We start from the raw sequence: 288,358 nt of genomic DNA, 5'->3' as shown, positions 1-288,358 counted from the left end.
TAAGCTTTGAATTTTAGACACCGATTTTATCTTATTATTAATCCTTATACTCTTCAATTTACTTAAGCTTGTTCTGCTTGACTTGTCAGCCTCAGTGGCTTCTTTTACCTTCAGCTAACATTACTCTGTCTTACTTCCTCATCTACTCTTTGATGAAATGTTTGTTCAAATATTTTTCAAATATTTTTCTCTTTTTTTTTAAATTGAGATTTTGCTTTCTTATTATTGAATTTGGGCGGTTCCTGATACAAATTTATTTTAAAATTGTTACTTGCAAATATTTTCTCCTAGTCTGTATTTAATATTTTTATTCTCTTAACAATCTTTTTATTCTCTGCTTTATTTGAAGAGCAGAAATTCTTAACTTTGATGAGGTCAAATTCATCAATTTTTTCCCTTTGTAGATCATGGGAGGAAATCCTTGTCTAAATCAAGGTCACAAGGATTTTCTACTATGTTTTTTCTTGAAGTTTTATAGTTTTAGATTTTATTTATTTGTTTATATTTAAAAAATGAAAAAAAAAAAGGACTTGTTTATTTATTTTAGAGAGAGAGAGAGCATGATCAGAAGAGGCAGAGGGAGATTCCATGCTGAGCTCAGAGCTGGTTGTGGGGCTTGAACTCAGGACCTTAAGATAGTTACCTGGGCCAAAACCAAGAGTCAGATACTCAAACTGACTGTGCCATCCAGGTGTCCTGATATAGTTTTATGTTTAGAATTTAAGCCTATGATTCATTTTGAGTTAACTTTTGTGTATGTGTAAGGAATGGATCAGGCTATCATTGTCATCATCATTATTATTTTTAAAGATTTTATTTATTATTCATGAGAGACACACAGAGAGAGGCAGAGACATAGGCAGAAGGAGAAGCAGGCTCCCTGCAGGGAGCCCGATGTAGGACTCTATCCCAGGACCCCGCGATCACGCCCTGAGTCAAAGGCAGATGCTCAATCGCTGAGCCACCCAGGTGTCCCCATCATTATCATTATTATTTTTGCATATGACTGTCTAATTGTTTTCAGCCCTATTCACTGAAATAACCTTTTATCCACTTATTTTCTGGGCACCTTGGTTGAAAATCAGTTGTCTATATAGGTCAATTTCTGGTCTCTATTCTGATACATTGATCTCTCCTTAGTGTCTTTACACCGATACCACACTGTTTTGATAATTATAACTTTATAATGAGTTGTGAATCATGTCTTCTGTTTTCAAAGTTGTTTTGACTACTCTCTATCCTTTGTATTTTCATACAAATAGAAATCTGATTTGGATAGTGTGCTGTATTTATAGATGAATTTGGGAAGAATTGATATCTTCATAATATGGAATCTTCTGATTCAAGGATCAAGTCTCTCCACATATTTCCATCTTCTGTAATGCCCTTCAGTGATGTTTTATAGTTTTCAGTGTACAGGTCTTATATTTTTTCTCATATATTCCTAAGTATTTCTTAATTTTATGCCATTGGTAATAGTTTTTTTTTTAATTTCAAGTTCTGATTTTTCATAGCTGCTACGTAGAAATATTAATTTTTTATATTCATCTTGTACTGTATAAATGGAATAAACTCTTATTAGTTCTAAAAATATATTTGTAGACTCATAGGAGTTTTTGATTGTGTGATCATGTTTTCTGTGAATAAAGACAGTTTTTATTCTTCCTTTACAATTTGAATGCCTTTCCACCCCCTCTTCCTTGGCTTACAACAATGGCTAGAATTTACCAGTGATAGATTTTACCAAACTTCTGGACCTGTAGTTTTATTTGTAGGAAGATTTTTAACTACAAATTCAATTTCTTTATAAGTATAAGCATTTTAAAAAAATTATCTATTTTTTCTTGATTTAGTTTGGTAGTATATGTCTTTCAAAGAAATTTTCTATTTCATTGCAGTTATCAAATTTATTGACAAAATTGCTCATAATATCTTTTTATTATTTCTTTAATATCTATGGAATCTGTAATGATACTACCTCTCTCATTCCTGATATTGAGGATTTTTAAATCTTCTATTGGTTTCTTTACATTTTCTTCATTGGTTTTCTGTTTTCTCTTTTTTTCCTGACTTTTTTTTTTATAAATTTATTTTTTATTGGTGTTCAATTTGCCAACATATAGAATAACACCCAGTGCTCATCCCATCAAGTGCCCCCCTCAGTGCCCATCACCCAGTCACCCCCACCCCCTGCCCACCTCCTTTTCTACCACCCCTAGTTCCTTTCCCAGAGTTAGGAGTCTCTCATGTTCTGTCTCCCTTTCTGATATTTCCCACTTATTTTTTCTCCTTTCCCCTTTATACCCTTTCACTATTTTTTATATTCCCCAAATGAATGAGACCATATAATGTTTGTCCTTCTCTGATTGACTTATTTCACTCAGCATAATACCCTCCAGTGCCATCCATGTCGAAGCAAATGGTGGGTATTTGTTGTTTTTAATCGCTGAGTAATATTCCATTGTATACATAAAACACATCTTCTTTATCCATTCATCTTTCAATGGACACCGAGGCTCTTCCACAGTTTGGCTATTGCGGACATTGCTGCTATTAACATAGTGGTGCAGGTGTCCCGGTATTTCATTGCATCTGAATCTTTGGGGTAAATCCCCAGCAGTGCAATTGCTGGGTCATAGGGCAGATCTATTTTTAACTCTTTGAGGAACCTCCACACAGTTTTCCAGAGTGGCTGTACCAGTTCACATTCCCACCAACAGTGCAAGAGGGTTCCCCTTTCTCCACATCCTCTCCAATATTTATTGTTTCCTGCCTTGTTAATTTTCCCCATTCTCACTGGTGTGAGGTGGTATCTCATTGTGGTTTTGATTTGTATTTCCCTGATGGCCAGTGATGCGGAGCATTTTCTCATGTGCATGTTGGCCATGTCCATGTCTTCCTCTGTGAGATTTCTCTTCATGTCTTTTGCCCATTTCATGATTGGATTGTTTGTTTCTTTGGTGTTGAGTTTAATAAGTTCTTTATAGATCTTGGAAACTACCCTTTATCTGATACGTCATTTGCAAGTATCTTCTCCCATTCTGTAGATTGTCTTTTAGTTTTGTTGACTGTTTCTTTTGCTGTGCAAAAGCTTCTTATCTTGATGAAGTCCCAATAGTTCATTTTTGCTTTTGTTTCTCTTGCCTTCATGGATGTATCTTGCAAGAAGTTACTGTGGCCAAATTCAAAAAAGGTGTTGCTTGTGTTCTCCTCTAGGATTTTGATGGAATCTTGTCTCACATTTAGATCTTTCATCCATTTTGAGTTTATCTTTGTGTATGGTGTAAGAGAGTGGTCTAGTTTCATTCTTCTGCATGTGGATGTCCAATTTTCCCAGCACTATTTATTGAAGAGACTGTCTTTTCTCCAGTGGATAGCACTCGTAAGACAATCAATGTGATTCATCATATCAGCAAGAGAAAAACCAAGAACCATATGATCCTCTCATGAGATGCAGAGAAAGCATTTGACAAAATACAGCATCCATTCCTGATCAAAACTCTTCAGAGTGTAGGGATAGAGGGAACATTCCTCAGCATCTTAAAAGCCATCTACGAGAAGCCCACATCAAATATCATTCTCAATGGGGAAGCACTGGGAGCCTTTCCCCTAAGATCAGGAACAAGACAGGGATGTCCACTCTCACCACTGCTATTCAACATAGTACTAGAAGTCCTAGCCTCAGCAATCAGACAACAAAAAGAAATAAAAGGCATTCAAATTGGCAAAGAAGAAGTCAAACTCTCAGTCTTTGCAGATGACATGATACTCTACATAGAAAACCCAAAAGACTCCACTCCAAGATTGCTAGAGCTCATACAGCAATTTGGCAGCGTGGCAGGATACAAAATCAATGCCCAGAAGTCAGTGGCATTTCTAAACACTGAGACTGAAGAAAGAGAAATTAAGGAGTCAATCCCATTTACAATTGCACTCAAAAGCATAAGATACCTAGGAATTAACCTAACCAAAGAGGTAACGGATCTATGCCCTAAAAACTACAGAACTTCTGAAAGAAATTGAGGAAGACACAGAGATGGAAAAATATTCCATGCTCATGGATTGGCAGAATTAATATTGTGAAAATGTCAATGTTACCCAGGGCAATTTACACGTTTAATGCAATCTCTATCAAAATACCATGGACTTTCTTCAGAGAATTGGAACAAATTACTTTTAGATTTGTGTGGAATCAGAAAAGACCCCGAATAGCCAGGGGAATTTTAAAAAAGAAAACCATAGCTGGGGGCATCACAATGCCAGATTTCAGGTTATACTACAAAGCTGTGGTCATCAAGACAGTGTGGTACTGGCACAAAAACAGACACATAGATCAATGGAACAGAATAGAGAACCCAGAAGTGGACCCTCAACTTTATGGTCAACTAATATTCGACAAAGGAGGAAAGACTATCCATTGGAAAAAAGACAGTCTCTCTCTCTCTTTTTTAAAAAGATTTTATTTATTTATTCATGAGAGACACAGAGAGAGAGAGAGAGGCAGAGGGAGAAGCAGGCTCCATGCGGGGAGCCCGATGTGGGGACTCCATCCCGGATCTCCAGGATCATTCTCCGGGCCAAAGGCAGCGCTAAACTGCTGAGCCACCCGGGCTGCCCTCCTGACTTTTTTAAATGCCTTGATTTTGTTTACTTTAGGCTTAGTTTGTTCTTCTTTTTCTAATTTTTAAAGATGGAAGCTGAGAAAATTGATTTGAAACTTTTTTTCTAATACAGGCATTTATTTATTGCTATGCTATAAATTACTGTCTATATACTGCTTTAGTGGCATGCAGAAATTGTGGTATATTCTGTCTTCATCGTCATTCAGCTCGGAATACTTTAAAAATTTCTTTCAGTTTCGTTTTTTGTCTCATTGGTTATTCAGAAAGTGTTTTATTTAGTTTTAAATATTGGAGAATTTCCAGAAGTTTTTTTTTATTAGGTTCTAATTTAATTCCTTCATGGCCAGAAAACATATTTGACGTAACTTGAAATCTTTTACATTTATTAAATCCATTTTATGGTCCAGACCATATATGGTCTTTCTTGATGACTATTCTATGTGCACTTGAAATGAATGTGAATTCTGCTGCTGTTGGATGGACTATTAATGTTAACTAGGTAATATTGGTTGGTAGTTTTATTCAGGTCTTCTAAATCCTTATGTATTTCCTATCTCTTTGTTCCATTGGTTATTGAAAGAAGGATATTATAATTATTGATTATAATGGCTTCATATATTTTGAAGTTCTGATTAGGTACATAGGTATTTAGGATTGTTGTGTCCTCATGATGCTCTGATTAAAATGAAATGACTATCTCTAACTCTAGAAATAACCTTTGCACTGAAATGTACCTTATCTGATATTAATATAGGCAGTCCAACTTTCTTTATGTTTACCAGTCTATTAAAGGATGTGGTAAAGGATGCAAGTCACCAGTCAGTTGGAGAGATACATAGGGTGAGGTATGGGAAAAGGCCATGCCCTCTCCAGACATACCACTCTCCCCAATTTGCATGCGTTCACCAACCTGGAAGCTCAGTCCAACCTTTTTTTGATGCATGCTAGCATGCTATCTTTTCCTGTTCCTATTTGTATAACTATTTTTGTTTCCATCTGTATCTGTATGTATTTTGAAGCTTGTTACTAGGTGTACAAACATTTAGGATTTTTATATTTCTAAATGAGTTGATCCATTTATCACTTTGAAATGACCTTATTTATTTCTGGTAATATAGTTTGCTTTGAAATCTATTTTGTCTAATATTAATTTGGCCTCTTCAACTTTCTTTTGGATTAGTGTTAGCATGGTATATTGTTACTTTTAACCAATGTGTGTCTTTGTATAAAGTGTATTTCTTGAGGGTAGCATATAGTTGGATCTTGCTTTTTTGATTTAATCTGATGATTTTGGCTTTCTAATTGGGATATATAAACCATTGACATTTAATGTTATTGTTAGATTTAAATCTGTCATCCTATTTGTTTTGTGTTTGTCTCATCTGTTTTTGCCTTTCTTTTTTCTTTTTCTGACATTTTTGGATTACTTATTTTTTCCTATTTCATATTCTATGCTGGTTTTTTTAGTGGGCTCTTCTGTTTTGTTATTTTAGTGATTACTTTAGGGTTTATAGTATATAAGTTATTATAGACTACCTTTAAGTAATATTATATCATTTCATGAATACTCTAAGAATCTCATTGTAATATACTTCCATTTGTCTTCTGTTCTTGTGCTATTATTGTCATACATTTAGTATGTATATTGCTCTGTAATCCCCACACTACATTATTATTATATTTGTTTAAAGCACAAACATGTTTATATTTATTTTTCATAAAGATATTGATAAAGATTTCTACTCTTTAAAGAGTAGATACTTAAATAATAACAAAAGGTCTTACATATTTTACCCATGTTGTTACCAGTTGCAATGTTCTTCATACATTTGTACAGATCTATATTTTTATCTAATGTCACTTTACTTTTGATGAAGAACTTCCTTTAACATTTTTGGTGTTATGAATCTGTTGGTGATAAATGATTTCAACTTTTGCATATCTGAAAAGAATTTTTTTTTGCCCTCAATTTTGAAGCATGTTTATCTGGGATATAGAATTCTAGGTTGGCCATTTTCCCCCCTCTTATATTTTAAAGATTTGCTCCACAAAATTGTTACTTGAATAATTTTCAATAAGAAATATGTTGTTACCCTTATCTTTGTTTATCAGTATGAAGCATGTCTTTTTTTCTTTGGCTGTTTTAAAATTTTTCTCTTTGTCACTGTTTTCAAGCAATTTGTTTATGATGTGTCTTCATGTTTTTTTTTTGTGCTGGGGGTTCATTTGACTTCTTAGATCTGTAAGTTTATAGTTTTCATTAAACTTGGAAAATTGCAGCCATGATTTCATCAAATATTTTTTGCTTTCACTCTTCTCTTCCCTCTCCTTTAGGGACTCCATTTATATGTACACTAGATGGCTTGAAATTGTCCCACAGGTTACTTATGATGTGTTCATTGTTTTTTATTTTATTTTCGATCTCATTTTGAATCATTTATATTGCTTATTGAAGGAAGTGGTTTGTTTCTGTATAGAGAGTTCCACTGTTTGCGTTTGCCAATTTCTTCTCTAGTCCCTGTATTTCATGTAAATCGATAGGTCTGAAAGCTTGATCAGAATCAGATTCTTTCTCTCTCTCTCTCTCTCTCTTTTTTGACAAGAATATTTTATAGGTGGTGGTATGCACTGCCATCAAGATTCACATAATGTCTGATTTTTCTTTTGTGATGTTAATAGCCTTTGACAATTATCACTATCAGTCCATATGTTCATTTTTTTCCAGTAGATTTCTTATGAATGACTTGTGGGAACAATATTTTTGAGTTCTTACTTTTTTATAACAGATGTGTTCAGCCTTTACATACTTAAAGATTAAGTATGTAAAGTTTTGCTGGATGTAAAATCCTGGTTTCATTCCTTTCTTAGGTTATCTTAAATATGTCATCCTATGGCCATTTGGCAAAAATGTTTTTTAAAATGTCTGATGCCAATTTGATTTCTTTTTTCTTTTAAGTTACTTGATATATTTATCTAGATAACAAAATAATTCTTTTAAGTTTAATACACCTTTTTCAGTTTCGACTACTGTTCTCAGATTGGCCTCTCCTTTCTAAGTTAGTATCTTTTGGACATTTTTTTGTTCATTGATTATCAGTGTTATGAGACGTCTCATTGTCTAATGCAGGTCATGGGGCTGTAAATGAATTGTTACTCTTAATTTGGGATTCATGAAGATGTGTTGTCATCTCGATGTTTTGGTAGATATTGCCTGTGGGCTTTTGGTTTTGCTATCCTAGTTGCTCTATTTATAAGGAGAAAAAGCTTTCAGGATGATTCACAGCCTACATAGCTGCCATGGCGGCTCTTTCTTAGAATCCTCTTAGTATGTTTAAAAAATCTTGGGTGGACAATGAGATACCACCTCACACCAGTGAGAATGGGGAAAATTAACAAGGCAGGAAACAACAAATGTTGGAGAGGATGCGGAGAAAAGGGAACCCTCTTACACTGTTGGTGGGAATGTGAACTGGTGCAGCCACTCTGGAAAACTGTGTGGAGGTTCCTCAAAGAGTTAAAAATAGACCTGCCCTACGACCCAGCAATTGCACTGTTGGGGATTTACCCCAAAGATTCAGATGCAATGAAACGTCGGGACACCTGCACCCCGATGTTTCTATCAGCAATGGCCACAATAGCCAAACTGTGGAAGGAGCCTCGGTGTCCATCGAAAGATGAATGGATAAAGAAGATGTGGTTTATGTATACAATGGAATATTACTCAGCAATTAGAAACGACAAATACCCACCATTTGCTTCGACATGGATGGCACTGGAGGGTATTATGCTGAGTGAAATAAGTCAATCAGAGAAGGACAAACAGTGTATGTTCTCATTCATTTGGGGAATATGAATAATGGTGAAAGGGAATATAAAGGAAGGGAGAAGAAATGTTGGGAAATATCAGGAAGGGAGACAGAACATAAAGACTCCTAACTCGGGGAAACGAACTAGGGGTGGTGGAAGGGGAGGAGGGCGGGTGTTGGAGGGGAATGGGTGACGGGCACTGAGGTGGACACTTGACGGGATGAGCACTGGGTGTTTTTCTGTATGTTGGTAAATTGAACACCAATAAAAATTAATTAAAAAAAAAAAACAAAGAAAATATTCTAGAAATACAAAAAAAAAAAAATCTTGGGTGGATTTATCTGTGTTTTCATTTACTTGTTTTTTTGTTTTTGTTTTCACCACTCGTAGGGTACTGAGGCCTTCTTCTCATTTCCCTAGCTTGAATCCCACAACTGCTGGGATTCTGCAGTCCTGCTCATTCACCACCCTTAGGTTCATAGAGAATTCCACAGCCCAATGCTATTAAAGATGTTGTTTATGGATTTATTTTTCCTACTTTTATGTTTGGTCTGTTTAGGTTTCTTTTCTTTTCTTTTTTTTTTAGATTTATTTAGTTTAGAGCGAGAGAGAGAGAGAGAGAGAGAGCAGGGGGGAGGGGCAGAAGGAGAGGGAGGGTCCCAAGCAGACTCTATAATGAGTGTGGAGCTGAGGTGGCTCAGTGGGGGCCTCGATCTCACAGTCCCGATATCATGACTGCAGCCGAAACCAGGAGTCTGAGGCCCAAATGACTGTGCCATCCAGGAGCCCCTGGTCTGTTTAGTTCTAGGAAAGAGTTTAGAAGATTCAAAAAATCTATTCTACTGCTATGGTCAGTCATATTATTGGAAGTTCATGGCTTTTTTTTTCTTCCTAACTTATAAAAGTATTACATCATAAATATTGCTGTCATTATGAATTTCCTTCAATGGTTTTGAAATTTATCCACGTTGATACATACATACACATATGTATATGTAATTTCTTATAATTGCTGTGATATTTTCCCATTGTATCCATAAACTACATTTCATTTACCAATTTACCTATCGATTTGCATTTCAGTTATTTAAAAATGTTCACTATAACAAAACAGACTGCAATAAAATTCTGATCTCTTTCTCCTGTGGGACCCAGGAAATTTAACAAAAATCCCCTACCCCTGGACAAGCAGAGCAGGACTAACTCCATTCTGTGCTACACCCGCCATCTCATGTAAACCCCCCACACGACCTGCCTATTGCTTAAGGCACACCCCCACCCTAGTCTAACTACTAAGCACACTCTTATCGGAAACCAGCCCGCATAGGAATGCGGAACCTCTAACCGCCCATAAAATGTAAACCCCGTCTTTTGTCGGCCAAACCTGCGCGCCAATTCTAACCAGAATGATAGGCTGGTTCAAATGGTTGCTATAGGGTAAATTGTGATTCAATTTGCCCATGCGTGTGGACCGACATGACCGTGCAACTTTCTATGTGTGTTACAATCTCATTGGCCACTGGCCCCTATAACACTGCTGTGCTTCTTAGTGTCGGGGTCCAAGTCCCTGCTCCGCTGTGTCGGGTGCACTTGGACCCAGGCTCGAGCTTGTGATTAAACCCTCGTGTGATTACATCGGTGTCAGCTCCTTGGTGGTTTCTCGGATTTGCAATCTTGGGCACAACACTCCTCATGTGTGAGAGTTGTAATATTTAGTTATACAAAATTATCTTTAGTCTTTTAGAATTTAGGTAACATGGAAATGTTTTATAAGCAGAATATGATATACAAATATTATGTACTTTAATTAACTTCAAATCTGGCCTTTTCCAATCTTTATAAAAGCTGTCTTATGTTTGATATCCATTCTTTTGAATAGAAAAGACCTGACATGGGGCACCTGCATGGCTCAGTGGTTGAGTGTCTGCCTTCAGTTCAGGTTGTGAACCCGGGGTCCTGGGATCAAGTTCCACGTTAGGCTTCCCGGAGTCCGCTTCTCCCTTGGCCTATGTCTATGCCTCTCTCTCTGTGTCTCTCACGAATAAATAAAATATTAAAAAAAAAAAGACTTGACTTTTTTTTTTTAAGTTGCAGCTTATCAAAGTAAACATCTCATTCCCTTTTACAAGTTCCTTGAATCTGCTATCTTTTCCTTTAATGGCTCAACACACCATAGAGTTTTGTGTGAAATCCTCTTTGTTGGCGGTTTCTGTGGTGGTTATCTTTCTAGTTTGTTCTAAATCAAACATTCTCAAAAAAAGAGAAAGGTATGATGGGTTTCTTTTCAGGCTTTTACACCCAATATCCATGCTTTTGGGGTTTCTAATAGGCTCCTAACAGTTCAAGCCAAGCAACTTAGCCTGAACAGAAACCAAGTTTCTTAGTTCGCATAATATTTTATTAATAAATAAGGAAGCCTGGTTTTTTGGCCTGGAGGCCTGTGCTTTTCATCTGGGTAAATTAATTTAGGAAACTTAAGTTCAATTCTTTGGATTTCCTGTCTTTTGTTGAAGAAAGCAGTGATCCTAAGTGTTTTTTGTGGAGGTCTAGGCAACTGTGACTTCCTCAAACTAGAGCAAGTAACACTTTTATTTTCACTCAAATCATTGTTTTATCAGTACACTTATTTGTTCATTCATTTGACAGAACTCTATGGAGCACTTGCTGTGTGACAGTCTTGATAGGAGCTAGGATGTAACGATAATATTGTTGAAAATGATGATGGTGATGATGTTGATAGTGATGATACTGAATACAGTGGGGATGTGTGAAGGTGTGTTTCCTTTATTAACATGTGGAGACTATTTTTCCATGGTATGCCTATATCGCATTTAATTTCCAATTTCCTTATTAATTCACATTTGGGTTGTTTCATAATGTTAATTAATTATTCTAGTGATTTATATGTATTGACTGCTCTCACAATAACCCTATGAGTTGGCAATTTTGTTTTTGCTCTTATTTAACAAATGAGAAAATGAAGATGCAGAGTTTAAGTCATCTTCTCATAAGTGCCAATAAGTGGTGCATTTAGGATTCCATCCTAGGCAGCCTGGCTCCAAAAACCACGTATTCAAGATCCTGCTCCCTCCATCTACCTCAGAAATATTCACTCTTTTAAGGACTTCACAGGCTAATAGCTCAACATGTAAATCAATTAATCATAGTACACATTAATAAGAAATAATAGAGGAACATTTTAAAGTAAGGTATAGCACAGAGGAGAGGGGACCAGCTCACTTTCGGGAGGTAGGAGGAAATCTGAGTCAGGGCAGATTTGCTGTTTTAAAAGATATATAGGCTCAGACCAATCAATGTAGAATTCTTTAAGAAGGGCATTTGCACACATCCAAGGCACTGGTGGATGATGTTGACAGAGTGAGGTCATGAACAGCAGGGTGGTCTGGTGGACAGGGCTGCTCCCTAGAGTGAGTCCACTTGGGGTCAGAAGTTCAGGACCTACCACTTCTGAGACTCATGGCTTTTGGCAAGCCACTTAACTCTCCTGATGTATTTGTCACTTAACAACCTCACATAGTTGGTCTCAGTCTCAAAGGGAATAATTAATGTAGAAGTTTTTTGTAAATGGCAAAGTGCTAGGGAACTAACTATAAAGGGTGTTAGTCCTGAGAAAGGGATGATGTGAACTGTGAAGCTATTGCCTACTTCTGGTGACTGTGGAATAAAACTGGATTAATCTCTGAGTTTCCAGCCTTGAGCTCTTCAGGAAAAGCATCAAGTACTATGTTTCACCAGAAATTCTGAGCTGAGTGGCACTGACCTGACAGGAAGGGGACCCACCAGTGCACTGAGGACATGCCACTTCGCAGTTAGAGCCTCTTATCCTCCCCAGCAGAAAGCGTCTGTTTCTGTACAATAGTTAGACTTGGTCTATTAGTCACATAATCACCAAAAGGGTCCCAGCCACCAGAAAGACAGAGTTGGTTATCTCTCTGAATGGAAGGAGAGACTTTCCCTAAAATGATTCTCAGAGTCTGTGGAAAGTACAGCTGTGCTGAAGGTTGGTTTAAGGAAGACTGAGCAGATTAGCCCTTCTCTTATAAAGGGTTTCATCCATGGCTCAATCTATAATCCTAAGAACTCTCATTGCTTAGACATGACAAGTTCTTCACCAATAATGATGGAGATAAAGACCTGAAATGATTACACAGGTCTTTCCAGGTCCCGAGTCCATCCACTTTCCCTGGTTTCCTCCTGAGATAGCTCCAATCCATTCAAATCATGGGGAATTACATTTGGGGTCCATCCAGTTCTACTCTGCTGAATGAGCTGGCCAGAGGAATCCCCCTTGGATGACAGATGATGATGCTGGTAGAGAAGGCCTTCTCCTCCCCCAGCTCTGTGACATTCTAGGGTGTGAGCATTGGTCCCTGGGTTCTCCTGGTGCTGGAGAGGTTTCCCTCTTGGAGTATACCACTGGGTGTTGCTACAGTGAGGAAGCCACCACAGGTCAGAGTGTCCCTGTACTTGTTGGTGAGCTCTGTGTTTCACTCTGGGCCTAGTGGGAAGATGTGGCAATGCTGTGTGCTGAAAAAGGGAAGCAATGACACATCTTTGAATAAAGATATTCCATTAGGTTAACAGCTACCTTCATGACCCAGGATGGTTCTCAAGCTCAGTGGCCCATTGCTACCCTGGTCCTTCCTACCCGGTTATAGTATGTGTACCTTGACCTGAGTATAACACAGCTCTGCTTCTTTTTGAAGCCTCTGGCCAAAGAATTGCTCCAGCAGCTCATTTCTGTCTGTCCTGCTCTGGCTGCTGTGAGGCCACTTAGATGTACACAGTCCATTGCAGGAAACCTTACAACAATGGCCGCCTTGGAAGACCTGCTGCCTTTGACTTGGGGAGTCCTGGATTTCACCTAACAGAAGCATCAGCTTTACAACATCCCAGATTTTAAGATTTTGAACTCCCCACTTGCTTTCTAGCCATTTCCACTTAATTGACCTATGGCTTTTGTAAGCTACCTACTTATAAATTCCATATCTTTGTCTACATTCTCTTAGTGTATTTTATTATTTCAAATTATATAGTTTGAAATTGGTTTAACTTTGAATGACTAATTTATCTCACAGAAATAAATGATTATAACCCCCCAGTTATTTGCATCCCCCTTAGCTAAAGCCATAGTTCAAGCCTAAGCCACAAATTTCAAGTAGTACATAATGAGGAGCCTTGAGAGGATGAGCACTTATTGACACAAGTGCATTTGAGAGTGCACAACACTGAACCAGTCATTACCCTTTGTTTATATTCCTCTCAGTTTATGGCCCTCTGCTGACCCTGTTCACAGTCACAGCCAAAGTCACCCTTTGCTCTCACATCCTCCTCTATTTTCTCCCTTACTCTGTTCAGCACACAGGACTCCTTGCTGTTCACCACTGCTGTGCCTTCCAGCGTGTGTTCGCTTGGCCTGAGCGCTTTCCTTCACATGTCCACAGGATGGTGCCCTCCCCTCCTTGGGTCTCTGTCCTGAAGTCACTTTCTCGGGGATTTGTCCATCATCCTTTTTATAAAAACACAGCTTCCCCAAAACGACTAAACCTTCTTCTGCTCTATTTTTCTCTAAACTCCTTACCACCATTGACATACTTTCTATTTTGTTTATTGTGTATTTCTCCCAACCAGAATGCAAGCCTTAAGAGGACAAGATTTTTATCTGGTTTGTTCTATACCCAGGAACTGAGTGAGTGTTTGGTGAGAATTAATGCGAAATGAATATGTTTTAATGAATGAATGGACATTAGACATTATATCCTCTTAATTAAGAATTCACTTGAAGATATTCTTTCCTCCATAGAATCTCTTCAAGTAAAAATCCAATGTCTCTAACAGAATAACTTTAAAACAACACAAAAATTTCATTTCCTATAGATACATTTTCAAGCTGTTTTCTTTTTTTTAAAGATTTTATTTATTTATTCATGAGAGACAGAGACACAGAGAGAGGCAGAGACATAAGCAGAGGGAGAAGCAGGCTCTTCGCAGGGAGCCTGATGTGGGACTCAATTCCAGGACCCCAGGACCATGACCTGAGCCAAAGGTCACTCAACCACTGAGCCACCCAGGCACCCCTTCAAGCTGTTCTCTGATTTATTTTTATTTTTTGGAAAACATTTTTTTTTCTGTCAATAAAAGGAATATTGATTCATTGTAAGAAGTTCAAAAAAGTACAACTGATTTAAATTACTAATGAGCCCACTGAGCTAACCATCGGTGGCATTTTGATGTATTTCCTTCCACATTTTCATCTAAGCATGCACATGTGCATGTATGCATAAATTTTTCTGTAAATATATCATCTTATGTATTTACATATATATGTGTATTTGAGATTGTACTATGTTTAATTTTATCGTGTAGTATGCCAGAAGCATACTATGTATCATTGCTTGTTTTTCTAAAGATTTTATTTATTTGCTTGACAGAGAGAGAGAGAGAGAGAGAGCGAGCGCACAAGCAGGGGGAGCAGCAGGCAGATGGAGAGGGAGAAGCAGGTTCCCCAAGGAGCAGAGAACCTGACTTGGGGCTGGATCTCAGGACCCTGGGATCATGACCTGAGTGGAAAGCAGATGCTTAACTGACTGAACTACCCTCAGTCGGTGCCCTCATTGCTTGTTTTTCTAAAATATAATGGTCAGAGGTATCTTTATAGTGTACCATGTAATCCATCATAATTTGTTCCACTAGATGCTATTGTGGAGATTTTAAAAATATTTTTTCATTTCCATTTGAATGAAAATTTCATTCACCTATTTGGTTTGTTAGTTTTAAACTGCTCTTTCATTTATTCTAATTCTTTTACCTTATTTTGCTCTTAAATTTTACTTATATGTCATCATCAGAGCTTAATCTTTTGTCCTTGTGATTTTTTTAAATGGCATTTTCTCTAAGTTGTCTAGCATTGTGCCTGTTTACCTTTAATTCCTGAGTTTACCTGTTTTACTTTCTTTGTATCTTCTAAATTATTTCCTCCCTACATTATATATTTTATAGTGTTTTTGCTGTGGTCCTCTGGGCTATCTCCTCCTAGTCTTATCCTGGCTTTCTCAGAGACCCCTTCCTTTAAAGAACTTCCTCAGAATACTGTTTTTCTCACTGGTCTGGCCAGTGTTACAATACCCTCTGGAATCACGTTCGGGCCTGAATGTGACAAACACTCTGAATTCTAGAATCTCCAGCTTGCAGAGCCCCAGGCATGGGGGATGTGGAAATGTCATTGTGTTACCCAGCCTGAAGTAAAGGGCAGATGGGTCTTGGGAAGCTGCTCTGTGGAGCATGTGTAGCCAGAATACAAGTATCATGTTTCCCTTAACCTCTGTCTCTATCACTTTTAAGTTTTCCACTGATTTCCTTTTGGGGCAGGGTAACAATTTTGAGTCTTTTTGCTCTCCTTGCTCCCCATCAGGCTCAAGGAAATGCTGGCTGGAGCTGGGATTACTCCCATGGTCCTCAGTGCCAAGAAGATCTGGGATCCTAGGGAATGAAGCAGACCTGCCCAAATTGCAGTCTTAAAGACGAAGCTTATTTCTTAAACGTCTGGAGAGATGGCTGTGGGTGGGATGCTCTTTTCTTGCATGTCAAGGAGGGGCAGGGTGCTGACTGAGAAAGCGAGACCCTGAGGAATGCTCTGTCTTCATGTCATGTCCACGGCCAGAGCTCCCTGTATTGCATGAGTGCTTTTCCCATTGACTTCTCCTTCTGTTTTCTCTGGGCCAGGAGTTGCTATGTCTCCTGGTAAAAGCATTTTCTCTTCTCTCCAAAGCTGGACAAATGCTTGTCCTTTGGAGCAAGCCTCCCTTCAGCCCCTCTGCACGGATGGCAACTTGAGTGTCTGGCTGACTCATCCACTGCTCAGTTCCATGGTGCTTAGGGATATCCATGAACTCTTCACATGGGGCCAATTCTCAATTTGGGCTAGGCACCTCAAAAGCCAATGATTCTCAGGAATTCAATTGATAGATTCATCTTTCCTTGGATGAGTTGACCTGGAAGAGTTCCCAGGGTCCAGACCCAGGAGAACTGAAGTGAAAACTGAGGCTTCCCCAGTCTCATGGGTCCAGTAGGGTTTTCTGACAGTGCCAAGCCCTTAGGAAAGCACTAATATGACTTCTCAGTGTTTGCATCACATTGCAGATTAGAATTATTTGATTAGATAAATTCCCCAAGATAAAGGTCCTGATATACTGGCAGGAGACTTGGATTTTAGAAAACACATTTCCTCATATTTAAAGTTTTAAGCCCTTTTTTCTCCCCAGCTTTGTAGAGGAAAATACCTTTGGCAAAGTTGGGTGGGCTGGCGCCTGTATCTGCTCAGCCTCAGGGAGAACTGGCTCCTATAGGAAAAGCCTGCTTCTTCCAGATCTGATCTAGAAGTCTCATTAATTGTGTGATCTGTAGTCAAACATAACATCCTTCGGCCAGTGTACATTCTATCTACATGGCTGTTTGGTCCCATTGCAACCCTGCTCCAACTTTGATTCTCTAAGCCAAGAGGTGGATGGTTAACTGAGACCTATCACTAGGCCCAGCTGTGATCTGGCAGGGCCATCTAGAGCCATTGGGCTCCCCCTTAGGTTGTTCAGGGTCACAGTCAGGAACAAGGTTGATTTTGAGGATTTGCTACAGTTACTAAGTGAATTTTAATTTTATTGTCATAACACCATTCTGACTCATTTGCCCTCTGATGTGCTTTCTTGAGCAGGAGGAGGGGGTCAGAGTGTTTCATTGTAGGAATTGCCTTTATCCTTGGACATCCCCAGAGAGTGCTGGCTCATGGGCCCAGGGAGAGCAATAGCACACATGCCAGGGCTTTGAACCCTCAAATCCTGCTCCCCTTTTGTTTTGTAAATAGCACATCCACCTGAGATCATGTACATTCTGAATAAAGAAAGAGACTCTTCCACTGTGTTAAATAGCATAGAGGTGCATTTACAACCTGAAGTGTGAGAAATTCACCACCAGCTGGGGACCGAGACCAAATGGCTTTTTCGCTGCTGTCAGGCTGCTCTGTTGCAGGACTTGGTGTGCACTGCAGATCTCACACCTCTGACAATCTTAACCAGACGGGATGAGGGCCATTTAGGTGGGTATTTAATTTCTAGACTTTATAATATAGTCACACTATGAAGTCATATTGCAACTATGTAAAAAGTATGATTTTGGAGCTATTTTAAGACATGGGAAGTTGTTCATGGTATAATATTAAGTTTTTAAAAAAGGATAGCATCTAAAAGTTCTTATTCAGTATGATCCCAGTCTTGTTATTTGTGTATATGTCCATGGCAAAATGTTATAGTGACTCCATTCGTATTTTGAATGACTCTATTACAGGTACTTAACAATATCTTTCAAGTGTGTACAATATGCATGAATTGCTTTTATAATGAGAAAAGACACATAATTGAAATAGCATAAGATTAACAAAACTTTTATTGTAGACATAGAATAATATAATGAACCTCCATCTGTGGCCTCATTACCTAGCTTCATAAATGACCAACTCTTGGCTAATCTTGTTTTATCTCTGCCCTTATCTACTACCACCACCCATATTATAGTTTTATGAATTAACAGACTATTTTTTTAAGAAGAGTTTTATTTTTATTTTTTATTATTTTTTAAAGATTTTATTTGAGAGAGAGAGAGAGTGAAAGAGAGAGAGAGTGCATGAGCAGAGTGAGGAGCAAAGGGAGCAGGACAGAGGGAGCAGGACAAGCAGACTCTGTGCTAAGCACAGAGCCTGACATGGGGCTTGATCCCAGGACCCTGAGTTCATGACCTGAGACTGGAGTCAGATGCTTAACCCACTGAGCCACAGGTGCCCCTAGAACAGTTTTAGTTTTGTTAAAAAATTGAGCAAATACTATGTAGAGTTCTCATATATCTGCATTAGTGTGGTACATTTGTTACAACTGATGAACCAATATTGATAAATTATTATAGATTGAAAAAAATTATGATAGATTACAGTACATGGTTTTTAATAGGGTTCACTCTTTGGGTTGTACAGTTCTATGAGCATAAGCTTTTTATTCATAATTGATAGAGTCAGTTACTCCCAGGAATATAAATGTTTGAACCACATCAACCATTTGAAGAATCTAAATTGCCTTCTACTTCTAGAGTCCAGGAACCAGTGAGGTGATAAAAAAGCCATTAGAGCTACCTGAAAATTACTGAGTAGAGAAAACAGCCCATGCTAAACATCACTACTCCTGGTACACAACAGAACCCAAGTGCAAGTTGTCAGGTCACCAAAGTGTGGGAGGGGCTGTGAGCAGGGGGAGGAGCCTGTGGGCCTGGAGAAGACATAGCCTCCTCTTCAGGGAACAGTAACTTTAATTGGAGCACTGCTGTTGTTGAGGCAGTGGAAGCAGGAAGGAGAGTACAGACCTTTCCAGGAGCATGATGGGGGCCAGAACCTACAAGGGAATTAAAAAAATAAAAAAGTAATCCTCTGGCATCCTAATTAAACAGAGGATTTCTCAGCAGTGGAATGGGAGGTGGGGCATGTGCCTGGCCATTACCTCACTGCTGCCCTGCAGCTCTTTCCAGACAACTTGCCAGATGCTAATTAGTCAAACCCTCTGGAGCTGGGATCCAGGTGGAATGCTGGGGGAGCAGAGGTCATTTCCCCCAGGACATTTGGAACAAGTCAGAGTTCAGTGGCCCCTTCTCCCAACCAAGCATTGGACTGTTTCCTACATGCACGAGGGGATCAATAATTGTCACAGACAGATGACTCAGTCCCTAAATCTGTCATGCCAATTATTATAGAGACCATATTGAGTGCTTGATATTCAACATCAACAACAAGGCTTTATTGTGCTTCTAGGCATGCTGGTGCTGGGCTGGGCTGTGGGGATCCAGTGGTGACATGCCAGACTAAGCGTATGCGTCATGGTGCTGACCTTCCATTGTGGGCCCATTCTTTAATACACCAGGTGAGTTCCTGCCTAAGGGACTTTGCATCTGCTGTGCTATCTTCCTGGGATGTTCTCCCTCCAAGTGTGTGCATACTCTGCTATGCCCACTGTTAGCTTGAACAAGAATGAGTTCTCTCTGTCATTTACCAAATCCAAGCACTTTTATTTCTAGAATATTGGTAATGCAAGGAAAAGTTTTGTCTTGAACTAGAGAAATTGGGTCTGTCTGACCTTATGAAATCTCTTGAGAATACTTAGAGGTGAGTCCCCAAGGGGAACATGAATTGATCTCCTCTCCCTTAAGTGATCCACCAAGGAGAAAAAGGGAACCCAGAACTTTCAGGAGCAAAATCACATATTGGAAAGATGCCTATTAACATATTCATTCAAAAGATACCTCCTGAGCACTGACCATTTGAGACAGTGATTAGGAGGTGGAGATAGCACATAGAAAAGTCCTTCCCTCAAATGAGCTCATGGTCTAGATGACATGCTAATTAAGTGGCCAAACAAATAATTAATTATAAAATCATAACTGATAAGTGTAGTGAAGGTGAGCGGACAGTTCTAGGAGATTTGTCTGTTAGGAAGGGTAAGGAAGGCTCCCTGAGGGAAGGGATATTTGACACAGGATCAGAAAGATGAATGTAAGAGGTGTTAAATAGGGCTATAAGATTTCTGGTTTGTACTACTTGATGGATTGTAGGATGCCAGAAAATGAGAAGACCAGGTGTTGTAGGATGCCAGAAAAAATAAGTTCTGCTCGGGATTTTAATCTGGAACCACATTCAAGACATTTAAGAGAAAATATCATGGAGATAATTGAATATTACTAGGTATATCAAAGAGAATACACAGACTAAAATGTAGAGATCAGAGGAGTGGCCTGTCAAATCCCCTGGCATATGGTAACCAGCCTTGGTGGCGTACAAGTTCATCTGAGGAAAGGGTGTAGATGGAGAAGAGAGGCTCAGGGCAGCCTTGAGGAACTCCAACTTCCACGTTTAAGTTGAGGAGGACCAACTTGCCAGGAAGGCAGAGAAGTTTCCAGATCATCAGGAGGAAGAGCACCTGAGTATGGCATGAATGAGGTTGAGGGGAATTCTTTGTACTCTATTGCAACATTGTTCTGTGTCTGAAATTATTTCAAAATATACAGTAAAAAAATCACTTTTGTTAAGGCTTTTGTTAGGATGGAAGAGAGGCCACCTCTCCATATTGAATAACTGCCCCTCATCATAGGGACCTTCCCTTATGGGGGTCATTTCCTTCTACATTCTCTTCAAAGAGACAATTTAACTCTTCAAAATGTGTACACTCCTCTTGATATACCTGCAGATAATCCCTCATCCAGATCACTATCGTCTTAGGAAGTAAACTGTAAAATAATGGTATTTAATTTTTAACCCTTTATATTTAAAAAAATACTTCTGTCTTGTTAAATGTATACTATATTTTGATGTATCCCCACCTATTTATTAAACAAACAGAACATGTGTAATTGAGAGCCTGGAGACATTGCCATCAGTATGTTCCATTGGTAACAAACCAACCCAAATCCTAGTGGTTTCAAATAACAGAAGTTTATATGTAGCTCAAGTGCCATATCTAGTGCAGATTGTCAGATTGCTCTGCTCATGGTCACCACTCCAAGACCTGGCTTCTTCTCAACCCTGATCTTCATGGTTGCAATTGCGGGAAAGATAGGGTGCCAGGCAGTACAGCAGCTTGGTCCTTTAGCCTGGGCACTCCACTGTCACTTCTGCTCACCTTCATTAGCTGTAAGTAGACTTATGGCTGTGCTTAACTTCAAGGGAGCACAGAAGTATCCTTCTGAAGTAGAAGAAATCCAGAACATTAGCAACTTGGACCAGCAATCAAAGGTTCTACCGTAGAAATGATAAAAATGACATTGTAGCTGAAACAGCCAATTGCTTACTCAATACCCATTCTCCTCTGCTTTCTTACTACTAGAACTTTGGTATGTCAATGCCTACTGAAAAGTCATCAACTCTATAGATGCCCTAATGGCTATGGGTAGACATATGACCCAATTCTTGCTTTTTGAATAGACACAGAAGTCACTAGGTAGAGCTTAAAGCAAAAAAATTTTTTTTCTTATCAATCAGATAGGACTGGCCCATGCCTTTGGCCCTCTGTCCTTCATCTCAACATCTATCATCCTTCTTCCATCCTGGTATATGGACACAGTGCTTGGAAATATAGCAGCCACCCTGTAAGATACAGAAATCTCATGCTAAGGATGATATATCAGCACTATCGATGAGGCTGGGATCCTGGGGACACCGTGAGCTTCCATAACAGCCATAGGCTGATTCTCTTACATTGCTACTGCAGACACATAAGCCAGCAATCTTGTATCTTCTGTTACTTGTGGAAAAATCCAATCCTAAATGATGCAAATACATATTTTTAATTACTATGTACCATAAGTAATGATTTACTCATATTGTATCATTCTGTGCCTTCAGAAAATATTTACAAAAATGTCACACTATCCTGATCTTCCTTCAGGTAGTAAAACAGTATATAATGTTCTGTATTGAATTTAGAACAACTTTTCTACTGTAACAATGAGGGGAAATTAAATATTATCAAAGGCCTACATAGAAGATTCACTTTGGAAAAGGATGAGCTGTATATTTTGATCTTCTTGTAAAAAGAATCAATCTAACCTAGTAACTTAAAGCATTAAGTGTCAGTTATTCAAACATTGACAGTAATAAATATAGCAATACTTTATGTTCCTCCTCCAATTAATCAAGTCACCCTAGTTATTGATATAAGTTATTCTTAAACATACAGTTCATTTAGCAATACATGTATTGACAGCTTCACTTCAAAAATATTTAAAAAATAGGGCATACAACATTAAAATGGTACTGTACAAAAAGAAACTTAGCTAACTGAGATAGCATTTTGGAAATCACTAAGGAAACAGCGCACTATTTGAAAATAAGACAAAAATTTAGTTGGGACAAAAATTAAACTCATTACTTGCTGAATTTCCTACTTAAATTACATGTCTGCATGAATTTCTGTTTCACCAATTATGTTTTATTATGAATTATGTAAGAACTTATTTTAATGTGTTTGCTTTACTTTCAAAAAAGAATTACAATAGTTCTCTTTCCTATGGTTTTGCTTTATATGGTTTTAGTTCCCTGTTGTCAACTGTGATCTGAAATATTAAATGGAAAATTCCAGAAACAGACAATTCATAAATTTTAAATTGTGCGCCAATCTGAGGAGCATGATGAAATCTTGTGTTGTCAGGCTCCATTTTGCCTGGAACATGAATCATCTGTTTGGCATACCCACACCGTATGTGCTACGTACCTGTTAGTCAGTCACTTTAGTAGACATCTTGGTTATCAGATTGAATGTCACCGTATCACAGTGCTTGTGTTCAAGTAACTCTTATTTTACTCAGTAATGGCCCCAAAGTGTGAGTAGTGATGTTGGCAATTCAAATATGTCAAAGAGAAGCTTTAAAGTGCTTTCTTTAAGTGAAAAGGTGAAAGTTCTTGACTTAATAAGGAAAGAAAAAAATCATATGCTAGGATTGCTAAGATCTATGGTAAGAATGAATCCTCTATCTGTGAAACTGTGATGGAGGAAAAAGAAACTTGTGCTGGTTTTGCTGTTGAGCCTCAAACTGTAAAGGTTATGGCCACAGCATGTGATAAGTACTCAGTTAAGGTGGAAAAGGCATTAAATCTGTGAGTGGAAGACAAACAGATGTGTTCCTATTGATGGCAATGTGTTGAGCCAGAGAGTGTTTTGTGCGATCCATGGTTTTAGGCATTCTCTGGGGGGTCTTGGAATGTATCCCCCATAGATAAGGAGGGACTACTATACAGTAATCTTCCTATCATGTTGGCTTATAGGTGGAAGACTCTTAGAAGCAGTTCCAGGTGGAAGAGCTCCACAGCCACATCTGCAACCTTTCTGAAACATCTGTGGAAGCCCTTTAGGGTTAGTTGGTATCTTTATTTAGGAAATCTGTCCGGCAAATAAATGCACTGTCTCTTTGCAATTTATGACTTACCACTGGACTTCTTTGATAACTTGCCCTGACTTCAGAAAGAAACACTCCATCTCACAATATCCCCACTGAGTCACTGACAAGGGACTGAGAATTGCTTTTTAAATGGTCAGGTGAGGCCAGTAGGTACTTTTGAACCAACAATGCACTAAGAGGAGTCTAGAAGGATCATAGTTGCTTGCAATTTTGGTGTTCTTTCTAGATGTTCCAGACTTGGGGGTAGGTGACAGCGAAGGATGCTGGTTAGAAGTTTCCTCCTGGGCTTTAGACACCTCAATATTTCTACACCCCACAAGTCTATTACATTATGTTATTCTTTCAATAATTCCTACCTATTTTATTTCCATGCAAAGATTTTTTGCAAAAGCACCATCTCATTTCTGGATGGCCTGGATCTAATCTTACCTCCCTCAAGAGCTTTTCCAGACCTCACTAGTCATAGCCATAGATGCTCATGATCTTTGTCCATATCCCACGGGGCCTTGTATCTTGAGCCTACTTTTTCACTGGACTGCTAGCTCTTAGAAGGAAAACTTTATTCTTAACCATCTCTGATGCCCCTGGTGTTTGGCACACAGTGTATGGACCTAGAAAGAGCTTCATCTGCGCTTGAACAGATGTAAGGGGCATTTGTGATTTTCTCCATCATGTAGTTAATGTTTTCTCTGTTCCATCAGTAAGTGAAGATTGGTTTGGGATCTCTGGAGTGGTCCCTGGGCCTTGTAAAATTCAAAGTGGAGAGAATCTTGGCTAGCAGAAGAAATGGAGAAGGACCAACTTCTAATTATCTTTGTCAAAGGCCAGGGCATTGCTTCTCTGAATTGCTGTGACTTGCTGAAGTTGAAACTTCCCTTAATTTGGGACCTATAAGAGTAATTTGGGGAGGATAAGATAAGACATTCTGGGAAGCTGTCATTGCCCACTGGCGTGGCAGTGATGTTGCTGCAAAATGACTATCCAAGCCTTTTTTCCTTCTTTAAAAAAGATTTTATTTATTTATTCATGAGACACACACAGAGAGAGGCAGAGACATAGCAGAGGGAGAAGCAGGCTCTTCGCAGGGAGCCTGATGAGGGACTCGATCCCAGGACCCCGAGATCATGACCTGAGCTGAAGGCAGACACCCAACCACTAGGTCACCCAGGTGTCCCTCCAAGCCTTTTATTCTTTCTAGTTTGAGTTATAAAAACAATAACAACAACAACCCAGAATTACCTGATTTAAAAATAATAGATCAAGATCTCCTTTGGCACTACTGAAACTCAGAGTATACAAAGGGAGCCTTAGGTGTCACTTGAGAAACTATCCAGACTGCCCAGCATTTGGTAGATATAATGATTCACCACCATCTCTTTGGATTCTTTTGTGGTTAGTTGATTACATGATGGAAATTAGAGAGAATAAACTTGTGCACTGGGGTGAAGATCTCCTAAAAGAATCAGAGGGCAAACTTCAAAAATATTTTAAAAATTATTTTATTATTTTTTTAAAGTTTTTATTTTAATTCCAGTATAGTTAACATACAGCGTTATATTAGTTTCCAGTGTACAATATAGTGATTTGTCACTTCCATAATCGTCTGGTGCTCATCATAAGTGCACTCCTTAATCCCCATCACCTATTTCACCCATTCCTCCCCTCTACCTCCTCTCTGGTGACCACCAACGTATTCTCATTGGTTAAGAAGACTCTGTTTCTTGATTTGTCTCTCCTTTCCCTGAAAAGCAAACTTTTATGTACGAGGTCAGCGAGGCCTTATGGAAGCTTTTACCTAAAAAAAAAAAAAAAGTGAAATTGATTACGTTAATTTTTGGCACACCGAGAGAGGTTGAAATAATAACCTGGAAGGCACAATCTTAACTCCTTGGCCCTGTACTCCTCACCTTGCCTTCCCTAGCCTCAACCTGGAGTGTAGGTGGCTGATCAGAGAAATAAGGAGAGGTATGTGGCACCTCAGCCCAGAGAAGAGGAGAGAAAGCTGGACAAGGAAAGACAGCTTGACTAAGACCTCCTCTCATTGGGGGCTTATATCTGGGAGGTGTCAGGGTTTATTCCATCTAGCAGAATCTGGCCATAGAGGACAGATGTCTTTCTGCATGGAACGTGGGAGTCTCAGGCCTATCAGGCTTAGTGGACCCACAGAGGCCTGGGAGCCAGGCTTGGTCTGGGTGAAGGGAGGTGTAGAGAATGATAGAGTATAGGGGGGGTCTGGGGGTTCAGCAGTGGGCTGGGCAGGGAGGGAGGGAGGGGGAAGAGGGGCACTTCTGGGTAAGTGCGGGGCTCAGCAGGCTCTGGAAAGTGCCAAGGCCAAGTTACAAAGCAAGCACCAGTTTCACAGATGTTTGTACCCATTTTAAAATATTCTAAGATACTGCAATTTATTGCTTAACTCCCAACATCCTTCTGTAATGCTGTCCTTGCATTTGTAGAGAATTGTGTGTTCACAGCAGCGCTTCCATTCCCAAGGAGGCTGGGTAGTCTCTCTCACTCTGGGAAAGGTTCAGGGTGGCTCTGTTATATAGTTTCAGAGAAAGGCCAAGCCCAATCTGTAGTTATGAGCCAACATTTGCTAGAGGCAGTTTAGTTTTTGGACACAGGAGAGCGCATGCCTTATTGCTTTAAGGTGTACTAGGGTGGCCAGTGTGCCACTGCTACCACCCATCTTTGTCCAGGGGAAGGACTCACTACCTCTGCTGTTGGGCTCATTTTCCTTCCTCTCCCCGCTGACTCTCCATCCACTCCTTCATCCTCCTCAACACAAGCGACACTGTGCACTGACTCCCTTCTTTATTCTGGAGATGCTCGTTTGGTGAGTCAAAAGGAGAGAGAATGGCTATGGATTGAAATCATTAGAGAATGTAAGTATCAGTGAGGTTAGAATGGGAGCTTTCTCCTACAGGTGAGGGTGAGCTCCATGTACTGTGTCCTGCATCACAACCAGCTGGGAGCAGGTACCCTGTTGCTGTCCACCCCTGTTGTTTCCATTCTCAGAGGCAGGTGTGAACACTGCCTGTGAACAAGGTTTCTTGGACTGTCCCAGGCTGTGTGCCAGGGACACACAGTTTGAAAGTGGGGCTGCTTTATGCCCTGGGGGCGCGGGTAGGAAGGAGGGCTTGATGGGAATGAGAAGATCTTTGTTTAGGCATTAGAACTTTTCTTTATATACTATTTGATATGCATATCATATGTAACATATGTCAGGAATGAAGTCCAGTGTAAAAATGACCAACCATGAACTTAATACACAACTTGAAAGGCTGTTTATGTTCTTCTAGAGTCTCATCCCTTCCTCCCATGAAATCCTGAATTTTGTGTATATTATACCCATAGCTGTTTAGATGTATTGTTTGGATTCTGCAGGTACTTGGCTTTGTTTAGGAGCGCACAGCATGGTGGTTGCAGGTGTTGGTTTTGGAATCAAACTGATTGTATTAAAATCTCACAGGAACCACTTGCTAGCTATGTGGCCTTGAACATATTACTTATCTTCTCTGAACATCCTTCCTTCATCTGGAAATGGGAGTAACTCTTCCTACCTCATCTCTCTCCAAAAGTTGCCTGAGACGAATTGGAATAATATAAGGAACTTGTATATTCCCGTCCGTGATGGATACTTGCAAATGTTATCTCTTCTTCTCCTTCTGCCCTTGACGTCCCTGGGAACTCTTGCAAGGACACTCACCCTTCACCCTTCACCATTACCCTAAGCCACCAGGCCTTAAGACAACAGAGAACGAGAAACCCATGAGGGTAAACAAGACCCCAAGATGATATTTACAGCCCTTAATCTGTCCACACAGGGAAGACAAATGAGCTGGGCAGGGGACAGTGGGTGCTATTGCCAGATCATTAATTAGCAGCTTGATTGGCCTTGGCAGACAATCATTCATCGTTTTCAGAGGAGTAGAGAACGGCAGAACTTTCTAACTGTTTTCCTCCATTCAGATATGCAGTCATCCTCGCCAGAGCATCCCCTCCCACGGTGCCTTATCAAGATAAGTGACAGGGGATGCTGCTGCCACGTGATCTAATGAATGCAAGAGCCCTGAACTCAGAAGGGGGCCGGGGCCAAAGGCTTCCAGGGCTGGAGAGCGAGGCCAGAAACCCAAAAAGATAAAGGATGACTTCTGGAACAAGATGAGATGAATAAACTGCTTTGAGCATGGACATGAAGTTCCAGAAAAATCCATTTTGGCTGCCAAAATGGAACTCCTTTTGGAGTTCACAAAGAAACTCACCAGGGCTCCCATGTGCACACTCAGTGCTCAGGGCTTGCATATAAAGTTTCACACAATCCAGTGAAGCAAGGTTTCTGAGATCATTGCATGGAGGAGGAACCAGAGGCCCAGGAAGTCATAGTTATTGTTCAAATTGAAATGTCTATTAAGAGGCTGATATGGATTCCAAATCAACATGTGTCTGATCCCAAAGCTCCAGCCTGCTGTATGACAGCCTCTTGTGCCTCTCAGTGGGGTGACAGGTCACCATGAACAGGGCAGCCACTGACCGATAGTATCTTAGCCACTGATTGCCCTCTGCCTTTAAACACCCACAAAGCACCCTTTGTGCTAAATAGATGTGTTTCTGGACTCTTTACTTGCCTCTAATCTTTAGAAGCCCGTTCTCTCTGGCTGTGATGACTTCAGATAGAAGAAGATTTATGATCAATGACACATTCATCATTAGAGGTGAGAGAGGCAGGTCCACGTTTTCCACCATGCTGAGAAGGCACAGAGACTGTCTCAACCAATTCATTAAGGCAGGAGACTTTCAGGAAATGGACATGACTGGGAGTTCTGACAGGGTAGGGAAGGAGGTTGATTGGGAAGGAAGAGGGGCCGGTGTCTATAGGGAATATCCAGTCTAAGTTGATAAGTACAGGCCATGAGATGTCAAGAGAATGTGCAGAACACATTGCTTTGAGCCCTCAGGACTAGGCTGGAAGGAGAGGAGACCCCACAACCAGGAGCTGGGTGGTCACATGACTGGGGTTCTCTCCTTCCAGGAGCAGCCTATTCAAGCTGCAGTTCCTGGACTGGGTGTAGGGGGCAGCATGGTGATCAAGGTGGCAGCTGAGGTGCCCAAGTGGCTTAGGGTAGGAGGGAGCTACTGGTTTTATCAATCCATTGTGCTTAAGGAGAGGGACACATGAACAGTATTTAGGAAATACCTTAATTGGTCTTATATTTAAAACTATAATTAAGGGATCCCTGGGTGGCTCAGTGGTTGGGCACCTGCCTTCCGCCCAGGGCGTGACCCTGGAGTCCCACACTGGGCTCCCTGCATGGAGCCTGCTTCTCTCTCTGCCTGTGTCTCTGCCTCTCTCTCTCTCTCTCTCTCTCTGTGTGTGCGTGTGTCTCTCATGAATAAATAAATAAATAAAATATTAAAAAACTATAATTATTGTCACAAAACCATACATTATTTTTATTCTCTAATATGGCTAGGAATATATTTATTAATATCTGTGGAAAGTAGATATTTAGATTAGGGAAACTGAAGTTAAGCATTAAGCCATAATTTTTTTCTTGTTTCACTTGTACTCCTTCCTTCCTATCCCTGCTTAATCTCCCCTAACAAATAGTTTTTTCCCCCTAACAAATTATTTAAAAGAAAATCCAGATACACCATTTCACTGATAAATGCTTAACTATGTATTTCTAAAAGAAATGGGCTATTTTATTTTATTTTTTATTTTTTTATAATAAATTAATTTTTTATTGGTGTTAATTTACCAACATACAGAATAACACCCAGTGCTCATCCCGTCAAGTGCCCCCCTCAGTGCCCGTCACCCATTGGCCCCCACCCCCCGCTCTCCTCCCCTTCCACCACCCCTAGTTCGTTTCCCAGAGTAGGAGTCTTTATTTTTTTATTATTTTTTTAAATAAATTAATTTTTTATTGGTGTTCAATTTACCAACATACAGAATAACACCCAGTGCTCATCCTGTCAAGTGCCCCCCTCACTGCCCGTCACCCATTCACCCCCACCCTCCGCCCTTCTCCCCTTCCACCACCCCTAGTTCATTTCACAGAGTCAGGAGTCTTTATGTTCTGTCTCCCTTTCTGATATTTCCCACACATTTCTTCTCCCTTCCCTTCTATTCCCTTTCACTATTATTTATATTCCCCAAATGAATGAGAACATACAATGTCCTTTTGAAATGGGCTATTTTAACAAACATAACCATTTTACCTTTATCATACTAGAATTATGAAAAATAATTCCTTAATGTCATCTAATATCCAATCAATGCTTAAGTTTCCCTGATTCTTTTGTTTTAAAAATGGACATAAAATAACGTGCACTATATATAACAACCAAAAGTTCCTCCTTTTTCCCCTTGCTTTTATTTGTTGAAGAAACCGAGTCATTTATCTTATAGAATTGTCTACATTCTGGATTTGTTGACTTCACTATATGGTGCTGTTTCTCTATCTTGTTTTGTATAAATTGATAATTAGATTAGGGGCTTTATCAGATTTGGATATTTTGCAAAACTATTTCCCAGTTGGTGCTATACCTTTCCAGTTGATCCCATCTTGCCAGGAACATGCTGGTGACTTTCCTTTTGGGATGCGAAGATTTATCCATCCAACAAGAGGTTTCTTATAAACTTTCCACCCAATGGATTTAGCAGGTATTCATGTTCATCGTCAGGTTTATTTTTCAATTAAGGTTGAAAAATGTTGACACTCTAACACAATAATTCTTTCTGCATTTATTAGCTGAAATTATTCTATAAATAAGAATTTTTGGTCATCAATGGTTGCTTTCTCCAAAAGATAGTTTATATAGGAAAGTCCAGATAAATGCTTGATTCTGTTTATTTACTAGTTTTCAAAATAATGATCAGGTTCTAGCCATCTCCAATGTGAACAATGCAGTCTTTTTGCTGTTATTATGCATTTGTGGATTTTAACTTCTTTGATATAGTTCACTTCATCGCAAGCATTGTTTTTTTTTTTTTTTTCTGTTTAACTTGTCTAATCCTTGGCCAATGAGAATTCTTTCAAATTAGACTCTGGGTCCTTTTGATATTTTCTTGGTAGTCTTGGGTGGCTTCCTTGTTTTCTGGTATAAGAAGAGTAGTCTAGAATAATCTTATACATTTTCTGCTGAGATCTGAATACTAGTCTGCATGCTAGGTGATTATTACTACTTGCTTTTCATTGCTTCTAGATATTTTCAGTGGAAATACATATTTGTACAGAACTAGAAAATATATATTTCTTTTTATTTGAAAAAAGAAAATATTGTGAGTTCGTACTTGTCTTTCTAAATCAAATGTAAGATTACAAGGATTTTGGGGCACCTGGGTAGCTCAGGTTAAGTGTTAAGTGTTGGTTAAGTGTGTGCCTTTGGCTTAGGGGATCCCTGGGGTTGATCCCCTCTTCTGGCTCCCTGTTCAGTGGGGAGTCTGCTTCTCCCTCTCCCTCTGCTTCTCCCCTTGCTCGTGCTCTCTCCCTCTCACACATGGCAGACAGGGTAAGCATGGTGGGAAGAAGTGCTGAGGCAGGAGAAAGGATCACATTTCAAGCAATAAAAGTACTGTGAAGCTAGGTCTTATGAGCAAGACAAAGAGTGGCAGGAGCTGACATTGGACTGATGAAATTTTAGACTCCATTCTAAATTAAAAAGGATGCCATCATAGAGTTTAAGCAAGTGTGATCTATTTTTTTTCTTTAATATATTTTTCAACCTTGGGGTGTCTGGGTGGCTTAATTGGTTGAGCATTGGATTCTTGATTTCGGCTCAAGTCATGATATCAGGGTCATGAGATCAATCCTTGCATCAGGCTCCATGCTCAGTGGGGAGTCTGCTTGAGATTCTCTCTCTCCCTCTACACCTTCCCCTCCTTCTAAAATAAGTAAATACATAAATCATAAAAAAATATATTGTTCCACCTCTGTGTCCAGAAGGGATTGGGGAGGGATATAAGTAGATGCACTCAGACTAGCTGGGGGGATGATTAATTGCAGGTGTCCAGGAAATCCATGACAATGGCTGAGCCAGGATTGGGGGAGGGGGGGGGGCAGGGAACGAATTGAGCCCTTTAGAGGTAGAATAGGCCATAATTATTCGATGGAAAGGGTGGATTAGATCAGAATGAAGAAGTGTCCAGGATAACTGCTCAATGTTGAGCACAAGCAACTGGCTTACTAACACTGGTGACATTGAAGGAGGATCTGATTGAGGGTGGGAGAGACCATCATTCTGGGACATTTTGAGATGACTTATGAGAAACCCAAATGGAGACACAGGAAAGGCATCTGGGCGTATATATTTGAACCTCTGAAGCTATCAATTTGGAGGTTGTAGACATATATAGGACAGGAGAAACCTGTCTGAGCAAAGGGAACCAAGGTGAGAAGAGGGGCTCCAGGACTTAATCTGAGGAACTCCTGCAAAGGCTCAGGGAGAATGAGGTGCTAGACAAGAAGATGAGATAATTTTTAGCAATAACCAGCAGTGAAAAAAGTAACCAGCAGTGAAAATTAATTTTCCTTAATAATTTATATTCACATTTTAGAACAAAACAGATCCTAGGGATATGTAGTCTAGCTTCACCATTTAATTGAAAAAAAAAAAAAGTCAGAGAATTCTGACATGATTATTTATCACCATCTAGCCCAGTACAGATAGCCTGACTGTTGGAATAGCCCTGACCTCCACACCAAATGAGGAAATAATCGGTTCACATGATTTGTCAGTGATTTCATCAAGATTTAATTCATACCATCTTGCAAAACCAGTGCCACTCTTTACTAATAGCTAATTCTCTATGATGAGTTTAACACAAGGTAGAAAAATTAGCTTGAGAATGCAAAAAAAAAAAAAAAAAAAAAAAAAAAAAGTAAAGAAAAGTTAAAGCCACAAAGGGGCTCTAAGAAACCCTCCTCTAGGGTGAAAGTCAGCTATGTCTTCCCTGGTGTGCAAGAAGTACTATGGCTGTTCTTGAACATCACCACAATCTTCTTTGGAGCAGCTGCCATAGTACTTGCAGGACTCACTAGTCTGAGAATTGATACTACTGACTGTAGGAGGCATCTGAAGCTGTCCATAGCCATTGTTTATACTATTTGCCATATTCTCTTCTTTTCCTTCCTGCTGAGCATTTAGAAGGATTACATTTCTTGGCTCTCTTGTGATTGAGTGGGGCTACATGATTTCTTCTGGTGAACGAATTATGAGTGGAAATGATGCTTCACCTCCAGGCCAGGGCTTTCAACTGCTGATCTGAGATTCTTTCCATGCTCTTGCCCTCAAGCACAATAGTGGAATCTTGGAAATAGTGGCTGCTCTATCAAGTAGGATTCCTGAGTGATTATGAGGAGAAGATCCTCCTTGCTAACCCAAGGTGGGCATGTAGCAGGAGCAAGATATTAATCTTTGTTATTTTAAGCCACTGAGATGGGGGGTTCTTTGTCACTGTAGCATAACTTAGTCATATGCGGACTGACACCCTGGCTATTTTATTGCCTGCTTTTCAGGGGCTAAATGGGCAGCTTACATTTAGTTCTTCAAGGAGATGTACACACTTCCATTTTCCCTGATTCCAGACTTTTCTCTTCAAATGCCCTTCATAGAAAGTGGGAGTTCAGAGTTACCATAGCCCCTCTATCTCTGGACCTTTAATTTCTGAAAAGAAAACACAGAGTTCCATAAAGAACACAGTTCTATAATTTGTAAAATTAGATTCTAATGTTAGAGAAGAGCACTCACTCCCAAAGTCTGAACCAGGAGATCTGAAGTCACTTGAATAATTAGTCACCATTATTTTTAATGGTTCTACCTATGGTTATTATTTACATATGATAATTATTATGTCATTATACTGTGCAGCATTGGATATCCTTTCCCTGTCCAGTCAGTTCAATATGTGGCTCTTCCCATTAAAACTATTGGCTGTGAGAATCAACAGGATAAGGACACTCCTGGAAGTGGCTGCAGTGTCCTCATAAACATATTCACTCCAAGTGTTGCATGGCCACCATGTTTGTGTGTCCCAGCTCAGACATACAAAGCCTGATTAGAGGGTAGTTTTTGAAACAAAACATGTAGATAGCTAAGTGGAGCTCTGTATTACAAGTTGGGATCAATTACGTCAGAATTCACTGGCAATAAGTAGGGATGGGATACCCACAAGTGCCACTGAGTAGGCGGCATTACACTTGAGGCCCAAATATTGTTAAGTAGATGCAGTTCAGGGAAAAACATTCCTGAGTGAGGTCACTGCTTTCATAAAGGCTTGCATTCATTCAGGAAATGAGTGAGAGCCAAGCACTACCAGGCTGTAGAGATCATGGATAAGTGGGATGTGAGATGAACAAAGAGGTCAGGTTGAGGCATGAATATTAGAAATGGAAACCATGTTCTGCAAGGCTCTGGGGGATATGCATGAGTTATTATGATGTGGTTAGAGCATGTTGTCAGTAGAGGCAGATGAAGCGTATGTTAGAGAAGTGAGGTTGGACTCAGGAAAACCACTCAGGAGGCTAATCCAGGCTGAAGGCAGAAGAGTTGAAAGGAGGCAAGTATTGGTGTGGGAATGTAGAGGTGGAACCACATGAATTGGCTCTTAACTGACTGAGGAGAATGAAGAGAAAGAAGCTGGGTTTCTGGCCTGAAGACCTGGGAAGAGTGTGGAGTCACTCCAGGGTGTGTGACATGTGGGGAGGAGTTCTGGAAGAGGGAAGCATGAACTCAGATTGGGGCAGTTTGAGTTCGATCCATTAGAAAAACTTGCAAGATGTATGAAATGACAGTTTGATCATTGATGCAGAGTTGAAGGCAAATGAATCATAGCCTGAAGGAAAATGAAAGAACATGCACAAAAGATACGGAGACCTAAGTCTATGTCACAGAGAGAAGCTGACTGAGAAACGCATCTCTGAAACATACAGGCTCTGTTCCCCTAGCTGGGGCATTGAAGACAGCCACCGAGAAGCAGGATGATTCTTTGCTTGCCCCCATGGCTGCCTGGTACCCTTAGTGGGACCACTGTGGTCAAAGTATCCAGAAGCCATTCCCAAACCTCGCAGTGATATAATAGGAGCAGGGGAGGTGGGAGCCCTCACCCCTGCCCTTCATGCTCTGCCACCCCCAGACCTACCTTTGTGAATCCATTCCAAGACACCCAGCCTGTGACTTAGTGGGGCAAAGAGCAATGTGAAGGACACACTGGGTCTCTGATTTTGGAGCTCCTTCAAAAAGAGTTGATAAATGATAATCAGGATTGAATTCCATGTTTACCAGTTATAAGCTGTGTGGAGTTTGCGAAGTCACTCAACCTCTTCAGCTCAGTTTTCTCATCTATAAAATGGGGGTAATAATAATAGCACTTATCTCTGTAGAGTTGTCATGAGGCTTAAATGGAAGAATGCGTAGGAAGTCCTTAGCATGGGGCTTTGAATACAGTAAGCACTTCATGACTGATAGCATTATTATTATTATTTTTTTAATAAATTAATTTTTTATTGGTGTTCAATTTGCCAACATACAGAATAACACCCAGTGCTCATCCCGTCAAGTGTCCCCCTCAGTGCCCATCACCCAGCCACCCCCACCTCCTCCCCCCCTCCCCTTCCACCACCCCTGTTTGTTTCCCAGAGTTAGGAGTCTTTATGTTCTGTCTCCCTTTCTGATATTTCCTACCCATTTCTTCTCCCTTCCCTTCTATTCCCTTTCACTATTATTTATATTCCCCAAATGAATGAGAACATACACTGTTTGTCCTTCTCCGATTGACTCATTTCTTTTCTTTTCTTTTTTCTTTCTTTCTTTCTTTTTTTTTTTTTTTAAGATTTATTTATTTGAGAGAGAGAGAGAGAGAGAGAGAGTAAGAAAGTGGGAGGAGGAGCCAGAAGAAGAGGGAGAGGAAGAGGGAAAGAATCCCAAGCAGATTCTAGACTGAGCACAGAGCCCTAGTCGGGGCTTGATCTCAAGACCCCTGAGATCACAGCCTGAGCCAAAACCACCAGTCAGAAGCTCAACTGACTGCATCACCCACATACCCCTGGATTTGAATTTTCAGTAAAAATGTAAGAGTACTGTGCATTTGTGAGGGAGGACAATCTGCAACAAGAAATGGATGGATCTGAGATGAAAAACATAATTACAATGAAAATGAAAATGGCACAGAAGGAATGATGAACAGATTAGATGTTGTAGAAATTCACATCAACAAATAATTGGTTGGCAATTGCCATATGGCTAATAAAGCATAATCTAAAAGTTACCCCACAGGAAGAGGAAAATTATAGAGGTATGAAGATGATGAACACAAAGCTGAGAAGCTGAGGTCAGATGCATGGAAGTCCACATACACATAATGAGGATCCCAGCAGGAGAGCCACGGGTGAGGTGCAGCACACTCAGAATTGCGGAAGTGTAGACGTGGGCCACATGGAAAGTTCAAAACTGTTCATGAATAGAACAAAACTAGAAATAAATGACAGAAGGGCAAGAAGACATTTTGAAAGCTCAAAAATATTTTTAAAAACAACACTTTATGTCACAGAGAACATCAGAACTGCAATTAGAGACTATTTAGGGAATAATAACTTAGAGTATGTGGTTGAAACTTGAGGAACAGATAATTATTTTACTGAAACTGTTCCAGAAACTGCTGCAGAAAGAAATAAAATAGCCAAATCCCTTTAATGGATATGACATGAGCCTGATAACATAACATAATAAAAATAGCATTTAAAAAATAAAACCGCAGATAACAATCTTCACGATGAATGCATTCAGTGTTGTAGAGATGTCGATCCTTTCCATTAATATGCAGTCTTAGTGTAACCCTTGTCAATATCCCAATGTGATTTTTTTTCAGAAATTAACCAAAAGATTCTAAAGTTTATCTGGAAATGAAATATGAAAGGAAAGCCAAGAAAATTCTGGAAAAGAAGAGGGTAATTGTCTGATAATTGTCGTATAGCTATTAAAGCATATCACAATGTTTCAGTGATCAAAATAGCCTTGAACTAACCTCGGAGGAGAAAGACCAATGGGAAGAGATGAAGCAGAAACATACATCCAGAAACAGATGCTTATATGCAGGAAGATTTCTAAAATAGTAAAAATAGTGCTTACATTAGTGAGGCAAGGGCTTATTCCCCAGTAAAATATATTAGCACAACTACTTACTTATTTGGCATGGTATAGGAACAAAAATTACAAAACAATAATAAATTTAGATCATTATCAGATTAATTAAATACAAAATAATAAAATCATCAAACTATTAAAAGGAAATCCAGGAGAGTAATTTTGTAATCTTGTGATGGGGGAGGCTTTTTGAATCAAGATGTTAGAGTCAGAAACCTTAAATTAGAATTTGACAAAACTGACCTAAAAATAACAACACTGAGAAGCAGTGCTGTTTGGGAATGCAATGAACACAACATTTCTGAATGGGAATTTGGTGATATGTAAAAATTTGGAAAGCGTATATGCTTTTGCTGGGCAATCTCTCTCCTGTGAATTTACCCTAAGGAGATAATTGTTCAAATGTACAGACAGATGTATTAGTGAAGATTCTTCAGAGAAACAGAACCAATAGGATATTGTTCTGTACTTCTTTTTTCTCCTTCTTTTTTCCCTAGAAGCAGACTTTCTGTCTAAGACTACTTGGCAAGATGCTTGGTCCATCTGCAGGACAGACCTGCCTGCTAGTTTAGAATCCAAGCCCCACTCTCACAGCATAGCCTGGAAGCTCCTGGCATTGGATCGAAGTAAAGAGGCTTTTAGGGAATCTGAGGTGCATGAAGCTCCAAAAGTGGGTCTGAGAGTACATCAAACTGAGTGGCTGGGAGGAAAATGCTAATATACAGCCTGAGTGCAGAGAGCAGGGTTCAGGAGCCTGAAGCATAAGGCAAGAGCAGGTGGGTTGAGGTAAGTAGGAAGAAACCAAGACCTCAGAGCAGTTTATGTTTGTAGCTCGCTTGTAAATTCCATCCTGGGATTGGGTGAACTTGAAGGACACCAGGAATGGGAGGCTTGCCCTTCCATACAGGACAGGGCCTCCACTGCAAAGTTTTGACATATTCTGGGATGTTCCTGAGATGGGATGCTGGATTCTGAGTGTTGCCTGGGATGAGGGGGAACATATTCCTGTTGTTGTGTCTTCCTGCCTGCTTTGCTACCATGGCACGGTGCTCCTTTGTTTGGCTAAGGATTTATTTAGGTATCTGGGGTCCTATAAATGAACATAAACTGCAATACTTCAGTTAACATTTTTGGGCATACCTGTTGTGATAGTTAATTTTATGTGTCAACTTGACTGGGCCATGACGTGCTTGATATCTGGTCAAACATTGTTCTGGTGTGTCTGTGAGAGTGTTTCTGGATGACATTAACATTTGAATCTAGAGCCCTGGAATTAAAGCAGACTGCCCTGCTAGGTGTGAGTGGGCGCTATCCAATCAGGTGAAGACCTGAAGAGAACAAAGGACTGTTTAGGAGGGAACTCCTCTGCCTGATTGCCCTGCCCTGAGCTGGGACAGATTGGAACTGCACAAGTGGCTCTCCTGGGTCTCCAGCTTACCAATTACAAATCTTGGGACTTCCTAGCAGCCATAATCATGTGAGCCAATTTCTTGTGACATATATAACATATATTAGCCTATATAAATATGCCTCTGTCCAGGAAGACCTAACTAAATTCCTTCAGTGATCCTAGGTCTTCAAAAAAATCCCTGGATTAATGCCCTGAATTTGAAATCTAGGTGTCTGAGACATCTTTAAAAGTATAGTCTCAAAAGTAAAGAAAAAATATTCATATGGGGGAGGCAGAAAATACCTACAACAAAACAAAACATGTAATATCTCAGTAAAGTGTCTCACCACCTGTGTGTTTGGCTGTCTACACACACGAGTGTACTCCTGCCTCTTCCTGCTGCCCCTCTACTCCCATAGGAAAGTAACTGCATATCCTAATCATACATCCTGCTGCTTCTACTCCACCAAGCCTGTAAATGTTCCTAGGTATTTTGCTATTGGTTGACTTTATAGTCATTCTTGAATAATGTACAATTGGCAAGAGGTTTTAAAGCAACAGAAAACCCAAGGTTTAATGGATTTACCATCTCCTTCACTTATGTAAAATGGCTTCCAGTAAGGAATTCTGCCACAATTGGCTGCCAGTTTACTTAAGGTCCAGTGAAAGATGAAAATAAACAAGTATTAATCCTGAGAACTTTTTTGTGGAATTATGAAAACAGTCTGTTATAAAACACATCCAGATGTCAGCCGGGACTGAGTCAATTAGAATAATAGCTTCAAGTAAAATCAACAAAGGTCAGCCAGTCAGGCTGAGAGGTGAAATCTCCAGAATGCCCAGTTCAAAGGCACAGGAGAGGCTGCTGTTATGCCCCAGCCTTGAGCTTTGTCCATGAAACATAATTGTTTAAATGATCTATACAGAAAGAAGAATTGATCAATCAACATAACTTCTTAAAAAGATTAATTTTGTCACAGTTTAAGGCAGGTTTATAGAAGACCAAAATAAAAAAAGTGTGATTTGAGAATGAGAAGAAACTTTAAAAGAGCAAAATAAAAAAATAAACCTTTCTCTATATTTGACAATTATTAAATTTTTGTATCAATAATAAATAATACTAATAAAAATAATAAAAAAGTTTAGTTTTACAAAGACCTGTAAAAATTTTTCCTACTGATACAGTAGCCTGGTTTTCCAAAGATATACATAGTCATTGGGATATTTAATATTAAAACCTCTGAAGTAGTCCAAACTATGGAATGTTGCTTACAAAATAATGGTACATTTGTATGGTAGGACAAATGGAAATATTGAAAAGGATGATAAACCTGTTCGTGAAATATAAACCTGTGGAGATTTCCTGTTAGGAAAACATACCTAACATATAGTAAGTTTGAAAGACTGCTTTTTCATACTTAATATGTAGTAGATTTTTTTTGGTTAGACTGTGTGTGTGTGTGCATTTACTCATTCTTCACTAATATTAAACTAGATAGACCTGTACCTCTCAGTCTTTAACAAATACCATACAAAAATCTACACACATATATAAATGCATTGAAGCATTTTACGAAATTGAATGTTCATGATTTCAAATTTGACGTTTTTAGGTAAAAAGTGGACTATTAATACTAAGTTAACATCTCATTCAATGTTCAACCTGAGATACAGATATATTCCACATAAGACTTTAAAAAAGAGTAATATAAGGAAGTCACTAAATCTGACCACTTTGTTAGGTTGAGGTGGAATATAATATTTTCTATTATCATGTAGAGAAATTAGCAATCAAAACAAATAATTCAGGCCTTTCAAATGGATTTATTCTAAATTACCCAATTGCAGGACTCAAAGAAAGCTATTCTGTCACTTAAAAGTAAATTACCCTTTTAAGTACACTGTAGTTCCCTCAGAAAAACTCTTCTTTATGGAGTACTTTTTAAAGCAAAGTCTTTTGAACAAAATAGAACATTAAATATATCATTCTTCAGCCATCTTTTTACTAATAAATCTGCTGTGTTTCTCTGATTGTCTTTGCAGAGGAAGTCCTAGAAAGGCGCCATTGTTTGTGGTGGCTACCTCTGGGAGCATGAGGGCTGAGGGCAGAAGATCTATTTCTTTTGTGTTACATTTTCTTTTACTGTTTAAATTTTTTTTTTTACTTTGAGCATTATTGCTTTCATAAAAATTTTATGAAGATTAGTTAAAAGGAACAGGAGAGGGAAAGAAGAAAGAATGAGGGATCTATTGAAGTGGAAAAAGCTAACTAATGGGACGTTGACAGTCTGGTTCTTAAAGGGAAATAGGACACCTGTGAAAATATTGACAGCTTCTGAAAACATTAGAAGTTAAAAAGTCACCACAAGAAAGAGAGTTTTGCTCATTATGCTTTCTCCAATGAATGAGTAATTGCCTAAAAATAAAATGTGATGTTATATCAGTTCAGTATCTACTGTGGGTTCTGATGGGCAATAGTATCTCATGTGCCTGATGCTGACTTCAGTTTGAAATTTGCCTTTTGTTTAAAAAAGGATGACTGATATTTCTGTCCATAGAAAAACTTTCACACATGAAGGTCCCCGTTAACTATCTAGAGGGCTTATTTGCTACAGTTGGAAACCTTTGGCTGCCAAACATCTTGAGAGTTTTAGATGGAACATGGCTCTGAAGGCTCACTTGTCCCAGAAACCACTTCTGTCCTTGCAGACCAACTTGGAGCAGAGCTGATGCCTAGGCCTCTCTCCCTGATGCTGCATTTATGCCACTGTCTCCTCTCTCTCCAACACAGGATGACCCTTGCTCAGATATTTTCTTCCAAGAAAGCCACTGGATGATTATCTGAAACAAAGTTCAGTCTACTAATATTGTGGGTACATGAGACCAAATTAAACATTTTGATGGGATGTTTCATATACTTAAACACAGCACTTCCTAGAGCCAGAAGTTCCTTGGATTTGAAGGAACTTAGAGGTCATAAAAATGGGGTCCAAAGCATGATACATGATACATCATGTATACTATACTATAGTATACACTATACTATACTATAGTCTGTTTTCAACTTCATTTGGCTCCTGGTGACAAACTCTTTATCACAATGACCAAATCTGTGAAGATTAAAATCTTTTCTTATTAATTTCCATGTGACAACAGTCTTTGAAAATATGAATATGCAGCAAGAGAGCATTCATTTATACAGGTATATGGTGGAAAGTGTGTATGTGTGTGTGTGTGTATCCTCATTTTTGCATATATATATTCACAGATGGGGAAGAAGGACAAAAAATGAAAAGCAATGATTTGTTTCCTTTTAGAATTTAAGAAAAATACCTATAGAGATATAGAGAATTTCCTTTTCCTTTCTTCCTCAGACTGCTGGAAAATGAAAAAAAATGAAAAGAAAGGCAGAAAACCATAAACTTGAAGTACTCAAGTTCTTGTGCTAAGGGAAGGATTCAAATGTTGTCCAAATCCTATATGGCCACAAAGTTTCTACACTTTATGTAAGGTGGTACAATATCAACTCTAAGTATGGTATAAAAGTTAAGGAAGTATATCACCATTCCTAGAGCAATTACTAAAAATGCAATCCAATGAGGTATTGCTAAAAAGCCATTAGGTGAATTAAAATGGAATTCCAAACACTTCAAATAAACAGTGAGGAAAGTTGAGCATAGTTTATTTAAATCCTTTGGGGTCAAATAACAGACCTGAGATGAATGCTGAAGGAAAAGTAACTAAATTTGTTTAACAAACGAACAAGCAAATAAACAAGATGGAAACATTTTATATCTCATCTTCTGAAGTTAAAAAATACAGCTTGCAGACTGCTGATAAAAATCCTACTGAAAGAACATTACTTAAGTAAGATACCAAAACACCTTACTTAAGAGTTTTAAGAATAAGTACTTATACTTTCAAGGAAATACAACCATGAGCTCTGAAACATAAAAAGTAAAGAATGAAATGGAAAGAGAATTAATAAATGAAGAAGAAAAAGTCTAGCATTTCGGCATTAATGACATTTTTAGACTTGACATCGCTAAAGATAGAACTGGACATGGAAATTTAAAGGATAATAAAGGGATAATATGAATGACTCTATGCCCACAAATTTGAGGACCTGGATGAAAGGGACTAATTCCTTGAAGAACACAACCTACCAAAACACACAAAAAGAAATAGATGATCTGAAGAGACTATCAGTTAAAGAAAATACATAAAAAATTTAATAACCTTCCCAAACAGAAAGCACCAGACCTAAATGGTTCATTGGTAAATAGTACCAAACATTTAAGATAGATATGATACCATTGTCTACCATCTCTTTCAGAAGATTAAAGCAGAGGGGATACTTTATAACTTATTCTATGAGTCCGGAATTACCTTAATACTAAAAATCAGACAAAGACATTGCAAGAAACCTCCAGGTCAATATCTCTCATGAATATAGATGCAAAAATTCTGAACAAAATATTAACAAATCAAATCCAGAAAAGTACAAGAAGAATTACACACCAAGACTAAGTGGCCTTTGTTCCATAAATGCAAGGATGGTTCCATGTTTGAAAATCAATTAAAGCAATTCATCACATCAATAGACTTAAAAGAAAAAAAGTCACATGGTCATATCAATAAATGCAGAAAAATCATTTGATAAAATCCAACTCTTATTGGTTATAAAAAAACTCTGTAAACTAGGAAGAACGTAGAACTTTCTTAACTTGCTGAAGATTATCTACAAAATACCTGTAGCTAACATGACACTAAATGGTTAGAAACTCAAAGCTTTTACATTAAGATCTAGTATTAAGGGAAGGATGGCTCCTCTGACCACTTTTTCAACATTGTACTGGAAGTCCTTGCTGTTGCAGTAAGGCAAGAAAAGGAAATAAAATGTCTACAGTGGCACCTGGGTGGCTCAGGGGTTGATCATCTGCCTTTGGCTCAGGTCATGATCCCAGGGTCCTGGGATCGAGTCCTGCATCAGGACTTCCCCACAGGAAGCCTGCTTCTCCCTCTGCCTATGTCTCTGCCTCTCTCTGTGTCTCTCAACAACAACAACAACAATAATAATAATAATAATAATAATAATAATATCTTAAAAAATGTCTACAGATTAGGAAGGAAGCTATGAAACTGTCTTTGTTTGCAGATGACATGATTGTTTATGTAGAAAATCTTAAAGAATACACAAAAAAACTTCTGGAACTAATAAGTGATCATAGCATATTCGAAGGATATAAAATTAATATATAGAAGTTAATTGTTTTCCTACATACTAACAATCAACAAGGGGAATTTGAAATAAAAAATACCATTTACATTAACACCTTCAGAAATGAAATATTTTTGGTAGGAAACTAACATACTATGTATAAGATCTACATGAGGAAAACTATAAAACTGGTGAAGGAAATCAAAGAAAGCTAAATAACTGGAGAGATATTCCATGTTCATGATAGAAAGGCTCACTATTGTCAAGATGTCAGTTCTTTCCAAATTGATTTATAGATTCAATGCAATGACAATCAAAACCCCAGCAAGATATTTTATGGGTAGTGACAAACTAATTCTACGTTTATATAGAGAGGCAAAGGACTCAGAAAAGCCAATAGTATTGAAGAAGAAGAATAAAGTTGAAGAACTGACACTAGATGACTTTAAGATGTATTATAAATCAGCATAACCAAGACAACATGGTATTGGTGAGAAAATAGACAAATAGATCATGGAATAGAATAGAGAGCCCAGAAATAAACCCAAATAAATATAGTCATCTGATCTTTGACAAAGAAATAAAGGCATTACCATGAGCAAAGAGTCTCTTCAACAAATGAAGCTGGAAAAACTGGACCTCCATATGCAAAAATATTATCCTAGATATTAATCTAACGTCCTTCACATAAATTAAATACACCCCAGACCTAAATGTAAAATACAAAACTATAAAACTCCTAGAAGATAACATGGGAGAAAACCTAGATAGCCTTGGGTTTGGTGATGCCTTTTTAGGTATAACATTAAGGACACAATCCATGTAACAATTGATAAACTGGACTTCAAAAAATTAAGAACTTCTGCTCTGCAAAACAAACAACAAAACAATATGAAGAGAATTAGAATAGAAGTGACAGAATGAGGGAAAATATTTGCAAAAGACACATTGAGAAAGGACTATTATCCAAAATACATAAAGAATGCTTAAAACTCAATAATAAGAAAAGAACTTGATTAAAAAATGGGCCAAAAAGGTTAGCAAATACCTCACTAAACATATACAAATGGCAGATAAGCCCATGACATCATTTGTCATTTGGAAAATTCACAGTAAAACAACAATGAGATACCACTACACACCTCTTAAAATGGTCAAAATCCAGAACAAGTGATAATCCCAAATGAAGGCAAGGATGTGGAGCAACAGGAACTCTCCTTCATTGTTGGAATGCAAAATGGTATAGCCACATTGGAAGATGGTTTGGCAGTTTCTTACAAAACAAAACATAATCTTGCTATACAATCCAGTAACTGTGCTTTTTTTGGAATTGACCCAAAGGAGTTGAAAGCATGTTAACACAAAAACCTGCATGCACATGGATATTTATAGCAGCTTTATTCATAATTGCCAAAACTTGGAAGAAAGCAAGATATCCTTCAGTAGGAGAATGATACACTGTGATACAGCCTGAAAATGGAATATTATTCGGTTCTAAAAAGAGATGAGCTATCAAGCTGTAAAAAGACACAGAGGAATAAAGGACCACTGAATGCATATTTCTAAATGAAAGAAACCAATCTGATAAAGCTACATAGTGTATGATTCTAACTTTATGACATTGTGGAAAAGGCAAAACTGTGAAGATGGTAAAAAGATCAGTGTTTGTCAGGGGTAGGGATGAGGGAGGGATGAATATGTGGAGCACGGAGAATTTTTAGGGCAGTGAAAACACTATGTGGGGTTGTAATGATGGATATATGTCATTATTCAGTGATAAAACCCGTAGACTGTACAACACCAAGAGTGAATCCTAAGATAAACTATGAACTTTGGGTAATAATGATGTGTCAGTGTAGGTTCATCAATTATAGCAAATGCACTCAGATGAGGAATGTTGATAATGAGGGAGGCTATATATGTGTGGGGGCTGGTAGTATATGAGAAATCTTTGTACATCCTTTTCAATTTTATTGAGATTGTTAAAACTGCTCTAAAAAAAGTCTTTAAACAAGAAAAAAATGGAACTTAAATGTGGATGAGATTTTAGCCATTAGACAGGATATAAAGGGTAAAGAGCAATTTGAATAGTTTGGTTAAGTACAAATGACAGGCAGATGTGTTCCATCATACAAATTAATTGATATACTTGAGAAAAGAATACATCAAAACAAAATTACATTTAGAAAGGATTTTTAAAAAGTGCTTAAAAGTTTTTTTTTTTTGAAATCACCAAAACACCCCCTATATTGTTAGATAAGAAGTGCTTGATAAGTCTTAGATTAGATACATGAAGATTAACCATTCACCAAGACACAGTCTGTGGAAGTGCTACACTTCAAAAATGAATATAAATCCTATAAGCACCAAGATGAAGAAAATCATTTATGAGAGGAAAAAGATAATTCTTGCCTCAAACAGTACCAACTGTATTTTCAGAGAAAATAGTAAAGAGTGAGAGAAACTATAAAATTATATAAGAAACATTGGGGTCCATTAATTATATATATTCAGGTTGTTAGCCACTTGAAAAAGATAAGAAATTTTCAAATAAGCAAGACAAAACTGATTCTTTATAGCATAATCCATGACCTTTTGTGTAATAATAATATGAAAAACCTTAAGAAATATAATAAGTATGGTGCCTGGGTGGCTTAGACCATTAAACTATGGACTTCTGATTTCCCCTCAGGTCATGATCTCAGGGTCATGGGATCGAGCCCCATATTGGGCTCTGCTCTGGGCATTGAGCCTGCTTAAGATTCTCTCTTCCTCTCTCCCTCTGACCCTCCCCAGCCTGCTAGTGTGCGTGCTCTCTCTCTCTCTCTCTCTCTCTCTCTCAAAAAACCCCACATATGTTCCTTTGTGTGTGTGACTGTATATGTATGAGTACACACATGTGTATTTATGAGAGAATGTCTCTAGAATATAGACATACATGGATGAATGCCTATTTCCATGTGCACACGTGATATATACACATGCATATATACACACAGTACATATACATATGCAGATGCACCTATATATGTATACATATATAAATATGTATGTGTATCCTGGAGATATGCACATGCTTATGTATGTATATATACATATGTATGCATATATGTATACATACATAAATATACATACATTCATATATGAGTGCATCCTAGAGAAAATGTCACATATGTACATAGTATAATATGTACGAGTTGGGACATCTGGGTGGTTCAGCAGTTGAGCGTCTGCCTTTGGCTCAGAGCGTGATCCCAGGATCCTGGGATTGAGTCCTGCTTCTCCCTCTGCCTATGTCTTTGCCTCTTTCTCTCTGTGTCTCTCTTGAATAAATAAGTAAAATCTTAAAAAAAAATTGTACCAGTTGAAGGTGTGCATATTTTATGTATGTGTATGTATGTATCACACACACACATACACACCTAAGATAGCAATTGCTGTGGCATAAGATATGTACACTTTCATCTCTGCTGGATGTTGTTGCATGAATTTCTTATTGATTGTACCTCTTGCCACCCTCACCAGCAGTGTATAAGAGCTCCACATCCTGTATGCCACTGGTTTTTCTGACTTAGGTTTTATTTAAACCAATCCAATGGGCAATAAAGCTCATAAAAATATTGTTTGTATATTAGATTAATTTCTTTAATCTCTAAAAGTAGTGTTTTTGAGTTGAAGAATATGTACCTTTTCATATTTGAAAAATTGATATTTTGTAGGTCAAATGTGGTTTAATATTGGCAATATCATGTAATTCATCCTCTTGCCAAGTAGTGCTCCCATTAATGGTATATGCTTATTTTCTTTCTTTCTTTTTTTCACATCTTTGCCAATTGTGAACTCTAGATTTTTGCATCTGTTTTCTTATTACTTTCTAATATATCAGTTTCCATCATTACCTTCATCTCCTTGCTTTTTAATTATTCGAAAAAATTCTTTGTGTGCTATGGCTACCTATTCTTTTGCATGTGTATTGTATTTTCCCCCACATTTTCACAGTGTCTTTTGATTTTTTTTAATGATTTGTTCTTTTTTTTTTTTTTTTATTATTTATTCATGAGAGAGAGAGAGAGGCAGAGACATAGAGAGAGAAGCAGAGAAGGAGGCTCCATGCAGGCAGCCTGACGTGGGACTGAATCCCAGGACTCCAGGATCACGCCCTGGGCCTAAGGCAGGTGCTAAACCACTGGGCCACCAGGACTGCCCAGTTTCTTCCTTTATTATTAATTAGTTCCCTGCATGTTTAGAAAGGTTTTATATATCCCAATATTATAGAAATATGTTCTCTACCAGCATATTTATAATTTTATTTTTGTTTATTTCCTAAGATTGCAAATTAGGAGAAGATGCTTCCTGCCCCCAGCCCCCCAGGCTACCTGATTTTCATGCCAGTGCTTATTCAATAACTCATTTTTCCTCTCTCACTGAAATGTCACCTTTATAAATTTCAGTACTTTTTTTAAAAAAAGATTTTATTTATTTATTTGAGAGAGAGAGAGAGACTGCATGAGTAGGAGGGGCAGAGGGAGAGGGACAGAGAATGTCAAGCAGACTCTGCACTGAGCATGGAGCTCAAAGTGGGGCTCAAGAACTGGGACCCTGAGTTCATGACCTGAACAGAAACTGGGAGTTGGATTCTTAACCAACTGTGCCACCCAGGCACCGCTTAATTTCAATATTTCATTGATTCTTGGTTGCATTTCTTGATTCCGTCTTGTTCTATTTTTTTGTTTGTGCAAACTGAACCACTGGATTTAAATTATTTTCTAGCTTTTAACATCTGGCAGGGCAAATCACACTATCTCCTTTCCCCCCAACTATTTATTTTTCCATTTTTTCCTGGTTATTCTTGTATATTTAATTTTGATAGTAAAAAATTATTTTTACCTCTTTTCTAAAAAGGAAAATGTTTGGGTTTTACTATGATTGTATTAAATTAATTATTACTATACGACATATCCTAAGACCTCCTCTCCCAGACAGAAGTATGTTTCTCCATTTACTTCAGTCTTTTTTATGTCTCTCAAGAGAGTGGGTGAGGTCTTTATAAGCAAAACAAAACAAGACCTAGAAACTATAAGGGAAAAGACTAACGGATATGAACACATCTAAATAAAAATAAAATTCGCTAAGGAAAAAAATGGCAGAAATTAAAAGACAATGTCAAACTGGAAAAATATTTGCCACATACAGCAAAAAAAGAACATGTCCCAAAAATAAAGCCAGGGATTACAAACCTATCACCAAAATACTGAAACTCAATAGAAAAATTGACAAAGTCATAGGCAAGCCATAGGAATAGACAAGATGAAACCACCTCCACCACCATCACCAAAGCCACAGTGTCCTGTTCTTCACCTAACAGACTGGCAAAGAGTAAATTTCTTTATAATAGCTAGTTTGGCAAGATGAAAAGAAAGGGCCTCTGACAGTTAACACTCTGGCAGGGAAGCACATTTGCGCATTGCTTTTGGAGAGCACTTTTGTGGTTTCTAACAAAGGACAGATTCTTGGACTCTACAATTGCCCCTCTAAGCATTTATCCCACAGGCATGCTCTGCGTGTGCAGAAGGCACATAAACAAAGGTGTGGCATGATCTGTAAAGGCAAAAGGTGGACAGCCCTTAAATACTGATCTGTAGGGGTTTGGTAAGATGCGTTATCATTCTTCCATAACATAAAATACAACACAGTCTTGAAAAAGAATGAATTGGTTTGTATGTGCTGAAATGTCTTGATATAGTAAAGAAAAGCTAGATGCAAAAAAAGTGGGTACCCAATGCTCTTGTTTGATATGAAAAGAGTATGAAAAGATACACAAATGAACACAGGGGTTTGAATATTCAAGGGCATTTTTGGAGGAACACAAACACTAATAATAATGGTCACATCTTACAAGGAGTTTGGGAGTCTGGTTTACGAGGGATATTTTCCTTCCTCCCTTCCTCTTCCTCTCTCTCTTTTAGTTTACGTAGTATCAGAAATTTCCTAACACATATTTATCTTTTCAATAAATAAAAGGGGTAAGATAAAAACCTAAGAATGAATCAGAGATATGAATCATCGTTTGGCAAACAAATAGCATAAAATCTCTCTCTCAGAAATCAATTTTAATTTGCATAGTTGGCTAAGTCATGAGGCTCCTCAGTTTTGCTAAACTTTTAATTCAGTCCCATTATTTTTTTAAATTTTGAGAGCAGTTGGTTTGAAACCAGATGCAAGGGAACTGCATTTCAGGGATCACTTTCACCTGGAAAAAAAGAAAAGAGAGACTTAGGTTGATTAACTAGGGTGAGATTAACCTTTACAGAGAAAGTGAGACTGACCCAGGTGGGGATCAGAGAAAGTGAGACTGACTCAGGTGGGGATCAGGTGATGAAGGCCAGTGTGTGTGGGGGGTGAGGTAGGGGGGGTAGGAATCAAGAGACAATGCGGGGGTGGGGGTGTGTGGAGTCCGTTATCATGCAGGAGATGCTTGCTGAGCCTTTGCTTTCTCTTGCTTCAGCCTCTTAGGGGTATGAATTTAAAAATGATTCTCTGGGGGTGCCTGGGTGGCCCAGTGGGACTCTTGGTTTCGGCTCAGGTCATGATCTCAGGGTTCTGGGATCCAGCCTCATGTGGGGTTCCAAGCTCAGCGGAGAGTCTGCTTCAGGATTCTCCCTCTCCTTCGGTCCCTCCCCCTGCTTGCTCACACTCTCTCTCACTCTAAAGTAAATAGATAAATCTTAAAAAAAAAAAAAAAGATTCTCTGTTCCTTTCCTATACCTGAATATTATTTTTGTTTCAACCCTCTTTGGCTTAAGAATTTAATAATTTCCTCAGCCTTTGGTCTGACGAAGGTTAGAGTCAATTTCTTGTTGAAACAAAGATCTTTCCAAAATCCTGGCTCTAAGGCTATCTGTGTGAGTCCTACAAAAATAGGTTGCACTCTATGAACTGAACAATTGCTCATATGTCCTTTGTGAGTTCTGCAAGTGCGGAGAGCTTTTTAGAACAGTCTGGAGATAATGTCCTGGCCTGATCCATACTCACTTTTGAAATAAAGCAGATGTGGAATAATTAGTTGTTGGTTCCATATATTTTGGGAGACACAAGTAATTTTTTTTCCTGAAAGAATGCACGAAGCAGATGCATTTCAGTATGGCAGGAGGAGTGCCATAAGAGGAATGTGCACAGAGGTTTATGGGAAGGGGGGTGCATGGGAAGGACTCAGATAAAGAGGAGAAATTCACCAAAGGGAGAATGGTCACAGGATGGAATAGGGGAGGCAAATAGATGGAAAGGACTCGAAAATCACCCCAACCAGGTTAAAAACACGAGTAAGAGGGGACCCTGGGTGGCTCAGTCTTTGCGCATCTGCCTTTGGCTCAGGTCATGATTCTGGGGTCCTGGGATTGAGTCCCTCATCAGGCTCCCTGTGGGGAGTCTGCTTCTCCCTCTGCCTATGTCTCTGCCTCTTTCTGTGTCTCTCATGAATAAATAAATAAAATCTTAAAAAAAATATATAAGGGATCCCTGGGTGGCGCAGCAGTTTGGCGCCTGCCTTTGGCCCAGGGCGTGATCCCGGAGACCCGGGATCGAATCCCACGTTGGGCTCCCGGTGCATGGAGCCTGCTTCTCCCTCTGCCTGTGTCTCTGCCTCTCTCTCTCTCTCTCTCTCTCTCTCTCTGTGACTATCATAAATAAATAAAAAAATTTAAAAAAATATATGAGTAAGAGACTCCTGGGGTCTCTGGGCTGTTAGAGGTTCTTGATAAGAGAGAGATGAGGATGTTTTCCACTTCTCCTCTGCTAAGTCTCTCCCTCTGGAGGCACAGGGACCAGGCTTTCAGGTAATACTCATTGGAGCAAATCACCCCTCAGAACTTCCATTTTTTCATCAACGAGAGAGAAATATTTAGCACCAATTCCACAAATCTTGTCCTTGGCACATAGCAGTTCCTTAGTAAATGTGAGTTCTCTTTACTCCTTGTGGATCCTTTTTGTCCTACACATCACTTGTGAATCAACTTAGCCATGTTCTGAACTACCATGTTTTGAACACTTATCTTATTGAACAAATATAACCTTCTAGCACTCCTGAGTATTAGTCGTTGATTTTAATAGCAGAAATAATGACCATTACTCTAGCAAGTTACTCCTCACACAGGCTTCTGGATCCTTCTATCGTATGCATCCGGTGACACTGCTAAGCTAGGATTAATATGGTGCCCAACAGACAAATGCAGAAATGGGAACTGAGGTGTAAGTGACAGGCAAGGTCACGATGAGTGATGGGCACAGCCAAACCTCATCCAGCGTCCTCTCATTATTACCTAAGCTGGTAACAGTCCCTCAGGCAGGTCATTAAACATCAAAATCATGTGGTTCTCTGTTTTTCAAATGTTCTTCCTTTTTGCCTGTGGCAACCTATTCTTTTTTAGGACTCATCTCAAGATTTTCATATTCGAGGAATTTTTTTCCAATACCAGTGTGAGGGGTGTGTGTGTGTGTGTGTGTGTGTGTGTTTGCGTGCATGTGTGTGTGTGTATTGACCCTCTGTGTGTAATCTGAATGTTCTGGCATTTTTGTAGGAGACCCTTTGGAGCTCTGAAATGCCTGCATAACAATTCTTCCTTGGCATGAGGGGAAGAAACCTCTTACGTGTTACCCACGTAACAGCAAGTGATTGTGTTTTTTGTTCTTAAGCAAGGAAGAGTGAGGGGCTGTGAGCCTCTTCACAGAAGATGGATTTTGCAGACCGCAACAGAGGAAAAGGATGTGGATGTTTGTAGGTGCCCTGGGAGAAGTCTCTTTTTTTCCTAGAAATTATTTATGCTTCCCTTTATAATGCTTCTGGAAGAACAGAAAGAAAAAAGCCATTTCCTGCATGAGATAAGAGAGCTTTGATTGGGTGGCTCTATTGAACCAGCCCCAAATGAGATGAGAATTATGTTTGGATGTTACTGGTGACCCATCAGTTCAGTCTTAATAAAAGTAATAAAAGGTGCCAGAACCCCGTCACCCTTGCTGGCTTACCTTGCTGAGGCTCACTTTGCTAGCAGGGCCACCCCCCACGCCCCTGCACCGGCCTACTCTCTGCCCTGCTCTTTGCTCAGTAGAGGAGGCAAGGTGATTTGGTTCTAGACCACCGAAGGTGATGTCTGAGTGTTCCTTGTTCACCAGTTTTGGTACTCTTAAAGACTGTTTGTGGTGAGAGGAGTCAAAATGAGGTCTGGCCCACAGGGGTGTTCTCTGGTGTTGGAGAGCTCCTGAACCACTGTGCACATGCCTTCTTGGAGCGGAAGACGTGGACGGCTGTGGTGGCCCTGGCAAAGTGCTCTAACTCTCTGGGACCAGCGCTGTGGCTGGCAAGAGTGATGGTGACACAAGGGGAGAAAGAAGCTTCTATCTAGGGAAAGGTGGGAATGGGCATAGAGTGAAGGTGCGCGCCAGCTGGGAAGTGAGCCGAGGATCCGTAGTCGGGATGCTGGAGCTGGAAGCCGGAGCCCCCGAGGCGGTCCTGGGGAGGCACAGCCAGAAAGGTTTCCCAGGGAGGTGATACCAGCAAGGGGGTTATTTCCCTAGAAATAACACTGCCTGTGCTGAGTGTTAAGGTAGTGCTCATCACAGAATTTATGATGGATTGAAGCCCGACACGGGAGAGCCTGGGTCTAAGGCTCACAGAGCAGGACCAGAAAGGCCAGTCCTCCTGGTCACATCAGCATGTGGCGGAGCAGCTTAGGCCTGCGGTCAGGGGCACAGCTGGCCCTGGGGAAAAGGTGGCCCCCGGCCCATGTGGGAAGCACGAGTCAGCCCTGCTTGGGCTCTGGTCCCTGGAGCTGGCCCCACACCGTTGGCCTTGATTTCAGGGCCCCAGGAAGAGGACGCGGTGGGCAGCACGGAGAGAGGGTCGGAGGGCCCAGCTCCCTCTGTTGGTGTCGGGGAGGAGGCCGAGGAGGCTGAGGTGAGACCATTTTAGTTAAATGGAGTGTAATCTGGAGTTAAAAACAATTTCACAGAGATTATAGGCAATTTATAGGCAGGGAAAATGATTTGGAGAAGTCACCAAGGGGTAGATTAATGATTCCATTATGAAATAACTTCGGTTTAGCTTCCTGGAAATCAGTGCTCTTCTCCTTAAAAAAATGACAGCTGGCTTTTCCTGTAAACATCGAGGCCTCTGAGCTTTCCCTCTGAAGCTGGAGTGGTTTGGTGCCCCGGGAGCCTGTAAAATGTATGGAGGGGCTCTGCGATTCATCACCGAGCTTCCAGAAGCAGTCATTTGTTTTTTTCCGTTGGCTGTGACATTCTATAACTAAGGGATGAGCGGACCCTTTTATGCTCTCGGTCTTCCTAAAGCCACGAAAAGACTTCTTCCCAGACTCTGGAAGATGCTCCAGAATGAGCATTTCATTTTAGTCTTCATGAGGTTCCACGAAGAGAAAGATAGATAGCTAGGGTCACGCGTTGCATCAGTTGGATACTGCAAGAGCATCGCATTTGGCATGAAGGATGAGCTGCAAGTGGGGACTCTGGACAAGTCAAGAAGGACCATGTGTGCTTCCTGGGAGCTTCACCCTGTTTAAAGTTGCCTTCCATCTGCCCTCCGGTCAATCCTTCAGACACAGCAGTCTGACAGTACCGTTGTTCTGCATGCCAATTTTTTTTTAAATTTTACTTATTTATGATAGTCAGAGAGAGAGAGAGAGAGAGAGAGAGAGAGAGAGAGAGGCAGAGACACAGGCAGAGGGAGAAGCAGGCTCCATGCACCGGAAGCCTGACGTGGGATTCGATCCCGGATCTCCAGGATCGCGCCCTGGGCCAAAGGCAGGCGCTAAACCGCTGTGCCACCCAGGGATCCCTGCATGTCAATTTTCAATTAACTTCTGCACTTTGCAGGAGGAACTCTGGGTGATCCTGGATAAAATCCTTCCTCTCAAGAATCTCACCATCTAGGTAAAGAAATGGGGTAAAAACAAAGCACATCTGGGGAAACACACATGATTTGGTGTTTACGTGCTTTGAGTGCTATTTGAGTGGAGAGGCAAGTGATATTCCCGTGCTCTGGGTCACCAGTTACTTGGGCTTGAGTCAGGCCTTGAAGATGGTGTTAGTTGCAGCCAGATCAAGAGGAAAAATCACTTCCTGTGAGATGTTGTGCATCCCAAGGACCCCATGGGGTTGCTTTCGTTCCCATTTTTTAGCTACTCCACCCCAGGGAACCTAGCACCACTGGGGGTTTCTGGTGACCACTGTTCCTCAGGGCCCTGCCAAAGCCATCTCAAAGCTTACTGAGTTGGTTCAAGAGAAGGAAGTGACACCACTCAGCCTAGATCTGCCCTTTTCTGCAGTGATGAGCTGGACTACTCACCACGAATCCAGAGTTCTCTGCTGTAGAGAAATTGCTGACTTTCTGATAAGTCTTAAGATTATCACTAGCATACAAGGGGAAATAATTTTTCTCATTTATTCTGACTAGGAATTAGATTTTCTAAGGTGTTTTTTCCCCACTTCCTTATCTTATCACTTAGAGTTTTATAATTACGTAGTGAAATCACCCAAACTTCCTAGGAGATTTTGCTTTCTTTGAAACCACAAACATGGTAGAGAAAAGCAGAGAGCTAGAAAACCCCTCTCATATTGTAGTATTAGAGGATGATTTTAATTTTTTTTTTCCTGAACCATTTTCTCAAGGAAACAAAGAAAGGCAAGCAAACTGGGGACCATGGTTCTGTAACCTGGCAGGAGGGGGGATCGCTGAGTTGTCTGGCATTATGAGGTTTGTAGATGCATAGAGTAAAAGGTAGTAGGTAAGAAAAGAATGGGAGAGACCTCTGGGAGCAGGATGGGGTTTTCTAAAGATTTGCAAGAATGGGACTAAGGGTGGCAGAACTACTGTTGTGGGTGGTAGGCTGGTCCAGTAGCCCTGCAACAGGTAAAAGTCACTTCAGCATAGGAAAGAGAGCAGACACCATGCAAATGAACCTCCCTTAAGTCCAAGTGGGCCGGGAGGGGTGTAAGTAGCCCTTTCCTCCTCTTGCCCCTACTGCTCTGCACCACACTGGAAGGAGCAAAGGACCCCAACTTATGAAAGACTGGGTCTAGGGAAGGGCTGAGCCTGGCCTCAGGCCAGAAGGGGGAGCAGGACACACAATGGTGAGGTGCAGTGGGGTTTGGCAGCCCACAGCACCGGCTCAGTTAGGAGCAACGTTGCCATCTTACCAGTGCCCTCCTGTGGCAGTTTTAAAATATGGCCCCTCATTCTGTGACATTTCTCTTATTAAGAGGCCAGGTCTTAAAAAAAAAAAAAAAAAAAAAAAAAAAAAAAGGCCAGGTCTTTGAGCTCTTATCTTGATTCTGGGTAGGTTTTGACTATTTCCACCAATAGAATGTGGCAGAAGGGGAGCTGTGTCATCTTTGAGGCTGGATCATAAAAGCCTTCCACTTGGTTCTCTTGGAGTGCTTGTTCTCAGGACATTCCCTCTGGGGACAAAGCTATCCTGATGTGAGAAGCCACACAGGCCATATGCAGATGCTGCAGTTGACAGACTTTGCTGACTTCAGCCTTTGGGTCATGCCAGTCCAAATGTCAGATATGTGGATGGAGAAGCCTCAGCAGGGACAGGCCATTCCCACTGGTTCCAGTCTGGGCTTCTGAGCCATAAAATCTGAAAACATAATAAAATAGTCATTGTGTGATGTCCCTGGTATGGGAACATTTGTCATATAGCAATACATGGCCCGTACATAATCCAGACATTTTGGTTACTTCACACCTAGGCCATGTGCCATGTGTCTGCTTGCAAACAATGAGCTAGACCACTGCCATATTCACTTGAAAGAGGAAGAAGGGAAAAAGAAAAGCACTGTGTGGCCTGGGAGGAGACTCGGGGGCATGATAGAAACTGAGTGTTACCTTGATAATTAGAAGAAGCTGATCAAGTAGATTAGAAAAGAAAAGGAAATTTTAGGGGGAAAAACACCATATTTAACTTCAGAGAAACACAGGAAACCAAGGATAGAATGCATAAAAAAATAAATCCCATGACCCCCTGGCATTAAAATTGGAAACAAAATTCTCTACAAAACCTAGGCTAGGGACACATGGGTGGCTCAGTGGTTGACCATCAGGGTGTGAACCTGGGGTCCTGGGATTGAGTCCCACGTTCGGGTTCCCCACAGGGAGCCTGCTTCTCCCTCTGCCTATGTCTCTGCCTCTCTCTCTGTGTCTCTCATGAATAAATAAATAAAATCTTAAAAAAACAAACAAAACCTAGGCTAATTTTAGCCTTCTCTCTGCCATAGGACATCTGCATGCCAATATGAATGCAAGAAAATATTTCCACACATGCACATTCCAGAAGGTATTCCTTCTACAGACCCTCTCCGAAGCCTGCATGGCTCACTGGTGGATAAGTCAAAGGGAACGTCCATGAGAAGCTGTAGCATGAAAGAGCACAGGGCTCAGTGATGAAAGAATAATGGGAGTCTTTTTTGGGTCTCTCCTCTGGTCTCCTCTTGAGGCTGCTCATTTTGCTTCCTCAATGTCTCTCATCTCCATTTCTTCATGCTCTCTCCTCTTTTCTACTCCTCTGACCATGAAAAGAAAAATAACACAAAAGCCTGAGCATATTTCTCTGCAGCTTAGAATGCCTTGAGGCTCCCTTTCCAGCCAGTGGTACTCCCTGCTGGCTGTGTTCATCCCTGGGCTGGTTCTGCAGAGGACTGCCCCCATGGCCTTCTGTCATTTCCCTGCATGGTGGCCATTTCCCCAGGGAAACCTCCTTGTCCACACAGAGCCCACACCACACCCTACACTCCAATGGCCAGTGTGTTTTCAGGGTCCTGGCACAGATGGTTGTGCCTCTGAGGTCACAGCTGTCCTAACTGATGCCTCGGGAAGGCAACATGCTCCCAGGCCTATCATCCCAGCCTGGATAGCCAGCCCTCTGCCAGGCAGGCAGTGCATGTTCAGTCAATGCTGGTTGAAGAAATGAATGATGAAGTTCAGCTTCCCTTTGGGTTGCCTGCCATATTTCCTCCTCTTGCTAATCCATGGGTGTCTCCAGGGTTAGCCGGGTGTCTTGTTGGTCTTTGTGAGTGTGTTTTCACATTATGGGTCCTGCCCAGGGTAAGTGTGCATTGATGCTATGGAGCGAGGCAGACTCAGTTCTGGCTGACGTTTTGGGGATGATGAGAAGGTCACATTCTGATCTTGTCCTTCACTTAGAGGGCCACCATTGGCAGGAAGTTTTCCCTAGCTTCCCAGGCAGGGCTAGATCCCTTTTTGCTCCCTTGGGGCTTTGTGAAAAACTGCAGTATAAGGCTGTTCACCACATGAATTTTAATGTGAGTTTATGTCTCATACAAGCTGGGTGCATTTTAAGGGACCAGAATTGTGTTTGATCCATCATGTGCACAACAGCATGAGGTCGCTGGGAGGGATGGATAAACGCTTGTAGAATGAAGGATTAGGTAAGGATATGAGGAGATGCTATAGGGAGTGGGAGCCAAAGCAGCCTAGACCCTGCCCAGCCTGCTTGACCAGAGGCTTCCTCACCTGCTCATGTCCAGGCTCCTGCCTGAGTCACCTTGGGGAGCTCATTTGAGCACTGGGCTTTGAAGACATGATCTTTTGCTCTCTGGTAGTATTGCACAGAGAGAAACTAACAAAATCTGGGAAAAGCAGTGTTGGGGAACCATCCAGATGAGTATGGGGGGGGGTTGGTGTGTTTCAGGGGACACTGTTTAATGTGTCCCACCTACCTTTGGAAGGGAAGGAACAGTCTGTCAGCAGAGCCCACACTTATCCTTCATAGGAGCTCCCACCCTACTCCCACCAGCATAGATGTTCCAGCACATTGTGGTTCCCCATTACTGTGCACAGAGGTGGGGGGCGGACGGCAGAGAGGACACTGAGAAGACGCCCCAGAGTGAGCTCAGCCTTTCCCTTTGTCAAATGACAGATGGGATTTCTACAACTTCCTTCTACTCAGGGAATCGGAATCTTTCAGGATTAGAACCAATATTTTTTGCTTTTGTTTATTTATTTGTTTGTTTTGTATCTGCCTTTGTGCTTTGGGTACAGATGCTATTGTGCTCGGGAAAGATTTATCCAAAAGGAAAATAGGTCCCATGACTTTCAAAATTGATGTCTTTGGACTAAAATCATTGGGCTGCTTCCCTGAGCGTGATGAAAGCTTGGGCTTTGGAGCCAGCCTGCCTGGGTTCAAACCCCAGCTCTGCCACTTAGCAGCTGTGTGATCTTGGGGCAATTACTTAACCTCTCTATGCTTCAGCACTCTCAACTGTAAAAAGCGACAAAATAGTATCTAGGCTTGTTTCAATGATGAGAACTGGACTTATTCACCATTATGGAGAAGTTAGCTTTTACTTTTATTACTTATTTTTATTCAATGCAGGACAGAATTCAAATGATTTGGTATGAATAAAAGCAGGGGAACACAGCTTAGAGGAGGTTGAGTAGAAAGTAATTTAATGATAAATCCAGGCAAAAAAGGCTGTATATAAAATTAAACATGAAAAAAATGCCTGGCTAATAAAAACAGAGTACTGTTTCTGGCAGAAGCATTATTTTCCATTGTAAATACTATGGTTATTAAGTCCTTGTGTGATTTTTGGCTTCTTTTCATTTTTGGGGAGGATATTTTTAATAATTTTGTTTCTGTCTGACTACCCTTACATGACTTCATAATACTATTTGGGGGAAATTATGGGAGCTGAGAGGCCCTAATAGAGGATATTAAAAGCATAATATTAGAGCATTTTAACGATGTTGTCATTGGTGTTTTCAGAATGCCGTTTCTGGTGTGTTTTTGCTGCATACACAAGTTGTGACGTTTTTGGAGAAACACATTTTATAATGTTATAGGGAAAGAGTCACAGACTTGGATCCTATGACAAATAATTGACATTATATTGTATTTTCTTTTTCTAATTTTATTTGCTGTCTTCAATGACAAAGAAGTTCAAGCACACAACAACGAGTCAACCTCATATGTTTGAAACCACTTGGAGTAAATGTAACATAAACACAGAGCATTATTTCCATGCTTTTATTTAAAAGGCCTTTCTCTAGTATCATTCTGAATGCTCTTGTTTGACTGTGGAAGAATATGGTTAACATGTGAGATTGAAAATTCACTTCATTATAAAATTTGGCTATGTTTACCTGCTTTCAGTAAAAAAGCTCAAATTAAGCAGATATACAATGCCAGATATCTAGACAAGTGACATTATGTACGCAAAAGCGAACTTTTGTAACTGAATTAAGTTGTTTTACTCAAGTGTTTGGAACTGTGTGGACACATCCTTTGATTCGATGTGCAGCAGGACCAGCAAAATTTTTCCTCAAGCAAGCCCTATCCTGAACGTTTTGTTCCAAATTCCATTGCATATCTATTCTTCACCAATCTGTTCTGATTCATTTGCTTCAAAAGAAACATTTTAATTTGCTTTGTTTTGTTTTGCCTTGATGGCTTTCTCCCTGCCAAAAACAGTCCTCTAGTACCTTTTCTATATAAATAAGAATAGTCTTAAATTATTGGGCAACGTTCATCTTATTCTGCCGACTTAGCGTTCATCCCAACTTGCTTGGGATGTTGTCCAGGAGGTTATGGGAAGAAACTTGTTTTGAAGTTGATGTAACATCTTATGGTTTCCTTGTTATTATGAAATGCTTAAGAAGAGCTGAGACCCTTGTGGTTTAGTCCCAGGGCAGTGCTGTGGTCAAATGAACACAGTCCAGCTACCAACAGTTATTTCAAAATAATTCAAGTTCTTATATTTCTCAGAGAAGAAGAAGGGAAAGAGCTGGAGGATGAGGAGGAGGAAGGGAAGGAGGAAAGTCACAGAGCTGGAAATGGTGCTTTGAATCCCCCTTTGTTCTCAGGTTGTCTCAGGTGGGTTAGCTGTTGGAAATTCCCTCTTTAACTCACCCCACTCCAGTGCCTCCAGGATGTCCTTTTCTTCCCTGAGTGTTAATTTATCATTCCATATTCAGAGTTAATGAAGTCATGAAGCATCTACCTGGCAGAGAAGCAAGTTCTGAGAGGAGAACATCTAAGGGCAGAGTGCACAGAGGCAGACACCTCCCTCGTGAGCAGGTGGAGGGAAGGCTGGGATGGACGTTTGTGAATTTGAGAGAACGTTCTGCTCTAGATGCCTTTGAAACTCTAGATTTCACTTTTTTCTCCTTCTAATAGTGTTGTGCTTATTAACAACTGCAGAGAGCCCTTCCCAGCACATGAGAAGAGGCCTGAGCTGTTTCCACGGGGATGCTTTCTTAGTAACAGGAAACCAGCACATCCCGGCACTACTCTTCAGGAATGTTCACTGCTGCCTATCCCTCATGTTTTTCCTTATGGAGAAGCTTCCCCTCGATATTATTTATAGATGATCTTATAGGCAGTGTAAAAGAAATTTCCCTGTTGCTTTCTGATTGTATAACCATAGGCTGATTACAGCTGTTGGAGAGTTCACCTACTTTGTGAGGAAGGAAGGGAGAGAAAAGAAAATATATATTAACTGTGATATTGTACCCCTCCCGTCTGACAAGAAACAAAATGCTGAGGCCTGGAAAGCATCGAGGGAGGAGAGATGGCACACAGCCTGTATCATCAACCTGTGTGCGGTCAGGGGGTCTCTACGTCTGCCTTGGTCCTCAAAGCATTTGATTAGCAGTGTCTGGATCACGGTGAGCCATCAGGACTTCCTATCCAGGTGGCCATTGAATGTGGAGGCAGGCTCTTTGGAAACCAGTCTGGAGAATAGGAGCACTTTCCTCATAATTCTACACATTTGTTTCCTTGCTCTTTGCACCCAGCACATGTGAGGTAGACAAAGTGCGTTGTGCGAGGGTCCCTGGCTCTGGTTGCCTTTGGTGAATGTTTCCTTCCTCAGAGTTTGGCTGACCTGTTATCAAGCATGGATATTCTTTTTTAAGTTCTATTCCATGTAATAGAGTCTTGACAGCTAAGTAGTCTTAATGTTCATGTGGTCAGATGAGCAAATGGAGTCACAGAGAGATCCTTTGCATCCTTTGCCTAAGGTGACACAATTTGGAGTGGGATCCAAATCTAGGAGTCTGGCACCCATGCTTGGACTCTGACCACTTGGCCCTATCGTAGTAAAACAAACCCCGGCCAGCCGGGTGTGGGGCTGTGTAAGAAGGCGACTCTGTAGCCTGCAGTCTCCTGGGCAATTGACATGATTGGTCAGTGCCACAGTGTAACCATAGTGTTGTCACTAAGAGGCTGCTTGAATGTGGCCCATCAAATTCATCTTCTTAGAACTTTTTTTTGCCAACTTATGCTTTTATGTGCCCATTCCGATTTCAGTAAGAATCTGGAAGCCCTCCACTACTCCAAGGAGAGGAAGGAGTGGGAAAACAGCAGCTTTCATCTTGAAACAGTGTCTGAGAGCTGCAGTGTGTCCCTGAGGCCAGTTCTGCCTTTAGGACTTTGAGACCAAACAGTGGTAAGCCCAGGGATTACAGATAAGGGTTCATTGCAAGTGAGTACTATAGTTTGGTTGCATTTTCTAGAAAACATCTAACTGCAAAAGAGTTCAATTGGTGATTTAAAAATTCACAAATACATGACTTTATCTTCTCACCAGAAATATTTTTGCCATAAGAATACCAAGTTGATTCTATAAAATGTGGCAAATATTATCTACCTTGTAAGTTCTTTTCTGTTTGTTTTTGTTTGTTTGTTTGTTTGTTTTTGGATTAGAATTAGTATATGTGAAGTGCTTAGTGCAGTCCCTGGCAGGGAGTAGATATTCAAAATAATAACTACTGTGGAAAGCATATAATTTATCTAGTATGCACCCCTCTCCTCCATTGTAAACATCCTGTGGAGCAGTTGGTTATTTCTCACTTGAAATAGATCATAAAGAATTTTGATTAATACAAACCATAATAAACCTTAAAACGCTAGAATTTAAGTTAAGGGTTGGTTTTTCTTATATGTTTTCACACAACTATCTCCTTTCACCAAATTTCCAAATCAAAGAAGGAAAACAAGGTTCTTCTTGCTTGGGTCCACAAGACTTTCCCCAGGGATGAGACCACTTCCTAACTTATCTCAAGTCTATTAGCTTCTAGATATTTCACTGCTCCATTGTCTTCTCCCAACTTTCACTATTTGCCCAGATACTGGAAGCTCAGCTGCATCCCAACCTTGGTCCCACTGGGACTAGGTACTGTTTTCTGTCCCCTAGAATTGCTTCAATTTGCTTCCTTTTAAATCCTCCCAGAGGACTAAGAATTTGCTCACTAATAGAATGTTCTTTCATATCATCTTCAATTAGACCCTGGCCAGTTATTCCTTAGAAGTGACCAGTTTAACCATTTAAGGACCAACCCATTAGAAACAATTCCTGGGGTCGTCTGGGTGGTTCAGTTGGTTAAGTGTCCAGCCTTTGGTTTCGATTCAGATCATGATCTCATGGTGCCTGGGATCAAGCCCTGCATTGGGCTCTGTGCTCGGTGGGGAGTCTACTTGAAGATTCTCTCCTTCTGCACCTCCCACCTCTAAAATCAATCAATAAATCAATCTTAAAAATAAAAAAGAAACAGAATTCCTGGAAATAGCCATTTGCAATTCTTATTTCAAATGCCAACCAGTATTTGGAATGTGGTGTCAAATTGTTGCAATTAGGTCAGATCCCTTGTGGTATTGCCTGAGTAATAATTTTTCTTAAGAATGAAAGACTTTCCAGTTAGTCATAGGAGTCAGGCTTCCTCCCCATTCTTTCTAACATAGGAAGGAAAAAAGGAAGGAGAGAAAGAAGAAAGGAAAACAGGAAGAAGAGGAAGGTAAGTGAAGGAAAATGAGAGGAAGAAGGAGAAGGGAAGGAAGGAAGAAAGAAAGAAGGAAGGAGGGAAGGAAAGAAAAACATGCTGTATGGCAAAACCCAGTAATGTGATTTCCAGTTTTAGGTATGACTGACTAGATAACTGGAAAGACCATATGGTACAGAACATCTAAAAATGCTGAATAAAATGTTGAAAAACATTTTTAAGTGCGAGTTAAGCACATGTGAAAATAAGGAACATCTTTAGTGGCCAGAAATGATGAGGAGCTTCAGAGCTGGAGAGATAAGCAAATTTCACTGAGTTTTTGCCCTGGGCATGTGGTGGAGGCAGGCAGTTAACCCCTATAAAGGGTCAGACCTGGGGGTGGTTTTTCTAGATTTCACAATGGGACAAAAGAGAAATCCTGGGGTCTAATCAAGATTCCAAGGCAATTAGAGAGCTCCACATAAGGAAGAACTTCAGTGGATAAACCTGGGAAAATACTCATTCTCTAGAGCAGCATTCTTCAATAGAACTGCTCTGATGGAAGTGCTCTGTATTTGTACCTATGTGTGGGTATTAAACACTTGAATGTTACCAGTATGACTGAAGAACTAAGATGTACATTTTATTTAATTTAAATTTAACTTTAAATGGCCACAAATTTAAATAGTTAGTGGTTACCATACTGGGCAATTCAATTCTAGATTCTAGAGAAGGGTGTGTAAACTATAGCCTATAGGCCACGTCCAGCCTATTACCTGATTTTTCTAAAGTTTTATTGGAACACAGTGTAGGAGAAGAGAAAAATCTACCCTCAATTTCAGTGACTGGGTTTTGTGAATTAAATTGACAAAAGGCGATTAACAGTAGAAAAGAGTTTATTACATATGCACATGGGAGTTTCAAAGAAAGAAGTGAAAATCCAAAGAACTGATCAATATAGGGAGGCCTATATAACATTTTAACAAAGAACAATAAATTTTGGAGAAATGACAAGGAAAAGGTATTTGGGTTTTTAGGTGTGGTGAATTGTGGAAAGGTGGATATATGGGGAAATTAGTGGAAGATAAATGTTAGAAAGGTTTGTTTATGCAGACTCAAGTTGTCATCCTCAGGGACAAGAGTCATCAACACTTCTTGGTACAGAAGTGGGGAAAGGGGACATCTTCACAAAAGGAAAGTTATGCCCTGCTTTTTTTCTTAAAGATTTTATTAATTTATTCATGAGACACAGAGAGAGAGAGGCAGAGTCATAGGCAGAGGGATAAGCAGACTCCCTGCAGAGAGCCTGATGTGGGACTTGATTCCAGGACCCCAGAATCATGACCTGAGGGAAAGGCATATGCTCAACCACTGAGCCACCCAGGTGTCCCTATGCCCTGCTTTTGAATAGAAAGTAGAAGTGCAGAGAACTCTTTCTCCATTTACTGTTTTTCAATATCTTTTAGCTCAAAATTACCTGTATGCTAAAGTGGCATAATTTGGGATGATATGCAGGGATCCCTTTCAACAACCACACCTGTTCTTTTAATGGATCTTCTCTGGCTGCTTTTGCAAAACAAGAGCAGGATTGAATAGATGCAATAGAGAACAAATGGGTCATATAGCAGAAAATATTTACTATCTGGCCCTACACAGTAAAATGTTACTGCCCCCTGGTCTTGAGTAAGAGAATTGGGATAGATACTTGACTGACTTGGTCTTGGTTCTGACTGGAGGGAGGGATAAAGGAAAACAAGTGCAATCCCTGGGTTCAGAAAGCTCAAGAAAACTGAGGCAGTATAAAAAAAAAAAATCCTTACTGGGAAACACCATAGGAAAAATCCAGAACCTCAAAGAAAAGATAAGATCTTAAATACTAAGAGATAGAGAACAAAATATTGCCGTCACATTTCATCAAATCTAAAAGGAATGTTTTCTTTAACAATTTAAGGCATTTACATTCATAATCTATGAACAAGAAAACATTGTGTCACTGTTTAATTGGAAATATTTTTGTCTTTCTTAATAGAAAATAGAAAAATGGTATATTCAACAATTGGTTTTATGTGGGCTTTGATGAAATATGATACCTCCAATGGAATGTCAACTAGATCTAGAGCTGGTTTCTGAGATGCAAAAATCAGACAATAGTAGAGGAACTTTTCTAGGAGCCAGGCGGGAGATACAGGCTTTCACTTCAGTTAGAATTATCTGTAAAAATTTAAAGAATAATTATTTAAATTTTTAGACATGAAATACAGAATTTCCAAGGCAGTATATGGAAAAATGAAATGAGAAATTAAAAAAAAAACCCAAAACCTCTATTACTCTAAAAGAAGGAAAATAAATTAAAGGAAAAAAAATAGAAAAAAGAAAGCCAAATAAAAAAGCACAAACATAATATGGTAGAAATAAGTAAAAATATCCATAATAATAATAAATGTAAATGATATCTTCTGTTTATTTAAAAATGCGTATCAGACCAGAAAAACAAAATCTAGCCATACACTGTTTAGGAGACCCATCTAAAACATAAGAACACTGGGAGTTTGAAAAAATAAGGATGTATACGCTAACTAAAGGAGACTTGTTAATGTTACAGTACCAGAAGGAAGATTTAAGGAAAAATGCATTACAAAGGATGACTATTGATACTTCTAGGAAGATGTATTAAACTTGAGTTGTTAATAAATCATTATTATGTAGACAAGATTCTGAGTCTAGAGTGTAATTAAATCAGATATCAAACCTCAAAAGATATTTAATGAAATCATCGTCTGTTTGGTAGTTTAAAAACATACCTTTAAGTAACTCATAGGATAAAGAAGAAATTGTAATGGAAATTCTTCAGGACTGAAACATAAGATACTACATATCAAAACTTGTGTGTTAAGGCTAAACTAATATTTAGAGAGAAATTTACAGCTTTAAATGTCTACATTAAAATGAAAAGGATAAAAACAGACTCTTTAGCCTATAGAAGAATATAAATACTAAAGAGTAGAAATGAATGGAGTAAAAAACAAAGATATAATAGATTGGATGAACAACACTAAGTTTATCTTTTTGAAAAGTTAAAAAAAATGGCAAAGTTCTGGTAAGACAATAAGAAGAAAGAGAAGACATTAACAAAATCAACCAGGAATGAAAGAGAACAGAATCACAAACTAGAATGAAGATTTAAAAGACACTAAAATGGAATATAATGAACATTTTACAGTAATATATCTGAAACCAGGTGAAGTGGAAAAATTTACAGAAAATATGAATGACCCAAACCATCTCAAGATGAAATAATAAACAGAAATCAATCTATGGACATGAGAGACATAAATTGTAAGTTACAAAAATTATCTTTAAAGAAAATACCAGGCCTAGTTAATTTTATAAGCAGTTTGACCAAATACTTAAGGAGCTGGAAATTCTAGTTCTATATAAAGACTTTGAAAGGTTCACAGTTAAACTACAAAACTAATTAAGATGAATAAAAATTGGAATGGAAGAATTATAAATATGATAGTAATACTATCATCTATATGTTAAATCCCACAGAATACACAGTGAAATTAGGAGAATTAGGAAAGCCTAGCAAGGATAATGGGTACAAAATCCATGTATGAAAGTTGTTTTGTTTCTGTGCATCAAAAATAGCATTATAAATTATGATTAAAATAAGAAATTTGAAATTTACCAGTATAGTGGTTAGTAGCATGAAATCAGATTCAAATTCCCTCTCCATCATTTCTGGCTATATGACTGTGGTCAGGTTATTTAACCTCTCACTGACCTGTCTTTTTATTTGTAAAATGTGATAATGGGATAATAATTATACCTACCTGATGTTCGTTAGAGAAGTAAACCGGTTAATGCTTAGAACAGTATTATATTACAGTAATTTGTATGTAAATTTAATGTGGAAAACAAGATTTAAAAATTTCTAGAAGAACATATATATGACTTTCACAGTTCAGAAAGATTTTTCAAACAAGATGTAAAGAGCACACACCAGAAATACAAAGATTAATAAATTCAACCACATTAAAATTAAGAACTTATGTTCATCAAAAGGTACCATGAAGAAAATGAATAGACAATCCAAAGAGAAAAGATATTCCCGATAGATATGACCACAAAGAGTTAGTATTTAATACAAATAAATAAACCTACAAACCAAGAAGACAAGGACCCAATAGAAAAATAACTGAAGGGACACCCGGGTGGCTCAGTGGTTGAGTGTCTGCTTTTGGCTCAGAGCGTGATCCTGGGGTCCAGGGATTGAGTCCCACATCGGGCTCCTGTGAGGAGCCTGCTTCTCCCTCTGCCTATGTTTCTGCCTCTCTCTGTGTATCTCATAAATAAATAAATAAAATCTTAAAAAAATAACTGAAGATGTATTTTGCACAAGAAAAATATTGGAACTCATTGAGCATATGGAAAATGCTCAACCTCATTAGCTATCAGGGAAATGCAAATTAAAACCACAACATAAAATTCTAAATCCTCCAAGTTGGCAGAAAATGAAAAGTATGACCATACCAGCTGTTGATACAATAGGAATGGTAATAGGAATTGTAATGCTTTACTGATGGGGGTATAACATAATAATTTTGGAAAAAAAAATATTGCATAACCTATCAAAGCTGAAGATATGATTATCTACCTAACCATTGGGCTTGCTGTTAACTTTTCAATCCTATTTTTAAAGTTAATAATACAAAGTATTCAAAGATCTGTCTGAATGTATTTGGTTAACTATCTACCTATCTGGCCAGCTAAATACTAATACTTTTTTTTTAAACCAATATTTATGTTAATACTGATAACTTACTTTTTCCTAGGGAAACCTTGATTTTTCCCACATTTTCTCATTTATTACCAGATAATTGAACAAATATTTTCTAACAATTGCTTTAATGTTATTTGTGTTAGAATAAGTTTTCCTTTCCCATTTCCAATTTGGGTAATTTTTTTTCTCATATTGTTATTAAGTGATTCATTCAATAAATACGTATTGAATGCTTAGCATACAGGTATGATTGTAGATGTTGGGAATTATGTGAAATTTATTGTCTACTGGGAGGAGATAGATAACAGAGAAACATAAATAATGTAATTTCAAGTGCTGATCATTATCAATAACAAAAGTAAGTGGGGCAAAAGCATAGCAAATGAAGGGAAGGGAAGCTATTTTTAAAAATTTGAAGTATAATTGGCATACAACATTATATTAATTTCAGGTATGCAATGCTTTTTTCTTGTGATGAGAACTTTTAATATTTACTCTCTCAGCAACTTTCAAATATACAGTTTGGCGTAATTAACTATTGTCATCATGCTATTATATTACATCCCCATGTAAAACTTAAAGAAAACGACTTATTTACCTTGGGATGCCTGGGTGGTCAGTTGGTTAAGCACTGGAGTCTTGATCTAAGCTCAGGACTTGATCTCGGGGTTGTGAGTTCAAGCCCTGCATTGGAACCTACTTTTTTTTTTTTTTTTAAAGAGATTTATCTTATAACTGGAAGTTTGCACTTTAATTTTTTATTTTTATTTTATATTTTTAAAAATTTAAATTCAATTTGCCAGCATATAGTATACCCAGTGCTCACCCCATCAAATGTCCTATGTTTTGACTCATTTTGCTCACTACCTCCCGGTGCCCCTGGCAACCACCAATCTGTGTCCTCCATATCTATAAGTCTATGAGCTTGAATTTTTTTTTTATTCCAAATGTAAGTGAGATCATTTGGTATTGGTCTTTTTCTGCCTGGCTTGTTTCACTTAGCACAATGCTCTCAAGTTCCATCTTGTTGCAAATGGTAAGATTTCATTTTTAAAAATCACTGAATACAATATTCCAATGTCTGTCTATCTATCTATCTATCTATCTATCTATCTATCTATCATCTATCTATCTATCACATTTTCTTTATCTATTCATCCATCAATGGACACTTAGGTTGTTTCCATGTCCTGGCTATCGTAAATAGTGCTGCAATGAACATGGGATGCATATTTCTTCTTGAGTTAATGCTTTCTTTTTCTTTTTTCTTTTTTGATAAATACCCAGAAGTGGAATTGCTCATCATAGAGTAGTTCTATTTTTAATTTTTTGAAAACCTCCTTACTGTTTTCCATAGTGGCTGTACTGATTTACATTCCTACCATCAGTGCACAGAGGTTCCCTTTTGTTCACATCCTCACCAGAATTGTAATTTTGATTTACATTTCCCTAATGACTGATGATGTTGAGCATCTTCTCATGTATCTGTTGGTCATCTCTGTCTTTGTTGGAAAATGTCTATTTAGGTCCTTTGCCTGGTTTTTAATTGGATTGTTTATTTATTTATTTTTTTTGTTATTGAGTTGTATAAGTCCTTTATATATTTTGGATATTAACCCTTTATCAGATACATGATTTGCAAATATTTTCTTCTATTCAGTAGGTTGCCTTTTCATTTTGTTGTTGGTTTCCTTTTCTGTGCAGTTGGGGAAGCTATTTTTGATAATGAGAGCATCTATAAGGAGGTGTCTGTGGGACCCAGGAAATTTAACAAAAATCCCCTACCCCTGGACAAGCAGAGCAGGACCAACTCCATTTTGTGCTACACCCGCCGCCTCCTTTATGACCCCCACATGACCTGCTTATTGCTTAAGGCGCTGCCCCTCCCTAGTCAAGCCGCTGGGCACACCCTTACCAGAAATCGGCTCATAACAATGTAACCCCGCCTTGTGCTCGCCAAAACTGCGCGCCAATTCCGACCAGAGTGATAGGCCAGTTCAATTGGTCATTATAGGGTAAATTGTGATTCCATTGGCCACCTGCGTGCGGACCGACATGACTGTGCAACTTTCTGCGTATGTTACAATCCCATGGGCCACTGGCCCCTATAAAGCTGCTACGCCTCTTAGCCTGGGGTCCAAGTCCCTGCTCCGCTGTGTCGGGTATACTTGGACCCAAGCCCAAGCTTGTAATAAACCCTCGTGTGTTTGCATCGGTGTCGGCTCCTTGGTGGTTTCTCAGATTCGCCATCTCCGGCACAACAGTGTCCTCTTCTTCCATTTATAGCATTTTTTGCTTGATACTTAATGATATATTATTGGATACATAATGGATTATGACAGTCAAATTTTTTCCTGGATTATACACTTCATTATTATAATGTGGTTTTAGTATAATTTTAATGCCTTTTAAACTGTAGTTTTATTAAATACTATTTTTATTAAAGATTTTATTTATTTACTTGGGAGCACAGAAGGAGAGTGAGAGGGAGAAACAGGCTTTCTACTGATCAGGGAGCCCGACTTGGGGCTCAATCCCAGGACCCTGGGACCATGACCTGAGCTAATGGCAGATGCCCAAACGAGTGAGCCACCCAGGCACCCCAATATCTTTTAAATTTTAAACTGAACTAGTTTTGTGATCTTAATATGGAAGGCCCTGGTTTGTTTTTATTTCTGCTGTCTGGTATGCCTCTGCCCTCTCTTCCAACCTTTCTGATTTGCTTTGCTAAAAACCCTCCTCATTCCTGTAGTACATGGTAACTTTTTACTCCAATTGAATAAATCTCATTTACATATATTATTATAACAGATACACTTGCTCTTACTTCCATCCTCTTTCTCTATTTTGTGTTTCTTTGAATGGACATTTATGTTTCCTGCATTTTGCTAAATGACTTATGTTCTCTTTGATTTTTCTTTCTTCTAGTAGTTGGGAGAAGTGCCCTCTTTCCCTGTGTGTGAGGCCACATGTAGGACTGAAGGGGCTTCAGAGCTCACTTTCTGAAGGCTGGTGCCTCACAGGCTGGTGGGAGGTGAGGGGGCAGCAGGCTACTGGGTGACTGCATGGAACAGAGCCTGCTGGGGACACACCACTTCACTGCCTGGCCTTGGTAGGGGTGCTTTTGAGTAAGGAGACAGCTGGCCCACACAGCTGCCCTGAAACCATTGCTCTAACCTCTCACCAGCTCTAGCTGGTGAGACTATGATGCCAGGCATGTACTGTTCCTCACATTTCTACATGTCCCCATGTCCCCACCCTGCCGGGCAAGGTACTGTAATAGCTCAGCATGTGCAGAGAGTTAAGAGAGGCCAGGAAAATGGACACTGCCTAGTCACCTGCTCTCTTATGCGTAGACCAGGAGCAAGGGCCGCAGAGACAGGCTGTGCATGACTGAGCTCCCATCCCTGGACATGTGGGCCCTGGCAGGGGAACTTGCTCCCCAGGCAGTCACTTGGGGCCAGGGATTCATAGGCCAGGCCTGGGGAGGGAGACGAGCTGGGCTTCAGGCTGACAATCACAGGTATGGGCTGAGGCACCAAGGGGGGAGGAGACCTGGGACTTTTAAGGATGGAGGAAAGGCAGATCTTATCAGCCCTTGACTGCTCTGTTTGTACCTTGAAATGCATTGATGAGGACTCCAGTCAGAGGCAGGGCCTGTTATGAAGACATTGTATGTAATCAGGAAGAAAAATGTTGGAATGAATTATGGCAGTGGGAGTAGGTAGAAAGGGAGAGAGTTTAAGAAATCTAAAGGTGACAAACCTGAAAGAACCTGGAAACTGACCAATGAGCTGAGGGAAGAAATGCCCAGAGAATGTGGGGTCATCAGGGGCAGGTTGAGGGGGGAAATGCCCAGGGAATGTGGCGTCATGAAGGGTGAGATGAAGGGGGAAATGCCCAGGGAATATGGGGTCATGACAATACCATTTAGGTTGGAAAGAAACACAAGGGAGATGAGGATCCGAGCATGGGGTTTTGAGAGGGGAGAAGCCGCCATTCAGTGATTGCTTCATTGGAGCTAGAGGCTGGGAGAGGGTAGTCACACCTAAAGGGTGGGGTGACAGCTGTAGGCCTTGCAGCCATCCCCTGCCCCGTGGGGTGAGGGTCTGCCCCTTATGAACTGATCTCTGGACATGGTGCAAGAACAGAACAGGAGCTCCAGAGCTGCTAAGGAATTGCCCTTGGGAACTCGTTGTGTTGGCAGCTGCCAAAGGGAAGAAGTGCCAGGAGCTACTTCCAGGGATACTGGAAGGAAAACAAACTAAAAAGAATGAATGACTGAAAGGAAAAAAGGAAGATCCAAAGGCCTGGATGGAGGAAGGATGAAGGGAAGTAAGTAAGGAAAGAAGTTATGGGTTGCTTCCTATGTGCCAAAAGTGATAGTGTTACACACATTATCTTATTTGCTCCTCGCAATAATCCTAGTTTGTTGCCCTCATTTTAAAAATAAGGAAACAGAGGTGTCATGAGGGTAAGTAGTGGTGGAGCTGGGAATCAAACCCTGGCCATTGGGATTCATGTCTCTTAGCTCTGCTGCCTATAAATGGGTAATGAACAAAGCCAGTGGGATGGGGAATAAGATGCAGAATATAAGTAACTTATGGTTGCACGTAGAATAATAAGGTAATTGTGATTTGAATAGTCTATTGTGGATTCATCTATGCTTTTAGGAGACAGGACTGTGTTTACCTTTGGCAATGCAAGGAGCAGGAGGCTACAAAGGAGGTTTCTGTGGCACCATTCTGTTTCTTGAGCTGGGTGCTGGTTACCAGGCCTGATACATGGGGAAACTTAGATTTTTAAAATTTGACGTCTTATTGGCAGGCATGGCATGTTTGGGCAGTTGAGATTATGGCTGATGCAATTAGTAGAGTAATAGAATGTGTCACTGAGTTAATGGATGCAGTGTTCCTGGAATGTGAGCACAATTTTCAACTTTTGAAATCTATTGCCATGGATGAGGGAATCTGTTAGAACTCTCCAAGCTCCATGGGGCTAGAGACACTCGAAGGCTGAAGCAAGGCAGGTTGTTGCGTCCGTTCTCTGAGACACAGCTGCCAAAAGCCTCATCCAGCTGGCTTCGTGCAGGTTGGGATCAGGGATTCATCCATGCACAAGAACTTCTGGACACAGATGCCTTGGCTTCAGTCTTTGGTTCAAACAAAAGGCATTTTTCTGTCTTCTTGCCCAGCTTTGAGTAAGTTCAGCTCAAACTCTGCGAGTTGCTTTTGGCTCTGGCCAAATTCTGCTGTTTGGAGATTTGTTTTGTTTCTTTTTGATGCTGTATAAGTCAACAATCGCAACATACACCAAGGAGAGAACATGTGGCAAAGACAATGAAAACCAGATCCGTTGCTGCCAAATAAAGAGGTGAAAAGACAAAACCTTCTACTTACATAAGAGTAGAGTTCAGGGTGTGCCCCTCCAAGACAGAATGCTCTCTGGCCTGTTGGTGGAATTCCTTATGGGCGAGTGCCTCTCTATATCTGGGTTCAATAAAGATAATTCATTTCATCCAGTGTAATCTTCAAGCATTCTGTGGCTTTTTTCCCAAGATCTTTCACCTACTTTTTAAATGCAACCGACTGTGGTTTTAGGGCTGGGCGGGAGGAAATGATGAAAAGTTGGCGATTTGGGGCTTTATGTTCCAAAGCCATCTGCATCTCACCATTGCAAGGCGGGCTTCTGAAATCTTTTTTAGCCATAAAAAACTCATGAAATTCCATGAACCAAAGAAGGCAAGAAACCCCGTCTCCCACAGAATCGCTCCACCAGGTGGATAGATGTTGACATTCCAGTGATTTGAAAGCATTGTCAATCCGGAAGGCTGATTTGTGTTTACAGAAAGAGGCAGGAGCTTTCCACTTTGTCACTCAGGCTTATAGTCATCAATGGAGCAAGTGAAATCCCCTTTGACATTAGAACACAGGACAGAAACACATATTTCTGACTTCTTGAAATCTGGCTGGTAGTTCTAGTGGAGCAAGGAAGAATACTAAGAAATGCTTTATCCTCATGAGGTGGATGACACACTTTCACAGTTAATATAGCAACCAAAAACAAAACAAAAAACCCCAGCCTGTGGAGTGGAAAAACAGAATAATCTTCCTAACATCCTTAATTATTTTAACCTATATATCCATATGTTTATGTATTAGCTCATTTTCCCCCTAAAGATTGTTAGTTCTCTGAGGATGAGGCCTCTTCTTCTCCCCCTCTATTTCTATTTCTCAGCTCTAAAAACAATGCTTGGAAGATTGTAGCTATATAATGTATATAGTAATTTGCTTATTTAACCAAGATTTATTGAGTGATTACTATATACTGAGTACTGTTCTAAGGGATATCATAGTGAACAGAAGAGACAAAAACTCCTGTCCTTCCAAAGCTTACATTTGAAAGAGATGAGAAAGATACCCCTCCCTCTCACTACCCAGTCCCCCACCCCCCGCCCTCCCAAAAAGGAAGAAAGAAAGAATGCAAGGAAAAACAGGAAGATAATCAGGCGGGGAAGAAGGTTATAGATTATGTGAATATATGCATTTGTGGAGGAATGTGGGGAGGTGTTGTTGGAATTTGTATAGAGCTGTCCAGGAAAGGCTTTGTTTGAAAATATCATTGTGTAGGGTTATCAAAGAGGTATGGATTATGGGGGGAAAGTATTTTAGCTGCAGGAAGCCACAAGTGCAAACCCCTGCAGTGGAAGCATACCCCAAATTCAAAGACCAGCTCAGAGGTCAATATACTAGAGCAGAGGGATCAAGGAGAGGCTGAGAGAGTAGATGAAGCCAGAGAAGAATGGGGCCTAGACCCTGGGGGTGGGGGGGGTGGGGTGGGGAGTGTCTTGTGGCCACTTGGTATTATTGGCTTTTATTCTGAATGAAATGGAGAGCCAAGGGAGGATTTTGAGCTGAAGGGTGACTTGATCTGACTTGAATTTAATGGGACCACTCTGGCTGAAAATACATTAAAAATCAGCAAGAGTGGAAACAGACTGGTAAGAGGCTATTGTGTGGTTCAGGAAAGAGGTGATTAGGACATGGACCTGAGGTCATTAGTGGAGGTGGTGAGACATGGTATGATTCTAGATATGTTTTGACATAAAGCCAATTGGCTTTCTGAGGTATCAGACGTGGTATGAGGGAGACAGAGGAGTCAAGGATGACTCCAAGAAGTTTTATCTAACCAACTGGGAAGGGATCCCTGGGTGGCACAGTGGTTTAGCGCCTGCCTTTGGCCCAGGGCGCGATCCTGGGGACCCAGGATCGAATCCCACGTTGGGCTCCCGGTGCATGGAGCCTGCTTCTCCCTCTGCCTATGTCTCTGCCTCTCTCTCTCACTGTGTGCCTATCATAAATAAATAAAAAAAAATAAAGTTGTTAACCAACTGGGAAAATGGAGTTACCACTTTGGAAATGGAGAGCCTGTGTGAGAAGCTAGTGATAATGGTAGGAGGGTTATATTGGATTTGAGGATATGCTAAACCTTAGCTTTACTGGTTATTTCTGAATTTCTCCCCAACATGGTTGTCTAAATTATAATGCCACGAGCAGGGTATGAACATTTCCATTTCTCTACTTTTTCTCCAAGGATTGCGGGACTACTGGCTATAAGGGATATTATGTAGTCATTTCAAGTTGTGTTTCCCTGTAGTCAGTGACTTCAAAGCCAGTTTCTACATTTATTGACCTTTTGAATTTCTTTTTTTTTTTTCAAACTTCCTATTCATAGCCTTTGTCCATATTTTCTATTTTTATTTTTCTTGTTGTAGGAACACTTTATGTACTCTCTATATTTCTCATTCTGTAACAAATGTCTTCTCTCAGTCCTGGATTGATTTTAAATGTTGGTTTTGCTATCTTTAGTTGTAGAGATATGTAAATTTTAATGTAGTCCAATTCTTTCATCTTTGTCATTATGTTCATGGTCTTTGTATCTAGTTTAAAAAAAAAATATCACTTTTGCTGATGTCATAAAGATATGTGCATATATTATCTTCCTGAAGTTTCTGTTTTGTCTTTAACATTTGGCTTTAATCTACTCATTTAACAAATATTTCAATGTGCCAGATACTATTTTAAGTGCTTTACAAATAATTACTTCATTTAGTTTTCATGTCAATCATAGGAGTTATGGACTGTTTTTATTATTCCCATTTTACAGATGAGGAAGCCAAGGGATGCGGAAGCTAAACAATTTGCTAAAGATTACAAGTGGTGGAATCTTTAGTCTATCTGGAATCAATTGATATAACGTGGGATAATTTTTCTTTCTCCATACACATAACTAGTTGTCATGGCAATATTTATTAAATAGCCCATTCTTTCTTAACTGATTTATAATGCCATCTCTGTCATATTCAAGTTCTTCCCATAAATGTAAAAATCTATTTCTGGGCTATTTTGTTAAATTGGTCCTAGGTGAATGCTATACTATTTTAATCATGAGAGTTTTTTCATACATCTTGGTATTTGGTATAGTATATCAGTTTTTCATCATATTCTTTTTATTCTTTGGCTTCAAAATTGTTTGGTTATTTTCTGCCCTTACTCTCTCAAGTGATCTTTAAGATTACTCCAACAAGTTCCATGAAAATTCTCTTTGGAATTTTGATGGGAATTTCATTGCACATGTGAATTATTCAAGGGAAAATTGACATCTATATGATATTAAAGTCTTTACAACCATGACTAAGGTGTCCAATCAAACTTATTAGGTCTTATTCTATGTCTTTTAAAAAAAACATGAAAAACTTTTCCATAATAGATTTGTGCCTCTTCTGTTGGATTTTTCAGCAGATTTCGTAGTCTCTTGCTATTGTAAATGCAATCCTCTTTCTTAAAACACATTTTCTATTTGGTTGTCCATAGTGAATGTTTATTTGTTTGCATATTAGTCTTATATATAACCACTTTTATTCTTAGTGGTCCTAATAGTTTTCTAAAAAATGCTCTTGGATTTGAGGGAGTTGCCCTTGCATTACGCCATGGTCTCTTCAAAGGGCCTTTGACATTTGCTGCTCCCTTTCTCTATAAATCTCTCCTCCACTTTGCCATAGCCAGCCAATAAACCCCTTTCTTTCTCTTGGCCCATAAGCTCAATATTTACTTTGCCAAAAAATATACCCCAATCTCCCCGATAAGGTCACTTTCATTAGCATTGGGGTTTATCACAGACACTTGAGAAAATAATATGTGTTAGTATAAACAAGATGGAGAAATGAGTCCCAACCTAAACCAGACACAAGCACAAGAAAATAAAAATTAATAAAACAGCTTCTTCAAACAACAGAGCAGTGAGTGACAATGATCTCAGGAAATATTTCATAATGGATTTTTATTTTATTTTTTAATTTTATTATTTTTTTAAAAAAGATTTTTATTTATTCATGAGATAGAGAGAGAAGCAGAGAGAAGCAGAGAGAAGCAGGCTCCATGCAGGGAGCCTGACGTGGGACTCGATCCCAGGTCTCCAGGATCAGGCCCTGGGCTGAAGGCAGTGCTAAACCGCTGAGCCACCCAGGCTGCCCAACATAATGGATTTTTAGAAATGATTGTAAGCCCCAACAAAATGAAGCCATAATTATCAGTTGCTTTGGTAGGTATATGACCATAATACAAGGTTATTTTAAATGAGTCCAGTATTCATTTGACAGGATCACTGGTCCGAGAGAGTTGGATTTTGTTTGGGTATTTGAAGTTTGAGACATTAACCCTTAATGTTTCTGTTCACTGCTTTAACTATTTTAGTCACTTTCATGATAATCAACACCTAGCACACATTTTATACTGACTATCACTTATTAAATAATAAACTCAAAGTTAGGTTTGTGTATACCTGGATAAGTAAACCTATCTGAGGACTGATGATATCATGTGGGAAGGGAGTTGTTCAGAGGTATTTTAGTGAGACAGTTGATGGCTTCTTGCCTTAATGTGGGATTGATTAAAAATTGACAGAACTGGGAAATATGTTGGAATATAGTCCAAGATTGAAAAGGAATGTCTGTGGCAGTTGGCATGTGGAAGAAATTAATTACATCTTGTCCAAGTGGAGGCCAACATATAGAAAGAAGAACCATCCAATTATGAGAAAAGACATACTGTGACTAAGTTGGTTTGTAAAGTTGTGCATTCACGGAGCATGTTCGATGAGGCAGAAACATTGCATGGTGGGTAAGGGTGTGTGTCAAGTACTGTCCTTTTTAGTCATTAGATTCCCTTCATTATGAGATTATTACTAAGTGACCCGGAGGAAGATAAGCCTTACCTCACTTCCAGCCTTGGTTCCACAGACCCATAGACTTGTGTCACTTGTTGCCTGTTATGTAACAAATACCCTTCCCAGTGAAGGAGTTTCTATTTAGTGTGCTCTTAGCAAATTTGTTCAAACAAGGACAGAGGATGAAATCTGCAGGCAGAAGATCTGGCTGCCAGGACCTGTGATCTCAGATGTGTTGGTCCTCAATTTCCATGTGTGAAGAAATGAATAATAACTATCCATGGTGTTATTGGGAAGATATCATGAGATTATGTATATAAAATCTATGGTGACAACAATTATGACAGCCATGAGATGCCAGAGATATTCTCACTGATGCTTTTATTTGAAAGTTCGTAATGATTTATTTCAAATTTTCAGAACTTCCAACAGCTACATAGATATAAAAATTATCAAAGAAGCTCATAGCTTTGTGTTAGGTATTTCCAAAGGTAAGATAGATGTCTGTTAAGTGTTTTGTGTAGCTACAAGGGGGAAGAGATCCGATGATTCTAGAACTTTACCCCATGTATAAATATCAAATAATTATGAAAAGGGAAATGCTAACCTGCTAGTGGCTCCCCAAGCCCCTAAAATTCATGGGTTCTGAAATGCATGAGTCTTCCTACTGTCCCCTGAGCTTTAAAACACCTCCTGCCACAGGGGCAGTAGGTAAACCTGACCTCTGCAGTTGTCCACATGTTCTCATCCTCATACCTGAGCAAACACTGCTACAGCTTATGTATCTGTGTCATTGCAAACCTTGCCATTTGTTGAGATGGCTGGAAAATGTCGTGGTAGTTACTAGATGAGAGGAAGGGCAGAAATATCTACTGTTCTATTTGTAGCCACCTTCACACACACACTGAAGACCCTCATGGAGATGACCAGAGCATTCGTCAAGATCTGGCCAAGGCAAGTTTCTCTTTCAACATGCTCATGACGGTGTTCACATGCTCATATTCTATTTCAGAACTGGAAATAATAAACTACAAGTCTCAATTTAATTCAACATTCAAACTTTTTTTTTTATTGAAGTTCAATTTGCCAACATATAGCATAACACCCAGTGCTCATCCCATCAAGTGCCACCCTGTCTACCATACTCTAGGTTCTGTGCTGAACTTGCTTTTAAAAAACAAGGTTTCTACCAATCAGAATCTAACACATACTACACTGTCACACATACACTGTACACGTTCCCCTCCACATACACATCTCACACACACCATACACACAGCCCCTGCACACTCCCATACACTCTACCCCCGCTCTACACACATACACATACCACACATATACACACATACCTCTTCTACATATACCGCATGTATACCTACACCCTCCATACATACCACATGCATAATACAATGTGCACACATATATACATCCCAAACATAGAGTAAGAAAGTTCAAGAAGTGTAAAAGAGTATGAGGACTTAGACTAAAGGTAGCGGAGCTAGAGGAAAGGCAACTAATAGTCATAAGTTATAATTATACAATCTGTATTATCACATTCAATAATAGTTACTCAAGGTCACCTGCACAGATATAAAAGAAAACAATGGGCACTGTGAGTCTATGAGGAAGAATTGTCCAGACTAGGAGTGGGGTGGTGTTCTTGGACCAGGAAGTGGGCTTTCTCCTTGGTGCTAAATAAGCATAACTACTGTCAGCCCTGAATGTGGTTGTCATTCCAAGAATTTCTTTTGGTGGGCAAAGCCTTTATTTCTCAGATCTACCCTGAATTCATCCACTTATCCACTAGGTTAACCCACAGGAAAAAGGGAGGGTTGGGATTGGGCTGTCAGTCGTAAGTTCTTGGACTGGGGATGAGTTGATAAAAATAATCGCAGCTGTTTTAATAGGTATGATAACACATGTGACGAGGAAAGGGCACCTAAGGGAGACACGCCAGCACTCTGAGTAACCAGGGAAAGAATGTTTCCCTGAAAATTTATTTTATTTTGTTTATTTTTTAAAAATATTTTATTTATTTATTCATGAGAGACACACACACAGAGAGAGAGGCAGAGACACAGGCAGAGGAAGAAGCAGACTCCATGTAGGGAGCCCGATGTGGGACTTGATCCTGAGGCTCCAGGATCAGGCCCTGGGGCTGAAGGTGGCGCTAAACCACTGAGCCACCTGGGCTGCCCTGAAAATTTATTTTATTTTATTTTATTTTACTTTATTTGTTTGAGAGAGAGAGAGAGAGAGTAAGCAGGGGCGGGGCAGAGGGAGAGGGACAGAGGATCTTAAGTAGGCTCTATACCCAGTGAAGAGCCTGATATGGGGCTTGATCTCATGACCCTGAGATCATGACCTGAACCCAAATCAAGAGTTGGATGCTTAACTGACTGGGCCACCCTCTATTTTACATCAGAACTGAAAATAATTTTAGAAGGTTAAGTGCTGGGAAAGCTGCAGGAAAACATGGCCTCCCTCAAGCTGATAAAGGGAGAATGGGGCATATGCAGGTAGAGGAGTTGTGGGAGTGGATGGAACAAAGAGTTCACAGCCTGGTCATGTCTATCCAGGAGGACTATCCTGTAGTCACAATGACAAAGGAGGGCACATTTGAGGGCACATCTTCACCATTTTCTCCCCAACTGCTAGCATGGGGTCTACACATAACAAAGGAGTGTCAAACGGAAATCCCTACAGAGATGCAGCCTGGCACCAAGTCTTCTTTGACTCTCAGCTTTTGGGGGTGGAAGTTGGCATAGAATGGAGTTGGGAGATATCATGGTCAGCTCTATTCTTCATGCCTCTTCCATGTTGGCTTTTATCCCTCTATCCTCCAAATCTAAGGGGAAAACTCATCTTCCTCCACAATTAATTCCACTCAATCTTGTAGGTTCTTTGTCACTGGTGATGCTGAGTGCCCTGAGAGGGCTCTCTGAAGGGCTTCTCTGAAGGTCTCCCAGACCCTATCTTCAAGTTCTCTGCAGTGACCGAGTCAAGATTCAAACTCAACTCTGTTGATTCAGACCTTTCTACTTCTTCCTTTGGGCTGTCACCTTCCCTATAGTGAGGAAGGAAGGTGCATTTGAGCTATAGTCATCCCAACTTTGATAGAAAATGTGGCTTCATTCTGGAAAACAGTATGGAGTTTCCTCAAAAAGTTAAAAACAGAACTACCATATGATCTGGCAATTGTATTAGTAGGTATTTACCCAAAGAATACAAAAATACTAATTTGAAGGGATACATGCACCCTAGTATTTATAGCAGAATTGTCTGCAATATCCAAATTATGGAAAGAGCCCAAATGTCCATTGACTGATGAATGGATAAAGAAGATGTGTGAAGATACACACACACACACACACACACACACACACACACACACACACACTGGAATATTACTCATCCATAAAAAAGAATGAAATCTTGCCATTTGCAACAACATGGATGGAGCTAGAGTGTATTATGCTAAGTGAAATAAGTCAGTCAGAGAAAGATAAATACCATATAATTTCACTCATGTGGAATTTAAGAAGCAAAACAAATGATCATGGGGGATAAAGAGAGAGGCAAACCAAGAAACAGACTCTTAACTATAGAGAACAAACTGATGGTCGCCAGAGGGGAGGTGGGCAGGGTGATGAGTGAAATAGGTAACAGGGATTAAGGAGGGCACTCGTGGTGATGAGCACTGGGTGCTGCGTGGAAGTGTTGAATCATGAAATTGTACACCTGAAACTAATATTACCCTGTATGTTAACTAATTGGAATTTAAATAAAAACTTAAAAAAATAACAAAAAAGAAAAGAAAATGTGGCTTCACACACTCTGACCACCGACCCACCTTCTCTTCTTTTTGGGAAGTTCTTCCTTGAATATTTCACCTAGATCCTAACAAGACAGGTTGTTTTGAGAGAATCTAGGGACATTTTCTCTTGCCAGGACTCTAGTTTGGAGTTCAGCAATTCTACTTCTGATGACTGCATCCCACAATTACTTCTGTAATAAACCAGAACTTTGTTAGGTGCATAAAAGAGGAGCTGATTTGCAACATACCCCATTTTTTTCTTACCATCTCTAGCATTCTCTTCATAACCCCTCCTTGAAATAGTTATTTTTTAAAGTGATTTATAGACTTTGTTTTAGGTTTATGTTTCCTTTTGCCGTCCATCTTCAAAGGAGAATTGGCAGGCAGGACTCTGTTTTTTCCTGATAGAATATCCACAATCCAGGAGATATTCTTGTTCTTTTATTTTGGAAGTAGAAAGGTTTTTGTTTTCCACAATGGTGTCAGGTCAAGCTTAATGGCCCAGGACCATTGGCAATACACAGTGGGGTTCTGCTCTGTACAAGTGGAGCACTCACTTCATGGGTGTGCAATCACCCTCCAATTCACCTTTCAGTTACCTACAATTAACCTGCTGACAAGACTTTGGGGCAACAGTTTAGTTTGCTTCTTCAGGGCCAGATGTCATCTATGGGCGAGAATGGGACAGCTGAATGCTTATTCACAGAGCATTCTGGTACCCACGATCTACCAGACACACTAAGCCTTCCTTTCCATCTGAAAGTTGGCCCTCAGTCTACTTGCACCCACTGTCTGCTGCAAGGGACACACAGGGTGGGATTCTGGCTCCAGCTTCTCTCTGGGGGATAGGGGGTTTCTTTCAACCTCATCAAAGGGTGCCTTCTGCAGAATTCCCCAGACAGTGTTAGGGAGTGTCTTCCTTTTAAAGAAAAATGTGCTCTTCTCCTGACACGTTCCACCCACACAACTTTTTCCCTCTGGCATCCATCTGCCTAAATAGAGATCCTCTTACAGAGCTGAGAAGAATCCTGCCATTAAGGATTAACCATGAGTCCTCAGTGGGCACTGATGAAGACAGCAAAGAAGGGAGATTTGCATCTTCTGTTGTAGAAAATTGTATAAAGGGGACCAGGGAGGAAGAGATAAGCAGATGTGCACACTGGTGGTTATTCCTTGGAATTTGACCCAGACAGCAGATATACTGGAAAGCAGAGAGAGGGATACCTAGGAAGTGGACAGGGGCCTGCTTCTGCCCTGCTCTCAGCTTGGGAGATACCTGCCAGGGTCAGCCAGGAAAAGATCTTGTTGGATTCTCTATTCAACCTTGGGCTCCCTTCTGTGGGGGATACTGAGTTGAAAGCCAGTAGTCCTGCCATAGGGTTTGTCATGATGGGAAAATAGTTACTTCATGTCAGAGACTGGGGTACCATCTAGCACAGGTGAGACAGAGCGTGAGGCAGCATCCTAGGGCTGTTTGGTGGTCAGGTGATTCAGCAGAGAGGAAAGCTGAGCCAGGCAGTGCTAGAGAAGGATAGACTTCCACATGCAGCTGGTTCCTAGTATTGGCTCAATGACTGTTTCACACACTAGAGCTGTTGATTGGCACCTGGGCATAGGTTCTGGCACTCACTGCCTTCCCTCCACTGCTATAAGACCATGCAATTCTTCCCCACATTCATCCAGAGACTGTTGGAGAGAAGCCAGGGAGGGATGGTGGGAATAAGAAAGATTGAGCCATTACCCTCAGAAGGTGTTATTACTCTGAGGGAGTGAAAAAAATAAGCACATACTGATTGATGACCCAGAGCTGTAACTTACGGGTCCTTCTATGCTTTACATAGTACCAATTTATTTTATGTCTATTTTCTCTAACATTTTGAGAAAACAACAAAGGACAAACTAAAAAAAATGCCAATTGTTATAAACTCTCCAGAAGCTTCTTATGATTGATTCCCTCTTTGATGCCTTGTCTCCCCAACAATACTTCCTGGAGGAGGAATAAACAGTCTCAGAGTCACCTTCAGGGCCCTGATGAAGCCAGACATCCTAGTGGACAGTGTCCGTGGGACATGAACAGTGTGCTCATTTGCTCATTCACCTAGTGAAAACCTCTTGCCGCCTCTTGCCTAGGGCAGAACATGAAGGCTGTACAGTGGCCTTTTCTTGGTCTCTCTCACATTATCTGCACAGAACAGAAGTGATAACCAGAACCAGATGTGATAACAAGAACCAAAGCCTGTAGCTCCAGATCAAGCCCGACTGCCTGCTCCCTGTCTTGGTCATGTCCTCTGCTCTGGTGGTGTGAGGGGAGGGCAGGGAATGTGTCTGAAGCTGAGGAGATGGGGCAGCATGAGCCTTGCTTGCTGCTCTGGAAATAGGAAGAAAAGAGACATAGATATGGTGGGTTCTGATTCTGATCCCTTGGCTTCCCAAATTTCCACCAGGACCCACAGCTAATTGATTCCTTTAATTACTAAGATCTGTGCATGGGTGGCAACATCTACGCAGTCCCAGAAACAGTTATTGAGTTCTTAGTGTGCCTCATGCAGCACCTGCTAATGACATAAAGATAAATGAGACTCATTCTGTTTTCAAGATGCTTGCAGGCAAGTGTGGAGAACAATAATTGCAATATTTTAATTAGTCCCCCAACAAAAGACATTACAATGGTTGAAGGAGGAAATGATTAGCTCTAGAGAAGGATAACAATATATTAATGCCAAAAAAATTGGTAGATGGTTGGGTGGCCAGGGGACAGAGATGGGAGAGAGTCCTTCATCATAAATTTTTTCATGCATTTTTTTTGGCATTTAAAATAAGAGTATTTTTAATGTATAAAAACATAATTGGGGCAGCCCGGGTGGCTCAGCAGTTTAGTGCTGCCTTCAGCCCAGGGCGTGATCCTGGAAACCTGGGATCGAGTCCCGCATCAGGCTCCCTGCATGGAGCCTGCTTCTCCCTCTGCCTGTGTCTCCACCTCTCTCTCTCTCTCTCTCTCTCTCTTATGATAAATCTTAAAAAAAAAAACATAATAAACTCCCACAACACTTAGACACTGTGGCTGTTTTATATTCATAAACATGCTCAGAATAAAACATCTAAGATGCCAAAAGAGAAACATGCTGAATTTATTGAGCAAACTAAAGAGAAAGTGAAATTCTTAGGGTGTTTTTTGAAAACCACCGGGCAGTGAGTGCTATGCATGCCAAATACAAGGAAGCTGGATAAAATGAATTTTTGATCAAAAATACTTTTTTTGATTTTGTATCGGGTTGATCTTTTTTTTTTTTGTATTGGGTATATCTTATTTATCCAAAAATTATTTTTATGATTTTAAAAGTGGATGAGGAAATGATGTAAAAAATAGCTACTCCTCACTTGAGGACTGACCTCTGTGTTAAGTGCTCATTCCAAGAACAGGAAACATTTGAAGAGAGACTTGAGAATGAGTATAAGTGTTTCTGATGCTAGCAGCAGAGGAGGAGGTAGCATGGCATCACACAGGGGGTACATCAGCCATTGTTCTCTTGTCTGCAGGGATAAGAGGGGAAACATCTTGCAAGGCTGTGAGGGGGAAAGGAGCAAAGAATTTCTGTCAGCTGTATTATGGGGAGGGAGTCTCTAAGTCTGAGGAAGGTGCACTGAGAATCAGGTATACCAAACCTCATCTGCATGGCCAATGATCACTGCAAAGCCAGGCTCTTATCCTAAAGGAGGGCAATCTTAAAGCCATCTCCTTCTAAATCATTTCCTCATCCAAGGGCAGTACAGTTCAGGGAAGTTCAACAGGAAGTGACAGGAGTAATACAGAAGCGAGCAAAGGCAACCTGCACAAACACCTTTACTTGGCCCCTGCCATTTAAGAGGTGAGCATCATGAAGGAGAAGGAGCACGGCATCACAGTAAGAACTTGTGGTTCTGTGTGACCAGGCAGGGTTCTAGACAGTAAGAGGTGGTGGTAATGAGGGAGGGGCAGGGCCACACGAAGAGCTCAAAGCATAAGGAACTTGAATTGTTCTTTTTGCTATAGACAATAGGAGCATGACAAATATTTAGCAGGGAGACCACATAATCAGGTTTCTGCTTTAGAAACAAAGGGGAAGGCTAAAAAAATCCTGGAATTATGATATCAGCACTGGAAGTGGTATCAGCCTTCATTGAATCCTGGTGCTCTCCTTGTACCACAAGCAACTTGCTAACATAATCAAACCCCTTTTTTAAAAGCAAAAACAAACAAAACAAAACAAAGCCAAACAATACAACCACAAAATCCTTCCTGTTACTTGACCAGGGGTCAACATCCTATTTCTAAAAGATACACCTTAATTTTCGGCAGTTCAGCTTCTTGACTCTGTTTTGCCTGAGACTTTACCATTAAAGAATCCTTCTAGAATGGTAATCTGATGTTCTGTTTTTCCTTCACCCATCAGGCTGGACTGACCCAAGGCAAAACTGTGATATTGGTGACATTTATCTTTCACTCTTCCTACGAGACAATATGAATTAAATAATATTATTTAATTATAAAATAAAGTTTTAATAAAAACAATTTTTAAAATGTGCACATAAAATGAAAATGACTTAGACTTACAGGTACCTGGTCTAATTTCTCAAATTATTTCTTAAAATATTTCCCTAAATAAGACCTAAAATGGTTATATGACTTTCCTGAACCCACACAACTAGCTGCTGGCAGACCTAAGACCAGAGAACACAGCTCCCATTGTTCTTTCTGTTTCACCATGTATACTGGTCTATCTGTCATTACTTCTTTACTTTGGTATTGATTAGGGAATATTCCTGTTAGCCATTGTTGCCCAGTAACTATCCAAAACTTAGTGACTTAAAACAATTGGTTATCCCTTACTGTTCTGTGGTTGACTGGGTGGCTTATAGTCACCTATTGGCTAGGGCTGTAGTTTTCTGAAAGTTCAACTGGGCCAAATATTCAGGATGGCTCACTTACCTGGCTGAGAGTCGATGTTGGGATCGTTGGCTGGAGCTCTTAAACATAGACTCTTCATGTTTCTTATGTGTTTCAGCATGGCAAATAGGTTCTGATAATGAGCGTTCCAAGAGACTTACACAGTAGCTGCAAGGTTCTTTATGACCTAGCCTTGGAAGTCCTAGTAGTTCCTTTCTGCCATGTTGTTTATTGGTCAAGCAAATCACTAAAACCAGCCCAGATCCAAGGAGAAAGTAATCAGAGCCCACTTCTCAGTGGGAGTGGATCAAAGGAATTGTGGCTATCTTTAATCTGCCACAGGGAAAGTAGAGAAAGTGGGACAAGCAGTGATTATACTGAACAACTGAATTGGAGAATCATGGCAGTGAGAACATGTAACACACAGAACTGAGTTGAATTAAGTCAGCAGAAGGCATGTGTCATAATTTTAGGCACTCAGTATATAGGAACCCAGTCTGCTTTTCAGCACTCATATTCTAATATGACACAGACATTAAGCAGATAGTCACTTAGATTTTCCGTGTTCTTTTAAAAGATTTTATTTCTTTATTCATGAGATAGAGAGATAGAGATAGAGAGAGAGAGAGAGAGAGAGAGAGAGAGAGAGAGAGGCAGAGACACAGGCAGAGGTAGAAGCAGGCTCCTTGCAAGGAGCCTGATGAGAACTTGATCCTGGATCCTGGGATCATGTCCTGAGCTGAAGGCAGATGCTCAACTGCTGAGCCACCCAGGCATCTCTAGATTTTCAGTGTTATAATAGAATGACAGAAATGTCTATTGATTCATGAATGCATCCACCCATCCATCCACCTGCCTATCTTTTATTGAGGTCCTAGAGCTAAGATCATTTAGATCACTGAGCTTCTCTTCTCTCACCACATCCAGAGAAGAATCATTGCAGACAGTAATACAAAAAAAAGAGTTGGGGAAATAGAGTGAGTGGTTGAGATTGGGTGTGCTTAGATAAGTGATTAGGGAAATTCTTTTAGAGTACAGAGAGAGAAGCTCTTACCTGAAGGATGATAAGGGCTCAGCTAGGGTAAAGATCTGGGAAAAAACCTCCAGGCAGAGAAGACTAAAAAAAAAAAAAAAAAAGAAAGGCCCTGTGGCCCAAAATGTCCTGGGGTGTTTAAGGAACAGAGGAGGGGCAGTGTGGCTGGAGCTTTGTGACTGGGGAGTAGGAAGTATTATGTGAAGCCAGAGAGGTCCTGCCTCAGTGCTGGAGTGCAGAGGGTTCTCCTTCAGAGCCACTATCTTTATAGAATAAATGGTTTGTCAGTTGAATCTTGAAGGATAAAAACTGCTCCTGGGTCAGGTGGGTTTATGATGATGTGGGAGTCATGGGAGGCCCAAGTTGGAGGCAAGGACGGATAATAATAAAGGTTACTAATGTTCATTTATCCCTAATTATGTACCATGCACAGTGTTGCAGGCTTTATCCCGTTTAAACCTTATAATCTCTTTATTAGATGGGTCCTGTTATATTTATCCTTTTCTTTTACCAAAGAGTAAATGAAGGTCAGTGGTCAGATTTGGGGTTTGTTCACTTTAAGGTACTAATAGGTGGCATTTAAGTGGAGATACAGAAATAAGCCATTGGAATTGCACCTTGCTCATATCAGACACGGGGTAAATCATTGTTGAATAAAGTAGGGGTAACATATGGATTTGGAAGTAAACTTTCAATGGATGGTACTGACCTTGAGTGGGTAGATGAATGCCTGTTGTGCAGCTTTATGAACACCAAGATGGTGTTGCTGACATGCAATTAAATTCCGCTTTACTTTCCAAAAGACTTTTTATGATTATGGTGGTGGCAGTGTGTCCTTTCTGGTCAATAAGGGTCTGAACCCCATTCCTGTGTTTAGGCAGACCCTTTGTGCCTTTATGAGCAGAGTTTACCTCTCACCAAGGAAGGGACAAATCTCCTTTGAGCTAGTGTGTGGTCACATGACCCAGGCTTTGAGAACCAGATGCACTTGCCTGAGCTTTGAAACAGAAGCTGGGCCACTCAGCATCTATTTTGGAGGTGTCATTAGAGGGACTGGATGTGGTGGCCTGAGACGGCAGGAACAAAAGTTCCAGGCAGGACCTAGTAACCAGGGTTAGGGTTCTGGCCATGTGAGGTACACATCTGAGGCAAGTAGTGTCCTTGTGGTCTATTCAAGTTCTGTCATTTTGGCTTAATTTTGTTTATATTTGTTTTCTTAAAAATGTCCAGTTACTTAAATAATTATATTTATTGTGTAGAGTTGAACATGGTTCTCTCTTATAATTATTTAGTCTCCAATGAAAAATATGTTTTTAACAATGCTAGGCTCCCTACTGCTTTCCTTGACCAAATTCCATAGGTTTCACTATGGGGTATCCTAATTTTTGTTCAGTTTCAATTTTGTTTCTATGTTTAACTCCAGATTTATTTGGATGTCAAGGTGCTTGGAGTTGTTGGCTTTTCTTTTTGTTATTAATTTCTGGTTTTATTGCATTGTGCTTACAGAAAATAGCATTAAGGATTTTAAAAAATATATTAAGCTTTTTTTTTTTTTTTTTTTTTTTTTTGCCTAGAACACGGTCAATTTTTGTCTATTGTCCAAAGATACATAATAAAATATATACTATCTTTCGGAGTATAGTAACACACGCATATATATGCACATAAACACATTGTCATGTGCATATATTTATGTATTTGGTCTGCTGGTTAGCTGTGTTAGAGAAATCCTGGAGTCATTTCAATGCAAGTTTGTTGAGGCAGACTTGTTCATTTCATTCTCAGCTCTGCCCCAAGTACCCCAAAGGACCTCCTTCACATAGGAATTAAATAAGTATCTGTTGAATAAATTAAAAAGTTCTTACGCCTTTAGTTTTCTTTCTGTATGAGACATCATTTTCTTTTTTTTTTGAGACATCATTTTCAAACTTGTACCAAGCTCTTCTGTTTTGTTCATGTAATTTTGTTAAACTTGTCTATTTAAAATATATTCTAGTAAGTTATTTTTTTTTAAAGATTTTATTTATTTATTCATGAGAGACACAGAGAGAGAGAGGCACAGACACAGGCAGAGGGAGAAGCAGGCTCCATGCCATGCAGGGAGCCTGATGTGGGACTTGATCCCTGGTCTCTAGGACCACACCCTGGGCTGAAGGTGGCGCTAAACCGCTGAGCCACCCCGGCTGCCAGAGATTCTAGTAAGTTATTTTTTTTTTTAAAGATTTATTTAATTTAAAGAGAGAGAGCATGAGTGGAAAGAGCAGAGGCAAAGGAAGAGAGAATCTCAAGCAAACTCGATGCTGAGAGCCAGATGTAGGCCTCAATCTCATGACCCTGAGATCATGATTTGAGCTGAAACCAAGAGCGAGATGCTTAAAGGACTGTGTCACCCAGGTGCCCCTCTAGTATGTAAGTTACTCTTGAAGCTTTGGGTACCTAAAGGGCAAATTATTCTACGGATCCAGCTTGTTGTATCTAATTCATGGAGTTGATTTTCCTCAAGTTTAAGGTGAACATTTAGCATTCACACTTATAAAGATTGGACACTGGGTTGTACATTAGTGTACCACAGATAGTTCATTTTCTTTTAACCTGTATTCATGAGGGCAGGGAGATATCCCTAGGCTACTGACATGCTGCTTTGCTTTGTTTTGCTTGCTTACAAGTTTGAAAACTCTTCTGGGACCCTTCCTTGATACTTCCTTTTTGAGCCAGAGTCAGAAATTCCCTGGAATTTTTGGTCCTCTGATGGGAACCTTTCCTGATTTGCTACTATTTTCATTATTTATATATTTTTTCAATTATTTAAATGGGATTTGGAGAGGGGCAAGATAAATATGTGGCCTAACTTTTTAAAAAATACGTGGCCTGATTTGCCATCCAGGTCAGAAATCTTCATATAGAATTCATTGGCTGGTAATACAACAATGGACACTGATTTGCACTGTTTTCTTTTTCAATTTGCTGGCCACAACAGGAGGGCTAAAGCAGAGATTCTTGAGTCGGAATTAAAAATCAGTGAGACTTAAAGAATGTATATTTAAGAGTTTGCTGGTTGTCAATCTGTCACATAGGGTGTTTCAGGATACCTACTCAAATAACTCTTAAGAAAGTTCTTTTCTGTGTTCGGCACCGAGGGAACTCTGCCACTTCACAGCTGCCTGTTTCCTTCTGGCCAATGTTTGACTGGGGTTATGGGGGTCTGGTGAAGGTGGTGGGGGACAGTCACCTCCAGGGTAGCTCTGGTGGGCAAACAAGAACGAGAGCACATAGAAGCATGCCCCCGGTTCAGAGCAAGTACTACAGAGGGAAAGAAAAGGAAAGAAATCTCATGTGACTGGAACAGAAGGGGGGTTTGGGGGGATGCCATTGAACAAGCTGAGTGGGTAGATCCAGGTATTTAAGAGCCTTAATTGCTGAAATAGTTGGATTGTATTTTACAGGCAATGGGGACTCAATCATGTAAAGCTTTCAGGAGAACAACAGTATGATTGGAGAGGTGTGTCAGGTGCCAGTATATGCCATGAAAGGTAGACACTGACTCTTTGGGACAAATATGGGAATGTAGGGGTGCCCAGGTGGCTCAGTCAGTTAAGCATTTGCCTTTGGCTCAGCTCATGATTCCAGAGTCCTGGAATCGAGCCCTGCATTGGGCTCTCTGCTCAGTGGGGAGTCTGGTTCTCCTTCTGCCCCTCCCTACCACTCGTGCTCTCTCTCTCTCTCTCTCTCTCAAATAAATAAATAAATAAATAAATAAATAAATAAATAAAATCTTCAAAAAGATATGGGAATGCACTTCAAGGGCAAGGACAGTGTTGGCAGGCAGCACTACTCAAATCAGTTGACTGACAGGAGGGATCCTATTGTTTGGAGCCTCAGCATGAGAGCAGAGCATGCCTGGACTCCTTCCTCAGTGCTGGGCTTAGGCTGAGGGAAGAGTACAGTGCAGGATGGGCTTCAGTCTAGAAGAGCCTGTTCAGGATCTCCACAAAAGAGCTTGCCTGTGCACAAGAAGATGTGTGCTCGATGAGCAGCGCTCCATGGGGGAGCCAGGAATACCACTGGGACGATGGTCAGTGCTGACAGAGCATCAGAGCTCTGGTATCATGGTGATTCAGGGCTCAGCCTGATGGCAATGGCTGAGTTCTCTGGGACCACAGTTGGTGTTGACAAGGATGGAGAAGAGAGGAAAAAGGGCACACTTATGGGAAAAGATACTGAGTTGAGTCGGGGGCATGTGGAATTTGAGGTTCCTGTGGAACCCCCATTACTGATGCCCAGTAGGCATATGGGAACATCCAGTCAAGCACTGGAAATGGGGCTCTGGGGCCTTGAAGAGAAGTCAGGAATTGAGTCATTGCCTAAGAGATGGTTATAGTGGTGATGGGAATGAATGAGATTGCTCAGGTTGAAGCAATGAAAGCAAGCCAAGGAAAATCATGGTCAAGATGAGTACAATAAGGATCTATTGCATCCTTGAGGTATTTCTTTATCTATAAAGGGCATTTTTATTTCATGTGCAATGAGAACTCCAGCATTTTATGATTAGTGGTATTTAAAATAAATGACTCAGAGGGAATTCTGGCCCAGCACGAGAACTGCTAAATGGGCAAGCCTTATTGCCTGCCTTTCTGAATTGCTTGTGGTACAATTGGGCCATTCACTCTGTTCCGGGCTCTCTGTGTTTCCTCCTTTCCAGATTAGAGCTATTTGCTAGGGAGAACAATCCATTTCTCAGGGCTTCGGTTTTATGTACTGTTGATCTATTACTTTATTTCTCTAATCTCTTTCCCACAGCAAATAGTTTTTATTACCTGGAACTAAAAACAACCTACAGGATACCAAAGCACAAGTTAAGGAAAATCATCTAGAATTCCAGTGGGAGGAGTAGGGAACAAATAATCCACCTACTTGCTTGGAAGAGCATGTGGCCTAAACAGCTATTTGACTTTGTATTCACTTTTCAACTAGTTATATTGACCTTATGTTTTTTATTACACTATAAATCTCTTTACCATATTGAAAATTGAGGAACACATTTCTTCTTCTTGGTTCCATGCATCGGAAGGCCATGGGTAGACAAGTGTATAAGTGCCAATGGAAAATAGTTTTTCTGGAATATCAGGTTTGGTCTTCAGGGACTAAGAGCACTCCATGTGGTGAGCAATAAATCTGGATTCTGCTGTGTTTAATTAAGGTGATTTTCCTTCTTAGCTCCAGATGTGGAGATGAGATTCAACTTTATTGTATTTAAAAGAACATGTCCTTCCAAACATGCATGTCACCAGCATGGAATGCAACCACAGACTGGCTTCCTTCTACTTGAGGAAGAAGTTCTAGCCTCATCTTCTGCTCCTGTGTTTTTCCATTGTGTGGGTATGCTTTGTAAGGTGATGAAGTCCTACTACATAGATTCCAGATGTCAAAGGAAGAACAAAAAGGCAAGAAGTTGAACCAGTGGAGGAGAGATATTGTTACACGATGCTTTTTTTTGCCAGGTATAGTATCAGTGAATAAAGACTTTGATTACTGAGAAAGACCATGGTTCCATGCTCCTGGAAATTAAAAATAAATGTTAGGAGAAATACATAGCATCCCTTATCAAGTGAATATAGCAAATTGTAGGAGAAAAGAGACCTAATGGCCCTCTTAAACCTCTCTGAATTTCCACCATGGTTTTCTTGTTATGAGGTAGCCTGACCTATGCTCGAGTACATACAGAAAAAGGAAATGCATTGTCTCAAAGGGAAGCCCATTCCACCTCTGGAGAATTCAGGCTGTTGAAAGTATCTTGCTTATATTGTTGTGACAAGCTCCTTTTGAGTTTTTCTCCCTTTTGTTCTAGTTTGTCCTCCTAGAGGAACACAAAGTGAGTAGAATGTCCCTTATTTTCGGTTAGGCTATAGATGTCCAAAGTGATAAATACATGTTCTTGTCCTCAAGAACATCATAACTGAGTGGAGAGAGGGCGAAAAACCACCAACTCCCCAAGGTTAGGGTCACATCTTATTCATCTGTATTTTTAGTGACTGGTAGAGCAGGTGGCATAAAGTAGGCAGTGATATTTTTGATGTACATATAAAATATAAAAATATTTTTGATCTTGTATTTAATAATATTAATAAATACTTGATAATCACAGAAAAGCAATATCGATCTGGTACACAGAACAACTAAATTGCTTTTCTCTGATTATTATGTCCCATGTCAAACTCTGGGACTTTCTGTGTCATGTTTGATGGAAACTAGAGGTCTAGCTCCTGTTTCCTGCTCTCCTACCTGGCTCACAATGTCTAAGCTTTGCAAGGCATCAGTGCTACATTTTGATTGGCCATGTCTACACATGTGTTTGCCTAAAGATCCCATTTCCCATGGCTTGATCGCAATTAGCCTGGCCTAGACAGAGACTCTAGGGAACATCTGAATGCATGAGCATCTGAACAATGCATCCTATACTGTGGTGTTAGCATTTTTTAGATACTTACTCCATCCTGCTACTGGAAATGAGAAGTGGTCTCTGCTTTGTGTGAGCTAGTCTGGTTAGGGAGTTAATATAGCTATGCCAGGAATCCCAAGACAGGTTTTGTGACAGAGGAGTGGTACAGCCCAAGAATGGAAAGGGAGAGTGATGTGCTGTGCTAATGTGCTGTCCAACAGTCCTTGACATGGCTAGAGGGGTAGTTGATAAGAACATTGGCACACAGCTTCACTAAGCAGTGTGTGTCAGAGACTTATTATTGTGTCAAGGAATGTGGGAAAATTCATTAATTCATTCATACAGTTGCTAGTAGGAAGTCAACTGTGTGCACTGTTCTAGGTGGGAGGCTGTCTAGTGTCCAGATCCCTGCTTTCTCATGGAGTGAGATGAGGAGAACCAAATGCAGAAATTAAATGATTTTAGTTAGGCCTTGGAGACCATAAAGTGGGTTTATAGGATAGGCAAGTCAGGGCTGGTTGGGGAAAGCCTCGTGAAGAGGTAACACGAGCTAAGACTGGAGGACAGCAATGACTGGCATAGTCTGGGGTCATATGAGCAGGGGTAATGAACGGGACACAATACTGGACTCATCAGGGAGGAGACAAAGACCAGCAGTCTTTAGACCCTCCATATTTGTGACCTTATCCTGTTACACAAGGAGTCCAATGGCATTCCTTCTTAATTAGCTTCTAGTTAGGATGGCCAGGTTTAGCAAATAAAAATATAAGACACCCAGTCAAATTTGAATTTCAGATAAATAATGAATTTCTTGTATGAGTATGTCCTGCAGAAAGGAAAATATTAAAATTTTTCTGTTGTGGAAGTAAGTACAAAGATGAAGAGACAAAAGGAGAGAGAAATAGAGAGAGAAAGAGAGAGAGAGTCACAGACACCATCCCAGAAGGAGGTAATTAGGTAGAAACTTATGGGTGATTGTCCTCCTCTTAGTTTTGCAGAGACTAATCTATCCCATGGGCAGTGTAGGACCCAGCCCAAAGTACAGACAGATGGTGGCATTGGAGAGGCTGTGGATGACCAAGCCTGGCCCTTCCCCCTTTCAGGATCCACTAGAGAAATGTATGGTGAGGGAATCCCATCACCAGTGGCAGTGAGTCAGAATAGCTATTCAGAGTCAGGCCTCTGTGTCTAGCCAGAGCTGGATATCAGTAGGGGTGCCTTGGGCAATTTATTGAGCTGAGGAGAGCAATCCCTTGATCCATCTGAGGAAGATAAGAGAAAGCTAAATCCCCTAAAGATGTTGTGAGGATTAAATGAATTAATGTAGAGAAAGGCATTAATTAAATTCCTGGCCCATAGGAACTACCTGTTTGTTTTGTTTTGTTTTGTTTTAAATACTTGTAAGAAAATATAGTATCTGTTTGCTTCTTCAGTCTGTATTGCAGATGACTTAAGACCAGGCAGCAAATTTGAGGTGGAGCCATAGTTATCAAAACGGCTGCCCAGACCACAAACCTGATTTATCTCAATCATAACAGCAGCAAATTCCTGTTATTGTAATGAATCACAGCATGGATGCACACAGATGCGGGGAGCTGGGCCTTGCAGCCAGGATAACGAAAAGCAGATACTTGCAATATCCTAATGATGTGTGTAGCAACTGAACCTGTAGCCTGGTTACACAAAACAGGCTGTAATGAAATCCAGTTTTTTTATGGAATATTTTCCCTACGTGATAAGGTATTGCATATGGTTCTTTCCCCCTTGTACAGCAATTCTATCCAAAGCAAACATTTTGAAGATTTTAACTGAGGTTGGAAAACTAAAACTTGCCTCAGTATAAGAATGTCAAAGCCATCTGCTAGAAAATCACAGCTCTGCAATATAAAACACGAAGAGCTGTGTTGCTCAAAATAATTTAAGCATAAAATACCATTTCCTGGATCTGAAGAGAAACGTTTCTACTTGGCCACTAGAGCTTTCTGGAGAAAGTCACTATATATCTGCAGTGTGGTAATAGTAATTTTGAATTTCAAAGAGAAAACAAAGGAGGGATTTTGGTAAACAAACTTTGAAGAGATCATTTCAATTCTTTGCAGATGATTTTGAAAGTTTTTGTTAAAACAACTTGGATAGGGACTGAGAAACATAGCCATCAGTTTGGAGGAAAAGAATCAAAATATGCTGTTTGTATTTTATTTTGAACACATTTAATAAATAAGAACTTTTCTATACAATGAGAGCAAAATCCCAAATCACCAATGGGATGGAGGGAGAGTCAAGAGTCACATGCAGCATGGTGTTCAAGTGATGAGGACCATCTTTTGGAGAAGTTTCTCTGGAAGGAATCTTTATTATTTTTAAATTATTTATTTATTTATTTATTTATTTATTTATTTTAAAATTTTTATTTATTTGTTTTTAAAGATTTTATTTATTTATTCATGAGAGATACACAGAGAGAGGCAGAGACATAGGTAGAGGGAGAAGCAGGCTCCCTGATGCGGTACTTGATCCCAGGACTCTGGGATCATGACCTGAGCTAAAGGCAGATGCTCAACTGCTGAGCCACCCAGGTGTGCCTGGAAGGAATCATTATATATCTATATCTATATCTATATCTATATCTATATCTATATCTATATCTATACCTATATCTATATCTATCCCCAACAGGGGAAAAGATTTCAGAGCAATTGTCTAGTTAATTCTGGAAAATAGGTTCTGATATTGCTCCATTCATTGAATATAAGTTTTATCAATTTCATAAAGCAGCATGTGTTTAGACTTCTAATTTAGGCCTCATTATTCTTAATGTAATCTGTCTTGTGCCTGGTCAAGTAACTTATCTAGTAGCTTTGGACTGAGAATTATTTCTACATTATATCTACTTACATAGTGCTTTGGGATTTTTCAAAGTGCTTTCACATAGGTAATCCTATTTCATCTTATATGAACTACTCCTTGTCCATATCCTCATTTATACCAATAATCTGAGGAATAGAGAAGTTGAATAGTGTAAAATCCAATAGCTCTGCTTCTGATCCCAGGCATCTGGCTATCATACTGGACCAGTGATCCTCAGCCCGGACTACCCATCGGAATCACCTAGAGGTTTAAAAATCCCAATGACCAAGGTGCATACCAGACCAAATAAATCACAATTTCTGGGGTTGGGACCAGGATCATTATTTGCTAGATCTCCCCAGTGATTCCAACATGGAGCCCAGGTTGAGAACTGGCTCTCTGGATCAAGTACCTCCTTTCCTCAAATACTCATTGAACGGTTAATACATCCTTGATATCACTCTCTGTGCCAAATTGGGAAGGCATCCTAAGGACTAGGGCTCAGGATTGCATCTGAGATTTTATTGACAGTCTTTCTGGCTATCACCTTCATTTCTTCACTGGTTTGCATTTCATTACGATGCTAGATTTTCTAAGTGGCATTCTAAAAAAGGGAGAGGGTTGGGGTGGGGGCAGAAATCTTTATTCCCATCATGAAAGTCAACATCAGTCTTTCCTCTTGTGGTGACAAATCAGTGCCTCATGTTTCTGGAAATATTGCATTATTTCATTCAGATTGGAATCTGGAAAGGCCAAAGCATTTCCTTAAAAGTCACCACTGGGATCAGTTCACAGACTTGCTCATTCTGTTTACTGGTCCTGTTCCTCAATCTATTTTACATGTGTCATTCATTGACTTTATCAGATGGGCTGCCAGTCTGCTGCTCTATACGTGGATTTGCTTCTGCAGGGACCATGAGCTCTAGGTCTTTAGGCGTGGTTTGCATAAATGTGTTGAGGCTGATCTTCTCGTCACTATAGCTGGCCTTGAACTGCACTCAGAACAACACCTTCGTTCTTAGAACAGGAGACTTGGGCAACTCCCTTCCACACAGACTCACTCTCCTTGGGTAAAATGCAAAGGAAACATGCAGGGCAGCACATCTCTCAGTTCATGGGTTCTTAACTATTGGCAAACTTCCCCCTGAAGGCTGGTAACCCATGAATTTGGTCCTGTAGCAATCTAAGGCTGGAGAAAATAAATCTTCTGGAAACATCCAAGAATATACCTTAGGGAATCTGGCTTTGTCTTCATGTCCTGGATAAGACACAGGAACCTTTTCCACTGTGGACCAGAACTTCAGTATTGACCAATAGGTGTATTTTCTAAAACTGTGCCAATGTGTTCACTGAGCAGATTAAGATTCTGAGACCAAAGAGGTGATGTGACTGAAGAAAAGTATTTCCTTGGTCTTAGGCACAAAATGGTATCCAGTGAATGAATAGGTTTATAATAGATGACTTATACATACTAGCAAAAATAAACACTTTTTTCCCTTAGATCCATTCCAGTTTTTCAGTTGCTATGGAATTAAATGCAAGTGTTTAGCCTATGGGACATGAAGAAAACCAAGCCATAAGAATACAGATAGCACCAGATCTCAAGCCTTCTGGCTATTACTTGAAGTTCTGAGTCTTGCCCTAATAATTTTCACAGAGCACCTAGAGAAAACTCTCAGTACTTAACACTGTCCACAAGACAACCTCTTTCTGACTTTCACTTTTTTTAAGAAAATATTTTATTTATGAGAGAGAGAGAGAGAGAGAGAGAGAGTGAGAGAGAGGCAGAGGGAGAAGCAGGCTCCATGCAGGGAGCCTGACATGGGACTCAATCCTGGGTTTCCAGGATCATACCCTGGGCTGAAGGCCACGCTAAACCCCTGAGCCACTGGGGTTGCCCTCTGACTTTCACTTTTGATGAATAAATACCTGCAAGAAGGAAACGCTGGGGCAGAGGGCATGAGTGTGGGTTTTGCTACATACAAGTAGGAAATGTGGACCAATTTCCAGGCCTACCAGCAGTCAAGGAGAAGGGCAATCTCTGTGAGCTATATTCTCTCATATGATAATTTTGTCAATACTGTGTAGACATTGATGTGCTTTTTAAATATACACTGATCTTATTACAAATAAACCCGGCTTTCTTGTTTTGCCCTTAAAAGATTGATCATCTTTATACCCTTTTTCCTTCAAATTCTCCACTCATATCTTTTGTCTATTTGGACAGACAATTTTATTTTTTCTTATAGATTTATAAGATATTTTTAATTTGATGATAATGCTTAGCTTTCTATGACATGTACTTTACAAATATTTTCCCAATTCGTCACATGCATTTAAATGTTTGGCTAATAATTTAAACATACACAGTTCTTAAATTTTGTATCATTTTATCTTCTAATAATTTCCCTTTTGGTTTCTGTGGTATATTCCTGATGAAACCCTCACTGTGTTGGAAACTCTTGCATTTTTCTAAGTTGGTAACTTTATCTTGCATAAAGGGAAGGCTTTTCAAAGGAAAATCTTGACCATTTCCACTTAAGCATAATGTTGTTTTTGGATTAAAAAATTCTATTCCATGGGGTGCCTGGGTGGCTCAGGCGGTTAAGCATCTGCCTTTGGCTCCAGTCATGATCCAAGAGTCCTGGGATTGAGCCCCATATTTGGCTTGGTGTTCAGCGCAGAGTCTGCTTCTCCCTCTCCCTCTGCCCCTCCCTCTGCTCCTTCTCTCTTCTCTCTTCCTCACTCTCTCTCTCAAATAAATAAAATCCTAAAAAAAAATTCTATTCCCTGACATCATCACTTTCTCTCAACATAACTTTATTATGGAAAATGTTAAACATACATAGAAGTAGAACAGATAGTATAATGAAATCTCATTTATTCACCTCCCAGTTTCAATAATTATCAACACTCAGATATTTTATTTCATCTACTCCTTCTTTTTTTCTTTCCTTTGGAGCAAATTCTAGATGCTACATCATTTCACCCACAAACACTTCAGTATATATTGCCAACAGAAAATATTTTTAAAAAAGACAATCATTGTATTATTTTCACATCTAATACAACAATCATTAATATTTTAATAGGTATTCACAAAGAAATTTACATCAAACTACCTTCTTACAGATGCTTTGCTGAATTCAAGGCTGCAGAGAGGATCCCCACATTGCACTTAGGTCATGTGTTTCTTAGGTCTCTCTTAATCTGTAACAGTTCTTCCTCCCTTTCTCGTGCATCTCTTTGTGGAAAAAACTGGGTCATGGGTCATGTCCTGTAGAATGTATTATGTTCTAGATTGAACTGACTGGCCTCCCATTGCACAAGTTTTTTATCTTCTATGCTTCCTGCAAACTGGTGGTTATACCCAAGACTCAATTAAGCTCATTATTATTTTTTTCTTTTTTGGCAAGAATACTTTATATGAATGCTATGTACTTCCTATTGCATCATATTGGGAAGCAATCATGTCTGTTGATGTCACTTTTAATGGTATTAAGATTGATTGGTGAATTCAAGTGCTGTGGGCCCAGGAGTCACCCAATTATCTGCATTTCCCATTGATAATTTACTCTAGGATTCAGAGCCAGTGTGGATATAATAGGTTGGAGTCAGAAACTTGGGTTCCAGTATTTATTCTGCCAGTTAAATTGTCTTGCCTGGACTAAGTTCCTTGAGCTCTCAGGCTTTTTAAGGCTTATTTAGTTTTGAGGAGCAGATAATCCATTTTGTATGTAGGGACTGCTATTGGAGTTGGAGTTGGGTGAGTACTCTGTGCAGAGCCTTGACATGGTGCGAAAGAATAGTAGCTGTGATTTATTGCCATTGGTTTAAGCAGTTGGAATGTGTTTAGATGACCTTACAGGTCTTTCCAAATCGGAGGTCCTAGGGTGAATTATCATGCGGCTCTGATAGGGTGACCTGTGTATTCAGAGAAAATCTATGGGCAGGAGAGCTCATCAACCATTTGTAACAGCTCAATAGAGATGACAATTCTGCCAGATTAGGGTCCTGTGGGCAGAGCTGAGAGGCCTATAAATTCACATTGACTTTTCAAGGCCTGGTTTATAACAGCTCGCCAAATGTGTCGCCAAGATGAAGATAGATTGTAATGACTATATTTTGGTAATTCCTTACTTTACTAAAATCAATGCTCAATCATGTTACAGGCGAGACTCCATCTGGTTCCAATCAATGGTAGAGGGAGCGCCATGTCTGGACAGAAGGGCTGAGTCTGTGTCTATTCAGGAAAAGCTGCATGGAGAGCTCCAGCTGAGCAACTGCACAACAGATAACGGTGTAGTGGGTGGTGTGGACCACCAGCTGGGCCAGCTCAGGCCCAAGATAGTCAGGTCACCCTGTAGGGCCATTCATTCATGAATATTGTGAATACCTATTATGTGCCAGGCACTGTTCTGGGTGCTTGGGGTATATCAGTAAGCAAAACAAAGTTCCCTGTTCTGGAGCTGATGTGTATTGTAATTGAGGAGTGTGTGAAGGGCAGCCAACAAATAACTAATATGATCCATAAGTTATAGAGCAAGTCAGAAAGTGATATAAACTGGCGAAGAAAGTGTAGAATACACTAAAGAGGGTTTAGGGGGTGCCTTTGTGGTTTTAGGTGGGACAGTCTGGCCTGGGAGTCTGGTTCAAAATAACAGGATAATGATGGCTTCTTCAAGATTTCATATATTCAGTAAACTACATTCTCAACACTGATTTTTGCTCCAAATGAAATTGGAAGATTTTTGCTCCAAATGCTTGGAAGATTGATTGTACTCTAACATTGCTGCCCTGGATGCCCCAATTGTGGTGCTTCCCACCTCTCTGCTATTTGTTCTGTGCACCCTCTCGGTGGTCTTAGATTCCCCTACCCCCACCCCCAGGCTCATCTTTAGGCCATGATTTTAGCTTCAGCTCCCTTTGGGACTCACTATGTTTCATTCATTCTCATTAAAGGCCTCTTGCCCTTCTCCCCTAGCCTTATGCAGTCTGAGAGATTTCCTGGCCCCACAACTTTGCCAGGACAATATTAATTCCCAGAGAAGACTGCACTGGGAAGTTTTGGGCATTCTGGAAGAGCACTATGTCATCATCACTACTGTTATCATCATCATGACCATCACCACCATCTTATCATCTCTGAAAGTATGACCAAGGAGAGTCTCGTGTAAGCTGCACGTGGACTTGGTTAACAAGCTCTACTGAGCCTGACCTAATGGGCTGGGCTGGCCAAGGCTTTTGTTTGTCACAGGAAGACAACTTTGTGCAGGCCCTTGTTTGACCTGCTTTTCCCTCTTTAGAAAGAGAATTTCCACCAGATGAATCATGCCTAGCATGCTTGCTGGAGCCAGAGACATTTGGCTTCCCAGGCTGTTTACTATAGCACAGACTTTGTCTCATAAGTGTTCTTAGGAAATGACAACAGACAGAAAATTGTCATTGTTTTTGCTTAAAAAAAGTGGAGTCCTGGAAATAAGCCAGTCCTGGGTAGAAGAGAGTTCCTATCTGCCGACCTATTTAGTGACATTTAGAACAACTTTGGGACCACTGTGGTGACATGTCTTAAGTACAGGTGAGACCTGCTTGCCAAAGCAGTGGTAGAGTGCATTCCTGTATTATGCAGTGTATTATCACTGCCCCAACAGGTGGCTCTGATCACTTATTACCATTGTAGGTGTGGCCCTCAAACTCAGAACCAGTATGTAGTAAGGACAGACTTGAGAATTATTCCCTTACCTCCACATTTGAAATTCTGGCATATTCAGAGCCAAGTAGGTGTCACTTCTCTTGGTTTGTTTATTTATTTATTTTCATGAAGTGTGGTTCAATGAACTCATACTTATCTTAACATTTTACTCTTGAGGACCTGAGACTCTAAGGACACCTGTATTAATAGCATAAGTGTTGCTATCTAACAAACTAGATTCAGAGCCTGTAGAAGGGGACAGGACTCAAAAGCTCTTTCCCTCTACCTTCCCCAGCCCATTTATGGAAGGGGAGAGCAAGACCAGGAAGGTTGAGTAGGATTCTCCTGCACAGGCTGCTGATGGCCAGCCTTTGATCTTGAGAAGGCTCTACACTCATCTGGGTCTTGCCCTTCCATCCTTAATCTGATGATTAGCTGCCCATGGCATGCTCTGGCTATCTGAAGAGAGAGCCCATTGCTGATACAAGAGGGAATGATCAGTACGTGTTGACGTCTGATAGAACCAAGCAGGGCAGTTTGTGCCAGTGGGCCCTGGCTCCCTCTCCCAGCTGACTTTCTCCCACCATCTCCTGGTTTTTGGATAGAAGGGAACACTGATGGACTGAAGGAGGGAGGACAGTATGGTGGATAGGGCCTGGATTTGGGTTTTGACAGCCTGGATCAGCATCTGGTTCTGCCACTCAGGAGATGTTTCAATGGTCTGATCACTTAACTCAGAGCTAACCTCCTGTGTTCACTTTGCTTTGCCTCTGCACCTGGAGTATCGTCTCTTTTCCCTTTGTGACGGTAGAGGCAAGCCCTGCAGTGACTGCTGAGCTTGTCTGGCTTAGAAAGCATGTCCTGATGTAGCTTCTTGGGGCTTCAGTGGCCCTTCAGTGGTCTTTGTGCACTTCTCTGCATGAAAGCAATTGTAGCCAGGTGGAGGAAACAGGTGCCCCCCGGAGAAGCAGGAAGAGCAAGACATACCAAAGGGGCCCAAGAGACCCCATCCAGGTGTGCTGAGAACAAGGGACAGGAGGGCTCATGGTGCTGGAGCAAAGAAAAACTGTCCTGGGATATTTGACTCCATTTTTAATCCCAAATGGTGTGTCTGGAAAAATTGGTTATATGTATTCATTACTTTGAGAGTTGGAAAATGTTTCATTGTCTTAATTACTGGTTGATCTTGTTCTTTTTTTCTTTATCTTTCTTGTTCTTTTTCTTTATTAGCCATCTCTACTTCTTTATATCCATGTCTTTTCTATTAAAAACACACAGCAGGACAAAACAAGACAGCTGCGGAATTCCTCTCTTTGGACCCCACTGACACCTCAGATCATTTATCTTACCATGTCCTCTCAGCACCTGCTCCTCACCCTTCCTTCTGGCCTTTCTCTTCTATCTCCAGTCCTTTCCATCAGGCTCCTACCCCTACCGATGCATAGACCCCATGCCCTCCACACTCCGAAGCCCAGAGGCACTTCACTCTGCATCCTGACCTTCGCGTCCCACGATACTGGCCAGGCTTTCTGACCTCTGCTGGGATGCACCCCAGCCTGTCCCCACTCTCTGGACACCTCCCCTCACTTTCTTCCCATCCTTCAGTCCTTGCTGGCAACCACATCCCCACTTGTCTTGAGTCCTCCTGTGTGCCAGGTCTGCAAGTCACAAGCCTGGTGAGCATCTTCCTGTGGCAACCACATCCCCACTGGCAACCACAACCCCACTTGCCCTGAGTCCTCCTGTGTGCCAGGTCTGCAAGTCACAAGCCTGGTGAGCATCTTCCTGTGACATTCTTCTGGGATCGAAAAAGACACAAGCAAACTATGGTGTTCAACATAGAATCCCTGGCCGTCCTGGCCCTGATGTGGAAATGGGAATCTGCTTCTCCTTGCTGTGAACTTCCTAATTGTTCTGGTGCCTTTGTCACCTTGCAGCCCAGGTAACCACTGACTCCAGCTGTGTCTCTCTTTCCAGCTCGGTGCAGCCATCCTTATCTGGTTCCCATGAACTCTGATCGTCAGCCCTTCATTCCCTGCCACCACTGCTGCTGCACTCTGGACCCCCTCATTTCTTACAAGACTGTGGTATTCCCCAGATGTTGGAATTCCTAGCTTGTTTTTCCCCCATTTCAAGCTACCTAATCATAACCATGATCTTCGCTGAATATAGATCTGATTATATTTCTCACAGCATTTCCTTACTGGCCCCAGCTGTTCTCTGCCTGCCTCCGCATGTTTCTCTATTCTGTCATCTATGGACTTTTTAGCATTTTCAGCATTATCTCCCAGGACAGTCCATGAAATGCTCTTTCTTCTCTTTCTTTCTTTCTTTCTTTCTTTCTTTCTTTCTTTCTTTCTTTCTTTCTTTCTTTCTCTTTCTTTCTTTCTTTCTTTCTTTCTTTCTTTCTTTCTTTCTTTTTTCTACTTTTTAGCAGATTTTGATGTTATTAACTTTTCACTGCTTGACAGGCTTCTTTTCTTGGCCTCTGGGTCATCACTCTCTCCTGGTTTCCTATCTCTCTGCCAGCTCATTGCTCAGGCAGGTAAATAGTGACATTCCACTAGGCCCAGCCCTGGGCCTTCATTTAGGGCCATCACTTCACTGAGCTCCCGTGCCTGTTGAGACATGGTATTGAAATCTTCTCCTAGAACTTTCTTCTAAGTTCCAGAAACACATATCCAACTGCCCTCTTGAAACTTCTGTTTAGATGGTACCTCAGTCTTGACATCATTGAAACAGAATCTGAGTCTTGAGCTCGAAGTCACTTCTCATTCCTGTGTCCCTCATGCTAGGAAATCTCCAGGCAGACACCACCCTCTCAGCAATTCCAAATGCAGTCTGCCCCTGCTAATGTCACCTGCCAGGTATTCTCAAACACATTCACCATTACACACAGCAACACGTTAGTGGGAGCAGAAGCATTTCTGTCCTGTATCACTGAAATTGCCTCCATGCCTTTTCTGTGCCTGCTCCTGTTCCTTGCAATCCTTTTCCTACACTATGTCTGGCCAATGAGTTCCTTTTCAAACTTCATCATACTGCTTCCCTACTTAAACACCTCATTGGCTCTACGTTGATCCTTCCTTTTTTTTTTTTTTTTTAACTATTTTGTAAAATAGTAATATTTTAATAGTAATAGTAATATTTTGTTTTGTTGTTTTCACAATGAAAAGCAGAATCCCTAACTAGACCCAAAGTTCTCCCCAGGCAGGTCCCTGCCTCTCTTGAGGCAGTTTTCCACCACAACCCCATGCTCTGGGCCTGGCAGCTCTCTGCATTTTGGGTTGCTGCACGTTACTTGGGTTGCCTTCCTGAGCTTTCCCCTTCTCTGGCCTGCTCCTGAGCACTGTCCTCCAGACTTCAGTCCAAGAGTGGTCCCTTAGAGATGCTTTGCCTGAGTCATGGTGCATGGAGTGATCTTCTGCACCCCTTACTGCTGCTGCTTTATAAAGCCTTACATTGAGACAATAAACTTTTCTTTTTCCCAACATAGCTTGGCATCATCTAGACAGTGTTTAGTGATCCTCCGCGTGCCACTGTGGCTTTGATAAACATCCTTCATGGATGAAGAAAATGAGACTCAGATGACTTAAGGATCATCACAAATTAAGTTGAAATTCTGGAGGCTTTGGATCCGAAGCCAGCAGGGCTTGGTGCCTTTAGGTTCTCAGAGTATCCTAATTTGGCTATAGTTTTCTGCTTGAGAGAAGCCCACAAAGGCCAGAGTGGGGTGAGAGTGACTCATCCTGTGGCCCCTAATTGTGCTGGTTTCACCCAGAGGAAGCCTTGCATGGACATGGGCATCCTTGAGAGCCATTTCAGTGCTATCCGGAATGGGAGCAGGGTTCCTGCATTTGTGGTGAGCAAGTTCCTGGCTCCTTTCTACCCTGCCCATCATCTTCTGTTTGTCCCTGGGGCTTCCTTATTTTCCAATCCCTCTGCCTTGGGTGGACTCAACCACGTCTGTCTTCTTCCTGCTGGTCTCCTTCTGTTCTGCTCTGTGGTCCTGCTCAGCTCCCCAAGGGAATTCCTCCCCTGACTTGTCAGGGCCTCACCTCTGGAGGGAATTACTAATCAGCCCATGAAAATATAACAGGAGATTTGAAGAGCTATCATGTTACATCCTTCATATTTTACCAGCAATAAATCCAGCCACTTGCTCTCCAGTGGACTCACAATTCTATAAATTAGGAGTCTATTTCTAAGGAGGAAGATTTCATATTCCCTGAGATTCCCTATGACCTGCTCATATTTCAAATATTGTACCAGGGCTGGACTAGGGAACCAGGGGCTTTCAGAATAAAAAGAAGTTATGCTCTGGGAGCTGAAACCACACACTGCTTGCTTCTCTCCTTTGTGCCAGCTTTGACTTCAACTTCTCTCAGGTTTCTATGCTGTGCTGTGGCTCTGGTCATCTGGCCTTAGGCCTTAGGTCATCCCCAGATTCACTTTTCCTTTATAATTGTGTCTTTAGAATCTTCTCTTGGAACACCTGTGTCTACAGCCTACAAGGCTTGCTAAAATGCAGCTTCTTCAACTCCTCTTGCCAAGACAGAATCTCTGGGGCAGGGGCCTTGAAATATGTATTTTCATCTCTTGCCAGTGACTCTTATGCATAATAAGGTTTGAAAACCTCTGCTCTCTGAACTAAGTTTTTGGGATTTGAGGTCCATTTCCAAAAGCCTGACTTTAGTTGCTTCTTATTTTAAATTCTACCCCACAGGTGCTTACCCAGTACCTCTCTAAAAATTGCCCTCTAGGCAGTCAGAGAGTAATCCTCTTCCCCTCTCCATCCTGAAAAGCTTCTTCCCCTAGGCCTGGAGAATACTGGGCTCCAGGCCACAGAGAACCCCAGGAAGGTGAGGATGGCCCTGGCATCAGCGCCTTGGTGGCTTGGTGTTGCCAGGAGAGAAGTTTTCTAGGGTAGTTTGAAAATGTGTAGAGCCAAACAGTAATAAATGTTGTTTGGAGAGTGGCTTAAGTCCGGAAGATAAGAGACAGGGAGTGTATCTATGTGAAGGGAAGATGCAGAGGAAGGGGGCAGAGTTGGGGATTCAGCAGAGCAGAGGAGAGGCCGGCCAAGGGTGGTGGTCCAGAATGGACACAGCAGGCTGCCAAATGAGGTCCACATAGAGGGTGGTTCCTGATGTGGAGTCCGGCTCCTCAGGGCCCTGTGCCTGTCTGGACAGAGTGGGTTGGCTCATACCTGTCCTTCCCCCTCGCCTCCATCCTGGGACTCAGGCTGGAATGAGGCATTACTACATTTCAAGTGTTGGGAAAGCCACTTGCTGGATTTGAGGCAAGCTGAGTGAGTGAGTGCTCCTTAGCATGTTCTCTCTGTTCTAGGCTTATTCAGTCAGGGAAACTGCAGCTGAGAAAGACGCCTTCAAGCAGGCTGGCCAAAGACTCCAGCCCCCTTCCTTTCTCCAGCTAACCAGCCATGCTTGTGTCTCTTCTTGGACCTTACCAGTCTCAGAGCCCTCAGCAAGCTGTGTACAAAAGCTTGCTTTCCTAAGGGAGACACTCCATCTGTGAGCTCTCTCTCATAGATGGCAGAGACTGAGTAGTGGCCCTGGTGGGGAAATGACAACAACCAGGATTGGGAAGGTGAGTCTCATTGGGGCTTTCCTGTTTGACCACATGGACTCACCCTATTTTGTTTGTTTCATGGACAGAGGGGCTAGAGACCCAACATTTCATGAGTGTATGGGGCACAGACCTCTGGCCCCAAATCAGGCAGTATCCCACTTGCCAGTGTTCCCAGGATGGTAGATGGAGAGGGTAGAAGACTGTCCCAGGTCCATAGTGATTAAGGACACTAATTTCTGCTCCAGGGTTGTTATTTAGAATGAATTCTGATATGCAAGGAAAGAGGAGGTTAAGGAGGAGACTTCAGCTTGGCTCAGACCCACAGAAGGGACAACTGGCTCGTAACTCATACTATTAATTTATAGGCTGCAAGCACTGTCCTGACAATCACTCTTGGGAATAGTTGTATTTGTTCCTGAGCCATCTTTTATGCTTGGAAAGGTCTAGGCCAGTGATTATTGAATTCTGATGGGCATCAGGTTCACCTGGACAGATTTGTGAAATCCTAAGGGTCATACCCCAGCCTTCTCTGAGAAGACTGGGACCCTATGGTCCCTAAGATTCTCCCAGGTGATTTAGACACAGGTCAAAGTCCAGTAACCATTGACTTGACAATCTGGAGTCCTATGACATGTCTGTGGGACAGAAATACTGCCTGTGTGGATAGAATTGCAAGCAGGCTGGAGGGAAGAGCAACAGAGTTCAGTCAAAATGTCTCTTTAAGGCCTGTCAAGTGTTTTAAACCCTGGCTGCCTCTTAAACTCAGTCGGAGAGTTTGGAAGAATAAAGATGTCTGACACCCCTCCTAGAGATATTTTGTTTTTGTTGGTCTATGGTGAACTCCAGCCCAAGGTACTGCTAAAACTTTTCTGGTTTCAAGGGTTCAGTCATGGCTGGTGATAACCCTGCTGTCATTTTTATCTTGGTTTTAGATGCCATCTTTGCTTGCAGGTAATGCTTAGAAAAGCTCCTTAATAAACTGCCAACCTTACATTTTTAGATGGAGAATGAGATATCAGGAATCATAACCGTGGTCTATCCAGAGGCATTCTGGGGGAAGAGTCTATTGTGGTAGGAATAAGGTATTTGTTAAAAGTTGATTTTAACAAATCACCTAGTGCCATTTTTGCCTCCCTTTGACCCACACATGGCAGGAGGAGGGTGACTAATGCAAATGGACAAACTCCCAGAGAAATATGTCACAGGACTGAGAACATAAACCAATTCAAAGAGAAGGTGGTGGATGGTGATGACAGTTGTAGCTGTACTTGTTTTGTTTCCATGACCCTTCTGCTAGGGACTTGCTGCTTACCTATGTCTGTATCTGAAAGACCTCATAGGGATGTAGTCGGGGAGCATGGCTCACACAGAGAGCTACTGTTGACAGAAACAATCTTCAGGACTCTGCAAGCTGTTATTGTGCATTTTCATTCCCAAAGGCTCAGCCCCAGTGGAGACCTAAGAGAACAAAGGAAACAGCACTTGCCATGTGAGGCAAATGTGCTTCATGATCACAGAAGATGAGGGCTCAGCCAATGTGGCTTGGAGCCTGCCAACTGCTGATGGCCCCACTGGAGACTCAGTGCTGTGTGCACTTAGCTGACCTCTTTGGACTTCCCTAAGGGCTACGCCTTCAGCATTCCCACTGAAATGGACTTCCTTCCTTTACCGGCCCCTGAGAGATGAGAGGAGAGGTTCAGGGTTGACCAAGTAGCAGGAGAACACCCATGGTCACTCGGGGCTATGGAGGGCTGTGCTATAGGGCAGTATGAACACTTGGTCCTACATTGGTCAAGCAAGAGAGCTTGCCCATAAGCAACATCCAGCTGATACTGCCCCCTCTCTTCATATATAGATCCTGTAGGGACATTGTGGTTTCCACAAACAACAGGCCAGGAGGATAAGAGAGTTGAATGTGATTAACATAGATGAGTAAGTAAACCAAAAACATACTAACACACAAAACACTTGTTCTTCTTTCTAAGATGTTCTTGGTCTGTTCAGGCTGCCCAGAGGGAGATGATGCATTGTCAAGGGAAGCTCTGGGGAAATCCAAACTATGCGAGCTTTCCACTGGAACTTTATTTATTTTTAAAGATTCTATTTATTTGAGAGAGAGAGACAACATGAGTGGGGAAAGGGGCAGAGGGAGAAGTAGACTCCCTGCTGAGCCCAAGGCATGGCTTGATTTCAGGACCCTGGGATCATGACCTGAGTTGAAGGCAGACACTTAACCAACTGAGTCACCCAGGTGCCCCTGGAACTTTATCTTAAAGCTTATTTTCCTCAGGACAGTGGTTGGGGTATAGGAAAGGCAGCAAGGGCAGCCTAATTCCTTCTCAGCTCTAATGTTTCTATATTCAGAACCCTGGGAGACAGAGCTCTACCTCCATTCGATTCTCTCCTCTCCCCTTGGAGAGTGTTGTGGTTTAGACAGCTACTGCTAAGTGTTGCCATTTCTCTTGTTTTCTAGGCTACCAATGAGAAAAATTTTACAATAGGATTCCAAAGACACTTTATGCTTCTTCTATATGAACATTGCTAACAAGAACAGAAGAGGGTTAGAACTGGGATCAAGAGCTAAATACTAGAGTGAAGCAGATTTGGACTCAATCTGGAAGTTTCAGTGATTGGAGTGGCTCACATAGAATACTCTCAGCCTCATGAGGAAGTAATACCCTACACTACAAACATTTCAGTCAGAGGCAGATATTATAATAAAGAATTCATCAACTTTTGACTACCTACTTTGTGCCAGGCACACTGTGCTGGGCCCTAGGGTTATAACAGTGAAAGAGAACACCAGGATCTCGGAGTTGAGAGTGTGATGGAGGCAGAGACTGTAGACATGAAGCAAATGAATCACTTAGGTTGGGACAAGTGCCTCAAGGAAACAAGTAGAATGTAGTGACAGAATACGATGGGGAACTAGTTTAGACAGGATGGTCAAAGACCATTGTGTCCAGGAAGCGCAAATGTAGTTGATTATTACTACAAGTTGAGATTGCAAAATCCCAGATCTGAAACTAACCTTGAGAGCAATTGAGTATAAATATGTGTGGTAACAGATGCAGAGATCTATGGGACCAGAACAAAATTACACGGGGGATGGAGGTAGAGCATGGCCAGGACCCAGCAGTCCAGACTCCTAGTAGAGTCTTTTCCAACAGACTTCACCTATGAGTTTCTTCATGTAAATTAGGTTCTGAGACCTCATAGCACTTTCTACTTTGTAGGTAGTAGAATTCCAAAAGTTTGAGAGACATTTACAACACTTGGTTTGTGGAGACAGTAAAATCAAAGTCACCAATCTCCTTGTGGATTGAATTTTCTCAACTGACAAATAACACTGATTTCAAATCAGATGGAAGGCAAATCATCTTGGCTTCTTGCTATTGCATCACCTTAGCTATGAAATTAGCTTGTCTCCTGACCTGAAAGACAAAAATGGGCAGTGGATGCCAGAGAGAGGCTTATGGGGAGCATCGGGAGAGCTGATGGCTTCTGCTAATAGTGAACTTAGGTCTTTTTGCTTCACTCAGGCCTTCCCTCTGAAGAGCACATTCCTAGAGGAGACAAGCTTTTGGTTCCCAGCCCTTAGGTGTAGGTTCTTTTGTTGGAGCCTGGTCTTGTCTTTAGCAATGGAAGTCTGGATGTTACTGGAAGGGACTGGAAGAGGAGGATCTGTCTGTAGCAGCTGGAATGGAAAGGGCTCCCACCATCTAGGAGCCTCTGTAAAGTGAAAGGCGAGGGACAAAGGGAGAGGCCTGTCACTGCCTGAACTGAAACTCATTAAGGCTTTCTGACAGACTATCCTACTTTTGCTAACCTCAGGTCCTCTTTGTGTGTCTAAGGTTCTCCCTGGAGCCACATAATCCATCACATGGCAAGTGCAGGGCTGTACTCAGATCAGAAGTAGGCAGTGGTGGAGAGACCCTGGTGCAGAGTGAAAGCAGTCTAGAAGCAGAGTTAAGGATAGCTGACACACTGAGTACATTTTACCCAGAGAAGAGGTGATGCAGAAGGAAGGAGTTTTGCTTCAACACCAGAAGGGCTGTCATATGGAGCATTCAAGAAATTCAGTTGATGGTCTTTGCATCTACTTTTTCCAGGCCTAGTTCAGGTCCAGTGCTATGATCCATGCAGTCAAAGCCCTGCTCAGGGTGCTGACAACCTAACTGAAGGAGGGTGGTGGGAGACCATGAACAAGAGGAAAGTGTGGTAATACTGGAGAGTGATAAAAGTAATATAGAAAAAAATGATGTGATATAAAGTCAAAGATCTGGGCTCCAGACTAGCAATGCCTCTATGAGCATATTTCAGATAAGAATCAAATGTCATGAAGAATAAGCCAGAAGGAGACATGAGGCAGGGAAAAAAAATGAACACAGCAAAGGTCCCCAGGCAAGAATTAGGTTGGAGCATTTGAGGACTATAAAGCGGGTGAAGCACAGTAAGTGAGGTACCCCTTCACATCTGAATCATCAGATATAGAGTGTGAGTGAGTAGGATCACGTCACTGCTTCAGTAGAGAGTATTGTAGTCACACAGATTCAGATTGTTTTCAGAGGACATGGGAAGCCACCAGGAAGTGCTCAATAGGGAGTGAAGGACTTTATTTGTGTGCCCGGGGAATAATGACTTATTGGTGGGCAGAGGGAGAGGCTTGTTATGGAAGACTGAAGAGCCATCACCGAGCTAGATATTGTGTTTGACTTGGGAGACATTATAGATGAAAAGAAAGGGCCCCATTAAAGATTGATTTCTATAAACAGCATGGATTAGATATAAGGGTTTATATATAATGTGGATTAGACTCAGAAAAGCAAGTGAGAGCCAATGGTGGGCACTTGATGCAGGGTATATTTCAATTTTACACATTTCCATCTGAGAAGCAATATAATAGAAAGAGCATGGGATTTGGTGTTTGTCAGACATGGATTCCACCTCAGCCCTTTCACTCAAGAGGCAAGTGACGTGGGGGAGCTCAATCTCCGGACTTCCATGAATGTCAGTGAAAGGGAGAGACCCAGATTTCCTTGCAGAGTCACTGTAGAGTGACCAAAACATGTGCTGGGCACACACTGTCCAAGGAGCTCAACACCAGTTAGTTCCTTTTCCCTTTTGTTCACTGCCCACAGGAAGTGCTCAGCCTTGGAGTGCTCCACTGCGGTGCCTTCAAAGTTGGAGAGGCAGTGGGAAGTTTTCTATTCTAGATGGGGATTTGGACTTACAACTAAAGGGTCTTCTCTGTTTTAATGTGACATGGTTCTGTATATTTATTGCCCTTACACTTAGCTATTGATAAATGCATGTGGAAGAGAGAGTTAAATGCTTGTTTTATGAAGCCTGTGGCAGAATGTTATTGGCACTGTGGGATCAATGGCTGACAAGCCGCCATGATGCATGTGAATTGCAAGCCTCATGGAGGGCTGTCATGTGTCACAGAGAGCTCTTCCATGTGTTGGATTTTATTAAATTACAAATAATGCTTGATAGGGAAGTTTCTTTGTGCTTTTCAAATCAGTCACTATTTTATTTTTAAATTTTGTCTTTAAGATTTGGCCTTTAGAGATAAGGGTATTAAGTTTGGTTAAAATTTATTTAGTCTGTTGAAAGCTGTTGTGAAACAGATGATCAGATGAGTCAGTAGTTGAGTAAAACTGTTGAGTTGACATACATGTCATCCCAGTACAATCAAGGAATTGTCTTCAGCTTAGAAAATTGCTGGCGTGAACAAAAATAAGTCCAATTATTTGAAATGATAATTTTCAGATTTTGGATTTGTGTAAAAAAAAGTAGACAAATTATCTGAAATTTTGTATAAATGATGAGCCCAGTTCATGTTCAATACCTGGGAATTCTAGTCTCAGAGTGAACAGGAATCATGGATAATGGAAGGCAAAGAAAGTGGGAGACTTTTTTGGATCAGCGTCTACTTAGGGAGAAGTTCTGGCATGGACATATTTTTCTGAAACTGTGTATAGATTATGTATACTTTAAAAGTCAGAATTCTTGAGGTTATAGTACTCTTGAACTTGAGTTCTTGGGAATTCTGAAGCGTAACCTTGATTCTTTAAAATGAATAGAGGGTGAATTTGCTTAAGCCCTAGTTTCTCTGTGACTCAATTTCTCCCTCTGTGAAGTAGTGGTCAAACCATTTCTTCCTTTTACAGGTTGGGGGAGGTTTTCAGAATAGTAAAATAATTTGATATTCTTAAGTGAGATGTGCTCTAAAACTGTGTTTCTTTCCATGGAAATGAAAATTAGCTTGTTCATTTTTTTCTTAGCGGTAATTGCCACTGGGAGATTAAGCTAAAATAAAGGAGTCTAAAAAATAGTACTGTTCCAGGGCATTCTAATTAGATTCCTTCTTATCTAACTTAAGGGTGGGTTTCACTAACTTCATTTTCACAAGTTGGAGGCAATATCTGTTGTGCGCTGGTCAGAAATCACATCTAATGCTGCTCATGGGTAATTGCACAACCAGTTGTTAGAAATGCTACAAGTAGTGATTAGAAATGCTATGGTGTGGCTTCTTAAGGAAGTCCACACTCTACACATTTAAGGTTAATGAAAGTCATGAGTTTTGATAAGGGAGTGTTTATGTTTGCCTTTCATGAAAATTGGTATTCCTTTCGTCTTTTATTTCAGCAATTATAAACTATGAAATACACTTGACAAACTAAGTGCGTGTATTTTGCTTTCTTAGATCCAATATCTTTGCAGCTTGCAAAGAAATTTGAGATGATACAATTTCCTGCAAACCATGTGGCCCAGGCTCCAATTTTCTCCCCCTCCCTGACAGCCACTAGCAACCTTTCAGCAAATTGAAGTAGAAGCTAAAGAATGGAAACTTCTCTTTTCCCTTCATGCCCTTGGCTGTGTATAAAGAAAACAAAAAGATGGCATGAACAATGTGGGTTGTTAAATGCTATGGGAGGACAATTTCCAAGTCTTTGCTCAGTTGTGGTTTCTCCAGTTTTAATTCTCATCCATAAAAAGGCCTCTGTGACTGACCAGAAGGATGGGATATGCTGGTGGTGACTCTGTCATTCACTCTGACACGTTTGCTTCTGGTGGTGTTTTGCTGTATGTAATCCAGAAGCTGCTGGACACTGATGTCCTCGGGCTCTGAAGGCAGAGGAACTGGAGTTGGGTGAGTGAAATGCTCTCCTTTGTGTCTTCTAGCCTCTCCTCCCCTCCTTCGCCTTCACCTGTTTAAAGGTGTCTGTCATGTACCGGCCTCAATTAGATGCTGAGGATCCTAAGAGAAATTGTCCTTCTCCAGGAGAACCACTCATTATGAGACTCTTTAGAGAGTTTCAGGAGGACTCAGCTCAGTCTACTGCAGAAATGCTAACTAACCAAGAAATTCAATTACAGGGAAGAGTTGACCCTTCTGCATTTTGGAAGACCCCTCATTTCAGGGCTACTGGCCTGTGTGGTGCAAAAGGCTCCATGAAGTCCATATTTACACATTCCCACTGAGAAGAATTACACACATAGAACAATTAGTAGCATTTCTTATGCCTTGTTATGCAACATCACTTTGTGTTTGAGGCAGGATTTCTCTACAGGTTTCTGACAGTAGAACATCACTCATTGTCTCAAGCCATAGCAGGAACGGAGACCTGGAGGCAAGGATGGGTCTGAGGCTGCTGGATGGTCACAGCTCAGGCTTGGCTCAGCAGCCTGACTTCCTGCCACCCAGGCTGCCTGGTGCTCCATCCAGCAACAGCTGCCAGGGTGGCTGAAGCTGCTGATTACAAAGCCACAGCTCATAGGATAATAATTTTGTCTGGACTTCTATCAAGGCCGGGAATGCTGGTGAGCAGCAAATGCAGGAAATTTTAAGAGATCAAGAGCAGTTGACAACAAAATCCATTCTGGGATGTTTTTAACAAAACAAGGATTCAGCACTTCCTGGGGGTGAGGACCAAAATGGAACATGACTGGTAGCCAGCATCACCTCTCCAATCTCGCACGTCTGTTTTGAACCGTGGGGAATTGTCTAAAAATAATGCCTGGACCTCAGCGTGTTGGTGCTTTTGTTATTTATCCTTTTATGCTTTGGTCTTTTTTTTTATGCTTTGGTCTTTTGAAAGATGTCTTTATATGGGTTGAGAGTTTCCTATCATTTGTATTTATAGAGTCCTTTATTCTGAAAGCGTCCAAGTGCCTACTCGCATTTCTGAGAACTAAGTGGCAGGTCTTCCCTGGGGGAAGTGTTAAGGTGGATTATAAAGACAGTGGTGGAAAAATTAGATGAGAAGGCCAATCTTTTGGCAGCTTAGGGTTTGACTTGCTCATCGGTTGCTCTGATTCTTCCTAAGGAAGGGTAGCACTCCCTCTTGACTTTACCAGGACTGTCGTCCCCACCTGAATCCTCCCCTCCCCTCTTGTGACAGGAGGGCATTCACATAGCAAGCAAGTCTGAATGGAGGAAGTTCCAGGTCCCTAATACTAAAGATGATTCAGACCCAAATCACAAAAAAGAGAACCATCGGGCAGCTGAGCTGTAGCCCTGGCACACTGAAGACTATAGCTTTTAATATCTGTGTTCCCTAAATTACTGTGTTATCCATGGCCAACCTCATTGTTTCTCGATGTTTCAATTAATTCATCTGAGTTACAGTAAGACATTGCAGAGAATGGTGTATTGTAACTGAGAAACCAAAGGGAAGCCCTCTCCCCATACTGGAAGAGTGTCATAAGTGTGGAATAATTATGATGTGTCAATCATCCTCATAGGAACAATGGAGTGAAAAGCTGTGGCTGAATGGCCGTACCAATGGGATTTGGTTAAGATCTGGCGCTGATTTAAGAACACTGATCATGGCCATGGGATGTGATACTGAGGAAAATGCTACTCTCCTTGGGGGCAGTTCACACTTTACACACAAATTATTTTTCCTGGAAAGCACCTGGCCTGATAGATATAAAATAAAGTGCAAGCTGGATGGATCACCTGCGGAGAAGGCTCTCATCTCCATAGCCAGTCTCAGAATATCAGCTCCTTGGCACCTTGGTACCTCCAGAGTCCTGGCTGCTCCTCAGAGGTATAGGGTATGTCTTGGTGGGCAAGCTTCAGCCCTGTCCCTCAGATGTCTTGTGATCTGGTCTTGCTTTCTGTGTTGATCCTGACGTGTCCAGTGATCTGATCACTAATAGCTTCCGAAATGGGCACAAGGAAAATGAGAGTAAATATTGCCTATTGAAAGAACTAGCAAACTTACTCAGAAAAAGAGGGGATTTTGGAAAGTGTTGAAGAGAATGTGAACATGTGGAGAGGCAACACCATCCCAATAAAGACATAGGAGGTCCTGTGGGTGATCACGTGTGGAGGGGATGCAGTGAAAGGATCAGGTCCCAGGTTCCCAATACCTACATGCCTAGAATAAGCCATTGCCAAGAGCCATGGAAAGGGCACAGAATAATGGAAATAACTCATTTGGAATCAGAGGTCTTTATATTCGTGCTCTCTTACGTGTTTGCTTAATATATCCTGAACAATGTATTCTGAATCCTCAGCCCTGATTTTGTCACACATAAGATGGTGGTTAAAACACATACCTCAGGGTGCCTGGGTGGCTCAATGGCTGAGCATCTGCATTTGGCTCAGGTCATGATCCCATGGTCCTTGGATCCAGTCCTGCATCGGGCTTCCTGCATGGAGCCTGCTTCTCCCTCTTCCTGTGTCTCTGCCTCTCTCTCTGTGTGTCTGTAATGAATAAATAAATAAAATCTTAAAAAAAAAAAACCCTCTCCAGTCAGAAGAAAATTTAACTAGAAAAATACATGAGGAATGACAACAAATATAAAATATAAAAAAAGTATATAAATAAATATAAATATATATAAATATAAAAAAATATAAAAAATATATAAAAAAAGTATTTTTAAGAAAAATTGATGTGATCACAATGAAGAAAATAACTAATCTTTACTGACATATAGAATGTACACATAAAATATTATATATTTGAACAAATACTATGTTCCCAGATAAGAAAATGACTATTGTGAAAATATTAATTGTCCCCAAATTAGTGCACAAATTTAATGCAAGTCATTTCAATATCCTTTCCAACCCTAGAGACAAAAAAGGATCCATCTCAACCTTTTTGTGAAGATGAGGGCTCATCTTTCTGGTCCTCTAGAAGAGGGAGGCCTGGAATTGTTAAATCATCCAGAGAAGGGTGGCCATGTAATTTATTTTCTGAAACAATACAGTTTGAGCATGAAATGGAGGTGAGTGGGAGGTATTAATAATAATGCTGAGAAAAGGGGAGTAAGCCAGGACTATCCAACCCCCTCACCTTACTTTTATGGTCTTGTATTTTCTGGGCTTGCCTGGCCAGCCCCCTGCTACTTCTGATTGTCATCTACTTTAGCTACATTGATGCCATTAATACTGCTTCATTCTTCCTTGCCTCTATCCCTTCAGGGTAACATCTCAAATTTCTGAACGCCCTGATTATGAGTCGGATATTATAGTAGAACTCTCAAAGGAAATCTTGTCTCTGAGTTCCTGAGGGCATCTCAGGATGGTTGTCCATCTACTTCCTTTTGCCTTCCCTCTTCCTTTCCCTTGCCCACTAGGGGGGATTTGTCTAAATCAAACAATCTGAAATGGTAATATTATTTAAAATAATGCAGAAACAAAATCCCAGGAGCAATGCAAATATTCCACAACAAGGGAATGTCCAAATAAAGTTGACAGTATCTAGATGATTGGTTAATATTTAGGAAGGTGACGATTTTGAGGAATTTGACAACATGGAAAATGCATAATGGCTATAATGATTATAATGCTATAATGGTTGGTGAAAAATAAAGAAGGAGGCTATAAAGTTGTACCGCTTTGACTATAATTATATGAAAATAATAACAAATATGTTAAAATTTCAGGATGGAAAATGATGCCAAAATGGTAACAATAGCTTTGTTTTAATTACAGAATTAGGAGTGATTTTTTTCTTTCTTTCACTATTCTACAATTTTTTCTGGAATGTGGTTAATATAATGGAAACAATGTCCTCTCCCTCCCCTTCTGTAGGAATTAAATGAGGTAATTATTATGAAGTGCCTTTCCTTTGTTTCTTCCCTCTCTGTAACCCCATTGTATCCTTACAGCCTTGTCTGAAAGAGAGAATAGGGCTTGGGTGGATTCCCTTGTTGATAGGGGGTATTTTCAGGGCAAGGCTTTCTCCAATTTTCTCTCTTGTCCTCCAGCCATGTCTACCTTGAGTATGAGTGAAATGCTCTTGACAACCCCATTGGACTTATCTTGGGGACCTCCTGCACCTGCAAAGCAAAGGCTTCCATATCATTTCCATAGAAACTTCAGCCCTGTCAAAAACAGCTTTGTTATGTGAAGTTTTATTGGGAAAGGAAATGTCCTGAGAATTTTCTATAGTTCAGCGTGTTACAAAAGTTCATTCCTCCTCTCTGACACTCACTCAGATTTCTGGCCACCTTGGTGGTCCTGGCTCTCGGCATGTTGAACTATGATTCCCTGTGCAGGTTCTGAATTCTGAATTTAGCCTCATCTTGATATATGTTTTCCACTTCTTCAATTTTATTTTGTTTTTTTTTCCCAACCATTTGTAAAAAGGAAAGAGATTCTTCTTGAGGATGACACATCTTTCCTCCATTAACTAATGAAGCCATCTCCAAATAGGACACCTTCTCAAGAGAGTCTTGGAGGAACCAGTGTGTCCTGACAGCACAGAGCAGATGACATGAGCCTTGGAGAGGCCACGTTTCTGCTGTCAGAGGAATCCTGAAGGCTCCTCTTAGATTTTCTTCCATGAGCCAACTAAACCCAGAAAACTGCCCCTTAGAAATATTTCCTAAGCCTTTTGGTAAATCCTGATCTCACTAATGTAAAAGAGCCTTTGAAATACATTCCCGATATTTCAGCATAGCTTTTTTTTTTAAAAAAGATTTTATTTATTTTTTGAGACACACACAGAGAGAGAGAGAGAGAGAGAGAGAGAGGCAGAGACACAAGCAGGCTCCACGCAGGGAACCCGACGTGGGACTCGATCCCGGATCTCCAGGATCACGCTCTGGTCTGCAGGCGGCACCAAACCACTGTGCCACTGGGGCTGCCCCAGCATAGCTTCTAAAGCAGACTATTGGACTCATTCTCATGACCATCAATAGAGGCCGATTTATTCTAACGACAAAAGTCCTATTTTAAAAAGTGAAGTGCAGAGCAGTGTGTGTCCTGAGGTGTCATTTGTATTAGGATTTTTTTTTAGCATTTATATATTTACATATGCATTGGATATTTCTGCAGAGATGAAATCAGGGGTGAATAGGAGGAGGGCTGAAAAACAAGAGAAAAGACATTTCTTTATGTGAATTTTTAAAAATTTCTTTTGAATTTTGCATATCTGTGTCTATATTTATATCTATATCTTAGCATTCCTATCTATTATACATTTAATTTTTTTCTAGTAAATATATGTATATATGTATGGATGTATATATATATGTATATATACATATTATATTTATATTTACTAAAAATAATTTAAGTGTACAATTGGTGGGAATGCTAAAGAGACTTTTCCATTTGGGTGAATTACCCCTTAGGACAATTTTCTTATTTTCATCTATCTGCATTAAAAAGGGAAATAATTTCCATGCCTCTATCTTTGGCAAGCCCTCTAACCCTACTTTCTTAAATTGCTTCAGGCTGCTGCAAACACATTCAAGGTTTGCTTTCTTTGCTTTTCAGCTCCTCACTCTCTTGGGAGCCAGTTTAAAAATTTTCTAACTAAGAACTCACCCCACCCTTCCCTGCCCCACCGGCAAAAGGTGCAAGAAATCTAAAACATAAATATGGGAAAATTGATTTTTGATAATAACTTAAGACATAATATTTATATAAACTTTAGCTCTTTCAAAGTGCCTTGAATATTCTGGATATCGAACGATAAGGAGAATGCAGCTTTCAGCAGCAAAGTCAAGGTGATCTGAAATCGTTTACATGTGGACAGAGGAATTATTAAGTGGATATGGTGTACGTTATGAATTGCTCCTCCACATTCAGGTGCAAGAAGCATCACATTTCTTTATTTTTTTAAATCAAATTACACCTGGCTCCGAGCGTCTATTCCCCTTACTAACAGGGTTAGCAAGAAACATAATACCAGCCATTCTTGGGGTCCCTTCCCCTTTAGGTAGATTGAACAGAATCCTGGGACTCAGGAGTCAAAGGAAAGCTACTTCTTGGCCCCTGTGTTTGGCATAAATTGTCACTGCTGCACTGTCTGCGACATGACTGCCCTGTCACCAGTAAGGGCACTGGGGCTTGGAAGTGCTTCTCACACTACATCATTGGCCAGAGAGAGTGCTTGCTATTCCTGGGGCTCAGAAGCAGCAGGATGTAATTTGCAGCTTCCCTGCAGCCCCGAAGGACTGACTCCCTTGCTCTCCAGAGACTTTGCTGCCCCACTAGGTGTGGGATGGGGCACAGGTTCCCAAAGCTCATTTGCCTGGGCTGTGCGGGGCATCTTCCCAGTCTCGGGAACATCATCTTCACTCTTTTTACTTCCATCTTCTGAGATTTGGGACTCAGGTGTTCAAGTCTCAGGAAGACAGTGGCTGTTTCTCTGAGGAGCACATGGACAGTGGCCCTGGTGGGTCAACAGCAACAGTGCCTCTGGCATAAAGGGCTTGTTTCCTCACTCCCCACCTCACACTGGCCTCTGACACTCCCTTGAGCCCCAGGACACAGCAGCCTCAGGGCTCCTCTCCTGTTTCTCTGGGCTGTCTCTGCCGTCAACACCTTAGTTCCTCTCCTGTCCTGGTCCTAGGTGTCCGAGCTCTGTCACTCTTTGCTGCCTGGGATGCCTGGCACCTATAAACCACCTGGGGACAGCAGGCTTTCTGGCTCACCCTTGGGCAGCAATACCCTCCACTCCACTCATCCTACGTGGTTTCCTCTGCTCCAGGGAGTGGGGTGCCTGCAGGATGTTTGGAAGCTTGCATTCAGGGCTTTGTACTGTCTAGCTCCGCCTGAACTTTCACTATCTCTAGGAAAGTGGTTCTCAAACTTTGGTTGTGTTAAGAAATCACCTGTCTGGGGTGCTTAAGGACCAAAGTATCTGAGCACCTGGGTCGGTAGGCCACAAGAAAGACGACCGTTCACCACTCTCATAGTTAATTCTAATATGGGTCCGTGGAGCTTTCACTGAGAAATATTCCTTACACTTCCAAAAGACAAGTCTGTGCTCACATTTACTCTAAAATCTCCACTCATTTTCCCAAAGGCAAATTCATTTCCTGGAAGTGGTTAAGCAGGACCTTTCAGTGCCCTAGTTAGCATTATTTAATTACAGTGTGAGGAACTCTTCTGTTTGCTATGCAGGAGAGCATCTCCAGCTGCTCCTCAGCTCCTGGCAGAGAGGGTGGACCGGGGTACTGAGTGCTTGTTCTGTGACTTGAAGGGTGGGCCGACGGCAGGTGGAAAAAGCAATTAGCTGTAAGATGCACTGAATACTGGAAAATGAGAAACCCAAACAGAAAGACAAGGAAGCCAGGATTCTGAAGAGAACTTTAAAGATTATTGCCTTATGCATATTGTTAAATCTGCTTTCAGATTTTATTTCATTTTTTTTAGATGATGAAGAGTAATATGTGTTAAGTTCAATTTATACAATATAAATGTGCATGAATAAAAAGTTAAGAATGCCCATCCCTTCATCCCTTCCCTCAGACTCACACTACAGTGGTAATTGATAGTAAGGCATTGGTAGTAGGCATCACTCCATGTTTTTCTTAGTGATCAAAACTTACACAAATAGAAGTACTAGAAATTTTTTTATTCTTATTTTTTTTAAAGATTTTATTTATTCATTCATGAGAGACACAGAGAGAAAGGCAGAGATATAGGCAGAGGGAGAAGCAGGCTCCCCACTGGGAGCCTGATGCGGGACTTGATCCCAGGACCCTGGGATCACAACCTGAGCCAAAGGCAGATGATCAACCCCTGAGCCTCCCAGGTGCTCCAGGAAAAATTTTTTTTTAATAAACAAAAACAGATACAAGAGTGAGGACTTATCATTTTATTCATTTCTGTCATTTAACATTAAACGAATGGACATCTGTCACCTAAACAATAAACCCTGACACCTCTCTAGGTGATTCAAATAGATCTAGCTTATTCTTTTTAAGTTATTTCAGATATTCCATATACAGCTACACTATAACTAAGTCTTTCTGAGTTTCTTGTCTTTTTCACTCTCTTCCTCTCCTTATCCTCACCCCTCCACCGCTGTGCCTTTTTTCCCTCCTCTTTCTTCTTGTTTATACCATCTTGTAAAATCTTTAAATCCTCCAAGCCCAAATGGTGACTTTGCGCAGCCAGAAAGCTGTCATAAAATAATATGAATTCCGGGATCCCTGGGTGGCGCAGCGGTTTGGCGCCTGCCTTTGGCCCAGGGCGCGATCCTGGAGACCCGGGATCAAATCCCATATCAGGCTCCCGGTGCATGGAGCCTGCTTCTCCCTCCGCCTGTGTCTCTGCCTCTCTCTCTCTGTGACTATCATAAATAAATAAAAATTAAAAAAAAATAATATGAATTCCATGGTAAATTATTGGGAAATCGTATGTCTGAAGAGCTCACAACTGTACGACCTTGTGCAGTGACTTTCACTCTCCCAACATATTCAGGTCTTCATAACATCAGAGCTCTGACAGTGCATACACACCCTTTACATTTTAATAGCTTCTGTCAAATTACATTACAACAATTTGTAATACTACAACGTGTGCAACTCATTAGCCACACTCTCAATAGCATGAATTTCTAATTTGAAGACAAATGCTTAAATATAATGTTATTACTTTGTTGTAAAATGATATAAGATCATTGTTAAAAATCTCTAGAGTCCCAATAGCCTTAGGTGGTCATTGTTAGTACTCAGAGCAGCATTTGTTTTGATATTTCTTTATGCCCATTGACACATATGCCAATACTCTAAAATGAGCGGGATCGCATTGAACCAGCTACTGTTTGGCCTGCTTTTAAAGCTCAGTGCTGTGTTGGGAACCTCTTTCTGGTCAACAAATAGAGATTTGCACCATCGTTTTCTGGGGGTACCTGTATTCTTCTCTACCTCACTTTGGTGTACACACATTGTTTCTCATCCTCACTTTCTGGGACACATGGTCTTACCTATTCCCATTTCCGACTGTTGGAGGTACTATGCTTTGGGTTTGTTTTTCCACAGATTAAAAATAATTACATTTGAAAATATCTAAAAGTACCTGCTTTTCTTCAAAGATGCTAACTTACTGTTAAATACTTGGATCTTTGAATTATTCATCTTTAAAAAAGATTTTATTTGTTTATTTTAGCAGGGGCAGAGAGAGAGAGAGAGAGAACGAGCACAAGTGGGAGGGGCAGAGGGAGAGGGAGATAGAAATCGAGCAGACTCTGTGCTGAGTGCAGAGCCCAACCTAGGGCTTGATTTCAGGAACCTGAGATCAGAATTGAGCTGAAACCAAGTGTTGGACACTTAGCCCACTGTGCCATGCAGGTGTCGCTGAATTATTCATTTATTAAATGGAGCTTATGTTATACTTTATTGATTTCCCCTTAGTTTTTAGTTTTGCAACATGTTCTATGTTTTTTTTTTTTTTTTAATTTGGAGGGTATAGCATTTTTTTATTCTACATTTGTAATGGCAAGTAATAACCTTAAAGCTACCTTTAAATTTTTTTTGTTTTTAATTTTTAATAGAGGGCAGCCCGGGAGGCTCAGTGGTTTGGTGCTGCCTTCAGCCCAGGGCCTGATCCTGGAGTCCCGGGATGGAGTCCCATGTCGGGCTCCCTGCATGGAGCCTGCTTCTCCCTCTGCCTGTGTCTCTGCCTCTCTCTCTCTCTCTGTCTTCCATGAATAAATAAAAAATCTTTACAAAAATAAAATTGTTAATAGAACTCAAACATTTTACTCAATATATCAACTTTAGAAATAAATTACTATAAATATTGTCACCTAAGATGATGAAATAAGCATAAATAATTATTACTCACTGCTCCTCATGCCTCAATTTTTTATTTCATGTTCTGGAAGCTTTGCTCCTTGGTACTATTGTAAATTATTAATATTTTTGCATTGAGAGGGTATTCCTTTTAAGAATGGAACTATAATTGGCTAAGTCATTTGCATTTAATTATTTTTATTTTTCTTTATTATGGTATACTTGAATAGGTAAACTGCATGTTTAAAATGTACACTTTGAAAAGTTTTGATATATGTCTGTGAAACCATCACCATAATCAAGGTAATGACTGTATCACTCACCTCTAAAAGTTTCCTTTTACCTTTTAGTAATCACTCTGTTTTGCCCCTCCCCAATCTCCCTCTTCAGATGACTACTGATCTCTTTCCTGTCACTATAGACTAATTTGTATTTCCTAGATTTTATATAAACAGAGCCATTCAGTATGTAAGTTTTTTGCCTGGCTACTTTCATAGTATAATTATTTTGAGATTTATTTATGTTTCCATATCTGTCAGTAGTTAAGTTCTATTTATTTCTGTAAATCTGTATAATGTATTCCATTATACAGATACATATTTGACCCTTGAACAGTGAAGGTTTGAACTGGGTGGGTCCACTTATACATAGATTTTTTTCAATAAATGTAGTACAGTACTGTAAATGTATTTATTTTTTACTCAACAGCATTTTCTTTTCTCTAGCTTACTTGAGTGTAAAGCATATTGTGTATAAATAAAATATGTGTTAATTGACTGCTTATATTGTTGATAAGGCTTCTGGTCAACAGTAGACTATTAGTAGTTAAAATTTTGGGGAGTCAAAAGTTATACATGGATTTTTTAACTTCATAGAGGGTTGGTGTCTCTAACCCTCCTCCTGTTCAAGGATCCACTGAAGCATAATTGTTTATTCATTCTCCTGTTGATGGCATTTAGGTCTTTTTTGTTTTTCAGTATTAGGCTGTTACAAATAAAGCTGTGAGGAACATTTTTGGTGAGTTTAGTATAGACAAATGCATTTATTTTTCTTGGAAAGATACCATGGTTCATAGTTGTACCATGTAGTAGGTGTAATGCGTTAACTTTTCAAGAAACTGCAAACCTATTTTCTGGAGAAGTGTGCTATTTTACAATACCAACATCAGCATATGAGAATTTTGTTGCTTGGTATCCTTGTGAACACTTGGTTTCTTTTTAATTTCAGAGATTCTAAAAGGTGCATGGGGTCTTACACATCTTTTACCAGATATTTACCTATGTATTTCATATTTCATATTGTCATTGTTAATAATATTAATTTTTAAATGTCAGTTTCTGAATTTTCATTGTTAGTATGTAGAAAAACATGATCTTTGTATAGTAATCTTATATCCTGCAATCTTGCTAGTCTTATGTACTAGTTCTAGTAGCTTTCTATAGCTTCTACAGGATTTTATATATAGATATTGGTATCATCTTCACATAAATATAATTTTACTTCTTCTCTTCCAAGTTGGATGTCTTTTGTTTCTTTTTCTTGCCTGTCTTGACTAGAACTTCCATTTTGATGTTGAATTAAAAAAAAAAGGCTAACTACGGAGGTGATGGATACAGTAATTAGTTTGATTATGGCAATCATTTAACAATGTGCACACATATCAAACCATCACATTGTATTCTTTAAATATGTACAATTTTTATTTGTCATAAAATAAAAAGAAAGGAAAAAGAGTGGTAAGACCTTGTGTCTTGTTTTGGACTTTGGGGCAAGCATTCAGTCTCTCACCATTAAGTGCGAGGTTAGCTGTGGGCTTTTATAGAGGACTTTTATCAGATTGAGGAAGTCTTTTCTATTCCTAATTTGCTGAGAGTTTTTTTTTAAACTTTATTTTTGAGATAATTGGTATTCCAATTTAAGAAATAACACAGCAAGACCCACAAGGCCTTCACTGTTTCCCTGATGATAACATCTTACATAACTATTATACAATTTCACAACCAGGAAATTGACATTGATACAGCATTGACCTTATTCAAGTTTCACCAGATTTGTGATATAATTTGTGTGTGTGCGTGTGTGTAGTTCTATGCAGTTTTTTTTAATCCCAAGTGTAGATTTCTGTTATCATCCCCACAATTAAGATACAGACAATCCATCACAAGGATCTCCTAAACTAATCTTTTACTTCACAGCTGCCTCCCTTCCTGTTCTCCTCCCAACCACTGATCTATTCTTTATCTGTATAATTTTGTCATTTCAAAAATGTGATATAAATGGAATCATATAGTATGTAACCTTTTGAGAATTTTCTTTTTCCCACTTAGCATAAGGCCATTGTTCTTATGGCACATTGTGACATGTAGCAATAGTTCATTTTTCTTTGTTACTGAGTAGTATTCTATGGTATGGATGTACCACAGTTTGCTTCAATATTCACCCATTAAAAGACATTTGAGTTGTTTCCAGTTTTGGCTATTACAAACAAAGCTGCTGGGGATCCCTGGGTGGCGCAGCGGTTTGGCGCCTGCCTTTGGCCCAGGGCGCGATCCTGGAGACCGGGGATCGAATCCCACGTCGGGCTCCCGGTGCATGGAGCCTGCTTCTCCCTCTGCCTGTGTCTCTGCCTCTCTCTCTCTGTATGACTATCATAAATAAAAAAAAAAAAAAAATTAACAAACAAAGCTGCTATCAGGGGCACCTGGGTGGCTCAGTGGTTGAGCGTCTGCCTTTGGCCCAGGTCGTTATCCTGCAGTCCCGGGATCAAGTCTTACATCGGGCTACCCGCAGGGAGCCTGCTTCTCCCTCTGCCTATGTCTCTGCCTCTCTCTATGTGTGTCTCATGAATAAATAAATAAAAAATCTTAAAAAAACATTTGTTTGCAGGTTCTTGTATGACCATTAACCTGAGATAAATTTCTTTGAGATAATGGCCAAGAGTATAATTCCTGGATCATAAGATAATCCTCTTCTGTGAAAGGTCTCCCCATTTTTTGGCTTATTTCCTAATTGAATTGACTTTACTACTGAGTTTTGAGAATTCTTTATATAGTCTAGATACTAGTCTCCAGTGTAGTTTGCAAATACTTTCTCTCAGCCTGTAGTTGGTGCTTTTATCTTCTTCATATAGACTTTGAAGAGCAAAAAGACTTTAATTTTGATGAGGTCCAATTTATCAATTTTTCCTTTTATGGACTATACTTTAGGGTCAAGTGTTAAGAACTATAGCTTCCAAAGACTTTCTCCTGTGTTTTTTTCCTTAAAAATTCTATAGTTTTATGTTTAAATTTGTGTTTCATTTGGAGTTAACATTTGTACAAAGTGTAAGGTTTAGGCACTTTTGTTTTTTGCCTATGAATGTCCAATTACTATCTTGTTAAAAAGGGCCATCCATCCTTCCTCCTTTGGATTGGCTTTTGCACCCCTGTCAAAGATCTATTGGGCATATTTTCATGGGTCTACTTCTAGGTTCCATTGATCTATGTGTCTATCTCTGCCACACTTTCTTGATTACTGTAATTATATAGTAAGCCTTAACATTTGATAGTGATTTCTCCCACCTACTTACATATCCTTTTTCAAAAATGGTTTCATTACTCTAGGTTCTTACCTTTCTGTATAAATTTTAGATAAGTGTGTCTTATTTTATTATTTTTTAAATTAGTTTCAGAGGAAGAATTTAGTGATTCATTAGTTGCATATAATATCCAGGGCTTATTACATCAAGTGCTCTCCTTAATGCCCATTACCCAGTTATCCCTTCCTCCTACACATCTCCCATCCAGCAACCCTCAGTTTATTTCCTAGAGTTCAGCATCTCTTATCGTTTGCCTCCCTCTCAATTTTCATCTTGTTTTATTTTTCCTTCTTTTCTCATATGTTCATCTATTTTGTTTCTTAAATACCACATATGAGTGAAATCATATGGTATTTGTCCTTTTCTGACTGACTTATTTTGCTTCGCATAATACCTTCTAGTCCCTGAGGTCAAGACCTGAGCTGAGATCAAGAGTTGTTTGCCTAGCAGACTGAGATACCTAGGTGCCCCAAGCTTGTTTTATTTTAAAATCTTGCTGTAATTTTGATAGAAATCATATTACATCTAGAGATCAATTTGGGGAATATTGAAATCTTTACTATGTTGAGTCTTCTAATCCATAAATATGGTGTGTCTCTCTATTTATTTAGGTCTTTTATTTGTTTCATCACTCATCATTTTGTGAGTTTTAGGATACGGGTTCTGTAGATGTTTTGTTAGAATTGTACCTAAGTTAATTTTTGGAGAAGCAATTGTTAATAGTATTGTGCCTTCAGTTTCCAAGTGTTCATTTTTTTTATGAGTAGAAATTTGATTGATTTTTGTGTGTTGATCTTTATCATGTAACTTTGCTGAACCCAGTTTTGGGGCTTAAATTTTTTTTGGTAGATTCTTAGGGTTTTCTATATACACAATCATGTTATCTGCAAATAATGGTTTTAACTCTTGCTTTTCAATTTGTATGCTTTTTATATTCTTTCTTAAAGCACTGGCCAGGGCTTTCATTACTATGTTTAATAAGTATGGTGAAAAAGGACATCCTTGCTCTATTCTTGATTTTAGGAATAAAGCTGTCTTTCACTAATATCTGTGATGTTCATACAGGCTTTTTGTGGATACTCTACTAAGTTGAGGTAGCTCCCCTCTATTTCTAGTTTGCTGGGAGCTTTTATCGTGACTGTGGATGCTAGATTTTTATCATGGCTTTGGATTTTGTCAAAAGCTTCTTCCGTATCAGTAGATATACTGTTATAACTTTTCCTCTTTAGCCTGTTGACATGTGGATTATACTGATTTTTCAAATGTTGAACCAGCTTCATGTTTTTTGGAATAAGTTCTATTTGGTCATAAAAATTCCTTTTATAGATTGCTAAGTTTAACTTGCTAATATTTTGTTGTAGATTGATATATCTAGGTTTCTGAAATATTTTTTTCTGCAGTTTTATTGTATTGTTAAAATGAGCTGGGAAGTATTGTCACTTCTTTTATTTTCTGTAAGGGATAGTAGAAAATTGGTATCAATTCTTCTTTAAATGTTTGGTGGAATTGGGCAGTGAAACCAACTGAGATTTCTTTTAGGAATATTTTGAATATTTTGATATTTCTTTTAGAAATATCTTTTAGGCATATTTCTTTTAGGAACTTTTAAATTACAAACTCAATTTCTACAATTATTATAGGACTATTTAGACTTTTAATTTCATCTTGGTAGAGTTTCAATAGTTTGTGGTTTTCAAGAAATTAGTCTATTTCTTCTGAGTTGTTTAATTTAGGAGTGCCATGTTGTTTATAGTATTTTATTATTATTTCTTTAGTAGCTGTGGGAATCTGTAGTGATAACCCTTGTTGCAAATATGATATCAATGATTTAGGTCTTTTTATAGGTATTGTTTTTCTGCTTTCATTTTCATGTATTTCTACCCTTATCCTCATTACTTCCTTGCTTCTGCTTGCTTTGTACTTATTTTACTCTACTTTTACTAGTTTCATGAGGTAGGAACTTAGATTATTGATTACAGACTTTTTCTGTTCTCTAATGTAAACATTTTATTGTTGTGACTTTACCTCTCAGCACTACTTTAGGTGCATCCCACATGTTTTGACCTGTTGTATTTTAATTTTTATTCTGTTTAATGTATCTTGATTTCCTTTGAGACTTCCTCTTTGACCTATGGATATATTTAATTTCCAAGTGTTTTGAGATTTTCCTGTTGTCTCTTATGCTGATTTCAAATTATTTTATGCCTTATGAAAGTATTGCTCCTGCTTTGTAAAAACTAGTTTTCTTTCTTTTCTTTTCTAAAAAAGATTTTATTTATTTATTCATGAGAGACACACACAGAGAGAAGCAGAGACATAGGCAGAGGGAGAAGCAGGCTCCATGCAGGGAGCCTGATGTTGGATTTGATCCTGGGACTCCGGGATCATGCCCTGGGCTGAAGGCAGATGCTCAACTGCTGAGCCACCCAGGCTTCCCTAAAAACTAGTTTTCTTAATGTTTGCTGTAGGTGTGACAACATGCTTATGCAAGTTTACTCTTACTGACATTTTACTAGTTTCACCTTATTTTCAATAGGTGCCTTTACCCTCCCCTCTTTTTAAATATGATTGTTCTTAAGCATTTCCACTACAGACACTGTATCAGAAGGTGTGTTATAATCTTTGATATTACGTATCAAATATGACTTAACAAACTCATGAAAATTATATTTATCTTTGGTCTTCTTTTAACCATCCTGATATTCTGTCTCTTTCTTTTTAAGTTCTGTTATCATTTCCTTTCTGCTTAGAGAATTTCCTTTTAGCATTCTCTAAAGGTAGGCTTGCTAATAACCAATCTCCTTAATTTTCCTTCATTGAAGAATTTCTTCACGTGTCCTTTCTTCCAAAAGGAGATTTTAGCCAGATGCAGAAGTAAGAGTTGATTATATTTTCCTTTCAAAACTTGAAGAATGTTGTGCCACTTTGGTCTCCACGTTTCAGGTGACAATTCCACTGTCATTCAAATTGGTGATCCCTTATAAATGATGTATCATTTTTTTCTGTCTACTTTCAAGTTTTTTCATTGTCTTTTAGATTTTGTAAATTTAATTATGATGATATATCATGGTATGGATTTATCTGTGTTTATTCTATTTTTATTTCATTCAGTTTCTTAAATCTGTAGATTTTTTTTCATCTTTGGGAAATACTTATCCATTACTTTTTCAAATACTCTTTTAGTCCAATTGCTCACCTTTTTTTTTTTTTTTGAATCTCATGGTACAAATCAATTCTTTTGTTATTGTTCTGTAGGCATCTAAGACTGTGTTTACTTATTTCAATTTATTTTCTCTCTGTTGCTCAGATTGGGTAAATTGTACTCAAGTTCACTGTTCTATCCTCTGAAACATCCACTCCACTAGTGAATCCATCCAGTCAGTTTTTTTATTTTAGTTTTGCATATTATGGACAGAGTTGTGTTCCTACAAAATTCTAATGTTGAAGCCCCAACTCCAAATGTGACTGTACTTGGAGATAGGGCCTTTATAAAGGTTATTAAGGTTAAATGGGATCTTAAATGTGGGACCCTAAATTAAAAGAACTGGTGTCCTTATAAAAGAGAAGTGAGGGACATTGAAGCTCTGTCTCTCCCTCTGAACGTGCACAAAGGGCATGGGAGGAAACATGTGACATGGTGGTTCTCTGCAAACCAGGAAGAGAGCTCTCACCATAAATAGAATGCTCCAGCACTTTTTGATCTTCTAGCCTCAGGAACTGAGAAAATAAATTTTTTGTTAAAGTCACCCACCTGTGATATTTTGCTATGGTAGCCCAAGCAGACTAACATTGCACATTTTGGTTTTATAATTTCTATTTTTAAAAAGTCTTTATGCCTTCTATTTATTCGTTGAGATTTTCTATTTTTCATTTTTTTAAAAAGAATTGGTCATTGATGATAGAAGTACTTTTGTGGTATTTGCTTAAATATCTTTGTCAGATAATTCTCACATCTGATTTATCTGAATGTTGTTGTGTGATATCTCCCATTCACGTTGTGATATCCCTGGCCCTTGGTATAAGTGATTTTTCATTTGTATTCTGACTATTTTAGATATTATATTAAGAGACTCTGGGTTTTATTTAATTTTGTTTTAGCAGGTAATCCCCCTTTTGAGGTGTAGCATTTGGGGCAGGTGGGTGAATTTGTCATGTGTCCTGCTGGGCACCACTGACACAACCAGAGCAAAAGTAGAGCACTGGCCCACTGCAAATGACTGATGTGGAGGTTCAGCTGCTCCCAAGGTTGTGCCAATGCCATGCATCCTGGTGAAGTAGAAACCAACTCTCACCAACTTATTGCTTCTGAGTGGAGGTGTAAGCTCAGTTTCTTGCTGAGTGTCTAACATCAAAGAGGGAGGACTGAAAGGCTGACTCCTGCTTTGGTGCTGCAGGATAGGTAAGGAAGCTCCACTGCTTTCTACTTAGATCTGCTGAACCACAAAGGATGGTGGTGGGAAGGAAGTGCCAACAAGTTCTGCCTCTGACCAATCAGTTCCACCTCACTGATGCTGCACGGGAGAGGAGACTCGGCTCCCTCTGGACTATATGAACACTGTGGGGAAGCTGGGAAGGAGGCATCAACCAGGTTGGTACAGAGTCTAACTCCCTACTTGGCCCTATCCACAGTGGGCAGAATTAGAAACAGTATTGTTTAGTCCTGCTTCATATTGCCTACTTTAGTCTCTATGATTCTGGCTCCATCTGAAGTTCAGCTCCCCACTGGGCTTTGATGACGCCACATATAGGGAGTAGGGGAATGCTGAGCTGACTCACACTACTCATTGATACTGGGTAGAAGTAGAAGCTGACCTCACTACAGTGGTCCTCCTCATGTTTCTTTCTTTCTTTCTTTTTTTTTTTAAATTTTTAAAATTTATTTATGATAGTCACACACACACACAGAGAGAGAGAGAGAGAGAGAGAGAGAGAGGCAGAGACACAGGCAGAGGGAGAAGCAGGCTCCATGCACCGGGAACCCGATGCGGGATTTGATCCCGGGTCTCCAGGATCGCGCCCTGGGCCAAAGGCAGGCACTAAACTGCTGTGCCACCCAGGGATCCCTCATGTTTCTTTTTTAAGGGTTAATGGAAGTTTTGGAGTTTTGTGGGTTTATAATTTTCTTCACATTTGGAACATTTCCAGCAATTCTTCAAATATTTTTTCAGTCTGCTATTGACTCCTTCAGGGACTCAATTTAACACATATATTTGGCTGCTTGAAATATTCCCACAGTTTGCTAATGCTCTTCTCATTTTAAAAAATTGTTATATCTCTTTGTTTCACTTTGAATCATTTCTGTTTCTTTTTTAAAGATTTTATTTGTTTGAGAAAGAGAATGGACAAGCAGAGCAGAGGGAGAAGCAGGCTTCCCACTGAGCATGGAGCTTGACATGGGGCTTGATCCCAGGACCCCGGGGTCATGACCTAAGCCAAAGGTAGATGCCTAACTGACTGAGCTGCCCAGTAGTTCTGAATGATTTCTATTTCTATGTGTTCATGTTCACTAATCTTTTCTTTTGCAATGTTTAATTTGCTATCAATCCCATTTTGTGTATTTTTTATTTCACACCTTATAGTTTTCATTTGTAGAAGTTAAATTTATTGTGGTAAGTTTTATATGCTCCAGATCTCTACTTAATATGTTCAACATTCCACCTCTTTGAGCATATGGAAATCAGTCATCACTTTGTAAAAAAAATGTTCTAGTTTAGTAAATGAGTCATCTGTTTCATTTCTTGGTTAGTTTCAGTTCATTGATTTTTCTCCACATTGTGGGTTGTACTTTCTTGCTTCTTTACATGTCTGGTAATTCTTTTTTATTGGATATCAGATATACCTTGTTAGATGCTAAATGTTTTTGTATTTCTGTAAATATTCTTGAGCTTTGTTTTTGGATTCAGTTGAGTTACTTAAAATATAAGGTCTATTATATTTAATTTTAGGTTTTAGTACATTAAATGTTCACTGTAAGTTATTTAATAGTCATGTTCCCAATTGATTATACTTAATTTTGGTTAATGTGCTTTTGTTGGATTATGCTTTCAGTAATAATTATCAGGAAGTTTCATAGATAATCCACATTCGGATGACTTACCTATCTTAGCTGTATTTCTATTGCCAATAATCTAGACATATGACAATTTGGGAAGTACTAGAGCTCCCGAGTCACACTTTTCCTTCAAATTTCTGTAGTTCCATTGTGTTATATGTGTAGAAATGCTGAGGAGAAGATTATAGTCAGCTAATAGTTTTCTTTTTAGGATACTAGTTTTTACTTTCTCAATGAATATGATTCTTTATTGCACAAATCTTGATTTTTTATACTATATTCTTTTTTGGGACATATTAAGACTTGGTATTGTATTTATGTTTTTTTCATTGAAAGAAATATCCTATTTGTGTCTGGATACCTTTTGTATCTTGCAATTTGTTTTCTAGTATTTACTTAGGTATACTAATTATTTTTATGTTAGATTTCCATTTCTCTCTTGTTTGTCTCTGTTATTTTCACTCATGTCCTTTTCATTTCTTTACTTGCTTTCCTTTCTGTTTCTTATCATTAATCTTTTTCTTCTTTGTTTCCTTGGAGTAAATCTCCCATAGTTTTCTCTTCAACTACTTTTTCCATACTGCTACTTTCCTTCCCTCAGCCTCGCCTCTTCCTTCTTCTTCTTCTCCCTTACCAATCCTTTATTTTCATCTCTTCCTCTGTCTACTCTTTTTGTTAAAATTTTATTTAATACTGAAAGCTGTGGTTTCTTTCTTTTTTAAAAATATTTTATTTATTTATTTGGCAGAGAGAAGGAGAGAGAGAGCACAAGGAGGGGGAGTGGCAGGCAGAGGGAGAGGGAGAAACAGGCTCCCCACTGAGCAAGAAGCCCGATATGATGCAGGACTCTATCCCAGGACCCTGGGATCATGACCTGAGCCAAAGGCAGATGCTTAACTGTCTGAGCCACCTACAGGGGCCCCTGTAGTTTTAAATTTAATGTTTTTGAATAGTATTCAAGAATGTATCTAAAGGTTCTAGGATTATCATCCGGAACTAAGATGTATGCACTCATTTGGTATCTTTAATGATGATTATCATTTCAAGTTTGTGCTTAGTGTTAATGATGGTAGGTAAACAAAATATGGATATTGAGTTAGTCACAAGGAATTTAATATAGATAACACTGATTTACTTGTGAATTGATGAAATCATTCTTTAATTTATTTAACAGCCATTCATCCATTCAGAAAATGGATGGCAGGGCATGTGTTGTGGGGAGACCAAGATAGGAGCAAGAGTCCTATCTTGAACAGAGTCAATATTCGGATTTGATCGCCAAAATAACATGGGTAGGATTTTCTTGACTCTACCATTTTTTTTTTTTAACATAGACGACATTTTGATTGACTCCTTAGGATGAGTTAAAATAATGTGTTGGACTCTGTATTAGGACAAATGACATGCTGAACTGTATTAGGACAAATGACATGCTGAACAGGGAAACTGCAGTCATGATTCCATTTCATCTAAGAACCAGAGAGGCAAATCTTACTCAAAATTTGCTCACTGAATGGATGAACCACTGAATCATTGCTTGATCTATCTCACAGAAAGGTGCAAGGTTATATTGGAGGATTAAAGCCACTTTGATCATTACCAAGTACTCTATAAATCCTGGGCTGAGGATCTCACAATAAGCCAAAGTGGTAGTTGCAGAAGAACGCATTTTGGTAAAACATTTCACTTTCTCTGAGACATCATAGCTTTTTATCCCAAAGAAATTGTACCATGTGCATTTGGGATCTTTTGCATGACCACAGAACAATGACAGTTATTACAAATTAGAAGTCTGTGGTTGTGACCAAATTCCTGGAATGGGTGACTCCAGGGTCTCAGACAGACAATGTCTGCCCTTCTAAGTACAGACTGGGAGGGAAGTCCCTAAGCAGCACTGCCATTGATGCAACACATCTGTGCAGGATGCTCAGTACAAAGTTCTCCTTTTCCAAACATTTCTACACTCTTGTGTGGGAGTAGATCCCTTGGGGTACATTAAATCTGTTCTCTGCTGAGAGGCCCATGACTCCCAGCAGCCTTCAGGGATGGGCAGTATGTATGATTTGGGGAGGTCACCAGGTCCCCTATAACTCTTATTCTCTTTGCACTGTGGCATTTTATGGAGAGTTCACACTCAGGCATGTCAGTGCTAAATGGTGCAGGCTGATTTGGTGTCATTTGCTAATGCCCTGGATTCTTTATTGCTGTAGATAGCACATGTGAGGGACAGCTCAGACTCCCAGTCGCCCAGCTCTGCCCATTTCCATGCTGAATGAGACAGTGGGTCCACTCCTTTCTTCACCTCCTGTCAGAGCAAAGTCTTTGCCCTCACCCTGTTTTATATAACTGCCTCTCAGACATTGGATTGAATGAAGAATTTTAATATTAATTTGCTACCGCTTGATCTGGCCCATGATTCTGTGGGTCAAAGACTAAATGCACTAAGAGAGAAATGACCCACTAATTATTTGCAAAAATAGATGTGAGATTTGCATCACTGCAATTAAGCTTGAATTGGTTAAGCAAGTCTCAATTACAACTTAAAGAAAACTTCTTGGATGTGTTTTATAGAAGGTAAGTGTTATCCAACTCATAATTCTTGTAGGATATGTGTGGGATCTCCACCCTGCTCCAGGCCATGGCTGAATGATTCAAGGGACAGAAGCCTGACCCAAACAATCATATTCTGTCTTTCAGGACTATGAAAACCTGAGTGGAGATAGAAGAGCCAGAAAGTGTTTGAGCACATTTATCTTAGGACAGAACCCTAGACCTGTAGTCCACTGGCCCCTGTATCTGAGGTGCCTGGCCTCTCCTCTGAGGTCCTCTCATTTCTGCCATACCTTTTTATTTTTGTTTCTACTCACTGTGGCCTCTGAACTCAAGAGTCTGAAAATTACCACAGACAGTCCTCTGCTTTTGGCCATGCCTGTTAGACATGCCTCTACCTTATCCATGACACAGTTCGATGAAGCATTGCCAGAATCCAGGCTTCTAAGCTCACTGTGTCAAGACACTTAGGCCCCACTTTCACCAACTTTATAGATCACAAAACCCCAGCTATGGAAATAAAATGAAGATGGAAGTATGTGAGGTGTCTGCCTTTCTGAAGTTTAACAAATTTGCTCATAGATCCTTCTGGTCCATTGAAGTAAAATATTACCCACTGTATTCAAGAATGTATCTAAAGGTTCTAGGATTATCATCTGGAACTGAGATGTATGCACTCATTTGATATCTTTAATGATGATTATCATTTCAAGTTTGTGCTTAGTGTTAATGATGGTAGGTAAACAAAATATGGATATTGAGTTAGTCACAAGGAATTTAACATAGATAAAACTGATTTACTTGTGAATTGATGAAATCATTCTTTAATTTATTTAACAGCCATTCATCCATTCAGAAAATGGATGGCAGGGCACGTGTTGGGGGGAGACCAATATAGGAGCAAGACATAGTGCTGTTCTGAGGGAGCTCAAGGTGGGGAGTCAATCCTAAAAAAAATATCAATATGTACTCATAGGCATGAGAAAAGACTTGTGGGCATGAAATTGATGAGGTAAATTTAATACAAGCATAATTGAGGGGGAGTAGACTAGAAGTTTCTTGCAGTCATGCAGGTGGGAGATGGTAATCTACACTATGGAGATAGGAGTGGGTATGAAGAGACATTGGCAATTCCCAGGGATATTAAAGGAGTAGGAGCTATGGAAGTAAGTGATTGGAAAGGGTGAGTGAGAAGGAGAGTTGAAGGTAGAGACCATGTTGCTGGATTAGAGGGCTTGGTGGATGGTGGTAGAGATAAAGATAGAAAATAAAGTTTATGTGGGAAGTTTGTTTCAGTTTCTTCAAAGGGGCTGGTTAGATCCAGGTGGAAATGTTGAGTAAGTCTGAACTTAAGAGAGAAATCTGGGCTGAGCATCTAATTAGAGAATCATTTTCTAAAGAGATGGTAATAGAAGCCATGCAATTGGAAGAGATAACCAGAAAGAGTGATTCAGGACAGAATGAAATAGTTTAAGGATTACCAAAATTTAAAAGACAACTTGGGAAAAGGAATATGGGAGATAAATGAAAAAGAGAAAGAGGTAGAAGAAAAAGTAGCAGAGTGTGGTGTTAAGGAAGCCAAAGAAAGTGTTTGGATTCGAAGGGAGGAATCATCTCTTTTGAGCACTACTGAAATGTGAAGGATGATGTGTACCAAGTTTTTAATTGATGACTTTTATTTTCTCTGAGCTGTGGGGGAGAAAGTGTTCTGAGTAGAGTGAGCTTCAGAGGTTTGAGAACAGAATTTCTGGGCAACTTTCCAGCCTGATGTAGGAAGCAGGATGAGATAATCTATGTAATGTGCTCTGAATAGTGCCTGGCAAAGATTAAACTCTCAGTAAATGTTGGCAGCTATTAGAATGGCACCAAATTGTTCAGCTTTGTGGTTTTTCTCTAACAGTGATTAGCACCTGGAATATTAGCACAAAAAAAGTTGGACAAATGCATTAATTCTGGGGGGAATTTTTCAAGAAATGAGATGGAAGAATAAGGGAGTTGTGAAAATTGGCAAGTGTGATTGAAATATTGTTCTATGGAATCTTAACAGGATTAAAAAAAATAAAACCAACCCAGAAGACAAGAGAAGCCTGCTAGATAATGAGAAAACAGACAGTTCCTGGGCCAAAAAGTCTTGATGATATTATGACACTGGTGCAATGGGAGTAATTAAATGAAAAGGACTGCAGATGGAAGGTTGAGGAAGTGTGGGATTTGTAGATTTTGGACTTATGAATTCAGCAGTTATCAGTGATGACAATGTTCTGGGGAGACAATGGAAGCAAGTTGATAAAGTGGACTGGGGTGAAGGTCACTGAGATGATTAAAAGACTGAGAACTCAGGTATAGGGCTTGAACGTTAAAGTCACGTAGGGGTGGTAGGACGTGGAGGAAAGGGAGTGACCGGGGGCTGGCAGATGGCAGAGGTGGTAGCTAGAAATGGATGATGTATCTTAGTCTGTTTTCCCCAGAAAGCAAATCCTGAAACAGAGACTTGAGTGAAAGTTCTTTATTGGGACCCGAGGGGTAGGAGTAAGGGTCAGGAGAGTCAAGCAAGGGAAGAGAAGGAGTCACATGTCATGCTGGCCACTGTTTCAGGCAACTGGTTGCTGGATCCCATTGAACAGTTTAAGGAGCCATGTGAAAGGGATTTCAGTATCTTCTCTATGGAGAGAAGAGGGAAACATTTATCCATTGGCTCCCACCCATTAGTCAAGGAATGCCTGATACAGTGTTATCACCCCTAAATTTCTGGGTTGAGCATCTGCAGACAAAGCAGTTTGGACAAAAAAATAGTGGGGCAGGAGACAAGATGCTTCTAGGTTGTACCTGTGTGAAGCATGTCAACTCAGACAAAGTACTGGTTGCTCCATAGTGGCTAAGATAAGAGGGAGGTAAGGATGAGCATCTGAAAGGATGCCCCAGAGGTATCCATTACAGACTATCCCTTGTACCAGGCATATCTGCTCATTCCACCCATTTAGACCTGTTGCCTTCAAGGTAGTGGCTGGCAATCTCAGCAAATGCTTAATTTGAAAGTATTAGTAAAACAAGCTACAGTCACTACTGCATCTGGCTATGTAGCAATAACTAGCATTCAATGACTATTCCTCCAACTAATATAGATTTCCCTTGCCCTTGGCCAGCACTTGGGCTGGTGTGGGTCACTTACCTGGAGCAAGAACTTTGACCTTCTTATGCAAAGCATCTAAGTCCTTGGTTGTCTTGTCCTGTTACCTGGAAGTTCTGCAACTGCCTGTTTATCATCCTCACTGGCTGAGTAAACCCCAAGAGATACACCAATAAATCACCCAGGTTCTATATAGATCCTCCCAGAATCCATTATATAGGAGAAGCCCTAGCTCATCAGAACAACCAGAATCCAGGGCCTCCCAATTCTTCTTCCTCCTCTCCTCTTCCTCCTCTTTCTCCTCCTCCTCCTTTTTTTTTTTTTTTTTTTTTGCCCTACTGGCTCACTAGCATTAATGGTCCCAAAGCAACTAGATGAGAGTTCCAACTTCAAGCTGAATAAAATCTTTATTGTGTTCACTTAGAGAAAAGCCTCTCCTCTGACCATCATTGTGCCATTCCCTGAACCAGGGTCTCTGATCTAGCAAAGCCTAAGGCTATAGTGACAGGAAGCACAACTTCCACATGAGGGTCAGTGGCAGTGAGGGGAGAGGTCAGTCTTATTTCTGTACATTGCTTCATTCCCCTGATCCTCTAATTAGGTTCTTCTGGGCTCTGACCCATCAGCCGAGCCATCAGCGCTTCCCAGCAATCATGTACCTAATACCTCAGACTACTTCTTCATACAAATTCATGCACCACATGAAAACCCAGGAGGGTTTTCCTTTACTCTTGTCCTCTAGGGACCCTGGAGTGGATAGAATACAGTAGTAGTCTATTTCTGGTTATCACCAACTTATGCCAACTCAGGTGTGGGAGCCGCCCAGTTAGTCCCTCCTCTGGCAGCTGGTGGCAGGGAAGCTCCATGAGTCCATGGATGTGAGTAGAAGGAGAGGTAATGGTGCAACAGCAGGAGTGACGTGGGAGACTGGGACATCAGTTTATGTAATGTTCTCTTCCTTTTGGGTCTGCATAGAGCAGATCTTGAACATACCAGTTCCTCTGTGCAAAGGAATTCTGTTGTGCCCCCTCAACCTTGTGACATATGGGGCCTCTGATTACATCCAGCCCCAGCTCCGTGGTACCTTGGTCTCCCCTGGCTTGGAGCTTGTTTGTACCAGGGCCTGGAGGTGTTTTTCAAATAGGAAGTGGCATTCAACTATAGACAGGTGACTCCAACCTCCTGTATGTCTGTGAGCCAGCTCTGCTGCAGGGACTTTCTGGATGCTCTGCAGAATCCTGATCCACCAAATACTGCATTGCCCGGGAGGCAGGGCAGTTTGTACATAGCTGGGCCCCACTCAAAATTAGCAGCTTACTGGATCATTTGATAAATGATCAAATCAGTACTTCTAAGTGTGATTTGTGATGTGTCCCAAGTCCACAAGGCCTAGCAAACATCATCTGCTTTCTGAGTGGTGAGAAGTACAAGGTGCAAAAGTGTGCCCTTTACCTGACAGGAGATGTGCCAGCATATCTCAGACCACTGGACTCTACTGACTTCACCAGTGGGGCAAAACCTGGTGGGATTTATCTCCTATCTTTTGGCCCACATGTGTCCTTGATTGGGCCTAGAGTACGTTCATGTTTTCAAATCAGATAACTCTGCACTTCATGTCTATAAAAGGTCAACCAAGTTGTGATTTATAGCATTAGGGTTCTCAAATGGGTCACTTATTTCTAGCATTGTTCAAATATTAAATGATTGATATTACTATCTTGTTACAGATTCCTTCTCTCTCTCTCTCTCTCTCTCTCTCTCTCTATATATATATATATATATATATATATATATATATATATCTTTCTTTCATTGAGGGTTGCAAGAGGAGAGAGGAATGGATTAGTGATGTTCAGAAAAATCTTGGGAATTGAGCAACCAAGGGGCTGCTCTTATTCATGCAGGCCTGTCCTCAGGATTTCCTAAGTCCTAGCTGGTGACCTGAGATTGGATAACTGAAGGAGCATTTCCAAGGTTTGACTTTTTAATTTATATTTCTCCTTGGGGGGATACTAAATTGTAACCAAGTTGTAATGAAACTCATCTTGAATGGAAAGTTTGCCATGTACTTTATGGACTCTATATACTGGATGCCTAGCCGGTTATTCCATAAAGAGCATTGTAAGCGTCCGTGCCTTTTGTGTAGGCCTTTGAGAAGGAGGGCAAGGTCCACATACTCTCAGCACTGGCCCACTATTTAAGTCTGGGAGTTTGGTCTTGGAAGGATTGGATTTTCCCAGGGTCTCATTGCTCCTTGAGTAGAAGATGTGCCCCAGAACAAGTAATTTGACTCAGGAGTGGATGGATGGCCAGGTGCATGGATTCCTAGGAATGCTGATTGGAGCATCATGACAAGTTGATGACAGTGGCACAGGAAGATGCTTTATGAGCAAACTTGGGGATTTAGCTGTAGGAATGAGTTCTGTCCAGTCTCATTTGCACCGTTACTGGGCTGCACCCAGGTTGAAGATGGGGAGGCTAAGTAGCTCCTTTGCTCCTTTGCAAAATTCAAGGCTAAGTCAGCTTTCTGGGAACAAACATGTGCTGGAAATCCAAGCCTTCCTCCTGTGTGCAACTGAAAGAAATAACTAGAAATACAGTTTTAGTGTGGACATTGAACAAGTGTGACTTGCAAGATGTGCTTTCAAAACAACTTTTATGGTCAGTGCTGATATTTATTTTTTTCTGGCAATGTGGGAATCTGAGAGGACACAAGTACTTTCATAAAGGTACATGAAAATGAATATCCAGTGAGAGAGGATGGAGCAAAAGTCAAACTATTCTTCTTTCAACACGTGGGCTTCATGGGTTGGACTGCTGACATCCAGTCTGACCTGAATCAAAAACCCTCTATGGAAAGCAGTATAAGTCTTCATGAGCACTTAGCTATTTGCAACTTTGATATAGAACATCTATCTATTTTTCCCAAAAATAATTTTCAGACTCTTGGAAAAAATCACAGCAAATTAAAATAGTGAGGAAAAATAAATTTGTAAAAGTTTAGGAACAAATTTGATGGAGAATTATTGCCTTTTCTCATTGACAACAATTCTAAAGCTGGTCTAGCAAATGGGGTTTAGTCAAATAAATCCAACAACAGTTGGATTTGAGAAAAACAGTTTCTTTATATCATACTACAGTCTCAGTTTCATAGCTCCATAGTGCTACAGTAAACAGTGCTAAGGATTTTTGCTGGTGTCTCAATGAAAATATTATTGCATTGTAAGAAAAAAATCCATGTACTCTGTAAAAGAAGAAGTTCACATGTTTGTAAACATTCCCAATACTTTTCTATATTTCTTGGGATTACAATCTAAACAAGAAAATGCGTAGGAACCATTTCACTTGTGAGCTTCCAGGTAGCTTTTGTCTTTAGCAGGTCATGCAGCATTTCCCCAAAGACCAGTATGGTGGAAAGGCCCACCACAATGGCTGAGTCACATGGGCTGGCCAAGAATCCTAAGGCTTTTGTTTATTTGCTTTTAACTATGGGAAGTTATATCACCTTTATAAACCTGTGCCTTCATTAGTAAAATAATGATAAAAAATGTCACCTATTTCATAGACCAATTGTGAGAATTGATTATAAATGTGAAGTGCTTATTAGCATAGAACCTAAAACTTTGAGAAGAGTTGATAATGACATATTTTAAAATTTTTATTGTTACTATAAGGAACAGTCATCAGAAGCTGAGTGAGTTGTCCTAGATTGAAATTATATTTATAAATTATAAATGCTATAAATAGCATTTATTTTGGGACGCCTGGGTGGCTTAGCGGTTGAGCATTTGCCTTTGGCTCGGGGCATGATCCTGGGGTTTAGGGATTGAGTCCCACATTAGGCTCCCTGTGGGAAGCCTGCTTCTCCCTCTGCTTATTTTTCTGCCTCTCTCTGTGTGTCTCTCATGAATAAATAAAAAATAAATAAATAAAGCACTTTGTGCAAGTACCCATCACAAGTACCTCAAAGGAATAGCAGGATGTGGAGGAGCAGTGCTAAGATACCTGAGAAATTTAAAAGGCCCAGGCACAGGCATACATGTGCTAGCAGCCTATAAACACCCACATACGCACACATACACAACAACACACACACCAGAGCAGAGCTCTGCTTTTCAGTATTTCATGTGCTCCCCACATTCCCCAGCCTCCCTTGCAGTGGATCGATGTTTTGACAACAGACTGTAAGCGGAGCAGGGAAGGGCCAGTGTGCCTCCTCTTTCCCTGACCTTGGAGACTATTGTCCTAGGTCATATAGTTCAAGGTGAAGGGGACTGCCTGAATCACATCAAATATTGTGTGAGAGCTATACTTTTGTGTGTGAAGTAACTGAGTTATTGGGGTTAGTCATGGGAACTAATCTCAGTTACCCTGAGACATTTGCCTATAACCTAACAGGGCAGAGTTCTAGAATAAATTCCAGGCAGAGGCAAGAACAATATCCAATGGTTGCTCTTATTAGAAGGTTCATACATGGTTGATTTTCAAAAAACATCATACCTATTAAGATATACCCCTGAGAATATAAAGGAATGGAAAAGAAATGTTGGGAAATATCAGGAAGGGAGACAGAACATAAAGACTCCTAACTCGGGGAAATGAACTAGGGGTGGTGGAAGGGGAGGAGGGCGGGTGTTGCAGGGGAATGGGTGACGGGCACTGAGGTGGACACTTGACGGGATGAGCACTGGGTGTTTTTCTGTATGTTGGTAAATTGAACACCAATAAAAATTAATTAAAAAAAAAAAGATATACCCCTGAGAAGACCATGACGATGAACTGTTGTCGTATCCATCAAGCCTGTATTTAGAGAAACTATTTTCTATAGTGAAATGCTATATTAGGAATCTCTGAGAACTGGACTACTTCCTCATCTCTTTCCAGCCCTTCTGGTGATTGAGGCTAATGCCTCTCCCTAATCCAGATATCAAGAGCAAGGTATGTGGCTTCTTGGAAGAAGACAAGGAGGGGCCTGTGAAGGACCAAAGGAGTACTGGCCACAGGCAGAGAATAAGACAAGAAAGTTGGGGATGAGCAAGGGTGTTGCTAGACAGTCTATGGGAGACCAATGGAAAATAACAATCTGGGATCGATCCAGGCTATGGATGGCATCAAGCAGAGTCAAATGCTCTTACTGGTGATTGAGAAGAAGGAAGAGGGAAGAGGCTGGTAGTCACAACTGGGCAAAGTGCCAGTTCAGGGGTAACTAGCCAATGAGCACAAATGTCTGTTACATGCTAAATATCTTATGAATATCACCTTTTCTGATCTTTCTGACAACCTTATAAAGTGGGATTTATTACATTTCAATAGTAAAAAAATGGAAGCTCAAAGATGTTAAGTCACCTGAGACCACAGAATTATTAAAGATTAAGAGATTCAAATTTGAGATTATTCAAAATTCAAAAGCAGATTTCTCAGCCTCAAAAGTCCTTTCCTCTTTAGCTTATTGCCTCCTAAGAAGAGGGAAAGCAGGAAAAAAATGGGTCATTACTTCTGGTACTTGGCAGGGCCATGTGTTGGGGCTTCGGCCAGGAGGAAGAGGAAATGGGGAATAGATTGGTAGATGCAGGCAAGCTCCAAGCCAGTGTCATTTTCCAAGGGGAAATCTGTTTCAGTAGTTGGGCTAATAGCGAACATTTCCATTAGGCACAGGTGGAAGATGAAGGTAGTGCTACTCTTGTCCTACCTGATCTGTTTGGCTCCTTGCTGGAAGTATGGGGTGGTGTCTGAGCACTTGAAAAGGAGTCTGGTTAGGACTGGACAGGGGCATCAATGCTTCTACCTGGATCTGGGGCATGGCTCTAATCCAAGTGGGTGGACTGGATTCAAATGAGGACATGGATGCAACCTCCAGCACACCAACTAGGGCCACAGCAGAGCTCTAACAGCAAAGCTGTGAAAGTGTCCCGACTTGCTTGCAGCCCTGGGATGCCAACAGGCAGCAGTAGGGTTTGCTCTTTTGGCTGGTGGGTTTAAGTCTCCAATTACTTGAGCTGTGGTATGTCTACTGCTTAGGGTTGTGGAGAAAGTCAGTGGCTGACAGAGGCTTGGAGGTAACAAACATGGTTCCCAGCCGTGTGTCACATTTCATCCCATGTGAGGGTCCAATTTTGAATGGAATTTAGATCCATTAGAAGTGTGGACTAAGGATCTATAAAGTCCGGGGCTTGGTTGTGGGCTAGCATGAAGATGACGACGAGCCAGTTTCCAGAAACTTAACTCCAGGCAGATCTCAAGAAGGGTGAGACAGGACATAAGGCATCAGTTCTTCAGGTGCTACTGACAGGCAGGCTATGATGCAACTCTCCAGGAGAAGCCCCGAGGGAGTACCCCCAGCCTTGCCTTTCGTTCCATGTAGATTCACTGGTCTAGCTTCTGACCTTCTGGTGCAGGTCTGACAGGGAAGGGAGGGCCAGCCTCGCCCTCCCAGCCTCACCCCTGCAACCATCTTCCCCAGGACAGGACACAGAGATGAGCTCAGCAGAAATATGCCCACCACCATCGTGCTCAATCTGGAAAGGGAGACCAGGGCGGAAGAAAGGAGAACATTTGTTGAGAAATGATCCCAGGGCAAAGTTGACTGGGGCCAGTGGAGACCAAGGGAGAAAGTATGGCTTTCTCTTGGAAGTCTACTAAAGACAGTGCTGGTATATCAAGGTGCCTTTATGCATGTATTTCCCAGGTCCTGGGTTTTTGTCTTCATTGCTATTGTTGTTGTAAAGACTTTATTTATTTATTTGATAGAGAACATGTGTGCACAAGCAGCGGGTGGCAGGCAGAGGGAGGAGAGGCAGGCTCAGGGAGCCTGACATGGGGCTCGATTCCAGGGTCCTGGGATCATGACCTGAGCTAAAGGCAGATGCTTCACTGCTTAACCACCACACAGATGCCCCGGTCCTGGGGTTTTGAATCAGTTTTGTTTGACGTATTGAGTAACGAGGACTGATGGGACAGCCGAGAGAACCACGTTTCATGTACCACCTTCAAGGAGCTGGCAGCCATGGTGCCCTCCGAGAGGTGTGTTCTGGAGCCTCCAGGGGTGGGGGCGGGGGGGGCGAGATTCCGGTTTAGGGAAGTAAGTATGTTAGAGTATGTTAGAACCTAGAGGGTGATTGTTGTTTTTTGTGCAGCCTGCCCTGTCCCACAAGTTCTCGCATAGAGAGAGAACTCTCTGTAGGTGAGGCTACTGAGATGGAGTGTGCTAGTCCAAGGAGAGATGTGCTGTGGGTGGTGTAAAATACACCCCAGATTTCCAAGATCTGGAGTGAGAAGAAAAAGGTAACCTAGCTCAGTAAGTTTCACGCACTTTGTGTGTTGAAGTGATGTTTTGGATATATTAGGTTAAGTCTGTTATATTATTAAATCATTTTACTGGTTTCTTCTTGTTTTTTAAAATATGGCTGTCAGAAAATTTAAAGTTACGTGTGTGGCTTGTACTATTCATTGGATGATACTGGTATAGGCTCTTCCTAAAGCTCCAGGAGCAGAATATGAGAACCTATGATGATAGACAGACAAACACCCACACCCACACCCATACCCACACACACACACACACACACACACACACACACACACACACACACACAGGTGAGGGCTCCAGGCAACTCTAGCAGCTGGTAAATAAATCTGAAATGTTATAAATTCTCAAAATAATTCAGACCCTTCCTCAGCCGTTGGTGACTCCTTGCTATTTGATCTGTTTCCCCTTCTTCTCCTGGTTCTCGGTCCCTCCATTCCTATTTCTGCCCCCTACATGTCCCTCCTCAAACTTAGACTGTTTTCCACTTTTTAAAATGCCACCATAGATTCAGGGTGTGAGATGTGCTGGGGAAAAGCAAATAAGTACTTACATTTTGGGAATAAGAAATTGTTTTTCCCAGACTTTGGAAGAGAACATAATGGGGCTTTTCTGCATTCCAGCTGCAATGTTGGATCTGGCAGGCTGGCTGTTCTCTGATATAATGTGAAACATAACTCAGTGGTCATTTCAATGTGTAAAAAGTTCAGCAGTATTGTTGGAACTATCATCATAAATCAGGAACAACTTTCTTTAGGGACTCTATTGCCACTTGATTTAGTATTTACTGGCAACTTGCCTATCATGGAATGAAACTACGATTGCTTCCTACACAAAATGTTATCTGCAAAACATCCCACCAGAAACCTACAGAAAGAACGCTGACCAGCTTGCAGTTTTTGATAATCTATGGCTGCTCTTTGTATTGAGAATAAATTTGACAATGGAACTCATTGTTAAATTGGACAATATATTCCCTGGAACGGCTTCCAAATTAAAATAGGGTTTATCCAGTGTTTTATATACCACTTGTTCCAAAGGAAAGAAAAGTGAAATCTTTTAGTTTCAAGAAGAATATTCAGCAAAATATGTATACTGTGGAATATGAGAAATTATCCCAAGCAACTTTCATGCTAATGTGTTCAGTTATTGTAAACAGAGGGGGAAATGTAAATTGCAGAGAGTAGGGGAGTGTGACTGTTTTGAGTCTAAAATGTTGAGGAATTTCTTTTTGGTTAGTTCTGTGAGGATGTGCAGTTCCTTACATGTAAAGGAGTAATTTATCTGGGAAGTTCTAGGAGGAAAGGCTGAAAGAATCTCCCCAATGCCCTATAGTTTTGCGGTGTGGTGGAGGGGTTTGGGGAGGCGGGCCTAGGAAATCCGTGGATGCAAATGCTTTTCAGTTCACAAACCTGCAGTGGCACCAACCTCCAGACAGCACTTGTGGGCCATGAACTCAGGAGCTCAGGTCACTGAGAACACTACTCTGCAAAGAACAAGGACACTTTCCCAGAAAATATCCAATATCCTCCAAAACTCAGAAAAGACAATTGAGCGAGATGCAGAGCTCTGTGCAGGGCTATCTGCTCACTGCGTAGCTCCCTGTCTTCCCCAGGCTGCTGGATCAGTAAAGTAAGACTCGAGTAAACCTAAATCTGTCTTTTCTTTCATTTCCATTCCCTTGGGTTAGAATGATGCAGACTGGGATCTCAACCACTGATTTTGAACAAATATTGAACTCCTTTTGTAATGATGAACACGTGGAATATAATTGTCAGATAAGTGAAAAGATAGCACAGTTCGAAAGAAGCCATCACTCTTGAGGAATCAGAGAAAATATCTTCCTATGAAATATAATTTTTGTAAGAGGGAGAAATTTTGAGGACACTCCTGATTTGTGTTTTCAACAAGCTTCAAAAGGACCTTTCTTTTATGAAATTTGAGTACAGAGCTATAAAGAGAAAAACAAGCAGGCTAAGGGAGCCAGTAGATTTTAATAAATCCTGAGATTTTAATAAATGTTCATTTCAAATTGAAACAGAGGGAGAGAACAGCAAGGTGAATCTTGTAGTAAATAGTTATGTTGGAGCAGAATTCAACTTGGACATCACAAACTAAGAGATAAAGGATAAAAAGATACAAATAATGGGAGAATATATGAAAAGCATGGACAGGAGATACAGTTAAGATATAAATACTGGAATTTAAAAAATTATTTATTTATTTATTTTAAGTAATCTCTACACCCACCGTGGGTCTTGAACTCATTACCCCAAGATCAAGAGTTACACGCTTCCCTGATTGAGCCAGTCAGAGGCCCCTATAAATATTAGAATTTCAGAAGAAGAACCAATAAAAGTGGAGTCCTCATTGAAGAACTATTTGGTGGAAATTTTCCTGAGCTAAAGAAAGACTTGAGTTTTCTAAATACCAGACAAAATTAACAATAGGTTTTTAATACATAGACTTATCTTGATAATTTATTTTAATTTCAAGAATAAAAACAAATTCAGTGAGGATCCAAGTAGATACCTTCTCCCACTTCTCCTTTGAAACACCAAGGAAACAACGATCATTGTCTACAGAAGTGTGAGGAAAAAAGGATTGTGGCCCAAATGAGAATGTCAGATAAAATGTGGGATGCCAGACAATAATGACAGTATCCTATACTAAGAAGTTATTCGGTATTTATCAAAAATTCAAATTTAGCTAGAAAATCTGACATCCTCAGCTCCTGTGCCTGGCCAGGTTGATATGCATGCCCTTATGCAGCAGAGTGACCTTCTCTTGTATACATGAGCTCCAAAGTACATCCCCCTTTGAATGTCCTAAAAATTTTTTAAACTTATTAAATAATTCTTAAGTCCATTGAGTGAGGAATCAAAACATCAAGTTCAAGAATGGAAAACTCGTGATGTAGAAGACTGGTGAGAAAAATAGTCAAACAGGTAAACATACCTTCCCTTTCCCCAAACAAACAGCCATTAAACAAAATTAATGTAATACTCAATATTTTATTAAAACATCATAAAAATATCAAAAATAATTTTCAAAAGAGGACACATGACTAAAAATGTAAATTTAGTAATGATGATCTAGTTTAGATTACCCACTAAAATCACTAAACTAAGAATTAGAGGACCAGAAGATAAGAAGGAAAAGCTGAGTAAATTTCTCATATTACACAGGAATAACCAATTGACACTGATTTATTTTTGATAATGAAAATTAGTGAAAATAGATTCCAACATATATTTATAAAATGTCAACTACTAATAGAATAAAAATAGTAGATTTTCAAATTGCAAGGGGAAAGTTAAAACAATAACTACAGTCAATCTAGAAAATTTAAAAGAGCCATAAAATAAAGTAATAGGAATAAAACTAAGCATTATAAATCTTGTTAATAAGATGGTTGGAAAAAAATGATTGGGATCAACTCTCATTTTGAATCATAGACTCATATTGGGTTAAAATAAGATTAAAAAATAAGATACAAAAAAATAAAATATAAATGTTGCATTAGTGTACCCAATCAATACAAAAATAATAAAAATAAAGCAATGGGTAAAGATATAGTAGAGAACCCAAATCAAAGGAAAGCAGGAGTGGGAACAAATAGGAGACAGGGTGGAACCCAAGGGTGAAACAGTAAATATGGTAAATAGCATTACATTTACCCGACTAAAAGAAAAAATCCACAAGGAAGATATGACAGCGTTGTACTTTCCATGATGAATATCAAAGTATCAAATGTAGTAAACAAAAGTTTTCATCAATACAGGGAAAAAAAGAAATGCTATTTTAAGTAGGCTGTGTTAACAACTAATGGGACAAAAAAAGACACCAGTTGGGACAGATCAAGTGCCAAAAAAAAAAAAAATACATTGTAGAGGGTTCAATGTACCATATTTGTCTCCCAAATGTGGAGAATGTATAGCTTTTTCAAACATACTTACAAAATTTCTATAAATTGATCACAAAAAATATCTTAATAGATTCCCAACTAACAATTAAAATCCCACCAGTGGGCCCAGGTTTTTGGTAGTGTCACAAACTATGCAGTGCTGTAGAGAGAGCCTCATGATGATGGTTATCGGCATTATGAAACTGAACTAGGCTCTACAGTAGGCATGTCCCTCTGTAGTGTGCCATCAACTGGGAGGTCAGGGGAGGTTTGGTCAGTTGGAAAAATGCCATTTCCTGGTTCCCCAACTTTAGTTCTTTGTTCAGGTAGTAACTGCTGACCCTTCAGTCAATGATGGAACCGAAATCTAGTTAGCATCTCTGGAGTATATTATTTGCACTTCCAACACAAACACAGAAACCATATTGACCCTCTCTCTTGCTCCAGATTCTAGAATGAGTCACTCTGGAGGGCTGCTCAACTCTAGAAGGGCTGTGTTCCAGAAAGAATGATTTTTATTGTGGAGCCTAAGTTGTTCTGAAAATATTAGCTGTGTAACCTAGTAAAGGCACGTCTCATTTTGAGAAACGTTGTGGGAGCATGCATGATCCTTTATAGATTTATAAAGTGATTTATAAGTGATTTATAAAGTGATTCTTCACTGCACAAACCAACTCAAGGGACCGTAAATACTGAACACTGGGAGTATGTTGCAAATCAGAGTAGGTTTCCATGCAACTTTTCTGGAATGCATTTAGTACACAAGGTAGAGCTGGTGTGCACCTAGGAGGAAAAGTCACTGAAGCTCTTCACAGCCTTAGGCAGAACATCAAATGAAGGGAGCATGTGTCAGGAGGAATGTGTGCTTGCAGGTAAAGTTGCCTGATGCAAAAAGAGTAAATTATTTTAAATAAGTAGATAATTGAGAGGTAGCATGGAAATAGTTCCTCTAAAACAGTGCAAGGGCTAACAACCACTGATGTGGCAGTGACTTTGTGTTTTTTTTTTTTTTAAGATTATTTATCTGAGAGAGAGAGAGAGAGAGAACATGAGCAAGCATGAGCAGGGAGAGGGACAGAGTGAGAGAGAGAGGGGGGTGGAGAATCTCAAGCAGACTCCCTGCTTAGCTAGGAGTCCAATGTGGGATTTGATCCCAGGATCCTGAGATCATGACCTGAGTCGAAATCAAGAGTCCCACACTTAAATGACTGAACCACCCATGCACCCCATTACTGTGTTTTTAAGGAGCTGAACTCCCTTGCTATCCTCAGCCAGGTTAGTTGAATCTGAGATGAAAGAATGTCCTGGAAAGCGCCTCAGCTGAGGTTATAGGAATCCTGCTGGTCCTGCCAGGTCCCCTGCTTGTCAGTGACTGGGTTCAGTTCACACACTCCCCATCTGAGAAGTACACGCCTATTTACATACATACACAATCTCACTGAGCGCTCCTTTGAATTTAAACCCTTAACATCGGTATCTTTATAACCATGTGATTTCATTCCACATGGTGGTGATTTTTTTCTCCAAATATGGACTCATTAGATGGTAATAAATAAAGTGGTCTGGGCGTAGGAAATGCAGTATCCTTCCCCCAGGGTTATTTCAGGGAAGCAGGGACGGAAGTGAGCCTTGCTATTTCAGGAAAGCTGGTGGAGGCTCTATCCTTGGGCTGGTAGCTGGGCGGCAGCTGTCCTCAATCTTGCAGCTTTAACGAAGGGGAGCTGCCAGATTTACATTGTTTAACCACTTAACTAAATTAGCTATGAAAAGAAGGATGGGAGGAACCCTGCTTAGTCGGGGAACTCAGGCCTTCTGGCCACACACACACACACACACACACACACACACACACACGGTTTTCCTTAGTGTCTGCCCAAAGGAACTGGGGAGAAATTGTGTGCTCCTTATAACAAGATTAAAAACAACAATCATGAAAATGCCTGTTTTGGAAAGCTGTGTCTGGCAGGGGCTGGTCAGGGCTTCTGGGCTCAGGGCCTGTAAGCCAGGCTGAGGGAGTTGGATTCTGACTCAGCAGAGTGAGGTCTGGTCTAGGGCAGTGGATCTGAAAACCTAAGGACGAGAACCCCTGTGGCTCCAGGGCTGGGGTAAAGGCAGGTGCTGGAGGTCTGGCTCTCCCAGGCTCTTTGGAACCATCCCTGGTCTACTGGAGTTTTGGATTAGCTATTGTTGATTAGGGGACAATTGGGCACCTTCTCAAGGGAGACGTTTGTAAAGGGGGTTGGGTTACTGATCCTGGAAAAAAGACTTTGCAAAGACATAGTCTCCATCTCTGAGGACTCTGACGGAGGACCCTTGAGCGGTTGAGCAGTATCTTCAGCAGGTGGAAAAAAAGAGTTCAGTCTTTAGGCCAGAAAAGTGCTGTTGGCTGAGGAGGCCTCGCTGAGACCAAGGCATGCTCTGGGCCCGGCTCGACCTCCCGGGTCCTCCTGGCTGAGCTCAGTGTGCTGGGGACCTACTGCCTGAGCTAGCGCTCATAGACTGCGGCGTATGCACCGGAGGATTAACCCGGCGGCGTGTTCATGCCCCTGGACAAGGGCCAGATTGGAGCTCTTCCTGTTCCCATTCTGGGGGATGGCAGGGAAACTGATGTTTATGTTCTAGGGCCCCGGGGATAGGTGAGGGATCCTTTGATAAAGCTGGAAAGGTCCCAGAAACATTACAGGTCCTCAGTCTATAATTTACTTCCTATACTGGGAGAAGATTTCCCAATTGCCACTGCTCTACTCTAGGTGTGTGACAAACCTCAATCCAGGTTCCATTTCTGTTTTTGCTTGCTGATGACCCTGGACATGTTTGGTCGGTCAGAACTTCAGGGACCGGGCAAAAGACATGAAGAGAAATCTCACAGAGGAAGACATGGACATGGCCAACACGCACATGAGAAAATGCTCTGCATCACTGGCCATCGGGGAAATACAAATCAAAACCACAATGAGATACCACCTCACACCAGTGAGAATGGGGAAAAGTAACAAGGCAGGAAACCACAAATGTTGGAGAGGATGCGGAGAAAAGGGAACCCTCTTGCACTGTTGGTGGGAATGTGAACTGGTGCAGCCACTCTGGAAAACTGTGTGGAGGTTCCTCAAAGAGTTAAAAATAGATCTGCCCTACGACCCAGCAATTGCACTGCTGGGGATTTACCCCAAAGATTCAGATGCAATGAAACGCCGGGACACCTGCACCCCGATGTTTCTAGTAGCAATGTCCACAATAGCCAAACTGTGGAAGGAGCCTCGGTGTCCATCGAAAGATGAATGGATAAAGAAGATGTGGTCTATGTATACAATGGAATATTACTCAGCAATTAGAAACGACAAATACCCACCATTTGCTTCGACGTGGATGGAACTGGAGGGTATTATGCTGAGTGAAATAAGTCAATCGGAGAAAGACAAACAGTGTATGTTCTCATTCATTTGGGGAATGTAAATAATAGTGAAAGGGAACCTAAGGGAAGGGAGAAGAAATGGGTAGGAAATATCAGAAAGGGAGACAGAACATGAAGACTCCTAACTCTGGGAAATGAACTAGGGGTGGTGGAAGGGGTGGAGGGTGGGGGGTGGGGGTGAATGGGTGACGGGCACTGAGGGGGGCACTTGACGGGATGAGCACTGGGTATTATTCTGTATGTTGGCAAATTGAACACCAATAAAAAATAAATTTATTTAAAAAAAAAGAACTATAAAGGAGGAATAATAGTGGCTAACTCAGTGATTGTTGTGAGGTTTAAAAATGTGAGTGTGCAAACTGTAGGCTGTATGGTCTGTAGCTCACACACCACAGGAAGAGGCCCATGTTGAGGTGCCAGGTTATTATTGTTGCTGTTCTCATTATTTTGGGTGATCACAAACATCTATTTTCTCTTCTATGTTGCAAGCTTTTTGAAGATAGAACTTAGCTCTTATACATTTTTCTATAGCCTAGAACTAGTCTGAATTAGATACATAATAGTTGCCCAGGGAATATTTATTACATAAATGAATAGTCCATATTTTAATATAATGTTCTGATAATTACAGAAAGACTATCAACATAATGAAGTAACTTTGAGGTAACAATAAAAATAATGGGAAATTATTAATCGTGTCCTTTGTCCAGACATTTCACATGCAGTACTGAATCCTCACAATAACTCTCAGAGAAACTGCTAAATCCATTTTACAGATGGAGACATGGAGGTCGAGCATGTAGATAGCTTGCCGGAAAGCCTATAGCTTGGATTTGAACCCCCAGGGGTGTCTCACACCCCAGCCTGTGCTCTCCACCCCCAGGTGACTGGACCTTGGGGCTGGTCTCATTTTATCTACAGGATCTGCATACAGTTGGAATGGTGCCCAACCCCAAACCACTTTCTAGTCTGATGTAGCGCTCCATCTAGCCCTTACACTGAGCTCTGCAGAAGCCAGAATCTTAACCAGATTCTAATCAATGGCCTCACACTTTCTATACGCATCCTTGCTGAGTGTGACTGCATGGGAAACATCTGTTCTTGAGACAGGCCACCCCGATGGGTTCCTCTGTTTCCTGTCCCCTTAGGGCATTGATTTATAGCACAGAATAGTGGAAGACCCAGCTGCATGCATCTTGACCATCACCATACTCATCAGTAATGTGACCAAGAACATTCTGAAAATAAAGATGAAGGTTCTCCTCCTAAGTGAAACTCCTCGTAGAATTCTGGAGTGTCATTCCCTTTGGAGGCACTCATCACTTGACTTTAACACATGCACTATGACCGATTTATCTTCCAGAAATACATAGAAAAAATGAAAATTAGATGAACCGGGAAGTCATCTTAAAAACCTGTTCATTTAGTTATGTTTACTCTACTTGAACTAACCTGACTGATTAAATACAGAATGACATTTAAATGACAGGCTGCAGATTTGTGTTATCCTCATGAATATCAGCAGGCTCATTTATTTCTGTCTGCTTTGAAGCCACAGAGTTCAAAACTGGAGCTGCCTGTGAGATTTGTTGCATATACTGCACTGCCATGATCTTACTGATGTATTTGCTAGTATCCTTCTTATGTGTGCTGTTCACCTCAGTGGGCTGGAAGCAACTGGAATCCAACAAAGAAAAAACAGGGATGCGTGGGTTGCTCAGTGGTTGAGCATCTGCCTTCAGCTCTGGTCATGATCCCGGGGTCCTGGGACGGAGTCCGGCATTGGGGTCCCCACAGGGAGCCTGCTTCTCCCTCTGCCTATATCTCTGTCTCTTTTTGTGTCTCTCATGAATAAATAAATAAAATCTTTAAAAACAAAACAGGAAAAAAACCCCAAAATTAAAAAAAAAACAGATAAAAACTTCTCTCCAGAAAATTTACCTACAAAACTATTTCCTTTGATATTTTAGGAGCAAAACAATCTTGCATGGAGAGCTCCTAATTTACATTCTCTTACATTTTTATAAAACGCTTTTTTTTCCTCCTTCAGAGGAATGGATATACCCAGACATATTCGTGAAAGTGGCAGACTGCTGGGTGGGGGTAAAGCACAGAGGCCAGAGGAGAGGTTGGAAAATTTATTTGTAAAGGACCATAGCATTTTTAGCTTTTGTCCCCCTTCCCTCAATTTTATTTACCAAACCAGGCAGATTGGGATCTCTAGTTTACCAATCCCTGTTCTGGAGAGTCAAATGGACTTCAATTTAAGCCTTGTTTAAACCACCTATCAACTCTGAGGGACTGCAGGCAGTGAGCCTTACTTTCCTTATCTGTAAAATGGTCATTATAGCACATATTTTAAAGAGGTATTGAGGGTTAGATGAAGTGTAGTGCTTCTGAAGCACTAATTAAATGTCTGCCCCTAAAATGAAACAGAGAGGAAGATCCACACCATAAATGAAGTCAATGCAAGAATTTCTTGGTGTGTGTGAGGCTGAATTAGAAATAATTCCAGGGGCACCTGGGTGGCTCAGTGGTTGAGCATCTGCCTTTGGCTCAGGTCATGATCCTGGGGCCCTGGGATCGAGTCCTGCATCAAGCTCCCCACATCCCTGTGGATGCTTCTCCACAGGGAAGCCTGCTTCTCCCTCTGCCTGTGTCTCTACCTCTCTCTGTATCTCTCATGAATAAATAAATAAAATATTTAAAAAATTAAAAAAAAAAGAAATAATTCCAACCTCACAGCTATTCTTTGGTCTTTGGACTTTGTCTTACTTGAAAGGATTAAGGAAGAAATACTTGGATGGGACTTGTTTATTTACTGAAAAGATAAAGTTGTAGATATATTCTATATATCTATACATCGATGTATTTCTCATCGATGATGATCTGGGCCAAACAAGTTCTCAGACAGTCTTGCCTTGCCCTGAAAGGTTTCTATGTTGTTTTTACTTCAAGGATAGTATCAATCACATCACTTTCCGGTTTTAACATGGCCATGGGGAAGTGCCAAATGAAATTTGTGGCTCAACTTTCACAACTTTCAACAGAAGTTACAACTTTATATTAATCCAAATAGCGGCAGGTACTTTTTATTGGGCACCTACTAGGTTTCTGGCAGTGTTCTAGGCACCTGGGATATGGTGAGCCACATGACTCACATGTTCCTGGTTTCTTAGAGCATAGCTTTTAGTGAAGGAGCTAGATAATAAACATGGTAGCAGAAATATTAAATCATTTTAGAAACTGACAGAGCATCTGATGAAGATAAAGCACCAGGATGTGATAGTAGGATGGAGGGTGCTTCTTAGGAGTGATCAGGGAAGACCTCTGAGGAGCCATGTAGAACATGTGTAGTGTGTTGGGCCCCTTCAAGAAGGATGATGCAAGAGGAGCATCGTCGAGGGTGGTCACAGAGATGAAGGTGCGAGAGAGCATGCTGATGCCTTGCTGGGCATTTCAGTGTAATGAGAAGCCTCTGGGGGCCTCCTAGCTGGGGAGTCTGGAAGCCTGGATTTCCACCACATCCTAAACTTGCCTCATCACCAAAATGACATCTCCCCCTTACCTGCCACTTCTCTGAAGTCTCGGGATTCTCCAGTGCTCTCCCAGTGGCAAATCTAGTGCACTTTTTGGGTTCAATTTAGTTTAAAAAATTTAAATATGATAAAATCCACTCTTTTTGGAGTCCAGTGAATATTAATGAGTGATAAGAGTTGTGTGACCACCCTCACAACCAAGCACAGTTCATTTTCATCTCCCATCTTATTATCCTCAGAGCGCCCGTCTGCACGATTGCCCATTTTCCCTCCTGACCTTAGCTGGCCTTCCTGGCCACGAGCTCCTGGCATCCTGTAACTTTTTCTTTTTAAATAAATGTCTTTTTTCAGATTTATTTATTTATTTATTTATTTATTTATTTATTTATGATAGATATATATATATAGAGAGAGGCAGAGACACAGGAAGAGGGAGAAGCAGGCTCCATGCCGGGATCCCGATGCTGGACTCGATCCCGGGGCTCCAGAATCGCACCCTGGGCCAAAGGCAGGCCCCAAACCGCTGAGCCACCCAGGGATCCCTGTAATCTTTTTCTTAAACACAGGATTTCTCCGAGTTTCATCCTCCATCCTTTCCTTTTCTCCTTTCATTCTGTATGTTTTCTCTTGAGGACACCCACCCACCCCTGGCTCCAGTTGCTAGCCTGCCAACAGCCTACCTTCCAGATGCCCTCAGGGACCATGTGAGTCCCCACCTCCCTCTGATCTGTGCAAAGGGCAGTTCTGATTGGTGACTTTGCCTGCTTCCCTGTTTAAAGCTTCCCAGCATTTCATGTTCATCTTTCATAGCCCTCCTCAGGCCCAATTGTGTAATTCTTGGATTTATCTCAGATGGTGCTTCTTGTCTGTGTCCCCCACTGAAGATAAGCTCTAGGAGGGAAGGGATTTTATATGTTTTATCACACATACAGCATCTAGAACCAAGCTTGGTACACAGTAGGGTTTCATAAACTATTGGTTGGATGATAGAATTATAGATTTGTCATTGAGGACCTGGTGCTTCTTTGGACATCTTCTTTGGAGGCTCCTGGTTCCTCAAAGGCACCCCACTCAGCACTGTTCTCAAGCATCAGTTTTCTCTGCAGGTAAGAAGGAGCCAATTCCTTCGTCTGGATTAGGGGACCCAAAGCTGGAGCTGCTCTGGGGAGAGCTGGACGGGCAGTGGAGCCTGAGTGTTCAGTGTGTGTGTGCACAAGGAGGTTCTGAGGCCTGAGGCTGAGGGATGTGCCTCAAGACGGGAAGGGTGGTGTCTGCAAGGGGAGGGCCTGAAACATGGAACAGGATGTTACACCGGGATTTGTTTGCTTCTTGTGGCAAATGAGATGCCAGCTCATTCTGGCAGGAGTAGGGAGTTAAAGAGCCCAAAAGAGACCATTTAGTTTTGGGAAGCACATTGGTGAGCTGTTGTATTTTCCTTCCTTGTTGTGCTCCTCCTTTCCTCAGGCCAAGCGGGGAGCCTGAGGAGATTAATCAGAGGTCTTCAATCTGAGTCTTGCAGGGCATGTGGGGCTATGGCCGTATCCAGGCCTGTCTGTCTCAGGGATGGCTTCATGTTCTGGGTTTTGTCAAAATAAAGGACGCATGAGTGCTCCCCTCTACCAGAGGAGACTCAGCCTGGAGACACCTTCCAGACTTCCCTGGGTGGGTCATCTCCCAGGGCAGTGATTCTCCAACAGAGGATCTTTGTATGGTGGGTTACTGAGGCCCAGTCAAGGGGGCTGAAGAGGAGAGAATTTTAGAGTCAAGGTTCTCTGGAGAGTACACAAATCACCCCGAGGGACCCTAGGGACAAACACCATTGGATGATGGCAGGGCCTACCAAGTAAAACAGTTGTACCTCACCTTTCAGATACCTTACCTTTAAGATACCTCACCTTTCCTTCCTTTTCTGCTTAAAGCCAGAGGAGTGAAAGTCTTGTCTAGCAAAGTGGGGAGAGGGATGGGGTGGAAAAACCAGGCAAGGTGGGGTAATAGAGCAGGTGCTCACATGGGGCTTTGGCTTGGGATGGAGCCATGCTGAGGACGAGTTTCAACTTTAACAAGTTCCTAGTTCTGACTATTCCTGGTGACTGGATGCTTAGTGACTGAAATGGGACTATACTTGGGAGAAGTGATCATAGAAATTCTTTATTGTCTGAGATACCCCAACACACACCACGACTTACTCCATGGACAACAAGAAAGGAACAAACATGGTGGATTAGGCAGTGAACACGGGTGCTGTGTGATTGCATGGATGGATGAGTAGGATCCTTTCTTCCTGCTGACAGCTTCTGAGACCCCAGGCAGAGGTACTCAGGGGTGGGACAGAGGCCTGGAGAGAGCAGGAGGGGGAGAGGGGCTATGGGGTCACAATAGCATACAAGGGTATGCTGCTATGGATTGAACTGTGTCCCCTGCCACCACCAATTTCATATGCTCAGGTCCTAATCCCTAGTACCTCAGAATGTATGGAGATAGGGCATTTTAAGAGGTAATTAAATTAAAATGGGGCTATTAGAGTGGGCCCAAATCCAATATGGTTGGTGTTCTCATAAAAAGAGGATATTAGGACACAGACACACACAATAGGAAGACCATGTGAAGACATGGGGAGAAGACAGCCATCTGCAAACCAAGTAGAGAGGCCTCATAAGAAATCAAACTACTGACACCTTGATCTTGGACTTTTGCCCTCCAATACTGTGAGAAAATAAATTTCTGTTGTTTAAGCCACCCAGTCTGTGATATTTTGTTATGGCAGCTGTGGCAAACTAATACTCCTCCTAACTATTTATTTTCCTGATTTCTCTTGGTTATTCTTGTATATTTAGTTTTGTTATTTAAAAAAGATACCAAATTTCTATAAAGGAAAATGTAAGATTCTTTATTTCACAATGTGAATCTCAGCTCACCTCCTTTCCATGGGGTTTTGTCTACATTTGGCCCTCTGTGAATCCTTGAACAAAATGTTTTCATGAGGAGAAGACTGAGGATGAGACGGGTCCAGCACAGAGGATGGAATACAGGCACTGGGCAGGAGAGGCTGCTAGCCCCAGGGATGTGGGCTCTGGATTAAGGGTGTAGGGAAGTCATGCTTTAACTTGTTTGGTGACCATCCCTCAGCCTGGTCTGCTGATCACCAGCTTTTGGAAATGCATTGTTTTGGGTCACTGAGATGGCAGTCTCTACAGGCACTCAGGAAGACTATCAGGAAGACAAGGAATGTTTTGGCCTCATAGTCTCACAGGGTTTATTATACTGGAAGCACAATTTTTAGAAAGAGAAAAGAGAATATAGACCTGTGTTCTCTGTGGTCCCGGGCAGCCCCTTGTCTCAGGAAATATTCATTACTCCATGCCAGGCTCCAGGCCCACCTAAGCCAGACCTGGGAGGGAGCATGGGTAATGGATACTGATCTCAGCCGTTCTGAAGAGTTTTCTTAGTCTTTTCTATCAATTAAAAGAAGATTCAGGGCACATTATTGGGCTCTGGCTAAACTAAACCAACCTCAGGACCTATGGAACACACATCACTGATCTGTTCTCCAAGTGAAGCTGCCATGAGTACTTCCCATTCCAAACCAAACTCCTGGCATCATCTTGCTTTGCTGCTTCTCCAAAGGGAGCAAAAAGCTGGCCTTCTCAAATAGATGTTGATGGACATTAGTGACCAGCACAAAGTTTGGTGTGGATTCCATAAGTAACAAATTTTTTGAGGAGGGCATGTCATTTTCAGGGCAGCCAAAACCTTCCGGAAAATAAAGGTTGTGTACTTGAACTCTGACCCAGAGAACTAACCTGAGGGTAACCCTGAGCAGATGCTGTGTGTGGCATCAGCACTCTCTCCTCTTCCTACCCCTCTAGAGTGGAGGAGTGGGGGCTCAGCTGCCACACACTGGCACAGAACTCACCCGGAGGTGTGTTCAGTTCCCCTCACCTAGAGACCCCTGGAGACCACAGAAAGATTTTGGAACAGAGGAAGCCTGAAAATAATCTGATTTTTAAGAGACGAGGGATAAAATGTGCTGCTTGCATGTAGTTTTTGAGTATAATTTCCAAAAGTCTTAAATGGAAAGAGGTCAACATGCCCATTGTAAAAGCACTGGGCACTCCGAGGAGGAAGACTGCCCACAACCAAGTCACTAAAACCACCAAAGCTGGAGGGGATCATGTGCCAGATTTAGAGAAGAAAGGCAGGTATCAGAGTGCCTTTACTGACACCTTCCCTTTCCTGCCTGGCCAAGAGGAGATGTGGGGTGGTGCCCCCAGATGAAAATTCTCCACCCATTGAAGACAGGTCTGGATCTGTCTTCAGTGTTTCCAGTCTGAGTTCTGCCTCCCTCTAGATCCTTCCACCAAAGCTGGCGTGTGCCCAGTCCCCTGACACTATTCTACTGGGTGACTCTCTGTATCTCCCCCTGCCCGTTGCCATCCTGTCCTGGGCTAGGGTTCGGTCTTTCTAGGTGAGCTTTCTTGACCTTTGACATGTTCAGGCCCTGGCCTCAGGGCTTCCCTGGCAGGGCTTGCATTCCTCCCTGAGACCACCCTTCTGCTGGACTGGGAGCAGCTCAGGTGAGCAGCTGAATCCTTCCACCTTTTACCATTTGTCTTCCTTTATCTCCATCTGGTCAACCAGTTGAGTCTCACAACCAGACCTTGGCTCAAGGGTGTGGCTATGCCAGAATGTTACTTAACCTTTCTTATTTAAAGTGCTTACACCTCAGTTTCCAATGGGGAAACTGGTACTTACCAACAGAGCCATTGTGAGGATTAAGTGAGGTAGCACAGTACAGCATCAGTCCTGAGCCTGGCTCTAGTGAGCCCACCTGCTTCATATCATTGCATCCCTATGTTCTTTTTCTCCTGTTCTAGGAACTCTATTGGAACCCCACTTTGCAATCTGTCTTCTTCCTGAATCTGGTGCCATCCATTCTTATATTCCAGCTCAGTCCTGTGGCTATAACACCCTTGAAAAGTCCCTTTACTGCTCCAAATCCCACATCTTCGTCTGGGGGGGTGGGAGTAATGATTTTATCTAGCTCACAAGGTTACTGCACCATTTGAATAAAACAACCAAGTGCTTCAAGAGTGTCTGGCACAGATTACAGTTCCATAAATGTTTTGGGGGTGGGGTCATGAGTGAATGTGAAGCAGGCCTGTTTCAGAGTCTCAGCCTAGGAGACATCTGGACAGGAAGCAGATTGAACGGAAGCTGTGCAGGCCAATGCTGGGCTTGAGCCCATGTTCCAGACTCTATCCCCACAAATGGGCTTTGGATAAGACTTGTCATCATGTCAACCTCACTTTCCCTGACCAAAATGTTTCCTTGAACTTGAGGATGGCTGGATTCTGAAGTTGAGCGGTGCATGTGACTCATTCAGGCTGGTGTCATCCTCTCAGTCTGTTGGTGGAGTTGTGACCAATTTACTTCATATCTCTTTGTGTGCTTATAGCACTGCGCTTATTAGACTATCAGCTTTTTGACCAGAGGAATTAACATTAGGTCTACATTTCTCTCTCATCTTTCCTCAGAGACTAGATCACTATAAAAATGTACAATTTCCCCTCATGTGTCCATTTTGGGCTCTAAGGATGAGATGAGTTAGCATACTTTTTCTGGCCTTTGAATCCCATGGACAACTGGTGGACTTGGTCTTTTTAGAGGGAGTGGTAATTCTTTTTTTTTTTTCTAATTTATAAAACAAGACTTTCCTTCCTTTTATTATTAATACTCTAATAGTAATACTCAGAAAATGGAGTATCAACTAATTATAAAATAGCACTTGAGTTAATAAAATCACTGTAATACACAATAGGTTTTGACTGGTCAGGACTCTATTTATTTATTTGCAGAAAGCATGTAATGAGAAAAGTAATTCTAAAAGACCGTGTCAGAAATCTCTAGAGCTCCCTAAACAAATAGCTTAAAAACAAAAAAGAATAAAATAAGACGGCAGTGTATGTAGCAGAAAGAGGAAGGGGACCTTCTTTCTGAATGCCCTGCGGTGCCATGAAGTCTCAGCTGCTCAGCTCCAGGCCCTGCACAGGGAGGTGTTTCATGACACAGAGCTAAGGTTTGTGGGTATCAGGGGAGATCAGCTGTGTCACTGTGGCCCATCATCTCTAGAATGCATGTTGTGGGCCTGTACTCAAAAGGGCCCCACACTTGGCTTAATGTTCTGCTGTCATCATCTTGAGATTCTTAATAATTTTTGAACAAGGAGGCTAGGATTTGAATTTTGCACTGGACCTGCAAATTATGTAGCTTATCTTACACCATCCTCACCCTAGACCTATCAGAATCTCTGATGGTGGGTGCCTCTTGTGTGATCTTTGAAAAGAGCTGGGCAGGTGACAACTGATGTGCAGTCACAGCTTCCTGAGAGACCCCTGTCTGCTGACTTCCCATGGTCATTTGCTCTTCTGTGAGTATTGGGGGTAAGCAAGAACAGATCAACTTGGAATTATGTCTTGCCAGTTGATTCCCATTGAATTAATAAGCAGGATGCTAAGAACCCACCTGTTTCTTCTGAGAGTTCACAGTCTCGCCTCGAGTCATCAGGCCCGAGTTTTCATTTAGCTTCCATATGTTTATGCCAGAGTGTGGCATGGCCTGGGCCTTCGTTCGTCTTCATTTCCAAACATTCTGTAGCTTTTATAATCTCTTGATTATTTTTAGTAATAACAGTCTTCTATGTGATGCTGATGGTTTTAAACTGTGTGACTTTGCTGGAGGTTATGGTTATCAGAGGTTTGTGGAGCCCACTGGGAAGATGACTGTGATCCAGATAGAGCCAATGTAGGCTATGAGTTTTGGAGGAGAGAGTACAGGTTACACATGGGGACAGAAGTGGTACCTAGGCCATGTGGGTGCTCAGGGGTGAGGGTTGAAGTGTGTCTCAAGGATGAGTGGAAATAGACATGTGAGCATGGCCACCACTGAGCACTCCTGGCAGAGGAAGCACAGCTGATTGAAGGCTGGACGAGGTGCTTCTGAGGGGGTCCTACCAGCCTGGAGAATGGGGATTGCTTGGGGAATATGAGGAGACAAGACAGAGTCTGAATCCTGGGGAGAGTAGCTGAAGCCGCGTTCCATCCTTGGGGCCAAATCTGGAGATAGAAGCTACCCAAAGGGCTAAAGTGACTCAATCCTGTCCCCGCTCTAACTGCAGAGTAAAGGGCAGATCCCACATTGGGAGGGGGGTGGGGAATGAAGGGAGTCAAGAAAAGTGGATCCCTGGGTTTCTGAAAATTAGCATTTGCAATTTACCGAATAAGGTGGCCTGAATCCAGGGGAGTGATGGGTGATAGACAGATTCCACATTTTTAGGTCTAGGACCTGGAAATTGAGACTAGGTAAGGGGTGTGGGGAATGGTGACCTGGTGCCTGCTTGGGGGCCTGTGTGGAGGGCCTTATCCCTGAGATAACATCCTCTAGGAGGAGCAGGTTTACAGGGAGAGCAAGGTGAATGAGTCCCACCTGCAAAGGCTGAGTCTGTATCTTTGTGAGACATTGACCAAGTGTCCTGCAGGTAGCTTCCGGCTTAGAGACTGGGCCTGAGGGTGGGAGCAATCAGCAGACAGACAGGTGTATACAACGCTAGGGATGCTGAAGAGTCTGTCTAGAGAGAGTTTGGGGGTGAGAAGGAGAAGACCAGGTCAGAGTCCAAAGGAGCACTGGCCTTGTGGGTGGGTGACAAAGGAGAGCCAGGAAGTTTCTGGATACCATACAATCCTTTATACAAGCTTCTATTTCACTCCCTTCTGAAATACGAGAGGCCCCCCTTTGGACCCTTGCCTCCTCCTGCCTGGACATACTTGTCTCAAATGTCTAATGCCCCAGAGACAGGGCCAACCCAATTCAGTGGTCCTGGACAAGGAGAAGTCCCCTTAATACATTATTTTCCTCAGAATGTCATAGGATGTGACACCTATCACAAGCAAAGATTAATAGGCAAGATTGCTGCACTTAGTGATTGGGAGAATGCCTAACAGAGTAGTCACTCAATAAATATTTGTTGAATACATGAATACATGCTTAGAAATTTTAGGTATTTCCTGGGCCAAACCGACTCATGCTCCATGATGATGTGGGTGATAAGTTCCTTCCTCTGGAACTGAGAAGAGCTAACGTGGCTCAGTCATTCATTCTGCCTGTTTAGGCCTCCAGTTCTTCAGAGTTGCTCAGCATGGTTGCCATTTCCCTCTAGGTGCTCACTAGAGCACTGAGGGACAGACAGGGTTGCTTTTTTAAAAAGAATATTCAATTTAATAAAACTTATTAAAAATTTTCCAGTTTTATTGAAGTATGATTGGCAAAAATTATATATATTTAGTTTATACAAGATGATTTTATTTAAAGGTGGACAATTTGATGATTTTTTAAAAGAGATTTATTTATTTGAGAGAATGAGAGAGAGTGCAGGGAGGGGAGCAGAGGGAGAAGGACAAGTAGACTCTGCAGTGAGCATGGAGCCCCACGTGGGGCTTGATCTCAGGGCTCTGAGGTCATGACCTGAGCCAAAACCAAGAGTCAGATGCTTAACTGACTGAGCCATCCAGGAGCCCCTCGATGTGATGATTTTATATGTATATTTATTACATATCTCTATGTATCTATGTATCTATGTATCTATGTATCTATGTATCTATCTATCTATCTATCTATCTATCTATCTATATCTATCATCTATCTATCTATCTATCTATCTATCTATCTATCTATCATCTATCTATCTATATCTATCTATATCTATCTATCATCTATCTATCTATCTATCTATCTATCTATCTATCTATCTATCATCTCAAAATGATTACCACAAGCAAGTTAATTTACCACATATATAACCTCACAGTTACCATTTGTGTGTGTGTGTGTGTGTGTGTGTGTGGTGAGAACACTTAAGATCTACTTTCTTAGCAAATTTCCAGTGTACAAAAGAAAGGAGAACAAACCCTACTTATACTCACGAATGACCAGTAGGGAGCCTGGGCCCATGACCTGAGTTCTAGTATCTAGTATGTAGAGTGAAGCCAAGAGACCTAACTGACCCAGACAAACATATCTGATTAAAGAATGTTTTCAATTTTTTCTCAGTTTAATTGTGGTAAAATATACATAACATAAAATTTACTATCTTAACTATTTTTAAGTGCACAGTTCATGACATTAAGCACATTCACACTATTGTACAACCATCAGCACTATCCATCTCTAGAATTTTTTCATCTTTCATAACTAAAACTCTGAACATTTTAAGTAATAATTTCCCATTTCTCCCTCCTGCTGGGCCTAGCAACCATTCTTCTATTTTCTTCCTATGAACGTGACTACTCTATCTTCCTCATGGTTTTGTGTTGGCCTCAGCTTATCAAGAACCAATGTTGTGGCTGGACCAGCCCTTGTAGTTCTTATTATAATTGCAAGATGTCCTTCAGCAATAACGGTCAGAAAACTCTGAAGGAAAAATGTTTATTACTCACAAGTCCTGGAAAGCATACAGCACAGCTGGTCCACAGTGAGGTTCCAGGTACAGAGAGAGAGAGAGAGAGAGAGAGCATGCCAGTGTGTGACAGGGGTTCTGCTTTTATTGGGGTTGATATTGAGGGCCTAGGGTTTTGCAGACTCATTCTTTATTGATGAACTTAAGAAATAAGAGTGGGAATTTAAAGTGTGGGTAGAGAAAAAACAGTGGCCCAAATGGTCAGTTATCTCAGAAGCAACCAGTTCTCTAAAACGAAGGAGTCTAGGGTGGAGGCTGGCTCTTTATCTGGTCATGTGGCTGGCAGTGTATTTATTTGAGATAGCCATTTTTGGAGTAGATGCTTAGGCATGCAAAACTTAAGTCAGATACTTTTATTACAAAAGAGAAAAGCCAACTGTCAAGGCTTACACTGTACTCATGTAAGTGGAATCATACAGTATTTGTCTTCTTGTAATTGGCTTATTTCACTTGGCATAATGTTTTCAAGGATCATCCATGTTGTAGCTGTTGTCAGAATTTCCTTCCTTTTTAGGGCTGAATAATATTCCATATCCCACATTTTGTTTGTCCATTTACCCATCAATGGACATTTGGTTTGCTTCCACATTTTAGCTGTTGAAAACAATAGCCCTATGAACATGGGTGTATAAAGATTTCTTGAAGATCTTGCTTTCAGTTCTTTTGGGTATACACTGAGAAGTAGAATTGCTGGATCATTTAGTAATTGTATTTTTAATTTTTTGAGGAGCCATCATACTATTTTCATTAGGGGCTATACACTTTTATATTCCCAGTAATAGCACACAAGTGTTTCAATTTCTGTATATCCTTATCTCCTTATCAACACTTTTCTCTCTCTCTCTCCTTTTTTTTTTTTGATAGCTGTCAGCCTAATGGTGTGAAATGGTATCTTTTTTTTTAAGATTTTATTTCTTTATTCATGAGAGGCATAGAGAGAGAGAGAGAGAGAGAGAGAGAGAGAGGCAGAGACAAGGAGATGGAGAAGCAGACTCCATGCAAGGAGCCCGACACAGGACTTGATCCGGTCTCCAGGATCACGCCCCCCAGGCCGAAGGCGGCACTAAACTGCTTGGCCACTGGAGCTGCCCGAAATGGTATCTTAATATGTTTTTTTTTTTCTTAATATGGTTTTGATTTGCATTTCCCTGATGATTGGTGATGTTGAGCATCTTTTCATGTTCTTTCTGGCCATCTGTTGCATATCTTTTTTGGGGGGGAAATATCTATTCAAGTCCTTTCTTCATTTTTTCAATCAGGTTGTTTTATTATTGCTGAGTTGTAAGAGTCATCTATTCTGGATATTAACCCTTTATTAGATATATGATTTGTGAATATTTCCTCCCATTCAGTGAGATGATTTTTTTACTCATTTGTGATAGTATTTTTTTGATGCATAAAAAATTTAAATTTTTTTATAAAGCCCAATTTTTCTATCTTTTTTGTTGTTGTTGTTGCTAGTGCCTTTAGTGTCATATTCAAGAACTCATTGCCAAAGACAATGGTTATCAAGCTTTGTGCTATATTTTCTTCTAAGAGTTGTATAGCTAACTTTTAAGTCTTACATGTAGACTATAGATCATTTTGAGTCAATTTTTGTATATAATATTATGTAATGTCCACCTTCATTTTTTAAAATTTTGCAGGTGGATATCCAGTTTTCCCACTGCTGTTTGTAGAAAAGACTCTTTCTCCACTCCATCTTGGCACTCTTGTTAAAAATAATTGGACTGTAATGTGAGGGTTTATTTCTAGACTTTCTTGTCTATTCTACTGGTACATATTTTTGTCTTTACCACATTGCCTTGATTACTTTTGATTAGGTTTGTAGTAAGTTTTCATCAGGAAGTATGAGTCTTCCAGGTTTTTCCTCTTTTTTCAGGATTATTTTGGCTATTCAGGATCCCTGGAGATTCCATATGAATTTTAGGATGAATTTTTCTATTTCCCCAAAAAATATCAATGAAATTTTGACAGGGATTGTGTTTAATCTGGAGGTTGCTTTTGATATTGACATCTTAGCAAGATTAGGTCTTCCAAAACGTGAGCATGAGATGTCTGCACTTATTTGTCTTCTTTAATTTCTCTCAGAAATGCTTTATAGCTTTCGTTGTACAAGTTTTTTATATCCTTGGTCAAGTTAATTCCCAAGGGTTGTTTTTTTTTTTTTTTTTGGTATTCTTTAAACAAAATTGTTTTCTTAATTTCCGTTTCAGATTGTTCGTTGTTAGTGTATGGAATCGTAGCTGATTTTTGTCTGTTGAATTTGTATTATGTTACATTGCTTAATTCATTTATTAGTTCTGTCTTTTCATGAAGTCTTTGTGGTTTTTCTACATATGAGATCATATCATCTGTGAACCGAGATAATTTTACTTCTTCCTTTCCAATTTGGATGTCTTTTATTTATTTTCTTGCCTAATCGCTCTGGCTGTGTCTTTACTTTTACACTTATGTTTTTATACATTAAGCTTCTATAAGGCATCAAGTACTTACAGATTCCTCCCACTCTCCCTCTACTATACCTACTCATCAGGGGGAAAAACAGAAAAAGAAAAACAAACACTTGTTTAAGTTGAAGTACAAATTATGACAACTATGTTGGCCGACAGAAACTGCATCTGAATAAGATATTATCTGGGATCCTTGCCTTGGTTAGACAGAAAATGCCATATCAGGGAGAACATATCAATGGGGAAGACTGATGATCCTTTACTGACAATTCTTTACTTTGGAAATAAGACATAGGGTAGCAGGAATCTAAAGTGATATGGCAACTTTGGAAAACAGGTAGTTCTCAAATAATTAAAATAGAATTATCAAATGACCCACCAATTCCACTCCTTGGTATAAAGTCAAGACAAAAAAAAAAAAAAACATTTCCACACAAAAACTTGCACACAAATATTCATAGCAGCACAATCATAATAACCCAAAAGTGAAAACAACTCAAATATCTATCAACTTCTTAACTGATGAACAAAATGAAGTATGTTTATGCAGTAGAATATTGTTTGACTATAAAATGAAGTACTGTTGCATACCACAACATGAATGAGCCTTGAAAACATTATGCCAAATGAAGGAAGATAGTCACAAAAGACCATAAATTATATGGTTCTGATCATATGAGATGTCTAGTACAGGAAAATCTACAGATACAAGAGGTAGTTTAGGGTTACTTTAGGTTGGTTACTTACGGTTGGAGGGAGGGAAGGGAGTAACTAGGTGATTGCTAAAGGGTGTAGGGGTTTCTTTTTCTTTTGGGGTGATGAAAACATTCTAAAATTCATTGTTGTGGTTGCACTTATCTGTGAATATACAAAAACCCATAATTGTGCAGTTTAAATGATTGAATTATATGGTATATGAATTACATTTCAATGCAGACATTTAAAAAAGTAAACTGAATGATAGTGGAATATACAAAAAATGGAATGGCAAGAATGGAAGTGCACTGTTAATATTCTTATAAATTTATAAGACCCTTGTGGATATATGTTAAAAACCATAAAGAAACAAAGTAGCAAAAGAAAAAGAGTGGTGGTAGGCTAATAAGGAAGATAAAATGAAATCATAAAAATGTTCAATTAATCCAAAGGCAGAAAAAAAGTGTAACAAAGATCATAAGGGAAAAATAGAACAAAATGGCAACATGATAGTTTTAAACTAACCAAATCAATGACCACATTAAATATTAATGGGTTAATATCTAAAAAGAAGACTTTGGGCTATAAAAAAAAAGACTGTATGCTGCTTAAATGAAACCAACTTTAAATATAAAAATATAAATAAATGAAAATTGTAAAAGTGTAAAAAATACTATCCTAACACTAATTTAATAAAGTTGGAGTGACTATTTTAACATAAGACAAAATAGATTTCAGAGCAACAAATATTGCCAGAGATAAGAAAGTCATTCCAAAATAAAAAAGGGATCAACTTATCAAGAGGACATAATATCTTTCTTTTTAAAAAAGATTTTATTTATTTATTCATGAGAGACACACAGAGAGAGGGACACAGACACAGGCAGGGGAGCAGGCCCCATGCAGGGAGCCTGACGTGGGATTTGATCCCAGGTCTCCAGGATCACATCCTGGGCTGAAGGTGGCATTAAACTGCTGAGCCACCCCAGCTGCCCAGGACATAATAATCTTAAGTTTAAATCTATATAATATGAGAGCTTCAGTACACATGAAGCAAAAGCTGGGAGAACTTCAAAGAGAAACAGACAAAGCAACAGTTATAGTCAGAAATTTCAATGCCTCTTTTTTAGTTAACTGATAGACTATGTAGATAGAAAATCCATAAAGATATAGAAGATTTGAACAACACTGTCAACATGTAATGAACATTCCTTCCTACAACAGTGGAATATATATTCTCTTCAAGAGCACTCAGGATATATACCAAGTTAGACCATATTTTGGACATAAATTAAGTGTCCATAAACTTAAGATCATTCAAGTTATACAAGGTATTTTCCTTGACCACAATATATTAAATTAGAAATCAATTGAAAAATCTCTGGAAAGTCCTCAAATATTTGGGAACTGACTAAAAACACTTCTAAATAACCCATGGTCAAAAAGAAAGAAATCTGCAGTGAAGGTATAAAGTACTTTTAACTGAATAAAAAGACAATAGTATGTATCAAAATTTGTAGGACTCCACTAAGTGCAGTACCTAGGAGGAAATTTATAGCGTTGTGAATCTATGATAGAAAAGGTCTCAAATCAATGACATCACTTTTAAGAAATTAGAGAAAGAAAAACAAATTAAACCCAAATCAAGTCAACAAAAGAAAACAATACAGATCAAAGCAGAAATCAATAAAATATAAAACAAAGGTAAAATAGAGAAAATTAATGAAATGAAAAGCTATTTTTTTGAGAAGATTAACAAAATTGATAAACCTTATTTCAGACTTAGGAAAAAAGACACAAATTACCAATATTAGGAATGAGAGAGGTGACATCAGTACAGATTCCACAGATATTGAAAATATAACAGGAATATTGTGAACTTTACACCAAGAAACCAAGGAGTATATGAAATGAAGAAATTCCTTGAAAAATAAAAAACTACCAAGCTCACTCAAGTGGAAATAACCTGAATGTACATTAAAAAAAAATCTGTTTTTGAAACCTTGCCACAAAGAAAACTCCAGCCCCTCTTCATTAGTGATTCTTCCAAACATTTAAGGAAGAAATAATACCAATTCTGCAGACATTATTCCAGAAAATTGAAGTGGGACAGATACCTCTCAATCCATTCTATTAGGGCAACTTTATTCTAATACCAAAACTCTCTTTATTCACAGAGGACATGATGGCCAATGCAGAAGATTCAATGGATTTTGCAAAACCTAATGAAATACCTGAAGAATATTCTTCAGCAAGAAGGAAGTTTTAAAATCAGAAGGAAGGTCCCTCAATAAACTATCATGAAAAAAACAGTACAACTGCTGACATTTTTTAAATGGCTAATATTGGGGATTAAAATAAAGGTAGCACCAAACTCTAGACCATAAAATAAGTTGGCAGGTGGGAGGAGGAGATGTATTGGGACAAGAACACTCTAAAGTTCTTGGTGTCATCCCAGAGGAAGTTAAAAAATTTAACTTTATATTTTGTAAAGTCTAGTATGCACACTAAAACACAATGGTATCTGATAAAAATAATAGAAGTAGAATATATAATTCTGTGTTATTAGAGAAGAAAGGAGGAGGGTGAACTATGTCTGGATGAATATAATGGCAAGTAGGAAAGGAAAAATGAAGGAAAATATATGGTATTTAAAGTTGAAAAAATAGAATGCAAACATGAGTCAATATTTATAATAAATAAAATTAATCTTTTAGTTAAGAGGTAAGTTTTCTCAAGTTAGATTTTAAAAATCCAGCTGTTTTCTTTTTTTTATAAATTTATTTTTTATTGGTGTTCAGTTTGCCAATATATAGAATAACACCCAGTGCTCATCCTGTCAAGTGCCCACCTCAGTGCCCATCACCCAGTCACCCCCACCCCCCACCCCCCTCCCCTTCCAGCACCCCTAGTTCGTTTCCCAGAGTTAGGAGTCTCTCATGTTCTGTCTCCCTTTCTGATATTTCCCACTTTTTTTTTCTATTTACTAGAGGTTCAGTTAAATCTAAAACCTAGAATAAAAGTAAAAAATGGAAAACTAAAGCAATACTAATGTTAAATTAAAAATACTGGTAAGCCAGAAAGCACTAATAGGAATAAAAAGCATAATTATTCAATGACAAAAAAATTAATCAGAAAGATAAAGCAATGAAAAATGTGTATATATGAAAAACAGCAGCAAAGAGATAAAATAGGATTTATTAAAATTTTGCATAAATATTTATAAACATAATAATTGTGGGAGGTTTTCATATACCTCTGCCATAATTTATGATTTAAATTAATTGAATAAGCTTAATATAACAGATATATAGAAATAACTGCATGAAACACAAAGAGAAAAGGTCATTATTTGTAGCCACTTCAGAAATGTATAAAGATTGAAATCTCAGCATATATCAATGAATCATTATCAAATAGGCCATGTTTTTTAACCACAATAGATTAAAATTAGATGTCAGTAGTTAAAAGGCAAAAATGTCTAAGCAAAGAACAACAGCAAAATCTGATAAACTAAAAATCACACCTCTAAATATTTCATAGGTCAAAAGATGTTATTGTGAATATTCCCCCAAATTTGGAACTTTGTAACAATGTAAGTATTTCATATCAAAAGCCATGGAATATAGCTAAAGCAATATTTAGGGGGATAATGATACTTTAAATGGACTGTATAGTCATTTAAAGCCAACATAGAAATTGAGTAGTCTGGGGCACTTCCTTTCTCTCTCTCTCAAATATATGGATAAAAATCCTAAAAAGAAATTGAAAAGGTATAAAAAATAATTAAGAGGAAGTAAATGAAATGGGATATATATTTTTTAAAAATCATACAGGATTAAAACAAAACAACCCAAAAGCTTTTTTTTTTCCTTTCTAGAAATGTACCATTTTCTAGAATGGTACAATTCTAGCCATAAGATTGATTAAGTAGGAAAGAAAGCACAAATCACCAATTTTCATGATGTGGGCAGATATTGAGTTGAGGTTGGAATGTGGCCAGGGGAAGTTCAGATTTTTGTTTAACTGAAGAGTTTTGTCAGAACGATTTGAGGCTCTCTTTTGGAGCAATGGGAAATTCTAGAAGATAGGTAGATAGTAAATATATATAAATTGAAGAGGATGAAAATGGATTGGGGAGGAGTCAGTTTGATTAGTTAGGAGAAATCAATTACAGAGATGACTGCAGAATTCAAGCAGGAAATGATGGTGGTTTTAATAAGGGAAGAAGCAGAAAAACTGAAGAGCATACAGATTCAATAGAAATTTGAATGATAGAGTAAATGCAATTTGGTTTGATAATGTATCAGTTAGGGTTTAATCAAGAGATAGAAGTCACATGATAATTTGGACTAGGAAAGTTTGATGTAAGGATTTATTAAGTATAACAGGAGAGCAGCTCTACAGGATTAAAATATAACTAAATACTCTGAGGATGAGAGAAAGTACCCAAGAAGGTAGAAACTTGGAAGTGGGGACCCTCCCCAAGACTGGGGTTCAGACTTCATTGGAGAGGATGTGTTTACAGCCCACTGTGTGGAGAGAAGCTTGGGGTTGTCTGGGTTATAGCTGTTTAGTTGCTAAGCAAGCAGGCAGCAGCCCCCTATGGTTTTGGCAGGTTGGCTAGAGGCTTATAGTCACAACCAAGAGGTGAGAAGCACCTCTTTGGGGACCAGGTAGGTTGAGGCAGGTGGTAAGGGGTATGGAAAAAGTGTTAGGAAATTGCTTGCCAGCCAGGGTCATGTGAGGCCCAGGAGTGAGATGTCCCTGCCAGGAAGGAGGTGAAGTGTTGCTGGGCTGGACCAAGGTTGTGAGCATGCCAAAGGACTGTGGCACTCTGGACATTAGGGCAGGGTTAGGTGAGGGCAGAGTACCACTAGATGCCCCTACTCCTACCTGGCAGGAAAGAATAAGCAAACAGAAGTATACCGGCACCAGAAAGAGAAGCCTTGTTTCCCTGCAGTGTCCCTCCAGTGTTCTCTACTGACAAAGCTGAACATGTGTGTAGCAGTTGCAACCAAGAAATGCTTATGGCTCTGTCTTTGCTGAGCAGGAAATAAAGGATGGATTTGGAGCTGAGAGGCATTGAATTGATAACTGGTACAGATCGGATCCAGGGCTAAGGAATTAACTATGACTCTCAGGAAATTGGCTTGAGTTACTGAGAGGGCACTTGGTGGCATTTCCGGAGATGAAATCTTTGAGGAAAAGAAATTTGGAGCAAAGTATAGACAAATGACATTTTGAAAATGCAGAGTTTAACAAACTTGAGAAATGGTCAGTGAAATGACAAGTAGGCGGCTAGTTTCTCATGGGTCTGGTGCCTGGAGGGAGCTGGATTGGAGGGCAGATGGGCAGGTCACCAGCATACACTGTGATGGCAGCCATGTACTAGATTCTTGGAAACCATAAGTAATATCCAAAGGTTTGCCTGAAGAGGCTGAGCAGATAGAGGCACTCATGGTGGTCAGAGGCAGTGAAAGAGGTGAGTGTGGTGTCATAGGTTCTATTAAGGATGTAATGGCCTATACGTCACATAAGAGAAAAACTGGAAAGGGACCATTGGCTTTGGACCCAAAGGTCCCTGATAGCTTGTGATTAGAGAAGCTTCAGTGGGGGTAGGGGCAGAGGTGATGTGGGTTGAGGAACAGGAGGTGAGGAAATGGCCAGTCCATTTGACGATGCAGTGCAGGAATTTGCCTTTGAACAAGAGGAGGAAAGGATGGCAGTAACTAGAGCGATGGGGGGTTGAGAGAAGCTTTTATTTGTCCTGGTATTTTCATGTGGATGTTGAGGCTGCAGAGAGGGGGGGCATGGGAGCTACATGTTGGTATGTGTGTGAGTGAAGGAACAAAGAGACAGCAATGGAACTTGTCCCAGAGCTGGCAGTCAAGAGATGGTTTAACGTGCTCTCTCACCAGCCGGGAGGGCCGTAAATGTCGTTCGGATGTCTTCCAGAAACGAGTTGAGAAACACAGATGGATTTAGTAAGGATGGTAGAAGATAATTCTGTTGTTGAATAGGGTCACATGGAAGTGCATACTCTGTGTGTGTGTGTGTGTGTGTGTGTGTGTAATTGTTGCCAGAGCTAAGGTTTCAAAGTGAAGTCATTTGTAAAGGTGGGCGGGAGGGTAGGGGGAATCCAAGACATTTATCACGACCTGCAGTTCTGGCCTGTGAGTAATAAGGAGGCATCATTAGCACAGTCTGACTTTCTCTTTTTATTTCCATCTGTGGTGATATCCCAAAGCAGCTTTCAACAGGCCACAGTGACTTTTAGTGCCCATTGCCAGTACATCCATACATAAAATACATAGTCCTCACTCTCAGATATCCAGAATGCTATACTTCTGGAAGAAGCTTCCCCCTGCACCCAGGTCTCTTTGGCTAGTGAGTTTGTTTTGCATTCGAAGTTTTGTCAATTTTGAGGTGAACGTCTCTTCTACTTTCTCTCTCTGTTAATGGTTCCTTCCTCTAACCTGCTCTCCGAGGTGACCACGCCTAGTTTTCTACCAAGCTAGGGACATTTGGAAGGTTGTGGTACCTCTCTTCATCTGGGCCTCCCGTCCCCCCTGCAGGGTGGGGCACCTGGACAGCAGCTTTCCTTCCTTCAGGGATCTTGCATGGGAGGGCAGGAAAGAAGTGTGATAATATTCTGCTTACAAAGGGCTCTGCACACCTTCAGTTAAAGATGCTGCATAAGTAGAAGCATTAAGAGCTCAGAATTAACAAGGCACTTGGGGACACCATTTAAACTACAGCTGGCATTTCGCATTGTAGTGTACAAAAATCGCTGTCAGAGCAGACTTGGGGCTTGTCCATTGTATTTTATTTTATGCAAACGTGTGTGGGCCTGAGTGGGGCATGCTGCCGAGGACCCATGTCTCTGGGCATCCCTGTGAGGTGAACTGCACTGTCCAGCTTCCAAGTGTCTGGGTAGGATTGCCCTGCAACGGATCAGCCTGCCCCATCATTGCAGGACACTTCCTTGTCTTCCTGTTAAGCTTCCAGAAGACATCAAGAGTGGATGGACACTTAGAGGCTCGCTACCTTGCTGCTGGCCCCTCAGGCCATTGATCTGTGCCTTACTGTATGTGCTCTCTGATGTGCTCCAACAATATTCAGCAAGGCCAGCTTCCTCCATGTGAACATTTAGCCAAACCTCGCATGTTTGTATTCCTCTGATAATGCTTAGGGGAATCTAGCAATGCTAATTGAAGTACACACTCCATTTCGTTAACTGAGCTCCTAGAATGTGCCAGGGGCTTTCCTAGGGGCTGGGCAGCAGAGATGGAGTCCATGTCCACAGTTCAGTGGAGAGACCGTTCCCAGGGAACTGCAATGTGCCGGAGGCGTGGTGTAAAGCGCCACAGGAACATAAGCGAAAGAGCAGTTCAAGGCAGAATAATGACAGGGGATGACGGGCGGTGAGGGAAGGCCATCCAGGCCCAGAAGGATGATTAGGAGTTTATTATCTAAGGAAAACTGGGCAGAAATACAGAAGTAGGGATATGCACTGAGTGTATAACAGTATCGCACATGACAGGCAGATGGAGGGACAGAGCCAGGGGGACTCCTGGAAATGAACACCAAAGAGAGTTTCTGGTGCCCACTCTGGAGGGCCCAACCTATCAGTGGGGACCATGAAAGGATTCACTGGGGAGTGAGTGAGGGAGGCTATGATGATAGAAGTCTGAGCAGGGCTCAGACTGCTCCTGGCCCACCTGCCATCGCGGAGGCCTCCCTACATCCTGTGAGGCCTGGGGCTTCTGAAAGGACTTCTGTTCTGGATCTGTCTGGGGGAATTCAGTGTGCTCAGGAGAGCCTCGTGTCCTCAGCAGCTTTGCAGAGATCCTGCCATTCAGGTGTGCTGTGCCTCTTGGCATGGAGGTGGTTTGCAGAGAACTAGCACCTCTCAGCAGGGAGTATCTTGAACCCTACACAAGGGGTGGGGGTGGGAGGCACCAAGAACCAGGGAGTCTGTCTAGCCATGTGTTCTTAGCACCATAGGGTGAATGTGTGGTTTAAGAAGATGCATCTCCCATCTTACGGAAAGACATAAAGCTGTCACTTGTAAGACGCAAGCTGATTATATCAGCTTTTCTTGGACTATTCTCTTCAAACTCTGATACCGAACCTAAATCAGCACTGGTAAAACATTCTCTTTGGTTCAGTGGCTCAGAGTTTGCATGGATTTTGCTTAACCTAAGGCAAGGTCTTCACCCTTTCCTGCTAAATAGTGTTTCTTCCTGGGATCCCACCAGAGGGAAACATCCTATTTTCTTCTGTACATGGAGTTTCTAAGCAAACCGTGGACTAATAAAAGCTGGAAGCCTCGAGCTGATCCTGGGGCACCAGAGGATCCCACAGTGTATGAAAGGTTAAGTCTGTGTAATATAGTGTTAGTGTGTTAGTGGTCATTGTGTTGATTGTTCTACATCTTTGAAAATGAGTATTTTGTGAGAAGTCTAGGCTTGCAATCATATGATAACAAGAATATGGGTCAACCAAAGTGCTATCCAACAGACGTGTGGGTTCAGAGGGTGAAGTCACACTGACACCTCTTCCCACGTCCCATTTAAGGGGGAGTGAGGGTGAGTAATTGTCTCTCATTGTAGTGGGAGAGAACACAAACTTAGCCATTCTTAGGGAAAGCAAATTACCTTTCTATTTTTCCTGCTGTATACCATCACAAACCTAAGATGTACATTAAAAGTAAGATAAACATGAGTGTCACCTCATAGCAGGAGCAGCCACAGTCTCACCAATCCATGCCCAGCCAGTCCCAGTGCCCTGGAGGTGTGTGTGTGTGGGGGGGGAATGGGGAATGTCACCAGGTGGGGGAAGGTGGGTGGGATTTCTCTGGAACTGTGCTCCTACCCTCAACTCTGTGGATGATTAGAAGTTCGATTTGTCAAGAAGACTCAGTTTATTGAGAAGGTTCTTGTTGAATTGTGGTAAATACAGCACTTTGGAGGAATTCTGTTTAGGAAGAGAATCTTTTTTCTTTTTTTTTTCACAAGTCACAGTGATTTGGGTCCTGAGGTAACTGGTGAGAGACCCACTTCTTTCCCCCATCCCTGTCTGGCAAGGGGGCATTGGGCCACCTCAGGAGACTGGCTTTCATTTGCCCTCTGCTCTATCACAAAGGCATGTGGGGAATCCTGAACCTGAAAATAACTGATGGTCTAGGAAGATGTCTGTGAACAGCAGCAACTGGGTAAGAAGTTGGGCTCAGGACAGTGGCCAAGTTGGGGCTGATGACTGCCTTTTTGTTCCCTGGATCCCCTAGTTGGTCAGGGTAAATGCCCTTGGGAGGAGGGATCACACAGCCTTCCCCAGCCCTCTGTACCACAGTGAGGAGTGCACTTGTCAACCAAGCACAGAAGGAGGGCCACACAACTCACATGAACCCAAAATGCCTTTGGACCCTAAACCCTTGTGACCCTGCCTCATTATGAGGCGCAAAAAAAAAAAAAAAAAAAGATTTCTGTTGTGGTTTAATCCCATTTCCTTTGTCCTCAGTGAGGATAGAGAATGGTCAGCCACTTCTCAGTAAAGTGGTGCTCATCATTAGCGGTGTCAGGCCTTCATCTTAAAAGTGCCTTTGCAAAAATGGTACTGAAAAAAATTGCACATACTATTTCCAGCCACACATATTTACTTCTCCATTTGTCTCAACATCTTGGCTCATTTCTTTGCGATAAGCACAAGGAACCCAGAGAGACACATAAATTATCTGGCTGTTTTATTACTCTGGTTCTCATAATAGGCTGCATTGTGTGACCTGACCATATCTTTTTCAGAAAATTTATGTTGTGGCAATAATAATTCCTTCTAACTGAAACAACCCATAACAGAGTGGGTTTATTAACAGAGTATTTATGGCTAATTAAGCTGCCACGAGCACTCCTTTTGCTCTAAGGATGCCAGGGAGCATATATGCATATGGGGTGGGGAGACGGTGGCGGCATAGCAGTAAGGGCATGGGTTTGAAGGCAGGAGACCCAGGGTCTTCTTATGGCCTTGTCACCAATCACATTATAACTGTGGGCAAGATGCTTCCCTTCTCTGGGCTAAAGTTTTGTCAGCTGGAAGATGAAGGGATTGAATTGGATGACCTTCATGCTCTGTGATTTGTGAATCTGAGGGTGGAAGAGAAGCCATGTGTTTTTATGGGGATGTGATCTGAGTGAAAGATCACAGTCTGGTTAGCCCCTCACTCTTGAGACTTCAGCCCCCCAGTCCTCATCATTAAGGTGACAGATGGTTTAACCTAGTCCAGCAGGCAAATCCTAAAGTAAAAATAAATTAGACAGCCCAAAGAATCATATCCAGTGTGTGTGTGTGTGTGTGTGTGTGTGTGTGTGTGTGTATGTGCATGTGAACTCCCAGAATCTGTCCCTGACCTACACCGAGAACACCATCAGGTAAAAACACACCAAGTGACCTGACTGGAGGCCATCTGTTAGCAAGAGAGGGCTCATCAGTCATCACCTCCCTTAAGTGTGTTTGCTTCCACATGGGGGAGACTAACAGCAGTCTTCCTGCTCAGGGGTCCCCCTCTCTCCAGGCCTCCAATCCCCAGACAAATGCAGTTGGGAAAAAATCATTCTCACAGTCGCAAAGGACACATCCTTCTTGAAAAACTTTTTAGCTGTTAGAAGCTAAAGCTAAAGCCAAAGTTTCTGCCCTCCTCCTTATTGAGGTTCTGGGTGAATCCCAGCCCTAGGAAGTCAACTTTGGCTCACCTAACCCTGCCCACCCAGAGAAGCCTTTTCAGCCCTCTGTCCAGCACTGGTCTGACCACCCCTCCCCACCCCCAGCTCCTGATGGCTCGCACTACCCCATCCATTATGAGCAGACAGGATTAGAAGTTATGACCAAATACACAAGCAGTGCGAAGGCATGACTGCCTATGGTCAATGACAGCATCATCAGTATCACCTTGAAGATGTGCCCAGTGTGCCACCCATGGGCAGGTGGCTCTAGGTAATGGCAGAATTACTTAAGATATGGTGCTGATCCTGAAAGGGTTTGTTGCTTGAGATACTTCCTCTTGGGGGAAACATAAACAGAATTACTACATTGTTTGTCACTTCTAGTTGTTCCTTGACAGTGTTAAGAATAGGAACAAGGGAATCTGTATGGCAAGGTGCGTGATAAGACACTGGTTCCTACTGGATACTCTTGTTCAGATCCCTGATCCGCTTTCCATTCCCATATTCTCACTGGGAAACAGGAAATCCCTTCCCCCAATATTCAAGGATCAGACAGCCATTTGGAAGAGTTGTCCTTACCCCATCAGCTACCAGAATCCAACTGCTAAAGTTCAACTGGATGCACAGCTGGCCTTTGGCTGCCAACACCTTCTGCTGATGACAAGACTAGAAGCAAATCCCAATGTGTTTTCCTGTAGTTTCCTAATAACACTTTGGAGATTAGAGTCAGAGGTTCTTTTTAACAGGAGTCTGTAAATATTGAAAATTTAATAAATGACATCCACCTCTGCTTCGTAGTCTAAGATGAAATTACTCAGCATGAAATAAAAACTGGATGATTGGAGCATATACATAGCCATTGGGTGCCTAAAAGATTTTTATGTTCCAGTTCGGTTCCTGTAACTCTTGATAATAATAATAATAACAATGATACTATTAAATAGTTAGTGGCTGTCAAAAACTACCATTTATCAGGTATTAGGCTAAACACTTTAGACATGGGAATTACTTTAATACTTCTAACAACTCAGTGAAATGGACCCTAATTTCTCTAAAGAAAGACTCACAGAAGTTAAGTCACTTATTTTAGAGAAAATAGCTACCAGCCCTGGAAGTGAGATTTGAACCCATTACTCAAGCCCCGTATCTGTGCTGCCTCATGGGAATTAATTATATTTTCTAAAGCCAGCTTGCCTAAAAAGCTAGAGAACTAATCCATCTTCATTCTTTCAGTTCAAATCTCTTTAAAAGCTAATACCCATCTCCACATCTTTATTTTTTAACAGTTTTATTGAGATAAAAGCCACATTCCATGCAGTTCATCCATTAAATATACGTTTAATGATTTAGTATGTCCGTTGAGTTATGCAACCACCATCATAATTTAATTTTAGAACATTTTTGTCATTCTCCCACCCTTTGCTGCCAGTTCTACTCATTAGCATTCGCTCCCAATCCTCCCAACCACCATGTACTGTATGCCACTAAACTACTTTCTGTCCATTGACCTGCCTTTTCTGGACAACTTATGTACATTAATCATAGATAGTATGGTTTTTGTGATGGGTTTCTTTCCCTTAGCATAATGTACTTAAGATTCGTTTACTGTATAGCATCTATCAATACTTCGTTCCTGTTTATAGCTAAATAATATTCCATTATATATATACATATCACATTTTATTTATTCATTTAGCAGTTAATGGACACTGGAATTGTTTCCACATTTTGACTATTATGAATACTGCTGCTGTTAACTTTCATGTGCAAGTATTTGTGTGGACGTATGCTTTCATTGCTCTTGGGTATGTACTTAGGAGGAGTATTGCTGGATCATATGGTAACTCTAAGTGGGAAAACAGCAAGTCCCTTACCCCAATATTCAAGGATCAGACAGCCATTTGGAAGAATTGTCCTTATCCCAGAGGTTTAAGTGTTTGAGGAACTGCCAAAGTATTTTTCAAAACCAGCTGCATCATTTTACTTTTCCACTAACATAAGAGAGTTCCATTTTTGTCTACTTCCTAGTCGACACTTGTAACTGTGTGTCTTTGATTATAGCTATTCTAGGTGGTGGTGGTATAAAGTGGTATCACATTATGATTTTGATTTGCATTTCTTTAGTGATTAATTATGTCGAGCAGCTTTTCATATGCTTTTTGGCACATCCTCACTAGAGAAGTGTCTATTCAGATCCTTTGTCCATTTTTAACTGGTTTATTTATCTTCTATTACTGATTTGCAAGAGCGCATTTTATATTCTGGGTATTAGTCCCTTATCAAATATAAGATTTGCAAACTCTTTCATTCTGGGGTTGTCTTTTCATCTTTTATTCATGTCTTTTCAAGCACAGAGCTTTTTAATGTTGATGAGGTCCAGCAATCTATTTTATCTTTTGTTACTTGTGCTTTGGGTGTCATTTTGAAGATACCCAAGGTATCTAACCCAAGGTTATAAAGATTTACTCCTAAAGTTTCTTCTAAGAGTTTTATAGTTTTAACTCTTACATTTGAACTTCTGACCATTTTGAATTGATTTTTTAATATGGTATGCAGTGGAGTTCTAGTTTTTTTTTTTTTTCTTTTGCATTGGATATCCAATCATCCAAATACGATGTTTGAAAGGACTTTTCTTTCTTGGGAATGTTACAGTCTCCTTGATTGCCAGAAGTGGTTTATTTGGGCATCATTAAATTTCTTTCCCTGATATGCCCATTAAGTTTCTGGCTGGTCTGCCTTTATTTATTGGTATCTAACCTAGATGCTGACTTCTGCTAATTGTTCTATTGTTTTGATACTATCTTGGTATAGTTCGACAATACTTCAGTATAAATTGTTCCATGGTCTGATCTGATTAAAGTCATGTTTCTTTTCAGAGGTAGGGTGTTCCTAGTCTTTGGGTCTTACTCTGACTCCAGAAGGGCACTTCTTGGCCATCTCTTTCCTCAGTTCTCTCTGTTGAATGGCTAGCTGGTATACCATTTTCCTTGCTGCTACTAGCATCATGGAGCCACCAGCCTTTTCTTACCATTAAGATCTCCATTGTTTTTTTTTTTTTAGATTTAATTTTTATTCATGAAAGACACACAGAGAGAGGCAGAGACATGGGCAGAAGGAGAAACAGGCTCCCTATGTGGTCCCACAACCTCGGGATCACTACCTGAGCCAAAGGCAGATGGTCAACTACTGAGCCACCCAGGTGTCCCTCCATTTTTTTTTTTAAACAATGTCCTTAGGCATGCTCTTCCTAAACTGTGTTATAAATGAAGTTAATTCATTTATAAAGTTTTAGGGAGAGATGACGACCTCTGTGTTCTTAAAACCTGCTTCTCCTACTAGGCAGAAGGTCTGTGTTACTAAACCAGAGCAAAGGCTAAGGATAGTAGCCCTCTTTTCCCTCAGAGACATCCCTGTTCTATGAGCAAAAGGCCTTATCGTCTTGTTCCTCCTGGCATGGGCCTCTCTTCTAAAAGTCATCTGAGGCAGGGTGATCAGGGCACTGTATCCTTGGCCCTATAAGTGAGGATTCAGTGGGACAATGGAGACTCAGTACCCTTTGGCATGGCTGCCTGGATCAGAACTCCTGTGGAAGCAAGCTAGGAAGGAAATAAAATTTGCTGACAACTTCCTCATTTTGGGGTGAAGCTGTAATCTTAGACTGAGATCTTGAGGAGGACCCATATCTTCTTGGCAATACCCACCTGGAGTAGAGTTACTATTATGCTGAGCTGAGGGATGAGAGCTGGTTGTGACTCATATACCACAAACTCTCACTGTTATTATTGAGATATAGTAGATTTTCATGAACAAATATTTTTCATTTATGCCCTTAGGACAATCCTCAGAGACTTTAAATAATTGTTTTATATGACATTCTCCATTTGAATGGTTGCTTTGTTGGAAAGAGAGTCTACCAATGTTCTCATACTGCTATTTTGCATGTCTTCTATCTCCATACGTTTCACTCACTGAAGATGGATCATACTCTGCCCTCTTCTCTATCTTTCAAATACCATTATCACACAGTTCCTCCACTGAATGTCATGGGTTTCTTCTCTGACATTATATGGCCTTTAGAACTTTGTAGCTTGAATTTCACAGTTTTCACTTCTTCACTTCCCTTCGACAGCCAGCCATTTCCTTTTACTTCAGTAGCCTACATGTCTGTCATTACCCTCTTTATGCTTTCTAATTTTCAGATTCAAAGCTGATCAGGAGGCAGTCAGAGTGATGGACAATTCTAGTGAAAACATACTGACTGAGTGTCCAGAGAAATCACCTATGAACCAAATGTCTAAACTCTAAATCATGTCACTCCATGAAGACTAGCCAGAGTAGCCTTTGTTTAGTCTGTTGACTTCCTGGTGTTGATGACCTTCCAGCCAGGAGGGGCTCCTGAGGGACCTCATAGACTGCTTCCAGCTTTAGCAGTGATGATTGAGCCAAGCAGTCAAGAGGTGAGTGTAGTTACACAGTGACCATCAGAGAGAGCTGATCATTTAGGATAGAAAAGGAACACCTTGTCTCAGAGCTCATAGCATGCGACAATCAGTTCTGAAGTAAGGCAAGAAGAAAGGGAGACATTCTGTCCAACACTAAAGGGACCACCAGTGGCTTTGCTGCTGGTCCAGCCCATGGCTGAAATATTGTGATTCCAATAATCCAGCTGTTGCATTTTCTATGCTTCTGAGTACTGCTATGAAAGATTGCTGCTTCTCAGAGCATTCACATTGTGGGGTGATATTTTGCCTTTTCTACTGTCCTTCTCAGAGATTTGCATGAACAGCATCCCACAGTTGGACCCAGTTATCAATGACAAACTTTCCTGAGCTCACTGCCTGCTGTTCAACTGCATGAGAGTCTCTCATACCTATACCTGGGTTTTTTTTGTTGGATCTCATCTGCCTTGTGTGTTCCACCAGCTTGCTGTGACTCTTGCCTGTGGCCTTGCATAGATCCTGTCTGTACAACCAGTCTACTAGAAATTGAATGTGCCATGTCACTCGGGGAGTTTTGTTTTTGTATGTTTTTTTTAAAGTCCTGACTTCTCCCAGCTTACTTATGCAGTGAGCAACCCAATGGAGCCCTGATGGCAAACAATCACCATGCTTCTCAAATTTCAGCGGGCACAGAATCACTTGGAAGGATCTTTAATACACAGAGTGCAGAGCTTCACCCCCAGAGTTTCTGATTCAGTGGGTCCAAAGTGAGGCCAAATATCTGCAGAACAACTTTCTCGGTGATATTGTTGCTACTAGTCCAGGGATCACACTCCGGAAACCACTCATCTAGAAGGTAACATCCTTCAAATGGTTCTAGCTATCATCCCTGGGGAGATCACTGAAGCTGATTCTTAATTTTTTTCCCTGCAGTTTTCAATTTGTATTTTTACTTTTTCATAATTAAAAATAATTTAAAAAGTAGCAGAAAAGAACACAAACACCTACTCCTCAAAATCCATGTCTTCAAATTCTCCATGTAGCCTTTTCTCTCTGGCCCATTTCTCTCTCTTCCTTTATGAGAACATTCTTGTTCTTCCCTCGGAGCCTCTGCAGAAGCTATTTCTTCTGCCTGGAAAGGACCCCATAGAATGCCTTTGTTGTTCAGGTCAAAGGTTAAAGTTGACCTCCTCTGAGAAAACTCTCCTGATACTTGCCACTCTCTATTACCCGAGATTTTATTTTGGTAGAGTATTTCCATGACTAGAAAATCCTTTATTTGCTTATGTGTTTTCTGTTTCCTGAAATGTCCCTCTCCTTTCACCCCTGCTTCACCACCACAGTCACTAATCATAAACTCTATGAGTCTTCCTAGTTTATGCTGAATCCCAGGGGCCAGAAGCAATCTCTGTCATGTAGCAAGCACTCAATAAATAATGATAAGAGTAAAAATATCACTAAAAACCTTCAAATGAAGCCAGATCCTCCCATCTATTCTCAGCTATGACAAGGATGTATACATTAAGTAGGCTAGAACAGAGCTGTGGGGAGATACTGCATCCAAGCAGGACATGGAGGAGAAGGGGCATGGCAGAGAAGGTGTCAGGGGTGGCACCTGGGAAAGACAGTGGACAGAGTCTTGCTTTAGAAGGCAGAAGGGTTTAAGCAGAGCTGGCTGATCTTGTCAAACAGAGCAGAAGCTCAGTCATGGAAAGAGCAGAATCTTCTATGTACTTGTAGGTGGCTTTATTAGTTTCCTAGGGCTGTCATAACAATGTCCTACAATATGGGTGGCTTGAAGCAATAGAAATTGATTTTCTCATAGGCCAGACATCAGAAATCATGGTGTTTATATAACCACGCTCTCTCCAAAATCTTTAGGGGAAGATCCTTCCTTGATTCTTCCAGCTCCTGGTAACCCCAGGTATTCTTGGCTTGTGGCAGCATAATTCTAATCTCTGCCTCCATAGTCACATGACATTCCCTCCCTGTCTGTGTCTCTTCTTTTCTTATCAGGACATCAATCAGTGGATTAGGGCCCACCCTAATGACCTCATTTTTTTTTTTTCTTTCTTTTTTTTTAAATAAATTTATTTTTTATTCGTGTTCAATTTGCCAACATACAGAATAACACCCAGTGCTCATCCCATCAAGTGCCCCCCTCAGTGCCTGTCACCCAGTCACCCCCACCTCTGCCCACCCCCCCTTCCACCACCCCTAGTTAGTTTGCCAGAGTTAGGAGTCTCTCATGTTCTGTCTCCCTTTCTGATATTTCCCACTCATTTTTTCTCCTTTCCCCTTTATTACCTTTCACTAATTTTTATATTCCCCAAATGAATGAGACCATATAATGTTTTTCCTTCTCCGATTGACTTATTTCACTCAGCATAATACCCTCCAGTTCCATCCATGTAATGACCTCATCTTAACTTGATTATATCTGCAATGACCTTATTTCCAAATAAGGTTACATTCATAGGTATTAGAGGTAGGACTTCAACATATCTTTTTGGGGTCACGAATCAACCCATGTTAGTGACCTTTGTAGAGCAATTTCCAGGAGGTGGTGCTTTATCTGTCAGACATCTATGACAGTGAGTTATACCTATCTAATTGAAGAACATTTCACTCCATATTCTCTGAAGAAAGGGTGACTTACTGAACTCAAGGAAATGTGCTTTAGTTCAGAACCACTCAAAATGGAAAGTACCCTTACTCCAAAGGAGAAGTGCTTCAATCTAGTATCCTTCAAATAAAATACTGCCGTTGGCATACACCCAAACATACTATTATCTAGGCCCATTAAGTCCAAGTTTGAGCCCATTTCAGGATGGACTGGGAGGACTGCAATATTCTTATTTCAGCGGTCTCAACAAGGCAATCCCGAACTGTGTCTTTGCCAGGCAGGTTTAGACCCCTGGTGGCTTCAGTATCAGCTGATGTGGAGTACTTGGACAAAGTCCATTCTTTCTAGGTGTGTGCTGGGCACTTTTCTAAGAGCAATGTACAATGATTCCTTTACCCAGAGGATAGGATAGAGGCTTAGAAAGGTCATGTGACTTTTCCAAGGTCACATGATTCATTAGTAGTAATGCCAGGTCTTTTGTACCATTCAAGTGTTCTCTGCATTGCAAAGTGGTTTTTTTTTTTTTTTTTTTTTTTTTTTTTAAATCAGGATGCAGTTACCATCAGTGAATCCATGCCTGGACCCCGAAGACTGGAGTGTATCTAATGGAGGCTGAAGGGAATCCCTGGAGTCAGGAAGTGAACCCAAGGCTAAGGGCCCTTCATATCTCAGAGGGCCATTATTTCATATGTTTGCTGTTTATTAATGGTTGACTAACCACATACAAAGTGCATAAAAAGCATGACAAAAAAGCAATTCCCAAGAAGCTTGTAATCTCATAGATACAGGCTTTTATATCCAGCATTGTGAGTGGAGGAATTCTGGGCACAGCTACCTAACCCAGACTGGGGGGCTGTTCCCTGAGGATGTGACCACTGTAAAAAGTGCAGAAGGATTCTAGGAGTCAGGCACATCATGTAGAAAAGTCTGGAGGAGGCAAGAGAATGATTTCCTTGGGTTTGAACCATAGGAAACAAGGAACTCTAAAGTGAACCTGAAGGTTGGTAATCAGAGGTGCGGCCACGAAGAGCCTTGATACCATGTGAAGGAATTTGATGTTCTTCATTAAAGTCCTCAGACTGTTGGGAATCATCCAAGAAAGATAAAGTTTAGATGTTCAGCTGATCCCACACTGAGCAAAACTCACTGTGTCTGTGTTCCTGGTCACTGGCATTGCTTAGGTCACCTTGGGCCTCCCACCCAGACTGGAAGTGAAGCAACAGCTGCACTGAGACAGTACTCTGTCACAGCGAGGATGAGATTTTGTTGGGGCCATGTAGGATCCTGGCTTTTTTTCTAAGTCTGTGATCAGAGAAGGAAGCTGAGTCTTGATACCTCAGGACCCCAGTGAGCAGGGGTATTCTCTGAGCCTCTGGATTTGTGCCTTACCTCATGGCTACAAACAAAGACCATATGGCTTTGAGACATATATGACAAGAAAGTTGAGTCTACCAGACAGGTCAAAATTTATTTTTTTATTTTTATTTTTATTTTTTTATTTATGATAGTCACAGAGAGAGAGAGAGAGGCAGAGACACAGGCGGAGGGAGAAGCAGGCTCCATGCACCGGGAGCCTGATGTGGGATTCGATCCCGGGTCTCCAGGATTGCGCCCTGGGCCAAAGGCAGGCGCCAAACCGCTGTACCACCCAGGGATCCCGACAGGTCAAAATTTAACAGAACCCTTAATTATAGGCACCTATTTCATTATTCACTCAGTTATCAAATATTTATCAAGCATCAACTGTGTACATGACCATCATCTTACCACAGGGACAAAGAGGAGATCTCCTGATTCTAATGAAGCAGACACCCAGAAAATGTCCTAGTATTGGGGTTATTACAATAGAGGTGGGTATAAATCCAGATCTGGGAGCTCAGAGCAGAAAGCAGTTAACTTAGATTCAGATACCTGAGTCTGGATGAAGACACAGACCGCAGATGGTTTTGGTTCCAGGCCTATCTGAAGTTGATTGAATTGTTGCTCTCATAGGATCCTACCATGAGGAAGATCCTTCTCCCAATTCCTTAAAAGACTGTTTCAGACCTTTTCCAGATGCTTAACTTTAATATTCCCACTTCACTCTTAGCTGATGACCAAGGAGATAAAGCCAGCCCTTAGATGCCAGTGCTCTCCAGTACCCATTCTTAACCATCTTCAGCCTTGGGACCCCACCATCCCTAAGCTGATGACTCTCAGAAGGATATCCTTAGCTCTCACCCTTTCCTGAACTCTGTATCTGTCCCCTCACATATTCCAAAGGTACTTCAAGCTCAACTTGTCTCGGAATCAATATTCAACAAATCTGTAGCTTCCCACACTAAAGAAACATTTATCTTTCTGAATTTCATACTTTGTTGATGGTGGGGATGCTTACCCAGCTCCCTGATCCAGAATTCTAGGGATTGCCCTTGAATTTCCCCATGTGCTCTTTTGGATATAGAAGTATCTGAATATCTCTCTCCTTCTCACTTTCAATGTTACAGCCACATCACCCCCTACCTGAACTAATGCCATAGCTTGGATGTGATTTCTTACTTATAACCTGCTCTTTGCTAGTTCACCCACCACATGGTCCCCATGTTTTCTAAAAATGCAGAACTTTTTTTTTTTTTTTAAATATTATTTATTTATGATAGTCATACAGAGAGAGAGAGAGAGGCAGAGACACAGGCAGAGGGAGAAGCAGGCTCCATGCACCGGGAGCCCGACGTGGGATTCGATCCCGGGTCTCCAGGATCGCGCCCTGGGCCAAAGGCAGGCGCCAAACCGCTGCGCCACCCAGGGATCCCTAAAAATGCAGAACTTACTGTAAAATCCACTAAGACATTCCATATTTACAAAGCAGACACGATCCCTCAGAATTTGTTCCCTACCTATCTCTCCTTGAATATTCATCAACTCTCCCTATCACCTTTCTATCTATGTTAAGCTTCAGCAACCCCTAATTGCTTTTGGTATGGACACTGTTCACTGCTCACCTCCATCCCATTCTTATCTCCCCTCTTTCCTCCTAGAACCCCATTGGATTATTGCCCTCCTCACAAGGGCAAGCTTCTTCAAGGAAGGCTGCTTTCCTTTAAACCTTTTTATGCATGATATTCCCCTGCTCCATAATTGGTCCAGAGTAGACAGAGAGACTGAAGGGAAGGTGACTTTGTAGAGGGGCTTCATTCCCTTTCTGTCTTGCTGTGTGTGAATAATGAAGCCTATGGCTCCATTGCCTCCGATCACTATCTTGAGAGTGGACACAGAGGCAGCCTTGGGATGAAACTAACAAAACACAGAAACATAGAAGAGGCATATGGGTCTTCATGTGGAGACATGACGCTAGTGAATGGCACATCAATCATGTGAATTTTTTCTAAAGATTTTATTTGTTCATTAGAGACACACAGAGAGAGGCAGAGACACAGGCAGAGAGATAAGCAGGCGTCATGCAGGGAGCCTGATGTGGGACTCGATTCTGGATCCCTGGATCATGCCCTGAGCCAAAGGCAGACATTCAACCATTGAGCCATCCAGGCCCCTAATCATGTGAATTTTGGCAAGGGTTTCAAATAAATATTTGCAGCCCAAATCTGAAAGATGCTGATTTAAGCCTCCAAACCTGTGTGTATACTCTGCCTGGATGTAGGATGAGTCTATGACCCAGATGGCTCAGGATAGCCTAGGTTTATGTCTATCAGTCAAGCACTGTTGTTGACACCATCCCCTTTCACTCTCCAAGGTTCTAAGATCTGGACAACAGAGTGTATGTATGCTCTCCTGGAATTAATCTGCATGGATATCCTCTGCCTGGAGAACTCCTACTCTGCAGTCTGCTTATGCATCGCCTTGATGGGGAAGCTTATCCAACCTCCCTCTTTACTTTCCTGGTTGCCTAAAGCTAATCTCCCTACCCCTTTTAACAATCTCTGTCACGTGGACTTGTCTGATACTGCATATAATAATTTTCAGTACATTTCCTGAATATAAAAATATTTTTTCCTGAGTGTAGAAATTTCCTAAAAATAAATAATTTCAGTGGTGAAAATTTATTTACTTAAGTGATTTATTTTTATTTTTATTAGATTGTGAGCTTAAGGTCAGGTGCCATGTGTGCGCAATGAATGATTGCTAAAGACACAAATGTGTTTCTCAAGGTATGTGATTTTCATACAGTAGATAGGAACATCTGAGGTCACAAAGTGGCCTCATACTTTATGAGTGACACAACTTGACAGAGCCTTGGGCTCCTCACCCCAGAGCACAGACACGCAGTGACCAGCATAGAGCAGTCATCATGAGGTATCTCCTGACTACACTTTTAGTCCACGGAGTGGCCTAAAGGTACATAACTCAGTGTAGTGCTCTGGGTTTCCATCTGGCCTGGGGAGCCCACAGCAGGATGGCACTGAGAATGTTCCTAAGGAATCTTAACTGTTCAGCTGAGCTGGGTGGGGAACACTCCCCACTTCCAGAAGTCAAGGGTCATTGTGATGGACAGGATTCCTGGGTCCCCATTTCCCATCTCTGAATGCAGTGCCTTTTGTTGTTAGGCAGACTTCAGGTATCTCAGAATTGAGCCGTGATTGTATTTTTTTTCTGGTGTTCTTTGTCTTGTGTAGAGGAAGGCAGCCCATCTGTCACAAATAGTTTCTCTATTGGAAAGACTAGAGTAAAAAGGGGCAGAGTATCTGTCTTCATTCCACTCCTCTGGACAGTCTACTAGGTCTGTGGGGTTCAGAGGAAGGTACTGCACAGCCATGTCCTTGGCCATCCTGAAAACCTTAGCATATTAGGAATTCCTATCATCTTAGAACTTCAAAGGGGTCAGGGAACCCAGGGAAAGAGTTTACCCCTTAACAAAGATCACTAGGCACATTGACAAGAGGAGTCATGCCTTTCTGAGTAGCAAGGGGCTTTAGGAAACACTTTGCAGTAAGGAATAAATATAAAATCAAAGAGACCAAGAAAGAGTTATCAAAGATACCCCACCATTCTCCTAAAGCCAGCACTACTAATGTGGGTAGCATAATAACCACAGCTACTGAGAAGCATACGTGTGGCCCATGGCCAGACAGCTCTGTGTCCAGCGGCAGCATCATGCCCTGCCTGCTCTGTGCATGGCTCCCTATATAGTTCTGAAAGACCAGGAGTGCAGGGGCAGGAGGTTTTTACAGAGAACATACTTGTAAGAATAAAGTGAATTCTGTAACAGGGATTTACACATATTGTTCTGAATATCTGGGACACATGCTGTCTCTGGGACACATTCTTTCAGTGCCTCAGCATCACCGACCATCACCAGGTGCCCACACGATTCTCAACCTCTGTGTCTTTGCACATCCATTTACTTGGCCTACAATGTTTCTCTGTCTTTGTTATCCAGCAAAATTGTAAAAAACTTGAAATCCCAGTTGAAACAACCTCTCCCTAAGAAGTCTATCTTCTGTGAGCTTCCAAGACTAAAGAAGTTAGGTTTTGTTTTTGTTTTTTTCCCCAAAACTTTTGGACATACCTTGGCTTCAGATGTAAGGATACTGACACACTATTTGAGCATGTGTGTGTGTGTGTGTGTGTGTGTGTGTGTCCCACTTGCCATCTGTCATCCCATAGGGAAGAGGCACTGTCTTGCCCAGGCTTCCGAATGCTCTCCATTTCACAGTTGATGCTCTGAAGCATTGAATGAGTTGATTGCTTGTATGTGGAGGCTGTGAGAATATAGCCATTTTGAGGGAGATAAACTTTAGAACTATGAGAAATTGTCTTTTCTCCTGGTTTGGCAAATAACTTTCATTCTGTAATGGAGAGCTTTAATTGGAACCTTGACTCTGTATTTGAAGGTAATGGGCCTTACTAAAAATGGATTAGAGCAGTTCATAAACTCTTTCCCTAAATGTTAACATATTGCAGGGCTTGCAAAGGTTACTTAGCTTGGCAAGAAAACTCACATTAAAGATCAAAATAACAATTTCCTGGATTCCTGTGCAGGCTTCTAACTTGTCCCAGTATCCTGGGGCCACGAGTAAACAGCTGTGACATAATCAGTAATTGCTGTAAATGGACAGAAATCCCAAGCTCTTTGCAGTTGTCTTGGAGAACTGGAGGAGGGACAAGGCAGGGTGGACATGAAGGAGTAATTACTGATAACAGCCAATTTTTAGAGTGCTCATTCTGAGCCAGCTTCTCTTCTGAGTGCTTTGCCTAAGTGATCTTTCTAGCACTTCTGGTAGGTTCTGCCATGATTCTTGCCCAGAAGATGACTCACCTGGGACACAGAGCACTTGGGTGTCTTTTCCCAGATCATAGAGCTGAGATCCTAACTGACTGCATTTGATTTTAGAGCCCTGTTCTTAACACTCCCCCTAATTAGAAACAATAACCTATTGAGGTTCAAGTTCAGAAAGGTTGGCTGAGGCAGGCACAGAGATGTGTTCTGAAGGATCTCATGTCTTTCACTCCAGAACAGGGACCAGTGTGCCTTGGGGACAGCAAAAATGGGCTCTGGAATAGGGCTGGCCTTGGATCTGAATGCAGCTCTTCGAGGGTGGAGCCCTAAGTTCATTGATTTCCTCGTGTGTAAAATGGGATTATTCTGAAGTTTAATTGAGATATTTCATTACAGAGCTCAACATGGAGTGTGGGCACATGAAGAGATGGAAAAGAAGTGGGGGGTGAGGAGGGAAGACAGCAGTGGTGGTAGTGGTAAGGGTCTGCTAGGGCATAGGATAAGTTTGTTCTCTTGAAATTGCTTCCATTTCTGTGGTCATAAAAAAAAAAAAAAAGATTTCCAGAAAGGCTCTTAAATATCTATTCCTTTGTGCCTTTCTCCTCTTGGACCTGGTACCCAGTCACCACTCCTCTTTTACCTCTTTCCCTCCTCTCCAGCCTTGTCCATTTTCTGGATTTTGGGATGGCCTTTCAGCTGCAAGCATCAGCCCTTAGGTCTGTGTGTGGTTCCTAGCTTGGGCTCAGGTACTCACCATTGCACAGATATAGCTGTCACCTGGGGCCTGGCTGAGCAATATCCTCCCAGCCATATCTACTGAGGGATGGTGGGGGGTAGGGGGAGAGGGCCAACTGGAGACACTCACCTGAGAACATCCTGCTTGTATGTCAGATTGGAGCCAACAGGTGAGGGCTTTCCCTCATTGCTCTCATTGAGGTGGGGCCAGTGAAGCTAGGCTTCCCTTCTAAAAAAGTCATGAGGATGTTTCCCATATGCGAGAGGAGATTGGGGACTGTTCCACTGAGACATCGCATTGACTTTAAAACCAGATGGAGAAATTTGTGGGTTTCAGGAAAAAGTCTCAGTATTAATGGCACTCAAACACCAGCAAGGGCTCTGGTGGTAGGCATGGCTCGTCAGTTTAGCCACCCCTAGCTTGGCCATGTTCCTATCCTGAGCCAAGGTGACTGAATTCCTCTCATAACCATAACACTCATTCATCATGTGTGTTTATAGTAACTGACACACTTCAAGGCCATTGACAAAAAGCAGCCTGCTGATGACCAAGAGTCTCACTGGTCATGCAGTGGGAAAGGACATTGGCCAAGCCTTGAGATCTGGGTAATATTTGACTTATCTCAGGAATGCCTGACTTTGAAAAATATACACAGAGCGACCCACAATGGACCCTTAAAACTCTATTTGCTGGCCTTATGCATTCTTTGCCTCATTAAAAATGTTGGTTGTTTAAAATTGCTGAGGGATAATTAAACAGGCCTGCAGTTGATTTATGGGAGACAAACAGAGCGATGAATGCACAGGAATATTGTGTTGTGAGGGAGGTAATTTATGAAGATAAAGTTAAATGCTGATGGGGGAAGCCCAACTCAAAGTTGGCGGCAAGAAGTGACATATCTTGAGAGTCCTTTAAATTCATGGAGGCCAAAAATATCCAGGTGAGCATCACATCTTGATATCCTGGCCTATATTTTGAATGGCAGCTTTTTAATCCTATCTTGAGACCTGAAGAAATAATGAAATGAAAGACTGCACTCACACACACATACACACGCACTCCCATATACATCATGTAACCACAGAGGCTAAAATATGGTTGGAATTTGAGGTAGACTCAAAGGGAATGGTTGTTGATAACAGGGTCTGATGAGTGACTTTTTCTTTTCTTATGATTTTTAAAAAGATTTATTTATTTATTTTAGAGAGAGAGAGAGAGAGAGAGAGAGCACAAGTGGGAGAAGCAGGGACAGAGGGAGTGAGAATCTCAAGCAGACTCTGTGCCCAGTGCAGAAGCTGACACAGGGCTTGATCTCATAGTCCTGAGATCATAACCTGAGCCAAAACCAAAAGTTGGACACCCAACCAACTCTACCGCCCAGGCACCCCCACTTTCTCTTTTCAATGCTACATTTCCTAACGGTGTATCTAATACCACCATAAAACTGTTTGTTTGTTTCTTTGTTTGTTTGTTTTTTACAAGTTATAGATTGGATGGTGTGGGTACAGTTCAGGGAGTCTGAACTTTCAGTCTGGGAGTTCTATGGGATGAGGTGGAGTGGGGAAGATTTCCTTTGTATCTCTTCTTGGTGAAGCTCAGAATAAGAATAAACAAAATGCACTGAGCTGATTTCCATTGGGGGGATATTATCTTGGAAGGCAGAGATATCTGAGCTTTTCAAGCATTTGAGTTTTTCACTCCAAGAGCTCACTGCTTTTCTGGGAGCAGCCTTGGTCCACAGGTGGGCATCCGGACAAAAGTCCTACCTCCCTGTGGCTCCCAGCTACAGGCAACTTCCAGCAGCTGTCCTGAGGTCCGTGCTTGTGAAGTCAGAGGCTTTGTGCTGCCCTGTCTTATCACTCCAGTTTCTCAGCACTCAGTCAAGCCTGTGAAGTCCTTTGAAGGGTTTACTTACTCTCTTGCCTCGGAGGACAACTCCTATTCTAAGAGCTAGTCCTAGCTCAGCTAGCACTCATCTGGACACATCTGTGCCTGACTCACTTCTGGGTGCCTTTACTTTTACCAGCAATGCCCTCAGCATGTTTCAGTTCACTCGAGAACATTTGCAGGGCTCCACCCAACCTGGAACCCCAGTGTGAGTGTGCTTTGATCTAAGGTCCAGCTCTACTCTCTCTGCCTGTGTCATCCCAGATGTGCACCCCAAATGTTCCATAGCTTCCAAGGGAAAAAATTGAGCTCTAGAAATGGCCCTAGGTCAAAATAGTGCTCACTAAATGGTTTACCTACATGGTTCCTTTCTGGAAGGTCTTCCTAACAAAATCAGGGTGAGCATAAGGAAAAGGCCTAATCCCAGCTTACTTCTCATTTTTGCTCTACTCTCCCTTCTGTATGCTCACCAAGTCAGGAATCCCATATCCTTTTGAATCTGTCTAGCTTTCTGCTTCCATGTTTGTTTAAATGTCACCCTCTTTGTTGGGAATGGCCTTCCTGTTGCTCCCATGAAAACATCACCTCTAACATTAAACTCTGCCTGTTTCCTTCTGTCAGAAACCACCTCAGGATCTGAGTAACTTCTTTCTGCTCAGAATCCCAGAGCTATCCACAAATCACCATTAAAGACCTCTTTGTTCTAACAAAGGAATATTGCCAACCTGGTTTGAGTTACTGTGTGAACTTGGAAATATTTAAAATGTTTAAAATACTCTTGAATGCAGAATTAAGTTGATTTAAAATGTCCTTGTCCTCAATTTGTTTGAATTGGTAAATTTATTGCATGGAAAAATCAAAATCAATGACTAGATTTCTTCTTTTCATTAAACCCAAACCCGAATCTTAAAAAAATTACAAATGTTTGTCTTATTCCATTTTAATGTCTCTAAGACTTGAGACAATCACATTCTTGAGCTTTTAGTGTTTCTGTCATATTTATCAGTAATTTAAACCTAAGCCCATTAACAAAGTAGAATTTGTTGTTTAGATTGGAAATAAGAAAGCCCCTGTTCTGTGAATCACCAAGGCAACTCCCCATTCCCATTGGTGATGTCTTGAGCTTTTACAACCAGATCCAGGAAAAGTTGGTTTCCTTTTTACATAAATAGGAAAGCTGTACTGCTGTACATGTGATTCTGAGACTGGCCTTTGCATTGTACTCTGGTCTGGGGAAAATGTCATTCTTTTCTATGTAGAAGTTAAAATATTTGGATGATCAGTGAAAACACTACTAGAAGCCAGAACATGAAGTGGAGTCAGCATTATCAGTAAATAGAATCAAGTTGTTGATTCAGGCAAACTGACTCTGTGAAGACTTCAGGGGCAGCAGGGCCATCAGACCTAAAGCCTTACATTGAGGTAGGTTATTGTTGTGCTATCTTGCTGAGTCTGGAGATGGACAAGTGTTGTGTGTGTGTGTGTGTGTGTGTGTGTGTGAAAGGATGCAGTGGGGGTGGGGGTATCTGTAGGTATTAAGATTTAGAGGAAAAAAAACCCACATTGTCATCTGAAAGAAGATAAATGAAAATTGTTGGAGCAACAGGCCTCTAGGGACTAATTACTTGTCTGCTATAATTCAGGGACTGCTCCAGTGACTTGCATTGACTCAACATGTCAAATGTCAGTTCTGTGTTATGAAATAAAATACATGTTCTTTTAATGTAAACAGTACAGAAATGTTCTCAAATGTCCCAAGTCATTAGTCACATTGGACATATTCAGTGCCCTATGACTTGTCCCTATAGGTCTGTGCCTGGAGGTCACTTGGTGTGTAAAAAGAAAGGGTAGAGGAATTAAATGGTGCAGCCATATAATTGAAACCCACATAGGCACCCTGTTCCCCTGGGGTCTGAGGAACATCTACAACAGCTGCTCAGGTTTTAATAGCACGTGGTGCTGTACATTCAGAATCTCAGAGTGATCCCAAGCAAAAGTCTCTATTTGCATTCTGCTTTCATTTTGCTGTATGTTGTTGCAGGAGATTAGAGGGAGGGAGGGATTGGTTGTTTGGTGCCCTGGTAGGGTCCAGCAGTGGTGGTGGTGGGTAGTAAAGGGCATGAGCTTCTTAGCACTGCAGTATGCTGAGCAAGCCATCTCAGTTTCTCAGGTGTGTTGTGCAGCTCGAATACAAAATTTACTTAAAGCATCCAAGAAGCTGCAAACAGAGAGCAAACAGTAAGTGCCAACATTGTTTAAATAGTCATTTAGGGACAAATACACATTGATGCTTAACTCTATGCCAGGCTCCGCACCAGGGTGAAGAGGAGTAAGACTATGCATTCAGGAGCACAGGCCCCTGTTCCGGCTGCTTCAGCTCTGTCTCCTGGTTCAAGGTCTCACAAATAACAGAAACTCAATGTCTTTTGGTTGAAATGAAGACAGGATCTCTCTTCACACTTCTCTCTTTTCATAGTTTGGAAACAAAATCTTATTGATCATCCAAGGATCAACCAGGGGAAGAGAAACCACTCTAATGATTTATAACAGAGGGGCCTGGTTACCCAGGTGATAAAATGGCTTCAAGGCAGAGCACAGAGACATTGGAAGGACCTATAAATCCCCTCAGTTAGAGGAACCAAGGGCGCAGGTGTTGCTACTGAGGTTCAAGTTCAAGGATCATCCTAGGAAACTGGGAACTTGGCTTACCTGGAAGGAGCTGGAGACCTAGGAAGATTGCCAGAGACACCACCTAAGTGTGAGGAAATGGTGAGAGAGAAATACCCTGGCTTCCACCTTCATGTATTCTCTTTACTAGCATCTCTCTGTGGGTGAACCCTGCCACAGACCAGCCGGCACAAGAGTCCAGGCAACATAGCCTAAAAGGGTCAATGCCTCCTGCCCTAAGTTCTATCCCCATAAAGCTGAGAGGGAAAAGGTTTGGAATGGCTCTGAGGGCAGACAGGTCCAGGTCAGCTTATCTTGCATTTGTACTCGACAGCCTCAGATTTAATTTCCTAAATGTACTTTGTCTTAGAAATCCCCACAAAATCTCTATGAATGGTGCATTCTTATCTCATTTAATGTGTGAGGAAGCCAAGGCTCAGAGGCTTCCAGTAAATGGCTCTAGGCCACCCAGCTTGTGTATGGCCTAGCAGGACTCAAAGTTAGTACCCCCACCTAGCAGCCCCCTTCCTCCATGCCACCCTTAGAAGTTTACTTTTCTCCTCTTAAGAGCTAAGAAGTTCCTTTCACTGAGGAAAGTTTTGCATTTTATAGTGTTTTCAAGTTCTCGTTTCCTTGCTGACCTCCTGCCTAGTTGTTCTATTATTGAAAATGGGATATTAGAGTCCAACTATGATGCTTGAATTGTCTATTCCTTCCTCCATTTCTATCAGCTTTGCTCCACGCAGTCTGGGGCTCTGGTTTTAGGTGCATACACATTGATAATTAGTATGTCTTCCTGATGAATTAATCTTCTTATAATTATAAAATGTCCCTCTTGTTTTGGTAACATTTTGTGTCCTAAAGTTTGTCTGCTATCAATATAGTCACTCCAGTTTCTTATAGTTGCCTTTTGCTTGGTATATATTTTCTATCTTTTTACTTTCAGCCCTTTCATATCTTTGAATCTAAAGTATGTCTCTGATAGATAGCAATAAACTGTTTTATTTTTATCCATTCTGACAATCTGTCTTTGATTGGATTGTTTAATCCATTCATATTTAATATTATTGCTATAGATGGATTTATATCTGCCATTTTACTTTTTCAATTTCTATATGCCTATCTTTTTTGTTCCAGGGTTAGCATTTTAAAAGGGCATGTTACAAAACTATAAATTTAGGTTTTAGGTGCAAAATTTAATAACAATATTATTTTGCTTTCCTTCCTTTATGCAAGAATCTCCCTCATGTCTCCCTTATGAGGAACCCAAAAACCTCTTTTTCACCTTGCAGGTCCTGGTGAGCTGCTCTGGGGAGGGGTTTGAGGGTCCCCAGAAAGGCTCCTGGGAAAGTCACATGCCTCTGGTAGGGGGGATGAGCTGTAATTAGGGCAACACCCACTAGCACCTCAGCCACCACTCTTCCTGTCCTGTACCTGTTTAGAGAAAGCTCCTCAAGTTTTCTCTTACTTCAGGCATGTTAAGAGGTTGGTACATGAGTGGCAAAAGAATTCTTCTGGACCTGACTATCTCTGTGCAAAAGGACCAGAAGGAGAGCAAGCTCTCTATAAATCATGATCAGGCTAAAAAGGCACCCTTCCTCGAAAACTGCAGGCTTGTTGCAAATGATAACAGACAAGCCAATTCGGCAAAGTGGAAAAAATCTTTAGGATATTATCAAGCAAATAAGCAAAGTATGAAATTATAGCTCTTGTGTAGGGCACTAGGTACAACAGCAGATGCATGTGGATAGTACTGGGTGGGGGTGGGGGGAGGGGAATGTAAAGCTTAGAAAACATTTTTTCTTGTCAGAGTTGAATGGCAATGTGTTTGCTGCTTTACTTTTGTTACATATCCTTTATGGTTATATTTTTTGGTTTTTGGTTTAAGAAGCAATAAAAACATGAAAAATTAACAAAGGACTGATAAAAAGGAGTGAGGGAGGGAAAGAGGTAGAAAGGGAGAGAAGACAAAGGAAGGGAGGTCAACCTTATCTGGGCTGCAGGCAAAAGATAATCCCTTCAAATTATAAGGCAGCTACAGTTGATGAATAATGAAAGGAGATCCGAGCTCCATTTGTGTTTTAATATTTACTTAGTGTAGTAAAAAATTGGGGAAAAATAAAGTAAGGTATCAGGGGGAGTTCAAGACCTAAAATGGGCTATCTGAAACATGATCTTAAAAAAAGATACTGTGATTCCAGTCCAAAGACTTTAATTTCACACAAGGGAGTAGGAAACTTCATGGCCTGTAAAACATTTTTTACGTCTGGTTATTTGTCCTGGGGGAGGAAGCAGGAGGCTCATCTCTGCATCCCTGGCCTCCCTGAGCTGCTTCTGCCCACTCCTGGCTCCCGTTCTCTGCTGCTGTCTGTGACTTGCCATAAGATCTGTCTACTAGGCCAGCTGCATCTGAACCCCCACATCCAGGAGCCCACTTCACCTCAGACGTCACCTCCATGGAGCCTTCTGACCCCTGTGTCCTATTTTAAAAAGGCACTCGAATGCCACACAGTTGTGTCTCAGAGCTCCAGGACTCTGTCTTCTTAGAAGAAATGATCGCTACCTAGGTTGCATCATGCATTTGTGTTGGGTGGATTCATATTGTGCCACCTTAGCTAAGCTGGGCCATTATTCCTCAGAATTTTCCGCTCTGAATTGCTCTGGGTGAGCAAGGACCGCACTTGGCATGAGACATGGGAGGCTGCAGTGAAGGAGCAGCCTGCCTGTTTAGAGGTCAGTGCAGGCTGTCATCGCCCACCCACTGGCCCACCCAGTCTGAGTGGGGCAGCCGCCAGCACTCTCTCTTCTTCCCCTGCCTCTCTGACTAGAGATCAGAGTGGCTCCAGTTGATCATTCTGGGTCTGATGCTGCCAAAAAGGGGTTCTGGTTGTCTTTGCATCCCTCTCCAACTGCCTGTCCTGCACACTCCGGGCTCTGGCATCAGATGCAGGAACAGCACCCTCACATAGACTACATCTGGCCAGATCCCTGTGGTAAATATCTGACATAGGTCCTAGCGCTTCTGCCCAGCAGCAGAGCCCTTATTGAGGCCCACCTGCAGGTTGCCCTTTCTCCCCTTTGGGCTGGGCCAGGGACTAGGTTGGATTCTTCCTTGCAAGTTCAGCTACTTGCAGAACACAGGCTAATTTGGGGGCTTCATTATCTTCAAGCTGATATCGCATGGCAGGGTTCCTGATGGGGTGACTCAGAGCCAAATAAGGCCTGGCTGGTCTTCCACAGCTGGAAGATGCTAGGCTTTCTGGGGGTTCCCTTTGTCATGAGACTACTTCTTAGGGTAGGTACTCAGGGATAGGATTCACTCTGATGGCTGTAACTTCTCTGATGCCTTCATTTGATCAGATGGTCTGGAGATGGGGTATGTCCCCAGGGGAAGGGCCTGGAGATGGGGTACACTCTAGGGGAAGGGCAGATCCTCTCAAAGCAGCTGTGGCTCTGCAGACTTGTGCGGCTTCTTGCTGGGAAGCCCTAGAAAGAGATGTGGTCTTTTTGCTCCCTTTTGGCACGGGTGTCTTGGCCTCTTTGGTCTTTCTATTCTGGATCCAGGTTCTTCCAACTGAAGGACAGACTTTGGCTGCTGCCTTGATTTGTGGATCCTAATTATTAGGATCCAGCAGTGCTCTGGGCCCTACTGACATATACCTGGTCACCTAACATTGGCTGATTGCAGCCACCAGCTTCTGCTTCTGAGCATCTTTCCCACCTCTGCGGGTTTCTTTGTGTGGAACCAGGGCAACTCGCATGGTGTCCAGTGAAGGAGGGAGGCCAAATTCTTCTTCCCATTGGTTCTCCCTATTAGAAATTGTCAGTTGGTTAAATGATGGCTCCTTCTCATCCTTCCCATGCCAGAGTCCCATCCATGAGAAATGACCAGGTCAGTGGAATGTCACATGGGGCATTTTAGTGAACTGATCTCCAGGCTTACTTTTATTTTTCCATAAAGTTCTCTCATCTGCATATTGCCGTGGTTATAGTCATAGACCCATTGGAACATTAGCTCTCCAAAAGAAGAGATATTCCACTGCCTCCCAGCAACTTGCTGTCACTTTCAAAAGGACATTGGATGTCAGAGAAGGAGCATGGGCAAATTCAGGGTGATTTGCTGACCAGTGCTATACTTCTGGGTTCAGTGCCTCCAGGGCTGAATTGTGTACCCACCAAATTCATATGCTGTGGAGGTGACCCTTGTGACCTCAGAATGTGGCTGTATTTGGAGATAGGGTTTTTACAGTGGTAATTAAGGTAAGACGAGGACATTCATGTGGGCCCTAATCCACTGTGACTGGTGTCTTTATACAAAGAGGAGACAAGACGCAAACACACATATACAAAGACCATGTGAGGACAAAGGAAAAAGATGGCCATCTATGAGCCAATGAGAGAAACCTTAGAAGAAACCAACTCTGTCAACCCTTGATCTTAGGCATCTAGTCTCCAGAATTATGAGAAAATAACTTTCTGTTGTTTAAGCCCTCCCAGTCAGAGGGATTGTGTTATGACAACACTAATGAATGGCCACAGGTGGTGACTTAACTTACCCTTGGTTTCCTCTAATGGCCTTCACACTGACTTTGATATGTTTGGCTCCTGCTGAGTCAGTGTTCATTTGGCGGAACACCACCAAAAGCCAATGGTTATCTTCCTTTTTCACGTTTCCTGTGTTTTTCCCCATGTTCTGAGCGTGCCAGTTTTAGGATTTGGAGACCATGCTCATAGCCACATTGAAGGCCCCACTGTGGTGCCTATCCTACACCAGCTGCCTTGATTTAGGAGGTACAGTTTGGGGGGCATTTCCACAGGGAGGAGTCAAGACAGGATTGAGAGGTGCAGGACCCTGAGACCCAGGCCTGCAGGTCTTGCTCCAGTGGAGTGTGTTTCCTACCCCTTGGTGTCCCTGCATTCTGCTCCTGTGGCTTATCCTCCATGGCCTCCTCTTTCTTGGCCTCTACCTTGACTGAGGAATTCCAAGGGCACAGACACAGAAAGGGCAAGGTCACAGATCTGAAGCAACTATGCCTTGAGTGTGGACATCATTGACTTGAGATCTCCCTTTGTCTTATTTAATTGCTAGAGACAGAAAATTGTACTTGCCAGCCTTAAAAATTATGTGTTGCCCTCCTTTTGGTATAATCACATGTGTAGAACAGCAGGACATTTTGTCTGCATGCAAAACAGAAGTGTCTTTATTTACCTCTGTTGCCCATTTGTTAAAGAGTCATTGTAGTAACAATCATACCTTCACTTATGGTCATTTACAGTTTCCTGACTACTTTCACAAGCTTTTTTGTTTCATTGCATTGTTTTATTGTCTCTGTTTCATAAATATAAAATTAAGATCCGGGAAGACCATATTCTCCCAAAGCTCATGCAGCTGTGCTGATTCCTAGCACAGGACAAATATCCCCTTGGCCATCTCTTGCCTGTGTCATAGCATATTCCTAGTTGCCTCATTATCTCTGTTCTGCTGGCCCAGCACAAGGGACCCTGGGTAACTCGGTCCAGTGCACTATTCTATACCTGGGCTAGGGGAGAAGGGGGCTCCCTCAAATCCATGAGATAAAGAGAGTCCCTTTTCAGGAATGCCTGTTTCTGACTTCCCTGGCTTTTCTGCTTTCCAGGATCTGAGTCTGTACGGAGTAGCCACCATCTCCACCATCTGTAGACCTCAGCCAACCTGTGGTCAAGAATATCAGTGGCTGTCTTTCCCAACCTGGCTCAGAAAATTCCACTGTCTTTCCAAGTCCAGGTCATGCTAACTGAACAATAGAGAGAAGTAGTCATTTTTGAGATTTATGATACCTTCTCCCACTTATACCACTGAGAAATCATTGGTCTTCTATTCTGAGGAGGTTTGGTGATTATGTGTTGAATTTTAGTGTGGCTCATAATCTACTTATGCTCTGCTAGCTTCAGGACTCCCAGGCTCCTAACTAACCCTTCGTGGCCATCAACACCCACCTGTCTTAAGACTTGAGGTGGTGTGGAGCATCTGAGTTTTAGCTTACCTCAGCTCCCTTCTGCATTGGTTTAATGTAGAATTGGGTACCACTTTCTTTCCCTTTTCTGCCTTCTGCAGAAGAGTTGCCATTTGTCCTGGTCTGGACTCCAGTCAGTGCTGGGCCTGACATTTCAAACCTCTTCCTGGGGTTCTACATATGTAGTGAGCAGGATTCCCCGATATCCACCCCCTGGTATATTACTTGGCACCCCAAGTAATCTCCTCTTGAGCAATACTGAAAATGATGGCTTTAACTGCTCTGATCAGGTTTCAGGTGAAAGTCAATTTACAGATGAAGTTAAGGTCCCTAATCAGTTGGCTTTGATAATTGAAAGAGAGATCACTTAAGCCCTTAAACGTGCCTGGGCCCTGTCTAAAGAGAGATTTCAAACATGAGAAAGATCCTATCACTGGCCTTGGGGAAGTAAGTCTCTGTGTCCTAAGAGGGTCTGTGGGTGGGCCACTGGCAGGAGCTGAGAGCAATCTCTAGCCAACAACCTCCAGCTGGCAAGGAATCTGGGCCCAGGATCATACAGTTTCAAAGAGCTAAATTTGGCCAATAACCATGTAAGTTTAGAAATGGATCCTGAGCTCCAGATGGGAATGCATCCTGGCCAACACCTTGATGCAAGACTTGTGAGGGACACTGCCCAGGCATTTGACCTACAGAAACTGGGAGATAATAAACACAAGTTGTTTCAAGCTGCTACATTAGTGGTGATTTGGTATATAGCAGTAGAAAACTAGTGTAGTGCCCCTACTTCTATCTCTACCCAGCATATAGGGGTTGTTTTGTTTTTGTTTTGTTTTGTTTTGTTTTTACCACAGCTATTAGAACATCGTTGTTCTCTCTGCCACTGTTTGACTTCTCGATTGGCTTGCATCCTGGAATCCCATCCTTCAGACACAACCTGAGCCCATGGTGTATATGACAAACACTGGGTCCTGGGCTATAGTTAATCTTCCCTAGGGTCAGCCTGAATGAATAGAAGGAAGGAGAAGGTTTGGATCCCATGTTTTTTTTTTTTTTTTTTTCCAATAGGCTCCAATCCACACAGCTATGATCCTAGTTCCCATCAGATCATTTCTAGGAACTTACAGGAACAACAAAACCCAGCCACTTGAGATCAAGAACTCTCTTCCAAGGTTTCCCAAGAAGGAAAAAAAAATGTTGCTCTTTCTTTAAACCCAGACCACAGTAACTTGAGACCAGAGAGGAGTGAACATTTTTTTGAATTACAGTGGCTTCTCCCATCTGCAGGGTTGAGAAATTATCGACCATCATTTCTTAGGAGGCTTGGTGATTTATTTGAGAAATTCTTAGGAGGGATTGCAATGAGAGAAATCTCAACAAAGTCTTAGAGCTGCTGACCAGCCTATTTAAAAATATGCTATATAGTAAGTGAGCACTTAGGGGAAACCACAGAAAAATAGAGGAGAAAATTAATTCCCTGTCAAATACAGTTGGAAATGTAAAACACAAAAATGTATTAGTGAAGATAGAAAATGGAGTAAGATCCCTGCTTGATCTCTGCTTATCAAGCAAAATTGCTAGATTTGTAAAATTTTTATGTAATTGTAGACTCATAGGAACTTGCAAAAAATGGTACACAGAGTCTCATGTGCTTTCACACAGCTTCCCACAATGGTGATATTTTATTAACTATAGTATAATATTAAATAGAGAATTGACATGATTCATGTTATGGGTTGAGTTGTATCTGTCCCCTCCTCTCAAATATATGTTGGAGTCCTAACTTCCCAGTACCTTAGAATGTGAACTTCTTTTGGAAATATGGTTGACTGATATAATTAGTTAAGATGAAATCATATTACAGTAGGATGAGCTCCTAATCCACTAGGGCTTGTGTCTTTACAAAAAGATGGCCATATAAAGACAAAGACACCCAGGAAGAATTTTATATGATGACAGGCAGAAATTTAAGCTATGCAGCTGCAAGCAAGTGAATGCTAAGTTTGCCAGCAAACCACCAGAAGCTAAGAAGAGGTGAGGAAAGATTCTTCCCTGCAGCTTTCAGAGTGAGCATGTCCCTTCTGACACCTTGATTTTAAACTTCTAGGCTTCAGAACTGTGTGATACAATGTTGTTCTAAGCCATCCAATTTATGGTACCTTGTTAGGAAACGGATACAGTACAATACTAGACTGGACTGCTGACTGTATTAAGTTTTCACCACTTTTTACATGCGTTCATTTGTGTGAACATATGCATGTGTGTAGTTCTTTTTTTTTTTTTTAAAGATTTTTATCTATTTATTTGAGAGAGAGAGCAAGCACATGAGGGAGGGAGAGAGAGGCAGAGGGAGAGGGAGAAACAGGCTCCTCGCTGAACAAGGAGCCCAATATGAGATTTGATCCCAGGATCCCAGGATCATGACCTGAGCCCAAAGCAGACATTTAAACGACTCTGCCACCCAGTCATCCTACATTTATGTAGTTTTATATAATTTTATCCTATTTACAATCTCAGGTAACCATATAGATGTAAAATTTTCATCCTTTTAACAAAGGATGAAAATACAAGATATGGACTGGGGTAAAATATTGGAAATCCACACATCTTAAAGAATGCGTATTATACTGCTTTTGGGTGGAATGTTCTATGAATGTCTATTAGGTTCTGCTGGCTGATGGGGTTATTAAGTTCTACATCCTTGCTGAGTTTTGTGTGTGTATGTGTTTACGTCTAGTTGCATGATGAACTATTGTAATCCCTGGTTATAATTGATATTTTGTATATTTCTCTTTAAAATTTTATGAGTTTTTGCTTCAGGTGTTTTGAAACTCTATTGTTTGGTGCACACACATTTAGAATTGCTACATCTTCCTGTCTACTTTTATCATTATATAATATCCTCCTTGTCCTTACAATTTTGTGTGTTCTGAAGTCCTTCTTATCGGATTTATATTTTCATGATACATCTTTTCTTATCAACATTTCAGGTACCTATATTGAGTTTCCTATGGAAAGCATACAGGTAGGTTATGTTTTCTTACTCACTTTGCCAATTTCTGTCCTTTAATTAATGTATTTAGACAATTTACATTTAAAGTAATTACTGATATGTTAAGGCTTAAGTGTGCCTTTTTATTATTTTCTTCTATTTATTCTCTTTCTCTTATTCCTTAATTTCCATTTCCTTGACTTCCTTGAGGTTATTTAAGAATTATTTAGAAGAAGATGTGGTTTATGTACACAATGGGATATTACTCAGCCATTAGAAGTGACAAATACCCACCATTTGCTTCGACGTGGATGGAATTGGAGGGTATTATGCTGAGTTAAATAAGTCAATCGGAGAAGGACAAACATTATATGGTCTCATTCATTTGGGGAATATAAATAATAGTGAAAGGGAATAGAGGGGAAAGGAGAAGAAATGGGTAGGAAATACCAGAAAGGGAGACCTAACATAAAGACTCCTAACTCTGGGAAACGAACTAGGGGTGGTGGAAGGGGAGGAGGGCGGGGGGTGAGGGTGACTGGTTGGTGGGCACTGAGGGGGGCACTTGACGGGATGAGCACTGGGTGTTATTCTGTATGTTGGCAAATTGAACACCAATAAAAAATAAACTTATTATTACAAAAAAATTCTAGTTCAGACATCTTACTTATATCTGAATTGATTAAATCCCTTGCTGTGAGTACTACCTCCTCTTCTTTTTGGAGGCAAATTTTGTCATATCACAATGTTTCCCAGAATACATGGAAGAAAGAAAAAGAAAAACAGGAAAAACAACAATAACCACAGTCCCCCCCAAATCTTATATCCTGTGTGTGTTTTAGGCTGCTTCTCAATTGTTAATTAATTATTAAGAGAATCTAGATTGCAAAATAATAAAGAAAATTTAAGTACAAAGAAAGTAATAAAAATAATAAATATATGTCTTTAACAAATAAAATTAACACTTAATAAAAAATTGACCAAAATAAATGAAACATAGTTATACAGAACAAAGTACAAAGGAAGCTAGATCCTACTTTCCCCATAGAGCTGAAGCCTTGCAGGCCTCTGTGATCAGTACTCTTGGGAGCCAGTGGTCTGTGCAGGTCTTCTGGGGGAGGGGCCCATTGCGCTGATTGTCCGGTGCACACTTGCCTTAGTGGAGATGCACCTGCTGTGCTCAGAGGCAGGGCTCCGTGAAGGCACATCTGGAAAAAAAAAAAGATTTATTTAGAATTTTATTTACTTGTATTTTTGAGTATATTTGTGTGGTGTATGATTTTTCTTTTTTTTGTCGTTGCTCTTAATATTATAACATGTATAAACAACTTCAAATTATCTATTGGTATCAACATTATGTCACTGAGTGAGGTATAGAAACCCTGCATCCACTTGGTGCCTATATCCTCCCTATTTATTATTATTATTATTATTATTATTATTATTATTATTATTATATAATGAGGAGGGGCAGAGGGAGGAGGAGAGAGTGAATCTTGAGCAGTTTCCATGCTCAGCACTGAGCTGCTCCTTGGGCTCCATCTCAAAACCCTGAGATCATGACCTGAGCCGAAATCTAGAATTTGGCTGCTTAACTGACTGAGTCACCGAGGTGCCCCTATCCTCCCCATTTAAAAAATATGCTTTTCTTAATATTTCTCCTACATATATTGAACACACATCAAATGATGTTACAATTTTTGCTAAAATCATCCATCATAATTTAAAAACATTATGAGGAAAAAGGTAGTCTACTCCAATTTTTACCCATTTTATAATTCATTGTCTCATTTCCTTCTGTTCTAATTTCCTTTGTGGTTGGAGGACATTAAGTCATTCTTTAAGAGTAGGTCTACAGATATAAAATTCTCTTAGTTTCCTTCATCTGAGAATGTCTCTATTTTCTTTTCATTCCTGGAGAATATTTTTGCTTGGGATAGAATTTGGGGTAGAGAGTTCTTTTCAGTCAGGAATTGAAAATGTTTTGTCATTTCTTGTTGGCCTCCACAGTTTTAGATGAGAAATCTGTTATCATTTGAGTCATTGTTCCCCTACTGGTAATGTATCATTTCTATCCACCTTTAAGATGTTTTCTTTTTCTTTAGTTTTCAGAAATTTCACTATGATGTGTGTGGGCATGAATTTCATTGAGTTTTCCTGATTAGGGGTTTGCTCAGCTTCTTGAATCTATAAATTTATATTGTTCATCATGTAATTTTCAGCCATTATTTTTTTGGACATTTTTCAGCTCCACACTCTTTCTTTTCTCAACTGGGTCTTTGATGGTATGAATATTAGATATTTTTTGTTGATCCCATAGGTTCCTGAGGCTGTTGCCATTATTTTTCCCAGTCTGTTTACTCTCTGTTGTTCAAGTTGGGTAATTTATATTTTTGTATCTTCCATTTCCTGACTCCTTCCTCCGTCCCCTCTGTTCTTCTATTGAGACCATCCAGTGAGTTTTAAAAATTTAGTTGTTGTAGTTTTTTGCTCTAAAACTCTCATGTATTTCTTCTATTTTAAAAAGGATTTTATTTCTTTTTATTTCTTCTACTTCTTTGCTGAGATTTTATCCTTTTTCATTTGTTTCAAGATGGCTCATAATTGCTCACTGAAGAATAATTACTATTGCTGCTTTAAAATCCTTGTTGAATAGTTCCAACATCTGAGTTATGTTCTTAGACTCTGTTGATTGCCTTGTATTATTCATGCCGTGATTGTTCTGGTCTTGTTATGATGTGCATGTTTTTAAATTGTATCATGGACATTTGGGGTATTATGTTGAGATTTTTGGATCCAATTTTGTTTTCTTTTTCTGGAAGCCACTCACCCTGTTTTTTTTTTTTTTTTCAACTAGCTGCGTTCTTTTTTTTAAATAATAAATTTATTTTTTATTGGTGTTCAATTTGCCAACATACAGAATAACACCCAGTGCTCATCCCGTCAAGTGCCCCCCTCAGTGCCCATCACCCATTCACCCCCACCCCCCGCCCTCCTCCCTTTCCACCACCCCTAGTTCGTTTCCCAGAGTTAGGAGTCTTTATGTTCTGTCTCCCTTTCTGATATTTCCTACCCATTTCTTCTCCTTTCCCCTCTATTCCCTTTCACTATTATTTATATTCCCCAAATGAATGAGAACATATATTTGTCCTTCTCCAATTGACTTATTTCACTTAGCATAATACCCTCCAGTTCCATCCACATTGAAGCAAATGGTGGGTATTTGTCATTTCTAATGGCTGAGGAATATTCCATTGTGTACATAAACCACATCTTCTTTATCCATTCATCTTTCGATGGACACCAAGGCTCCTTCCACAGTTTGGCTATTGTGGACATTGCTGCTAGAAACATTGGGGTGCAGGTGTCCCGACGTTTCATTGCATCTGTATCTTTGGGGTAAATCCCCAGCAGTGCAATTGCTGGGTCGTAGGGCAGGTCTATTTTTAACTCTTTGAGGACCCTCCACACAGTTTTCCAGAGTGGCTGCACCAGTTCACATTCCCACCAACAGTGTAAAAGGGTTTTCTCCACATCCTCTCCAACATTTGTGGTTTCCTGCCTTGTTAATTTTCCTCATTCTCACTGGTGTGAGGTGGTATCTCAAAATGGATGAAAGATCTAAATGTGAGACAAGATTCCATCAAAATCCTAGAGGAGAACACAGGCAACACCCTTTTTGAACTCGGCCACAGTAACTTCTTGCAAGATACATCCACGAAGGCAAAAGAAACAAAAGCAAAAATGAACTATTGGGACTTCATCAAGATAAGAAGCTTTTGCACAGCAAAGGATACAGTCAACAAAACTAAAAGACAACCTACAGAATGGGAGAAGATATTTGCAAATGACATATCAGATAAAGGGTTAGTTTCCAAGATGTATAAAGAACTTATTAAACTCATTACCAAAGAAACAAACAATCCAATCATGAAATGGGTAAAAGACATGAACAGAAATCTCACAGAGGAAGACATAGACATGGCCAACAAGCACATGAGAAAATGCTCTGCATCACTTGCCATCAGGGAAATACAAATCAAAACCACTCACCCTGGTTGTATGTAGTACATAGGTCTAGGTAGGGATAGATGGGTCACCCCACTCACTTCTGCTTATATCAGGATGGGGAGGGTCTAGAAATGGGGAGCTCCTAGTATTGCCTCATTGCTGATGAGCTGGAGTGGAAGGTCAGCTCCCCAGTCAACTGTGCAGACACTGTGATAAGAGTGGTGAGTTGAGGGTGTTTTCCATTGTTATTAGCTAGAGTAGAACAGTTATTGTTGGAAAGGCTGTCTGTTCTGTTAAATTGCCATTTTACCAATCCTATAGCTATAGGAATCAGGCTTTGCTTGGGGCTTTTTGTTTGCATCTCTTGGTAGTTCCATGTTGCAGGCTTCTCCAGTGCCCTGGCTGAATTACATGGAAGCATAAAGAAAATCTAGGGACTCCACTGCTGTGCTGTTCCTCAAGTCCCAAGGTTCCTAAGAAGTTGAATTATTCTTTTTTAAGTGTGTGTGTGTGTGTGTGTGTGTGTGTGAGAGAGAGAGAGAGAGAGAGAGAGAGAGAGTTTTCTTTAGTTTTTAAGTAATCTCTATACCCAACATGGGGCTTGAACTCACAACTTCAAGATCAAGAGTCTCATGCTCTACTGACTGAGCCAGCCAGTCATCCCAGAAGTTGCATTATTCTTTCCACCTTTCAGGGTCTATGTTTAATTTTTAACTTGTGATAAAATATATATAACATAAAATTTACCATTTCTAAGTGTATAGTTCTGTGGAATTAAGTATATTCACATCTATGTGCAACCATCACCTCCATAAATGTCCAGATCTTTCCATCTTCACATACTGGAACTCTGTACTCATTTAATAATGTCCCTAGCAACCACCATTCTCCTTTTTGTCTCTATGTATTTGATTACTGTATGTACCTCATATAAGTAGAATCATTGAATATTTGTCCTTTTGTGATGGACTTATTTCATTTGGCATAATGTTTTAAGATTCATCCATGTTTTATATGTGTCAATAGTTTCCTCTCTTCTGAAAACTGATTAATATTCCATTGTATGTATATACTACATTTTGTTTTTCCATTCATCTATTAGTGGACACTTTGGTTGCTTCTACTTTTTGGCAATTGTGAATAATGTTGCTGTCAACATGAGTATACATGTATCTGTTGAGACCTTGCTTTCAATTCTTTTGAGGATATGCCACGAAACAGAGTTGCTGGATCATAGGTAATTCTATGTTTAATTTTTATGCTTGACTTTTTGTGTTGGTCCAGCATTTTTTATTTTTAGGAGGGAGGACTAGGGAGGAAATGAGACTACTCTACCTTGGCTGGAACTGGCAAGCTAAATCAATTTAAAAAATCTTTTTCTTAGAGTTAACAGATAAACTACATTACAACATAACTGGCAAGGATCTCTTGAGGTTTGTGTCAAGATCATGAACACATATCTCCTTGGAATCCTTACCTCCTTCTGACTCTCAGGGAATTTTCCTAAAGAATAATTAGGTTCCAGGCCCTCTGGTCAACCATAGTGTGAGTCCAGTGAGACAAATTATTTTCTACTTTTCCAGTGTGATTTTTTTTTCTTTATTGGAACTGCTAGCATGTAAGTCATACATAGGTATTAAAATAAAGGGCATAATAATCCTCTTCATTTTCCAAGGAACTTTTTAAAAAAAATACAGTGTTTTATTAGTTTCAGGTGTATGATGCAGTGATTCAACAATTACATACAACATCCGGTGCTCATCACAACAAGTGCACTCCTTAATCCTCATCACCTATTTAACCCATCCCCCTACTCCTTTCCCCTCTGGTTACCATCAGTTTGTTCTCTATAATTAAGAGTCTGTTTTTTTATTTCTCTCTCTCATTTTTTCCTTTGCTCATTTGTTATGTTTCTTAAATTCCACATATGAGTGAAATCATATGGTACTTGTCTTTCTCTGACTCACTCATTTCATTTGGCATTATACTCTCTAGCTCCATCCATGTTGTTGCAAATGGCAAGATTTCATTATTTTTTATGGCTGAATAATATTTCACTATATATGCATATGCATACACCCACCCACACACCAGATATATACCATATTTTCTTTATTCATTCATCAGTCAACCTATGGACTCTTGGGCTGCTTCCATAATTTGGCTATTACAAATAGTGCTGCTATAAACATAAGGGTGCCTGTATCCCTTCGAATTAGTGTTTTTTGGGTAAATGTTTAGCATATAATTCTGGGGTAATAGGGTAGTTCTATTTTTGACTTTTTGAGGAATCTCCACACTGTTTTCCACAGTGGCTTCACCAGTTTGCATTCCCACCAATAGTGCAAGAGGGTTCTTTTGATTTACATCCTTGTTGTTTCTTGTGTTGTTGATTTTAGCCATTCTGACAAGTGTGAGTTTGTAGTTTTGATTTGTTTTTACCTGATGATAAGTGATGATGAACATCTTTTCATGTGTCTATTTGCCATCTGTATGTCTTTGGAGAAATATCTGTTCATGTCTTCTCCCCATTTTTAACTGCATTATTTGTTTTTAGAGTGTCAAGTTATAAGTTCCTTATTAGATATGCCATGTGAAAATATCTTCTCTCATTCTGTAGCTTGCCTTTTAGCTTTGTTAATTGTTTCCTTTGCTGTGCAGAAGCTTTTTGTTCTGATGTAGTCCTAATAGTTTATTTTTGCTTTTGTTTCTCTTGCCTCAGGAGACATATCTAGGAAAAAGTTACTTGAGCTGATGTCAAGGAAGTTACTGCCTGTGTTCTTTTCTAGGACTTTTTGGTTTCTGGTCTCACATTTACGTCTTTAATCCATTTAGAATTTATTTTTGTTAAAGGTGTAAGAAAGTGTTCCACTTTCATTCTTTTGCATATTGCTTTCCAGTTTTCCCAACACCATTTATTGAAAAGACTGTCTTTTCCCCATTTGGATATTCTTTCTTGCTTTGTCAAAGATTAATTGACCATAATGTTGGGTTTAATTCTGGGTTTTCTATTTTGTTCTATTGATCTATGTGTCTATTTTTGTGTGAGTATCATACTGTTTTGATTTTTATAGCTTTGTTATATACCTTGAAATCTGGAATTGTGATGCCTCCAGCTTTGCTTTTCTTTTTCAAGATTTCTTTGGCTACTGGGGGCCTTTTGTGGTTCCATGCAAATTTTAGGATTGTTCTAGTCTGTGAAAATGTTGTTGGTTTCAGAAACTTTCATTTTTGTTATCTCACTGATCCCTACAACATCATTATGAAGGAAGCAATCAAAGGCAAGATTATTTATCTCTGTCTTATAGACAAAGAAATGGACTTGGAGAAGTAAATTTGAGATGAGAATTCTAAAACTTCTGATGTTTGAGCCACTGCTCTTGCCTAACATAATATCTATATCATTTGATTGAATTAATGATAGTAGGACCACTTCAGCATTTCATATTATCAACCTCATCTTTATTGACAGAGAATGTCTGTTAATGGATTGTACCTTGTTTCCTAGCCCGAGGACTGTGGGAGAAAGTAGAGGGTGGAGGGGCATGTTGGTGGATTGAGAACATCTGGTTTGCATTTGGCATTGGAAGGGATAATGACTCTGTTATGCAGGCCTGGAGTTTCTCTTTCTGATTAATCATCAGGGGCTGCAGTGGTATACTCTGAAGCAGGACATTAGCATTAGTACAAATTGAGATAGCTTTCTTGTGGATACTAGAAACTTGGGGTCACCTATAGAAGAGGATTGTGTGTGCAAATGGTTTAGTGGTGGAACAACTCACATCAGGCTGGAGCTAACAAAGCCAAAGGCAGCATGAGGTTGGCAGAAGAGATCTCTGAACATGTTTTCTGATAGATATACTTGAGCCTCAGACATGTATGGTCTTCCTGGGCCTGGGGTGTCTGGTGGGCTGCTTAGCAAGTTTTGTGATCCAATAAAACCCTCTAAATGGAAGATCAGATGAAGACTCAGAGCTCCACCCCACAGTGCACTATAAGGTTTGATTAGGATGTTGGGTACATCCAGCATGCTGCTGACAGGCAGCTTAAAGGGTCTCATGGTCTGAAAGCCTCTCTGAAAAACCTCTTTGCCTTCCTGGACTGCAAAGTCAAGTTCCCGTGGAATGTGCCCTAGTTATCAAGCTGACGCCATGTGTAGGTTTTACACTAACGTCAATGGTCTTACCCGTCTTATAATGACTGACACTAAACAGATGAAGTGGAACACCAAATCTCAGCTTTGGGCAGACAAGATGACAGGATTGCTGTGCAAGGGTTTTCTTAGCCAGCCCTCTGCCTCTTTAAAAGCCATTTACATACTTTCTCATGCTGTTTCCACTGCTACAAGTGCAGTAGGTTTGTCTGAAACATGAGCTGGTTGTATGACTACCCCCTAATTTTTCTCAGCAGTAGAATAATTTAGTTCTATCTTTAATGACTGTATTAAATGATCAGGTTTGGATTGATGTATTTGCAGTCTTTCTGCTTCCCTTGTAATCCGAAAGCGAAAGGAATTGACATTTAGATTTCTATTACAACCTTTAAACTTATCAGCAACATCTCAGGAAATTATGTTCTGCTTGTGAAAGAAGAAAATGCCCTTTCTATTTCTTCCATTTGTCATGTTTATAACCTCTAAAGTACCTCAATCACACATTCTGCTGGAAGCACCTGCTGGACAAACTCTTGCTCTGAGAACAGGGGAGTTGGCTGGCAGCATTACAGCCTTCATGCATTGGTATTCAGGTTTTGTCCTGGGAATGACACACAGACACTGGGTGGAAGGGCCAGCTTATTCCCAGGACAAGGCTCTGGGAACTTTACCTACCTCCCCCACTCCTACCCTCCACTGACCCTCCACTCTTGACAGGTCCCACCATGTCCCACTTCTCCTTTCTTACTCTGTTCCTCCAAGCTAAAAATTATGAATGTTCTGCAGAGAAGATTCCCTAGGACCTTCACTCAAAGCCTTTTTTTTTTTTTTTACTTTTGTATACATCTAACAAGTTTAGAAGATTAGAATGGAGAAAAGAGGCTACATATTTATGGAAACTTTAAAAAAATATCCAAAGTGATTAAAATATTTTTTAAAGAGCACCAGAAATGGTAACTATGGTAGGCTGAATAATGGCCCCCAAAGTTGTCCATGTCCTAGTCCTTGGAAACTGAATATGTTATTTTACATTGGAAAGGGGAATTAAGGCAGCAGATAGAATTAGGGTATCTAGCCAGTTGGCCTTGAGATGGGAAGAGTGTTCTGTATTATCCACATGGGCCCAATGTAATTACAAGAGTCCTTGAAAATGGAGGAAGGAGGGAGAAGAATCTGTGTCAGAGTGATGCCAGAGTGTGGCCTGTCCGCTGTGAAGATAGAGGGTGCGGCTATGTGCCAAGCCTCCAAAAATGTTCCATATTTGGTGAGGAAGTGGGCTCCTCCCACCCCAGAAACTCCAGAAGGAACCAGCCTGGCTTGTTTCTGGTCTAGTAAAACTGATTTCAGACTTCAGACCTCCAGAACTATAAGATAATAAATTTATGTTGTCACTAAATCTGGGCTAATTCGTCATAGCAACAACAGGAAGCTAATACAATAATATACCCCCAAACCTAATTTCTCAAGTGTTGGGACCTGTGAGGTTATTACTCTAAGTTATATAGGGATACCAGAAGCCAAGATCACCTGCAGGGGTGGGTGGTATGCGCAGGTGACTCCCACCCAGGCCTTTCTCCCTGCCTGTACTGGCTGTACCTCTCATCAAGGGCAGTACGTTTCCTTTCTTCTCTAATGACAACATAGCAGAGTTGGCCTAAACAGAACTGCCTGTTTCTAGCTAGGCCTGAAGAAGCCTATCCATGCTGCGCTTAGCCCTCTTGAAAGTAGCTCATCCATAGAAAATCTGAGACTCTTGCTGGAGAATGAGGCCTGCCAAGTCCCCAACCATTCCAACTGCCTCAGTGGGCATGTCGGATGTAAATGAAGCCATGGTGACCCGTCAGCCCTAGACAAATCGGCGACACCAGGTTGAACAGCTACAGCCATCCATTGAGTGTGGTGCACACTTTTGAGCAAATAATGCCAATCACGATTTTCAGATCATTTGCTGAGTTTCTCCCCTGTGCCAAGTGCTGGTTGAGACCATGTTTCTTGGCAAGATAACAGGTTTGGTGCCTGCCTGTGTCCCTTCCAGTTTACTGAAGCAAAGCATGACAAACTAGTGAACGATGAAACATGTGTTTTATCATAAAAGGAGAAGCTGAAGACCAGAAAGCCCAAGTCACTTTCCCAAGGTCACACAAGTAAGTATAAATGAGGACTTGTACTGAAAGCTGGACTCCAAGCCTGCTGGATCAGGTTGGTTACTACTGCAAATCATGTCTTTTATCCCATGATTATCTCAGATAAGCACCAAAGGCTGTCCAAAGTTCTGCTTGACCAAGGTTTAATGAAGTTAAAGTACACATTTTCCACATACTCTATTTTTCCATTCTTTAAGGCTCTAAATTTTGTTGGTGTAGCCTCACATAAAAGTCTATTACAGAGGTAAACCACAAAATTTGATTAGATTTCAAAGGGTAGAAAACCATGTAGTCCAAATAAATGTGGAAATGATTGGTTTTGGGAAGAATGGGTAATATGCTTCCAGCTACAGCTGCACGCATCCTTTCTACCTTCCTTAAAAGAATTTACAATGCAGAAAGAGGCTGATAAAGCATAAATGTCAATTAAAACATGTTTTCACTTCTGGGAATCATTCTGATTAAAACATATAATTCGGCTATGCTTAATTACTGTGTATAAGGCACTTTCTGAAACATTTTCTATTCTTTGGGGTATATTTTACTTTTTTTTTTAAATGGAGGATCAGGCTGTCCTTTTTTTTCTTTCAAAGCTCACAGAATCCTTATTTATGATCTAACTTTGACTTTCCAACATTAAATATTCAATGCAAGGAGGTGAAGAAGACCTGCCCCTCCACATTATTGCAATGAAATGCACTACCAGGAGCAGCGATGGAAATGCACATATTGGTTCATGTGATCTGAGCTGCAATAGACACGTGCTATCTGAGATCACAGCCTATCTTTCCCATAATCTTTTATTTTATTTTAGAAAGATCAATTGGGATGCACAGTGCTGCATTCAGGTAGGTAATTCTGTTGGGCAGGATTTTAAAGGAACCAGCATCTGGGCAGTTTGGTAACGTTTTTCTCTTTACATCCGCATCCAAATGTGTGTATTCATTTCCTATGCTGCTGTGACAAATCACCACAGATTTTGTGGCTTCAGACAACTCAAATTTATTATCTTCTATTTGGTAGGTCAGAGGTTCTAATTGTGCTAGCATCAAGGTACAGACAGGGCTGCTTCCTTTGGGAAATGCTAGGAGGAAGGATCTGCTACCTTGCCTTTCCCAGGTTCCAGAGGCTGCCCATATTCTTTGGTGAGTGGCTCCTTTCTCCATCTTCAGGGCCAGTGGTTCAGGGCCTTGGAACTTCTCTCTGATTTACCCTCTTGCCTTCCACTGAGATTATAATTCGTGCCTCCTGCAGAGTCTAGGATCTTCTCTCCACCTCAAAGCCCCACCCTCAACTACAGCAGCAGAGTCCTTTGTGCGAGTAAGGAAACAGGTTCAAGGTGTGAGATTCGGATGCAGATATCTTCAGGGGCCATTATTCTACCTGCTGCCATGGAATTTTCATGGGTGGTTGTGGGGCTGCTTTTCTGACCCACCCTGTAACCACTTTTATCTTGTGCACCTTCTCTAGTGGGGGCTGAGGACTCTGTCCTGGTTGCCAGCCTGAGACCTATTTCTGTTGGCGACATTGGCCTCTTGGAACTGCAAGTGATGCCTTCTGGTGGTAGAAAGAGCCAGCTCCAGGCTCCACAGTGTTTCTCTCTGTCCTTCGATGTTTCTTCCCACAGATGGGGCACTCGTTGGGGGGCACTGCCTATTCTCGATGGTTCAGCGTCTTGTCAACCTTGCTGCTGGTGCACTTTGGTGTTCATCTCAGACTGCTGGGTTTTGCAATGGTCCCTTCACCTTTAGAGGAAGGGTCTTCCAGGCCTATTGGGGACACGGTCTGCCCTGACCCTTCCCTGTCTTGGCTCCTCCCTAACAGTTGGTCTCTTTGGAGTCCCCACCTACCTGCCAGGATCACTGTCTACTGGGTGCTCCTTGGCCTCATGAGCTATGCTCTTGCACCCTGCCAAGACACTTACCATCCTCTGAGGGTGGCCTTGTCAAGGCTGATGACCGACCTCCATCAGCACATTAAGCCTCAGCTGGCTGAGATAGCCCAGCTTCCTCCAGGGTCTGTCTGGTGGGCACCTGGTCCAGGTTTTAGCCCCTCTGGACCTGGGATATCTTGATGCTTCTGAGTCCTCACAGCTTAGGCAGCAAAAAACAAACAAGGTGTTTGCAATTCTCTACTGGAGATATAACATGATAGCATCACAAATTCTAATATCTATTAAATTAGAAATCATTAAAGAATCATCTGAGATGGTACTTCAAAAGTATCTCCCCCCCCCCCCAAAAGATATTCCACATGGTGCAAAGAGTCAAATGTAGAAGTAAAGCAATGAAAACAATTTAAGGGAAGAGAGATGAATATTTATCAGATTCCAGAGTGAATGGGTGCTTTGTAATTGTAATATTTTGGAGAAAATTAATTCACCAGATGCTCCCCTGGGAAGAGCATGGCAATTGTTTGGAAAGATGTCCTTAGAGCCTGCGGCACCTCCTCTGGTGAAGGCTGAGGATCCTGTGTCCTGGTTGCCAGCCTGGGACCCATTTGGGAGGGAGGGAGACCCCAGGATGCTTAAGGAAGGTGAGGGCATTAAACCTGCCTTCCAGAAAGCTGGAGGACTTTCCTAATGAGCTGACATTAGTTCAGGGACAAATATGCGGCCCAGCACAACAGAGCAGAAGGAAGTTGAAGTTTTGGTAGTCTTAGGGGAGATGTCCTGGGCAATTGGTTTGAATTTTGTAAAAATAAAAACCTCTGAGAAACAGCAACAACAAAATGTAACACAAGCAAAAATAAAAGTAAATAAAGCACTGAGGACAATGTTTGCAGCAAAGATGATCAAGGTTTAGGTGGCGTATACTTGCTGCTCCCTGCGCTCCAAGAGAAACTTGTTATGGACTTTGGGTCAGGGTCCTCTGAGAGGAGCCAGAGATGGGAAGAACTATGGGAATTTAGGGGAAATGAGGGTGAAAAGGAGCCAGGGAGCCACAGGAAGTCAGACTGGAGGGAAGGAGAAAGACAAGGTGGGGAGGAAGTGTCTTGGGTGCCCCAGGGTTCCTGAGGCCAGATTCTGAGGAGGAGTCCCCGGCTTCCAAGAGCAGGCCAGGCCTTGTCACCCTGCTGCCCACCTCATGGGTGGGAAGGGGCCTCTGCCCATGTGCAGCCTGGGCTGCTGAGCCAGAAGCTGGGGCCCTGGGCCATTAGGGGCCCTGGGCCATTCTGTTCCCTGGGGTCAGCATCTGGATGAGCCTTTTCATGGCCGGCACAGATGTGACAAGGAAGTCACAAAGAAAAGCATGAAGACGGCCAGAAGATGTTTTCTGTAGAGTGTCCTACAGCCTGTGGAGATACCTTCAGGGCTGGCAGTGGAGGTGGAAAGGCCCCCCTAGCTATTCTCAGCCATGGCTTTCCACTGTATACTCTCTGGGCAGAGGAATAGAGAAAATCTCCCCCCTCCCCCTCCCCGTCCCGCCCTGCCGCTGTCCTTAGCGCCTGACCCCTAAGGAATCACGGATTTCTGAATCTCAGAGTGCCCGCCCATGGCCTTCCAGTCTGTGCTTGGATACTTCCCGTGCCAGAGAACTCACATGTGTTTGAGACATTTCTGGAGAGGACTTGGGTAGTGCAAGTCAAAGCAGAGTCCATAGGCCAGAACTAGACATGCAGAGCTTCAGGCCCACTCTGGACATGCTGAGCGAGAATTTGCACCTTTCCACAATCCCACAAACATTCCACAGGGAAAGCACTGCCCTGGAGCAGGCTTCTGTAGATCCATCATAGGTCAGCTGTCCTCCAACACTTACTGGCTGGCCTCAGCTTTGCTTTGGGGAGTCACATGAAGTGCCGCTGCCCCCTCTTCTGCATGGCATGGGTAACTGATGGTGAACATCTGCTGTGCTAGTATGGTGGCCTGGGCTGCTGCTTTCTAGGCGGGAGGTAGGGTGGTGGGGGCAGCCAGCCATTCAGAGGTGAGCCCACACTTCAGGTGGCTGGAGGTAAAGAAGGAATGGCAGGTTTAGAGGATGATGGGAAGGATTTTGTGCTTATGATTTAAGATTTGTGATGAAGAATGGCCCAGGTTGTCAAGGGCCTTAAATAGCAGAATGAGGACTCTGTGAACAACAGGACTTTATTCTGTGACTTTCTTTCTGGAAGATGCCTTCAGAGACAATGCAAATGGCAGAAAACAGCCCTCCCCCTCCCTCTCCTGTACCACCCTGCTGGTGGCCCTGAACCTGCTAGTCTCTCCTTCCTGTAAATTTTAGTTGCCGCACATGTGCTTCCTTCACCCTGGAGTGTCCTTTCTGCTCCCTCCTCCTGTCTCACCATCCCCATCCCCATCCTTTAGCTCAGCTCAGCCAGGGAGCTCCTCCCTAGCTCCCCAGACTCCTGTGGCTATGCAGCACTTGAAATGTGGTCAGTGTGACCGAGAACCGAATTTCTAAGTTGTTAAGTGTAAACTACATGGCAGATTTAGCATAATTTTTATATCAATTCCATGTTCAAATAACATTTTGGATATGTTTAGTTAGATAAAATATATTATTAAATTAATTTAATCTTTTAAAACTTCAAAAAAATGTGGCCACAAGAAAATTTGACATTACATATGTGGTTTGCATCCTATTTCTATTGGGCAGCACTGCCCTAGACGGGTTAGCAGCCCCTCCCATGTGCTCCCAAAGTGCCCTGTCCTTATCCCCAGTACAGCATACTGCCCTGCAATTGCCTGACTGTCTTCTCCCATATAGTCTGCTTCTTGAAGGGGTGTGCTGGATCCTAGCCAACAGAATCCCCAGCACCTAATACTTACACATAGAAAATGCTAAAAAATTGATTGAAAAGGGGAGCAAGGGAAGGAAGGAAAGGGAGAGGAGAAGAAGAGAATGTGAAGGAAGAAGGGAGGGAGGAGGGAGGACACACAGATCCCAGTGCAAGAGCGATGCAGCTCTGCACACCTAGGAGGCTCTGAGTGGGCAGCAAGGGGCAGGGGTTCTTCTCCAGGCCCAGGAGTGCAAAACTCTTACTGACCTGGCTCTAGAGAAGAAAGCAGGTGAAGACCATGATTCAGCTGTCCCTGAACTAAAGTAGGTTTTGTGGCTGAAATCCTTTTCCAATGCAGAAAGGAGCTAAGTGGAGTTAGAGGTTTACTCGTGCATACTCCCAGAAATTTTTCTAGAAGAAAAATGCTTTATCTCCCAACATAATGCAAAAAATAGTCTTTAGTCCCTATTATTTCAAAGGAAAGTACCTTCTCCCTCATCTTTTTGTCTGTATGATGAAAACCTAATGGATTGTAGGATTTATCTACCTGGCAGGCCTTTTTATATTTCTTGGCCCATAGGCCATAAAGAAACCTGGGTCCACTTAAACACAGTGAGTCTGGTCTGCAGGAAGGTGGTGCTCCGATGCAGCCTTTCCCTGCAGTTGTGTCGGGGAGGAAGCTCATCATGCTGACAGCTTTCGCTCTGGACAGAGCATTCCATGTGGTGTAATGAAATTCATACCCAGAATATGCAGGTAAGATGGATTGGGTGAGTTAAAGAAGTCTATGCTGTGGGTAAGACATCAAATAAAATTGTTATTTTAAATAATGGAACCAGTCCCTCCATGATTTATATAGAATACATGTCCTAAAATGAAAAGAAAAGATATATTTCAAACATACCCAAACCCAAATTGAATGATTCTTCTTCACTCTTCCACTATTTACAAATTGTCTAATCCACACATGGACTCCAATTATCATTATTTGGGAAACTGTTCTCATGGATTATGGAAATAAATGAGTATGTAGGTTTTTTTTTTTCAGTTGGGGTTTAGTCAAGAATCCAAGTACCACTTTAAGTATTTTAAGGAATAAGATAGGAATAGAGGTTATTAGAGGCTTAGGCAAGCATCAGAAACCTGGTCTGTGAAGGATCAGGGCTGCTTTTGGAAAATCCTGAAGGGAGGAGGTTTCCATGGTCTTAGCCATCTGTAGCACCTGAGCAGGGCCTTTCAGAAAAATGCCTAGATGTTGGGGCTACAATACAGATAGTCAGGGACAATACCCTGGAGTTGAGGACAACACGGAAGTGAGTTGTTTCTCTATGATGCCCCCTGGGAGAGGGAAAGTCCCCTGACCTCCATCTGCCAAGGCCCATGCCTGCCCTCAGTTGCTGTGGGAGAATTAGATGGCTTCTCCTTCTCTTCTCCTTCCAAATATTGTAGGAGACCTTCTAGTGGTGGGGACAAGCTAAGATTCCAAGGGAATGAGCATGTAGTTTATAAGGTTTTACCCACTTTGTCTTTGGTGAGTGTGGTGGTGGGGATGGCTCTGACAGGTGGGTGTTGAGTATCAACAAGACATATCTGGAAGGTACCTGAAAGATACAAGTGGTTTCTGGTTTATTTATCCATAGCAGATAACCAATTTTCATGCATAAATTTGTTATACTGATTATAAATCTTATATATATTTTTTACTTTCCAATTATAAACAGGGTTGTTAAGGCTAACTATGTTCAGAGACTGACCCAAAATAGTATTGGAATTTAAAACCCTTACTTAAAATTCAACTTTGCCGGGGGCAGGGCAAGATGGTGGAGGGGTAGGGTTCCCAAGTCACCTGTCCCCACCAACTTACCCAGATAGCTTTCACATCATCCTGAAAACCTATGAATTCGACTTGAGATTTAAAGAGAGAACAGCTGGAAAGCTACAGAGAGAAGAGTTTGCACTTCTAACAAGGTAGGAAAATGGAAAAAAAATAATAAAAATGAATCCAGTGGGGGAGGGGCCCCGCGAGGAGCCGGGCTAAGGCCCTGAGGCGAGTGCCCCCAGGACAGGAAGGCCCAGTCCCAGAGAAGCAGGAGCTGCACCAATCTTCCTGGACGGAAAGGCGCTCGCAGGAAGCTCAGGCAGGATCCCAGGAGGGCGGGGATGCATCCCGGTTCCCAGGGTCACTAACAGAGGAGGGGCCCTGGGGAGAGCGCGCCGCACACCACGGGGCCCAGCTCTGTAAAGGGCTGGAGCGCCCGGCGGGGCCCGGGGAGCAGCTCGGGCGGCGGCTCCGGGCGGAGGGGGCTGCGCCCTGCTGCCTTGGGGAGCTGCGCCCCGGGAGTGCGATCCAGCAGCGCAGGCCCCAGACCCAGGGCGCCGGGGGATACAGCCCATGATACTGGGCTCCCCCCTCTGCCTCTGGCACAGGCGGAGGCGGGGAGGGCACAGGACGCTCCTGCCCCGGGTGCCCCCGAGCTGTGCAGATCAGCGCCCCCCGCCCCCGGGAACATTCAGGCCAGTGTGGACTGGGAGTTGTGGGTGGTTACTAGGGGAGCTGACTCCAGGGCTGGAGAGCTGACCACCACCAGTGTTGTTGTTCCTCTTGGTGTCACCCTGTACCTGGGATGGAGCGGGGCCACCAAGGGAAAGGGGCTTCACATGATAAACATCTCTCACTGAGCCATGCACCTGGCAGGGGGCAGGGCAGCTCCCCCAGGTGCACACACCTGAGAATCAGCACAGCAGGCCCCTCCCACAGAAGACCAGCTGGAAGGACAGGGGAAGAGCAAGTTCTTGACCAAGCAAGCTGGAAAGCTCCAGGGGAAGTCAAGGGATTAACAGTAATATAGAACCAGAGGATACTCTTCCTTTTTTTTTTTTTTTCTTTTTCTTCCTTTTTCCAGTACAACTCGTTTTTAGCCACTCTGCACTGGACAAAATGACTAGAAAGAAGAACTCACCACAAAAGAAAGAATCAGAAACAGTACTCTCTGCTACTGAGTTACAGGATTTGGATTACAATTCGATGTCAGAAAGCCAATTCAGAAGCACATTTATAAAGCTACTGGTGGCTCTAGAAAAAAGCATAAAGGATTCAAAAGACTTTATGACTGCAGAATTTAGATCTAATCAGGACAAAATTAAAAATCAATTAAATGAAATGCAATCCAAACTGGAGGTCCTAAGAACAACGGTTAATAAGGTAGAAGGAAGAGTGAGTGACATAGAAGACAAGTTGATGGCAAGGGAAGGATGCTGAGGAAAAAAGAGAAAAACAGTTATAAGACCATGAGGAAAGGCTAAGGGAAATAAATGACAGACTCAGAAGTAAAAATCTACATTTAATTGGGGTTCCAGAGGATGCCGAGAGGGACAGAGGACCAGAAAGCATATTTGAACAAATCATAGCTGAGAACTTCCCTAATTTGGGGAAGGAAACAGGCATTCAGATCCAGGAGATAGAGAGGTCCCCCCTAAAATCAATAAAACCATTCAACACCTCAGCATTTAATAGGGAAACTTGTAAAATCCAAAGATAAAGAGAAAATCCTTAAAGCAGCAAGACACAAGAGATCCCTAAGTTATATGGGGAGAACTATTAGATTAACAGCAAACCTCTCCACAGAGACCTGGCAGGCCAGAAAGGGCTGGCCTAAATGAGAAGTTCCTAAATGAGAAGAACATGCAGCCAAGAATACTCTATCCAGCAAGGCTGTCATTCAGAATAGAAGGAGAGTTAAAGAGCTTCCAAGATAGGCAGAAACTGAAAGAATATGTGACCACCAAACCAGCTCTGCAAGAAATGTTAAGAAGAAAGAGGAAGCCCAAAGAAATAATCCACACAAACAGGGACTGAATAGGTATTATGATGACACTAAATTCATATCTTTCAATGGTAACTCTGAATGTGAATGGGCTTAATAATCCCATCAAAAACCGCAGGGTTTCAGACTGGATAAAAAAGCGAGACCGATCTATTTGCTATCTCATAAGTCAAGAGACTCATTTGAGACCTAAGGACACCTATAGCCCGAAAATAAAAGGTTGGAGAACCATTTACCATTCAAAGGGTCCTCAAAAGAAAGCAGGGGTAGCCCTCCTCATATCAGATAAAGTTTATCCCAAAGACTGTAGTAAGAGATGAAGAGGGACACTATATTATACTTAAAGGATCTATCCAACAAGAGGACCTAACAATCATGAATATTTATGCCCCTAATGTGGGAGCTGCCAAGTATATCAATCAATTAATAGCCAAAGTAAAGACATACTTAGATAGTAATACAGTAATACTGGGAGACTTCAACATGGCGCTTTCTGCAAATGACAAATATTCTAAGCACAGCATCTCCAAAGAAACAAGAGCTTTATTTTTTTAAAAAGATTATTTATTTATTTATTCGTGAGACACACACACACACACACACACACAGAGGGGTGGTTGGGGCAGAGACAGAGGCAGAGGGAGAAGCAGGCTCCATGCAGGGAGCCCGACGTGGGACTTGATCCCAGGACTCCAGGATCATGCCCTGGGCCAAAGGCAGGCACTAAACCACTGAGCCCCCCAGGCATCCCAAAACAAGAGCTTTAAATGATACACTGGAGCAGATGGATTTCACAGATTTTTACAGAACTTTACATCCAAATGAAACTGAATACACATTCTTCTCAAGTGCACATGCAACTTTCTCCAGTATAGACCACATACTGGGTCAAAAATCAGGTCTCAACAGATACCAAAAGATTGGGATTGTCCCCTGCATATTTTCAGACCATAATGCTTTGAAATTTGAACTCAATCACAAGAAGAAATTTGGAAGAAACTCAAACATGTGGAGGTTAAAGAGCATCCTGCTAAAAGATGAAAGGGTCAACCAGGAAATTAGAGAAGAATTAAAAAGATTCATGGAAACTAATGAGAATGAAGATACAACCATTCAAAATCTTTGGGATACAGCAAAAGCAGTCCTGAGAGGGAAATACATCGCAATAGAAGCATCCCTCAAAAAATTGGAAAAAACTCAAATACACAAACTAACCTTGCACCTAAAGGAACTGGAGAAAGAACAGCAAATAAAACCTACACCCAGCAGAAGAAGAGAGTTAAAGATTTGAGCAGAAATCAATGAAATAGAGACCAGAAGAACTGTAGAACAGATCAACAAAACCAGGAGTTGGTTCTTTGAAAGAATTAATAAGATAGATAAACCATTAGCCAGCCTTATTTAAAAAAAGAGAGAAAAGACTCAAATTAATAAAATCATGAATGAGAAAGGAGAGATCACCACCAATACCAAGGAAATACAAACGATTTTAAAAACATATCATGAGCAGCTATATACCAATAAATTAGGCGATCTAGGAGAAATGGACGCATTTCTGGAACTCCACAAACTACCAAAACTGGAACAGGAAGAAATAGAAAACCTGAACAGGCCAATAACCACGGAGCAAATTGAAGCAGTCATCCAAAACCTCCCAAGACACAAAAGTCCAGGGCCAGATGGCTTCCCAGGGGAATTCTATCAAATGTTTAAAGAATAAACCATACCCATTCTACTAAAGCTGTTCTGAAAGATAGAAAGGGATGGAATACTTCCAAACTCGTTCTATGAAGCCAGGATCACCTTAATTCCAAAACCACACAAAGACCTCACCACAAAGGAGAATTAAGACCAATATCCCTGATGAATATAGATGCAAAAATTCTCAGCAAGATACTAGCCAATAGGATCCAACAGTACATTAGGAAGATTATTCACCATGACCAAGTGGGATTTATCCCTGGGATGCAAGGCTGGTTCAACACTCATAAAGCAATCAACATGATAGATCATATCCACAAGAGAAAAAACAAGAACCATATGATCCTCTCAATAGATGCAGAGAAAGCATTTGACAAAATACAGCATCCATTCCTGATCAAAACTCTTCAGAGTGTAGGGATAGAGGGAACATTCCTCAGCATCTTAAAAGCCATCTACAAAAAGCCCACAACAAATATTCTCAATGGGGAAACACTGGGAACCTTTCCCCTAAGATCAGGAATAAGACAGGGATGTCCACTCTCACCACTGCTATTCATCATAGTACTAGAAGTCCTAGCCTCAGCAGTCAGGCAACAAAAAGAAATAAAAGGCATTCAGATTGGCAAAGAAGAAGGCAAACTCTTCCTTTTCGCAGATCACAAGATACCGTACCTAGAAAACCCAAAAGACTCCACCTCAAGATTGTTAGGACTCAATCCAGCAGTTTGTCAATGTGGCAGGATACAAAATCAATGCCCAGAAATCAATGGCATTTCTATACACTAACAATGAAACTGAAGAAAGAGAAATTAAGGAGTCAATCCCATTTACAATTGCACCCTAAAGCATAAGATACCTAGGAATAAAGCTAACCAAAGAGGTAAAGGATCTATGCCCTAAAAACTACAGAAGTTCTGAAAGAAATTGAGGAAGACACAGAGATGGAAAAATATTCCATGCTCATGGATTGGCAGAATTAATATTGTGAAAATGTCACCCAGAGCAATTTACATGTTTAATGCAATCCCTATCAAAATACCATGGACTTTCTTCAGAGAGTTAGAACAAATCATCTTAAGATTGTGTGGAATCAGAAAAGACCCTGAATAGCCAGGGGAATATTGAAAAAGAAAACCATAGCTGGGGGCATCACAATGCCAGATTTCAGGTTGTACTACAAAGCTGTGGTCATCAAGACAGTGTGGTACTGGCACAAAAACAGACACATAGATCAGTGGAACAGAATAGAGAATCCAGAAATGGGTCCTCTACTCTATGGTCAACTAATATTTGACAAAGTAGGAAAAACTATCCACTGGAAAAAAGACAGTCTCTTCAATAAATGGTGCTGGAAAATTGGACATCCACATGCAGAAGAATGACACTAGACCTTCCTCTTACACCAGACACAAAGATAAACTCAAAATGGATGAAAGATCTACATGTGAGACGAGAATCCATCAAAATCCTAGAGGAGAACACAGGCAACACCCTTTTTGAACTTGGCCACAGCAACGTCTTGCAAGATACATCCACAAAGGCAAAAGAAACAAAAGCAAAAATGAACTATTGGGACTTCATCAAGATAAGAAGCTTTTGCACAGCAAAGGATACAGTCAACAAAACTAAAAGACAACCTACAGAATGGGAGAAGATTTTTGCAAATGACATATCAGATAAAGGGCTAGTTTCCAAGATCTATAAAGAACTTATTCAACTCAACGGCAAAGAAACAAACAATCCAATCATGAAATGGGCAAAAGACATGAATAGAAATTTCACAGAGGAAGACATAGACATGACCAGCAAGCACGTGAAAAAATGCTCCACATCACTTGCCATCAGGGAAATACACATCAAAACCACAATGAGATATCACCTGACACCAGTGAGAATGGGGAAAATAAACAAGACAGAAAACAACAAATTTTGGAGAGGATGTGGAGAAAGGGGAACCCTCTTGCACCGTTGGTGGGAATGTGAACTGGTCCAGCCACTCTCGAAAACTGTGTGGAGGTTCCTCAAAGAGTTAAAAATGGGACTGCCCTGTGACCCAGCAATTGCACTGTTGGGGATTTACCCCAAAGATTCAGATGCAATGAAACGCCGGGACACCTGCACCCGATGTTTCTAGCAGCAATGTCCACAATAGCCACACTGTGGAAGGAGACTCGGTGTCCATTGAAAGATGAATGGATAAAGAAGATGTGGTCTATGTATACAATGGAATATTACCCGTTAGAAACGACAAATATCCACCATTTGCTTTGAAGTGGATAGAACTGAGGGTATTATGCTGAGTGAGGTAAGTTAATCGGAGGAAGACAAACATTATATGGTTTCATTCATACAGGGAATATAAAAAATAGTGAAAGGGAATAAAGGGGAAAGGAGAGAAAATGAGTGGGAAGTATCAGTGAGGGAGATAGAACATTAGAGACTCCTAAGTCTGAGAAATGAACAAGGGGTAGTGGAAAGGGAGGTGGGTGGGGGGGGGGTGACTGGGTAATGGGCACTGTGTGGTGGCACTTGATGGGATGAGCACTGGATGTTATGCTATATGTTGGCAAATCGAACTCCAATAAAAAAAATTCAACTTTGCCACTTATTCCCTAAATGTGTTATTTTACCTTTTCAACTCAGAGTTTCAATATTCTACAATAGACAGTGGAATTATTTCACAGAGGTTCAACACATATTAAAGCAAATAAAATGTTAAGAAACATTTTACAATGGCATGCCCTGTAAATTATAACTGTTTCCTTTTTTTGGTCTCTCATCCATAATGCACTGGGTTTTCATTAAGTTACAACATTTTTGAGTGTTGCAAGATGAGTAGGAGTTAGGGGAAATTTGGGGAAGGTAGGAGATCCAGTCGAAGAGGGTTATATACTCAAAGCATGAAGACATATCCTACAGGGTGGAGTCCTGGGGAAAGCGGAGTCATAAAGATGTGAAGCAGATGGAGGGTGGAGCCTGGCATGCTTGGTCCAAAGGGAAGGGTAGGTAAGGTTGGGAATCTTCTGCACTCAAGAGAGGGGAGTGGTGTCTTATGTCGATTTATTTCAAAGTGACCTTTGGAATTAGCCACTAACACGTCATTGGTGGCCTTCATGAGAACTGCTTTGGAGGTATTTTGATGTGGGAAGGGTGACTACAATAAATTCAGGATTGAGAGAGGTAAGAAATTTTTTCTTTCAGAAGCTGGATGGTGAAGGGAGGAAAAAGAGATACTAGGTAGGGGTGGTAGAAAACTGAGGACTTTTTTTTTCCCCTTTTAAGATGGATGTGGCTTGAACACATTCATATACAGTTGGGAACATCCCACTGGAGAGATGTTGAAAATACAGGATAGTGAAGGGAAATCTGTGAACAAATCTCCTTAGCAGCCACCTCATGGATGGGGAAAGAGGGCACTGCAGTGTACCTAGAAAATAAGTAGAAGCCTTTATGTTTGAAAGAGGGAATGAGAGTGCTAACTTATTCCTTAACTAAGTTCTGGGTTTTTATTTTTATTATTTATTTATTTATTCATGATTGACAGAGAGAGAGAGAGAGAGAGAGAGAGAGAGAGAGGCAGAGACACAGGCAGAGGGAGAAGCAGGCTCCATGCCGGGAGCCCAACATGGGACTCGATCCCGGGACTCCAGGACTGCACCCTGGGCCCAAGGCAGGCGCCAAACCGCTGGGCCACCCTGGGATCCCCTCCCTAGGTGATTTTAAATAGCATCTATTTAAATATATTTCATTATTAAATTTGACCTCCAAATTTATATCTTGTGATTGAAGAATATCTCAAAATAATTCTTGTACAGGACTTCTGATATAAAATCTCTCAGCATTCAACCAAAATGTATTTATTCTACTTACATTCTTAACAGATATTTTTTTGCCAGATATGGAATTCTAGATTGGCAGTCATTTTCTCTCGGCATATTGAAGAAATTATTCCATGTCTTCTACCTACCCTTGTCTTCTGCTTGCTCTTTTTGAAGTAGTTTTTCCTATTTTTCTTCTTACTTAAAACATCTTTGGTTTCTCGATTTGGTACTTTCCAAATCAGCCATACCACTTTTTATAATTTCCAGTTCTTGCCTGAAACTTTCAAACTTGTCCTTTTTCTCTTTGAGTGTTGGAATAAAATGTCTAAGGTAGGACTGTGCCAGTGAAGGGTACCCCCATCTGGACTACAAGAGTGGGCAGCTGAAGGAGGATGGTGGTGGGGGACATTTGACTTGGATGTGTAGCCCACATGAACACTGAAGCAAGTGAAGACAATGATAAGGACAGTTGGTGGGAGCGAGGGAAGGAGAGAAAGGCAGTGGTGCAGAGGTAGTCTTCAGCCAAGGATGAAATGTGAAGGGAAGAGGAAGGGAGAAGACAGGGTGATGGCAGCCAATGAGTGAGATATGCTACAAAGAAGAAGGAACCATGGCCATGGCAAGCAGAGGGAAAGCCAATCTCTTGTCTGTCTCTGAGGTCAGGGGAGGAGTATCTCTCTGTCGGCTTGAGAGTATCCGGGAGGAAGTGGGTTTCTCAGCACAGTGTCCTATTTCGGTGTAGGCCAGAGAGCTTCTTTGTTCTGTGAAGAGGCCAAGGACACAGTCGAAAGCACCTATCATAAGAAAGATACTCCAGACAAAGGATACTCCAGTGGCAAAGATAGGAAAGAAGGGATGTGGTAGGCAGTGTGGCAGTGAGGAGGAGGGGCAGAGCAATATGGTCAGAGGAATTTGACCAGTACAGAGCCGGGAGCAAGTTTATACCACAGACAGAGACCAAGAGCGCAAACAATGCGAGGTGTCATGGGACTATTGGCCTTGACACTCCAAAGCTGGGTGGGTCTGGATTGCTATGAAACCCAAGCAAAGTTATCCTGAGCAAATGGGCTGTGAGTCCCTTGGCTCCAGATGCATTGACTTCACACTGGCGCTGCCCCAGCCCCAGGTGAGTGACAGAGAAGATGCACTCCTTTCAGACTCTCAGCTCATTTTGAAAGCAGCAGCTGCAGCAGCCCCAGAGGCCTTCTGGAGATGAGATGTGACTCCAGGGGTGTCTCTCCTTGTGTAGGAAGCAACTCTGAGGGACCCTGGCTATTAATGAGTTGGCAAATTCATCTTCTGCAATAAAATAGAAGATTAAATCCATGTCAGAGGGTGGTTGGGACCAAAAATTAAAATAACGTATATGAATGCACTTTAAAGATTGCATTACAAAAGTGACCAGAATGTTACCTTCTAATTTAGAAATGATGTGGTTCAACTGACAGAGTTTTGTATTAGTTTGAGGACAAAAGAGCCTTAGAAATACTGAATTCTTTCTATAATGCTATTTTAAAATTAGAATTTTTATTGAGAAAATATATACATAGATGGTTGGAGCCAAAAAGAATAAGAAGGTAAATCCTGGGTGCCTGGGTGGCTCAGTGGTTGAGCATCTGCTTTTGGCCCAGGGCATGATCCTGGGGTCCCAGGATCGAGTCCCACATCAGGCTCCCTGCAGGAAACCTGCTTCTCTCTGCCGGTGTCTCTGCCTCTCTCTCTGTCTCTCTCATGAATAAATAAATAAAATCTTAAAAAAAGAAGGTAAATCCTCTGTCTCTTCAGAATGCTCATTTCCTAGGGTTCATCCCCAAAGCAGCTTCTTTCAGAGTTTTTCTTATTCAGTCTTCCAAAAATGTCTTAAAATTATATTTAGTCATCTTTAAGAAATGCATTTGGGAGCACTCTTTAGAGGATTTCACACTTCTCATTTTACAATCAATCTTGGTAATTATTCCATATTAGGACATATTCATCTTATTTATTCTTCTTCATAGATACACTCTATTTCATTGTGGGAATATACTGGGATTCTAAGTCCTCTGTTGATGGACTAGTTGTTTCTAGTCTCCACGGCCACAAAATCAGCATCAATAACATTTTACTTAGGCCTGAGTATGTGCAGAAATCCCATCAGTGCCCTTAGACCAGCAAGCTCGCAGCATGTGAGCAAGTTATTTTGATAAGGACCCATTGACCTGCAATGAGATCAGCTGGTCTCTGTATATTCTTTTAATTGTATATTATCAAGATTTTGTTGAGTGAACAATAGAAAAATTGCAACATCTTTTTTTGTAAAGATTTTATTTATTTATTCATGAGACACACACACACACACACACACACACACACACACACACACAGAGGCAGAGACACAGGCAGAGGGAGAAGCAGGCTCCATGCAGGGAGCCCAATGTGGGACTGGATCCCACATCTCCAGGATCAAACCCCGGGCTAGGCGGCGCTAAACCACTGTGCCACCAGGGCTGCCACAACATCTTTTTTTAAAAAAATATTTTGTTTATTTATTTGAAAGAGAGAGAGTGCGAGTGAGGGGAGGGGCGGAGGAAGAGGGAGAGAGAGAATCTCAAGCAAACTCCTCACTTAGCCTGGAGCCCAACATGGGTCTTGAATTTAAGATCATGACCTGAGCCAAAATCAAAAGCCAGCTGCTCAACCAACTGAACTACCCAGGAGCTCCTAAACACCAACATCTTAATTTGCCATTATTTAATGATGAGGGATGTTTAGCTTCCTTTCAACTATTTAAGTGCAATTTGCATTTCCATTAATGTACACAGCCCATTAATGTATTTTTCCTCACTTTTTCCCACTGTGTTTTTGTTTGATTTGTTGATTTGCAAGGGGTTTTTATATATTAAGAATTTACCCCCATCAGGCAGTCTGGGTGGCTCAGGGTTTAGCACTGCCTTCAGCCCAGGCCTTGATCCTGGAGACCCGGATCGAGTCCCACATCGGGCTCCCTGCATGGAGCCTGCTTCTCCCTCTGCCTGTGTCTCTGCCTCTCTCTCTCTCTGTCTCTCATGAATAAATAAATAAAATCTTAAAAAAAAATTTCCCCCATCTTTCTGCCTTTTGATTTTGATTGATGTTTTTGTTGCCACATTTACCAGTCTTTTTCTTTATGAGCGCTAGTGTCTGTTTCTTGCTTAAAAAATCTTCTCTAACAAAAGATTATATGTCTAATCTTCCTGTTTTTCTCTAATATATTTACATATAAAAAGTCAATTTGAGTCATTGATTCCTGGGATTTATTTGAATGTAGGGATGAGGTAAGAACTGAGCTTTGATTCTGCTATGATTGGAGGCACTTGTCCCCTTCTCACTTATTTAAGAATCTATTTTTGTCCAGTGATTTAAAATTCTGCAATTAGAATGTGTTAAAATCCTTTATGTATTTAATTTTGGACTCTCTTTATAATTATCGATTTGTCTATTCCTACCTCTAGAACAAAACTTTTAATTACCAGAGCCTTAGCATATATTTTAATCTTTTTTTTAAAATTTTTATTTATTTATGATAGTCACACACACAGAGAGAGAGAGAGAGAGGGATAGAGAGAGAGGCAGAGACATAGGCAGAGGGAGAAGCAGGCTCCATGTACCGGGAGCCCGACGTGGGATTCGATCCCGGGTCTCCAGGATCGCGCCCTGGGCCAAAGGCAGGCGCTAAACCACTGCGCCACCCAGGGATCCCTATATTTTAATATCTAATAGACCTTGGCCTCATTACTACTCTTCTTCCTCCAGAATTTTCCTGCCTATACACAATAGCAATATTTCCAGATGAACTTTAGGAATAGGTCACATAGTTCCAGGAAATGTTAATACATGGGATGGAAGCTGATATTTTTTATGACATTCAAGGTCATAATATAACTTCTATGTATTTAGGTCCTTAATATTCCTCAGAAATTTTAAAATTTCCTCATATAGCCATTTACATTTTTCTTTTGTTTATTCACTGACATTTTGGTTGTAATTGCTTTTCCAATTCAAAATCGGATATTCTTTAACAGCTGTATTTTATAAATACCTGCTATATGTGTTTAAGAAATGCTCTTTGGGGACACTGGGGTGGCTCAGTTGATTAAGTGGCTGACTCTTGATTTCAGCTCAGATCATGATCTGAGGGTCATGGGATCTAGCCTTTTGTCAGGTTCTGTGCTCACTGTGGAGTTGGCTTGAGGTTCTTTCTCTTCTTCTCTGGCCCTCTCCTTGCTCACATTCTCTCTCTTCCCCTCTCTCCCTCTATAAATAAATAAATAAATAAATAAATAAATAAATAAATAAAATCTTTAAAAAAGGAATGCTCTTTGAATGTTTTCCAATCTGCCATTTTCCTGAATGATTTTATTTTAATGTTATTGAATTTTATTTGAATGTTTATTGAATTGTTTATTTTGAATGATTATATTTGAATGATCTTCTTGGGTGGAGGTTCTTTCTAAAGTCCTAAATAGTGTTTATTTGTTCTACCAGCATCATCATCAGTAATTAGCAAGATCAGAACAGAATTAATAGAATTCTGAATGAATGACTACACTAAGAGGCAGGTCCATAATTGATAACATGGAAAAACAATATATTTATTAATTTACTCAACAAAACATTTATGAACTGTCTACTCTTACTAGACATCTGGCTGTGGCCCAACATACACAATTAGTCAAGATACAGGAAGAGAAAGGGAAAGATAAACCTTGACAAAGTGGGTCAATCACCTTATATGCATCTCACATAATTATCCCAAAGCAATTTATTGAGTATATATATTTTTAAATATGTTATTTATTTTATTCATGAGAGACAGAGAGAGGCAGAGACATAGACAGAGGGAGAAGCAGGCTCCTGCAGGGACACTGATGTGGGACTCAATTCAAGGATCCCAGGATCATGACCTGAGCCAAAGGTAGATGCTCAGTCGCTGAGCCACCCAGGTGCCCTATTGGGTATATATTGTTAATCCTGTTTTTGTAAATATGAAATTGACACTCAGAGAGACTAATTACCTTGCTCATGATAGTACTGTGATAGATTTGAAGTTGAAATCCAGACCTGTGTATTTCCCCAGTCTTTTTCTTCTACCCCTCCTTATACTCTGTCATTCAGGAAAAGCCTTAGACTTGCATTCTTAGATAGTGCCCTGAGATAGCACTGTTCTTGAAGAATACAGCAATGCCCCTTCCTTACCAATGACCCAGAATCATCACAATTGGATGAGGCCTAATCCTAGAACCCTAGTTTTTTCCTGAAGCCAGAGTTCAAAGAATGATGTAGAAATGATCTTGCCATGTTGTAGTGAGACCCAGCAATAGGTCACACATGTCAAGGCTTCTTTACAGCTGAGCTCTTTGACCAGGAGGTTCTCAGTATCCTGGCCAAGCTTCAGTGGGTGAGGTCATAAGTAGACACATCATCTCCTCAAGCCTGACTTCTCATTTTATAGACATTGAGGCCACGTGGGGCCATCCACACATGCATAATCCCAGAAATATTCCTCCTTTCTTCTGGAGAAAAGTTGACATACCACTCTTCTGCCTTTCTATGGCTTTGGTCACTCTGCTACTGACATTCTTATTTTCCAGACTTTAACACAAATTCTTTAATATGATTTCAGCCCTCCTGTGCAAAGTTTCTATGCTTTCCAGCAGAAAAACTCACATTCAATTACATATACTCTTTACATAATTACAATAAACCTTTTCTTATATACATTGATTCTTTTTAAACTAGAGATAATGAATAATACATTTCAAAAGGCTTAGTTTGGCAAGAAAAATTAGTACTATAGATTTAATACAACTTAACACTTTGAGTTACCTCTTTCCTTTGCTTGTATTGTTTCCTGTATGTATATAGCCTCACATAGTCTCATTTATCATGGTTACTGCTCCTCTGGGGAGCTCCTATTTCCTGCCGCCTTAGCCTCTTTCTTGTACAAAAACATTGAAACAGGGACCTGAACCCCCACATTGAACAACTCATCGAAAGAAGAGCAATCAATCACATGTGTAAATAATCTATTGGTAATCAAGGTTGTTTATACAAGGGAATCTCAGTGAGGGAAAGGATAAAAGATTTGCATAAAATAGCACAATAAGACACTCACCCTATCTCTATGCAAGTGATGACTGGAATTCTTGGAAGTGCTTTCTGGCTGTGGAGCAAATCCAGGTGGTAGTAACTGCTTCACCATGTGGCACTGGGGGCAAAGTCTTGGGGACCAGCATGAATTAATCACAGGCTTTTAGGATGTCATCACGTTCCTTGGGTCTGGCTTTGGCGAATTCCAAAGCAAACACTGGGAGAGAAAAACCATTTTGGTTTCAGTGTTTTCTTTTTTAAATGCCTGCATTGCAATTGTAGGTTCCCTTTGATGTCAGGAGTCTAGAGTCTTTGTACAACAGGAATCCACTGCACCTGGCAGATGCGTTCAGTGTCTTGTAAGACTGTATAAAAGGGATACTGAGCAACAAACCTGTCTGAGACAAAGTCTCAACCAGTGAGGCAGCCAGCAAATGGGCAGGACCTCCACTGTTGAGAAGCTGGCCAAGATTCCTCCTGTGAAGGTATTTTGCTTGAAATATTCCCTAACTAGAGGTCCATTTACTGTTCTTCAGTCAGCCTTTAAAAGTGACATACTTCCTACCTCAGACCAACATGGTAATGGTCTGACATTAAGATCCCGACTTGCTGAGTGAACTTGGGTTTGCAAATTAAATTGTTGCTCTTCAATACATACCAGGAAGATATGCTCAGGGAGACTAGTCTGTTGACAAGCCAAGCAGAAGGCAGACTTCGATAATTTACCCCAATGAAAGCATTTAATAGAACCTAACAGAACTTGTATTACCTTAAAATTGTAAAGAATAGATATGGTGAAGTATATTTGAAAATTACTTCTGACTTTATTGAGCACTAGAGTCTTATTTCCCTGAGACCTGTGTGTTTAGTTTTAATCATTTTGTTGACATGTAACATACTTCTTTCAATAAAATCTTTGATGCAGTTTACAAAAGCATATGCCATGTAAAAGATAAAATACATGCAATAGGAGGTGTCCACGTTCTGAATGAAATGCGGCATAGATATACAATGGAACATTACTTGACCATAAAAAGAATGAAATCTTGCTGTTTGCAACAACTTAGATGGAGCTAGAGACTATAATGCTAAGTGAAATAAGTCAGTCAGGGAAAGACAAATATCATATGATTTCACTCATATGTGGAATTTAAGAAACAAAACAAATGAACAGAGGGGAAAAGAAAGAGAGAATCAAACAAAGAAACAGACTCTTAACTCTGGAAAACAAACTGGTGGTTGCCGGAGGGGAGGAAGGGAGGAGGATGAGTTAAATGGAGGATGGAGATTAAGGAGGGCACTTATGATGAGCACTGGGTGTTGTATGTATCTCATAAATTCTACACCTGAAACTAATATTACACTGTATGTTAGCTAACTGGAATTTAAATAAAAACTTGAAACTACAAAAAAAAAAAAAAAAGAAAAAAAAAGAAAAAAGGAACTTGCTATCTATGTCTAAGTAAATTTCTTTCTTCTTCCACTGGAATTCCTGGGAAATAAAGAAGGTGCAAAGCCTCTAGTACTAGAAACAAGGAGTTTGATCACTGGGCCCAGTCATTAAACTTTTATAAATGCATCATAGCTCATATTTAAAGCTCTGATACAACACATGACTGGAGAGGAAGGAGGAAGAAGACTATTCACAGTCCCTCCATCTGTATGGTTCTGCCACAGAGACCTGGTCCCCAGGGGTCAAGCAGAAAGCCTGGGCACCAACCCCAAGTGAGAGGAATTGCTTTATGAGATGCTTAAGTCTATCCTTATGCAACCACTCCCCTGCTCTGGCCACCCAGTTGGAACTTCCCACCTTGCCACACAATTAAGGATGCTGCTACTTGGGTGGAAATGTTTATCTGGTGATTCGTTGCATTTTGGGATTGAACTCAACAGTAGAGATAATGAAGACAAGGAGGAGCAGGAGAACAACTCTCTCTGGGGACTGCCTCTGTGCATGAGTTGTCTCCAGTAGAGATGAATAGGAGCACACTTTGCTTATATGTAGTGCACTGGGCAATCTTAGCAGAGGAGATCTCATCCCAGTTCAACAGAGATACACAACTTAGATTCCTGATACACAGGAGATTTTTAGTCCAAAGTGGCACACAACAACCTAAACTCAGTTTAAAATCTTACAGTTGGGAAAAAGGGGACTAAATACTCCTCCACCTGTTGGCAAAGAATCCTGAGTTCTTTTCCTGTTTGGTTATGATTCTAATGAAATAATGTGAAAACATTGCTATTAAAAGAGAGAAATGCTTTTCCTACATGAGTCATCATTCACAACAGAAGAAAATGTATATATATTATCTCTATATATTCTTTTTTAAAAAATTTTTTTATTATTTATTTATTGAGAGAGGGAGTGAAAGCTGGAGCAGATGGAGAGGAGAGAGGGAATCTTAAGCAGACTCTGTGCTGAGTGCAGAGCCCAATGCAGGGGTCGATCCCACAACCCTGAGATCATGACTTGAGCTGAAATAAAGAGTCAGGTGCTTAACCAACTGAGCTATCCATGTACCCTTATACATTCTCTCTATATATTCTGATTACGTGTATTCTATGTAAACATTTATGCATTCTATAGCTGAATAAAATACATAAGAAATTATGAAGCATATGAGATAGAGATAAACATATGAAAGAGGTTAAGGTTAAGACTGAGATAAAAAATTGAGCAAACATAAAAGAAATGTAGGGTTGCCAAAGACTCTTACAGAATTAGAATCTGAACTGTAAATAGTGAAGAAAAAAGTTGGCAAAAGGAAAAAAACCAATGACCCAGAAGCCAAACTATGTAGGCTTTCTAGGAAAAATGAATATACACAGTAGAATATAATGAGAGAAGATAATGGATACCAAAAAAGGAACATCCCATTTCTGACTCATCAGCATTCTGTGGAATAAAAACTAGAAAAAAAATGGAGCAGAAAAAAAATCATCACTTGGAAGAAAACTTTTCCCCATAAAGAAAATATGGACTTTTCAAATACAATGGATCCTCTTGTGAGTAGAAATCTGCATGCATATGTATCCTGCCCAAATGTTTTAATTTCAACAACAAAGAATAATTATCCAAAATTGCCCTTGCAGGAGGAAAGGAGAATTGCAAAGGGAAATATTTGAAAAAAATCTTCCAGAGATTTCAGAACATCTATTCTAACACTGAACATTTAAAGATGATGCAGGGATTCCTCTGGATTTTCTTGGGAAAGGATATAGAGATTCAAAATTTCTATATTCAGCCTGTAAGAAGGTATCAGAAAGGCTTGTATGGTTGTCCAAGACCCATGTGCCTTTCTTGGAAAACTTACTGGTAGAGTAAAAAATAGTTCAGAGACAAATGTTTAGGAATGGTAAAAGATACACATAGATATAGATACTAAATAGTTTTATAAAGAATCAAACTTGTTTGCAAAGTAAAAAAAATTAGAAGTTACATGACATTTCAGTAGTAAATAATCATACTGGCATAAGCAAATGGATCAAAGTGTGTAAAAATTCCTCATCTAACAAGGGAGTAAAAGATTATTACATTTTATTGAATTTGATGAGAGAAAACAAAAGATACATATTTGGAAAGTCTTAAAGGAGACCAGAAGTAAATTTGGAATAGGATATATGCCTCCAAGTCCCTGGGAGAAGATAACAAAGGAAATGTTCTTAGAAAAAAACACATAGGAGAGAGTAAAAGCATATCAAAGGAGAAAGCATAAGATAAGATGATAGAATTAAGAACAAAAATACAAATTATACATATATTAAATCACTGAGGTTAAGAAAAATAATTCAATTATGTCAACATAAAGAAAACACTTTAAAAGATACAGAAACATCCCAAATGAAAGCTAGACACAGGTAACTTAATCCTTTTTCCTTGCAAAAAAATTAAGTAGTATGAAGAAAGTTATTGACAAAAGGTGCAATCAGCAATAGAGAAATGATAGGAAAAGACTTCTAGGTACTAAGTAAGACATCATGAAGGGTGCCTGGGAGGCTCAGTCGGTTAGGCATCTGCTTTTGGCTCAGGTCATGATCCCAGGGTCCTGGGATTGAGCCCCGTATCAGGCTCCTTGCTCAGAAGGGACTCGGCTTATCTCTCTCCTTCTGCCCCTCCCCTCAGCTTATAGCTCTCTTGCTCTCTCTCTCTCAAATAAATAAATAAAATCTTAAAAAGGATCTATTTCTAAAAAAAATGCATATGTATGTAAGACATCATGAAAAATAAGGCAAAATTTCCTAGAAAGCTTGTAGGAAAGGTGCAGATTTACATACATCCCCTCTTACAATGCAGCCAAATGAAAAAGACTTCAAGAATCCTGGTGTTGATGAAACAACCAGGTTGGGGGACAGAAGAATATTTGTAAAAAAATAATAAGGTAATAGATCAAATTAGAGGAAGATGTTAAGGGAAGATGAAATCTCTCCTAATCCAGAGGAAGATTTAGCTCCAGGGAGTTATAAGGGATGGTTGGTACCCGTGCAAACATCCCTTAACCTAGAGAGGGGGCTGGGTATGAGTGCCTTAGGGTTCATTTCCATGACATAAAGGAATCCAGGAAGGCAAAGCTGAAGAGTAAGTCTTGTGGTCTTTTAAATTTTCTCTGATTAAGAGGAGTGACTGGAAGAGCAGTGGAACAGAGCAGAAGAAAAGTGGGGACATGCCTTGGGAGTCAGCTTTGCACCTACTGAGCCAAGTCAGACAAACAGAAATAAGTGAGTTCAGACCACCTCTTCACCCCCCCCAAGCAAGATGTTTGCACTTTGTATTAGCTGGCTTCTTGTCCAGATAATCTGCTTGTCCAAGAGGAGATGGCCAAAATTGGAAGGGAGAATTTCCCCCATGACACACACATGCAACCTGCCAGAAGAACCAACTGGCGGAGCAGAGAATAGAGCATATTGAATGGGAAAAGCTCAGAGGTCATGTACAGAAAGCATCAGTGCTTAATTGCAGAGTCTCCAACCGTCAGAAAAGGAAGTCTCCTTTTCTTCACCTATTCCTGCTGCCTCCTTCAGAGGCTCATCATGCCACTCCTACGAAAATTCCAGAAGGAACCACATAAAGCCACACTGCTTCTTGGTCCTTCCAAAGGGAATAATAGGCAGAGGGTAGGGAGAGGTGGAGTTCAGGTAAACAGAGTCTCCTATAATCCAGAATTTTCAAAGGTAGGTTCTCCTTTGGAGAAACTGAGGTCCCTATGGCCAGAGGTTTAGAAGCAGAGGCTAGACTACCATTTGATGGGGATTTCCATTGCTCCTGAGCTTACTTTTTGCTGTGACTCAGAGGAAGGGAGCACAGAAGGTAAATGTGGCAAAAAAGCACCCCAGGCACCTCTGCTTGCAGCTTGGACAGCTTCCCATTTTCTGTTCCAGAGCCCTGCGATGCTGCTTCCGCCGCGGGGTGTGAGGACACATGTTTTAGCCTTCCCCAGATGTTGTCAGGAGGAGCAAGCCTGCACTGCCCACAGTGCATGGGTGGCCCCACCTCTCCTGGCTCTGGAAGTCTACTGTCCAAGGTAAATTAGCGTCTGCTGAACCTTAAATGGCAGGGCAGGACCCCGAAATGCCTTTGCCACCAACTTTCTCCATCAGCATTTAGGGCTAATGGGAAAGTGACTGTTTATTTTCTTTTGTTTTTACATTTTTGAGTTAGCTTTACTGCTATGGAAAAGTAAGACAAATGGTCCCACAGTTATGGAGAGTGATGTGCAAAGACTGAAACGGGCCAAGTTTATGAACGGGAAATTGAAGCCAGCAGTGCTTCTCAGTGACCCAGATGCTCCCAGCCCACAAGGTCTCTCTGTATCTGAATCCCCTCAGTTTTCTCTTCTGCCCCATGAAAGCACATGTGAAGAGCAGAGCTCTGTTTTATCAAGAAACCATTCTTCCCTTGTTTGTTGATATTACATCATAACCATCATGGTGGCCATCTGCATAACCTTTTATATTTTATCACTCATCAGAGGCAGGTCGTATCCTTTCTGCAGGACCTCCTCCTCCCTCTTCCTATTGCTGATTCTCTGGCAATGGCTTGCTTTGGCTGATTTTGTGCTGGTATGGTGCCCTGGCTGGCACCGGTTCTGAATGGATGGTGCCCATGTCATTAGTGTCATTAGGTATTTTGAAGGCCTCTCCTGCCTGGCTCCAGCCCTCACTGCTTCTCCTCCTTTATACAGCTACTGTTCTTTACCTGCTGCCAATCACCGTGTCATGAAATCCTTATTACAGTTGAATTTGACAATACTCCATAGAATCCTGAACCGGCTCATGACATTTCCCTGTTACCTTCCAAACCTTTTGCTCATTCACAGACTGGCTTCAACCTACCTTTTCTAGTCTCAGTGTCTGTGATTTCTTAACTTGACCCATTGCTTTAGGCAAACTGGAATATTCCAAGTTTGTCTGCTACCTATTACTTACCATTCTCAACCTAGTTACTGCCTTGAGGAGATCCTCCTGACTTCTGCACTAACCTGAATTCTTTAGGGGAAGGAAGAACATCTGATTCATTCCCAAATCCCCAACCCCCTGTGGAAGCCCAAATACATTGGTTTTTCTTTTTGATCCTTCTCCCCACAATTTCCTCTGGCCACTTGCAAAGCCAATGGATCCCAAGTTTGACCTTTAGCACAGATCTCTCCTAAACAGCAAACCTGCTGTCTTCCTAGGCATCTCTTCTCCGATGGTCCACAGGAAACCAAGCTTAACATCTGAAGAATGTACACCAAGCATCTCCTTGTTCTGCCCCCACCTTGTGTGTGTGTGTTTTTTTTTAATAATAAATTTATTTTTTATTGGTGTTCAATTTGACAACATACAGAATAACACCCAGTGCTCATCCCGTCAAGTGCCCCCCTCAGTGCCTGCCAACCAGTCACCCCCACTCCCCGCCCTCTTCCCCTTCCACCACCCCTAGTTCATTTCCCAGAGTTAGGAGTCTTCCATGTTCTGTCTCCCTTTCTGATATTTCCTACCCATTTCTTCTCCCTTCCCCTCTATTCCCTTTCACTATTATTTATATTCCTCAAATGAATGAGACCATATAATGTTTGTCCTTCTCTGATTGACTTATTTCACTCAGCATAATACCCTCCAGTTCCATCCACATCGAAGCAAATGGTGGGTATTTGTCATTTCTAATGGCTGAGTAATATTCCATTGTATACATAGACCACATCCTCTTTATCCATTCATCTTTCGATGGACACCGAGGCTCCTTCCACAGTTTGGCTATTGTGGACATTGCTGCTATAAACATTGGGGTGCAGGTGTCCTGGCGTTTCACTGCATCTGTATCTTTGGGGTAAATCCCCAGCAGTGCAATTGCTGGGTCGTAGGGCAGATCTATTTTTAACTCTTTGAGGAACCTCCACACAGTTTTCCAGAGTGGCTGCACCAGTTCACATTCCCACCAAGAGTGTAAGAGGGTTCCCTTTTCTCCGCATCCTCTCCAACATTTGTGGTTTCCTGCCTTGTTAATTTTCCTCATTCTCACTGGTGTGAGGTGGGATCTCATTGTGGTTTTGATGTGTCTTTCCCTGATGGCAAGTGATGCAGAGCATTTTTTCATGTGCTTGTTGGCCATGTCTATGTCTTCCTCTGTGAAATTTCTGTTCATGTCTTTTGCCCATTTCATGATTGGATTGTTTGTTTCTTTGCTGTTGAGTTTAATAAGTTCTTTATAAATCTTGAAAACTAGCCCTTTATCTGATACGTCATTTGCAAATCTCTTCTCCCATTCTGTAGGTTGTCTTTGAGTTTTGTTGACTGTATCCTTTGCTGTGCAAAAGCTTCTTATCTTTATGAAGTCCCGATAGTTTATTTTTGCTTTTGTTTCTTTTGCCTTCCTGGATGTATCTTGCAAGAAGTTACTGTGGCCGAGTTCAAAAAGGGTGTTGCCTGTGTTCTCCTCTAGGATTTTGGTGGAGATGGAGTACTTCCAAATTCGTTCTATGAAGTTAGCATCACCTTAATTCCAAAACCAAAGACCCCACCAAACGGAGAATTACAGACCAATATCCCTGATGAACATGGATGCAAAAATTCTCAACAAGATACTAGCCAATAGGATCCAACAGTACATTAAGAAAATTATTCACCATGACCAAGAAGGATTTATCCCCGAGACACAAGGCTGGTTCAACACTCGTAAAACAATCAATGTGATTCATCATATCGGCAAGAGAAAAACCAAGAACCATATGATCCTCTCATTAGATGCAGAGAAAGCATTTGACAAAATACAGCATCCATTCCTGATCAAAACTCTTCAGAGTGTAGGGATAGAGGGAACATTCCTCAACATCTTAAAAGCCATCTATGAAAAGCCCACAGCAAATATAATTCTCAATGGGGAAGCACTGAGAGCCTTTCCCCTAAGATCAGGAACAAGACAGGGATGTCCACTCTCACCACTGCTATTCAACATAGTACTGGAAGTCCTCGCCTCAGCAATCAGACAACAAAAAGACATTAAAGGCATTCAAATTGGCAAAGAAGAAGTCAAACTTCTCCCTCTTTGCTGATGACATGATACTCTACATAGAAAATCCAAAAGACTCCACCCCAAGATTGCTAGAACTCTTACAGCAATTCAGCAAGGACTGGCAGGATACAAAATCAATGCCCAGAAATCAGTGGCATTTCTATACACTAACAATGAGACTGAAGAAAGAGAAATGAAGGATCAATCCCATTTACAATTGCACCCAAAAGCATAAGATACCTAAGAATAAAGCTAACCAAAGAGGTAAAGGATCTATACCCTAAAAACTATAGAACACTTCTGAAAGAAATTGAGGAAGACACAAAGAGATGGAAAAATATTCCATGCTCATGGATTGGCAGAATTAATATTGTGAAAATGTCAATGTTACCCAGAGCAATTTACACGTTTAATGCAATCCCTATCAAAATACCATGGACTTGCTTCAGAGAGTGAGAACAAATCATCTTAAGATTTGTGTGGAATCAGAAAAGACCCCGAATAGCCAGGGGAATTTTAAAAAAGAAAACCATAGCTGGGGGCATCACAATGCCAGATTTCAGGTTGTACTACAAAGCTGTGGTCATCAAGACAGTGTGGTACTGGCACAAAAACAGACACATAGATCAATGGAACAGAATAGAGAACCCAGAAGTGGACCCTCAACTTTATGGTCAACTAATATTCGACAAAGCAGGAAAGACTATCTGCTGGAAGAAAGACCGTCTCTTCAATAAATGGTGCTGGGAAAATTGGACATCCACATGCAGAAGAATGAAACTAGACCACTGTCTTGCACCAGACACAAAGATAAACTCAAAATGGATGAAAGATCTAAATGTGAGACAAGATTCCTTGTGTGGGTCTTGATTTGCTTACATTCCTCACCTAAGTGGAAGGCATTGAAGCCAACATCCACATCACCTTATCCACCCATTCTTTTTTCCCTTCACTCCCATTTTCCACCAGTCACCATATCCTAAGCATCTCCCATCTTGGCATCCTTTGTATTTCCCACTCTTCCTCATCTCCAAATCACATAATCCAAGTGGTCTTTTAATTTACTAAAATTATTCCACTTCCTAAAATGCTTTGGAGAATTCTAGTGGCATATAACTGTTCTTCTCAAACTCAGTTTGAACACCCCAGAGGACACTTCTTTGGGCTCCAGGGCACTTGAAGCCTCTTGAAGGATGTGTTACACTATTCTGGAGTATCAATTGTATTTGATGCTTAGAATTATTTTTAAAAATTAGAGCAGGTATCAATGCTTTATTGAGTAGAAGCTCAGACTGGAATATTTTAAGATATTTAAAATAAATTATATGCACAGAGTCCCTTTCAGCTATGATGTAAGGTGCTTAGAGTGTATGAGATCATTCTCCTTAACAGTTTGAAGACCGTCCTATCCAATGGAATACAGCTTTCCTGGTACATTCTACAATGCCCCTGGGATCTGGCCCTCTATATCTAATCCTATTTTTTATAGTCTTTTCAAAGCACATGCTCTGGTCACACTTCATCCTACTATGTTTTTGTTTTGTGTTTGTTCATTGAGTTTTCTCTGCCAAGATTGCTTTTACCCCATTCCGTTCTATGTGACAAATGCATATTTATTCTTCTAGCTCTAACTGTACATTAACTCTTCTCTGAAACCTCTACTCTTTCCTCCCTGAATGGAGTAGAATGAGTCCCTCCCTCCCTAATGTCCCCAATGGCTCCCTTTCCCCCAGCATCTTAATAAATTCATTTTGGTAAAGCTAACCAAAATGGCTTTGCTGTCCCAAACATTGGCAAGGAATTCTTTCACAACTGTGCACGTTTCTCTGGATTGAAGAAAGCAACTTCCAGCTAAGACACTTCCGTGTTTAGACCTCAGTGGTGACTCTTTATGTATAAATGTTGCACTTAACTTAGGTGGCCTTGGCTCTCCTTGGGTTACAGCTAGGGGCTACTTTCTGAGTTAAACCTCAAGATGAGCATTTTCTAGTTGCATTCCCTGGGATAATCACCAGAGGGACCCTGCCCAGGGCCTCCTGGGGGGACCTGCTTTTGCCATCCATCTCCTTTGATGAACATTCAGACCTGCCACTGGGGGTTCTTCCCCTCCTATGCCTGTCTCACTTGTTTTGGCTGTTCTTTGCTCCTTGGATTTGAGAAAACTTTTTTTTTTTTTTTTTTTTTAAAGATTGTGTTTGTTCATGAAAGAGAGAGAGAGAGAGAGAGAGAGGCAGAGACACAGGCAGAGGGAGAAGCAGGCTCCATGCAGGGAGCCTGACATGGAACTTGATCCCTGGTCTTCAGGATCAGGCCCTGGGCTGAAGGCAGTGCTAAACCACTGAGCCATCAGGGCTGCCCGGATTTGAGAAAACTTCTTAACAAGACCTCTTTTATCTTCCTTGAGAAGATTGCATGCTTCTAAAGTTTGGGAATTTTCTAGTCCTAGAACCTAGCACAGCCTTAGCTACATACAGTGGGTGCTCCCTACATTCTAGTTGATTGGATGGATGAAGAGATCACTGTAGTGCAGATTTGTAAAGTCAGCCTCAGAGAACCTATCTTTCTTCAAGTTCCTTCTCAGGGAAGGAGGGAGCATCTCTAATCCACAGTGCTTTCCCTTCTTGCTACAGCTTTGCCTTTGGAGAAGGGACAGTACAAGCAACCATGAAAAGCACCAGGCTGAGAAGTCAGCTCTTGCTATCCTTGGCCCATGTGATGTGGAAATGCATATGATTCCTTCTACCTAAGAGACCAACACCTACCTAAAATCCAACAGGACATTTTCCCTTTCTTTCTGGTCACTCAGTGTACTTTCTTGAGAAAGACTTTTTCACTCAATTGCCCTGATCAACCAACACCATGACTACCCCAGTCTCCCAGACTCTAGACTTTTCTCTGTCATGTAGCTTCTAAGATTAATGCTTTGTTTATTCCAGGACCAGCAGCCCCACCTACGGTATCAACATTATAAGCCTTCATGAAGTTCTTAAGTGACTCCAGTAGTAGAGTTTACACAGATAATCAGAGGTGATCAATTTTTTGCTGTGGGAAATGAAACAAATAATAAAGCATTAGTTATAGAGCATAGCTCATTCTTCCTGGGAGAGAGAGGAGTGTAATGAATATTTTCATCAAAGACGTGGTATTCAGAGCTATGTGAATAGCAGGAGAAAGCAGAAAAGAAGATGAAGAATTCCTTCTAAATAGAAGGGGGAAGAGTACACAAAAGAACAAAAGTATCCCTGGCCTTTATTCAATCCCAAATTATAAACAGTGTAGGTTTGTTTATATGCATTAATTCTTTTTCTCTTTCCAGAGGTAATTTTATACCTTTATGTAAAACTATTTAAAAGCCTTTTATTTATTAGAATTAAAAAGTCTATAAGAAAAAGATAAAAACAGTAAGACCAGTGTTATCTCAGGTAATTCAAATGAGTTAAATCACTATCTGGAAAGCCCATCAGCAGACAGGTCTTCCTGTGGCTCCCTTCTCCTTCCTTCCCTGCCAACACAGCTTCTGCTATCATTCAGACCCATGTGTGCATCCTTTGAGGGTGGTGGTGATGGTCAGCTTGCCAGCAGGCCGGACAGTGGCTAGAGATTGGCAATGGCTCCTAATGGAGACATGGCCTCTGACTTGGAATTCCCCTGAACAGAGGTCCTTGTGGGGTGACATCATGCACATTCGGTGTTGTGATGTGTTTTGAGTGTGTGAGTGTGAACTTTCTTCATGAACAGGAAGCAAAGGAAGGAAAGTGAATTTGAGAAAACAATGGCAATCTTGAAAAATGGGTCAGATTTTAAAAAAAGTATGCCAGCTTGTTCCATATTTCTACTTATTTGGAAAGAAGGCTCTCAAACTATCTTGACTGGCTCCCTCAGATGGAGCAGGCTCCTGTGACTTTTATGTGGAGCTCTGTGGTAAAGTTTGGTGAAATGAGACCCTTGGAGCTCACAGGGCTACATACCACACAGAAGCCAGAGAAAACTCTTAACTTTTAAAGGGCTTGTGTGATTAGGGTAGTCCTTCTCAAATGAGCTCAGTCTCAGTAACTATATCATTTAGTCCCCATGGAGGGTTTGTTTCACATATTACAAAATACTCAGAAAGGTATTCTTTGCCTAAACTCTCAGCACTAGTGGTGGGGGGTGGGGGAGCAGAACCTTCCCTAGGGTCAACTGGGGCCAAATATCATGATAGAGAGAGGACAAAGAAGAAAGAGAATGGGTAAGAGGGAAGGAGCAGTGGGTACTGGCTTGGGGTCAAAGCCTGAGATTGTTCCTATTGTGGTATTGACATGTTTAACAAGCATAAGTTGATCCTCCCATAAGGGAACTTGGGAAGATAGCGAGGGTAATAGTAGTCATATGGTAAAAGTGTTAGGGTTTGTAGAGGTAATGAATCAACAGAAGAAGAAAATGGTCAGGTTGCGAGAAGTGAAATAGCTTCCCCAACATCCAAACTCAACAAATTTGTTTTTGATTCAGCCTTCCACTCTTTAGTCCAACTACTACATCATGTCAGAATGTTCCTGTCTCGAAATGGTAATCTAATAATCTTCAAAACCCTGAGGGAGATGGAGCATCATTTGTTCCCCTCACCTTCTGCCCTTACAAAGTACAGTCTTTTGGAAAACTGTCTTTGGCTCCTTGGATTTCAGCACCGAGGCACCCTTGGTGTGGTTTGGAAAGGACACGTGTTCTTCTCCATCCTACTCAGTCCCAGCTCCAGGCAGTCACCTCTTGGCCTCAAGTTTTTCATCTTGGTGGGGTAAGCTGGACCCTTAACCTCCTTGACAAATCATGACGGGCATGTGAACAGAAAGGCGGTCCCCTGGAAGCTGCAAATAATGTTCTTGGCTGCTGTTTCTTCCCTTTCTATTTTAGTCCTAAGGGACTTTTTTTTTTAATTATTTTTTTTATTTTTTACTTCTATGAGATTTAAGAGTTTTGAGGTTTTATTGGGAAAAGAAGAATTCTGTGTGGTTTTAGAAGGCGAGTCACTTTGAGTTACTTAAACCCTCATTTATCCAAATACAAAGGCTGAAGGACCACTTAGCAAATGGCCTCTTTTGATAAAACTTTTGGCAAAGATTTTAGAACTGTTCTTTGCAGTGTCCGTGTTTTTACCTAGCAAGTCCAATAGCCATCTTTCTCAATCGACTTGGCCCTACTAGTTTGTCTTCATAGGTGTGCATTTTGTGCACGAGAGTGCAGACACATGTGGAAGTGTGTGTATGTATGTGTGCACGCGCACATGCATGGGGTCACAGAGAGGGAGGAAAGGCTCTGGCTGTTTATAAGCCTGTAGCAAATGAGGTTCAAGGATAATTAAGAGAAATCTCCCTTGGCAGAAAAGTGCCTTTTTAGGTCTGCTTCTCATTTTGGACAATTGGAAAAGGCAATCACTCAAGTTTTATTGATGCCAAAGGGTTTTTCACAGTCATCAATATAGGCTACAAAAATGAAGTTGTTGACATCTTATTTCTGGGGATTTTTCTTTCAGATAATTGTGAGCCCTCAAGCATCATATATTCTGAAACAAGGCGGTTCCACTCCATAACTGAGCACTTCCAGTGCATTGCACGCAACGGATCTTACAAACATACCGCCAGATCCCAGGTCCATCACATCTGTATTCATGAAGCCATACAAATTTCTCCTTCAGCTCAAAGTCTGATCTCTAATTTTAATTTCACTCAAAGGAGCTTGAGATAAAGTTTAAAATGTATGTAAATGCTTTTAGCCAGTTATTAACATTATGTGTACTTTTTGAATTTGAATGTCTAGGCTGTTGGAAGTAGACTTTGGCCTGGCCCCGTGAGCCCCATTTCAATTGGGCCTTCTGGACAATTTTGTTTTCTCATTTGGAGTGAGGGAGGCTGTGAGCACCAGTGAAGAGCTCCTGCAGGCCCATGGGCTCTCAGATATCCTTGAAGATTCCCAGGAAGTGCTCACCTGTCCCAGTGGGACTGGAGAAGTCCCCCTCCGTCCTATTTACAGAGTGAAAGCAGCTGGTCTGGTGCTCTTCTGGCTCTGGCATGAAAAGCCCAGGCTGTGTGACAAGTGCAGCCAAGACGAGATTGTGAGGCCAGCTCACCTAGCCGAAGGCTCCATCTGTGAACACAGGGCAGACTTGGGCTCAGCACATGGCAGTGACTGGTCAAGGCTTTGGTTCCAGTGCTTTCATGTTCGGGAAGCAAAACTGATTTCATGAAGCGGGTGCTGTTTCCCTTAGGCAGACCTCCCTGGGGACCAGACTCAGGACCAGGTGCACAGGAAGCTGAGTCACGAGTGGCTGCCATGGTTGCTCTTAGCCCAGAGGAACATAGAAAAACTCACTAGAACGGACAAAAGTCTACACCATAAAAGTACAGGTATTTACTACCCCAGGAAGGAAATGGAGTGACCAATACAATAATATTAGCCACTGAGCTAGTCTATTAAAGTCACATTTTTAGCTACAACTTTTTTAAAATGAACAGAGCAAGATGGAATAATGGGGTAAATCTAAGGGAATTGTCAGGCCATAGTGATGATCTCACCTGCTTTCTATGGTTACTAGAACTGAAGCCAATTTCAGAAACTGGCCTCCCCTTGCCAAATGACCCTCCTCAGCCATTGTATTTATAAGTGGCTGCTCCTATTAATCTCTCCTGGAATCTGTGTGCACATTTGAGTGCATATCTACATCTCCTTTTTATGACTAAGGGAGCTAAAGGTTAAGCAGGATTCCCATGGCCACAAAAAAATTTTAACAAGATCTGGAATATTTTCTCAAACTACTTCCTCTATCACTCACCGAAATATGTGTTTCTCCCTTTAGATGTGTGTACTATTGCAATCAGTTGCATTGGTGTCAAAGTCAGAAATCTCGAAGCATCTTTGTGGCCTGGATCCCAGAGCTCCAGCAAGCACAGGGACATTCAGTGTGGCGGCTGGGGTGGGAGCTGGGGGAGTCTGGGTGGTCCAGCACATCCCCGCTGAATGTTTAAATGCTGACTTCACATGAGGGGCTGCCCTGACCTGTTGGGGTAGAGAAACTCCTCCCATAAACTGCTGATCAGAAAGGACATTTTAAAAGAAACCCTTTGTGAATGGCTAGGATGACACACTCTTGTTCTGCTTGCCCGTAGGTCTGAATTTGCGAAGTGCAAAATGACCCTAAAAGAGCTTTATATTCCTGCAATATCTCAGACCGTTCATGAAATGGTTGTTCTTTGCCTCGCTCCTATCTTTCTGATATCACTTACAGTTGGGTATTCCTTAATGCCTATATCCACTGAAGTCACACCCCACCCAAAAAAATCTAGACTTATAAATTAATACGTTGACTACTGAAGGTCAGCGAAGATTTTAATTTTATATGATCTTGCCACAAATGACAGGGCTCTGGGTGTGAGCTTGTTCCAAAGCAGCTGTCTTTAGGTTTCCTGGGCTGTGGCCTGTTGCAACAGCCCTGCCCAGCAGGCTTGCTCCATATGGCACCATATTGACCCAGTTAAATCCTCTTTCTTTTGGATTTTAAAAATGAGACACACAGAGGGATGCAGACACATTGGAATTGTGTATGCCAGATGACTCACAGAGAGACAGTTCAGGAGCAGCAGCCCTCAGACAGAAAAGCCAGTGGGAGCAAAGGAGCATTTGACTGGCAGCAACAAAAGAAGACACTGAGACGGTGAAAAGCCAAACTATCCCATAAGGGACAGGGCACAGTTGTTGTCTGCCACAGAGGAATGAATGATGCCTCACTGCAGTGGGGGCTGCATATTGAACATTTTTGGTTGGTGGATACTGACTTTTTTCTCCTCTTCTCTCTACCTCCCCATTTAGGACTAGCTGACTTTGGCTAGGTAACCTGACACCCTCTCCACTCCTCATGGCTTGGGAGATCCAGACAGATGTAGTGAGATTTCCTTGAGTGAGGTATTGGTTGGAAGTGAAATCATGAGCTTGCACAGGGTTAGACAAAATCAACAGTGTTTGATGGTATATCAGATGGTGGGGGGAAGAGTGAACAGAAAAGGTAAACCCTTTTCTGTCCAGCCTATGTGTGGCTGTGACCACTAAGGACCAAGCATAGACCGTAGGTGGAGAGGCAGGTCTGAATGCATACTTCTACCTCCATGTGGAAGCAACATGAACCTGAAGTCCCTTTGAAAACTTCTGTTCCTCTTCTTACTCCTCATTTTCCTTCCTTTTCCTCTTCTTTCTCCCCTTTGGTGTGGAGACACATGCATTCCATGTTTTATCAGCTTTTTGCGTGTTTTCACTTCAAGCCTGCTGGTCATCCCTCTAAGGAAATGTGTGTTATCACATTTCTGGCTCAGAGTGAGATGTATTCAATATAATCAGTTGGCGACTCCTTGGAGTGGAAAAAGTTCTGCCAGAAACATTCTGAGTTCAGGGTGAGTGCCTCAGTCATTTCTGAGCTCTGATCCACAAACTAACTCAAGGGTAAGAGATCACAGAAATTTGTAACTGGCATCTTTTCTGCAGTCAATATCCCTCTGAAGGTCAGTAGTGAAAAAAGGTGCCTAAGGAACAGAGTTTCATAAAACAATATGAAGAACTACCCCACATAGTGTTACTATGTGCCAGGCTATTTGACTAAGCACTTGCATGTGTTAATCCAGTTGTTTTCACAACAAGCACATGAAAAGATACTTTCCCATTTCTTGGATTTGGAAACTGAGACAAAAAAAGTTAAGTAACATGCACAAAGACAGGATGAGCAAAGGATGTGCATGGTGTTGTGGTTCCGGGTCTGCACTCTCATGTCTGTGCTACACTACTTGACTTCACTGTGCACATCTACATCTTTCTTCTGTCTTCATCCATGACCCCTTGGTGTGACTCCCTCTGAAGTTTTTTCTCCATCCTATAGTTGATTTGACTTGCTTTTCTGGAAGCAAATTAACCATAAAACCAACATCTAGAATGGTCTTCAAGTTTTTAGTGGGGGAAAAAATTGCCTTCCTACGTACTTAGCCAATGAGACGTATCTGTCTGCAGAAGCAGCTTGCCCGGGTTTGGAATATCATGAGGTTGCCCCATTCTTCCAGCTTGATCTGTTGCCCTTTCCTGTGACTTCAGGGAGCATATGCTTCACAACTCTGCTGATGGTACAGGGAGGGCACCAAGGCTGAACTAAGGACCCTCCAAGACCCAAATCTGTCTTCAAAGCCACACTCAACTCTGTTCTGGACCCTTTTAGTTTTAAATGCATTTTATTAAAGCCTAGTTGCAAATCACAACTTAAGGTAAAGGGAATCATTCTGGATAGAGTGGGGTCTGCTGTCTGGAAGAGTGAGGAAATGGCTGAACTTGACCTCATAATCACCTAGGAAGGTGGTCACCTGCAGTGCTGCCACAGCCCTGCCAGGGGCATGGGTTCGCTAGCTGACATGGGGCTGCTACAGGGGCAGGAGGCTTCTGCAGGTCCAGGGAGGAGGTTTGGAATCGCACCTTAGTCTCCATCGAGCCTTTCCACCTGGAAAAGATTCAAGCTGAACCCATCCTCAGCCTGCAGCTCTGTGCCTTTAAGATGGGGATAATGGAAAGATGCTTAGCGCCTCACCACATGACACGGGATAATTGCTTTGACAGTCCCTGAGAGGGTTTTTCTTGAGTCATGACTGTGCCTTGGCCACTTGGGCACAGATGAGTGAATGAGATTGGGTATGTGACCTGTTTATGGTCCTTCTTTTATTTTTCTGCTCCAAGACACCAGTCTGCTGAGGTCAAATCTGTCTTAAAAAATCCTCAAGTGCCGAGCTAGAACCTGCTACCTTTGCCAACACAAGGTGAGGTATCCTTGCTCCCTGGAGGCTGCCATAGATGCAGGAGGCCTTTGCAGCCCTTAAATCAGTTCTAGCTCCTTCTCTAAGCTTCAGGAAAGTTGAGCTCTTGCTGTTTCGTCTTCTTGCCTGAGTGCCCAGAATTTGGTGCCTAGAATTGTTTCTGATCCATTAGCCTTGAGTTTAGGCTCTGGCATTTTGTTTACAAAATAGAACACCCCTACAGCTCACCTTTGTTTTAAAACCAACCAACCAACCTTTCATTATCTTTTCAAAGCTTATTTTTCCCCTTTAAGATAACTTTATTCTTCTAAACTCTACCAATTAAGTTTTAAGCTCCTATCCCAGATTTGAGGGATACATACTTACTAGGAAGGAAACATGTGATGGTTTAACTTTCTAGGAGGCAGAGGGTTTCCAATAGAGGTGGAAGCCTGTCCTGGGTCTTTTGCTTCTAAATTATCCCAGCCACACTGCTCCATCTGTGGACAAAATGATCCCAAAGGAGCTTCTTCCCACTACCAGAGCTTGACTCCTCAGTGTGGGCAATGATGATAGAATGGAGGGCATGGGTCCATTCTCTTGCCCTCAAGATGCTACAGTTGGCATCCCAACTTCTCTATTGCCTGGTTACCCCCAGGTGAATTCTTCCTACACAGCCCCTGCCTCCCCACCAGTACTTGACCCTCCCAGTCTCCACCTGTCTCAGCTTCAGGCTGGCTCCCTACTCAAAATGAAGGAGGCTCTAACTCCATCTGTTCTGTAGATACAGGCTGTGTCCTTGGACCTGTACACCCTGCCCACCCTTCTGATGGCTGGTCATCTGGTGGGGTTTACTGGCAGACCTGGAAAATGAAAATGTAGAATAAGAATCATATTTGTAGGTTTTGTGCATATTCTTCATCTCCTTATTTCAGCACATGGTCTCATCAGGATTCACCTTTACCTTTGGGTCTCTGTGTGGCTACCCCTACTCTCTCATCCTTTTTAAGGGGACTCCATGGCCCTGAGTGACTCAGTAAGATAGTTACCCCTTTCCTAGGAACAAAGCTGAGGCAAGGCCAGGACACTTAGATAAGAGTTGGCTGGAGTCCGGGATAATGTTAGGAAGACAAATATGAACCATAGTGTAGCATGGATCTGGGTGGTCTGGCTCCCCAGTTCTAGATGCTTGAGGACCTTTGCATTTAAGCTCCTGTTTCCTCTAGATAGTGGGCTCTGTCCCTGTGCTTCCCAGCCAGAGGTCCACAAGTAGTTTTTGACCCTCCCAAATCCAAAAAGCGGAGTGAACTTGGTGAGATGTAGAGAGGTCCCTTATCTGTCTGCCTTAGTAGGGAGAGGAAGTTCCTATTTCCTTTCTGATAAATTCTTTCTCCTAATTATTGACTTCAGTAATGCCTGCCACCCCCACCCCCTTCAGGGGAAACCTCAAGTAACCACCTGGCCTTTCAGGCCTCCCTCTAATAACCATAACTAAAACTTGATAAAATAGGCTCAACGTTTATTGCCTTAACACCAACATCCATAGGCCCAGGGCCATATCACACAGGACAGGAGAGTAACAAGGAGTGGCCTGGTGAGAACAATACCTGCATAGCCAAACCAGCAAGTCCCACACTTTATCAGTTAGAGAGGACAAAGGCAGTCACATTTACATTTGTATCCCATAAACACTGGATTCCTTTACAATGGCAACTCCCCCCTCCTCCTGCCACCCTCAGCAGCAAGAGTTCTAGTGGTGCCCTGGGACACTTCTGCATAAATGTTCCCAGGACTTCCAAATGGGAGCATACTCTTGACTTTGATGTCAGGCCAGCCTGTCCTCACAGCTTGTCTGATGTGGGTGTTGGGGACTCATACCCACCTACAAAATAAATTTATCCTAACTCTCCAGCCATTGTTGTGATACAAATTATGCACAACTCTGGTGTTTTCAGTAAAAATACAGTACGGAACACTGTGCCTTCTAAAGACCCATGGGCTGTATCTCTGGTGGTGCAGGCTCACTGCCCTTGGTGTCACCTGATGCTTAGGTGCTGGGTTGCTTTGGATCCATCAGTAGGGGAATCTCAAGGGCAATACACAATACACCTGAATTCTGAAAGATTATTGTTCTTTTTTTTTTTAACCAACAGACATATATTTTGCCCTTGGGCTTGCGTATGCCGCCAGTGTGTTGTGTTAGGATGGGATCCAAAGTAAGGGGGACATTATGACACTGCTCTCTAATATCCATGCCCTGGTCCTCATTCTTAATGTAATTGCCTTATCTTTTTTTGACTTTAGTTGGGCATCTTCAACCACTGCCTGTACTTTTATGTCTCTGAACCTCAGTGAAGGGGTTAAGGGGCTCATTCTCCCAGATCTTTCTTTTTCAGGAACCGCCTCATTGTCCCTTTCTCAACCCATGGAAGTACGTAACATCTGAAGGAAAGGACCAGAATCCAATTCCACTGGCAAATCCACATAAGCTTTGACCTATAGTATGGCAAGAACATTCTGTTCTGAATTGAAGATTCTTGACCAGGCCACTATCTCAGTTTCCCCACAGACTAAGATGAAGGAATAGAATTCCATATTAGGTGGGTTTGCACAGTGATCATGGCTGGAAGCCCATTTTAATAAGAGGAGAGCTCTCTGGGAGCCTAGAAGTTGGCAATCTCATCAAAGGGAGAGGTAAAAGGTAAAAGTGTGGTAGCTTTTTAACAAGTGAGGAAAAACCACTGGAGAGGAGTGGTGAGCTCTCCTGGCATGTCCCCAGGTAGGTGGATCCTGATGGCAGCCTGTTACTATTCTCTGCTTACTTGTAAAGTCTGATGTGGTCTGATGGTACTTCCTTTTCTATGAAGGTCAAATCAAATCCCACAAGCATATTTGAGACAGAACCAAAGTGGGATAACCATCGGAGAGTGTGTGCCTTTGCTTGTGGAGGGAAATCCCTAGACGGTGGGCACTTCTTCTGGCATTGGCAGAATGACAGCGTGGCCCCTTTGTGCATCCTCAGAGCACATCCTGGGCTAGGGTGGGGCTTCACCTTCACTGCCTCTCATCCGGGGAGGACTTCAGGTGGTTGTTTGGATGCGAGTGCTTGGAGAATCTCAGAAGTCTTTGGGAAGGCGTTCCCTTAAGCTAGAAGGAGAGGTCCAGTCTGCTTTTCTCTCAAGCTACGAGGGCACGTTATTATTATTTTTAACCTCTATTTACACAGCTTGTCTGTATCTATTTTAATTTGTTCTAGGGTTTAACTTCAGTCCTTTTAAAACTTCTCTGGGTAACTGTGTATTCTAATTGTGAATCGCTAATAAATAGTCAAGGAAATGAGGAGAAACCAAAGCAAAAATCTTGATGGAAGCATTTCTCAGCCATCAAATCTTGGAGCATTAGGGAAATACAAATGAGATTTCTTTTGACTTTCAACTAGCCAGGGGGTACATTTGAAGACTTCAAAATCTTTTAAAAAATAAATTATGGTCCCCCTCCCCCATTAAGCAGGATTGAGAACATAATGGGCTGAGGAATTTCCAGAGTTGTCATAGGCCCTCTCAGGGGACTTATGGACAGTGGGTTTTAAAAACGTGTCTTTGAAGTAATTTTTCATGGACATTTCAGTTCCAGCGGGTAGACTGCACATGGATCAAAATAAGCACTCTAACTTAAAAACAACAAAAAGGAGACAGGGCCAAATTTTGCTGTGAGCTAAAGAGGAAGTCCTGTTCTGGGGCAGCAGCAGCTAAGAACACACAGCAGAGCAGAAGTCAGGGCTACTTTCTCAGAGAACAGTCTGGGTTTGACCAGAGAGAAAACATCCATATCCTCATTCATTTTTCTCTCTTCTCCACAACCTAAGCCCCTAATCTCCTAGCCACCAGGCCCCGCAGGGATATGGCAAGGGTAGCCTCAAGAATTGCCATGCAGAATGCAGCGTGCAGAGGGAAAGCAACTTTTCAGACTCTCCTCCTCTGCAGACAGCTGAATTGTGTATCCCAGTTCGTATGTTAAAGCCCTCTCCCCAACACCTCAGAATATGACTATATTGGGAGAAAGGACATTTAAAGAGGTGATTAAGGTTAAAGGAGCTCATGTGGTGGCGGGGGTGATTCCAGAGGACTGGTGTCCTTTTTAAGAAGAGGAAATGCCACCAGGGATGCACAGAGAAAAGGCCAGGTGAGGACACTGTGAGAAGACACAGGCTGCAAGCCAGGGAGTAGCCCTCAGGAGAAACCCAACTTGCTGACAGTTTGATCTTGGATATCCAGCCTCGAGAACTATGAGGAACCAATGTCTGGTTAAGCAACTATTCCCTGCCCTCCCACCCCCGCCCCCAGCCTGTGTACTGTGTTAGGGCTGCTCTGGCTGACTGAAATATAGGGGCCTTCTCTCCTCCTAGCCTGGCTGTCTTCTCACACCCAGAGCCACAGGAGGAGCCTGGGGATCCAGTGCAACCCAAGAAGGAAGGACAGAGAGGGGGTCCCTAATCCAACACTCTCCTCAGAATCTTCTCTGCCTATAGTGAGTGCCTGGGCAGAGTGAGGAGCAAGCCTATCTTTGCTGGGAACATAAAGAAAGGCCTCAGGGGTGCCAGGAATTCTCAGCCATTCCTACGGCTGGGAACAGACTGAGGTGAATTAACACTAGGCTGGGAATCCCATGGGACCTTTTGTGTCCAGGAGAAGTGCTGTATAGAAGAGAGAAGCTTAGCCCTGAATTTCAATCCCAGGCCTGGCACTTTCTCAATCCACACCCACCTGGCTCCAAGTTACTTACGTACAGAGCTTAGGTTTCTTGTAGGTCAGCCCTTCTCAGACTGAAATGTGAAGTGACTCACACAAGCTTTGTGTTAAAAGTGTACATCTGATTGAGCAGTTCTGGATGGGGCCCATGAAATTGGATTTCCAACCAGCTCCTGGGAGACACTCATGCTGCTAGGAGTTCACATCTGAATAGCAAGATGGCATCTCCACACTCATTCTAAGCAGCATCTGGGCCCCTCATCTTATCCTCTGCTCAACAAGCCTGTATAGTTCCTGGTTGGTCCAGATGCCAGGACAGCAGGAGACTGAGGCAAACAAGAAGAGAATGGATGAGGCCAGACCCATCAGATCTGGACCAAGAGGCATCTCATTAGTTCTGAGACCTCAGATGAGAGCCTGTTAAGGCTCACTGAGAGACTCAGTTTTGTTTTCCGCACCCTTCTTCTCTTACCTATACCCAAGAAATTCACAATCTATGGGAAAGTCCTGAAAGCAAATTATTGCAGGAAATACACTGAGTTTGAGATGGGGCCATAGGGATAAGGAGAAGAGTATCTGCTCTTCCAATAAGATCCTGGGCTCTGTCTAATGGCACTGTACACCTACCGCAACCAGGATAGCATCCAGTATGTGAGAGGTGATCACAGCACATGTAAAGAGTACCTTAACTCAAGCTAAACTGCTGGGTATCTGGGTATAAACAGGGACAAGACTTTATCCTGCTCTCAGAAATCTTACAGATTGTTGTAGGAACTGGAGGAGAAATGCTCTGATAGGATACGTATGGAGGCCTGGGGGTATATGGCAAGGATATTGCACATATCCTTGCACAAGGATATGGCAAGGATGTGCATCTTGCACATGCAGATGTGCAATCCAAATTTGTACTACCAGCCTGGTGTGGGAATTCCAAGTAGAGAAATAAAATAACTCTTCAGGACCATTAAAGCCCTACATTTTTAGCGGAAGCAAATGTAAAATTATTGCTGTAGGGAAACTTTAACAACCTGAGGGTCAAGGGAGTCTCATAGAAAAAAAATAGCTTCACTGAAGATGAGCTGACAATGGGAAATGTAAACCAAGCACTCAAGAAAGTGAACCACAATGAGACAGAATCCACAAATGAAATATAATTAGCACCTTCAAAAGTGGAAAGAGTACATTCATCTGAAAAGAACAATGGTATAAGTATATTTCACAGTACTAAAGAGATAAGAGGATGAATGAAAACCACAATGAAAAGATTAGTCAGAGTGGAAAGTGATGAAGTTCTTTAAGTGAAAACTATCGTCATTGAACTTAAGGACCCAGTGGGTGGGATAAAGCACAGATTAGATACACAGCTGAAGAATTAGTAAATTGGAAGGTAGTTCTGAGGAAGTCAAACAGAATGCATCACAGGAAGAAAAAGATATGGAAAGATCAGCTAAGAGATGTGGAGAAGAAACCGAACTGATTTCGTGAAATGTGAGTTTTAAGGGAAAATAAAGCAAATGAAGGACCAGCAATACTTAAAAGATAATAGCTGAGAATCTTTCAGATGTCAAGAAAAACATACATTTTCATTTCTAGGAAGCACAGGAGTTCTGAGAAGAATGTATAAAAATAGAACCATACCAGATTAATTAAGACTGGAAGATATGAAAGAGACGTAAATTTTCCCCCAAAGATAGTATACCGACAAAAGATTGTTTACCGCAACAATTAATGCCAAAGCAAAGGAATAATGATATTTTCAGGAAAACAGGGATTGAGGAAGTTTCTCCCTTAGAAAGTCATCAATAAATTAACTACCAAAAAGACAGGCTGTAATAAGGTGGATATCAAATGCAAGATAGGAGTCAGCTGCCAGGAATAACAGGACTAAAAAAATGGCAGAAAAATATTAGAAAATCTAAAAGACCATTAACTGAAAAATAAAATAAACTTTGGAAGGCTTAGAGATAAGGTGCAATAAAATGCTAAAAAGCAATAACATGGTAGATGAAAGAGTAGAATCAGAAGTGATGTGTTCCGGTATTTTTGTAGTGTTCAAGATTCAGGTGATTGGTTTTATTTTGTAGTGTTCAGTGTTCAGGTGATTAGTTTTATATTTATGAACTTAAGTATATAAAATAAAAATTCGAGGGTAACTACAAAAATGGAAATATAATGCAAACTTCAAAACCATTAGAAGGAAAAATAAATTAAGAAAACCTAATCAATCTGATAGAAGATAAGAAGAAGTAAAGAAACAGTGAATAACCTGGTAAAGAAAAAGCACCAGGACACCTGCGTGGCTCAGAGGTTGAGCCTCTGCCTTTAGCTCAGGACGTGATCCTGGAGTCCTGGGATTGAGTCCAGGGAGCCTGCTTCTCCCTCTGCCTATGTCTCTGCCTCCCTCTTTGTATCTCCCATGAATAAATAAATAAAATCTTTTTTTTTTTAAAGATAAAGCACCAAATAGGATGGTAACAATAAGTACAAATATTGCAATATAAACTCTAAATTTGCATTATAAATCAAGGGAATTTTATGTTTGATTATAACAAAGAAATAAAACAAGACTTAGCCTTAAACTTCCATCTAAAATAAAATGACAAATGTCATTTGTCTTTCTTTGACTGACATATTTCACTTAGCATAATACCCTCTAGTTCCATCCATGTTGCAAATGGCAAGACTTCATTTTTTTGATGACTGAGTAGTAGTATTCCATTATATATATATATATATATATATATATATATATATATATATACCACAATGGTATATATATCATTGTATATATACATTGTATATTGTATATATATCCACATCTTCTTTATCCATTTATCTGTCATGAACATTTGGGCTCTTTCCATGTCTTGGCTATTGTGGACACTGCTGCTATAAATATTGGGGTGCAGATGACTCTTGGAATAACTATGGTTGTATTCTTTGGATAAATACCTAGGAGTGCAATTGCTGGGTCAAAAGGTAGCTCTATTTTTAACTTTTTGAGGAACCTCCATACTGTTTTGCAGAGTGGCTGCAACCAGTTTGTCTTTCCACCAAAGGTGTAAGATGGTTCCCCTTTCTCCTCATCCTTGCCAACATCTGTTGTTTCCTAAGTTGTTCATTTTAGCCATTCTGACTGATGTGAGATGGTATATCATTGTGGTTTTGATTTGTATTTCCCTGATGCCAAGTGATGTTGAGCATTTTTTTATGTGTCTGTTAGCCTTTTGTATATCTTCTTTGAAGAAATGTCTGTTCATATCTTCTACCCATTTCTTGACTGGATTGTTTGTTTTTTTGGGTGTTGAGTTTGATAAGCTCTTTATAGATTTTGGATACCAGTCCTTTAGCTGAGAAGTCATTTGCCATTATCTTCTCCCATTTCACTTAGTTTCATTGACTGTTTACTGTACAAAAGCTTCTTATCCTGATAAAGTCCCAATAATTCATGTTTGCTTTTGTTTCCCTTGCCTTTGGTGAAATGTCTAACAAGAAGTTACAGTGGCCAAAGTCAAAGAGGTTGCTTCTTGCGTTCTCCTCTAGGATTTCTTGTGTTTTTGATTTTAGACATTCTAGCAGATATATAGTGATATCTCATTATGGTTTTGATTTGCATTTCCCTGGTGATCAGTGATGTTGAACATCTTTTCATGTGTCTGTTGGCCATCTGAATATCCTCTCTGGAAAAAAAAAAAGTCTTTTCAGGTCCTCTGCCCACTTTTATTGGATTATTTGCTTTATTGGTATTGAGTTGTGAAAGTTCTTTATATATTTTGGATATTAACCCCTTATCAGATATATCATTTGCAAATACCTTCTTCCATTCCATAGATGGCTTGTTTATTTTGTTGATTATTTCCTTCACTGTGCAAAAGCTTTTTATTTTAGTATAGTGTCAATAGTTCAATTTTGCTTTTATTTCTCTTGCCAGAGGTGACATATCTAGAAAAATATTTTATGGCCAATAACAAATAAATGATTGCCTATGTTTTATTCTAGAGATTTTATGGTTTCAGCTCTCACATTTAGGTCTTTAATCCATTTTGAGCTTGTTTTTTATTTCACTCATGTGGAATTTAAGAAACAAAACAAATGAACAAAGGGAAAAAAGAGGCAAACTAAAATCGCGGACTCTTAAATATAGAGAAAAAAAAAACTGGTAGTTGCCAGAGAGGTGGGTGGGGAGATAGGTAAAATAGATAAAGGGGAGAACCTTTGTTTTGATGAGCACTGAGAAATGTATAGCATCACTATACTGTATACCTGAGACCGATAAAACACTGTATGTTAATTATACCAAAATAAATAAATAAAATGGCAAAGAAAAAATTAAAAGGAGGCAAAAAATATACCATGGAAATACTAGCCAACAAAATGTGATTATAGCAATATTAACATTAAATAAAAGGTAAAGCATTTTGGAAATTAAGCCATTTAGTTCTTAAAAATAAAAATATGTCTTTTCTACTAAGTTATAATTATTCTCAGCTTAAGTGTCACTAACAACATAGTCTCAAAATCTAGAAGTCAAAATTCATAGAATTACAATCCTAAAAAAATTTATAGCCACAGGGGGAGAAACCAATGAGTCAACTAGCAAAGCAATAGTAAGGGTAAATAAGATTAGAAAGATTTTTAATAAGTTTGATCTTGTGGATATTTATATAAATTCTGCATTCAGCAATGAAAGAATATATGCCATTTTAAAAAATTATGAGCATGTTTTGTTTTTCTTTTTTGAAAATCTAGTTTTAAAGCCATGACTTATAAATGCCATTTATTACAGTGGGAGCAATATGACTCCGCCTGTCCTGAGAGTCGGGTCTCTCCACTTATTTGGGGGAAAGGATGCAAAGCACAGCAGATGCAAGGGGGGTTTCATTTATGAGATGAGTATGTGAGTTAAAACAACAAGAATGTTACATAGAATCAAACTCATCTAGGTTTGAATTGTAGCATTATTAGCTCTGTGACTTTGGGCAAATCCCTTAGCCTGAGTCTCATCTATACTCATCTGTATAATGGGCCTAATAATAGCACCTGAATTTAGTGCTGCAGTGAGGATCAAATAAGATACTGTATTTTAAGTGTCCAGCTTCATGTCTATCTGCTCCTAAGTGTGTAATAAATGAGCTGTTTTCATATTCATTTCTATTACTCTAATGTCCTTCACTTCTGTATCAAATCACTGAATATGTTATATTGTTGTATACTGAAAAATCCCTTTTTCAGTTTATCAACTGTCTTCCTTCAAGAATTTGGACTCTGAGTTAGAGTTGTGTCCTGAACATCTTTTTGTTTTGAGGTATTTCTTGATGTGTTATGACAAAATCAGTGTACTATTAGTTACGTAAGAGAAGTGAAGAGCCTCAGAAAAAAAAGGTAGATTCAGTTATTTTGGAGGAAACATGTCAGCAAAATAATGAAAGGAAAGGACTCCTCAAAAATTTATTTTAATGAGGACTCCACACATTGGTGGGCAGATATTGAAATTGTTACGAAGGCCAATAGGAGCCATGAAGTGTTTTTAATCGTAACTCCGAGTTTGGAGACATTTCCATCTTATCCACAGCAGCACAAACATAACATTGCAGTGCAATTAGAACAAAGGGAAGAATTTTTTGGAAAATTTTCTTTCTATCTTAACACCAAAGTCCTCATGCAAAACCTGGCTTTGCAGACCTATATCCTCCAGATTGATAAAAATTCATTAGACATGAACTGTGGGAATTCCTTCTGAAATGTATCCATCTTGCCTTTCAGGAGCCAGAATAATGGTGACCTGATGCTTTTGTTTCAATGCTGATGCAATCGCAGCCTAGGTCTGCTTTCAAAGCACATCCTGGTGGGACAGATTTTCCTGGAGGCCCCACATTCACTAGATTGAAGCTGTGGGGTTCTTGCCAGGATGGAGAGCTGAGTAGGGGCTTGGAATGGAAGGCCCCTGGGGGAGCTGGTGTCCAAATATCTGTTATCAGTGTAAATAAGGTTTTATTCAGAGCTGTCCTGTACCAAATGTCTTAAATGCTGGGGATGGTGAGCGAGGCAGGGGTCTCTGCTACCTTAGAGCTGTAGCCTGGATGGACAGTGGACCTATGGGGCGGGGGCACAATGCAGTGTGCGTCTGAGGACTACGCGGCCACTGCAGCATGTTAGATGGTAGGGTGCCCTAAAATGGCAGGGAATGTTGCTGGACACAATCCTGACAGCTGCAAAGGACAGGTCCATGTAGTGGGGTCCAGGTGTGGAGAGCTGCAGCGGGTGCTGGTATAATTTTTGAGGACCCACCTGAAGACAAGTGCCAGGTCTTGATCATCTCTGCCACCTCACAGTGTAGTTCTTGGCATTTACTATGGGCTTCAATGGCTTCTTATGTGGTGGTGCTCAGGATAACATACTGACCTATATTGCTTTAGTGAAGGAAAACATTAGGCCTGGTAATATGTGGGGTCCTCCAGTCAGAAATGTGATGTCACCAATGCTTGAGCAGGAGCCCCCAGCACACAAGTGACAGGTGCTTCTTCATTCGTCTTATTGCTTCTAGGACACCAGGATTTAGCTATCTCTTTGCACTTGGTTAGGGATTTGCAGATTATGCGATTTAAGCTTGAGGTCCTGGAGGTGAGCTGGGGTGGGAGGGCAACTGTTTAGCAGTCTGGATGGTTGTGCTGATGTACACTTGCCAAGAGCCAGACCTGCTTCAGGGGTCTGAGGGACCTATGGTGGCTCTAATCTGAAAATACAGCTCATTTCAGCCAACCATTCAATTGAGGATATTGTTCAAAAGCTTTGATCTTCACTAGAAGTCAAAGTTTCTGATGCCTCCCGTGCTGGGGCTTATTTCAGGGAGAAGAGTGGTCAGCTTCCATTGTCTCTACCACTTTCTAGGTGCTGTTTTGGAGGAGCAGGGAGGAGGATGAAGGAGAGATCCCAGGTAGGGCAGTGGCCTCCTAGCCAGGGGGTTCATTCTCTCTGAGCCTGGACAGTGGTAGAAGTGGATTTTTCTTTTGTTGGCACCAATGAGCTTCAGGGAGAGCTGGCTGGAAAAGGCTCTAACCAAGAGAGATGCTTCTTTATTCCAGGTGGCTCCCTGGCACTCCTTCTCTAATACCTAGGATTCAGGAGATTCTTATTACTGGTCCCTCTGTCTGTGCAGGTGGCCCTTTGGACAGAACTCCACACCTGCTACTCTGTCTCTTTCTCCTTAGTGACCTTCAGCTGGTCTCCAGAAGCATCATGGCTTCTGGAGCTGAGATCCTGGGAGTGGACTGGCTCTCTGCTAGTTTTATTCATCTTGTGCACTGCTTGTTGTAGGTATCTCAGGGGTGGGTCTGGCAGCAGCCCAAGAGCCTCTGAACTTTTGGTAGCATCTCAAGGCTTAAGGGAGGGAGTGTCATCACCTGTCTCTCTCCAGTGGGGTCCCTAGTTCTGTTCGAAGATGTGGACTCAGCATGCTTTTCTCTTCCCCACTCTTGGAGTCCATTAATCATTGGTCAGGCTCTGGTTCAAAATGGAGGCACTTCTCAAAATTCCCTCTGTAAATTCTTGTGGTGGCATTTCAGTGTACAATCTCAAACCGTTGTTAATTTCAAAAACTTCAGCTGTGACATCCTGTTACATGTGAATTGGGATGATAGTTTCCAATTTTTTCTTTTATTAAACTGATAGGAATGTCCAAGCAGAAAGTTATGGAAATCATTGGTCTGGTCTTTTTGCTGCTTACCTTAATTTTCCATTTTAGAAGAATTCTGGCCTTACTAACCCTCAGGTTTCTTGCCTTACAAATTGCAGTAGAAAAGCAGAGCTCAGCTTTTGAGACAAAATCCATCATTTGGCAGCCTGGCTTCCAAAAGAAAGTTCCAAATAATTCTCCTTCCACATTAAGACATTCCAGATTCAGTCATAGCTTAAAACGTGCTTTTTCTGTTTGGTCAGTCTGAGTTAAATTACTCTGGGCATTTTTGAATTTCATGAACAGGAAAAAAATAAACTTTTTCAACTTGAAAAATAAATGGAAGCCATTCTTTTTGGCGGCAGATAACTCCAAAAGATGTGACCTTTCAGAGTTCATACTACCCAAGTGGGTTGTTTCCTTGGAGGACTAGAATCTGTATGAGTTCAATCAAAAAATGTCAAGAAGAAAATGTTAAGTGATGGAAGAAGAAAAAATATTTATAAGACAAGTAAACGTTGGAGCCAATTATTCTCCTTGATTTCCTGTAACTTGCTCTATGCCCAGGTTTCAATGTTGTTCAGAATGTTTTATGTCATTTTAATAACCAAAATAGTTTCGCTGAATAAATATAATGATTTTATTTAGAAACAGTGATTATGCTGGCTAAAAAATAAGTTTCTATAGGAAATGGGATAAATTTATAGTTGCTGGGGAAGATGGATTTGTGTGGAATATTGTATAAACAAATCCAAATGGCACTTTTTCCCTTGGTGTATTTTTTTGGTAATCAACCTACCAGCTTCTGGAAATGGACCATTATGCAGATTTATAAAATACAACTAGATCTTTTCACCTTGGAATGTTTATCATTCTTTTCCCTGGAAATAAAATCCTTAAATGAAAATCTCAGTGGCAATGCTCCATGAAGAATAAGACCATAAATGCTTCACTTGGCAAAAGAGGTTAAAAAAAGAGTAGAGCTACTCAAAGAAATATTAACTCAATTTTGTGGCTGAGATATTATGGATTCTCTCAAGGACTATATTTTACTGATCCTTTATTATAGTGTTGCTATGGACATTGATACTTTTATTGCTCCTCCCTGGCTCAGTGGTGAGTGTAGGGGCTTTCATGAGGAGCAGATTGCTTCTCTGCCTCTGATAGGCACTTCCCTTCACTGCGTGAGACAGACGAAGCGCATGAATAACCATGGCACAGAGGTGAGGCATGTTGTGGATTTGCAGAGGGACTATTACTGTCCAAAATTTTAAAGTCATCTTGGAAGCTTACAAAACAATCTCACATTCTGTAAATATTTATTGAGTGCCTGCTCTAAGCTAGTCACTCTACATTCATCATTTCATTTGAATTTGGAATGCTTCACCCAACATTGTAAAGTGAAACTCCACAAAGATTGATAGTCAAAAATGGCTTCATGATAGCTCTTATCTTTCCTGGAACCATGCATGAGAAATCCACACAAAACAAGAGGTCACATGTCAAAGGTCTGGGAGACACCGAGAAAAACGCTGGGGGAAAAAAAAAGAAGAAGAAAAGAAAAGAAAACCTAAGAGCAACAATTTTGAAAACCAAACAAAATAAGCCCAAAGTATAGGACAGAACCCTTGGTCACAAGAAAGTATTTTGCAACTTAAAGGAAAAGCAAAGCAGAGCATCTTGAGAAACTCACATTTCTGAGGCTAAACCACAGCTGGAACACAGGGAATAATTTCCATCCCCCAGAGAGGATGCGGCATCAGATCAGTGGTACACGGGGACCAGGTAAGAAGACCCCAGCTCCACAACCAGAGGATGTCGAGAGCCCTCTAGGGCAGCCAGGAGAAACCAGAGACCCCATCAGCCATCAGAAAGGCAAGAACCAATCTGGAAACCAGACCTCCCAAAACAAAAGGTATTAAGTCAACAAGCCAATAGAAGCTGGTTTAGAATAGTCCTGTGTAAATACAGTGGTCTGGATTAGCTGAGCATGAGGAATGAAGGGAAACATTGGCTAATGCCCTTCCAAACCCACCAGGCCATACTGCCCTCTGGGGGCTCCTCTTTTCGTCCTTACGTTTGTTTAATATTCAAGAGCATTACCTTATGTGCATTCCTGAATACTATATATTTGGACACTTGACTCTATTAATGTTTTCATGTATCTTTCCCAGGGTCCTGTAATCCAGAACTGGATCAACATGGATTCCTTTGTCTAAATTCAAAAAGGAAGAGTGATGAACTGTGCTTTGCAATTCATTTTTTTTTGGGGGGGGGGGTGTCACTGTCACCCCCCCACTTGCATGGATATAGCTAGAATGAGAGGGGTATGGAGTGTTGGATTTGTTGGCATTATTGTTAATCTAGAAGCTTTGAAGGAAGCTGAGTGAATCCCTTGCCTGCTCCAACTCTTCTTCGAGTGTCTATAAATTCCTCAGTGAGGAACTGAAATCTTCCTAGGCTCAGAATTACTGAAAATTCTTCCCCACCCTCCCCCGCCTCCCACTGATTAGCACAGGGATGCCACAGTCTACTGCTCAAACCTGGTTACCTGGGTCTCCCGGCGTGAAATGACATCTGCACATAGAGGCAGACCCACCATGTGGGTGCAGTTCTCCTGCTGCACATCTGCTTTGGTTTCCTGGTTTCACTGAATAGTCTTATCATCTTTGATCCACAGACCGCTTGCTTTAGACCTCAAATTCTCACCAGTCAGCCCAGCAGAACCCTCCACCGCACAGGGGAGCAAGCAAAATTTCCCCCAATCTCTGTGTGTCTGCCTGCCTGCAAAATGGGCAACGCAGCTTGGCCGAGCTTTTGGCTAACCCTTGTTTGGGAGTCCTCTCCACCCAAGAGTCATGCTGCTGCATGCCTCACTTCCTCAGCCTCTTCAGGTCTTTACTTAAATGTCACCTTTTCAGTGAGCTCTTCCCCAGTCACCTGATCCCAAAGCCCACACCTTTCTCCAACCGTAAACTCTTCTTCTCACACTGCTTTAATTTTCCCTTTAGAATAACACCCAGTGCTTATCACCCAGTCACCCCCACCCCCCGCCCACCTCCCCTTCCACCACCCCTAGTTTGTTTCCCAGAGTTAGGAGTCTCTCATGTTCTGTCTCCCTTTCTGATATTTCCCACTCATTTTTTCTCCTTTCCCCTTTATTCCCTTTCACTATGTTTTATATTCCCCAAATGAATGAGACCATATAATGTTTGTCCTTCTCCGATTGACTTATTTCACTCAGCATAATACCCTCCAGTTCCATCCACGTCGAAGCAAATGGTGGGTATTTGTCGTTTCTAATGTTGGCAAATTGAACACCAATAAAAAATAAATTTATATAAAAAAAATTTTCCCTTTAGTACCTGTTACTAGACAATTGACAAAAAGATACTTATGTATCTTTTTCATTGTTTGACTCCCCCCATGGGGTTCTGGTAAATGGGTAACCATGACAACAAATGTCTCTGCAAGGCAGGGTGGGGTCATCCCCCTCCCCATGTTTGCGGGAGGAGTAAGTATCCCTGCTTTGGCCTATTGCAAGGATGGCTGTTTGACAACAGGCTGGCAAATGCCTGAGTATTTCACAATTTGCTCTTGCAGACTGGTTTGAGCCAGCTCCAGCACACCACTGGCTCTCCCCACCCCAGGAAATCCCATGCGGGTGTCCCATGAGGCCATTGGTCTGCGTGTGCTTTGTTCACTGCTGTAACCTCAATGCTCTGCATAGTGCTTGGCCCCTAGTAGAAGCTTCATAAATAACTGTTAAATGAATGAATGAGTATAAATGCATTACTTGATAGAGATCGTTGTATTTAAAGAACAATGCATTCTGTCACTTTTACTTAAGATTATAATAAGAACTGTGTCTATGCCATTATACGTTGTTTTATACTATTTTAATGAAGCTATGATGGTAAATATTTAAAGTATAATTTGTCATATTTTTATTCAAAATTTAGGTGAATTTAACCCCATTTAAGAAATAACACTATTATAAGTATCCTTGAGCATAAATACATATTCAAATTAATTAAGTGAAAAGTAGTGGTGTATTGCTTAAGGTTAATAAAGTCATACTATAAGTATATGGGAAATAAGTTTGTGAGGATTTCAAATGACATTCTGAAGCTAACATAAGAATTTTTGACCAAATTTATTCGAAATTAGAATATATTTTTTAAAAATATAATGTGAACCAGTACAGACAAGGAATCTAAAACACTGGATCTCTTTAAATACAATTTTAATATGTAGAATAACTATCACAATCAGTGAAGAATGTACATTTAAAGAAAGTGATTTGAGGGTAAGTTGTTACAATATGGAAAAAGTCATCGAGATTTATACATTAGGGGTGCCTGGATGGCTCAGTCAGTTAAGTGTCTGCCTTCAGATCAGGTCATGATCCTAGGGTCCTGGAATCGAGTCCCTCATCAGGCTCCCTGCTGAGCAGGGAGCCTGCTTCTCCCTCTCCCTCTGCTTGTGCTGTTTTTCTCTCAAATAAAATCTTAAGAAAAAAAGATTCATACTCCGTAAAATAAAATCAATTTGGATAAAATAATAAAAAATAAAATAAAATTACAAAACATTTTAGGACTATAGGAATGAGAATTTTCTAAGTATTAAAGTAATATAAAAAACTATAAAGATGTTACATCTTTAAAAAATTTTAGGGCCTAAGGAGTTAGGTTCTGTTCCACAAACACTAATAAAGTTAAAATTAAGAGTTGTGACAAGTATGACAGAAAAAAATCTCTTACAATCTTCTCCAAATCTGTAAAAAAATCCAAGAAGTCATAAATAGATAAAAGGTTAAAAAATACAATAAGAAGCCTCATTTAAGGCAAAGTGTAAATGGTGAACACACATTAGGAAAAACAAAAATCAACTCAACCTGTTGATTACTAAAGCAACTCAAAGTAGAATTTTATTAGAAGAGATTGTATGCTTAGTTCAAGGCTCTTGTCACTTATTGTGCCACGTGGATTGATTCCGTTTCCATTTCCCATACTTTATTGAACCAAAGGAAGACTGATGGCAATGTGGATCTTAGTTTGTCCATTCCCAATTCAGTAATGAAGATGCCAAAGGAAATATCAGAAGCTTGCCAAGGTAACCAAGAGAGCTTAGAGTTGATATGTAATTGTATTGTCCTGAGAGATATTAGAATAACATTTTCTTGTTCTTTCTAAAGAAAAGCAAAGCCTCAAAGAGTCAATAAGCCAGAAGCAAATGCACTTTGAGCCCAAGTGCATTGCTTTGACGTTGCTTCAGTTTTGATCCCTTCATGAAGTTTAAACACAGGTGTAGGTGCATTTATGTACTTCATGGACATTGTGACCCCACTGGTGCAATTTTATTATGAAAACAATTGTCATTGGGAATGTATCCAACTTCAGCAGTGGCTCTAAGGCATTGAATCATGGACTGCCAGGTGGTGGAAGAGATGGCAGGTGCTGTCAGATCCAAACCTTTGTGAAAGCCCTGTCTGCCTACTTACTAGGCTAGGCACCCAAGGTAGTTCCTTGGAAATTCTGTTTCCATGTCATGTCCATGGCCTTCATAAAGATATAGTTATAATGGTTCTGAGGCCAGCTGATGAAATTCAGATCATTCAGGGATGAAAGGAACATTAATAGTTATTTTAAGAGTAAGCCATAATTTTTGAGAAGGGGAACATAAAGTGAATTTTGTGTCCTTTCCGGCATTCTGCATGGTGGCCCTTTCCAAGTGGTGACAAGCTTCCTTACTGGGGAGTAAGTAAACCTTGGTGTATGGAAAAGATCATAGACCTGCAGTTGGTCAGGCCAGGACTTAAAATATGGCTCTACATATGCCTAGACAAGTCATTTCACCTCTGAGACCCCAGCTTCCTGATTTTCAGATGGGGAGATTGGGGAGAAAGGTACACATTGCATGAAAAGTGAGGTAACTCAAGTGCCAGAAGATGATGGGACTATCTTAAAGTCACAGAAACCGAAATTCAAAGGATGGAGCCAACTGTTTGTCTCCTGATTTCTAGTCTAGTCCTATAGAAATGTCACAGGCCAAGGCAATGGGTACACACTGCTTTTTTGGCTGACTGGACTATTCCTGGGCTGTGTTTGGGCTGAAACATTCATGAAATACCCCCTGAGTGCTTCTTTCAGAAAGGGATTTAGAGAATCATGACATCCCAGTTGCAGGCAAAGATAGAGTCCCCAGTCTTGCAACTAGTTCTAGGCAGGTCCAGTTACCAAGTCGTCTGCGTCGCTATCACACATATATAAAATAGACATGATAATATTGCATTCACAGCATTTGGTGAATGTAAAGTTGAAGCACATTGGAGCAGCAGCATCCATCATATATGTCTTTCCCTACTCTGGGTCCAGGCTACTGAACCATTAACCATCACCACATTAAGCTCCTGAGACTCAGGAGTGGATGTTCTCCATCCTTTGTTCGATCTGAAAAAACAAGCCTAGGATCAGTAGCTGAAGTCAATATGGGCAAGAGAGCATTTTTATAGCAGTTCCTAACCTGAGTGCCCTTTGGCACAGAAACAGAAAACCAATTTGCCAAGGTTATAAGTCTGCTGAGGCCCAGCCCCTTCGGAATTAAGGTTCCCAGATCCTATGGGGCAGACTCCTTACCCCTGCATGGAGTGAAGTGGGAATACATGCTAAGTGTCAACAGAAACCTAGAGAGAAAGTGGAAATATTCTAGTTTCCCCAAAGAGAGTTAAGATGTGAAGGTGAAAGACCGTACTTGCCACATTCCAGACCTCCCTGGAAAGGTCTGTGTAGGGTCTCCTGCATCATTGTCTGATGCCTGTTCCAAGATCTAAAGAGATGAGCAGCCCACAAGTAGCCATTTGTCCAACCAATGCATTTACTGAGCATGAGTGCTATGCCCGATGCTGTCCTGGGCCCTAAAAGAGCAGCAGTGGAGAAGACAGACTCTGTCCCTTCTCTGATGCGTCCATCGTACTGTGACTCTGTAACCACCCCACAATGTTCTGGGTGAAGGGATAAGAATCCTCTACCTATTAAACAACCCTGGTGAGAGAGAATTTTCTAGAGGGAGACTGAGAGGAAAAGCTTAGCCATTGGCCCAAGGATGCCATTTAAAATGATCTAGTTTTCAATATTCTTTTTTTTTTCCTATATCCACTATTCTTTATTTTTTTAATTTCATTTAAAATCAACTAATTAACATATAGTGTATTATTAGTTTCAGAGGTAGAGCTTAGTGATTCATCAGTTGCATATAACCAGTGCTCATCACATCACGTGCCCTCCTTAATACCCATCACCCAGTTACCCAATCCCCTCACCTACCTCCCCTCCACCAACTCTCAGTTTGTTTCCTAGAGTTCAGAGTCTCTTATTGTTTTCAGTATTCTTACATTTCTTCTGTCAGACACATAAAGATAAGGGGAAATTTTCCAAAACTGAGATCAGTTTAGCGGTGCCAAGAAATTTCAGTGACAGAGCTAGGAGATGGGAAAACCGTGGTTGGCTATATAGTCAATCCTACCCATCCCCTGGTGCTCAGCTCTGTGTGAGCATTTGCAGGGCTGTAGCACCTGTGCTGGAGTGCCACTGCTAGACAGCCCCTCTCCTCATGGAGCCTAAAGCTGCCGCCCCACAGTCTCTGCCCCTGCTCTAGTTCTCCTGTCTGAGCCTGGGATGGCTTTGGCCCAATTCTGTGCATCTCAGGCTCTTCCTAAAGCACCCACTGGGTCTTCAAAAATATAAATGAAGGAAATGTGCATGAAACAAAATACAGGCCAATGCTGAGACATGTCCACATTTGGGGCACTTTGGCAGGGCTAAAGAGAAGATGTTGGGGCTGGTGTTGGTCAGCCATTGGCTCCTCATGATTTGGAGTGTGTCTGCTTTGCTGGAAGGCAACAGCCTCAGGGAACCCCTGGGCATACGGGGCCTAACTTGTCCATCCAGCTGTCCACTTCTAAATTTTCACTGTTCAAATACATTTTCTCCATGACTACTTGCACGCTCCCAAAGACATGAATTGTCCTCTTGTTGTCAGGTGAAGGGAACTGGGTCACACCGAAGGACTCCAGGACCCAGGGGCATATCTGATAAGAGATAGAGGCAGGCCTAGGCCCAGCCACCTGCCTCTCAGACCCAGGTCTTCTCCAGGATGTCTCATGGCTTTTAAGGGTGATTTCTCCTCCCCAGTCCCAGAATCCACTTTCTGGTGATGTAGCAAATTCCCTCATAAAAACATGGTCTTCAGTTCTTCCATCCAGGTCCCTTTTTGAACTCTTATGCTGGGCAGAAGAAGAGGAGCTAGCGTTTGCCCTGTCAGTTGCCTGCGGCTCAGCACTTCCAGGGCCTGGGTGGTTGCTGTCTCTCGCTGTCCATCACCAAGGGAGCTGGTGACCCTATGATGAGCCCATTGTGTGCTGGGCTGGCTGCCAGGCGCTCGCTCTGCACAGGACCGTGCCACGTCCCCGTTTTCCTGGAATTCAAGGAGTAAGAATAAAACCAACTTCTTATTCACTCCTCAATTATTTCCAGCTTCATTTATCAGGTTCCCCCCATGGCATTGTTTTCCCAGGACCTATGAAGCAATGAAACTATTAAAAAATTCAAACACTGTGCACTGACTGTTTATCAAGAAAACAAGCCCAGAGAAAAGATCCTGCAAATTTGGCCAGTGAAAATTTCAGCGTGGGGTGGAAGGGAAGGGAATGGCCATGGGGAGGGTCAGGTTTCCCCCTGAAATGCTGACCAACCAGACTGGGGTGAAACTTGCATAGGTGTGCGCACGCGCACGCAGCATGAGATCATATGTGTCCTGTTGTCTTTGTAGGACTTTTCTAAGAACTAGAGGGATTCTGATTTCCTTTTAGATAATTTATGAAGTACTTTTAAACACACCCACTCCCTTGGGGGAGCGATTTTCAAGCAACAACTGAACTTTGTTGATGGATTTTTTGGATATTAGGGGTATTAGTTCAGCATGATTTAATTTGTGCATTTGGTTGAGGAGAGCAAGCATGGAGGCTCAGCCTGATTCAGGAGAGAGACAGATAGACAGACTTAGGCTGAGAGATGCCAGGCTCTGGTCCTTGGTCACATGCCTTCCCCAGGCCTCTTTGTCAGCTGAGCATGGGCCTGGAGGGTCTTCCTTGATAGGTGTCCCTTTTGTGCCTGACACTTCCCTGCCTCCTTTCTTTCTTGGCATTTACTCCTCTTAGCACCTCACTCCAAGCTCAAAGCCAGGCAGAAAACCGCGTCCTGGATCTCAAAGGCCTGCTCAGTTGTATCTGCCCCATGGGTCACTTGCAGGGAATAGGTGAGCTCAAGGACCAGGCTAGGTCAGGCCATCACACCAGTGCCTGCTGATTCCCCCAATGCCACCCTCCACTCTGGGGTGTGAAAACTGCGATAACTCCAAGCCCCGGGGTGGCTGGACAGGCCACGTGGAGCCTGGAAGGGACTGGGGTGGGATGGGCTTTTCTCCCCCAGCTCGTCATCCATCTGCGCCCAGCCCTCAGCAATACTCTTCTTGGTCCACAGCTCAGAGGCCACTGCGGTACAGAGGTGTGCACAGGCGCTGGAGGGTTTCTCCTCCCTCAGCCAGGAGAAAGCAAAGGGCTCCCACAAGGTAGAAGAGAGAAAAGAGAGGGCACACCCAGGAATGTGACTAGGGGGGCTTCTGGTCTTAACCCACCATCTGCAGTCTTTCTCAGCTGGGCCCTCAAGCGGCTGGGTGGGCCGCCGTGACGCCTGGAGACTGTGGAAACACACATTCCCTCTGGGTATCTCCTCAATCCTGTGGCTACAGGACTAAAAAGCCCAGCCGGCCCAGATGGACTGTGCATTGTTCCCAGGCCCTTGGGCTGCACATAGCCTTAGCTGCTGCTTTTCCTCATTTGGGAGAGTGAAAACAGACTTGGACCGTCTCTGAGCTTTCTAATTGGGCCACCAGCTGATCTGCCCCAGCCTTTTCTCTTTTAACCAACTTGACCTTCTAACATGAATGGGGAAAATGCCTATTTGCTTAAGCTTGTATTTTCCATAGTTATACAGCAAAATCCCATTTTTATAAGCAGAGTTTAGCTCACAGCATAATGAGGCACCATCCAGCCATCCTAAAAAGCCAGTCCGGCTTCCTTCCAATCTGAGTTGGGATTCCAGAAGAGAGGGAAAACCTGGAGAGGGAGGCACCATCTCCATCCTGTACAGAAAGGGACAAGACGTGGGGGGAGGCTCATACAAGGATGCACTTGGAGGACCTTATGCTGAGTGAAATGAGCCAGTCACTAATGGGTAAATACTGTGTGATTTCCCTAATATGAGGTACTGAAGAGTAGTTAAAATCATAGAGATGGAAAATGAAATGGTGGTTGCCAGGGGCTGGGGACGGGTCCCAGGAGCCCGTGTTTAAGGACAGGGTTTCAGTTTTGCAAGATGGAAGGAGGTCTGGAGCTGGATGGTGGTGAGGGTGGCTCAACAGTGGGAACGCACATACCACTACCCACCTGTACATTTAAAAATGGTTAAGATAGTAAATTTTATGTTCTATGTATTTAACTTACAATTTAAAAACAAGAGGGAGGTTCAGTACAGTTGGACCGTGTTTCACTGAGGGGTATGGAAATGCCATTAGGCATTCTGAATCTCGAGCTCTGTAGCTGTGGAGGTATCTAATGCTTTCGTCTCCTTCCCAGCGGTGATGCCGACACTGTCGGTTCTCATTCAGCAGGAGTATTAGCTCAAGATCCTGGCAGGAAACCGAGGGCAAGCATCATAAGGCAGGAGTGGAGGTTGGTTAGATTGTTTGATGTCTTTGCCTTACCGTGAGCTGCTGATCATTTCACATTTGTACCAATAATATGTTGCTTTACTCACTTGTTCATTCTGTCCTTCATCATTCAGCAGGGTTCCCCGCGGGACAGGTTCGGAGCGAGCACTGTGCCAGGGAAATGCCTTGGTCCTAGGGCCATAAGTACATATAGACGTGTACTCACCCAATTAACGGGTGTAAACATTCTGACATTGAGCTTTTAATCTGTTCATGGAAGATAAACAGGAGTTTGCTAGCTGAGGCCAAAGAGCAGAAAGCATGTGTCCACATACGTCCCCATGAGGAGAGCTGCGGAGGAAAAGCATTGCTACTTCATCTGCACCCCCGAGCCACCAGCAGGGGCCTGGGCACCTCCCCACCTTGGGTGCCAATGCAGAGAGCACACAGAAAGATTCCAGGTACCCACTGAGGGAGGGGCATGCTCCAAGTCCAGTAACACATGTTTAGCATAAAGCCTTACTAATTCACTGCTAACAATGACTTAGTTCAGCTCTTTGGAGCCAGAAAAGCCCCAGGCGAGCTCTCTCCGTTGGAACTGGCATCTGCTCAAGTGGAAGAATTGCTTCTTTGAAAAAACAAAACGCATGTGTAGTAGGGAAGGTGGACCTGTGCTCCCTGACTTCTCTGTCGGGCTGCGATCCCCAAAGAAGGGCGGGAGACTAGAGTGGCTGATAAAATCTTGTCCGCTTGTGGAATTGGCTGTGCCAAAGTGGAGCTATGTAGCCACTACACCGCCAAAATAGGAAACCCACATTTTCTGTAGCAGCAGGCAACAGTGTTTTTGTTGGTTTTTGTCAAACAAACCTTAAACCCTTGGCCTTTTGAAAACTTACAGAACAGAAACATTTATATTCTGTGTGAACCGCATCTTCCCAATACACAGAGGCCAGCTCCAGAAGTCCAAAAACCCAGATTGACTTTTGGCAGAAATCTTGGTTCAGAGCAGGAAGGGTGTAGGAGTTTATATTCTTCTATCTAGACCAAAGGCTCTTGTGGGGCTGCTGTTTATTTTTCCGGTTCAAAGAGCAGAGCCTCCAATATAATATAAAATAGGTAATATAATAAAAATACTTTATAAATCAGAAGCTCTGTGGAGTTAGGACTATGCTCTATCAACTCTGAAATAAACATGCAGGAACCCTCGCTGACTTCATTTCCTCTTGGTTTCTTCATCCATGCACTGCCCGAGTGAGTCTGTCCTGGGTTTGTTTTCGTTAGTTCCCTTGGCCTGGCCTGCACCAGGTTGGTCCCGCTGCAATTACGAGTGAACTCTGCCTTGGCCTGCAACGTGGCATGGAGGGACGTGTTTTTCTTTCTTCTCCTGGTGGAGTGGAGGGGACAGGGCCAAGCAGCACACCGCACAACTGGCTGATCAAGCACGTCTCAATCACTCTGATGCCGAAAGGTCTACTGCTCATAACAGTGCTTTGCTCAGTGAATCTGGTACTTTTCCTTTAGAAAATGGTGTAGTGCATAATAGAGCAGTTACCTGTGCTCGAGGGACACCTAGCACATCAAGCCTTCCATCTGGCTTGAGCATGGTGAGACCCATGAAGGAAAGCAATTTGCTTAGTCACTGAGCTAGCTGGAAGGGTGGTGGGGTCTGGACTCCCCCACTGGGAAGAGAACCTTGAGAAGGACTACTACAGTCCCCCAGACACTGTGAGAGCCCCCCCCACCCCCCACCCCCCCGACAATGCAGCAATGCAGGCTCTGCTTCCCCCCACCCCCCCGCTCCCCACTCCCTAGCACTGCACACAGACGCCTTTGTTCCACAGACATCCTGGTCAGAACTTCGCTTCACATTGATCCTCAATCTGCACCCTCACCCCGTCTGGCTGCCAGTCATTGGTTCTAATTCTGATGCCTGAATCGAAATAGAATAAGTGCATTCTTTCTTTCCCATGTGATGGCTCTTCAAGAATCCTAAGACTTCTTAGAATATTCTCTTAAGTCCTTACTTTTCCAGATTAACCACATTTCTTTGGTACTTCCTCAAACTTTCCAGATACTTCTATCTTTTCTTCTTCTGATGTGTTTGAGGTCTTTAGTCATTACTCTTAAAACATTGTGTCTGCAATGGGTCACAGGGGTCCCCATGATCTGACTGGTATTGCTAAAGATGTCCTGCACCGGGATCCCTGGGTGGTGCAGCGGTTTGGTGCCTGCCTTTGGCCCGGGGCACGATCCTGGGGACCCGGGATCGAGTCCCACGTCGGGCTCCCTGTGTGGAGCCTGCTTCTCCCTCTGCCTGTGTCTCTGCCTCTCTCTCTCTGTGACTATCATGAATAAATAAATAAAAACTTTAAAAAAAAAAAAAAAGATGTCCTGCACCACCCAACTCATGTTGCGTGTACTCACTGAACTTAGGTTGTGAACCTTGAGTGAGTACACCTTCTCAGGTCCCCCTTTGTTTGTTGGTTTTAAAAAATAAACCATTTTAAAAAAAGATTTTATTTATTTATGAGAAACAGAGAGAGAGAGGCAGAGACACAGCCAGAGGGAGAAGCAGGCTCCCTGCGAGGAATCCGATGCGGGACTCAGTCCTAGTACCCTGGGATCACAACCTGAGCCAAAGGCAGATGCTCAACTACTGAGCCACCCAGGTACCCCCAGAAACCATTATTTGTATTTATTTCTTCAACCATTGATTTCTTGATGTTCTCAATCCTAAAAGGATTTAAGATGACTGCTAAAAATATAATGCAGCCATATATACAAATATTAGTTAAGAAGCTAGCAAAGGAATAGCATGGATAGGGAAAATAGAGAAACCCAACAGTTATATTGGCAGGTAAAATGCATTCCAGAAGATCCTGTAACCACCAGAGACAGGCCACATATTTGGCTTTAAGTTTCCTAGCAACAAGTGGAAAGATGGTAACATAATCATTTATGTGTCAGAGTGCACATAAAGGAAACCCAAATCAGTGGCTCAGGACAGTCACAGCTATTCCTGGTGCTGAGGCTTAAGAGAAATATTTCTCATTGACCCTGTTAGAGGTGACTGTGGGATATAACCCTTAACAACATTCCTAGAGCAAATACAGAACATTTCCTGAGGCTCTGGCTGCTTGCATGTCCCTGAGCTGCTGCTGATCTTATGACAAATCCCAACATAATGCATTTTGGCAATTTTTTTTTTTAAATCTTCATTCCCCCCACCCCCCACCCCCAGCTATATCTTTAAAGTGTAGTTTGGGGAATTCTTACTAAAGAAGAAATATGGTGAAACATGGGAGCACCCATGTCACTCAATATCCTATAGAGTGCCTCTCGATTTTCAAAGTTCTATGATTTTCAACCCTTTACTTATTGGATCATATCCTTGTAACATTCTCCCAGGACCCTGTTACTATTATTTATTATCGTTATTATTATTTTAAATGAAACATGTTTTGAGATGAGGGATGCTTGCAGGAATCTTTCTGTTCTGTTGTTTTAGTGCAGGGATGGTCTAGCTGGAAAGCTGGGGTTATGCTGGGCATCTGTCCCTCCAGGATATAGAATCATTGAATTCTCCTGAAGTCTGAGATTCCAAATGTCTCCATTGGGGTGCAAGGAGAGGGCAAGAATGGGGATATTTCCATGCATCAGCCTGAGAGGTTCTGGTGTTGGGGAGACAGAACAGCCTCTTTTTCTGATCAGCAATGAGATTGGAAGACCTCTGCCCTATGGTCTCTTCAAAAGGTCTACTCAAATGCACATCACAGTGAGCTCAGTAGTTCTAACAGCCCATTCTTGGATTTTAGCCGCCAGCCGGTGGAACTGACCACTTTCACGGCCTCCCTCCCTCCCCTATCTCCCCCCAAAGAGCTCCGTGCCTGGCAGTCATCATCTTCGTCATCTGATCCATTGACACCCCTCGGCACTGCCTATGAGTGGCCCATGCTGAGGAGGGAATTTGGTCTTGAGTTTGGAAATGGTTCTCTTTGTCACTATAGCACCTGATTGTTTTGCTTTGCTTTTAATTTCCTCCGTTTCTACCTGCATCTGCATGGGTCAAATGAAACACTATCTTCACTTCTCAGTGTAAGTATCGTACACCTAGGAAAGCATTTGTGTTCTTTCTCAGGCAAACTGCCATGATCAAGTTTCATGAATTCCAACTCCAAACATCAATATATCTCTAGACCTTTTGCTATCTCTATGGTTCTCTGACTGTTTCACAGATTGTTTATTTAGTGTAGGTCAGTAAGTTCCTGTGAAGAGAATGCAGTTCCAGTGACTACTCCAGGGAGGGAAGAAGGGAAGGAGAGAGAGAGAGAGAGAGAGAGAGAGAGAGAGAGAGAGACTTTATTTCAGGGTGTTTTGACCCAATATGGCAAAGAAGTTAACATAAAGGGCACCTAACATTCAAGTGCAGAACTTGGGATGTGCCCCTCCAAACAAATTCTAGTTTGTTTTCTAATAAAAATGGCCAAGAATTTAAACTCCACTTAGTAGATAAAGACACATGGGTATACATCATTCAGGCAGCTTTTGCAGCTTGGGGTGAAGGGAAACAAGTGCAGCAGTATCTGGGCTGGGCTGGGAAGTGGAATCAGATTCAATTTCCAGGCTTGAACTGGCTCATTACCACTTCTAACTTGCAACAATAAACAGTGACACTTTCTATTTTGTTTTCATTTAGTGATGACTCACACCAAGAGTAAGAGGAGAAAAGGTTTCTGTGCTCTGGTGGAACCTGCTGGAGATGTTGCTGCATGTGGATGAGAAGCCCACTTAGGATGAGTTCCAGGCCCAGGATGACTGTGGGCCTCACGGCCTCCTGCAGCTGCTTCTCCTACTTGGTGAATGCTCTGTCTTGGCCCCGAACAAGAATGCGAATGCTCTCGGAAAGTTTAGGGCATGATCCACCTAAAACATTATGCATGTGCTAAGCACACAAACACTAGTGTTTCTGGAGTTGTAATCATAGCACACATGTTGTGTCCTACTTAATCATCATCACACGGCTATGTGATGTCAGGGTTACTATTAACAAGAGCATGGCCCCACTTTCCAGATGATGAGACTGAGGTTTGAAGGGCACCCTTGCAACGAGGGCCTTGAACCAGGTACCTGAGACCCACGGGGCATCATTTGCTCATTGAATCACCTTCAGTGGGCTGGGGGGTGCTGCTCTCCTCACTCCAGGAGTGGCCTGGACCACCTGACACCACTCAGGCCAGCGTCATTCCTCCTCCTTGGGGTGCAGTGGACCTTTGCCTCCATTGTGGGTCCGGTTAGCAAGCTTGGGGCTCCAGGAAGCCCGTATGCTGCTTCAGAGCACGAGATCTGTGACTCCTGGTAGCGGTCCACCTGGAGCAATGGCGGGGACGTGGGGGGGGGGGGGCGGGTCAGGAATATTTGAGAAGATGACCCATTCCTTGTTGTTGTTGGCACTCCGGGTGTGAACACATTTCAGCTGAGTAAGCACGAGCCACTAGATTCGAAGCGCACCGTAGACTTCAGCTCACACTGTGTGGAATTGTTAAGGGTTATTGAGTATTCTCTTCATGGCCCCTTAAGTTCTCTGAAATAAATCTCTGTCCTTGGCAAACACACTGAGGACTTTTCAGCCTCCATGCCCCATTGAAATGTCAAAGTATGACAGGAAGGCATGGCTTCTCTCTTGTTTGGGAGGCTTGATAGAGCAAGCCAATGATGTATGCAAACCAGCTGGAGGTTTCACCAGGATTTCTATGAAAATACATAGATTTCCACCAAGTATTGCCTTTAGATGTTAGTGTGAAAACTGGCCTGGTTTGTAGGTCTAGGCATCTAGCAGATGCCTGGGGCCCTTGGGTGCCCCCAAATAAGAGACTGAGTTTAAAGACTCCTCTCTGTGTAGAAGAGCCACCCAGAACTCCTCTTCTCAGGGAGCTCAGCTGCACAGGGCAGCCATTGTAGGGGAAGAGGTTGTGTGGGGATCGCATGCTTGTTTTCTTTCCTCCCGCACAGCCTTTAGAGCTAGGTAACACCCTGATGGGTACTTAACTAGATCTTTCTAATTGCTCTGTTACAGATGACAGAAGTTGAGACATGGAATGTATTTCTAAGAGTCCAGAATGTGGGATATGCTATGAGTCAATGTAGGACACATCCAGATGAGGGAAGGCCACTTCAAATGGATGTTATGCTGCAGGAGTAAGAACAGAGGGCAAGTGACAGGAAAGGTGACCTCAGAGTGGGGTGGTGACATCAGAATGCACATGGATGTTGTCCACAGGAACTGATCGCTGAATGAACAAAGAGCCACCCTATTTGTGATGACTAAGAGGGGAGACATCTGAGAGCCAATGGGGATAGCATCTGTTGTGCTTGGGTACCGTCTGAGCCAGAGTGGATAGCAGATGAAGGCCTGCAGAGGTATCTGGTGGGAATGAGGGCCATCTGGAGTGGTGGGCATGCTATCTGGGCTTAAGGAAGTGGCTCTCAGCCGAGGGTGATTTGCTGCCCCACCGCCCGGGGATATTTGGCAGTATTTGTTTCAGTTGTTGTAACTTGGGTGGGGATGCTACTGATGTCTCTTGGGGAAGAGGCCAGAGGTATTCTTAAACACCCTACCATATTTAGAGCTCCACAAAGAAAGAACCAGACCAGAATGTCAATAGCACAGATTCCAGGTTTAAGAGTTTGTGAA

Source organism: Vulpes vulpes, chromosome 15, assembly GCF_048418805.1.
Source record: "Vulpes vulpes isolate BD-2025 chromosome 15, VulVul3, whole genome shotgun sequence".
Lineage (NCBI taxonomy): Eukaryota > Metazoa > Chordata > Mammalia > Carnivora > Canidae > Vulpes > Vulpes vulpes.
This window is presented reverse-complemented; position numbering follows the sequence as displayed.